Consider the following 269,051-nt stretch of genomic DNA (forward strand, 5'->3'; position numbering starts at 1 on the left):
CCTTTTCCTCCTTGCCTTAGTTCTCCCATACCTCTCAGAGTGAGAGAATAAAAACTAGAGCCAAGGGGTTGAGAAACACAGCCAGTATTAAGCCCATGTATGAAAATCTACTTTATAAGTGTTTCTGTAATACAGAAAGGTACACAGGGGAAAAAAAATCCCTACAAGTTTGTGAGTGCTGCTATCTTACCCACCAAAACTGATAGTGAGTTCTCCATCTACTCTGAGGTTCCCACGAGAATTAGCCCTCAGAAAGTATCTTTTGCATTCAGACATCCAAAAAAACTTTTAACAAGGAGTAAAAGTTTTACAAGTCTTAAATAACCACAGGCTCATAGTTCTGCTCTTAACATAATCCAGAACAAACTATCACTGAATGGCATTCTATCCTATTATTCTAACTCTTAACATCAACAACTCAACATTAATTCTTACTGTCATAAAAACCCCAGATTGCTTCTAAGGCCATGGGGCAATTATGTGAGTAACATAATAACTGTTTATAATTGGGTCTTTCAGCTGGATATACATGACTTTGTTCCAAAGGAGATGCCTGAACTGCACGTCTCTTGAGGATGACTCACACAGTATTTCCTTGAAGGCATCCTATTCCAGGCAGTATTTGGCATGGAAAAACACTATTTGTTTAAAAATGTATATATAGAACTGGCATCATGTGTAATGGTGGGGCACAGAGGCTGGGACTTCCTTTAAATAAGGATAGAATTCACCATCACTGTGAAGACAGTTCTGCTATTCACTAGTGTGCTGCTACAAAAGAAAAAAAACACACCTAATTTGTGCTCCCCTGAGGGTTTCACACAGAATCACAGAATGTCAGGGGCTGAAAGGGACCTCAAAAGATCATCCCGGCCAACCTCCCTGCCAGAGCAGGATCAACTATACCAGATCACACAGGAACACATCCAGGCAGGTCTTGAATATCTCCAGAGAGGGAGACTCCACAACGTCCCTGGGCAGCCTGTTCCAGCATTCTGTCACCCTCACAGTGAAAAAAATCTTCCTCAGGTTCACATGGAACTTCCTATGCCTCAGCTTCCACCCATTACCCCATGTCTGGTCATTGGGTATCACCAAGAAGAGCCTGGCTCCATCCTCTCGGCACTCACCCTTTACCACCTTCATAAACATTGATGAGGTCAGCCCTCAGTCTCCTCTCCAAGCTAAAGAGCCCCAGCTCCCTCAGTCTCTCCTCATAGGGAAGATGCTCCACTCCTTTAATCATCTTTGTGGCTCTGTTCTGGACTTCCTCTAGTAGCTCCCTGTCCCTCTTGAGCTGAGGCGCCCAGAACTGGACACAATAATCCAGATGAGGCCTCACCAGGGAAGAATAGAGGAGGAGAAGAATCTCTCTCACCTACTAAGCACAGCCCTTCTAATACACCCCAGAGGTTTTCTCTATATGAGGACAATCTTTTGGCTGGTTTTTTTGGTGGTGGTAGGTTTTCAGGTTGGTTTTTTTTTGCTTTTGAACAAGAAGCCATTCAGTGACTTATTTAAGTTGAAGGGTCTCAGGAATAAGCCTTGTCCACTGTGGAAAAAAACAGTAAAAAGCTGTGAGTCAGAAGTGCTGACACCAGTTTTTTTCTGTGGATGAAATCTAACATCTCCAAGACCCCACTGGTAGGTGAGATCACCTAAAATTTGCTCACCTTTTATTGTTAACACTCCTATTCTGTACCTCAGTTTAGCTGTGGGTAAAGCTCACACACACAAAGGTAAACTCAGCTCCTGGCTTCACTGTTCCTGCATTGTCCTACATGTTCCTGCTTTAAAAATAAATATTTAAAGCTGCTGTTACAAATGCATGTTGAAAACAGTCCCACTCAAGTATTTCAAATACAGATTTTTACTGAAAGGTCAGGTAACATTTATTATTTGGTTAAAAATAAATCTCTGAATTGCTGAAACCTTAGCTGTGGTGAGATTGATGTTCTCTCTAACACAAGGCAGCAGTTTTACTCATTAATCAAAACATTTGCATGAACAGCTCTACTACTCCCTGATTCTGTTTCTAGTTTGGAGGCTAACCTACTGTGAGCTCAAACAAGTTCAGACACTTAAACACAAAATGCCTGAATTCCCCTGCTTGGCAAGTGGATTTATTAGCAGTGAGAGTCATGCCCAGTAGGAGCTATTTAGGTGTAGGTAGGTAATCCATTTTTTTGCTACATTTCACCCAAGAAAAGACTAATTCTTGAGAGGAAAGCCCTTGCAGAGGGGCTCTGGTGGCTAGAATGTGTAGAAGGACAGAATATGCTGGAAGAAGAGAGGCAATATCCTATTGTATACTGTCACTTCAAGGTTATGGTATTTCAGACTCATTTAAAAGAACATATGTGTAAGTATTCACTAAGCTGATGCTCAGTGACTTTAAGTAGTAGAATCAAGAAGGCTGTTTTTCTTTTATTTTATTTTTAGTTTATTCCCCTGTGGACTTAATTATATTTAATCCTATAGTTATTATGACCTTGCTACAAAATCTCCCTTGCTAGGGCTGCTTGCTTTTCCCTCACATGGGCACGGAAGCCTAGGGCTTTTGCAGTATCCAGAAACTCAGCAGTGGGTTCAGGCTGCATTGACCCAGTCCCTGGCAAGCTCCCACAGGCCAGCTCTGGAGGGCAGCAGCCTCTGCTACCAGCAGAGGGCAAAGCCAACCCTAAATACTTAAGAAAGAGGCTTGCTATGTTCATCTGCTCTACTGCTGTTGTTACAACTTCTGCTATAGCAGTTAACTGGCTTGAAGACACATCAAACATGATTTTTTTCCCTGAGGACAAGGCAGAGAAGTGGGTTGGATTAGCAGTATTGTAGACAGCCTAAATATTTATCGTTCTTCAGAGTGGAAAGGCTAAATGGAGGAAAAGGTTTGGAACTAGTTCCAAGCATTGCCAAAACACAGGAGATGTATTCAGCCAGTGGAGGATGTTAATGATTTTGTGCAACATCTCCTGCGGCAGAATTAACTTCCTCCCACCCACTGGCTGGGGTCAGCCAAACAGGGTTCCAGGGAGTCCTCTGCTTTCCTTGTTTTGTTTGCTTTATCTGTTCCCAAAAGGAAGTCGTTTGCAGAGTATTTACATGCATTTGTCACAGTTGCCTTCTTTGGCTGGGTGGGGTGATAAATCATTCCACAATAAAGTAAAATGGAAGTGCTGTTGTGAAAAAGGACCGCTGTCTGACAAAAGGCCCATACCAACCTGGGCTTACAGGGCAAAGCTCCACTCACTCCTTATCCCATCACATCCCAAGCCTCACCACTGAAATACAGATGAGTCCTATTACAACAGTCCAATTATACAGCATGAAATTCAGTTTGGTAGAATGCAGGAGGTATGCTTTCAAAACCAAATGCATTAAGCATCGTCTCGCTGCAAGAACCTCTTTCATCCAAACCTGAATTGCACAGGCAGGCTGTGGTGCTGTGACCACCACATCCCAGGCCCCCCTGTCCGCTGCCCAGTGGCCAGAGCTCCTTGTTCTCTCACCTTCCCTGATGACCATCAGCAGGTCCTGTCACCACCCTGGTCCTGTTCAGACATGGGAGATGGCATCCTGTCCTTGAAAGCACTGCCCTGCTAGGCTGGGGCCTCCTCAGCAGCTGGCTCCCCCATGCAGCAGCCCCACTTTTCCTGCTCCCTGGTGCAAATGCGTTGCTTTCAGGTAAGCACTACTGATTGGGTGAACAAGAGGTAGCAATGAAACAGTACAAACAGCAGTTACACAGTGTGAAAAAGAATCCCTTTGCCAGCTGGGGTTGCACTTGTGTAATATTATTCTGTGGTCCAGGTTTTCAGAGGTGACCTTAATGCAAAATCTTTAATGCAAAAATGATGCAACATCCCCTGCAAATCCCCAGTTTCCTTATATGATGAATAAGCAACAAAGTATAATTCCATTTTAGTTTCTCTTCCTTCTGCCTTCAAGGATTTAATGCAACTGACACATCCATCAGAACAGAAACATTCAAGATCAGACCTGATGTGGCCCTGGGCAGCATGATTTAGTTGAAGGTGTCCTTGCTTACTGCAGGGGGGTCGGGCAAGATGGCCTTTGAGGGTCCCTTCCAACTCGATGCAGTCTGTGAATCTGTGAAAACTGTAAGCCACAGTTTACAGCATGGTGGGGGGAAAAAAGTCTCTCCTCCATTAGTACTTAAGACACAATTCTAAAACATAATGGGGGTGGGGAAGAAAGTAAAAAAGGTAAAGAATGAAAAAAGAAAAGTAAAGCCATGTGAAAAGGGTACTTGGACTCTGGAAACAAGTAACCTGAATACAGGGCATTAAAACAATGCTCTGAGCCAAGAAATCAGAAGGATCTCTAGTAAACTGTAGAGGAGTGAGTATCCTGAATATACTTCAAACACAAGGAAACTGTTCAGATCAATTTCCCCTCATGCTTTGGCACAGCTTGAGGGACTGACAAAAGGTAGGACAAAGCACCCTTGCTCAGAAAAGGCCACTGGCACCCAGTAAGAGCATGCTCCTAAGAAGATGGCAATAGTTTGAAATGTGTCAGTCAGAACCAGAATATTGATTTCAGGAAGTCTTAAGTTCTCTTATCACTCTTGCAAGCACAAGGAGATAAACATTTGATCTCCTTAATGCATACAGTAAGGCACGCTGGCTAATGTGGTCCACTTCAAAAACCCACACCTGCTGCCAATCCCTGGTTCCATGCTGTCTGCAATAAGGCATCTATTTCCATCCTTGATGTCATATTTCCACTAATCTGGTAGTATCTGATCTGAGTGCTTGTCAGTCATCTATTTGCTCTCTGCTGTGACATGTTTGCTCCTATTTCTCTAATCCAATGAATATGAAGTGATCACAAATTCAAGAGGGGAATTGATTTTACAAGTGGTGCCTGTTAAACATATAATTAGGGCCTCATCTGAGCAATCTTGCTTTCATGCCAAATATGCCAGCTCCTCTTCAGTCAATACACACTGAATGAAGCCTGTTACTAATCCCAAGCCACAGGTTTCTCTTTGATTTCATTCCTTCATCTGGGTTCCCAGTTCTACTCATGACAGTAGCGCTGCCTGCACCCATCAGTCATCCACACCAGCATAAGAGGAGGGCATCCAACCTGCCACAAGAGCTGACTGAAAGGGTTGAGTATTCTGCTACAGCACTCAAATGGAATACTGCTAAGTGTAACAATAGCATCAAATGATTCAGATAGGGTCACTGTGTTTCGCAAGGAGATAGCTTGGTGTAGGAAGGAGGGATTTCTCCTGCCCTCTGTGGGAAGAGCACAGGGCTCCATTGGGAGCCTTCCTTTCACAGCGCAAGCTGTGCTGCAAGTTGGCATGAGATGTTCAGCACAATGCTCCCTTTCTCTTTCATGTCCCTACTAGATGCACAACTCTCCTCAGCTTCACCATCTTCCCAAACATGCTTGTGTTGCCCTTAAAAGGCAGAGGCACTGTTGGCAAAAGGATGGGTAAAGACAGAAGGGAGAGGCCTTGAGAGCAGTGTTGCTTCCTCTGAATGAAGAAGAGGCATGGAGGGATGGGTGAGTAGACCCAAGAAAACAAGACACAAAACTGAAATGACAGGTGTATCCATACTGGGGCAGGAGTTTCCATACCACTTCACAAGACCACAGGATGTTAGGGGTTGGAAGAGACCTCTGGAGATCATTGAGTCCAACCCCTCTGCCAGAGCAGGACCACAGAATCTAGTTCAGGTAGCACAGGAATGCATCCTGACAGGTCTTGCAAGTCTCCATCCTCCCTGGGGAACCTGTTCCAGTGCTCTGAGACTCTTGAAGAAGTTCTTCCCCATGTTGAGGTGGAACTTCCTGTGCTGTAGTTTACATCCATTGCCCATTATATTGTAACAGAGCACAAGTGAGAAGAAACTATCCTTTTCTTCCTGACACTCAGCCCTCCCTCATATATTTATATACATTTATTAGATCACCTCTCAGTCTTCTCCTCACCAGCCTAAACAGCCCCAGGTCTCTCAGCCTTTCCTCACAGGGCAGTGCTCCAGTCCCTTCATCATCCTTGTAGACTCCGCTCAAGTAGATCCCTGTCCCTCTTGAACTGGGGAGCCCAGAACTGGATGCAATATCCCAGGTGGGGTCTCACTAGGGTAGAATACAGGGGGGAGGAGAACCTCCCTCGATCTGCAGGACACTCTTCTTAATGCACCCCAGGATCCCATTTGCCTTCTTGGCCACAAGGGCACATTGCTGTCCCATGGATAACTTCTTCTCCACCAGGACTCCCAGGTCCTTCTCCACACCATTCATAATGAGATATCACATACATTCAGATTCAGAACTTCTACTTTCTGTCCCACTTTGTAAATTGAAAAAAAAGAGAAGACAGATGAATTGTCACCATTTCTAGACAAATTATTAATCTCACCTCAATGCCAAAGTAACTGAGGAGCATTCCTCCTGCCCAAAGGAGCACATACACCCCTGAAAGAAAATGATGCTGTAAATTTTCAGTCCCAGACCAGCATAAAGAGCTGAACGTGACCCACCTGTATCTTTCTGAATCTGCACCACAGAGCTAGGCCTTGCTAATCGTCTACATTTCAGCATGATACATTTATCAATTCAGCTGGAAACACATCCCTGCCACACTATGGATTAGAGATTATTGGATTAAGTAAATAGTATTCACTAAAACAGTTCAGCTGGATATCCAGCTGTCCCGCACCAGCCTGCCTAGCAGCATTAGCAGATCACTCAAAATGCAATTTGATACACTTCAGAAACCACAATGGATATGATTTTGTTCGTGCCAGATCAATGGTTTCCCTGTCAAACTCAGAAATAAAATGAGCTTTAGAGAAGATAATCCTTTCCAATTTTTAATTTCAACCTCAGTTTGTGAATCAAGGGATATAATTAAATTGTTAATGTTTGTAGAGTGCTTTAACAGTATTAGAAGAGACTCAGCACATTATGGTGCTTTCATTTGTATTAAATGTTACAAACTGCCTATTCATTTAAATTATTTCAATTTCATTTCTCAGGTTTCACAAGAAGCTGCCTCTTCTTTCCAGCCTTTATCTCAAAAACTTGCATAAGAGATTTTTATTTGTGAGATTACAGTGTTTTCTGCCATCCCTTCAAGATCCTGGTATCCTGGACCTGAAATCAAGGAACTCTGTATATTTGGGGTTTTTTATCATCTTGGCATGTTTCTTCTGTTATACATGGTAGTGCTTGTATGCACACATATGTGCACACACACAAATAATAGCTGATTTCATTAGGAAGGAATAAGAATCTTATCTCAGCTAAAATGACATTTAATCTCAAGAGCATTTAAAGTAAATCTAGAACTCTCTCACATAGCATGCCAGCTCCCTGTTGGTGATGCAGCCATTCCCACCTGCCTTGGCATCACACTCTGCTCTTAGATCCCCAGGAGCAGCTGGCCCCCGCTGCTCCTTCAACAAGTTGTTCACCTCATACTGTGGCCTGAAGAAGTGAAAACTCGATGAAAGAAACTGGCCTTGTAGAATGTTGTCCCTTATGGAGTACAGAGGTTCCCTGCATTGGAGGTTACCCACACTCTGAAATCCCACTGAAGCTGCTTGCAGGATTTGGGTATAGCTGACCCCTCATTTGAGCCCAGTCTGGATACAGACATCACATTAGCTGCCTACCTGTGTTACAGCCATCTCCCTGGACACCTCTTCTGATGCTATGACTAATGCTAAAGAACTGTGCTACCAATGCTACTTTTCCTTAGGACTATGCTGTATGACTAACACTATACACTAGTGCTACTCATTAGGTCAGCTAACCCTGCCCACCCCAGGGACAGTGAAGTACAAAAGAAGGTAACCCAAGAGTGGTAGCACTGTATTGAAGTGCTCAGGCAGTGTCCATCAGTGTAATAGGAGCCAGCAGTAAATTCTTTGCTTAAAATTAACTCTCCAGGGGAAGGAGGGCAGACCTTTGCTTTAGCCTTCCTCACCTCAGCTCTTACGAGCACAAGAACCGACATTGGACTCAGTAAACTAAACTCCTTAACTGAGAAATCTCCTAGAACAGAGGGATGCACTCATGGAACCAGCATAGCTATTTTTGTGTATCCCACACATAATGTAGGTATCTCATGATTGTTTTGAACCTGAAATTAAGACTCTACAGATAAATTCTTTACATTGTGAAAGCTGAAATTGGCCAGATGCACATTCCCAGTTTTCACAAGTTGTTGAAAAGGTGTAGATTTCTCATTTTTTGCTGTTATATAATATAATCATGGTTTAATGACCATCTAGTTTCAACCCCACTACCATAGGCAAGGACACCTTCTGCTAGACCAAGTTGCTCAAAGCCCAGTCCAACCCAGCAAATGGCATCCAAACTTCTTTGGGCAACCTGGATGGTATCCATTCACTGAAGCACATTGACTGTACCACCGAGTTTGGTGCAATTGTCAAACTTACTGAAAAGTCAAGTGATAGCTGTTTGAATCTGTCTATTTCAATGAAGTAAAAGCTAGCTGTGAGGTGCTTCGGGAGGCAGCCGACACGGCCTCCACGTGGGCGCTGTCCCTTTCCGCCCCTTGCTCACACCCGAGTACAGCGAAGACGCGGCCCTCTGGAGGGCAGCAACAACACCTCCAGACGGAGCGAGGTGCTGGACAGAGTGCCGAGGAGGGCAACGAAGCCGGTGAAGGGCCTGGAGAATAAATCTTATGAAGAGCTACTGAAGGAGCCGGGGCTGTTTAGCCTGAAGGAGGCTTAGGGGAGACCTCATCGTTTTCTACAAGTACCCGAAAAGACGTTAGAGAAAGGTCGGAGCCAGTCCCTTCTTACGGGTAATTAGCGATAGGAGAAGAGGGAACGGCCTCAAACTGCAACAGGGTAGGCTTAGACTGGACATTAAGAACATTGTTTTTCGGGGAAAGAGTGGTCAGGCATTGGAATGTGCTGCCCAGGGAGATGGTTGAGTCACCCCCGCTGGGTGTGATTGAAGGTCGTTTAGATGCGGTGCTCGAGGGTGAGCTTCGTAGAGCAGGGTCCACGGTTGGACTGGCTGCTCCCGAGCGTCTTGTCCAACCGCAACGCTCAGCCCCGCCCCGCGGGGCTCCCGGCACGAGCAGAAACACGCCACGCACGCGCACCCCTCCGCCCTTTGTTTATCCCGCGGAGGGGCCGCGCGCCGGCCGATGGCGTCAGCGCGCCTGGCCCCGCCCCTGCCCGAAGCCTTTCCGCCGCGGCGACTGTTGGGCCCGACCTGGCGGGTGTGGTTTGCTTCTTTTCTTCGTGGACCCGGTGCTGGGCGTCGGGGATTGGTGCTCGCCGTCCGGCAGCGCATGTTTTCCGGTGAGGGCGGCGGGCCGCCGGTGTCCGCGGCAGTGAAGGTGCAGGAGCATGGCCGCCTCTGGGTCTGAGAAGAGCAGCAAGAAGAAGACGGAGAAGAAGCTCGCGGCCCGCGAGGAGGCGAAGCTGCTGGCGAGCTTTATGGGGGTGATGAACACCATGCGCAAGCAGGTATGACAGCGGTGGCCCCCTGGGGTCTGGGGCTACTCGCCGGCTCCGTGGCGGGCTGCGGCGGGGCCCGAGGCTTACGGTTGCGACTCTCGGGGTGGCTGTGTGTTACCCGGCTCCGCCGCCCTGTAACGTTCTCTGGCTCCCGCGGAGCCAAGCCGTAGCGCGCTCTCCGGTGTTAAGTTCCGAGCCCCGCCGGGGATGCTAGCCGGTACTAGTGGAGTCAGTGATGCTCCGCAGCCAAAGCCTTCATATCGCGGGAAGGCTTGCTTGGCTTTTCCGTCGTCTGGGTGCGAGCGCAGTGAATAACCTCGGCTACCGTTCTTGGGAGCTCGGCACCGCCGGGGTAGGGTTATAGGCCTGAGCCACTCCGGGAGGCTCGGGCCGCCGCTGCCGCATGCCGACACAAGTGTAACAAGTTCGCATTGTACAGCAACGGCAGAAGACATGGTGAATCTGCTTCCTTATCAAATACATCTTGCTTGTGTTAGGGCTGAAGTTAAGCAGTGATTGATGGCTGAGATTCTCTAGTTAGAGTAGCCCCATATCCCTTTTCAAGCAGAAACCTGAAAGGAGTATAAAGATGGTGATTTTACTTAAGAACTGTGAATAAAATGACTGTAGTCCCCAGCAACAGTATCAGCGTAGTGAAGCTGCAGTGGGGGGAGAGGGGCAACCTGGAACCATGTTCAGTTTCACAGGTGGCATTTCTTCATACACATCATACCAAATACATCTGGTCATCTCACTGAGAAGCCAGTGGTGGTATAGGAGACTAATCTCCTCCTCATCTTTGCAAATTCTCACTTTTTTGGTAGATCAGATGCCTAGATCAATAGCCTACTTTTTATTAAAGGTGGCTTACCAACAGAGCAAGAGTTAAAACCAAAATGGTAAGTATATGAGTGGATTTCAGTTGAGCTGTCCAAACTGAAGTAAATGCTAATTTTAATTTTTTTTTCCTTCTTAAAAATCTCTGACTTCTGAGAGCTGAAGGATGATCAGTATAGCTTCTTGAATATCATAGAATGACTTAGATTGGAAGGGACCTCAGAGATCATCTACTCTAACCTCCCCACCCTCAAGGGAGAAGCTGGGTTGATTGTGGTACATGTCTTCCTTTAAAAGTGGTGGTGTGGTGCCAGAATTAAAGCTGACTCTGAAACCAGCTGTTCAAAAACAGCTGGGGACTTTGGTACTGTCATGTGTTGTATCTCCTAGGCTTAGCTGTTTGTCTTTCAGTGTTAGTGCTGTGTTCGTTAGCAGCTGGGGTCCTGTTCTAGCAAGTGATAGCACTGCTAATTCTGCTTTTCACCATCCCTTCTCCCCTGGTATTCTCTCACTAATACACAATCTGTTGTGTTGTCTGCAGAAACCATTTTGTGCAACTAAACTCCTGAGAAAGCAAATTGGTTTCTAAGACTTCAAATAGAGGAGTCGAGGCTTAAAGCCTATTATCTACTTTTTTGATGTAGGCTTTGTTTCTGTAAACATTACAAGGTGTAGCTGAGTTCAGAACTAGTTCAGCTAATGAGTTGTGCTAAAGTTTAAGAGGATTTATAGGTAGCTTGTTCATGTATTTTGATAAGCTGGAAACTATGCTGTGGTTATGAAACCTAAATATGGTATAAATGTAAATTTTTCTGTGGTGGAAATAGCAACATGTATGTGGAGCACTAGCTATTTAAATGCATTAGTTTAGTGCTGTAGGAAAATGGGCTGATTAGAAAGGACAGCTAATTTTGGAGAGGCTGCTTTTTTGTGTGAGCTGGGATCTAGAAGCAGCCTCTGTGTATATGGGAGTTGAGAGTTAGCTGCCTGCACTTAATACTGGTAAGATGTTGGAGGCAAGTATTTTTAGTACACAGAGGACTTCTTCCTCATCTCCAGTGTGAGGTGGCCAATGTCTTTGAGTTCTACAGGGCATGTGCATAAATCCTTTGTTGCTGAGTGTAGGTAAGCCAAGAGTGAAGAAATTGAGACTGAAGCTGGGAAAGAGTTGCAAGGTGTTGCTGAACCTGTTATTTGGAAGATGAAGCACCCCAATGCAAGCTCATGCTTGGGTGTGTCCTTTGGTTAATGTAAGACCAGTCATCTGTTGCTTCATTGAGGCGACTCAAGGACACCAGTGGGTGCTTTTGAAAAGAAGTCCATAAATCCTCAGGAGAGCATTAGTTGAAATAGAGGAGTCACGCCCAGAGAAAGAAATGAGAATGATGGTTTGTTTTGGTTGACAGATGCTTCTTCCCACATGCAGAGGGGCCTCAGAATATCTGAGGTGTTTCAGATGCTGAGCTGAGATACTACATGTATCTTAGAAATGCAGCATGGGGTTCAAAGCAAATCTTTGCCGCATGATTTTTGTGGTATCTTGTATGGTTAGTTTCCAAAGCCTGTTTTGAACCAGATGAGCTAGGAATTTCAGCTTTAAAGGACTTCCTCTGAAACTTTTCTCAAATGGTCAGTTTTCTTATTATTTCAATCCTAAATGATTTATAGCTACAGCTGTACAAAAGAGGCTGTATGTCTGTGTCCCCTTCCCATCTAGCTACTAATTAAAACATACTGTTAAAAAAACTATTTTGTCCAATGTATGCTTCTGAGTGTCCTTTCAGGAAATCAAAAAATAGGTTTATTTGATATATGGATCACCAGCCTCCTGAGGTGTGCCTTAGATGATGATGTTTGCATGTGAAAACGCTCTCTCACTGTTCCAAGCAAGTGTTTACATCTCGCAGTAGAAGTGCTCTTTTCCTGGATTAGTACTGGGGGTGGGTATAGGTAGGTGTTTCTGAAAGCAGTTCCATGAACTTTAGTAGCTAAAAATGAATTCCTGTGTTTAGGGAGCAGTGCTGCTCAGCTTTTCTTTCTTAGTAAAGAGGATGTTACAACTAACTTGTGCATTTATTTCAGGAAATACCTTCTTAAGATACCACCTGCAAATCTATTCAGATTATGTGGTTTTACCCCAATCACCTACTCTCCTCCTGTCTCTTGACAACTTTTGAGTTCTCTCACTTCCTGTTCTAGTGCATGGCAGCTCATTTTAGGGGAGAAACTAATGTATAAATAGCAAAGAAATGAGAAATTTTTGTGGGTTTTTTTTTAGTCTGGAAGCTAGTTGCTCATCAGGTGTGACCAGTCAAACCCTGCCACAGAAGCAGTATTTTTTGGATACATTTTCTTTAAATTTCATTAAATGCTTTGAAGTTGCTTGTCACTTTCACTCCAGTTGAGCAATATGGTGGCAGTCTTCAGATAGGAGGCTTTTCTGAGGCTTTTTTGAGAATCAGCAGCTGAGTGAAGAAGACAGCACTGATGGATGAAGTGTCATGTAAATGCAAACTCTGCTGTGTGCGGCGGAGCTTGTTACTGGAGGCTGATGTAGGTGCTGTAGGAAAAACTTAAAGCTCCTGTTAGTCATGACCATCCTTAAGGTACAAACTCGTCACTAAAGTGAATTTTGCTAGTTGTTTAGGTTACTGAACTTTGATTTTCACAAAACCTTTTTATTACATAATTCCCTTTAGCTGTGTGGATTAAGACAAGCAATTAATTTCCATTAGTTGTTTTTAAAGAAATATTGTTGAAAGACTTTTGAAATTTCTATTTTTTCAGGTTGTGTGTTGTTTTTTGTTTCTCCTCTGATTTAGAAAACTCTGTGTGATGTCATTCTTATGGTTCAAGACAGAAAGATCCCAGCTCATCGTGTTGTACTTGCTTCAGCCAGTCATTTTTTTAACTTGATGTTTACTAGTAAGTCTTTTCAAAATTGATTGATTATAAGCTTTCATGATGATATCCTGTTTGACTTGTGGCTGATAAGCTATTTATTTTATGAAAATGGTTAATTTCAGGGACAAGTGTAAGTGAAGATTTTCCTCATTTTGTCGTTCTTCCATTCATCTGTTCACCCTTGCCCTCATTTTCCTTTTAACTATATTGATCCAGTGTTACTTTAAATGTATCTGGCTTATTAGTTGGGGCACATAGACTGTATTAGAGTTGGTCTCTCTGAAAACTGGGAGTTTTGAATCTCATGACAGAATGTCTGCCCCATTGTTTCCCATCATTAGACACTTCTGTGTATGAAATGGGCTTTCACAAGTGTAAATATTGTTCCATTTATGCTATGTTTGCAAATCCAGTTACGCATTATCTGTCTTACTTTTACATGCCTTAACCCATGAAGTATAAAATTACTGTGCTGTAACATACACATTAAAGTTGAGTAGAAGTAAAATAACCATGCCTTCCAGTGGTCAGCTTGTAACTGTCTCTGGGCAAACTTAGTGCTGTGTCTGGGGACCTCAGAGCTGTCTCTTGTTACCAGCTTGAACATGTAAACGGCTTTTGACAGTGCAGCCTTTGCATTCTGCTTCTGGTAGTGTTCATGTGGCAGTCTGCACTGCACTCAACATCATTTATGAGCTTTTCTATTTAAGGCAGTTCATCATAATTTATCTGATACACACACCCCAATTATCTTGTTTGTCCCACTGCCTCCTTTCTTGCTTGACCTGCGTTAGTCATCCTGGGCAAACAGCATCAACTGTATATAATCACTTTGTATAATCACTTTAATTTCTGCTGTTTGCAAAATGTACTGTAGAATGGCTCATTGATATAGTGTGTGTTTTAATCTGTTTGCAGCAAATATGCTTGAATCAAAATCCTTTGAAGTGGAGCTAAAAGATGCAGAACCTGACATTATTGAACAGCTTGTGGAGTTTGCTTATACTGCAAGGTAGTTTTGTTATATAAAACTGATGTTTTTTCTAGGAAGCCTGCCAATTGTAAATGTTAAAATCTTAAAATAGTGCTTTTATGATTCACCAGTTTTGTTACCACTACAATTTTTTACTGTTTTTAAAGCCTGATGTGACTTGACTTTCCATCCTTCTTCCCTTTCCTTTTTAATTGGTAGGAAGCCCAACAGACTAAAGAGAACCATAGTTGTCTCCATAAAGCAATTCAAAGCACTGCAAGCTTTTGGCTGCAGTGCTGGAAGCAAATGATGCTTCTTATTTTTCTGAAATTCAGACCCTTATTGGCATCAGCAGGGTTTCTCTTTATCACTCAGAACCATTTCCAGGAGTTACACCTTCATCTCAGGAAAAGCAAGGTGTATAACCGTTCTGTGAAGAGCGTTTCCTCCTATCTCAGGTTGTCTGTGTGTGGTGCTGTTTTTCTTTTTTCCTCAAACAGGGCTGATGCAGATGACTAGGATTGTAAACAGTACTTCTTAATCAGCTCTCAGGACAGATGGCAGGGCTTTTATCTTTGTATTAATGGGATTAACTCTCTTTAGGAAGGCTTTCTCCTTTCTTGGAGAGGAATCTTGTATAATCCGTCAGTGGTAAGAGAGTCAGTGCCAGCAGTCCAACCATGTATTTGCCTTCCCTGCTGCCTGTGCCTTTGTCTGTGGGCCCTGCACCTTGTCTTGAAGCGCTGTCAGGCTGATGGTTCTGCTTGTGCACTCTAAACTATTCAGTCAGAGCAGTCCTGATGGTGCATTTAGGCTGACTTTGCTCATTACTGTTTGGGTGTAGGAGAGTGCCAGGAAGAAGGTTCTGTTCATTTTCTGTGTTGTGAAAGTGGTTAAGCACACAAAGCAAAGCCACAGCAGAGGGCCTGCTTCGAAGGCTTGTTCTTCAGAATTCAGGACTCTGCCCTTCCTTGGTAAAGCAGAGCATGTGAAAGCAATTTGGAAAAATGATGAAGGGGGGCTATGTCTTGAGACTGTGGTAAATATCAGGGAAACAATTTAGTCATCTGTGTGAATTGGTGTTAAGTTGCCTTTTAACTAAACAAAGTGTGTAATTTTGGTGATGTTAAATTTCTACCTTCTGTTTTGCAGAATCTCAGTTAACAGCAATAATGTCCAGTCTTTACTAGATGCAGCAAACCAATATCAAATTGAACCTGTGAAAAAGATGTGTGTGGACTTTTTAAAAGAACAAGTTGATGCTTCCAATTGCCTTGGTAAGAGAAATGCGGACTTAAGTTTACTGTTTAGTTTTTAGCTTTGCTGTTCCTGAAAAACAAATACTGTCTAAAAGACAGTAGCACTTATCTACTGGAAAATAATTTTACTGAGTCTAAACTGTTGTCCTTTGCACATACTGATTATGTTAGGTCTCATCCCAGCTTAACAGCACCCTGGAGCTTCTTGTTTGGAGAACCTCAGCTGCTTAGGAGGTGGAGCTTCCTGTTGTTGCTGTACTTGGAGACCAAATTTGACAGAGTTGAAATTTCTACAAAACTAGTGTATCTTCTACAAGAATGAACAGGATAAGTTTAGGTTACTTCTGGTTTTAGTTGCTCTTAATTTTGGTTGAAATGTTAAATATCTTCTGTAGTTCAAATGTAAAGTGTTACAGAAAAAAAAAATAAATAGAACCGAATGCTACTTCATGCTTAACATTTGGTCTATTTAATCAGAGATAAAAGGTAAATTTGTTCATAGGGTTTCTTACTGACACTTGCCATGTAATTCTGCTAGTAATGTTAGATGTTTATATAATCACTAGAAATGTTTTGTGGATTATCTGAATTACAGAGATTCATCTGACACTTCACTGCAGTACAGCTGTGACCAAAACAACTGCTGAAAGACAGATATTGCCTTCTAAGGAAAATGGCACTTAGAGCTTGTTTTGGGGCCACTTTTTGTTATAAAGGGAGATAAAGATTGGAAGCTTTTCTTTAAAGTGTTGTTTACAAGATGAAATGTGTTCTGTGCAGACTCATGGGCAAGTCCACAGTATCTTGGATTTTGTTTCCTTTAAAAGTGTTTGAAAAATTTGGCTTATTTTGAATCTCTTGAAATTGTCATAGGTTATCTATTCAGATTTTATCTTTCTAGTATACATTGTAATACTTGGAGCAGCTCAGTCTAGTTGCAGCCTGTAGGTTGGTAAGTGGCTTCTACCCCTCTTGCCATCTGTCCTGCAATAGGAAGGCAACTGTAGCATGATGAGCAAAAGCTGCTGTTGAGAAGTTCTCTGTGTACCTGGCTTCTAATGGGAAGGTTGGAAATGGAGTTTCTCAGTAGCAGTTGCTTTTTATACCTTGATGTTAACCTTCTGGCCATGCAAAAGCATCAACTTGACCATTTTTTTGTGTGTTGGTCTGCAGTTGACCCTGCTATGTGTATAGAGACATCTCCGTTCACTGTGACTTGAAGGAAATTGGGCATGAGCTGGTCAGGGAAGACCATAAAATTGGATAGTTTCCCAAGCTGTTCTGGTAGACTTTAAGATACTGTTATCTTCATAATGGGGAAGGAGACAGTGAGGAAATACTGATGAAAAGATACTTAATACAACAAGGTCTGACTCTAGTTTACTAGGTATAGGGATCAGCAGCTTGCGCTTATTTTAATTTGTCTTGAGTTGCAGTTGAATTATGACATGTGTTTTAATGGGGAGAAAATAAAGCATGGTAATCAATACTAAAATGGGATTGCAAGTATCAGTGAAATTACAGCAATTTTATTCTATTTTAATATAGTAAATGTTATTGCAGTTCACGTTTAGAAGGGGTTTTAAACATTTGTTTTATAGGTATAAGCGTGTTAGCAGAATGCCTAGACTGTCCAGAGCTGAAAGCCACTGCAGATGACTTTATCCATCAGCATTTCACTGAAGTTTACAAGACAGATGAGTTTCTTCAGCTTGATGTTAAACGTGTGACTCATCTCTTGAACCAAGATACACTGACAGTGAGGGCAGAGGACCAGGTGAGATCCCCGTTTCCTATCTAGAGCATTGAAATTCACAATTTTTTTTCTTCAATCAAGAACTGATGGCTTCTGATGTTCCTACAATGCTTGCCAAATTGTAAACTGTGCACCCCAACTTGGTTAAAACCCAGTACTAATGAATGTGAAGTGTGGTTGTGTGTTTCAGCAAAATAAGAAGATACAAAGGGACTAAGCAAACCCGTTCCCTCTACATAGCTATGGGCTTCTAATTCCATAGTATGTGAGCTGAATGAAGTTTAATGTATTATATTGGTTGCTTGTAGACTGGGGTCATGTGCTGTTGGTGAAAGTTCACCACTTCAGAGTGGTAAGCAAACTGCTCTGCAATGGCTGTTGGGTTGAAACCACACTCAGGTAAAGACCTATTTCAGACAATAGTTGGTTCTCATGGAAGGATACACAAAAACAATTTAGTCTTGGGTTACTGAGGGATCTGGAAGCCAGATCAACAAAACACTGAAAGCTAGATGTATTGACAGTGATGGATTGGTGGAAGGTTTAAAGTATACACAGTCTAGATGGTTGGAAGGAGCCTGGAGTTTCACTCAAATGGAAGTTGTAACCTGTGATAGAAACTACATTCACAGCTGTGCCATTTGTAAGGCCTGATTCAGCTTATAGTACTGCCCTGAATGGTTGCTTTCCAGCCTGTTCTCCCCACTGCTGGAAAATAGAGTATAGGTGTCAGTACTTCAGCCCAAAGGCTATTGCAGGGTGGCTGTAGCTGCTGAGTAACTACTTGTAGCTTCTTAGTCAAATCTGTTGAAAACAAACTGAAATCTCCCCTTCTTAGCTATGCTGTTCTGGTGCTTGAACTAGGTAATTTGAGTTTGTCATCTTGACTCATACCTTTGAAGTACAACAGAGGGATCTCAGAGCCAAGATGCTGAGTGTATCCACTTGGAAGAGGATGTCTTCCTGACTGAAGTTTAGCTTTTGCAGAATGAATGTGTTTTTCTTCAATGTATCTGTTGCAGTAACAAACTCCAATGAAAATAAGAGTTATTAAGAATGAGGGATAGTATCAGGTGATTCACTATGACAGTTGGGATAGTTACAAGTATAAACATGAGTTATGTCACAGTTCAACATTCTTGTCACATGGTGGAAAAAGTTCAGGTTACAAGGTAACATTCTCAAAGGTGGAAATATTGTTTGGCTTGCTGCTAAAACGACACTTGGGAATTCAGTTTCTTTCAGTTCTGTTGGTAAGGTAGGACGGCATGCTTTAACTTGGCAGCAGTTGTAGGAATTTTATGTAGGCAGTATGGCATTATTAAAATTCCTGTAGGGAAGTGGCAGTGTGAAGCATGACACTGTAGAATTTTGCCGATGATATGTGGGCTGACCCAGGCAGGAGAGAGGAACAACCAGAAAACCCCAGATGAAATGAAAAGGGTGGATTTATTCCTGTTACTTCATTAACTGGGGGATCTCAGAGATGGCATTTGGCAGAGGTGCAAAAGACGGAACACAGGCACTGTAGAACTCTGTCATTGCTACAGTGAAAAAGCTTTGGCGCCTGTGCCTTTCACCTGTGTCCAGGATTTTTGCATGCTGTGTTTTTTCCACTGTGTTTTGATCTTTCCCACAGCATGGCAGGAATCTAGGGGATGTTTGATAAAGTGTCCCTGAGTTATCTAAACACAGATGATGTTCTTGTCAAGTACACATAACTAAGCAACAATTAGCATGTTATGTTTTTCCACAGCCCAGCTGCAAGTCACTTGAGCATGTTTACAATTCTTCTCACCAATCTTTGGTTATTTTCCCATGGGAATCTTAGTTCTCAGGACTACTGCTAGAGTTGACATATTCTACATTTTGTAATGGTCTAAAGTATATTTACAATGGGCGGGGGGTGGTGAAAAGGAAGGTAGCTTTAATAGTTGTCCTTTATTTTATCTTTATGCAAGTAATGTTTCTGTTGATGAAGAGATAGTGTTCCTGTCTTAGTCATTCTGGGGAAATTCCTTAGCTGATGAAACTGAGCTTTAAATATTTTCTGTATTTCTTTGCTGTCCCTTGCTCTCTGGTCATTTTACAGGATTATAGCTGAGGTGGTTTAGCAGTCCTTCAGGTAACACCGAATCTGCCATTAAATGTCTTTCCACATTACATCTTCAGCACTTGTCACTGATCGTTGTGATGAGTTTCAGCTACAGGAGTGTGTATTGAGGGTGTTATCACTTGTAATGATATTATTGTTGACTGAAGCGGCAGCACAAACATAAATTGTTATGCCTGAGAGCAGCATGGAGGTATCTTAGTATATAAATAGCAGGGGATTTTTTGTTTCATTCCTGACCCAGAGAACAATCATAAATCAGATTTCTTGATTACCTTCCCTGTTCTGTCCTCCCTGTCCCCTAAGAAAACAGATTATCTTTTCCTTTAAAGGAGACGGGATAGTCTCAGAATGGTAAATTTATGGTAGTCTGCAGGTAAACTTTAATACAAGTGATCCCCTAAGACTTAATAGTAGCAATGTATTCAGATCCACAACACTATTTGGTAACAGAAGCAGTTTATCACCTGAAGGGTCTATATCAAGTAGATGCTCTTTCAACATTTTTGGTGAAGTATCTGTGTTATGGCACAGAACTCAAAGCATATTAGACTTAACCTGGAGCAGGGGTTACCCACTGTTGTAAAACCAATAAATTGCAGATTTATGCTTCCCATTTGGAGGAGAAAAAGGTTAAACAGCAGAAGTAATGTTTTTGGTAGGTTGTTTGGTGGTGGTTTGTGGGTTTTTTTTTGAAAACACATTTGTGGATGGATTTTATTCTGTGCTTGTGCATTTGCTGTGCTTCATGTTTGTTCATTGGCTTTTGGGGGGCTTGGCTGGTGGTGGTTTGGGGGTTTTTTGGAACCAGACAATGATGGATCCCCACATAGTAAAATGTTAGAATAAATTAACATCTAACAGGCAGAAGAATCAATGTGGAGCACTGAGGTTTAATTATTTGTTTTACTATATGGTGATGTACCTCATTCTTTTCTTTCCTTCTCTTGTTTAAGGTTTATGATGCAGCAGTCAGATGGCTGAAGTACGATGAGCCAAATCGCCAGCCGTACATGGTCGATATTCTTGCTAAAGTCCGATTTCCTCTTATATCAAAGAACTTCTTGAGTAAAACAGTTCAGGCTGAACCACTTATTCAGGATAACCCAGAATGCCTTAAAATGGTGATCAGTAAGTTGAACTCTAGCAAAAATCTTTTGTGTTCTGTATAACTGAAAAACTGCTGTAGCCTTTTGGAAAATTGTTTTTTAAAACATTCTGACAACATTTTTGGCATTAATTTGACTGTGTTCCCTCAGGGGTGCTGTATTTAATTGAATTAACAGGTGATAATGTAAATAAAACTCAGTTTACGTAACAGAGTGTGACTTTAATTTCTTTTCTCCTAGCAAATGACATGAACTCCATGACAAGTACTGGAATGGAGATTTGTCCGTGAGTTGTTAGGGTAATTGGAAGTGTTATTGTGCCTTTGGGACAGGCACAATAGATCAAATATTGTTCATATTCCTAAGTGAATTCATATTTTTATGTAAAAAAAATTCAAATGCTTTCAGGCTTCTAAGCAAATTAGAATGTTAAAGCATACATTAAGCTATTTTTTTTCCCTAATATATGCTGACCATTGAGCCTGCAGACAGGTGCATTCCTTGAAAGCACAGATAAGATGGGGGACAAGTTTTTCTTCTGCTTTTAGACACTATTTGTAAGATATCATCTTCTAAGAAAGAAAAGCTTAGATGTTGACAAACATTCTGGAAAGATTTTTTTCCATTTCCTTAACAGTTAACTAGTTGACTTCATTTTAGCATAGAACTAAAAAACAGTGCACAACCATTCTCCTTCAGTCTCAATCAGCAAGTTTCAAATTAACCTGTATGTTGGTAAGTATTTGCTGACCATTAACATTTCAGTTGTGCTACTTGTATGACATGGAGTTTTGGATGCAGTTGTTTAAGAACTAAAGTTTTTTTGTCTGGTTTCAGTGACTTGCAATGATTTTTGCATTCTCTGGAACTTTTTGTAGGAGAATGCCTATAGTCTTACAGCAATTTTAACTGATAGTTTGCATTGTCAAGCTAAGAACAAAAATGAGGGGCTATTATGAGGAAGAGTATGCTAGAGATGCAGTCCTTGTTAATCAGAAATTGGAGGGTGAGAATGCAGGCATGGTTGACTTCTCATTGCATTCAAATCCCTTTGAATATTGTCCTCTTTACCCTCCCAGTTCACCCATTTCTTTTCTTTGGGTTTTCTTAATTAGTTGCTTGTTTTAATAAATGACCAGGTCAATCAGTCAGCATGTAACATGTTATACATGTTACATATCAATTATAACTATATACCATGTCCTGTCTTCAGTTGGAGCAGGCAATTTGAAATAGAGTGTAAATCTGGATGTGTTGCTGCACATTCCTCATTTTTAAATGAAGTTGTACAGGTGTAATCTAGAAACTTGGTTTCCCCCTTATCTCTCCCCTCCCTCTCCCCTCATCCCTGCCTCTAAAACATCCCTTTTCATTTATGAGCTATGCTGGATCTGCAAATGGTGGTTGTCTTCCTCGCAGGTGGGATGCGATACCATCTGCTTTCCCCAGAAGACAGAGAAGAGTTAGTGGAAGGTACGCGGCCAAGAAGAAAAAAGCACGATTATCGCATTGCTCTGTTTGGAGGCTCACAGCCCCAGTCCTGCAGATATTTTAACCCAAAGGTAATCGTTACCTCAGAATGCATTAAGGTTCACTGTTTGTAATCTTACATGTTTTATTTACTGATGTCATCAACTGAGATGTAATGGTCTACAAAATGGTAATAGGTAGGATGCATTCCCTGCCTTTTGGGTGTCCGGTTGGAAGAGTGTGGGTAATTAGGTATGTTCACATTTGTGTATCTAGATGTAATTATTAATAGAATTACTATGTTTGCTTATTAGCAACTAGATATGGAGTTCTGATAAAGCCATCTGAGTTGAGATTTGATTGGTATATGCGTCCCACAGCTGGAATTAACTAAAAGGTCACCAAAATACCAAGTAATTGGTTAGGAATATGAAAGTCTGTATGCATGTGTGTGCATGTATGTGTTCAGAGAGTAAGCAGCTTCTCTTTAGTACAAGTTGCATTATGGGCCTGTACGCTAGTCTAGAACCTAGTTTTAGTGTGTAAGGTGGATTTTCAGTGCATTTATTATAAATATTGAATCACTTTTAAATACCAAGCGTTCACTGTTTTGTTAGCTCTTAAGAGAGTATTACAAGAAGGAGAATTAGGAGCCAAGTATTCTGTCAGTGGAAAAGAGTAAGTTTCTACAACAAATTTAGAGGAAGCGAGCTTTGCCTGAAGCTTTTTCCATATTTTTCTGAAGAATGGTGTGGCAATGCAGACTAGATGATACAGAAAGATCAGCTGCATGCAAAAGGATTATCCATATTCTGTTTTACCAGACAGGAACATGCAGTAATGCAGAAAAAAACCTGCTATGTAAACATCAGGGCTCTCCAGGTTATGAAGTCACATAGATGTAATATCCCCTTGAAGTTCTGGTTGTTCTAACTCATCATATTAAATGCTTATTACAGTTTCACACAGTTTTGTGTTATCTGTGTGAACTTTGTAGTCAGTGTGAGCCCTGTCAAATCTAATTTGGAATGAAGAGCCCTTGGGACATGTTTTTTAACTCATCATTCACATTCCCTTAAAGTTGCCTTCTTTGAGTGCTGCTCTAATCTGGATAAAAACCTGCTAGTTCTGCTGATGTAGTTTGAGATATTTCATACGTATTTGTATTGGGAATTCCAAATTCTTGAATGATTACCACTTTTTTTCTTCCATACACATGCTCAAGTAAGAAAGCAATACTCCATCTGGGGATGAGGAGGTGAAGGGAACAGAGCAGATAATTCCTTCTTTTCCAAGGTCTGAGCTGAGAAGTCTTTGATTGGGATATTAATTCTTTTCAAACAATTACTTGCTTTTGGCATTTTAACAAGTTAACAATTCACCCAATATGCTCTGACCTTTCTGAGGGGAATCAGATCAAGGTTGCTTTCTCTATAGTCTCTAGTTACTTATGTTGGAACAAAGATGATTTTTAGGCAGGATGGAAACTTGCTTTGAGACTTACTGTCCCAGTTCTTAATTGGCTTTGGTAATAACAGCATGGTGTGCATGGGATCTCTGTACTAACCTGAGAGGTTAAATTCCGTAAGTGCCTAATGTCACTGATAGTCAGAACTTGAAAGATGGGGATTATTGCTTCATCACTCTGTAGAAACTAATATACTCCCCCCCCACATACTTGTCACCATGTATGTTATGAAAACTTGTTTCAAAAATATTAATCTCAGTGTATGTTGAGTTGGAGCAAAAGGCAACGGAAACTGAAAGGAAAATTTTATGTATGTAGTTAAATGATCTTAAGTCAGACCTAAACTATAATATTAAAGGAATCTGTTTTGTGATAAAAAAGTTGTGTTTATATAACTGTCTATAAAGCATAGGGTAAAGTAGCTCTTTTAATAGACTAGGTATAATGGAAGAAATTTTGCAGAACTGGTCAAGCTTTATGGCCTTGCATGTGGATTAATGGGGGGAAGGGGCAGGAGTAGAAAGCAAAAAGTGGCTAATTAGAAATACTGATTCTTACAAGCATGTCTTCCTTGAATGCTTTCCTGGTGCTTATGCGAAAGTTAGCCTGTCTTGTATGTTAAATAGCTTTTACTTGCTTCATTTCCAACTCTTAAGCTGTTCAAAGGTCTTTTTCTGGGTGTTTTGCTCAAGTATCAGAGTTTGATCTTTAACTGTGACAGTAGCTTTTTAAGTACAACAAACCAAGGATCAGAACCCCTGCTTGATTAGCTTCATGTGCATGCCAAATAAGTGAGAGAAGTAAGGCTCCAGTGCTTAAGTGACTTTAACCATCAAAAGATGATGGAAGTGCCATAGAGCAGAGAGAGTTTGTGTATCTACTCTTGCAAGGTTAGAACTTTGCAAAAGAATTGAAATTGAGTTGGTCTGTTGAACTGATGGAATAGTGACCTAGTCCTTCGCTTCTGATTTTAATTAAATTCAATCATTTAAATTCTTATGTCAGCTTAAAAAGAGAGAAACTCCAAACAGTTCACAACAAATGCTATGCTACTATTGAAAATACTTTCTCAGTTGTGATACAAATTTCAACAATTCTAGCACTATAAAACTAGCGCAGACACTTCAATTTTCACTGGTTGCTTTGCATTCAAAATTGGTTTCTAATGTTGATTTTCATTTCCTTGTTGTCAGAAAGTTCTCTAAGAATGGATTGACTACTGTGTGTTGAGACTGCTAGCAGTATTACTTTAAACCTATACTTTTTTGCCTTTGTTGCCCTGTAACTGGTATTTCTATTGATGCATGTACCTCATCGAGAGAGCAAAATGATGCAACAGGACAGATGCAGATGGACATAAAACTTGTGGAGCAATCTGGCACTATTTTGAGTAGAGATGTTTCAGAATACTACTAGAGATCCTACATGTCCTATTAATGGTGGTGGGAAGCATTTTCTTGTTGAATTTTCCACAGAATGGTTTGGGGGTTTTTTTGAAAGCCTTTTTTTCCCCTGACTTGTGGAAAACGCCTTTTTGTTTTACAAGTTCTTGCTAAAATATTATACGTGGCTTTATGGGATCCTGAGGCAGCAATATGTTTACTCTTTTGAAACTGCTGTCTCTAGTGACGAGAAATGACTGGAAGTTTTACCAGTGCAAACCAGCAATGGCAAGTAAAAGGTAATAGATGTCTGACATCACTGTTTCTTGATAAAAGGGAACCAGCATATCTTTTGGGAGGACACAAAGCTGTAAGCTATTGGCTGTAAGCTATTAGTGGGGAGGTTGTCCATAACAGAAGTCTGCTGTTTTCTGTGACAAACTTGGAAGAGGAGGTATCAACTGAAAACAAGGAAAAACACAATGATGTGTGCCACTTTTGTCACAGGGTCTTGTGGCTGCTTGGAGATTCAGATGTAGTTTAAGTGATTAAATAAATTCATGAAAGAGGAAAGCTTTCAAACACTATTAAATACAAAGGTACAACTTCTGCCTCTAATGTCCTGCATCATAATTTGTTGAAAACAGAGCAGCGGGGGAAGTGTTGCCATATCTTTGCCTTTCTTTCCCTACTCAGCCCCCCAAGAAATGAGGCTTGCCACTGCCCATGGTCATGTGGATCTTGTTTACAGCATAAATCAACTCTTCTGCATGTTTCTTAAATGTGTAAAATGCATAAATTGAAACAATTCTATGTGCTGCAGATAAACACTGAAGAGCATTGCAACAAAGTGACTTAAATTGCTTCCTGCTGAAAGAGAAGGATACTGCTGAGTATGCTCAGTTATGGCTTTTCATTTGATAAAGGTGTGGATGAAATAGTAGATAAGAACCAAACCCATAAAAGTGAGTCAGATTGCAGCCCCTTATAAAGGTAAAGGAAAAAACCAAAAACCAGTTTGTTGGGGTTTTTTTTGTACAAGTGCCAGAAATTTAAACTAGGAAATATATTGATCATGCACAATGCACTAAGACATTTTCTTAAGATTTATGCAGCTATTTATTTTGCCATGCTGTAGTATGGCTTTCCTTTCTAGGATGTCCCAGGACCTGTTTCTCACCATAAAGGGCCACATGCACCTGCCAGCTCTTCTTGATATGGGGGATGCTACAAGAAAAGATTGTAAGATGTTTTGGACTATAACACGCTCTGCCTCTTTCTTTGAACCCCCATGTAGGAGTCACTGTTCTTCCTCATTGACCAAGGTGTTTGGAGTATGTCCTCGCAAAGAAAATGTAATGTAACATTTTGTGTGAACCATTGCAATGAAGGTCATTAAGCAGGTTGAGCTAGACCATCCTGAGGTGGCACAGATAACAGTTAAGGTCCCATACTTTGCTGTTCAGTACAGGACACAAGCTATGCTCATGGAATATGTGAGATGCTATTACTTAAGTGTTTCTTGTGCTGTATGCTGTTCTGGTCTGCCATCAGTTGCCAAATTTGTTCTTAAGGCTTTGGGGAGCATTATTACCCATATTTTATACTTACTGATTTTGCCAATTCACACAAAATCAGTTTCTGGGCAACGTGACTGCCAGTATTTGTGATGGATCATTACCCTATTTCTCATGCTATCAACTGTGGATAGCTATAGATCATTTGTGTTTTGTAAATTCTGTAAATAAGCTTCTAGTTGTTATGGTAATAAAGTATGTATCGGAGCTTTTTAACTGAGTTGCTTGTCAATTTGGATATTATCTACTCCTTTTTCCATTGCCTTTGCTTGGTATATTCTGTATTTATTTTTTTAATAGAAATAATCTGTTACTGTATGTAAGATGTCTTTTTCCATTCCTATAAAAGAAAATGCACTCCTACTGTATTGATCCACATGCATTGTTTCTGACATGATAGCAGCAGGAGGCCAGTTCTGTTGGGGATAAAAAAAGCATCTGTTTTTCAGGGCAGCTGTATGCAGGGAATAAGGAGATAGAAATTCATAATGTCATGGTTCATTGCAGCTAACTATGTCTGTGTCTAAGAGAATTTTTCAAGAGTACGCCTGAGGAGTATCCTTCAATAAACAGTGTTCATGTTTGTTTTGAAAAGGAGCTTTAAAACTGACCATATCTAAATCTCTGAAAAGCTCTGTTTGAAAACACTCGCTGTGCAGGTAAGTGTTATAATCTATTAGACATTACTTGTTCTTTGTAATGCAGGATTACAGCTGGACAGACATCCGATGTCCCTTTGAAAAGCGCAGGGATGCAGCTTGTGTCTTCTGGGACAACGTAGTTTATATTTTGGGTGGTTCCCAGCTCTTCCCTATAAAGCGAATGGACTGCTACAATGTGGTGAAGGATAGCTGGTATTCCAAGCTAGGACCTCCAACACCTCGTGATAGCCTTGCAGCCTGTGCTGCTGAGGGCAAAATTTATACATCTGGTGGTTCAGAAGTGGGTAAGACGCTAAAAATCTTTAAACCAAACCAAAAAAAAAAAAAAAAAAAAAAGCACAAAGATAGATACCTGGCAACTTTTCTGGTTTTTGCATGACTGTTGAAAAGAAACTGCACGTTGCTGTGTTAGCCTAATGACTCCGGTTTTCCATATTTAGGATAGTAGCCTCCCCACAATCCAACAATCTTTCTGTTGCATTTTTAAAATGGTTTCACTGATTGAAATGTTTTATATTTACAGTAACTATAGAGCATAAGGTACACTGCAACTCTTAACTAGGGATAAGCAAATATATTTTTAGGAGTCCCACTTTGCTCTTGGCTTACTTCTATAAATTCACAAAAGTCAGCATGGTTTAAAATGTCCTGCGACGTATGAACAAAATAGCTGCATTTTGACAAGGACTTTCTTTGTACACAAAATATGTTAGGCCTAATAAGGGCTTCTTAAAGGAAAATACTGAAAGGAAGCTTTTGAATCTACTGCTTTTGGTGGTGAAATCATACCTGGCCCTGTAAAGGAGTTTGTCCTGTTTTTCTGTCAAATGACAGAAGTTATCCTCTGTTAGTTTGTTCTGTTTTGCTTCAGTATAAAGAGAGATGCTGCCTTCTTTAGATCTTATTGCATAGTAAAAAATTAAGGTTGTCGGGTTGTTTTTTTCCTCTTTCCTCAAGAGGTCTAGTGGGTGACTAAAGCCATTGTTACAGCAACTTCTTTTTTTTGGTCAGATACATTGTCAGCAAACCAAAACTTGGCATGTAGGTATGCTCTATCTGTAAGAATACAGAGCTTTAGAAAAAGCTGTGTTCCAGCACAAAAAAATGAAAACCAAGGCCAACAACAAATCCCAAAGCCTAGATCCAGGGAAAAATTTTCTAGTAGATCCTTTTGAGTTCTGCCTTGCTGCCGAGGGAGGTGAGCAGAGGGGAAAAGGTCATAATCGGCTTACCATTGATAAGTCAATGGGATGTTGTACCACTGAGGTGATGTTAGATTGACTTGTGAAATTGCAGAGGTCTAATGTAGCAGTAGCTCCCACAGCTCCTCACCGCCACCTAGTGTGACCCGTGTGAAATGGCACCATTCCCATTCCTTGAAATAGGCTTCCCTTAAGACTAGGAAGATTGACGTTCCAAGTTTCCCACAAGTCAGTTAGTAAGGAAGTATGGTACCAACTGTGTAGTTTCTCTAATACATTGCAATTACTTAATATGACAAGTGAGAATTTTAATGTAGGTATTTTCCTTTAAATCTGTTTCCATCACTACAGTTTCACTTTGCTTTCCATAAATGTCATTCCTGATGGAATAGTTAAAGCTAAAAATTAATAACAAAGTTTCTTTTTCTTGGAATCCAGTATGCACAGCTTGTTTGGAAAAGTCTATCCTATGTCTAGTACTTTCTAATCTGGAACCAGCAGTTATGGGAAACCATTAGTTGGACGAAATGCTGCAGTGTAGGGTTTTTTGAACCAATTGAAGCATTTGACAGACACATTATTGTGCCAGTCCATTACAGAAAACAGGGCTTCTTTCCCTTTTTTGATTTGATTGGAGAACTGTTTTGTTTGCAACAGCTAGCAGAGTTTGGAAGCTGAGCATACTAAATTCTTCCACTGTATTTAGGTGCAGGAACAATATTTAACATTATTTTGAGAGCATACTGGAAATGGAAGCTTTTACCCTTTTTGTTGTTGTTTTAAAACAGACATTTAAAGATAACTCTGCAGTACTTCTCATGGATGAGAATGTCTAACTTCAAATCAATACCATGTGTATTTATATCAAGGGAAAAAATTGTCCCACTCTATACTGCTCTCCATACTATCAAGAATTACATAGTGGGAGTAAACTTGCACAGTTTATAGAAGTCTGCCTCTGTATTTGGGGTGTGGAAGTATAGGAATCTTAAGGGTTTGAGTCCCCAGCTGGTACTGAGTGCTGTTAGAGCACTTAATTTTTTTCAAATAGAAAGTCAAGGGAAGGGGAACACAGGGAAACACCTTTATCCATTATAGGTGACTATATTGAAACAAGGGGGAGAAGGATCCTGTTTGGGTTTTTGGGGGGGAGAAGTTGTATTTGGCCTTCTCTGCTTTGGATATGGCTTGGCTAGTTATCTGAGCACAAGTCTTTAAGCTCCTGTCTATCTTCATTAGGAAAATTGGGGTTTTTTTAGTAATAGTTTTATTTGCCCTTGAGGGAAGAGTACACAGACCTTGCACTTTCCAGAAAACAGGTATCTGCCAGTCTCCAAGAAGGTAGAATGATGAGGGACAGCTGTCTTGTGGTTGCTAGTAATTCAGGAGTATGTTATGACATAAGCTATTGAATCCCAAAGGCAAGGTATTTTCTGGGAATTTGGCAAGTCCCATTGCTTGGAGCAAAGACTCCTGTGACGTTTACTAAGCTAGCTTCATCTGTGCATCTGAAATTTCAGTGTATTTCCAAGAAGTGAGAGTAGCAGGAGGTGTGACCAGTTAGTTGTATCTCTGGTCAGTGTTTATCCCCCACCCCACTCCTCTTCCCAAATCCTCATTTTTTTGTTTTTAAATGCAAATAGCAAATTTTATAAACATGGTTGCATATTTTGGAACAAAACAGTCAAGAATTACAAGTATCTACTTTGAGCAGCCCCAAGTTTCAAGTTGTTTAGCTCTGCTTTTGGAGGTGGGAAAGCAGCTTTCCCTTTGTCAACTAACAAATAAAGCATCAATTTGTTAATTACTGTTAGACACTTCTCTTGAAAGACAACCATAAAAATTAATGCCACTTTGGTGGGTTTCTATTTTTTTAAGGAAATTCTGCACTGTATTTATTTGAGTGCTATGACACACGAACAGAAAGCTGGCACACGAAGCCCAGCATGCTGACTCAGCGATGCAGCCATGGAATGGTAGAGGCAAACGGTCTCATTTATGTATGTGGAGGAAGCCTGGGAAACAATGTTTCTGGAAGAGTCCTAAATTCCTGTGAAGTTTATAATCCAGCCACTGAAACGTAAGTATTGTGGCAAGTCTGATTATTCTTGGTCACTTCTCTTGCTTTCCTCGCTCTCTAAACAACTGAAGTATAAAGGAATAGGAAGAACTGTATGTGGTAAGGAATTTTCCTGAGCTAAGCAGTAATAAGTTATTTGTAGTTACTTAAAAGCATTTTTTTCTCAAGCAGCTTTCTTCTATCTTTCTTTTTCCTAATCCTAGGTTATGTTTACATTTACTTGTATGTTTTGTACTTACTTTCTAGAAAATACGGAGTTTTCCTAGTTTGGTTTTCTCTTTTCCCCAGGTGGACTGAGCTGTGTCCAATGATTGAAGCCAGGAAGAATCACGGGCTGGTGTTTGTAAAGGATAAAATATTTGCTGTGGGTGGACAAAATGGCTCAGGTATGTTAATTCTACTCATTCTCTAGGTGTCACAGAAGATTTTATGGAGGCCTTTTTCCAAATGAATAACTCCTAATCTGCTTAGCTGAAAAACTGAGCAGAACCATAATACATGTCCTGTTGCATTGTTGCTTAAAGTTTTAAAGCTAGTCAACTATTTTTAAGTGGTGAACAAGTGAAAACTTTTGACTGCCTTAGTTTTAAAATGTGACTTGCTGTCCTGGGCAGGTACTTTATGACCCGCTCATCTCCGATCTTTAAAAGTAGAAGAGTAATAGTTTATTTCCCAGGATAATTTAATTATACAGGTTTTCTGAAGTGCTTTTCAAAATGGAAAGCTCTTGGCTATGAGGTGTGTTAATCACTGTTTATGGTAACTGGAATATTTTACTTCCAATTAATGCTGTCTCAGGTTATAGCTTGTATTTTAATTAGCTACTGTAACTATTCCACCATGATTGATTGCAAAAATACAGTAGAAGCTGCTCTTGTGTGTGTGCAAACACTTCATCAAATGGTTATAGCCATTTTTCCAACTCTTGGTGTATTCACTTTTAGAAGTTTTTTACTACTGAAGCAGTAAGTTATTGTTTTGCTGTTCATATTCTGTAACCTGCCTGGTTCTGATATAATGGGGCAGAGTTATGTCTGGGGTGAAACAATCATACCTCTTAACACTAAATAAAAGTTTCTCAGTCTCTCAAATCTAGCAATTCAGAACTGGAAGTGAAAAGTTGTGGCTCTTCTTACAGCTGTTAAACAGAGATAACAGAATGTTTGTAGATACTATAATTACTACCTTGTGTTCTAATTAAGCAAATATTGGGCACAATTAACTATTCTCTAATAGCAAGTTGATTCCCTTGACCCTTTTCAAAGGGTCTTAGGCTTTCAGACTTCAATGATATTAACATTGGAATGGAGAGAGATCAAAAAATGACCAATTTTGGTACGGGTACTACTGGTGATCCTCTAGAACAAAATGCCTTCAGTACAGGGAAGTTTCAGGTGGATTCTTGAGTTTTTGTCAGTAACCACAAATGGGAAAGAAATTCAATACTGTTAGTTCTTCTGTTCAAAAAGCAACATGTTACATCTCTAGAAAGTGTATAATGTGAAATTTGTTACAATACCTCTCACATTTGGTCTTTTGGTATTCATAAATCAACAAACCATTTAGAAGCATGGGACTTTTTTCCACATTGTATTTTGGATTTATTTTTTTAATTCCAGTATTTCTGTTTAGATTGAAACCTTGACAATAAAGACTAAGTTTAATGAATAATTTGTATATTCTAGTTCAGTCCATCGTGTATAATGTAATAAGCAGTTATCTATCTCATTGCTTTGTAGGTGGCCTTGATAATGTAGAATATTATGATATCAAGATGAATGAGTGGAAGATGGTGTCTCCAATGCCATGGAAAGGTGTGACCGTGAAGTGTGCTGCTGTGGGATCTGTAGTCTATGTCCTGGCTGGCTTTCAGGGTGTTGGTCGATTAGGGCACATTCTTGAATACAATACTGAGACAGACAAGTGGATAGCCAACTCCAAAGTCCGTGCTTTCCCAGTGACAAGTTGTTTAATTTGTGTTGTGGACACTTGTGGGGCAAATGAAGAAACTTTAGAGACCTGAAGCCCTGTAGGAAATGCCGAGACATTCTTCAAGGACTTGGGGAAAGATGGCCATTGTTTCTTTGCTTCTTTGTTTTAATGAATCTTGAGTTAACAGAAACTGAGATGCAGTCTTTCAAGTTGTGTATATACAGCATATTATATAACATGGATTTTGTCGTGCCCATTTTCTTGTCTGTTTTGAGAGATGGGGATGTGTTTTGAGAATCTACTTGCATAGCTGAGTTCATATGGCATCTTCCTTTAAAAGGATTCTCTGTGTGGCCTTCTCAAGAATGAGACCCAATCTAGTTATTTAAAAGAGCTCAAAGCATTTGATGAAGGTTTCTGGTTAGGTGACACTTTACTGTGCTCAGCTGCAGGGATTCTTCATTTAATACAGGTGAGTAAATGCAGTTGGTCATGAGAAATGAGCAGAAGTTTTTCTCGTACCTATCTGCACAAATCTTACTAGAATGCGATGAAGACTTTTCATCAAGAAAGAGCAAGAACAGCAGCATAATAAAGAATCCCAGGGTGGGGATAGGTTTTACACTTCTCTAGATGATAATGGTAACTGCTCTCCGCCAGTGACTTTTTCCATCACTTGCATGACTGCATATCAATTTTTAAAGTTAGGCCATGTAGAGAGATTAGAGAAACACTTGGCTAATGACATCTATGCCATTTTGGGGAGCTTTCACAGACTTTTTGTTTTATTATACCAAGGAGATAGGATGGTGGGGAAAGCCCACTATGATTGTGCACTACAATTAGCAAGCTGGACACTTGGGACTGATTTTTCAATATATCTTCCCAGGCATCAGACTGTACATAGTGTGGATACAAAACCATTAGCAAAGATGGGAATGGGAAAGCAAAGTCAATACAACAAATGTATTGATTTACTCAAAACTGACTGTTTATAAAATGGCATGAACCAAGTCATTAAAGATACTTTATAAGATGTCTTCTAAAGTTGCACATGGTTATTAATCTCTGGTTTATAAGCATATAGTTCTGTAACTGTTTCCAGCCATCACAACAGTAAATTTGTTCCAGCAGAGGAGTTCAGCTTGTGCACAGTATTGACACTGATAGCTTGACATCTTCCAGCTTCTGGGAAGTTATACAGTTTATGTATGTACAGCTGTTCTGCTCCCATGCTAATTCATTAATATCTTTATATTTTTCTTTTTCCTAAATTTTGTGATTTTTTTTTCCAGATGTTTCTGTGAAACTTCTGAGTTAACTTGATACTTTCTTACCTGTACCTTGGGTCGATTTTTAGTCTTTCTTAATGCAAATCCTCCAAGCTCTCTCTGCTTTCTCTCTCTTCCCTTTTTCTGAGCCATGAAATGAATGTGCCTCTGAAAGGAAGAAAGTGAATTGTGCACTTGTTAGGTTGTACAGGCACTTTGCCCACCCATTTCCCCCCCTCCCCTTTTTAATTTTTTTTAACCTTCCTTTATAACTGAAAGCACTTTTTCCTAAGTATATTACATGGAGTTAATCTTTTTAAACTACTGAAAGGTCGTGGGACAAGCGGCTTGTTCCCGGCCATGGCCCACCTTCTGGGTGGCAACCCTCAGGGGCGGCGTTCCACCCCCGCGCACCGTGACACTGCTCGCGTCTGTCTAGCTGCTTTTTCCCCTCGAGTCTTGCTCTGCACAATTCGATGCCCGAACTGAAAACGGCCGCAAGGCGACAGGCCGTGTATACTCACAGCGCTCACCGGGGCACAGCCTACCGGTGAGAGCTCTTTCGGCTGCTGCGGCGAAGGGAACCGGCCTGCAGCCCTCGACAGTGTTCCCGCCGCGGCAGCCGGAACAGCCCTCAGGGACGCAGCGCGCGGCGGCCGTTAGGCCCTTGGGGGTGGCCACTGCGACCGCAGCGTTACTGGCGCTGGGCACGGCCGGGGCTCTGCCGCTTCCCCGCCGAGAGCAGCCCGCGCCTGACGGGAGCGCAGCCCCTCCTGCCAGAGGCGCTGGAACAGCCTTTGGCCCAACTGGGCGCAGTTACCTGACTTGCACAGGTACGGTTCGTTGCTGAGCGTGTTCTGTGCCGTGACCTGTGGCAGCACATTGAAGAAAGCGGCTGACTTAGGTCAGGAAGATCGTTCCTGTAAAGTGAAATACTTTAGGATGATGCTACTAGTGTTCTGACTTACAGCGCTGAAAGCAGGAGGGTTTGGGGTTTTTTTTGAGAATATGGAAGAAGCCGAGGCAGCTCTTAGGACTTCAGCCTAATGAGTGAGCACAGAAGTGGACAAGCCAGAAATAACGCAAGGACTGCTCTCTTATACTTCAAACCTACGTTATTTGTACATGGTTTGTTTTGGGGTGTTGTTTTCCTAAGCACCTGATTCAGATACTGATAGAACTTAAGATTTGGAAAGTCCCAGGACATTTTCTTTCAAACTTATGTGAAGTTAAAAAGTTGACATAAGGACAACAGCAAGAGAAGTGAAAGGAATTTTGTTAATGACAAAAAGTTCAGCTTCTCATCTTGAAGACTCAGGAAAGTAAAAATCATGTCTTCTTAGTTCATTTTCTTAAAAATATGTACAAATCTTCTAGTTTAGCTGTCAGATCACTCAACTTTTCTAAATCTTCAACCATAACACCGTACCTTCAACATACCTTTCTTCCCCAACCTTTTTAGATAAATTATTTCCATCAATGGAAAAAAAATGGCTGCTTCAGTCAAAACCTTTAAATGCATTGTCAAGAGCAGCTTTGGTAAGTGTAAATGAAAGGTAAAATATTTCTGTTCCTGACTTTTATTATTATTATTCATCTTCAGTAATTATTTTTCTCAGCTTTATAGCTTTTCAGACAGACACATCCCACCAAACTGTCCTGCAAATGCAAACAGTTCATTTTTGCTATCCAGATTTCTAAAGCATTATAGCTGTTTTTCATAGAGAGACCTTGCAAATATTCCAAACAAACTGTAGCAGATATCAAAGTATTAACTGCACTTATACTGACTTTATATAAATGAATGATAAGTATTGAAGTTGATAGGTGGGAGAGAAATTGTTTGAATAAAATTGGACTCTATAATTCATAGGTGTTCTGGAGAAGGTGAGAAAGACTTGTGAATCCAGATGTGTCAGAAAAGAATGCTTGAGTTAAAGTCAATATTGGATTACCAGGGAGACACAGAGTAAGTTGATTTAAGTGGAGTGAGTCTACATGAAGTTCATTACAGGCTGAGTATCACACTCTTTGGTATGAGTTCCTCAGTGAAGGTGAGGAAGTGAGATTTGAGCTTTAGCACAGAAGACTAAATGTGCCAAGGTGAGGGAACACACTAAGTCAAAGCAATGACATCAATAGAGTCATAAAACACTAACTGAAATAGGTAAAAGGTGAGAATGCAAGCCAGAAGAGATGCTCAGGTCAGTGACTGACAGGCAAAAAAAAAATCTGTAAAGGGTAAGATATTTGTGTTTCTGGAGAGTTTTACAGGGAGCAGTGTAGAGTCTTAAAGCATTTAGTTCATAGGTACAGGTGCATGCCATCATGATGAAAGTGATCAGGGTCTAATTTAGTCTCAGTTGTATTAAGTTGGACACAGCAGCTGTATTTTTGCTTCAAGCTGTGGAAACCCAAGGGAGTAGTAACAAAATGTTTAGATGTCCTTCATGTCTACATAGTAGCCCTGGAGGTTGATAAGAGATGTAGTAGCCCAAGTCATGTGAGAAGGGATCAGAGTAAAGATAATGAAATGCTGTATCCTTGAAGCAGATGGGAAAGGCAACTGGGGAGAAAGCCACCTGCTAAAATAAAGATAAAACGGGTAAGCTGTAGGAACAGGAATTATACCATGCACAAATTCCTCAATAAATAAGGCACAGGCTTGGCAGACTGGCGCCATTTGGCCAGTGACCTGCAGCCATGGTCACTTCCTCACAATCTGGTCTATCAGTTTGTATTTTGGCTCTCTGTGTTGAGATCAGCAGGCCCAGAATCAACACATTGCCCAATGCGCTCAGGAAAACCTGCATCAAGCAGTTATTGAAAGGTATTTCCCTGTTTTGGGACCTACTTTTATTTTTTTAAAGCTATCTGAATTAAAGAAGAGGGTCACTCTGTCATTGCCACCTTTTGGATTTGTTGGGCAATCAACACTGAATTCACAAGCAATGTTGCTTCAGAAAAGTTATTTACACCACAGGGCAAATTATCAGACAAAGAATGGGAACAATTTGAAGTTTGTTGGGAAAGAGTCCTCTTAAGCCATCACCATTAGAACTTCTAAATTTTTACAGTTTTTAAGGAATTTTGTTCTGAAATAGCATGTTTTTGTAACTTTCTGATATATGTACTACACTATTTTGTGGTTGAGTGATAAAATTAAATGCTTCTGTTGGAGTTAATTTTCCTTCAATAATAATAAACTGGCAGGTATCAACCTCTGAACAATGCGTTTTCTCATTTCTTGGTTATTTTATAGTGGACACCCTATTACAGACAGAAATGAATTAACAAAAAGCTGAAGTTCCCTTTTGTGTTCTGTGCTGTGAAAATCTGGGCAAAAACTACACTAAAAAGGCTTTGTCCAAAGAAAGAAAGTGTTGAGATATTCACAGCCTATGGTGAATAGACTAAGAGGCAGAAGCACTGCACAACTCTTGCTATTGCCGTGTCTTTTGCCTCTTATTTAAAGGGTTCATGCAGCCATTATGTTTGGAGGTAGAGGGCTCCTGTAGTCTCTGCCTAGCTCCATGCTCTTGTCACCTGGGAGTCACTTACCTCTCCCATTTGAGGCAGTTCAGCTTTCTCAAATTTTGGTTTGAGGCGTCTCCAAGCCAGCCCAAGAACACAAGCAGAGCTGTACACCACAGGTAGGTGCTGATAAAGCTCCACCATGCTTTGTTTCCAGCTGGTGCCGTTTCAAGCTTCTGTCCCGCTACTGCCCTTGCCTCACACACTCAAACCATCTCTCACATGAGACTTCTAGCAAAATTAATCCCTCTTACCCCTTTAATTGTCTTCTGCAACCACTGGTCAGCTCCTCCCGCCTGCTTTTCCTCCACAGCTGTGTTTGGCTGGATCCCTCAAGGACACCCAGCCTCCCGCCGGTGGCGTGAGACGCAGGCGTTGGCGCCGCTCTCGGGGCTCCGCCTTCTCCCCGGGCCCCGCCTCCGCCCCGCGAGCGGCGCACGCCTCAGACGTCAGAACGGCCGCGGCGGGCGCCGGCCGCTGGCCGCCATGGCCATCTGCCAGTTCTTCCTGCAGGGCCGCTGCCGCTTCGGCGACAGGTGCTGGAACGAGCATCCTCGGGGTGGCGGTCGCGGCCGCTCCGGGCCCTCTGCCTCCCAGCACCAAGGTAGGAGCTCGGCGGTAGGAGTTCGGTAGGAGAAGGAGGCCTCGATGTTGCCTGGGCCGCCTCTCGCCCGGGGTCTGGCGGCGCTCCTTGAGCGCTTGGCGGCGGGGCCTGCACGTGTGCCTGCCTGGGGCTCCGTGCGGTCCGCTGCTGATGGGAGCTTCGGAGCAAAGCGGCCCCGCTGCCGACTGCCTTGCCTCGGGATGTTCTTGGAAGCGTCTGATGTTGGGCTGTGGCGGAGGAACTGTGGCAGCGCCTCAGGAACCGAGAAAATAGTAAAATAGTTTGGGAAAGTCAGGATGTGAGGGTAGTTTCAAGCACCTCGCGATGTACCTTTTGAAGGGTGTTATGTAATTGGATATGGGTATTTGGAAGCGTTCTGTGCGCAAGAGCCACGATGGGGAACGGATAGACAGATATAGCGGGACAGTAGCGCGGCTGCAGGTGCTTTTGGGTGTACTTGCAGAAAGAGTCTGCATGGAACGCGCATATACGTGTCCAAGGTCTGAAAACAGAGCTGGAGAGGGCTCTGTTACATAGCAATGCCTTTTGCTATAACTGTTTGGGCAGGAGCTTCCAATGTACTGTGAGTTAAATTTTTTTTTCTGCTGGGGTAGTTACTTGAAACAACATAAACAGAACTGAAACAGTCGGGTTTCTGCAATACCAACGAATTGTTACTGGCGTAGTGATGGGGTTCACATTTATCTCTTATCCTAGAAATAGCCTGGTTAACTTGCTGGGTTAAGCTCCCTAAGTAACCAGATTAACTCATTAGGAAAGAAAAACATTTCTCAAACTTTTTAATGGCACAATAAGAATAGCTATACGTTGTGTTGGAACACAAGAAGTTCCACCTCCACCTGAGGAGAACCTTCTTTGCTTTGAGGGTGACAGCGCATTGGAACAGGATACCCGGAGAGGTTGTGGAGTCTCCTTCTCTGGAGACTTTCAAAACCCACCTGGATGAGTTCTTGTGTGGCCTGCTCAAGATGATCGTGCTTTGGCAGGGGTTTGGACTAGATGATCTCTCAAGGTCCCTTCCAACCCCTAACAGTCTATGGTTCTATGTCATATTGTTTAACATTTTAATAACTTAAGATTTCTTTTGATTTGTTTTCTTCAATGGAAGGTACTAGCCGAGGAGGAGGATGGGGTACCACTAACCAGAGATACACTAATGTTATCCAGCCATCTACCTTTAAGTCTAATTCATGGGATGGCAGCAGAGATCAAGGAGGAGGATTTTTTGGCTCTTCAGACTTTGGATCATCAGGTGACAGCAGCAGAAATGCAGGCTTTTCACAGAACAGATTCTCTGCATTAGCAAACAGTCAAAGTACTGCTGATGGCTATAAAGATGAAGAGGAGAAACTTCTGTAAGTTATAGTCCAATTGCCTTAGCTGGTTTTGTTGTGACTATATAATTTTATCTTCATCTGTGATTTCATTTTGTTTCATTCCCTAGTGAGTGTGTAGTGAAAGACATGGAAATATGGGAATCTTCAGGACAGTGGATATTTTCATCTTATTCACCGATGAAAGGAAAGCCAAACCTCTCAGGTAGGTGGTGTTTTTAGTTTGCTGCTTAGTGCTGCTGTTCAGGATGCTGCTTACACTTGTCCATGCTGTTGTACCTCTGCAGAACCACGTGCAAGGTGAAGACTTACCTTGTGATGCACCAGAAAGGAGAATGGATTGTGGGAATTTTGGCCATTTCATGGGTAATTGGAAACGTTAATGTACTTTTTTTTCTCAGTACAGGCTTCCCAGATTTCTCACCCGAAGAGTTGCATCTGGAGTATTACACCTGCAGAGCAAACAATAACATTCAGAACTATGTAAGTATTTAGAACACCTTGACTTTTTGTGATGTGAACACATTCTGAGAGAGCTTGTTTCTGTCTTTGGCTGGCAAGCCTTGACTCATTTCATTACCAAACCCCTAAGAGCCGATCATAATGCCAAAATATTTTTAAATTACAGTGCTCAGAGTAGATTGCAAAACCAGCTGCTAGTCTGTACACTGTACTGGAACCTCTCGTATCTGCCTGAGATCACAGGCTAAATGGTCAGTTCTGGGCTTAGAAAACTGGTGGTCTACCTGTCTAGACACTTCAGCTCCTACAAGAAGTAGTGTCAATAGACCTGTAGCTAGTCTCAGTTAAACCTATGATCTTTCTAAACCTCCTTGTCTTAGTCCTGTCCCTGCTCTTGTGTTTTATTTGTAGAGGTTTTTTAAGTCCTGTCTCAAGAGATCAGTATTTTTTATACTATTAAAGAGACTGATTGTTGTAGCTGGATTTATATGGCTTTAGGTTGAACACTGGGTAAGTTTATTTGATGTTCTTATCTTTATTGCATGGAATTAATGCTAAAAATAGAAGCTGTTTCTAAAGGAGTATTTCTAGAAATGTATGCATTTGTAGAAAAAAGAAAGAAAAGATGTGTCTTTATAACTCTTTCACTCTAAATCTATATATGTTGCTCCTCCTCCACAGTCTTAACAATGCCAAGGAAGCATAGCACAGTTCAGTGTTGGATAGACACAAGTGAAAACATATGCAAGCTGCACTGCAGTCTTTCCTCTTGGTTCTGTGTTGCAGAATGAATTGCTGTTGTAAGCACTCTTGCTTCTTGTGTTTAGAAATACCAGAGATGGGTGTTCAGAGACAGATTTATGGTTTTTAAATGGCTTCAATTAAATAATTAAAGTATTAAACAACTCAATATGGCTGGCTGTTAAAGTGCAAGGTCATGAAAGTCTCTGCATAGGTGACAACTGTATGCTATCGTTTTCTCCTCACAAAACACTTAAATACAACTTTAAGTACAGTATGTTTCTCCAAAGCATGTGTTTGCATTCTTAAACTAGGTCAACATCTGAATCTTCCAGACTGTTGGATAAGAGCTGACAGCGAGCAATATGATCTTCCAGCATGTGACAAGATGCAAAAGAATTATTGATGTTTCTGATGTAGGACCCATTGGAAAAATGAAGGAATTTATTTAGAAAAAGATTTCTTATTCATCTCTGGCATGCATTTTAGACAAGATGTGCCTTACTTGGTTAGTTTTTAAGGACAATTCAATTAGCCAGGCTTCAGTTGAGTGTAGGAAATTCAGATGTGAAATTCCTGAAAAGTAAGTTTTTAATGAACAGTCTCTCCTTTAATACTTCAGTCACAGTTACCAGACAGTATGGTACATGATCTGTGCAGTAGCCTGTAGGATCACATTAAAGAAAGGGGCTGATTTCAGTTAAGGAAGTTAACATCTGCAAAGTGAACTGTTTTAGGGCAATGCTCTTAAAGTGTTCTGAATTACAGTGTTTTGAAAGGGGGCATTTTTTAATGAAAATGTGGGAGAAGCGGAGGCAGCCCTTGGGACTTAGTGAGCACAGAAGTGGACAATCCATAAATAAAGCAAGGATTGAGGAATTTGTTCTCTTACACTTAAAACCTACATTATTTGTGCATGGTTTGGTTTTTTTTCCCAATCACCTCATTCAGATAGCGATAGAACTTAGATTTGGAAAGGCCCAGAACACACTCTTTGCTTTTTCCTTTTTTGAAACCTTATTGTTATGTGAAGTAAAATTTTACTTAAGAGCAGTAATAAGAGAATGTAAATGAATTCTGTATTAGTAACAAAACTTTTGGTGGCTCACCTTGAAGTTTCAGGAAAGTAAAAATGTTGTTCAGCCTGGAGAAGAGAAGGCTCTGGGGAGACCTAATGATGACCTTCCAGTAACTGAAGGCTGCCTTCAGATGAAGAAGAAGAAGAGGGACTGTTTACAAAGCCCATACTGATAGGATGGAGGGCTGTGGCTTCAAACTTGAGGAGATTTAGATTGGATGTTAGGAACAAGTTCTCTACCATGAGGGTAGTGGAACACTGGAACAGGTTGTTCAGGGAAGTGGTTGAGGCCCCATCTCTGGAGATACTCAATATGAGGTTCAACAGGGCTCTGGGCAACCTGATCTTGTTGAGGATGTGCCTGCTTACTGCAGAGGGGAATAGATGAGATGGCCTTCGGAGGACCCTTCCAACCCAGACCATTCTATGATTCTTCCCAGATAATGACGTTCCTTTTCTAATTCTAGAAATCTTCTTTCAGTATAGTTGTGAAATAGTCATCAAATCATTCTACCTTCTTTTTCTTTTCTTCCCCCCCCAAAGTGCTCACCAATTCTAAACCCACAATTTCTTACCCCTTTTTAGATAAATTCTATCCAGCAGTTAGCAGCACAATGGAAAAGTCGTCTGTTGCAGTTGAAAGTTTTAGATGCATCAACAAGAGCAACTTTGGTAAGTGTAAATGAAAGGTGAAATATTTCTGTTCCTGATGTCATTTTTTTATTAATCTTGGGTAAATATTTTTCTTTGACACATCCTACCAAGGCGCCCTCCAAATGCAAATGTTTACGTCTTGCATTCCTAAGACGTGATAGTTTGTAATGTTCCACCTTGTTTGTCATGGAGAGATCTTCCAAATATTCCAGAGAAACTGCAGCTGTTATCAAAGTATTAACTGCACTTGTACTGACTTTGTATAAGTAAGTGATAAGTATTGGTTTGAAGATCACAGGATATTGTATTTTGCAACCAAATATACATGATTCTTTTAGGGCATCCTTGCTTGCATCTAAACAGCAGAGACACAAAAATGTTTGACTCCTAGATTCGTTGGCCATTTTATTGCTGATCTATCAACCATTCTGAAAATCTCAACTACAGCATGTTATATTCTGGTGCTTGCAGTTTCATCTGGCATGAAAGTGTTTAGCCAATTGGCAGCAGAAAGACCTTGAACAGAAAGGTCTTAGAACACTCTTGAGAGCATCTGTGGTGGTTTAGAAATTTCCCACTACATTAGCAAAAAGCACAGCTCACTCAGTTGGGAAGCAAATGGAAGCTGTATTTGCAAAGCAAAAACTGCACTCTACAATGGACTGCAATGAATATATACAAATATACAGTATTGACAATATTATACAGGTATTTACAATCAGAAAACAGCACAGAAACCCCCAAACCCCTTCTGGTATCCCAAAATGAGTGGGGAAACTGCTCCGCTCTCCCCTAACCCCCCTTTCCCTCTATAATTAGAAGAAAAGAGAAAGATGTTAGGAGAGCTGTTAGTTCAAAGCATTGTTAGCATCCTTATCTGCAAAGTCAGTAGCAATAAGATTCTCCCCAGCTGAGCAGAAACAGCCAAACAGCCAAAGAAGAAAGGGAATGAGGTGGAATGTGTGAGATTGCTAGGGTACATCTCGCACATCTGGCCAATGAAATTCGTATAGAATAATCTTTTGCTTTCCTTTTTCACACCCAACTGTGAATTGTTCATATTTCTCCACTTTCTCTGCTTGAAATCTGCAGCTAACTTTTAAAGGCGTAGCCTAAAACTGCCACAGCATCAGAGAAAGTGAAAGGGTGTAAGGAGGAATGAGGCAAGAGAATGGTGATTGCGGTTTGAAAACTGCCCTATCTAGCTCCAGCTCTGTGTTTTTCATAGGCAATAGCAATGTGACTGAATAGCCTAGCACTGCTTGAGTCAGTTGAGCATGAAAGACTCTGAACACAGGTTTGGTTCTTAGATCCACCTTTCCCTGGAATCATGAAATCTGTGACCTGCAGGCAGATATTACAAAATCTTTTTGTTAATAAAGTAGTGAATTGGGACAGTTCCATGTTCACAAGGCAGCAACTGGATCATAGGTCTGGAATACTGTCATTGCAAACCGTATGAAAGTAACCACAGATTAAGGCTGGGACCTGGTACACTTGTGATGTTGACTTTTCCAAGCTATAATCAACAGACAAGACTAGAATTGTCCTCCAGGCTATCTTAGGATAGATAGACCATTTTGTGCCACAATGAGAAACTGATAGAAAGGTGGGAGAGAAATTGTTTGAATGAAATTGGAATATATAACTCATAGTTGTTCCTGGGAAGGTGAGAAAGACTTGTGAATCCAGGTGTGTCAGAAAAGAATGCTTGAGTTAGTATTGAATTATTATTGAGTCAGTATTGAATTGTTAGGGAGATACAGTAAGTTGATTTAAGTGGAGTCTACATGAAGTACATTAAAGGCTGAGTGATATGGTCACACCCTTTGGTATGTGCTCAATACTGAAGGTGAGGAAGTGAGATTTGGGCTTTAGCACAGAAGACTAAATGTGCCAAGGTAAGGGAACACACCAAGTCAAAGCAGTGACATCAATAGGGTCATAAAGCACTAAGTGAAATAGGTGAAAGATGAGAATGCAAGCCAGAAGAGGTGTTCAGGTCAGTGACTGACAGACAGAAAAATCTGTAAAGGGTAAGATATTTTTTGCTTCTGGAGTGTTTTACAGGGAGCAGTGTATAGCCTTAAAGCATTTCGTTTGTAGGTACAGGTGCATGCAATCATGATGGAAATGATCAGGGTCTAACTTAGTCTCAACTGTATTAAGTTGGACACAGCAGTGACATTTTTGTTTCAATAATTTATTGAAAGCTATTTCCCTGGTTTGGGACCTACTTTTATATTTATTTTTACTTTTCTTAAAGCTGTCTGAATTAAAGAACACAGTCACTCAGCCAGTGCCTGCCTTTGGATTTGGAGGGCAGATAACATCAAGCTTTGGGTCATCAAGTAAGTCCCTGCATTAAGAACCAACTGTAAAACACTTTCCTGAGTTTTTCTCCTGCATTATTGAAGTGCAGCAATGGTTTATGCCCCAGGTGTGCACACTCTGACATTTTTTGCTACATTTTGTAACGGCAGGCTTTCCGGTGAACAGCAGCAGCACCAGCGCGAGCACTTTCTCCTTTAAAACGAGCACTGGGCTCGGCAGTGGATCATCTGGGAGCTCCTCTGCTTTTGGGAGCTCCTCTGCTTTTGGGAGCTCGTCGGCTGGCGTGACCTCCTCTCCAAGCGTATCCCATTCTGTTGGGTTTGGCAGCTCGACAGCTCCATCTGCAGCCTCCTTCTCATTTAAAACTTCGGAAACAACTAGCGGTTTTGGAACTTCGGGGTTTTCAGGGTTTGGCAGTTCTTCTGCTGTGAACTCTTCAAGCAACACTCCATTTACAGCCTTTGGATCTTTTAATGCAGCAGTAGCAGCTTCTCCCTCGCATTCAAGCAGTACTTTATTTGGGCAGACCGCCAGCGCTTCTGGACAGAATATAACATCAGTGTCTGCGGCAGTCACAAACAGCACTGCATCAGAGAAGTTATTTACACCAAAGAGCGAATTATCAGCTGAAGAGTTGAAACAGTTTGAAGCAAAGAAGTTTACATTAGGGAAGATTCCTCTTAAGCCACCACCATTAGAGTTTTTAAATATTTAGAACTTTTAAGTTTATTCTAAAATGGTTTTTAATATCTCCAGATAACTTAACCGTACAGTTTTGTGGTGAGGTAATGAAACAAAATGCCTCAACTCGAGTTAATTTTCCTTTCAAGCTTTCTGTAATGATAAACACACAGGTATAAGCCTTTGAACACTTGATTTTTATAATTTCTTGATTATTTTGGAACTTATGTCCTTTTATATCCAAGAAATAAACAAATGGAAAATTGGTTAAAAGTTCTCTTTTGTCTTCTGTGCCGACTGCGAAATGCTGGGCAAAAAATATCTTCAAAAGGCTTTGGCAAAAGGAAGAATGTGTTGGTGAAGTATTCAGGGTCTACCCTGAACAGAATGCAAGTAAGGAGCAGATGCAGTGCAGGGCTGTTGTTGGACTGCCTTCCATCCTTCAGTTCTGCTTGAGGTCATAATCCTTGCATTAATGTAACATGGTTGGGGGGAGAGGGGGACGACCTTCAAGGCATTCATCATGAATAAGGAGATTGTGGTTTGCTGTTTTGACACCTCTTAGATAAAACTTTGCAAGCAGTTGCAAAACTACTTGCAAAATTAATTGCAAAATTACTACATTTATGTGAATTGATAGAGTGTTTGTTGTCTGGTTCTCAAAACTGGATGGGTGGTACATGTATTAGCAGTACCCTTCCCAAATTATTGGTATTAAGGTATACTGCTAAGATGCTATAAAGTAGGGGTCAGCTGTCTTCTAGAGGAGGTACTGGAGTGATGTGAAGAGAACATTTGTTGATCAGGCCCTCCCAATAATGGTTTAAAATTGCCAAACCTCATATTTAAGAGGAAAGCCAAAGTTTACCCTAGGATATGCATAGATAAGTGGATTGTTTAACATTTGAAGACACCCTTTCAGTTCTTGCTAAGGACTCCATGGGCCTCCTTAAAACTTAACTATCACTGTTTCCTACCAAAGGTCCATAGCAAAGGCTTGCTAAAATCATGTGAACAAATGTAACATTTAGGATCATAGAATCACAGAATCAACCAGGTTGGAAAAGTCCAACCTATTACCTAACACCTCATGACTAACTAAACCATGGTTTCAAGTGCCACGTCCAGTCCTTTTTTGAACACTTCCAGGGACGGTGACTCCACCACCTCCCTGGGCAGCACATTCCAATGGAAAATTACTCTTTCTGTGAAGAACTTTCTCCTCACCTTGAGCCTAAACTTCCCCTGGTGCAGCTTGAGACTGTGTCCTCTTGTTCTGTTGCTGGTTGCCTGGGAGAAGAGACCAACCCCCACCCAGCTACAATCTCCTTTTCAGGTAGTTGTAGACAGCAATAAGGTCTCCCCTTGAGCGTCATCTTCTCCAGGCTAAACAATCCCAGGTCCCTCAGCCTCTCTTCATAGGGCTTGTGCTCGAGACCTCTCATCAGCCTTGCTGCCCTTCTCTGGACACATTCAAGTGTCTCGATGTCCTTCCTAAACTGAGGGGCCCAGAACTGGACACAGTACTCAAGGTGTGGCCTAACCAGTGCTGAGTACAGCACTGCTGTTCCTGCTGGCCACACTATTTCTGATACAGGCCAGGATGCCATTGGCCTTCTTGGCCACTTGGGCATACTGCTGGCTCCTGTTCAGCTGCTGTCAACCACTACTCCCAGGTCCCTTTCTGCCTGGCTGCTCTCCAGCCACTCCGACTCCAGCCTGTAGTGCTGCATGGGGCTGTTGTGGTCAAAGTGCAGCACCCGGCACTTAGACTTGTTAAATGCCATCTTGCTGGACTGCCCACCTGTCCAGCCTGTCAAGGTCCCTCTGCAGAGCCCTCCTGCCCTCTAACAGATTAACACCTGCTCCCAGCTTGGTGTCATCTGCAAACTTACTAATGCTGATAGGCAAACTTACTAATGATGATACTAAAGATGATAGACCATGGCTACAGTCTCTGCAAGCCTAATAGAAATCCAGGCAAGTACTCCGAAAAATGATCATTTCAGTACAGAAGAATAAAAGTCTACTGCTCCAGCAGAAGCAGCAACCTAGCATGTAACAGATGGTATTTTCTCTTCCCTTTCGTCTCCAGGTGTGACTAGCTGCACTTAGAGACCTCAAAATGTGAGCTAGTAGCAGAGAAACAAGGGGGGGGAAAAAGCAGCCTTACAATTTTGTCTTGAAAGTTTGGCATCGGAGCTCTGTAATGTCACTAAATGCAGGGAAAAGTGGCAAGGAAGCCTTACACTGACTGAAGGAAGATGGACTGCACATAATCAACTGACTAGATTTAAGCTTCAGGGCATCAACAACAAATTAACAACAGCCAGAAGGATAAGGAAAGAAGAGCTTTCAGAAGCATGTTGGGTGAAGTGGGGCTTATTAACAAGGCTTATTAATAATACAGGAGCCCTGAAGTGAGATTGATAACTGAAATGGTAGCAGTCTGTTTAAAAATACTTGAAATGAGGGACAGGCAAAATCAATGAGGCTGTAATGCAGGAACTGATAAAAGGCAAGTAAGAAACTATTTGTGACCTTATGTAGCACAGTGGGAGTCCAGATTATTTATTTGCTGTACTGGTCAGGAAGGGAATCAGCTAATGGACTTGCTATAGTCCTGATAATTATTCAGGTAAGTGAAGGAGCTCTAGGGATGTCCTAAAAGACTGGGTAAATAATATATCTTAGCACAGATAGGTACTTATTTTGTTGTTGGCTACAAATAATTGGAGGAAATTCCAAAGACAGATCATCTGGCTTTTTTAGTAAGGCATGTGCTACAGACATTGAAGAGGTGTCAGAGGTTCGTGGCACAGCAAAATGTAGTTTGAGCTGTAGGAAGCTCCTACAGCTGCAGTAAATGTACACAGCTGCCGGAGAGCTGCGTCAGTGCAGAAGATTCAGAGAGCATGCAAAGTGACTGAAAATAAAGACTTAAGAGCAAACTTAAGACCTGAATGATTACTTCTCAGTGAAAGCAGAGGGTCTGACATGGGATGACCATCTTACTGAAAGGCTACCCTCTTACAAAGGAATTTTTCAAGGCGTCTTGACTAATGACTGGAATATTGTGGTACTTAGAGATGCCTCAGGAAGTTCTCTGCCTGGGAAAGTCCTTTTCTTAAGATCTGGTGAAACCAAACCCACAACCCTAGAAACAAATCCCTACACGTGAGGACTAACTATACGTGTCCTCGGAGGTCCAGCAGTCAACATAAATAGATCTGACCCCTTGCCTTTGAGCCAAAATACACCAGTGCTTGTGATGAGAGTCACAAGAGTGCAATGCTGAGCATCTGGGGCAGTCAGCAGTATGTGCCTACCACCTCTCCTGGGAATGATTTAGAAGGCTGGCCATAAAGAAGTAACCTCTCCCCATTGAGTTAAAGAGACAGATTAGCTCCCTAATACTGGGAGTGAATATGCCTCTCGGTCTCGAAATTACCTGGGCTTGCTGTTAAAAATAACCAACAACCATAAAACAGAGTTGTTCTCAGCAACTCCACCTTGGGCAATATTATTGTCTGCAGTTGTAAGTTTTAAGTCTGATCTGCAGAACAAAGCCAGGCACATTCTTAAGACACTGTATCGTGCAATAGGCTTCTTGCGGGGACCTACCTCCTGCAAAAGAATAAAATCAGACCTTAAAATGGAGGAAAGAGCAGCAAGAAGAGCAAGACTTAAATATCAGCAGGCTGAGCAACATGTTTGTTCAGGTGTGTGGATTGCTTTGCCTTTCCTCCACAGGCAATAGAATTTTTTCTCACTGTAGTACATGTGAGGCATAAGAAACAAGTTTTACACGTTAGTCCTTCCAGCAGGCAGATCTGCTATGCTGCCAATTGCATGGTAGCTGTCAGAAAGTGATCTGGTGGTTTTAAAGTACCTGTGGCAATTTTATCCTGTTCCACCTGAATTTCTGTTTCATTATGGCACTGCAGTCATAGCAAACTCACTGCTTTCTAGTCCACATCCACTCATGAAAGTCTTCTGTGGAGCCTTATCTCTGTAAATCACATTAAATGTGCCCACTCCATATGCTCCACAAAGTACTCGGATTAGTTCTAATTATACAAAACAAACCCACCCTCCTCTAGGTACCAAACAAGCAACATTTGCATTGTGTGCATGTAAATCCATGTGTCACATCACTGATGAGGTACACTTTTGATCTCTGACAGCTTAGCCTTTCTGTCTAACCAGTGCTGCTGTTTTTCTTCACCTGGCAAGTACCAGTACAGCTCTGGCTTGTGATGCACTTCAGTATTAAAGCCCTCCACATAGTCAGTCACACAAGATTTCGTTGTGGTTGACTTCTGCCAGTGTGGGCCTCTTTTTAAGTACCTTTAATGACAAAGCAGAACTACACTCATATAAACCAGAAACAGCAATTTATCACCTTGCCTTGCATATTTTAAAAGCCTGATACTACTTACTGTTTCTGTAGGAAAAATGGACAGTAGAGGAGGTGGAGAGGAACTTTCTGTATTCAATATACATTATCACTCTTGGGCAGAAGGGAGCCCTTAGCGTTCTCCTGTGGCCTGTGTGCTTGCTCAGCAGCTCCCACAGGGCTGGGGACCAACAGGCCCTTGCAAAGCAAAGCACTGCTTGTGCTTCACTCTAGGAGTTTGGCAGAGTATGAAAGAGGGACCCAGCCTGCAGGCAAATCTGCCTGCCTTGAGATAAGGCTGTTTCAAACTTCACTGTAGATCCTCCTGCCTGGAGTCTGCTTTAGACATCTCTGTCTCTGTCTAACCTATCTGACTTGCTGGAGCATGATGCCTTCACCACCTGCCCTGCATACCCTCCACTCTTCCCAAACTCCCTGGACCCCTGCTTTTGCATACCAGGGGTCATGACTCCCATGGCCTCCCCATGCAGATTTTGTGGAGGGAAATGGGCACCAGAACCCCATCCTCTCCAGAGGCCAAGGACCACCAGAATGGCCTCCTCTCCAGAGGTCTGTGCCTCTTCCTGAAGCCTCCATGGGAATTCACATGTGCATGCAATTCTGATGACCTGCCAAGATATGGTATTAAAAAATTATCATGCCTTGAGATAAGGCTGTCTCAAATTTTACTTATCTCCAAACCAGCACAAGAGCACAAGCAGAGCAGTACACCACAGGTGGGTGCTGATACGACTCCTGCATGCTTTGTTTTTCCAGCTCGTGCTGTTTCAACCTTCTGTCCCATTAGTGCCCTTGACTCACACATTCAAACTCCATATCACATGAGGCTTCTAGCAAAATGAAAGCCCTTTACCCTTTAATCATCTCCTGTAACCCTTGGTCACCTCCTCCCACCTGCTCTTCCCCACAGCTGTCTTTGCCTGAACTTCTCAAGACCACACCTAGAAACTCAGAGATGCTGAAGCCTCCCTCTCTCCCAGAAACGACTGCATGGCCTCCACACAGTAACTGTAGCCTCACTGCTAACAGTTGCTTAACTGTCTGTGTCTGCTAACAATCAGATTAACTTTCTCCCATTTTTCCCTTCTGAGCAACGCTCTACAGAGAGTAAGGAAAAGCAGGGGGAGAAGGATCAGGAAGTTTGCTGAAATCCATGATACTGCTAGAAGAAGCTTGGACATCCTAAGTTCTGTTTACATGGTTGATGCACAAGTCATCTTTTCACAGTGGAACAACAGAGCAATGCCCATCTAAGGGCACACATGGCACAGGTAACACAAGCAGTATAAATTAACCCCTGCAGCAGGAAATACCCCATATCTTTGCAACAATAGGTCTGTACTGAGATAACCCACCGATGTTGGATGGACATCTGAGGACATATAAGGCTGTCCTATCTGTGCTGAGAACACAAGAGGTTCTCTCTGAGCTTCTCTTTATTTCTCTACTTGGAGTTGGGAAAAATATTGGCTAACATTAAAAAAGATTAGCAGACTGTCTCAGTATTAAATATAGTTCTAGAGAACAAACAAATGCACACAAGAGACTTCTTGATCACAGCTGCAATAAACGGGTTCTGGCAGCAAAGAGATTTTCTCCTACTTAAGCAGTCATTGGACACATTCCATCCTTATGATGATCTACTTTGAGAAGGTTTATTCTTCCAACAATAACATAACAGAAATAGTCACGAACAGATGGAGTTCCAGTAAAGTAACTAAAAAGTATTTGGGAGCAACACGTGGAGTTTTTGGTTGGTTTTTGGTTTGGTTGTTGGTTTTGGGCTTTTTAAAAACCTCTCTCTGTGTGGCTATAATTTGTAGCTATGCATCCCAGACCATTTACTTAGGAGTCTCTATATATTGCAGCACTTGGTATACAGGAACTAAATTGCCTTTTACAGCATTCCCACCTCCAATGCCGGGCCCACAGTGATTCATACAGCCCTAGAGGTCAGCTGGAGGACTCAAGGGCTGAGAAGCCCTAATGCACACTATGCATCCTTCACCCACTGCTTGGCCTTGCAGACCCTCATTGTGGACCCCTCTGTAGAAAAGATGCCCCATAGCTGTGATGATGGCTGTTAGCCATCTAAGAGCAACCCCCATGGAACTGTGATTCTTTCCACACCATTTGCTTTTTTTCTAATGCCATGGGCAATTTTCAGGTGCTTAAGCTTCGAAGGTGATGATATTCTCAGCTGTTGTAAGAACTGACAGCTGGATGAGGAAGGAGACCAAAATTAGTGCTGCAACTGAAAGAAAACCAGGCAAAACTCAGCTGCTGTGAATACTCTTAGCAACTGGCTGGATCATCAGCACACATGTAATTTAGCATCTAGAGTACTTTGCCTCCTCTCTATGGGCACACAGGTTCCACTGAGGTTTGTGTCCTGAATCATCAAAATGTCAATCACATGGAAAATAGGTGTAACTATGCTGCTTACTGTCATTCTGTACTGCCACACTCTCTTCCTGCCTCCCAAGTGTTGCTACCTGTATTGGCCATGCCACCATAGATTACCTGCTGGCTCTATGTGTGTCACAAGATCTTGAGTTAATACAAGAGCAACCTTTGCTTACAGTCAGTGAATTAGATAACAGGCAAGTACTAAGCAGGGTTGCGTTTATCCCAGGCATCAATGCTGACATGGTAGAACACTGGGTGAGCTGAGGCCATACCGTAAAACCCCAAGAGCACATGGCAACACTCCTGAAATGCTGGCATTCTGCTGCCTGGATGATCCTTATATGATGATGAAATGCTTAACACAGAGCAGTGATAGATGATTATGCCCACTAAATGCTGCTGTGGTACTAGGTGGTTCCATTAGCAAGTTTGTTTTGCCAGTTCTTAATTACACAGAAACTTGTGAAGATACAAACATCAAAGGAATCCTTTTCCCTAACCAGATGTGTCTTGTCTTGACAAGGCTCTTAGTATTTAGATACATGCTTATTTGGAGACTTTAAAGGTAAGAGAAAGGTTACATAGACTTGTTCAACATTGCTTCCTTTCAATAGTTTATAAGTACATAAAAAAATTAATACCTTCTGGTCTCCCAGACTATCCACTACAATCCCCCAGGCTCTCCCTGAAGATTGTGGTGTATCTTTAAGCACAGAGCTGCCTGCTCTCACCATTTGCTTTCTAAATTATTAGCAAGAGACTTGTGTTCATCAACTCCTTCTCCACACAGCCTTCTTCAAAAGCATTACAGAACTGACTTAAATGCCAACAGAACTGGCATCTTAACCAAAGGGAAACAGACTCTTACATACACTACAGCCCTTACAACCATTGAAACAGTCTATAGCAAAAGGAAAGGACTTGTTCAATGAGAATGCAATGAGTAGGGATGGAGTCTCCTTCAAATTACCTTCTTTGTCTTAGTCTGCATTTGCTCTCATTTGAACAACAAATAGTTCTCATTTATGTTCTAACCAGACATAGTACTGGAGAGCCAGCCCTGTGTATCAGGGATTCTTGGTTTAAGGAGAAGCCATCTCACAACTCTGGATGACTTGGTGGTTCCCACCCAAGAGGAAATCACCTTTCTTTTGTTGTAAATAACCTGAAACTCTTTTTTTAACAGTTAAAAATAGTGTCTATTACAAATAAAACCTGAGAGTTCCCTGTAATCTGAACATACATGCAAAAGCATCCAAATGTTGCAGAAATGAAAACTATAAACCATCTTGTATAGAAGTAAAAGAGCCTGTACGTCCCTTCCCTTTCAGTACAGAGTTGTGACAAAGAGGCAGGTTCTATAATCTGAGCAAAAATGCCAAGATTGTATTTTCTGGAGCTTTTGGCTCCTATCTGCATGAAAACACAGCCTTGAAGTTTTCCAACAAATGTCATCTGATGTCCAAAACATGTGACTATAGGACAGGGCAAATGTCTCCCCTGTGCCTTTCAAAATAGATAGAGCTCTTAAGACTTAATAGATAGAGCTCTTAAGACTTACTACTTACTACTTGACTTCAATAACATGGTTTGTTCCTTAATTGTTTTATTTATGGTGGCTGTGCCTAAGTGCCTTGAGGACCTGGCACTAAATTCGGATTTCCACTGAATTTAGATAGCCAAAAACATTCTTGGCTGCTTAAACAGAGGGGTAGTTATCAGTGTCCATCATGGGGAGAGACTGTATTAGCTCCTGGGAAGAACATGCTGGGTTATCCAGAGGAAAGAGAATCTGGTTTATGATGTTCTGATGGGCTGCTCCACTAAACCAAAGTGTCACCTTTGATCACTATTTTTCCTCAGAACCTTCCAGTTTCATATGAATTAAAGAAATAAACCAAAGTTGCCTTCCAGCGTTTTCAACACTTCTACATTATTTTTACCTTCTCTCCTCAACCACATGGCCCTGTGCATTCACTATGAAGCTTTTTATCTTGCTTCAGTTGGGAAGATACTCATCACAAATCACTTTTGTGCTAAGACACAAGCAAAAAACTAAAGCAACCAAACTGATTTCACTGTGCTGATGGTTGAAATGTGGTTTAACAAAACAACTTTGAGATGTCTTACAATCAAGATATCTACCAGAACCCAGAGCTAGATTTTTGTTTTCCTGAAATATTGGTGAAAACAATATCCAGGCAAAATTCTGATCTGAAAAGTGCTACTGCTGACAGTGCTTTGGCCTGGGCCTGGTGCCCCAGTGATGCTATTTACTCCTCTCACTTTGCTGCCAAGCAGCAACACCTCCACAGCTAAGCACATGAAACGGTGTGCTCACCATGAAGTTCCTTTGCTTATTTTCACTCAACAGTGACCTCCAACTGAGTTTTACTACTCAGTAAATTATTGCTATCTAAAAATATGAACATTTGTATGTGCCAAGTGGAAGTATAGGGGCACAGGAGGGGAAGGGCACATTAATGTGTATCTGAACGAAATCCAGCAATTCAGCTGCCAAAACAGGTAAGCAGCTTCATGAAGTTTGCTCACACATTCAACCTTTTGAATCTCAACCTCGACAACAAATGCCATGGCAAGGTAAAGAAGCTCTGACTTCCCACCATATTCTAGAGAAAATAAATCTATCCACTTGGGTTGCGTGCTGGGTTTCATTACATTTGCCAATATCTTGATTAAACTCCTTGCTTAGGATAAGATGAAAATGCACGGAAATGTATTGGTAATTAAGTACTCTGCCCTCAGCACCCCTCTAATGTAGTTTTTATTTGTTATCAGAACATCCACAGAAGTTGAACTCTTAGGAAAATTGCTTGGAGTGCCTCACAACTTCTGTTTCCTTGGCATCTATCTTAAGCAAACACTGATTTCTCTTATGTTTCTATTTCTTATTCTACAAAGCACCATTTTGGCTTTTCTTGCCAAAATTTCTTTCTGTGTACTAATAGGAAAAGTAGGTACTTGGAAGCATACCAAACAATTGATAACTCAGAGATCCAATTATCTCTATTTCCACTTTATCATTTCATTCTTATTTCATAAAAACACAATTCTTTGCCTTCGCCCAGACACCATTCATCACAACTGCAGCATGAAAAATCAATGTCAATTTCTAGAGGTCTGAATATACAATCCAGTTTCCTCCACTTCCATTATGCTTCTCTTTATCTTCCTTTCTTTAGCACTATTCAATTTTTGTGTACTTTGATATCAGACACTTAGAGTACAGGATTAAATTCAAATTGAATACAATGACCTTTACTGAGAAGAACTGCAACTCTCTTACATTTGATCTGAATTTTTGGTGTTTTTTTTTTTACAGCTGTTCAGCTTCTTTCTACGTGCAGCAGAACCAAACTTTTGCAGTGAAAATGCAATCCCTTGCATTAGGCACAGAAGAGCTTTCTCTTCTTTCCAGACCTCTGGCATCCAGTAGTGCCCTGAGCAACCAGCTGCCATTAAGCACCATAGCTGAGGGAAGATTTGTTAAGTTATTTTGCTCTTGTAGGAGAAACAGTTTCAAGGATAGATCTAAGAATCAGATCTTTCTGTTATGTGATGCACACACATTTTATGCAGTGATGCCTGTCAAGGCATACAGTATGTCCCATGAAGAGCCCATAGCTCTGGTGATCAGTGCATTACACATGCCAGAGACATTTTACCCCTAGTATTTCACTTAAGCCAGGGATTGCAAATAGGCTGCTGTATTAAATCAATTTTTTGGTTCTCATGCAGTAACAAAATAAAGTCATGTTAGGTTTTCCAGTACTGGCAAAGAAAGTTGAAATAAAATATCCATAGTCCAGTGGGGATTTAAAACAGAATCAGTGCAAACTTCCTGCTCTTATCACAGAGAATGTAAATAAAAGATATGAATAATGGAGATGTTTAAAACAAACTCAGAAGGCTAACTCCTATATGTTTAAGATATGTATTTTTCTGCCCACATGTGATCAGAACTGTTAAAGGTCATTATGTGCCCTATGAGGAGAGGCTGAGAGCCCTGGGGCTTTTTAGTCTGGAGAAGAGAAGCCTGAGAAAGGATTTAATAAATGTTTATAAATATCTGAGGGCTGGGTGTCAAGAGGGAGGGGACAGGTTCTGCTCAGTTGCACCCTTTGATAGGACAAGGGGCAATGGATATAAATTACAGCACAGGAGGTTCCACCTCAGCATGAGGAGGAGCTTCTCCACTGTGAGGGTCACAAAGCACTGGAACAGGCTCCCCAGAGAGGTTGTGGAGTCTTCTTCTCTGGAGACTTTCAAGACCCATCTGGATGCGTTCTTGTGTGACCTGTGCTAGATTCTATGGTCCTGCTCTGGCAGGGGGGTTGGACTTGATGATCTCTGGAGGTCCCTTCCAACCCCTAATATCTTGTGATCCTGTGATGCAATGCATTTTGGAACAGAGCATTAGAAATATACTTTTTTTTCACAGTGGAAGAAAACCAACAGTTCTTGCTAAAGTTTTTGTAAGCAGGATCTCCCAGAGCTGTGCATCTGAGGGCTGGGGCAGTAACCCACACTGATCTGGGGGCCGGACTGCCTCCTCTCACCTGCCATCACTATATTGCAACATCAGCGCCTGGTCCTGCCACCCACTGCCCTGCACCAGCCGAACCCCATGCCTGCATGCATGTGGGAATGGGCAAGTTATGACACAACCAGAGTGCTCCTCCCATGCCCCACTGCTTAGCCCATGGTCTCAGCAAGCTGTGGCCACTTCGTGCAAGTAGCAACAGGTAAACTTGGAAAAACCCAACCCAACCCAAAACCCACATGATCTTTTTCCTTCTGTTTCCCTCCAGGCCCTCAGACAAGTGCTCAGTGTTATCAGCCACAGGAGGTAGATCCAGTTGGATGCAAGTCCTAGGATGACAGCAACACATTGCTAGGAGTACATCAGCTCTACTCACTCAGAATTTGCCTTCCTTTATGCCATAAATGTTCTTCTTTAAACAGGCTTCTAGACAGAAACCTGGTTGCTATATAGTCTCAGAGAATCAGAGAATCATTTTTGTTGGAAAAGACCTTAAAGATCATTGAGTCCAACCATTATCTAACTACCAAGCCTGGTGCTAAACCAGGTGCTCAACACCAGATCTATGTGTCCTTTACATATATATACACACACACACATATATACACACTATTTATATATATAACAGAAATATACATATAATATATTAACCTCTTTTCTCCCCTCTCCATTGCCCGTATGTTCACTACTGGCCCTACCCTGTAAGGATGAGGCTGTTGTCTGAATTAATGGCATGAATCAAGGGGAATGCAGTCCAAAAAAATGCAGAATTTTGCCCATATTCTTGCTGTGAATACATTTGCTATGCTAAAGTTCAGTTGCCAGCATTTTCATTTATTCTGACTCCTGTTTCAGGGGAGTTCTGAGGTTATTTCCTGAGCAGTCAAGGCAGTTTCACTGGACCATAAAACAACCACGCTTCTGTGCTGAACTCTTAGCCCTAGCTTGTGATAAGTGAAACACAGCATATACAAGGAATAAACTGTAGCTGAGAACACTGAGTTTATATTGTTTCTTAGAGCAGTTTTAAAGGGCCAGACTTTGGCTGTGAGACTAGTTCTCCTTCAGTGTCTTTCCACCAAAATGACTACACAGCATACTTTCTTTTGCTCAGTATATTCTCTGTGATACATAGGCTTTTTGTTGGGTTTGGCTGGTTTGATTGTTTCTGGATTACTTCTTTCTAATAATTTTTTTTTCCCCCTCTTATTCCTAGCAGAAATATCAATTAATGTCTTTGGAGAAAACAGAGCTCTTCAATAATAATTTGGTTTCTCTCTCTTGAGCTGAGTAATATAAAATTTGTCCTTTAAAACCTCTTTGAGCAACAGGCAAGCCTGAATAAAATTACAGTTTCATGATAGTATGATGTAAAACATGAGGCTCACACAGAAAAAACCATGCACTTTCAGAGCAATTATCTGCAGGCCTTACTTTAAGAGGACCATGCCTTGATAAATCATTGTGGATATAAACCACATAACTAGGAGTTCATTAAATCAGTATGAGAAAAATAGCACAGTTAACCTGAAGTCCAGACTGTAAGTGAACTGTGGTAGCTTCAAAAGTGGGTCAGCTGAGGTGTACAAAGTGTGAGCCAGAAGCTTACAGAGGCCTTTAGCAGACCATGGACAACAGCAGCAGAGCACTGGAACTACCAGCACAGCTGCACCTCCTCCTTGCACTGACACCATATGTGAGAAAAAAATCTCCAAACTGCCTGGAGGCATTACAAACTTGCTGTTTAGATAGACATCCTTTAAAAAAGATGCAGACCACAGTCTGGAGAGTATGCATTGTCAGGATTTGTCTTCAACTGCTGGTCATCTGCACATACTAGTAAGAGCTCCCATGGGCAGAGAAGCCAAGATCATCTGTGGGGGATAAGTGAACCTAGCTGCTCTGTGAGCTTCTATCTCAAGGCTGAGCTCTTGTGAGGATCAGCTGATATCAAAGCACTACAGAAAATGACTTGGGTTCTCCTATCTTCTCCACAAGCTGCTTTCATGAGGCATTTTGAGGCTCCCTGTCACACACGTGGCTGTGACTGAGTGGTGAGTTTAGTGTTCATAGCGAAGAACCAATAGAGAGACACTCCTAAAAAGGCAGAGAGCTGGCATGCTCATTGAAGCCTTCCCTCAAGAGGAAATTGGGCCAAAAATTACTTTTGTCCAAAAAACCCTTGTGGTGGGTTAAGAGAAGGCCCAGCTTTCCCTCCCCCACAAAGAAAGGCCCAGCTTTCCCTGCCCCACCAGAATTATATGCTGTGGTCAAGTGCCAAGCTTGAAAACATCAACCCCAACAGAGGAATTTGGAGAAATGCATGACTGTAAGGAAACACCTTCCCATAAAAAACAGTCAAATGCATAGCTTTACCTTCCATAAGAGCAAAATATAAACCCATTGGAATTACCAAATTTGTTCAGTTGCAAGGGTTAATTCATTTCTCAGTGAAGAACTGAGCTGGATGGTGCCATAAACTGATCAGGAGACTTTGTAGAGCGTTTTTTATCCCCCGGACAAGAAGAAAAACTGCTGACTGCTAACAGGAGCTTGTTTACATGTTGGGTTCAGTCAGCTGATGGCCACTGCCCCATGTGAAGCGAGACACAGATGATTCCTTCCCAGAAAGGGAATTTGTCCAGCCTTAAGCAGAGCTCCCTCAAGAGACTGCTGGAAACGGCAGCATTTACCTAAAAGCACCTGGCTGCCAAAGCAAGACTTTCATTTTCCTTTGCTGGCTTGGCCAAAAGTCAAGTTCATTCTTCAGATCCATTCCTTTTTCTTTTTTTTTAAGTTCCCTTGAGCAGTGGTTAACAACTCCTGTAGCCGTGTTGCAGCGATGGCAGTGTGATAAGGCTGCCAGCATGCCAGCTCTGTCAGAGTCTAGACATGCAGGTACACATGATGTGCTCACACCCCGTCACCTGACAGGCCTTCAGGTTGCAGAGATGTGTATCTCCCCGAGGAGTTTTAATAACTCAGACACTAAAGCTGTGAAATACCAAGCACTTCCCACCCACCCACTTCTCTGTTGGATTAAGCCCTAAGTCTCTCCAAATGTGTGTTGCTTTGCTGGGAGAATATTTAGCATACGTTTAAAATCTTTTCTCCTTTTCAGCAGCACAATTCAGTTCAGCTGTTTTTAACAGTGAAGCTCTTCCTGAGAGACCAAGGTTAACAATGCAAAAAGGATAAAGTCCATTTAATATCTAGTGATAATCAATCAGTTTCAAGCAATTCATCTTTGTTTCAAGTGGACTCATTTTCCAACATAGGCAAGTATGTCTGAGACACTTGGAGAATTCAGGTCACTTTTGAGACGGTCCCTTTAGTCTTCATCTGTCATACTTTTCCTTGGCTTTTAAATTCTTCTCTTCAGTCCTTTTACATCTCTATTCCTCCTGGCTCTTTCTTCACTTCTTATTCAGCTTTCTACTCTCCTCCTTTCTTGCTCACGCTGCTGGCCACAGCCACAGTGCAAACATATCCAAACATTTTCCGTGTCAGCCCTCCAGGGATGTGTAGTCTAAGGCCCAAGAGCTGAGGAGGAAGAACACGAAGGACTGGAGTGTCACAGGGCAGCCACCTTTTAGTCATTACTCCAGCCCTGGTGGGTTTGGATTCCTCTAACCACAGGCCTGATCCTTAGTGCCCCTGAAGTCTATTTACAACATGTTTAATAATTTCCACCAGCTGGCTCTTATTGAGGGTGTCACTCAATATTTATGTAACAATTACATGTATCAAATAACATGGCAAAAACTTCACCCTAACCAACTTTATTGTTTTTAAACTGATAAATTTTTGGTTTTAATTAACAGGCATTTGTTGTCATCAGTTTTCCTGTGGAGGTTCTCAAAACCCTGTTGGGAATGAGCATTCTAACCTCCGTTCTCACCGGCAGGCTTTGGAGAGACCCCAGTGCTGAAACACAGTGTTTGAAGGTCACTTCTCACTTCTAGTATCAACAACCTGGGAACAAGGGAGTACAATTAAAGTTGATGTTCCACGTGGTTTATAAACTGATTGTGAATGGCTTCAACACCTGACATTTCAACTGAGAATGTAGTTGATTTAATAACAACAAAAAAGAGCAACAATCACATGAGGACGCTGCAGTCATATGATTTTTTTGCATAGTCAGTCACAGCTTTGACTTTGATTTATGCTCCTTCCTGCCAGATAATGAGGGCTTAGTTTAAACAAGCCTGTTATCCCTAAGGCTATTGCCTTCACCCTTTTCCCTGGCTGGCAGTAGGAGGGAGGGTTGACTCCAGCCAGGAGGGTGCTGAAGCATGGAGTCTACATATGCAAGATGGACAAGACTGGATATCAGCCTGCATTCCTGAGAGAAATGCTGGCTGGGGCGCTCCAGGTAGTGACAAGAACTTACACAGCCAATAAAAAGTGCTAGGAAAATGGAAGAAACTAAGGACAAATAAACACAAATATTTTATTTTTTTTAAAGTAGTCACAGTCCCTCCACTGGGTAATTTGGGTAATCTCTTAATTCTGCTGAGAGTGACTTGGTCTTACAGACTTCCACCTGCCCTACCCCAAATAAAAATGGCTCAGTGTTGCACAACTCGATGGTTTCTCACTAGCCAGTGTCTCACTTGCCAGCATAATCTGGGATCTCTGAAACCACAACTTAAGTCCTGCCTTGAGGATCATACTTGCTTCTATGCCATGCTGTCTCACCAACCTTGTTCTTCGCTGCAAACAAACCCGAGAAACTTCATGAGGCTGATAGGTGTGCAATTAAATTCAGTTGCTGCACTGCCTGCAGAAGAACACCTGGTCTGGTGAAGCATGTTGAAGGTGAATTTGAGCCACTAAGTGCAGTGTTTGCCCATGTGCCTATAGTACCCTACTGCTCTTGAGTCATTGGTTATAGCCCAGTATCAGGCTGGGCAGCAAAGTCTTTTTTGACTTTACCTCTACACACCATGAAGTATACAAAATGAAGCACTTGTCTGTGTGTAGGGCATGGCAACTTGAGAGCTAGATATTGACTGGTCATGACTACATATGGTCTGTGACTGCACATCTAACTGTGGGCACATCCTGTGTGCAACAGTGGTTGGATAGTACATGCTTGTGCCCTCTACGCGTTTAAATAATGGTTTCCTTAACAATCAACTCTGATGAGGAGCCAAGTCCAGGGATATCTTAAGATTGGGCAGCCTACATTTAGCTTACAATTGTTGCCCAGCATGTGGGGAGAGACACATGGTTAAGGAGTGATGGGTCCATTGAATGCAGTGAGCTGTTGCAGTAACACTTGCAAATCAGGCTGGGGCAAGAGGTAATTTGGAGTTCTGGAAATAAATGTTCCTCATTTGAAAACAAATTAAGAATTGATCATAGTGCAAAACTAGTATAAAAATGCCTGTGAGGTAAATGGTGTGGCTCTAAACAGGTCTCTCAGAAATCCCAGGGAATGCTGAAAGCAAAAGGGAGTGAGTCATAAGCACATGAGCTGAAAGAAGCTGAAGACAAAATCATGCATCTCTGCTTAATTCCATCACATGATGAATCCTGGGGCCCTTCATTTAATCGGAGAGCAGAGCAGTGGAGAAACCTCATTCTCACTTCTCAGTGGGGACCGGAGGAGTGATTGTGTGCAGGCACCGGGCACACTCTGCTGTTCCGCACGCACCGAGCCGACGCAGTGTCTGCAGCACCATGAGCGGTGCTCACTGCCACCTTGGATTCCTGCTCCTGGTCGAAGCAGTACTATGTGCTGCCACCATGCGTGAGTGCTTCCTTCTCCCTGTCCTCTCTCCCTGAGTCCGTGGGTTCCATGTCCCAAGCCAGAACAGTAAAAACAGCTGCTCCTTGTACATGAAGCAGTTGCTGGAGCTCTGCTTGGGCATCAGTAGGCAACAGCTAGCTCCACAAGGTTGCTTGTTTCTGGGTAGAAATGTGACCTGAGCTGGAGAAATATGCCAAGAACTGTACAGTTACCTATTTCCTGTGATCTGCAGATACACAGGGCTGACCAGGGCTGAACCTTGGCTCGTTTCAACAAATTTCTAATAATATTTCCCCAGCTCAATTGTGGCTAAAGAGGCAGATACCAAATGGTCTTTTCTCAGTTTGCTCATCTCAGCTGTGGCTGGAAGAAACCAGATTAGAGGCAGTAGTCTCTGCCAGGACATTCAGACCTGTGGATCCCCAGCCTCACAGAACACAGTCAAGGAATCACATCCTCAAGCTGGTTCTCTGCTTCCTCCCAGGCTTCCAGCTTGACTCAAGTCTTAGGCTGATCCACGGAACTCAGGGCTCAGAATCCAGAAATACTATTTTAGGCTCAAATTCCAGAATCTATAGTGAGGAAATTGGAGACCTTAAAAGCTGAGGTCTGGGTGAGCCTTCATCTAGCTTTGCAGCTGTCTTGAATGAGGAACAGTAATGGATGCATAACTGGCAAGTGTATACTGGTATTTGCTCAGGACACTTTCCCAGCCTCTGATAATGTATAGCACTGGAACTGCTGCTGTTAAATGCAGGGTCATTGTATTTAACAGTTTTTCTGGGCCTTTCTTCCATCCCCTCATGCACTCTGGTTGCAGCCTGCGTTAATTTTTGGCATACCCAGCATCCTGCCAGCAAATGTCACCCCTTAACTGTGCCTTACAGGAAGAAGTACCTTTTATATACTTAGAAGCTATAACCTGCTGATTTCATTTGATGCTCCTCAACTTTTGTACTTTCAGAAATAGCATCAAACTGCTTCTTCCTCCATGCTGTTCATGACTCTCCCTTTGTATTCTCCTCTGTCACCTCTTCTCCAGGCTCAAGACACAGTCTATTTAGCTGCTTCTGAATGGAAACAATTCTACCCCTTTGTAGCACCCTCTCTCTCTGTAGTCTTCCAGTTCTCTGGAACCCTGCTTAAGCTGCAGAGAGCAGAGCAGCAGCAGTATCCAAGACACAAACATACAATGCTGTAAGACATATTCATTATCTATCTAGCCTTTCCTAGTTTTTCAGATACCACTGAGGTGTTTAGGAGGAGACTTGATAGGGTGCTTGGTTTAGTTGATTAGGTGGTGTTGGATGATAGGTTGGACGCGATGATTTTGAAGGTCTCTTCCAACCTGGTCTGGTCTATTCTATTCTATTCTATTCTATTCTATTCTATTCTATTCTATTCTATTCCAAACTGCAAAGCTACAAGATCTCATTCCTGAGTGGTAATAGCTAGTTTAGAACCTCTCATTCTGTAAGTAAAGTCACATTTAACTATGCTGGATTTCATACAGCTTTATTCTTCTGTCACTGAATCTCATACAGTCCTCCCCCCCACCTACTTTAAGATGCTGTCCTCAGCAGATGAAAGAACTTTACCTGTTTTCCAGATTATTTTAAATTATTTCAACAAATAAGAAATCTGGCCACTTACTCCTAACTTTTGGTTCATATATCCTAGCCAGTTGTAATCCTTCATTTGTATCCCACGGTAGCTGAGTTTGTGTATGCGCTTTTAGTGATGGACCTCATTAAATGCTGTGTGGAACTCAAGCAGACTAACAAGCAGGTCAGCCTGACTCCCATGCTCTCTGCCTCCCTCAGTGAAACTGGAATATTTTTGTGAGGAATGCACTCTTCTACAGCTTATCATATTAATCCACTGTATCTGCTTATTCTGATCTTCACTGCCACTTCTACCAGCTTCTCTGATTGGAGCTTCAAACTTCTGTAATTGTCTAAATCTTCCCTGGAAGAGCTTTTAAGAACTGTCATCACATTTGTCAACTTTTGTTTCTTGGCCATGGAAGCAGTTTTAAGCAAGATGTTACATGCTATGGTAAATAACTCATTTATTTCACTCTTGAATAACTTCCATGCTTTTGGAGCCATCCTATCTAGATGACTTCTCCATTTCGATGATTTGTTCTATAATTAGTTGTTTTGTGTGCCAACACTTCAAGACTCCCCATCACTGCAAAGAAAGATTCTAGTGCAGAAACTTCTTATGCTCTTCCTTTGCAAATGAAAACATAAACTAGCATATTCAACTTTTGTGCTACCCCCTTTGCTTTCCTGAATGCTTCTTTTGTATCTATATCATTTATTTGCCCTACAGACTATATGCCAAGCTTTCAACTACCTTTGCATTTTGGGGGGGGGAAGATTAATCAGTAGTGTGGGAGGTTTTGTTTTAGAAGTGTTTCCTCAAATTCTTTTTTTGTCCTGCTTTATTGTGCTTCTATATGTAACTGTAGAAAGTTTGCACTGTTTTTTGCTTTCTTAGTTTGGCCATAACACCAGCCCCTTTCATCCTCTTTACACTTTCATCCTCTTTAGCTGGGTCATCTTTTTAATGCTCTTGTTCTAACATCGGCTTTCGTGGCTAACAGACTATCACAGAAAATAAACTTCTTGTCTTTGCTGAAAACCAGAATGAGAAAGAAGAAAGTCCATCAGAGTGTAAGATCTTTACTCCTATGATCACCTCACCAAAACTGTTACAGTAATCATTTCCTCAGAGCATAATATTACTCTATTTTGGACTGGATTGCTCTAAATTTAGTGATAGGACTAGGGGGAATGGAATGAAGCTGGAGGTGGGGAGATTCAGGCTGGATGAGAGGAGGAAGTTCTTCCCCATGAGAGTGGTGAAGCCCTGGAATGGGTTGTCCAGGGAGGTGGTTGAGGCCCCATCCCTGGAGGTGTTTAAGACCAGGCTGGATGAGGCTCCGGCCAGCCTGATCTAGTGTAGGGTGTCCCTGCCCATGGCAGGGGGGTTGGAACTAGATGATCCTTGTGGTCCCTTCCAACCCTGCCTGATACTATGATACTACTATGAAATTTACTTATGACCCACATCTGTTGCTGGGTGGTTTTCATTGTTAAAGAAGAAACATGTTAAAGTTTTTTGCTCCTTCAAAATTCAGCAACTGAAAATCTTCAGTTCCATGTGTTACAGAAAATAGTGCTGAAGTCTTTTCTCATCTGAAGAAATGTCTTTGTCTCGTCCTAAAGCTCGTGAAATGTTTTATATTTGACTGAAATAAACAAAGCACACCAGGGAGGCAGAGAAATGCCTAAGGAGCTGGTGATTTAGCAGCAGTGACCACAGCTAGTACCAAATCTGAACAAGAAAATTACTTCTGAATTCAAGAAGTGTTGTTGAGAATTGTGATTGAAAATTCAACATTAAAAGCATTTAGAAAATTAAAAATGCTCCAGCTCTTTGGGTGAATGAAGCACTTTGGGGGGAAAGATACTTACTGAAATGTTTTGATCTGACAAAACCAAAACATCTGTATCCATTAAACAATTTCAAAATAAAATCAAAGAAAATGAGGGGGAAAAAAAGAAATTAGGGGAAAAAAACCCTCTAAGCACTTGCTTTCACACAGTATCACCAAGGTTGGAAGAGACCTCAAAGATCATCGAGTCCAACCTGTCACCACAGACCTCATGACTAGATCATGGCACCAAGTGCCACGTCCAATCAAATAAGATAGCATATTAATTTAATGACCTAAAATGCAAATGAACTTGATAAGCCTTTGTGAAATATTTTTATAGTTGTTAATCTGTTTTGGTTGGTTTTTTTTTTTTCCCCAGTGAAGAGTTTCTGAAGGACAGCATTATGCAACTCTTCTTCAGAGCGAGACTGGAATCAAAACATCATGTGATAAAGGCCATTAAGCAAAAGCCTGTCGTGATGTTATGTTTTGCTCACATCAAAAGATACTAAATCTGCAGGAAAGACTGGATTCAAATTATTTAAGTGAGGCAGTGGGGAGGTCCTGTAGGGCAAAAGACCGTGGGATAGTATGTTTCCAAGTGCAAAGATCTGTTCTTATCCTCAAACCTTTCAGTCCTCAGCACTGAGGAGAGAGCTACCAGCATCAGTTCAGTGACCACCCAGATGGTACTGGCCAAGGGATGTCCTTCCTGCCCAACAGAAATGGGCAATACCATCAAGAGAAAACCCCTCCTAACCTCATCTTCGGGGCTCTTTCTCTGGTGTTCCCTGGCAGTAAAATTAAGTCACACGCTCATAAGGCTGTGCTTAGACTGGCTACACCTGCTCTGTGCCTTTTCAAACTTGGAGAAATTCCAACACAGCTAGTTACAGCACAGCTCACAGGGCCGTTCTTCCTCTCCTTAGAGATCTCTTCTTTCTCTTTGAAGTCATCCAGCTCTTTGTTGCACTTAGGTATAAAACTCAGAGGCATTCAGAACCATCTACCTTTAAAATAAAGCCATGAAAAGCAGAAATCCTAACTCCCTTGATGTTGTGACAGAACGGCACACCCAGCAGTTGCCTGATTAACATGACAGAGTTGCTTAAAGCCCCCAGGCTTTTATGGAGCTCTGCCTGTGAGCATACTTACAAACACAGCTTTATGGCATCCTGCAGTGTTTGACATGTTCTTACACATTTCTTTGTTTTTCATTATATGTACTTAGTGACAGAAAGAGGGATCCTAGAAGGCCTGGGAAAAGTTTCAGCCTATCATTTGTAGTAATATGAGAAGAAAGAGGCTATTGAAGTTATCTGAGCTGTTTTAAATGAATAAGCACGAAGCTAATGTGTTGTTGTTTATTATAAACACATTGAATTTACTATTCAGCTCAAAATTTCCTTTTCTGGAAATATCAACTTCTGTTATAATTGGTTCCATCCCTCCCACCCAAACCACCAGCCAACTCACCAAAGAAGCTTCCCTGGGTCAAAATGTATTGCTGGTGTAACTTCTGCCAGAGCACAACACAGACAGAGGGTGACTTTATCCTGTTCATTTTTTACTTATAGATTCATTACCAGGAAAAGACAAAGCAGTCAGCAATCAAGCAACCTTTGTACAACTAGCCTGACTGTTGCATAGTTATGTCCATTCATACAGACAAATGCTCTAATATGGTCAAAATGTTGTCAACCTATTTATTCTTCCTCTGGGAAGCTTGCAATAGTGCAAGTGGGAAAATGTCAGCCTGTCAGTGGTGGAATTGTTTTTATGTGGGTTATAGTTGATGTATTTATAGCTGTGATGATAAAATTCCATAACTTTCTACTGGGGAAGAATTTTTAATCAGAACAAGAACACAGTCATAAGAAGAAGGCTGTTCAGCACAAGAGCAATGTGTTTATAGGGTGGTAGGGAAAAATGCTATTACAAGCATGTTCATTTTTCTCTCTAGGGTTTCAAGATGTTGTGAGCCATGGAAGAGCTTCTCCTGTCACATCCCACAAGAACATACAAGGCTGGTCTAGCGATCAAAATAAATGGAATGAAAAGCTTTATCCTTTCTGGGAAGAAGGAGATCCCAGATGGAAGGACTGCTGGAAAGGTGATTGCAAATATGCATTTCAAAAACATTAAGGAGAGCGCAGGTGCTATAGTGATTTTCCATAGGTGAAATATCCAGCACTGCTGCAAGGAATAGCAAACTAGAGCCAGCTGGGTTTGATACCATTCCCAGTACACTGTGAGTTATTACAGTAACTGCTTTCCCATGACTCATTGTCTCAACTATTAATACTTATTAGGGAATACTAATGACCAGGGCTGTAGGAGAATCTGTTATCTGAAACATACGCTAGAGGACAGGTATCTTCAACTGTTACCTCAGCAGGGTATTGTGGACTTCAGTTTAACAGTTCCAGGGAAGACCCTGTTCTTTATCACTTTGTCTGAGCTAATGCCTAAAGGCTGTATCCCTGGAGGAGAAATAAAAGTATTCTCCTTCAGAATATATGAACTGCTATGGGTAAATACCCCATCCTCTTCTTAGCTCGAAGAGGAAATGAATGACAGACAACTAAGTGATGTGGAAGGATATGATGAGTCACTCTGATTGTCCTAAACTGGGGGTGGTGAGAAGAGTGCAAGTGACTTAAAAGCACAAAATCCCTTGGAAACAGAAGAATCAATAAAGCTCTTATAATGTAAATAGTGAGTGGTCGAAGGTAGCTGCTGCTCTGATGTCTCATTTTCTGCAAGACCACTTTTCTTTTCTGCAGGTGGAAGGGTAACAGCCAAGCTGGACACTGATAGCCCAGCACTGGTGGGATCCAATGTGACCTTTGTTGTGACTCTCCAGTTTCCCAAGTGCCAGAAAGAAGACAATGATGGCAACATAATATATAAGAGAAACTGTACCCAGGGTAGGTAATGGCAATCTCCCTGCACTACACACACATCTGACCACGGTGCTGGCATGAACATGTCATGAACCTTTGAAAACATCAGAGGCACATGCTGTGGACAGCATCCATGTTACTTTCAACTGAGAACCACACTCATGCCTACCCTGTGCCCACCAGTTTCTTTCCTGAAGAGATCCTGTGGTATTTTTACTACTCTGCACTCACTGCAGATAACAACCAGGTCATTTCACATTTGCCTTCACTAGAAAATTGTCCTCTTGAAACAGTGACCTTAATATGGCTTCGTATCAAGACTGTTACTGCTTTTCAGCTCAGCCAGAGGGCTGCAGACTCACTGTTTTCTTCCAATTGTATAAAGCTGTCAGTTGCTAAAACTGTGATTACTTTTTTTTTTTCAAGAACTCACTAACCATCATTTGCATCTTGAAAAGCCCTCAAGAAAGAGTAAATCTCACATTCCCCCATTTTAAGAATTAAAACCATCAAGAAAATAAAGAATTTAACATTCAAGCATTTTTTTTATCAGAGAATCACCCTTTTCTTCCCATCTCATTTACTATTACACAGAGCAAAACCCCTACTACAGTTCCAACATTTGAAGCTGCCAGATCTAGAGTGAAACAGGCTGTTTGTACTTTCCCTCCCCTGAACTCACAAATGTTCCATGAAATTTTTCACTGATCAAAGTAATTTTCATTTCATGGCATGTCACCATTTTTTTGTCATCTTGAGTTCTACTTTTTGACTGTCTAATGTTTTCTTAATGGCTGATAGCCATTCTCTACTTAATATCTGTTGTGCTGTTTGGGGAAGGAAACTGGTTTTCACTTACTCAGAAAGGAACTGAAATTCATGTCTTCGCTGTTTAAAGGTGCCATAAAAAACTTTTCTGACAAAACAAATGAAGTCACTTCCCTGCAGTGCTTCCACAGCTACTATTTCTACTAAAACTTTTGAATTCTGATTGCCAAACATCCAGGCAGCCCCACTACTCCAGTGAAAATGTAGCTTCCTGTGCAGTTTGGGGGGAGCAATTTTAAACTGTGTCTAGTCCATAAGACTGTAATATTTGCTTAAGCTTCTAAGTATCACAGTATCACCAAGGTTGGAAGAGACCTCAAAGATCATCAAGTCCAACCTGTCACCACAGACCTCATGACTAGACCATGGCACCAAGTGCCACATCCAATCCCCTCTTGAACACCTCCAGGGATGGTGACTCCACCACCTCCCTGGGCAGCCCATTCCAATGGTGAACGACTCTCTCAGTGAAGAACTTTCTCCTCACCTCAAACCTAAACTTCCCCTGGTGCAGCTTGAGACTGTGTCCTCTTGTTCTGGTGCTGGTTGCTTGAGAGAAGAGACCAACTCCCTCCTGGCTACAACCACCCTTCAGGTACTTGTAGAGAGCAATGAGGTCTCCCCTTGAGCCTCCTCTTCTCCAGGCTAAACAATCCCAGCTCCCTCAGCCTCTCCTCACAGGGCTGTGCTCAAGGCCTCTCCCCAGCCTTGTTGCCCTTCTCTGGACACGTTCAAGTGTCTCGATGTCCTTCTTAACTTGAGGGGCCCAGAACTGGACACAGTACTCAAGGTGTGGCCTAACCAGTGAAGAGTAACGTAAAGTAAAGTAAAGTAAAGCAAAGTAAAGCCAAGCCAGAACAATTTGATGATTACTTTAAAACAACAATAACAAAAACAACAAACCAACCAACCAAAACCCACCAGACAAAGCACAATCTTAGAAAAAGAATTGCTGTTACTCTAAAAATACTCCACTTCAGCTGTTGCTTAAGTGCACTACCTGCTGTACCTAAGGGTGTCTGTTTTCTGACGTTCTGCACATATCTCAGCTGACCAGGAACATGTCCTGTTTCTACACTTAGATCTTTCAGCTCCCCAGAATCAGCAACTCTATGTCTACAACTGGACTGAATGGATCGACAACTGTAGGTGGGAAAACTGCACAGGCAACCACAGCCATAATGTGTTTCCAGATGGGAGACCTTTCCCTCGTTACCCTGGCTGGAGGAGAAGGAACTTTGTCTATGTGTTTCACACGCTTGGTTAGTACTGCAAATGCATTCCTTGGTTTGGCTGATGCTGCAAAGGTTATATTCACTCTACACTAATTCCCTTGTTTAGTGTGTTTTATTAGAAGTCCTTTAAAAAAGGTTCCATCCCAAATTCATTTTCCACGTTCCAGAGCGGCCATCAGCTTCTCCTTCTGGAAACCATGGATTAGTAGGAGATGCTCCTTAAATCTGCATTCACAGTACTACCACTGCATAACACTAATTTCCTTTCAGTGGAATGCAAGATCCTTTTCTAGCAAAACTAAGTGTCCAAGCAGGTTAGTCAGATGATTTGCTGACCGCTCACTGCCACTTCAGATACTTAAATGTGAGACCATAGTGCTGCATGTCTTCATATCATCTTAATGGTGCAGCATGTCTTGCCTCTGGGGAGGTGAAAACTGCCACTGACTCTGTGGTGCTGATCTGGTCACAGATGACAATTTTCAATGATTCCATCTCCTCAGTATGTAACAGTTGAACTATTCCTGACATTGGCTGCATACTAAATTTTAGTATCCTAAGTTAGCTTGGTTAAATCAGTATTATTATCAGCATGAGTTACAATAATTAACAATAACATTACAATAACAATAGTAATTATGGTAATAATAGGAATAGCAATAATAGTAGTAATAATAATAATAGTACCCCACATGTTATGTAAAGTCAATACTATTTACCTAGCTCAGTCAGCTGTTACAAAAACAAATAAGCCAATATATACAAAGGTCTTTAGGGTCTGAAGCAAGAGGTATTAGATCTTGCTACACTGAAAACACACAAATACAAGATCACTTAAAATGCCCAAGGAAACCTACCACATAACCTTAATGACTTAATGTAGTTGCTTGGGAAAGATGGAGATGCCTTGGTAATTTTTTCTTAGATTAGTGGCATCTGGGACTACCGGCGGCAGAGATTGGAATCAATACAGCTGATCAGTATGATCTAGTATCGATCCTTTATAGTTCCAGTATTGCAGGCCTATGGCACAGGCCTATGGTGAGAGTATAACAGAGTAAAATACAGCATAGAAAGAGAAGGGACAGGAAAGGCAAAAGTGCCTAGCAAGGGAACTTCTACAACTTATATAAACTCAGAGTGCCTTGTTGGCATGGACTCATTGGTTCCCTCTGAGTGACCACACATCACACTATTATAGATTATTGGTTCAACTACTGATGAGGTTTGTTGATGCAGGTGCATGTCCTGTTGTCCCAAGATAATTTGCTGTGTTTATAGCTACCAGTGCCTTGCTTTAGTTACATGCTGCAAGACAGCGCTGTTTTGGTGCACTGCTAGCTGGCTCTGCCCTTATGCTGAGCATGGCCCACCACCATGTCAGGCTCTAGGCCTGCACTGCCAGATTGCTCACACTGCTTGTCACTGGCATTGCCACATGGGACATCATTCTGACACCTTTGGAAAAAAAATCACAGAAATAATGGGAATTAAAGTCCTCAGTCTTCCAAAGCCACTTGCCAGATAGCAGAAAGATAGAACCATAGAATCATAGAATTGTCAGGGTTGGAAGGGACCTCAAAGATCATCTAGTTCCAACCCTCCTGCCCTGGGCAGGGAACCCACACACTAGATCACGTTGCTCAGAGCCACATCCACCCTGGCCTTAAAAACCTCTGGGGATGGGGCTCCTAGTTCCAAACTGTTCATTTTGATTTAGACAATCCCAAGATTCACAAAGATATTGTTTCTTGTAAAACATCTTGTAGCTAAACTGAAATGTCCACGTTCTGTTTCAGGCCAGTACCACCAAACAACTGGACGATCTTCAGCAACACTTTCAGTCAACACAGCAAACATCACTCTTGGCCAACACGGGATGGCAGTGTCCGTTTACAGGAGAGGGCACGCGGCGTACGTCCCCATTGCGAGAGCCAGCGCCACTTACCTTGTGACTGGTGAGCATGACACAACAAACTGTCACACAATGCTGGGAGTAGTCATTGTTAGGTGTTAGAAGAATTCAGCACAAGCATCAGCTGGCAGGAAGACCCAAAAAGGGGTTTGTAATATGAACGTGGAATGGCTGGTAAATTCTCTTGAGTGCAATTTACCTTTGTCTCTAGCTCAGCTGGGACACCTCCACTTTGCAATGAAACATTTATGAGAGGAAATGCAAATTCCCAGGGATGCCTGTGATTCCTCTTTTGTTCCCATACTTTCCTGGGTAAATATTTCCCTCTCACATTCATTCCTCAGACCGGTAAACTGAATTAAAGTAGAAGCCCGTCTATAAAGATATTAATGCCTCACATTCTGACTCTTGCTGCTTAGGAACCTTGGAGCTGTTTGTTGTTTGCAGGCAGGTATTTATGCTTTATTTATTTACTTCTTTCTCTCTCTCTCTCTCTTTTTTTTTTTTTTTTTGTTTGTTTGTTTTGGGTTTTTTGTTCCCTCCAGACAAAATTCCAATATCTGTGAGTATGTCCCAAAAACATGACCGCAACATCTCGGACTCCATTTTTATCAAAGACTCACCAATCACGTTTGATGTGAAGATTCATGACCCCAGCTTCTATCTTAAAAATTCTGCCATCTCCTACAAGTGGAACTTCGGAGATGGAAGTGGCTTATTTGTAGCCAGAAGTTCCAGTACATCTCACACCTACACTCTGCAAGGAAACTTCACTCTGAATTTAACTGTCCAGGCCATAATACCTGTACCTTGCAAGCCAGTAACACCCACTGCACCACCACCCACCTCAGCAGGTAAGAGTTTATTGAGCAGCAGTGACATTAAGAGCTATGCTAAAACTCTACATTCTGATATTTTAAGTTCATAACTTTAGAATTCATAGAATGCCAGGCTGAAAGGGACCTCAAGGATCATCCAGTCCAACCTTTCAGGGTAAATGAGCTGGCCCAGCACCCTGTCAAGCTGGGCCTTGAAACTGTCTAATTTAGAGGAATCCACCTCCTCCCCTGGGAGTTTATTCTGATGTTTTAACAGTTTAGAATTTTTATTCTCACCAGTGAAAGAGCTTCAAGGCTCTGCAACCCCTCTATAAATTGATTTAGAGAGAGAATCAATAAGCATAAACTCTTCCATGATGGGCATCGCTTATACATTTAACACATTACCTACCCAGCTCTACCACCACAGTAACAGCATACAGGGGTCTTCAGGGGGACATAATGCATGTCCACCTGATATTATAACATATAATATAATATAGGATATTGACTTGCTGGAACGTGTCCAGAGAAGGGCAATGAAGTTGGTGAGGGGTTTGGAACACAAGCCCTATGAGGAGAGGCTGAGGGAGCTGGGGTTGCTTAGCCTGGAGAGGAGGAGACTCAGGGGTGACCTTATCACTCTCTACAACTACCTGAAGGGAGGTTGTAGACAGGCAGAGGTTGGTCTCTTCTCCCAGGCAGCCTGCACCAGAACAAGAGGATACAGTCTCAGGCTGTGCCAGGGGAGGTTTAGGCTGGATGTTAGGAAGACGTTCTATACAGAGAGAGTGATTGCCCATTGGAATGGGCTGCCTGGGGAGGTGGTGGAGTCGCCATCATTGGAGGTGTTCAGGAGAAGACTTGATGGGGTGCTTGGTGCCATGGGTTAGTTGTTTAGGTGGTGTTGGATTGGTTTATGGGTTGGACGTGATGATCTTGAAGGTCTCTTCCAACCTGGTTTATTCTATTCTATTCTATATATATTTGAGTTTATGTCCTTCACCACACAAGATCAAGTGTTTTAGCCTTGCTAACTCAGGGTCATCTTCAAAGGCAAGATGTAAATTTTAAGCAAGAAAAAGGCATATCACAACACTTCTATAACAATTTCCTTCCAGTTTGCATTAACTTCCATCCAAAACAAAATCCAATTGGACAGAACTAGAAACAACTTACTCACACTCCAAAGTATGTGATTTGCACATGGCATTAACCTGGAATGGCTTTTCCACTTTTAATTTATGCACTATCAGATTTCAGAATAACCTTCACTACGTTCAGCACTGGTTTATCATTTCAGGAGTGTTTTAAGGTTCACGAGAAGCCTGCAGTTTCATACTACCACTACTATTAAATTGTGGGAGTGGCTCCATTTTTCAAATGTAAGAATTTTAATATGTGCTTTTGCCAAAATGTTGAGTGAGTTGAAAAAAAAAAAAAAGATACAATTGTCACCATTTCCCTCTCCTCATTTTCCTACCAGCTGTAATGTAGAGCAATGGGAAAATATTTGCTTTAAAACCGACCAACCAACCAACCAACCAACCAACCAACCATTTAAAACCATTTGTTGGCCTTTGGATTTATTTTAATTATTTTTTTTTAAACAATTGATTTGGGAATTTTAAAGAAGTGTTTAATTATTTCAAACCTTAGAGGCTCACTTTCATTTCAAAGACACAGATGGCTTAGATGGCTTTTAGCCATAGATGGCAAGGTGGCTTTTAGACTGAGGCTAATCTAGGCCACTCCAGACTTCTACAGCTGGGCATTTGTGTTTTCTTTAAGGCTTATTATTCTGATCCCATACAGATGCTTATGTGAGTGCACAGCTACAAACCAGAGTCACTAATAGAGTAGAGTAGAGTAGAGTAGAGTAGAGTAGAGTAGAGTAGAGTAGAGTAGAGTAGAGTAGAGTAGAATAAACCAGGTTGGAAGAGACCTTCAAGATCATCGTGTCCAACCTGTCATCCAACACCACCTAATCAACTAAACCATGCAACCAAGCATCCTGTCAAGCCTTGCCCTGAACACCCCCAGTGACGGCGACCCCACCACCTCCTCGGGCAGCCCACTCCAATGGGCAGTCACTCTCTCTGTGTAAAACTTCCTCCTAACCTCCAGCCTAAACCTCCCCTGATGCAGCCTGAGACTGTCCTCTTGTTCTGGTACTGGTTGCCTGGGAGAAGAGACCAACCTCTGCCTCAAATGACCTATGTCAGGCAATTGAAACATATACCCATGTCCAGAATCTCTCTGAGCAGAATGTGTTCTAAAGCTGCAAAATTCTTTCTCTTCAACAGTAACAAAATTCTTTCTCCTCAGCAGCAGCAACTGGAGCAACAACTAATTCAGACTCTACCATCATTGACTCAGTGGAAGATAATCCTGATGAAGGTTGCCATATTTATAGATATGGATACTACAGAAGTGATATCTCTGTTGTAGGTAAGGATGTGGATCAACACCTTAGCAGAGGAATGGGGTTAATAATGCACCACAATGCATGGCAGAGATAATGCTTATTTAGATTCCCTTTGACCAAAATACTTAAGACCCACAATAAGATCCTTTTCTTGGACCTAGCTTACATTTTAAGAGATGAATGTACAGACAGTCAACTGGCTGATTTTGGTTTCTTTAAAAGCTCTGCCAGGATCTAGCAGCAGAGGTTATGTCCCCTTAGTTTCAAACACGAGCCCAGCTGGGTCTTGGTGTGGATGTCTGCTAATGGCTGCCCCATGTTACAAGTGGTGTTTCCAGGCTGGAAACTAGCTGGCTGGGTTGTGTCCCAGATCACTAATTTCTGTATCATCGGTTTCTGAACCTGTCACACTTGAAGCATACTGACCTGGGCAGGGGTCACAGAGGGTTAGGTTGAATTGACTCTGGCATACACAGAAGTTATGGGGACAGGGAAGTGATTTAGGAAAATCAGTAAATAATAATAGTGGGAAAACAACACAGAGTGGAAAGGAGCAGCCTCACAGGGAAAGCAATGGGAAAATTCTCAACTTTCAAATCCTTCAAGAGAAGTGCTAAGGAAGGTAGGAGGTTATGGAACACAAGACCTGAACTGAGCATCAGCCAGACACATGCACCTAGAAACTTCAGAGCTGCTTGTGTGTCCTACTGCTGACAACTGTTTCCTCTCCCAGAGGGAATCCTTGAGGTAAATATTATTCAGATGACAAACATCCAGATTACAGAAAGTCAAGCTGAAAACTCACTGGTTGACTTTGTCGTTACCTGCCAAGGGAGGTAAGTGTGTGAATGAAAACATCAGTCTTCCCTTTAAAACAATGTAGGTGCTAGAACTGTGTCTGCACTTAGATGAAGCTGCATGAACAAAAGTTAGGATCTGCAGTGTTTCTGTTTCTTGTCTGGAACTAAAGATAATGCAAGTCTCATTTGTAAACTGTGGCCACAGAGGTTACTGCCAGGCTCATACGATTCAGAACAAATGTCAAGCCTCAGGAAAAATGAGAGAACTGGATAGTGGTGAGAAACTATTCTTTATTTCCCTGGCCAAGACAGGATTTTACTTACTGTAAGATGGGAAGTAGTTCTACTGAAATTGGAAGGAAATTCTTTCTCTTGGGCCATGATTTTTGACACTTAGAGTAAATGAGTGCATCCAAGCAATTTCTTGGATGGGAAAACAACGCACCAATACTCCTAGCTCCTAGAAGGTGATAAGAGTTGAGAGGAGTGAAAAGTACAAGAATTGCCTTAGTAATGCAACTGCAAAACAATTTACCTCTCTTAAGTTGGTGCTTACTTTCCCAGCATATGATACATAGAATACATAGAATAAACCAGGTTGGAAGAGACCTTCAAGATCACTGCGTCCAACCCATCAACCAATCCAACACCACCCAAACAACTAACCCACGGCACCAAGCACCCCATCAAGTCTCCTCCTGAAAACCTCCAGTGATGGCGACTCCACCACCTCCCCAGGCAGCCCATTCCAATGGGCAATCACTCTTTCTGTATAGAACTTTTTCCTAACATCTAGCCTGAACCTCCCCTGGCGCAGCCTGAGACTGTGTCCTCTTGTTCTGGTACTACACAGGAGAATCTGTTGTGTACTAAAGGTAACAGACTCTATAAGCTGATACATGGCAGGTATTCTGTGATCACCATGTTAAATGATATGTAAAACAAGCAGATCATTTTGCAGATAGTATACATGCATTTTATACAAAATCCATGTTTGTCTGTGTGTATATATGTGTGTATATACATACAAAATGTAATACTGTAACTCTATTAAACCACTCTAATGCCACCACTTTCAATGAACAGGCACCAGCACAAAACTGGGGCATCAGTTCCATCTGTCTGAGCTTGGCTAACAGGTTGAGTGGCTAAAGCACAGGTGGGAGCCCCAGTTTTGTTTGGGCTGGGAAAGCACTGCCAAGGGAAGGTGAGGACCAGCAACCGCATTCAGCGCTGGCACCTTCCCTGGGGAAGCAGCCACTGGATGCTTTAAATTTTGGATCTGGGGCTCTGCTGAGTAAGAATAGAGCATGTGGTAAAGCGTGTTGTGTTCTCTCTCCCCCTCCCAGTCTCCCCACAGATGTTTGCACAGTAGTTTCTGACCCCACATGCCAGGTATCCAAGAGTGTGGTATGCGACCCCATCGTTATCACTGATGAATGCTTGCTCACCATCAGGAGAGCTTTTGAGAAACCTGGAACATACTGTATAAACATCACCTTGGGGGATGACACGAGCCAAGCCCTTGCCAGTGCACTGATTTCTGTAAATAGAGGTGAGTCCACACAGAGCAGATGTAGGTTGTCTGTGAATAGCTTCTCTCTGTGGTCATTTCCATGCAGGGGGGAAGAGCACAGGCATTTATATGGGGTTTTTATTATGCCTGGAGGCCTCAGCTAAGACACTGCCAGCTTGTCTGAGAGTCCATGCAAAGACAGACAATTCTTTCCCTACAGGGATTTTAGATGTTAGAATTTGGTTGGATTTATGTTTATGATCCAACAAGTACAGTAATTATGCAAACTGTTCGGTATGACAGAATATGAGCAGTGCTTAAGCCCTGATGTATTTTTCCACAGGAGGAAAAAAAAAAGCAGTTGGGGAAAAAAAAGCAGATGGGGAACATGATAGTCAGCCTACTCTACACATGGAGAAACAGGAGAGGCAGAGAGGAATTCAGCTCACTTGAGAGAGAATCAAAGTCTGAAGCTGAGCTGGCTGCCCTGGTCCCTCATTGTAACCCACTGACCTTGACCTGATTTCTGTTTTTATATGAGGGTAAGATGAATCAGGTTGTGGAAAGATCTGCTTAGCATTAATTGGCTACAGAATCTGCCTAGGGTAACTGTTTCCAAACCCTTAGTATCAGCATGTCTTGCTCATGGTTATCCAAGCAGTCTTTGGCAGAACCAGATATTAAACTCAGCCTCAGTCAGAAGTCTAAATGATTGTGCTGTCTCTCTGCTCCCACTACAGTGCCCTCCTGGCCTCCCACTACAGTGCCCTAGTGACTCTTCTGAACTCTTTAAATACCATTAACCAAAGAACTGACCCTCTGTGGTCATTTGCCACCATATTTTTAGCTAATTTTATTTAATCTAGGTATAACTTCAGCTGTACCAAAATCAGTTTGTGGTGCCTAAGATACAATGCGTGACCTGTAAGTGTATCCCAGCTCCTAAAGAGGAAAATAAACATGCAGTAAGATTTTTTTGGAACTGTATTCACAGAGGCTAACTTTAGCCCAACATGGCTAATCTTCCTAGATTTCCTCCAGAGGGCAAAGCTAAGCTGTACTTTGGGACTTTCAGTATAGTCAAGCAGAATTAGGAACTAAGAGAAGTTGCTGCTTTGAGTCACATTCTGGATGAGCCCATCCAATGCTTGCAAACATTTCTCGTGTGCACTAATTTCCATTCCTTTCAAGAGAAGGCAAATATTTATGAATTTCTGAAAATCCCCTAATTTGGTGCCTGAATATCTAGTCCTTGAAATTTGGCAGGACTCTGCCTGGGCTATGCATGCACTGACAAACCATCACTCTTGGCTTGCTTAAACTCCCGTTGAATGTGTTGCGATCCTATGATTTAGACACATCCCATCCACGTGTGTGGCTTTGCAACCTAGTCCAAGGACCTACCTTATTCATAAAATAAGGTAAATCCCTGCAGTCTCAGCAAAAATATGATGTAGGGTAGGAGGTCAAGCCTTCACAAACAACTGTATTGATAAAATGAGACATCTATGAAGCACATGTACCAAGTAAATGGTAAATCCTGATTCGATATCTCGAGTTTCATAAACAGCAATTACAAGTCAGAAACTGGAAAGGTAAGCAAACGTGCACCTCTAGGTTATTTCTTTGTATAAACACTGTTGTCAGTGTGAGGATCAAAAGTATGTCTCAGTGTCAGTAAACTCAATAAAGGCAGAGCCTGTGGACTGGAAAGTTAAGATATTTAACACATATTTTTTAGTTGTAATGATTTGGCCTCTTCCATCATATACAGTGGAATCGGGAGTAGCTGTGAACGAAATGATAGCAGGCAAACAAGAAGGCACAGTTCAATGACAGACAGAATCCAAAGTTAATTTCCCAGAATGAGCACACTGAAAAGCAGAGCCCTCAGCTCTTGGATAAAGCAAAAAAGCCTCAGTCCATCAAGCTCCCAGCCACATTCTGCCATCTTAGCATATGGGACTGCATAAACATTTAAGCAATTCCTTTTTCATCCCCTTTTCCCTTGCCATCATCCCTAAGAGAAAGCAGATGCTAATCCTAATACTAAAGCATACAAAAGGCAACTGAGTCACCTATGCTCTCATTGTAAATGTTTCCCTAGCACAGCAACTGGCAAGGACAAAATTAACCTCATATTGTGGGGTGCCAGCAAGACCCTTCATTCCCTTCCATGCTGGAAGGGCAGCCTCAGAACCTTGGCTCATACAAGAAACCTGACAAAGTCCAACGCACGCTCTGTTGGAACTGAGAATTCAACTGATTAGGATGTTAAAGTACCACCTCCTGCCAAAATCACTGACCTCCAGTGCTTACCATATTAGAAGCACTAAGTGAACTTCAATCTGTACAGCCATTAAGTAAAAAAAGACATTTTCTTTAGAAAATCTCTCTCACTGTAAGAACAAGGCTAACTTTTAACCAAACTGTTTTCTGAACCCTAGCATCACCAGCAGGAACAACAGAAGGTGTCTTTGTTTTCCTTGGTTTGTTGGCAGTGTTTGCCACCATTGGAGCTTTCGTCCTTTACAAGTAAGTGGCTAGTTTCTAACATTAAAAGCAGTTAAAAGAACTGTCAAAAATATTAGCTTCAATTAACAAACCCAACAACTTAAATCTGAATTAGCTACATATTAAATTTTTGTTCAGAAATATTCTGGTAAATATCCAAGAAAATTATAGTACTGGCTTAAGCCACCAAAAAAAAAAACCATTGGAAAACATGCAAATGTTGAAGACTTCACAGAAAATGACATTCTGTGCTCATGAGCACAAATACTAATACTAGAAAGCCTGGGAAGTGCATGTAAGCAGTAAGCAAACTTGAACTGTATGATGGGATTTGCATATGCAGTAAAACCTGGCAGAAATTTAATTTATCTCCACCACTCTTACAAGAAGTGTTTGTGAATGACTGACAGGTCAGGAATTAATCATCAGAACTATTTATCAAATAACTGACAAGTAAATTCTTGGGGGAAAAGGTGCTGGGCATACAGGAAAGTCGTTAACAGAAGCACATTACTGTATTATTATCTTGGATATTTGTCATGAAACTTTAAGACTGCCCCAACGTTCCTGAGTAAAGAGAATGCTCACTCTTCACACCCAATGGTGAGAAGGAAACAGTGGTCCACTAAACAATGGAGCTTCTCATTAACCAGCCCTTTATCACCACTAATGACCTGTGGCTGTTATCCATTAGACAGGATTGTAGAGGGAAAGAGGATAGAAAGTACATGTTATACATGATTCATTCTTTTATGCACCAGGCACATGCTTAATATGGATATTCATTTAAATGTCTTTCAGCAACTAACTGTGCACATTTCTTGCAGGAGATACAAGCAATACAAGCCTATTGAGAGAAGTGCAGGACAAGCAGAGAACCAGGAGGGACTAACTGCTTACTTCAGCAGTTTCAAAGCAATTTTCTTCCCGAGTAGCACTGAGAGAAATCCTCTGCTGAAAAGCAAACCCGGCATTGTTTAAACCTTTAGTCTAACACTGGCTATTAGATTACATACATGACATATATCTGAACTGTATTATGATAGGGTTTTCTTGTTAAAAAACAGGGGGTAAGGTGAGTTGGTAACTTTTGGGGGCTTGGTGCAATTAGAAATATTAATAGTCCTCTGTAGAAAACAATGAGGTAGTTCTGAGCATGTGCTCTTGCTTGTGATCTATTTTACATTCTTCTGAATAACTAACACACCATACTCCATCTCCCCTTACTTCTCACTTCAAGGTTATCTACTTGCAAAACTAATCAGGTCCATAATCTGGAGGGGGGAAGTTAATTTTTTTTTAAAACAACAAAGAACTTGTAAATACTTAGTCTGAAACAGACAGTCCTGTCCAGTCCAGCTGCCTAGTGCCTCACCAGAATTCATGTACTTGCTAAAAAGGCAGACAAAACCAGCAGGCACATCTTATGTCTGCCTAATCAAAGGTGCCATGGCCTATTCCCAGATACTGGAACTGATCACGAGCTTCTAGCAGAGCCTTGCCCCAGGCAACCTAGTTCCCCACCAAACAAATGCCAGATTCTGGGAAGCACCAGAGACACTGTTCCCCACTGGGAGTTTGGAAGCAGTCACCCTGTTTTGTAGGATTTAATAGTGTGGATGCAGCTAATCACATGCCAGTTGTCCTCAGGGCCAGAAACCAGAGATGGACACATTTAGTTTCCTGGACGTGGCTAACAGTGCACAAGTCTCACTATAAACATGACCACAGGCACCCAAGCAACAAGATGAGGCTCTCTCTGTTGAAACTTTGAGTCCCATGTGAACTAATTAGATGTAATTGCTGATGCTGTCTTTGTTTGCATTGGTTTTGAGACACAGGACTGCCATCACCACTCTCCAGATATCTGCTCCACGTCAGCAGATATCACGTCTAGCATTCAGCTTCTTTTTCCCCTTCTCTTTTCATTCCTCCCTCTCCTGCTGTAAAGATACATTCATTTCTGCTTGCTCCTCTATCCCTCTGCCTTTGAGCACTTAATCAAATAAATGAAAACCCTAGCATAAACCCTAGCACTACGCTATGCTCCAGTTTCTGCTTTTGCATGATGCAGCTTAGAGAGTGTAAACTTCTGCAAAAGCAGTGTGCCTTCATTTGTTCACTCTAGCTGCAATTTTGTGTTAAGAAAACTCATGTTGAGGCCTTTCCCAAGTGATCTATCTGGTCTGTGTAGCTATCTAGCTACACATGCTCATCATTCTGCATTGTGGTGTTGCACAGTGCAAGACCAGAAGCAAACTGCTGAAGGCTAGATTACTGGATGATGAAAGAAGGAGAGCATCTTATCTGTAGAATGGAATAGGTTACTAAAAAGGCTCATTGAAATGAGAAAATCAACAAAAAAATGGCTTTAAGTAGCTCATTTTCTATATGAGCCTTGCTGTGAATATTAACAAGTATTATCAGTACGAAATTAACTTTCCGGGGGTGGGGGGGGCTGGGCAAATGACCAAACACAACCCTTTTTTAAACACTGTGCTCTTTTAAGTTCTATATTTCAATATATTTTATTAAGTGTACCTTGGAACATCTCTGATTCATGCTGTTCTCAGTTCCTGAGGCAGTATATAAGCATAAACATATTTCCCTGGTATCTTAGCAGACCTGTCAAACGCTCATCAGTCATAATCTGAATCTAGCCTTCATTACCATATTTCTAGCGTGCACACACACTTTTAAACTACTTAAGAATATAAAAAATGCAGATTCCAACACACCTGTGAAATTAGTTTCTTAGTTTCCAAGTTCCCCAATTACTTTAATTCATTTGTGGCCATTTCAGTTATATTCTTAAAAGAACCACATTTGCCATTGTTCCATCCCCCTTATACACAACATCAGGGCATCTAAAGCTACTCTCTGACTTCAACAGAAAACACATTTCCTAACAAAAGATATAACATTCAGGCAGTATTTTTTTTATCAGTCAGGCTGCTGACAGGAAGGGCTGTAACTTGTATTTGTTGCTCTAGCAGGACAGGGGTTTAGTGGAAAGTCTAAGATGCCCTGTAATGGAGAATGAAAACATTAAATGTCACGGCTCAATCCCTTTGGATCAGTGATGACACAGACTGCCGCTGACTGAGGCTATATGCACAAAGTATCTTGTCTCACCATGTTAGGAGCTGAGAGTCGTCTTTAGCTTTTGCAGAGAAAACAGCTTTCAGGCATTCCTAAGAGCTTTTTTAGCCTTTAACTATACAGAGTAACTTCTGTTATCTTCCTTTAATTATCATTATCAGGATATTACATTTTCATAATTTGGTTTTGGTTTTCCTTGCTGTAACTTCCGTTTCATAGGTCTTCACTTTTATACAATGGAATCTAAGTGCTGCGTTGACAAATAAACCATCTAATGATTTTAAAAGAGTACATCTCCTTTCCTCTCACCAAAAGGTAACTGTCAGATAAGCTCCAGAAAACACAACGGGATTTACCTGGGCTCACTTCCGCACACCTGCTACCACCGTCGGTTATCCAGCCACTTACGGCGGAGGGGCGGGAACCGCACATCCCCACTCTCTGGGGGGGTCCCCCGGCTCCCGCCCAGCCGGCACCGAGCCCGGCTCGGCCCCGGCCGCCGCTACGCGCCGTGCCCTGCGCACGCGCCCGGCGGCGCTGCCCGACTGATGGCGGGATGAACCAGCGAGACGAGAAGGACGCCGGCGCCGCTGGCCAATCGCTGGGCGGTGTGCGGGAGCGGGGCGGGCCGGGCCGCGGTGCCCGAGCGCGGCGGCGGGCATGTGGCGAGCGGTGTGTGTGGGCCGCCGGCTGTTGCGGCCTCTGTGCGCCGCGCCAGCGGGCCCCCTTCGGCTTCAACCGCACCCCCGGGTGGTCGAAGCTGCCCACAGGAGCTGCGCGGGGGTGGGAGGCGGCGGTGCCGGGGCACTGGGGGCGGTGGCGGTGGAGCGGCGGCAGACGGCAGGTAGGGCCCGGAGAATTGTGGCTCAGCTGTTGAGGCCGAGCTGCCGGGGTAAACCAGCGGGTCCTCTCGGTGCACGACACCGATCGTGGGTCTTTTGATTTCCTGCTCGGGACTTCAGCCTGGTTCTGTCATGATTATCATGCTTGACCGTTCTCGAGGTGTCCTCGGAGGGCTCCCGCGGGCCTGCGGCCTCACAGGAGATGCTGGAGAGCGTGTGTCGAGCCCCCCTAGCCTCCCGCCAGCACGGCGCTGCTCGAGCGCCCTCGCAGCTGGCACTAACGCGGCGTGCAACGCAGGTTGATGCGGTGCCAACGATTCCCAAGCAAGGGGAGGCGCTGGCCTGACAGGCCGGAGCGTGGTCGAGAGACGGCACGGCAAGGAGGCCGCCGGCCGGAAGGCGCTCGGCTCTGCACTGCGCCCTCCAGCTCTGAGAGGTTCCCTTAGCGCAGCGTAACGCCTTGTGAGGGATGTAACTGCTCGGGAGGTTTGGAATCGCATTCTGCAGTTGCGGGAGGACCCTGGGGTCCCTAGTGCGGTGGCATCGTCCTAATCTCGGCCGACACCACAGGTTTCAGGGTCACGGCGTTTGTGCTGAAGCAGCATCACCAATGAAGGCCTGCTGTAAAGTGGGGACCCGGTAGCTAGAACGCTTTTGTGCAGGAACTTTTGTGAGGGCGGTGGTGCCGAGTTAGAGCTGGTTTTCTTTGACAGATGCTTGGAAAGAAATTTCCTTGCATAGAGGAGGAGTTTTAGTAGTACTGTGCTGGTTATAGGTGTTAAGCATTGTGTGCACCAAGCTGGGTTGTTCTGGCTGTTCTACAAATCTTTTCTAGCCTAGGCCTGACCATGACAGTTCAGTGTGGCAGAGCATGTCAGTGTTGTTTAGACCATTCATTCTCTTAAGTAGGCACTGGAGACTTCACATGTGGCTACCAGGCAAATATTTAACTTTTGTAACCACTGCATCTGGAGGAGCTGTGGCCACTGCTAATTCCCTGCATGTGTAACCACAGCAAAAGCTGAAAGAGTGCATGAGTCCCTAAGCTCAAAGGCTTTAATTTACAGAGATCTGATCCAATTTCATAGCCCCATTCATGCATATAATTATATGCAGCTATTGTTCTTTTTCTTTATATTGGTAAATACAAAGCTTGGGTTTGTGCTCATGCTCTCTCTGCACTAAACGCTCACTTCATAGCAGCAGGCGTGCATTGCTGACATTCAGATTATACCTTAAGTGTGCACACAACTTGCATGTACCTAATTAGGGCAAATTAAAAATAAACTCGTTTCATGGTGTGAACAGAAGGTAGTTGCACTAATTTGCTAGTTTCTAAGATGGCTTGCTGAAGCTGTTAAAGGACTCAAGCTTTGTCTATGATACTGTAATCCTCTGGCAGAACAGGCTAGAGAAAAAGTAGTGGCTTTACTCTGTGTGAAGGTAAAAAGCAGCTTTACATTGCATCACATTGGCTGTTTTCATTATGCTGATTTCATCTACTTAAGATTTTAACTTCACTGCCATGTGTTATCACAGGCTTGTTGAAAAGCATTGTTCTGAAATACTTTTAATTTGCTCTGTTGTTCTAATAATGTTTGTTGAAGTACTTAGGTTTCATCTTAATTGACAAATACCTGATGATGGCATCGACTCTGAAGTACTAACAACAAGAAAAAAGCAAACTGTCTAAAAGAAAGTTTGCTGTTTGCTAACTGATATATCCAGTGATTTTTATCAGGCTTAATCAGATTTTATCAAGGTTATTTATCAGGGGAGTGCTTACTTCTCAACTTTGGTTTCACCAATGATTTCTTTTTAAATCTTCAGTTCATGTTATATTGTCAGTATCAAACCAAACTCCATAGTGAGCAGCTACCTTAGGCTGTAATTCAGTCCATTGCAATTTGTGTCTTCTTAAGTGGTTGATTTTTTGGCAATTACAAAGATACGTTGCCACTGTATTTTTTTTTCTGTCTGTTCCAGATACTGTTCTTCCAGCATTCAACATTGACTTTGTTGTAGCTCTTCTGAGGCAAGAAAATGCAAAAGACATCTGTGTCATCCAGCTACCTCCAGAAATACAGTACTGCAATTATTTTGTAATTGTGAGTGGATCTTCAACACGGCATCTCCATGCAATGGCACATTACATGCTGAAAATGGTAAGACAGTTACTGCTGCACACTCTGGGTTTATGGAATGGCTTTAAATGTGAAAGGAATTTCCCCAGGATTGCACATATAGGGGTGTACTAGGCAAGATGAAACTGATTGTCCTTATGTCACCTTGTCCTGACTACATCTGCCAACTACCTGTGCTTTTTTCCTTACCAGTACTACACAGGCTGTGGACAGTTTGTTTTAAAAGCAGACCTCGGTGTTTAGAACAGCAATGACATTAGCACGGTTTGGTGGCCAAAACAAGAGTAATGTAAAGTGGTGACTATGACCTATGTTTGCTTTTGTTTTCCATCCAGCAAGATTCAGAGCTGTTCCCACTCATTCAGCATAGCTCAGTATGACTGTTCCCAAACCCTGCTCCCTAAACTTGCCAGGTTACAGAGCACAGCATGAGAAATACAGCTAGCCCCTATCTCAGCTCTCTGTTTAAACCTTTGTTTTTCACAACCTTTCTTTCACTTCTTGAACTCGTTTTGCTTTGGCTCTTGGTTTTACTTTCTTCCAGTCCCACTGGTGTCAGCAGTGAGACTTGAGGGGAAGGAGGGGAGGAGATGGTATTGCTTTCCAGTGCCTTTCTGAGCAGGTGAAGGGAGTTTCTTGTGCTCTCTGCAGACGATGCATCTTTGCAAACTAAAATTTTGCCTCAAGTTTTATTAGTGTGATTTGAATGTATTAAACTGGAGTGCTTAATAGGTACTCTGTTACTTGTATAACTTGCAAGTCTTAAATTAACAGTCTGGGAGAGACGGGTGAACAGCGCCCGCTCTGGCAGTGCTGCAACTCGTGGCTCCCTCTGGTGGCTGTAAGGGCAGCTCTTGCCGGGGCAGAGCCACTGGGGAGGTGTGGTGGCCTCCTGGACAGCCTGGTCAACTACTCGGGTACTTGCCGAGTTTTCTAGGAGAAAAGTAAGCTGAAGCATAAAATGTAAAGCAGCTCAGCTGCTCAGGAGCACTGCTAGGCTGCTGGCTAGCTTTACCACTGCAGCACCAAAAACATAGTAGTGCATGGTTTAAGTTAAAATGCAGAAGGGCTTATTTGTAGTGTGAGACCTTCCTGCTTTTCTCTCAGTAGCTTGTAAATGGCAGTCCCAACTGCTGCTTACCCCTGCAAATCCCATGGAGAGCCATTAGGGGCTTTTTTATGATCTGTTCACCATTACACTCTTTTTAAAGACAGGGCTGAAGGAAACTTGTGGAGGACATCAGCCTTTCTAACCTCTGTTACATAGCTGATGGCAGTGCACACTAGGCTCATTAATATCTTTAAAGAAAGGAAGGGAGAACTAGTTCTGAACTGAAATGTGTCCATTCTGGTTTGCAAACTGGGAGCATTCTGCAGCAGCTAGCGTTTTGTGGGAATGAGCAGGAACAGGTGCATTTTGTGGCAGTTGCTTTCCTGTGCTAGCCAGCCATGCAGGTACAGCCTGATACTTTGTATTTTGTCTTTCATGGTAGAAAGAACCGGTTGAGGCTTGGAGTTTCTCTCGTTTCCTTGTGGTGAAATGCAGGGGGTTTGTCCTTGTGTTTTGGGGCTTCCTTTGTTCAGTTTCAGCTTGAAAAAGGTTTTGTGTCTTTTTCATTAGACTGGCTCAGCTAGAAATGGAAGTAGAAATTTGAATAAAGGAGCTCTGTGAAGATGCAATGGTCTTCATTCTGTTGTGTTTTTTTCATTGATGATGCTTGTAAAGAAACAAGTAGGGAATGGCCAAATCTGAAAGTGGCAGTATTTAAACCTCTAGCTGTCAAATCTCTTCAGCTCTGGTGGGTGCTTAAGTTCTTTATGTACTAGGTAGGGAGATCTGAACCTCCCAGGCTGGCACCCATAAAAGCCACCGTGTTGCACAGGGAACTCATTGCCTTGTCCTGAGTGTTTGCAGTAATGCTGGGAGCTGCCCCCTCCCTCACCTCTTTGTGGGTCGTGCTTCCCTCCCATTTTGTAATGAGTGTTGCAAACATGCACACACCAGAGAGGAGGTTTGTGTGAATGCCTTCCTCATGCCATGGGTTGAAACGTTTCTGCTTCATCTACTTCCATCTGACAGGACAAGCAGCTTGGTGTCTCTATTTCTTCATCCTTAACTAGCCAATGTAAAACAGCAAGGAAAAGTATCTGAGAGGAAATACAATTTAGTGATGACAGCTAAAGGGAGCTGGTAACTGGAAGACTCTTATACTGCAAAGCAGTTGTGTTCAGTAGTCATCTTCAGAAAAAACAGACACCTATAAAATTCATGGATAGGTGTATGGGAATTTTGAGCATTAGGATTCTAGAGTTGATAGTAAATCCTGTTGAGAAAACAGTATTTATTTTCCACTGTGTATGTTACTGTCTTTCTCATGTGCAGACCCCATAACCAGCACTAAGTAGTCTAACCCATTTGAGATTTAAAACAACTCAGTGTGGTTCAGGTTATCTGTGAGGTTGGAGTGTTCATAAATAAATACAAAGTCCTTAATTTTCTGCCATTTCTTTTCTCAGTACAAGCTTCACAAAAAAGAAGGCGATCCTCATACTCAGATTGAAGGGAAAGAGACAGATGACTGGCTGTGCATTGATTTTGGTAAATATTTGTGAATCTGATAAATACTAAGTTCTACACAAGCTCTTTAAGGGAAGCATCTCACTGTGAGCCAGGTTCGCTGTGGAAAGTTCACGGTACTCTGCTGTTTTGGAATTCCAGTTGTTGCTTGAACTCAGTTCAGAGACTAAATAGATTTTCACAAAAGACCATTGGCACTGAGAAGAAAGCAGTGACTGCTTTTCAAGTGGCTAAAACAGGCCTTAATAAATTGAACACAGCAGTAGTGGGAAGATAAAAAGCTACCTCAGTCAGTTCAGGTTGATGGAATCCCCGTTTGAGTGAGTGAGGGCTCCTTGCATGCTGCCCTGGTAGTGAAGTGCTGAACAGGCTTTTCTACTGTCCAGCTAATACCATGACAAGGGTAAAACCTCAGTCCTAAGAACTTGAGTTTAAGTCTTCATTCTACAAGTGTGGAACTCTGCACACAAACACGAAAGACTTTGCATTCAGAAAGCATTTCTACTTCAAAGCTAGTTAGCTCTAGTAACCTTGGTTACTTTACTGTCAATGATTTTGATAGTTATAACTGAAAACCCATTTCAATTTAAGGGCAGAACTAGGAAAAAATGCATTAGAAATATAGTGGAATTAACATTTTCAAATATTGTTTACACAGAGTTGATGAAAACCTGTAGGAAAAGCCTTATTGCATGCAGAATTTGCACTTGCTGCGCTGTAAAAACCACCTGAGAAGCGAGCAAAAATTACTTGGCTGTATAATACAGAAAAGCCAAAAGTTCACCTGCAGCCTTGGAGAGGGAACTCCTTTCTCCCTCCCTATCCCCTCCCATTCTTTCTGTGCCCTAGAAGTCATAACTTCCTTGGTCTCTACTCTCGTGTTAGTGTTTTAATTTAAACCAGAGTATTGTCCCTCTCATTGTCCTGGTTGGAGTCTTGGAGTCTTTTGAAGGACTGACCAATCCCTAGCACTGTTCGAGAACTGGAGTCAGCAGTTTAAGAGACCTCCATGAGCTGACCTGTTCCATCTAACTGGGATGGAAGACAAAGTGTGCAGCTGGAAGTATAGCAGTGCTGTACAGTTCGTGTTAATCTGTTGTGTGTTTCTGTTCCACACAGGTACCATAGTTACGCACTTCATGCTGCCAGAGACAAGAGAAGTTTATGAGTTGGAGAAGCTATGGACTCTTGGTTCCTATGATGACCAGTTAGCACAGATGATGTCACAGTCACTACCAGAAGACTTTGTACTTGGCCTGACATCTAATAGCAGTGACCACCTTGAGACAAGAACTTAATGAAGCTGCTGAGTGGAAAGATAACTGAGCATGCATCACACATCTGAGAGTGATACTGTCCTGATTGCTGACTTAACAGTCACTACAGCTGATCAGTGCAAAGCAGTGGATTTGGCAGATGTGCATAGGTAAAGCTCTCACAAAGCTACAAAAATTAGCAGAATCACAGAATCATGAGGGTTGGAAAAGACCTTTAAGATTAAGTCTGACCATAAAATATCAAAGAAGGAATCCCGTTATAAGGATTTCTTTTCTTCGTGGAGGAGTCACTGTCTCAGTGGAGTTTGCAGTGAGAAGAGTGGGGCAGACAGCTGCTTAAACTACTTACCCTGAAATTCATGCTCAGCCTCTACATTGGTTTTCTAGTATCTTTATAAGCCCTGCCTGTGGCAGCAGTGCAAAAAAGATCTAAGTGCTACAAGGAAAGCAATACAATGAAATAGTACAGTTCAGATACGGCTTCTTGTAGTAAGCCATTTGCTTCTGGTCACAATGAAGTCAGTCATGCTCCAAATTGAAGGAGATGAGAAAACAGACTGGTGTTACTGAGCACACGAAAGCCAAGAGCAGCAGTGACAAATAAATGTCTTAGTTAACACAACATTAAGTCTGTTTTTCAGCCAAGGCAAATCTGGTTTTAATAATGAAAAATAAAATCCTGCAGAGTTCCAATTCATTGTCTTCGCTTTAAAACATTCAGCTTCTTCTAAGTGTGCAGTTGGTTCCTCTCCTAGTTTTCCTCTCACCTAGTTGCTGGAAAAGGACACAGAGGCAGTGTGCTACGGCAGTGAATACTTTCAGCTCCTTTCAAGACAAAACCAGTTGGAAAGGAAACCATTGGTCAGTGAGCATTACGTGCTGCTAGTGAACTGCTCAGCACCTTCAGAAGTCACTGCTCAGTGTGTTTAGTCTTGAGTGCTGCATGGTCAGAGGAGCTTCCAGATATTAACAGACCTTGTCCAAGTAAGACAAGATGCATCTTTCTGCTGCAGGATGGAGCTTGTGCTACCATAAACTGGGAAGCAGGAAGTAGATCCTGAGGGTAGTCACCTTTTTCTCCTACAGACCCATGAGCTACTTCAAGCCTTGCCTACATCTCTTCCTTGCACAGCAGCTGCTGTTCATAATGCTCAAAGTGATCTTGGGTTTTGTGCCTGTGGTTGTGTTGTTCAGGGGGAAGGGAGCATGCACACTTCTGTGTGGTCACTTTTAGGGTGTTTTTTTCAGTAAACCTCCTCAAAACCTTCTCCAGTCATTTCAGACTGCCCCTGAGTGCACCAGCTCTTTGATATGAGGCAGCAGATAGTTCTGCAAATTAAACTAGGAGCATTTGTTAAGTGTAGCTAAACTATGCAGACAAAACATCTTTGGCCATAAAATGGAAGTATGGGTGGATAGTGTGGCTGAAAAAGATTTTCAAAAGGCTTCGATATGCTTGTCAATAATCCAGTGGGGGGAAAGGTAACCTTAGCTGTGGTACAGTTAGGGATTCCAAAGTGGGTATTTCATCCTAGAAGGGAGATGTAGGAGTAACTTTAGATCAGTTCCTGAAAGCCTTCTCCTTTCAGTGCTGCTGAAGACAGGTAATACGAGATGAACAGAGGCCGGTTCGGCAAACCTTATGCCATCGTACGAACCCACATCTAGTAACCAGAACTCTGTGCAGTACCTTGTCTTGGGAGAGCACAGTAACAAAAGAGCACCCAAGAACAGTAAGCAAGGGGGAGCAGCTTCCTTGTGGACAGAACTACAGCTGGAAAAAGGTAATAGCCTGTGAAACAAGACCCAAAAAAAGTGAACTGAGGAGACAAAAAATGAGTAAGAGAAATGAAAAAGTGAACTTACTGCCACAGCACATTGTGAAAAGGATTTATAATGAAACATCCACTGGCTGCTATCAAGTAATCAGAACAGGTAGCTTAAGAACTTCCTCATTCTCCAGAAGCAGTCTTGAGCTGAGCCACTGCAGTGCCCCAGCCAGGTTGCCTGTCTGACTTGGTGAGCTTTTGGCCTGATATGCTTAAAAAGCTGGAACCTAAGAATGAACAACCTGGATGATCAGTACCACACAACATTAAAGCTACTTTGGAGGGAAAGATTTGGGAATGGCTTCAGTTCTGTGGATTGGGTGATTTCTGTGTGAAATAGAAATACCAAGCAGTTTGTCCAGTGACTCTCTAGGTTGATCATTCAGTCCTGCACAGAAGTAGATGAAGATTTAGCTTTGTGCAAGAGCCCTTGATCATGAGGTGAACCAAAGACACAGGTATCAGGGTGGAACTTGAGTCACTTCCTTGTCAAGCAGTGTTTGCATCCATCAGTTTTACTAACAGCTACAGCCCAGCCACAATTTGCCATGTTCATTCAAAAATCCTATGCCCAAGGACCCTGTTGAGATCATCCTTCATGTGACAACAACTAATACACAGAGCACATGCCTTGGAAGTTGCAGCTTAGGAAAAAAAGCTTTGGAAGGTTAGAAGCAAATAAAACCATCATGGTTGAGCAAATGCTTAGAACGGGTTTAGCTGTCACAAATGCACCAGCCACACAGAGGAAGGCTTCTTGTGTTGCTCACATGGCAGGGATGCTGTTTCTGAAGGGAGCGCTCAATACTGGCATGGAGAAATGACCTTAAGAGTTGCCTGTGAAATGCAATACCCTATGCAGGGTCTTCTACAGACATCAATTCACTCTGCTGGTTGGTCCCAATAAATGAGCTGTGACCACCAGTAGGAGGGTACAAGCATTTGAAAAAGAAGTGTGGGTTTCCCCTATAAGATACAGAAGTACATTATTCATGATGATTCTTCATTCCCTGAGCCCTCCCTCTCCAGCTTTCAGTTAAACATCTGGGCTCATTTCTATTCCACATAATATTCACAGGGCTCCAATTCCATTCCATCCATTCCAACCACCTCCCTGGCAACTGGTGTGTGTCTGGTGGGGTGGTGAGAGGAGGGCTTGCTATTGTAACTGGTTCCTTCCTAAGGCTGTGTTCATTACACAGCTTCATCACTCAGAGCTCTAAAGACTGGATAAAAACAGTCCAAACAAATTTAACTGCAATTCAGATCTCACTTCAGACTTAAGATCCGTTCACGTTTGCCCTGAGTTAGGACTGTTGAGAATGTGTTTCCTCCACAGCCAGCCAGCCTATGTGATCTGCCCAAGACCGAAGCCATGAACTCCAGGTTGCAGCAGAGACTGAATAGCAGTGTTATATGAGAGGGAGAAGATTAATTTACCACCCACAGAAGGTGCTGTTTCTATTGGTAAGTGCAGTCACTGTAACCAGGCTGCAGGCAGCTATGAAATATCTGTGGGTGACTTCATCCTCATCCGGTCATTGTTATGGACAGAAAACCAACTTGATCAAAGTCCCACAAACACCTGGAACAGTCTCCCTCTGCCTCATTAACTAAAAAAAACAACACCCCAAAACAGTAACACCCAAATCCACCCCAAAAAGGCAACAAAAACCACACAAATCTGATGATAGGAGTTAAACTCTTTATTCCATTCAGAGGCATCTGGCAAGTGGAGCTGCATTGGGGGGCACATTACAGATGAAAAATGATCCATACTTTGTAGATGTTGAAATCACTTACAGTATTTACTTGCTAGCTATTCCCAAATACTCCAAATTACCAAGTCTCAATCGAAAAGAAACAAAAAAAAAACAAAACCTAAGTCTAGGAATTTAAGAGATGACAGTATTTAAATCAGCAGATGCAAATGCAGCGCCTATTCGTAAAGTCATTTTTTCAAATGGAAAATAAAGTCAGATCCTTCTCCAATGTTAAGAAAGGAATGTCAGCCTGACTCGAGCCTCAACAAAAATCAAAATGCTATGACTTCTCATACTTCAGTAACTTTAAATTCTCATGGAAACGAAACGAGAAGAGAGTTATCCTAAAGGCTAGATGAAGGTCACTGTCAAAAAAAAAAAACACAACAAAAGGCAAAAAAGGAACTCGTTTTTCTTCGCTAAAACTACAACATAAGTTTGTGGGTTTTAAACCAATTAGTAAAGGAGAGATGCAGGAAAAGAAAAGAACAACCAAAACGAACCCCAAAAAACACACTTCAGACCATTTCCAAAATTACCTAACCTGTACAACAATGATCTTTGGGAAAAAAAAAAAACAACCAAAAACTTCTCTAGTCTATGTAGTAATGCCTCTATTTCAACGTGAACCTAAGAGGTAGATAACAAAATGATGAAACAAATGTTTGTTTGTTTGTTTTTTTTTTACTCCTTTTTCTATAGTTTTTTTTTCCCCCCACTTCTTTTTTTTTTTTTTTTGCTCGTTGTGCCCCTCAAATCAGTGCAGCATGGTGATTCTGATCATCTCATGCACCAAAAAAACAAAAACAAAAAAATCATCACCCAAAAAACAAACAAACAAGAGGGAAAAAAAAAACAAAAACAACAAACAACACAACCCAAAGTTCAGAGGTAATAGCATGGCTCCGTCGACCACACGCATACGGGCGCGCGGGCGCGCGCACACAGCAGTCTTTATGCACCATGTGTTGCCACATTTTATTTTTTCTCTTTTTTTTTTTTTCTCTTTTTAATTTTTTTTTCTTTTTTTTTTTCTCTCTTTCTTTTTTTTTTTCTTTCTTTTTTTTTTTTTTTTTTTCTCTTAAACTGAGGTAGACTGAAGTTTATTGTAGAAACTTGAATGTGTCGCTATTAACCACAATCGTCGTTCAAATTACATTCGGAAATTAAGGGGGGAAAAAAAAAGGGGGAAAAAAAAAAAAAACCAACCAGAAGAATAATAAATTTGGTTAACTTTTCCCCCCCCCCCACCGTGATCCCTGCCTTTTGATGGTTGCTTTGATGTTGGGTTTGTTATTTTCTAGTATTTTTTTCTTCTTCTTCTCCTCCTCTAATGGTTGGTTGCAGAACGTGCATAAATCCTGCTGCATCTATTATAAGCCAGGCTTAGAGAGGTTGTTGGTTTTGTTTCTTTTTTTGTTTTGTTTCTCGTTACTAGTTTTCAAAACCTTCAAAGTGGCTTAGTGTGGCCCATAACAGCGGCTGGATATGTAAACTTAGCCTTTCCTTATCTTTCAATGCGATCAAACGCTGTTTGACCTTCCCCCATCGTGGTAACTGAAAGCAGTATGGTGCGATCTGCAGGCGGCAGGGGCCCTCGGGGCCTCCAGCGCGCGCTCTACCGGATCGAGTGTTCTATCCAACTGAAGATGAAGCTTGCTCTTTGAACAAAATGGCAAAGTCCAAATGGGCTGCAAATGGTTAAATGTAGCATCATTAGGTAGTGATGGTCAAAGGCACAAAGGGTTCATGCATTCAATCAAGTAGCACACACAAAAAAAAAAAAATTCAGCCTCTTGCAGCCTTCTAAATTTTTACCCCAACCCCAGCCTCTTGCCATCACTTCCTTGTCCTGTTCCCAAAAAAAAGAGTACCGTCACAAACTTCTTTTTTTCCATCCCATCTTAAAAGAAAACTAACCGGCATTGCTGCTCTCAGAATGTTGGCATCGTTCGCTAGCTTTTGAACATTCACTGCATTTTTTTTTGTTGGTTTTTGTTGGTTTTTTGTTTTTTTTTTTTATATTAAATGATGGTGTTGAAGCCCTCAGATCATCTGAGGCTGTATTTTTTTTTTATTCTTTTTTTTTTATTTATTTATTATTTTTTTTTACCCCACTTTACTCCCATCAGCCAACAGCTAGAAGTGCTCTACTATAGTTCTTCTTTTCTTCTTCTTCCCCCCCCCCCCCCACCCCCCTACCCCAATAAGTATTTAAGGTACTCCTGGCTGGTGGCTGATTCCATTTTAATTTCTATTTCTTTTTTTTTTTCTCTTTTTATAAAAAAATAAAATGCTCAAGAACTATTAGCTTTATAAAGTATACAAAATACCAAAAAAAAAGCAAAACCAAAACAACCCCACCCACCCCCCCCCAAAAAAAAAAATAAAAAGGAGGGAAAAAAAATAAAAGAAAAAAAAAACAAAAAACAAACCCAAAAAAAATAAAAAGGAACAATTTCTCATTGAGGTACTAAATGCCTGAGGTAGTTTAGTAAAAAAATGCATATTTATCTTTTTATGCCCTGGCCAACACCATTCAACACTTCCCTTAGGTTATTCATGGCAGTGTTATGAAAAAAAAAAAACCAAAATAATAAAAAAAAAGAAAATAAAAATAAAACCAAATAAAATGCAACCAAATTGTTTTTTAAAAAAATGCCATTTGTTTCCACATTGGGACTAACACTTAAACTCTTGTCAATACCTGTCCCCTAAACCCCAGCCCACCCCCCTAGCCCATCCCCCCTCCCCCCCTCAGATGTGTCGCTTCTACAATGGACCTATAAGAGCAATGCCTTTTGTTGTTGGTGGTTTGTTGGGTAGTTTTTTCCTCTTTTTTTTTTTTTTTTCCTCTTTTTTTTTTCTCCTCTTTTTTTTTTTTTCCTCTTTTTTTTCTCCTCTTTTTTTTCTCCTCTTTTTTTTCTCCTCTTTTTTTTTCCCTCTTTTTTTTTCTCTTTTTTTCATCTTTTTTTTTTCCTCTTTTCTTCTTTTTTTTTTCTTTCTTTTTTTTTTTTTTTAAACCAGTGAACTCAGAAGAGAAAGCTTCATTAAACCAAGTTCTAAAATTGTTGGGGAATAATAAGAAGAATAAAAAAGACTAACGAGTTTATGTTAAGTTGTGAGAATAGAACAAAAGGGAAGTGAAGGGGTCCTTATTTTAAAGCTGGGTTTCAAAAGTTTGAGAGAGCCTAAAGAATACATTCTCAGAGACAGCGTTCAACGGTTGCCTGGTCCTCGAACAGGTGATTGGCTTGGTGGATCTTCTGCATATAACTTCGACAGGTGCTCACCACCCGTCTCTTTGTCGCACAGTCTGTCTTTGGTCTGGCATCTGTCTCTGCTGGGCCGTTTCCTAAACCTTTATTTCCGTCTTGGCTGAGGCTGTCCGCTTTGCAATGTTTTTTGCTGTTGCTGCTGCCTTCTTACCTGAGCCAGTATTTCCTGAATTTTTCTCTGAGCAAGCTGAAGGACATAAAGAATAAACGACCCATCATGATGCCGTGCTGCAGCCACTGCTGTTCGCGACCAGCTAGAGAGGCTACTCGGATTAAAACAATCTGGAGTAACTGAATGAACGGCTAGTTCTAAGAAGGTAGCTCATTACTCAAACCATGCTTGGAACAGTCAGGATGTACAACTTCATTTCTAACTTTGTTCCACCTACCACAACTACCTGCATGGTCAGTTTTCACATCATATAGATGTGTCTATAGAAAGTGTAAACATAGGAAGATTACTGCTGACATTAAGACTGTTGAAGCTACAAAGTAGTTTGATTTTACTCCTCTGGAGATACTAATGTTTTGCAAGAACCACTGTCTTAATAGAGGGTGGGCAACATTTTTATACACCAGAGTCCAGAAAGTCAGGCTTACATGACTTGGCATTCCTCCCACCTCCTTTCTGAGTTGGAAGTTTTAGCAGGGCCAGAGCCTACATATCGATAGGAGAATTTAAGGAGCTTGCTTAACATATGTAACTGCAATACTATTGTAAACCCTTCTCTCAGGCATGAGGAAAGCATATGGTAGCAATACAACTAGAGGAGCCTGGCAAGCAGTGCTTTCTGTATCCTGAGTAAAAGCCTTCCCTCCCTTGGCTCTGCACATGGATATAAAAGACAGACCACAGAAAAATGAAGGGAATACAGAAATTCATTCCAGTCCTCCTACCTGGCATGCATAGAAGTGACCAGTTATTTTCACAACCACCTGGTCATTTTCATCAGGTGTCTGGTCACGAGGGACTACAACTTCTGCACTTGTCAAGTTTTGAAGCTCATTTACCTGTTAATAGATGGTAGAAATCAGAAAATCTTAAACGAGCAAACAATCCACAACCACCAAACCTCAGAAATACTGCTGACCACAGAAACAAGTTGTGGTTAAAAAAAGAAACCCCCTAGCAGAAAGCATCTTTGTGCAGCAGTGTGCACTCTGCAAGATGAGCCTCTTGTGTCTCTAACATAAATTAGCACCAGCTTCTCTAGGTTTGTAGAAGTGTTTTAAAGACTAAATACAACACAGAAGGTGTTAAACACATTACTTTAAAAAGCAAATAGTGTTTACAGTTGAGTTTACGAGTTTAAGGTCAGAAAAGTCATACAATGTATAAATGTAGGGTAGAAGAAAGTCAAATTATTTCTACATTTTTCCTTGAAAAGTCTCTACAAGATGGAGAGCTCCAGAAGGAGCAATGGGAAGTGGCCAAATTCTTTTCAGCAGCCTCTAAGCTAAGATCAGAGTCTCTCTCCCATATATACTCATTCTGCTTAAAAAATGTGTAGCTGCCCAAGGGAGTCTCCTTCTCCGCAGGTATTCAAAACCCGCCTGGATGCATTCCTGTGTGATCTGCTCTAGGTGATCCTACTCTGACAGGGGGGTTGGACTAGATGACCTTTCGAGGTCCCTTCCATTCCCTAACATTCTGTGTTTCTGTGATTATTTAATCATAGATGGTTTAGACGACCAACTTTTCAGGTAACTTTGTCATTAAACCTCTTAGCATGTTGCCTTCCTACACTTAACTTCAAGACCCCACTGCACTCAGGTCAGAGAGCCAAAAGCAAACCATTCCTTTGCAAATATCATCTAGCACCCGATTTACAACTAAAAATACTTCAGTATTAGCAGCTTTTCAAGGCTGAAAAAGCTCTTATTTTGTGTCACGAACTGAGCCTAAGGAGCGTCATCAGTTAAGATGAAGCAAATTAATTGGGGAAGGAGGTGGGGGTTCCACAATAGTGAGGTCTGAATGTGTCTTAATTTCTTACCACTTATTTAGAAAGTATGCTTTTACACTCAGTTTTGTCCAGCAATGCCACCTTTGGAGACGTGGGATTTGATTTCAATTAAATGAGATGCATGAAAACTGTTTGCAATATCTGGCATAACCTAAAGTTCACAGGAGCAGGTCTTGACTGGGAGTGTGTGCATTCTAAACAGGAGAATTACATTTCCATTAATAAAAGCCCCCCAGATCTGACTGGGGCTATTGATTTTTGCTAAGATCTTTTTGTATTATTATGAAAATCATTCTAGGAGATTGGCTTCTCTCGACTCTCTGCTAGGAAGAAGGAAGGAAATCTCAAATACAACTAAGAAAATAACAACCTGCTTGAATGTAACTCCAAAGGATTAGCTATAGGTTTAAACCTTATGTCCACACACTGGAATAAGAAACACAGCACCACTAGAAGTTTTCTTTCAGCTACTTACAGTTTTGCCTCCTTTTCCAATAACTCTACCAGCAGCATAGGATGGCACTTTTATATGAGCCTCAAGTTTCACTTCTTCTTTAGGTCCAAAGAAATTTTCTTCTTTAAGTTTCCCATAGATCCTCCCTTGAGCCTGCAAAAATGCTTTCCATTAGAGAATGCACTTACTGCAATCTAGTGAACTTCAAGAAACTCCACAGAAAGTATTCTCAGTTCACAGCCTTGACAAAGCATTTTCACTAATAAATGCAGTAACTATTCTTATAAAATAAGTCTTTGTACCAAGCTAGGAAGCACTGCTGTCAAACTCTGACGACTGCATGACAAACCAGGGAACTGCAGAGCAATTCAACAGAAATCATTATTATTCTGCTTTTCAGTAGAAATATTGCTTAAAAAAGACCCCCAAACCAAAAAGCTATTACAGCTCTGTAGAGCTAAGAAGTGGTGGAGAGAAGAGCTATCTGCCTAAGCATATTTTTTTTTATTACACCCAGAAGCAGGTAAAGCAATTAATTGGCTCAGAAATCTTTTAAGGATGCTGAACTAAACAAAACCAAAAAGGCACAATCACCACTCCTCCAAAAAGGCGGGGGGAACAAAACCCAAACACCAAAAACCAACAACCCAAGTCATGGGATAAAGCCTCCAGTTAGAGCAAGCAGCTTACTTTTACAATCCATTACAGCACGTTTAAAAATCATCTCAGCTTGCTCAGTTGTTTAAAGTGAAAAATCAAACTGCCTAGATCTAAACAGCACCATGGGAACAGTATTCCTCCAACCAGCACACAGTTCCCTTTTCTGGGGAACATGTCAGTGCTAGGTAGCAAAAAGAACGTCCACTGAGACTAAGCTCATGAATCTTGCTGATCGTAAAACACATCTATTTCCTTATTCCTTGCCCTTCATCAGTTAATACTTGAGAAATGTTAACCAGATCTAGTCAGCATCTCCTAGAGGCATCAGAAGAACATTTCTATTGAGACACTGAAGAGATGCTCTGTGAAGACCATAAGCCTGGTACCACACAGCCTTTGCGGTTCAGGTTCTTTACCATCTTTTAAATCATGCTCACCAGCCCTATCACTGCGTACATGCTAGATCCAACATCTTGCAGGTCACCACTGCAATGACATATAAAAACAAGTCCAAAAGGTTGTATGATGTGATAATTAGAGTGGCAGCTTATTTCATCTCATTTCTAGCTCATGTCCTGAAAACCTGCTCAGGGTCACACTACTCTGGAATGGGTAAGAACACAGACATTTTGGGACCTTGAAGTTGAGAGCGCTCAGTATTTTGGGTAAGTCAAACTCCACCTGAAGAGCGTGGAATAATCTAGCACATGGCTCTGACCTAGGTGGGATACTGCAGGTCCTAGGGGACAAGAGCCATCGTCTTCCTGTATGGCAAAAGACTACACAAAGAAGCCATTCAAAAATTCAGCACAACTACTGTCACCGTCAACTGCCCTGGAATCAGAGATTTCTGCTCCAGCGAAACACTTCAGAAGGGTTTGCCAAGAGCAGCAGATAAAACACTACTCACAGCTATCATCTCCAGCTGGAGTTTTGCAACTATGTCCAAATTTGTCAGGGGCAGACAGTAGCCAGCTTAGTCCTTTTGATTCCAATGGCAATTTTCCACGTGCACCATGAGACAATCTGCCCAGGCTGTGGGGCTCAGGGGAATAGATACTTTAAGGAAAAATGATTAGTAACTGCTGAATTATAAAACCAGGTGGGATGTTGACTTTAAGAGACAGTAGCTAAGTTTCCAGCATCCCAAATATTTTGGCTCTTGAAAAGAAAGGGGGGAAAGGGGAAAAAAAAAAAATTAATAAAATCTGACTGGGCTGTACCTTCTTCACAGCAAAATAGTGAATGAAAGTAGTTATCTATACTAGCTTCCACTGAGATCTGTTTCCCAGATCCAAGGCAACAATCATCTGTGACTATTGGTGTCAGGGGTATGCCTAAACTCTCGGGAGCGCTGCAGCAGAGGTTGTAAACAGTGGCATATTCTCTTCCCATTGCCTTGCTAATAAATAGCTCTGCATACCACATCCTCGGGCCACTGCAGCTGAGGAAGAAAGGGATGCAGCCACTGCAACTACCATGGACATGAATCACAACAGCAGAACACAATGTAGTAGGGAAAGAATGCCAAACTCACAGGCTCTGGGATGACACCGCCTCTCCGAGAGCTGGTTACTCATCTGGGCAGCAGCTATTCCCACTTCAAGTTGTTGTGCACCCAGACTACATTCTTGGTGCCTAACAAGCAATAGTCTATGCTCAAAGATAGAGAAGACCCTTCTAAACCAGAACTTCAGGACAGCATTAAACTTGGTCCTGTTAGGCATGTTGCAGGTTAACAGTGGTGATAAAAGAAAAGACTCAACTCTGCCTCTGCCCGTCTCAGTCAACAGGGCATTGCTCAAAGTGTAGTAGAAGACTGTGAGGACTGGAGCTGAAGGGATAACCCCTCCACGAAACTCTGAAACACCAAACTCGGGAGCTTTGGCTGTGCTAGTGCAAGCAGAAGCCCAAGTGTAGAGAAGTGACTGATTGTTGTGGTTTTAAACAACGTATGGGGTGCAGAAAAGGGAGAATTTTCTCCTTGCATGTTCCAGGTTGGGATAAAGAGCTGGCAAAAGAATTCTGTGGGATTTCAAATTTGAGGAAGCTGTAAAAGCAAAGTTGTAAAGACCTGTAGCCTTTGCCTACACGAGAAGTCAGGACAAGGGATGTCCAAATCTGCTTTGGCCCGCCATCATTTGAGGGCAAGTTCGCTGATATCTGATGGAAAGATGGCCAGAATCTGACCTTGTACTGATCCTAGACACAAAAGCACCCCATATGCGGAACATGCCTTGTTCTCACATGCACACAGAAAACCTCAAGGAGGCAGAGCTTCTAAATTATGCTTTGCCTTCAGTAGCTTCTTAAATGTGTATGGTAGCTGAGCAATAATCCCAAAGGCATCTAGTTCACTATTGCTACTGCAAAATACCTGCCCTGATAGTTCTCCAAAACTCCTAAAGGCTTTAATGAAACTGATTCTAGATATGCCTGAAGTTTGTGCACCTTCGTCTTGCAAGATGCCCTGGAGCAAAAATACAAAAGACAGAAACGAGAACAGGCAAGAGAACGATGCCAGGACATGAACTCTCAAGTGACTTCCTACCTGCCCTGGGCCTCAACTGTGATGAGGCCAGGCTGTTGCACTGAGTTGTCTGCATCATTCCTAACATGGTCAACTCCTCTTAGAGTAACTAGATTTATCCCTTGGCACTTTAGGCAGAAGGCCAGTCCAGAACTCAATTTGAACACAAATGGGATAATCAGGTTGAATATCTCCTTGTAGTTGTAGTGGAAATAGAATTAGAAATCTTGCATTTATCTATACAGCTACACAAAAAGCTTTTTCCATTTGGCATGCAACAGCAACCTGGGAAGACCCAGTTTCTCATCCTGTCAGCTCTGTTTCAGTTAAACACTAAACTGTTGCATGTATGAAGACAGTCTAGAAAGAGTGAACTATTATGCTTGTAGAAAAAGGGAAAGTTCGGGATGTAATACAGCCACATTTTCATGCTAGACTCGAATCTAATTGGCATGAAACTCCCAAAAGTTTTCAGGTGACCAGGAAGTGGCCTCTGATCATGCCATATTACCCATATTCCTATGAGATACCTTCAGGGAAAAGGAAAGTAAAAAAATCAAGTGTTTCCTAAAACTCTGAATAAAATACTGCTTGGAACCAGGAGTTCTGCTTTCAGTATGGTCCCTTACAATCCAAAGGCCACTACAGACTGACAAGTTTTTGACATGTACCTTGAACTGAGCTTCTGGAGGTCCAGTGATGATAACCATTCTCAGCTTGGCATCTGGTCCTTCAGCAGGAGCAATCTGGAATGGATAAACATAGCTTTTGGTAGCTGTCTTTTGAAGGAAGAATTTAAAGTCACCTCCTCCCCATTTCAGTCTCACATTCTGTTCAAGAGTGAAAAGTTACTCCTTGCAGCCGCAGCATCGCACTGCTGCCATCGCGACAGGTTTGTTCTCTTTAAAGTGCATTAATTAGCTATAATGAGATGTAGACATTGGCTAAACCATAAGCAAATTTACTTCTGAAAATTAAAGGCACAGCTACTCATCCACACATGGCAAAATCCCAGGAGCCATTTTCATGTGGCTGAGTGATGTAAGACACAGCCTTCAGAAAGACAAGTGTGGTTAATGGATGGAGATTCTAATCTCAAACTTAAACAGTGTTTCTAACAAGTTTGGATCATTAGCAAAAGTTTACATCTGTCCCTCTGAGAACAGAAGATGACTTTGCTGTTGCAACTAATCTGATACAAAACATTCCTCTATGCTGGACAATGAGTTTATAGTTTGCAAGGGGTTTTTACCTACAGACATTTATTTGTACGACCCAAATGAAAATTAAACTCCACTAGAGCTGAGACGCAGATGCCTGTAGGGTCTTTAGCAGTTCATGTCACCACAAAAGTAAGATTTCTGTGGGTGTTGTTCTCAGACTCCAGTGGCATTAAATAATTCAAAGTAGTGTCTGACATTCTGGATGAATCCTTTGTTTATCACAACTGACATTTCCATTGTTGCATCTAGTATTACATAGCCGCTGTTGAATGGGCAATGTATTAAACGCTACAGGATTTCATCTTAGCTGTTGGCACAGGGATGTTATTCATATTTAACAGCTGGAGTTTATTTCAGACAAATTACCAGCCACCATGCCTCATTTTCACTAAAGAGTTTTGCTAACAGAAGTTGATATAATTATTCATATTGTGCCCTGAGAGGCAGAAAACATTACATACCACTTATAGAGTTTGCATATTTATTTTCCATATGATCTGTGTTCCAATTGGCTGCATCCAAAACAACATTTGTTTTATAGTAGTACATTTGTGTGACATCACATTGTAAGGCCAAAGCACTGACTAAATCCATTCATTCTTTGGAACACAGGCACTTTAAAGGGACAAAATTTCAAGGCACATCTTGGGAGTCAGTTGAATGAGCAGAGCACAGCCTGACAATTGCCATTCCTTCAAACTGGACATCTCAGTGTGCCTGTCTTTCACATCACATTTTCTTACTGAACACCAGCACCTGGCATTGAAATTTCAGGGAAAATCTTTTCCTTCAAGCCTTTGTTACATCTTACAGGTTCTGAAATGTTCTGGAACATTTCTTGCTTGTCTTTTACCTTCGTGTGTCCCGTTCTCAGCAACTGGAGTAAAACATGGCTGAGGGCTGTGAAAGAAACATTCACCCAATAACATTTCAGTGTCTGAAGGGACATCTTAAGGAGACCTCCATGTTAATGCTGTCTGCCTGCTCTTGGGAGAAGTTACATTCATAACACATTGCATTAAATAGCAGATTTCTTTTAACTTCTGAGAGAACTAGGTTTATATTTCTAACCAGAAAACAAGCAGTCTTCCATTTGCCAAGTCACAAGGCGACAAGTTCATACACCCAAAGCCTGCAACACTCATCCCAACTCCTTCAGAAACAGGGAGGACTACTCTGGGAATATTTACAACCAAGGAGATGCCAATAGTTCCTAACACATTCCAGCACTGTAGTACAGGATGGGTAGCAGACAGCCCAGAAATCTCTGTCTGGTTCTTTTGCTGAATAACTCAGTCTGCTGGAGCTCCACACCGAGCCTAAACTCATCAACAGGCATAGACACCTCTGAATGACAGGCTGGACACCGCAGCCTCATGCAGATCCCCACTGTATCTGCAATTTAGTCTTGCTTTGTGGCTAAGGAATTCCACTAAATCTACAAAGCTCAGCTTAAGCACAAAGATGATGTAAAACATTTTCAGCTGTAACAATCTACAGCACAACTCAAAACAAGTCCAGTGTCATACACAAAGTGTTACTCCACAAAGCATGATTATTCGTTTGGCAAGTTTAAAGTTACTCAGGCAGAACTCCCTCCAACTCACAGCTAAAAGCACAAACTCCTTGATGATTCATCACTTATTTTGGTCAAAAAATATGATGATATGATAAAGGGCAAGTGGGCCACACGAGGGAAGCTCACAAGTTTCGAGTGAGTTACTACTAAGTGTTGTATTCAATCTTTTCACACAGAAGCTGCTCCACATTCTTCTGTTAGATTACAAATGAAGCTGCATTTTTACTTCTGTTGATAAGCACACATTCAGCTTCCCAATTCAGCAGGCATACCCTGTACCTGTGCAGTTTTGTTAAGATTTAATCTTATTTCCACCAAAAATATCTTTATTTCTATTGAAGGGAAAAAAAACCCAAACACAAACAACTGACCAGAGCTTTCACTAACTTGGCTGAATTTCAGTTAATTCAGATACATTAAATGTGCTAAGGTAGAGGAGTGCCAGTCAGTAGAGGAAGCCTGAGGCCAGATACACAAGAAACTCAGAAAACTCTTTGTTGTGGACTGTCTTCCAAGGACCAACTTCAAGAACTAGTTTGGAGGGGATCTTGAAGTTCAATTTACTTTGTATTTCCCTCTCCACTTAGCAGTACCTTCCATATACCACATTAGAATAGAATAAACCAGGTTGGAAGAGACCTTCAAGATCATCGTGTCCAACCTATCATCCAACACCACCTAATCAACTAAACCTTGCAACCAAGCACCCTATCAAGTCTCCTCCTGAACACCTCCAGTGATGGTGACTCCACCACCTCCTCGGGCAGCCCATTCCAATGGGCAGTCACTCTCTCTATGTAAAACTTCCTCCTAACCTCCAGCCTAAACCTCCCCTGGTGCAGCCTGAGACTGTGTCCTCTTGTTCTGGTGCTGGTTGCCTGGTAGAAGAGACAAACCTCTGCCTGTCTACAACCTCCCTTCAGGTAGTTGTAGAGAGCAATAAGGTCACCCCTGAGTCTCCTCTTCTCCAGGCTAAGCAACCCCGGCTCCCTCAGCCTCTCCTCACAGGGCTGTGTTCCAAGCCCCTCACCAACTTCATTGCCCTTCTCTGGACACGCTCCAGCAAGTCAACATCCTTCCTACACTGGGGGGCCCAGAACTGGACACAGTACCCGAGGTGTGGCCTAGCCAGTGCAGTGTACAGGGACAGAATGACCTCCCTGTTCCTGCTGGCCATCCTGTTCCTGATGCAGGCCAGTATGGATATTGGATACAAAGTAAGGGACCAGAGGAAATAGATGTGATACATCAACCTCTACACAAGACAGATCTGATTAAAAAAAATAATAATTAAATCAACACTTAGTTTTCTTCTGTTCCTTCCCCCCCTCCAAAATATGATTATTAGTACCCTACTAATGTAAACCACCTGGGTACTATAACAACTATTTAATGTACTGCTCAGTAAAGGATGTTATCAGGCAGCTTGCCAGTTGGGTTGACAGGCCAGTAAATGGATCAGTGTTCAGTAAACCACACACGAGGCTCATTCATTGGAGTTCCCCAGTTATTTTGCTCTGTACACTGTCAAGCCAAGCCCAGCCTCACTGGCTACACCAAGCTCATCTCAAAGCCAACTCCTGCCCTTCTGCCCCTGACCTTAGGCAGATCTCTGTCATAGCACTCACTTGCCAGGCTAAATCTCCTCAGCAAAGAGAAAATTAAGACGACGTTTGCTTCATCTGTGCAGGGAAGCATCACTTAAACAGCATGTAACAAAGCTACACACTGTGCTTTCCCCACACTCTGCTTTCATTTAGGCTAAAACAATTTTTACAGCACAGAACAGCATAATTGGCTATTCTCAAGCATCTAGAGAAGATACTTGTGATTACGATGCCATTAGTAGCAGAAACCCAAAGCCTTCCTACACCTGTAATTGGTACTAACCCCTATAACACAGGCAAGGAGGATTTCACTAAAGTGACTAAAATTCAAACTCACGTTTCCTTTGGGTTGTCTCTGCAAAGCATCTTGTAGCTACACTGAGACAATCAACACATAAAAAAGCTGGATGTTAAAGCAAGGTGCTGAGGTGACGTGGCAGTTTTAGGTTGATGCCTAGGAAATTTTCCACAGATTGAGCAGGAAGTGGTGGAATGTGAATAGATTACCATTGGATGTAAAGGGAAAACAATGATAAGGTCTCAATAATCCCATTGGTCTGATAGCTAACAAAGTTAGCTGCAGAAACTTCTTTCTCAGTTTCTTCACTCTAGCAGATTCTAGCTGGTTGCTGCTTCTGGTGTGCTGACCTCGGCTGCTTTCTTCTTGTGGCTAAGTACAAAGAAGTTAGCAGGGAGGTCATTCTGCCCCTGTACACTGCACTGGTTAGGCTGCACCTTGAGTACTGTGTCCAGTTCTGGGCCCCTCAGTTTAGGAAGGAGGTTGACTTGCTGGAGCGTGTCCAGAAAAGGGCAACAAGGTTGGTGAGGGGCTTGGAACACAAGCCCTATGAGGAGAGACTGAGGGAGCTGGGGTTGCTTAGCCTGGAGGAGACTCAGGGGTGACCTTATTGCTCTCTACAACTACCTGAAGGGAGGTTGTAGTGAGGCAGAGGTTTGTCTCTTCTCCCAGGCAACCAGTACCAGAGCAAGAGGACACAGTCTCAGGCTGCGTCAGGGGAGGTTTAGGCTGGCGGTTAGGAGGAAGTTTTACACAGAGAGAGTGATTGCCCATTGGAATGGGCTGCCTGAGGAGGTGGTGGGGTCGCCATCGCTGGGGGTGTTCAGGGCGAGGCTTGACAGGATGCTTGGTTGCATGGTTTAGTTGACTGGGTAGTGTTGGATGATAGGTTGGACATGATGATCTTGAAGGTCTCTTCCAACCTGGTTTATTCTATTCTAACTAAATTTAAGTTACTCTCTGCTTTTCTCCTCTTCCTCTTTCCCTTGTCCAGGGGAGGGAGAGGGGGAAGCTATTGGTAACCCCCTGGTTTTGTGCAGGGGGGTTCTTGTGTTGTTTATAACTTGTTAATACGTGTAAATATTGTATATTTTGTACACATCCATTGCACCTCGCATTGATAGATTGTAGTTTTGCTTGTAAATACAGCTTCATTTGCTTCCAACTGGGCTGGGCTGGCAATTTTAGTTTGGGAGGTAGTTCTCTCAAATTAGTTGGAGGGTAGTTTCAACCCACCACAGGTAAGCATGATTTTCAAGACCTGTGAGCAGCCCCAGGAGCTTGGAGCACGTGGCTCATTTGAAAACATGAATGCTTCAGTGTGGAGCCATCTGAGCTCGGCAATGCAGACCAATCCACCTGGAACAGAGCAAGAGCTGCCACAGCAGCATGAGGCTTCACCTGTGCTGCTATTTTTAGCAAGGGAATTTACATCACCAATTTTCACTTTACCAAAAAAGCAAGAAGAAAGCCTTCAACCTCTGCACCGTTCAGCCTGTTTCTAAGAAACTGAGACCACCAAAGTAGTTCTCTTAGCAGCTTATATTTCACACCTTGGGAGACGTTTGAAAACACGCTTCTAATTATCTTGTCTTAAGGAAGATTAAAAGATGATTTATAAACAAATGTACCATTTATCACATCCCATTCTAAGCAGAGAGTGGGGGAGGAGGTTCACAACACCACGGCTTGTGCAAGCTTGCAGGAGGTGTCACGCAGAACAGACAGAGTTAGGCAGTGCAATAATACCTTAATGGATGCGCCCGCGAAACGAGAAAGTTGTTTGATGTGCTGTCCCTGCTTGCCAATAATAGCTCCAACTGCCAAGGCTGGGATGAACAGATGAACAGTCTCAGACTCGGGCTGTTGCTGCAGGGAAGAAGGAAATATGCAGTGAATGTTTTTGAACATTACAGATCAGACTGAGAGGGAAACGGGGACGGAACAAGCACACATGGAAATGAGGGGGAAATCTTACGATGCTCTGTGATGTCTGAATATTAAGGGTCTGGCTTTTCCTGGGAATCACAGAATTCACAGAACATGAAAGAACAGTTTGAGCTGAAGGAGGATTCTTTCATCTTTCGTAAAGCCCTTGCAACTTTAACACTTTGAGTTTTAGAAAACAATTGAGCTGTTGCTTCTTCGTGAGGCTTGCTTTCTTACCTGTCGCTGTCTGGCTGCTCTTCCACAGGCAAGCCTCTGCAGATGAAGCTGCTACAAGCAGATGGGCTACAGCCTAAGCAGGAAAACTCTTCCTAGTTTTCCAACTTATTTTTTTTTTCATTTTAGATTATGCTGAGAGCGGCACAAAAAACCCCTTCACAGTTACACATATATGCTACGATTTCCTTTGTTTGGGAGTAAGCTGGAATGATAGCCAGCTTGAAAACTGCCAGCAATTCCTCCTGTGTAACATTATGCAACAGTTGGAGCCCTGGCAGCAGGCCTCAAGCAGGCTAGTAAATTGCATGCCAGATCAGGCGTTCTTAAAAATGAGAGGCCCTAATGCTGCACCCATCGGATATTAGGCACCACTGCAACTTCCTATTGCTTTCAAGCAGAGGCCCCAGCTGGAGAGCACAACACAGCACTTGAGATCCTCTGTGGGCTGCACAGCAATGATCAAACCACAGGATTACATATGCCACAATGAGCCATAACTACTTCTCCAGCCTCACAAGAGCTTGTCTGGGACTAATGGAGCACTGCTGAGAACCCACTGTGCCACCATGCCATTAATTCATCCACTTACATCAGGGTTACTTCTCAAAAGCATTTCTCACAAGTCTTCTTTTGAACTAGGAGGTGTTTAAGACCCCTCTCCTTTTTAAAGCATTTCTTCTTCCATATTCTCAGAATTTTGCTCATTCTGAGCCAAAGCCAACAAGCCCTTTTCCTGCAGAGGTGTTTGCCATCCTCACCCTCTCTCGGTGCCTATCACACGGACCAGCCTGAGCAGCGGCGAGCAGAGCGCACGGGACCAACTGTCCCAGCCCAGCCTGAGCAGCGGCGAGCGGAGCGCACAGGACCAACTGTCCCAGCCCTGCCTGAGCAGCGGCGAGCGGAGCGCACAGGACCAACTGTCCCAGCCCAGCCTGAGCAGCGGCGAGCAGAGCACGTGGGACCAACTGTCCCAGCCCAGCCTGAGCAGCGGCGAGCGGAGCGCACAGGACCAACTGTCCCAGCCCAGCCTGAGCAGCGGCGAGCGGAGCGCACAGGACCAACTGTCCCAGCCCTGCCTGAGCAGCGGCGAGCGGAGCGCACAGGACCAACTGTCCCAGCCCTGCCTGAGCAGCGGCGAGCGGAGCGCACAGGACCAACTGTCCCAGCCCTGCCTGAGCAGCGGCGAGCAGAGCACGTGGGACCAACTGTCCAAGCCCGGCCTGAGCAGCGGCGAGCGGAGCGCATGGGACCAACTGTCCCAGCCCTGCCTGAGCAGCGGCGAGCAGAGCGCACAGGACCAACTGTCCCAGCCCTGCCTGAGCAGTGGCGAGCAGAGCACGTGGGACCAACTGTCCAAGCCCGGCCTGAGCAGCGGCGAGCGGAGCGCATGGGACCAACTGTCCCAGCCCTGCCTGAGCAGCGGCGAGCAGAGCACGTGGGACCAACTGTCCAAGCCCGGCCTGAGCAGCGGCGAGCGGAGCGCATGGGACCAACTGTCCCAGCCCAGCCTGAGCAGCGGCGAGTGGAGCACACAGGACCAACTGTCCGAGCCCGGCCTGAGCAGCGGCGAGCAGAGCACGTGGGACCAACTGTCCCAGCCCAGCCTGAGCAGCAGCGAGCAGAGCACGTGGGACCAACTGTCCCAGCCCTGCCTGAGCAGCGGCGAGCAGAGCACGTGGGACCAACTGTCCCAGCCCGGCCTGAGCAGCGGCGAGCAGAGCACGTGGGACCAACTGTCCCAGCCCGGCCTGAGCAGCGGCGAGCAGAGCACGTGGGACCAACTGTCCCAGCCCGGCCTGAGCAGCGGCGAGCAGAGCGTGTGGGACGAGCTGTGCTCATTTCACTTGCCTGTTTAGGGATGCAGACCCACACATGGAAGCTCACAGAAGCAGCTTTTTCTGGGATATTTTCAGAGGGAGGGGGGAAAAATATATATATACTATATCCAACACAATGCAAATGGCAGCTGCTAATCCTAGGCTGGAGGTTAGGAGGAAGTTTTACACAGAGAGAGTGATTGCCCATTGGAATGGGCTGCCTGAGGAGGTGGTGGGGTCGCCGTGGCTGGGGGTGTTCAGGGCGAGGCTTGACAGGATGCTTGGTTGCATGGTTTAGTTGATTGAGTGGTGTTGGATGATGGGTTGGACATAATGACCTTGAAGGTCTCTTCCAACCTGGTTTATTCTATTCTATTCTAACAACAAAAAGATAAACTGTCTCTGGTTCTTTTCAAGTTTCAGCAACTTCTTTCAAGGGGAAGCAAAGTCCCAGTGCATTGACCATAAACAAATCAGAGCAAAATGCTTGTTTCCAAGTTTTACCACTCTTATATTTAGTAAACACAAGTCAAGTGTAGCCTCAGGAGAAACAAATTCCAGGCACAGCTCCATGTACCAGGTGAAAAAAACCAAACACAACACAACCCCAAACCCACAACAACAACACACCCAAAATAGGATATTAAGAATAGAAACACATTCTGCCAGTCACTTCAGGTGAATGCTACAGTCAAACAGTTTGCCCTGTGTTTTCACAGCTACAAGGCATCAGGAAGTACATTCACTTTTCAGTTTGTGCTCCCCGGACGCTGGTTGCAGCCCTCCACACCCAGCCTCCCCACTGCCCTGTGTGCTTTGTGACCAGCAGGACCGCAGATTCAGCTGATTTTTAAGATGAGCAGTGGGCCCTCTGACCAGAATAACTAGAGAGCCACACAAGTGGCACTCCTGGGATAAGGGAGTAAGTGGCATCAGTGAGGTCAGGGCATGAGAAGAGGTGGAAACACCCCTTTTAATCTGCCTGCAGATCAGTTTAAAGTGATCTCAAAACTACGCCCTAAAACTACATATTTGTACTTCAAGATACCAGTCACCTCATTATATATCTAAAACTGTTTTCCAGAAGATTACTCATTTTCTCCTCCTGTTATTACAAACATCCTGTGTGTACTCATAGTAAGTCCTTTCACATGTTCATTGTGAATCCAGCAAGATTTCCAGTAAGTTGGAAAGGCCACTGTAGGTGCTTGGTTGAGCTCAGCATTGAGAGAACTGTTTCTAAGTGGGTACAAACTCATGAGGCATTTCTGTGTTCTCTGGTTTTGTTGCAAGGACCCATACTAACTGTAGTGAGCACAGAGGAACCTCCCTCTCCAATCCAGATGCAGACATCTTAGCCCTCCCTTGCTCATTCGTCTCCTTGACCCCTACCTTCAGCTGCCCATATGTGCTCCAGCTCCTGCAAGAGTCCAACACCAAAGTTTTCCTTCCTGCATGCAACTCCAGCTACTCTCTTCCAGCTGAGCTTTCAAGTCATGCACAAAACCTTCCAGCTAATTCATACAACACTGCCACAAATCAAACCTGTAACTTGACTCTGTTTTCAAGGGTTTGTATATTTTCTACCTAAACCCACCTCCAGACATTTCTCTGCCATAGTAATGAGTCAAACTTCATTACTTTTGTTTGCAGAAATTTCCCGCCTTCCCTCTGTTGCCCATCTGCCTGCAGCACAGTTTTTTCCCTCTTCTTCCCAAAGCCTGATTTCAAGCCACTTTCTTGGCTAGATTCAATTTACCACTGAAATTCCTTTCTGCTGCCTCACCCTTAAACATGGGCAGCAAAGTCAAAGACAGACAGAAGACATACCCTGTCCAGTTATACAGTTGGCTCCCTGGAACACACTTCCCCCAATCCCTCCTCAGAATTTTGACTTCTTGATACATTTAAACTTCCTTTTTCTTAGAGGACTCTCACCATTTTTGAGAGGGAGGTTCTTCAATGTTAAACTTCAGGTATCACTGTTACACCAAAACTGTTTATTAAGGAACAGCGGAGAGTCTGTCAATACTGAACCACAGAAACTCATTGGCACATAGTATGTGACCAAGCTCACTTGCAGTGTAACATTATGCAGGATTTAGAAAGATTATGTCCATTTCCTTAGCCACACTGATTTTTAACCACTCAAACCCCCCTCCTGTTTAATTTGTTTTAAATCATGAGCATCAAAACCGTCTCTTTCTTTTTCCTTCTGGCAAAAGTCAAGTCTAGCTGAGGCTTTTAAATGAGTATCATAACATCAAGCTCAATCTATTATCTGTCCACCTCCTTACCCACAATAATTTTTAAATCCCTTTGTATTTACTGGAAGACTACCCTGCAAACCAAACACATCAAAACATAATGCAATGACTATACCACCCATCAATCTTACAGATGCTTCTGTGGATCTTCGGATGGAAGAAAATCAACCATAACTTAATCTTCCCCATGCCACATCACATAAGTCATAGAGCTTTCCAGGAACTTCTAGCATGAGTAATATCAGAAATAGATTCCTAGATCTTAAACATATGTTAGAAGCACTAAATTTAGGGAACTGTTTTCCCACTACGTGGAATCTGAGCCTCAATGTTCACTCCCCTAACAAGGCCAAGTTTGCTTAAACATCTAAAATTAAAGAGCTAAAATATAGATGTGTGTATACATATATAGCTTGGAGAATATCTGTTGGTAACGACTCCAGAGAACATCTTTCAGTTCATCTTTAACTTCATTTTAAGAACCTTAATGATGTAGCCACAGATTTCATTATTTCACAATCCAACTGTTAAGTAGTGTGCATTTGTAACTGAAGTTGTGAAGCTTAAGTCGTGGAATTAGTCATCAGCTCATTTTTGACAGAAGTCTCTTGTACATGGAGAACTCTGTACATACATAGAATACATACATAGAATAAACCAGGTTGGAAGAGACCCTCAAGATCATCGCGTCCAACCCATCGACCAATCCAACACCACCCAAACAACTAACCCACGGCACCAAGCAATTCTCTCATCTTCCCCGTTCACTTTATTTCTCCCCCCCCATGTAAGATATTCATTTATTCAAGACCAGCCCAGGCCTGGGAACCTACAGAAACGTTGCAGTGGGAAGGGGGGTGGTAAAGTATCTTCAAATAGTAACTTAGGTTTTTCCAAGCTGTATGGTCCTTACATCCACCCTAATTTGTAAGCAACCCTCTCGGTTTTCTGCGATGAGCAGACCACGACTTCTGCTCTTGCAATAGTTGTGGGATTGGCCCAGGGCCAGTCAGCCCTAATTCTGGGCAGGTCTGAACAGTATAAAGCAAGCTACACACTCTTCTGAGTGGTGGGCCAGCAAGCCTGCATGTGCTTGAGGAATAGTTCTTTGGGGAGAGAAGTTTCTGTCTCTCATAGTTGGAGCACACAGACAACACCCAGATGTTCATTCAGATGGAGAACTTAGTTTTTTTAGAACTAAAAATCAGCATTTAAAAGAGTTTTCATTAATTAAATGTGCTGGATAAAGACAATAATGAATTTTCATCCAACTCCAGCACATTTAACTAATGAAAACTCTTTTAAATGCTGATTTTGTTCATTAATTGGATTCCAATTTCCATCCAGATGTAGCCTGGTGAAAATCAGAAGTTAAGTCAATCAAGCAAATAAGAGAAGCATCAATTCATCAATTTTTAACAAGAACTGTAAAAAAAGAATATGTATCAACCACAGGAAATGGTAAGCTGCATGCTTAAAGAGAAAGATGCAGTCACTGTGTTAGCAAAAGGCAGTCCTGGTTGTACAAGACTACACTGAAGTTTCCAGGAAGGTAACTAAAGCACAGATGTGACACTTGGTAAGTCAACTTCAATCAGGTTTCCTGCTTGCTCATGTAAATCATGATTGAAAGCAGTGATCGAACACGGGGATGTAAATTAATCTGCCCCACTGGATGAAGCTAAGCGACAACTTCTGCACACCAGTAACTAACTCAAAGGTTTTAGTCTAGTCCAACTCTATTTTCCTGGAGCAGCTTGGATACACTTATTTCCATACCTCCTGCAAGTCCCTGAACACCAGCCATCTGTCCCTAGCCTAGTGGCCTATACCAACTATTCCTATTTTTTTGGGGGGTGGAGGGGGTTGGTAGGGGGTGCTTGTGAAAAACAGGTCTCAAATTCCCCTGCACCTCCATGCAGGATTTAACCTAATCTGTTCCTAAATCCTGTAATCCCTGGCTGCTGCCACATCACACCTGGCTTGCCCTGCAGCCTTACAGAAGATTTTCCCAGGGTAATCACTTCTTCACTGCCACATTATACTTTACCTGGCACACTGGTTCAGCACAGGAGCCATTTCTTCTTCCACATCAGCTGGGGTGAGGCTCCCCCCCCTCTTTGGGATATTGCCCCAAGCCCTTCTCAGCACAAGAGCTACTGCTTCACACCAAAGCCAGAAGCCAAGGACTCCCAGACAAGAAAATCTGCTGTTCACTCTTCTCTCTACAGCTCTTGCTTGTAGAATTAGAAAGATCTATGGAGCCCAACGGGCTGCCTTTAAGCCTTCCGCATCAGTCCTACAAACTGCTTTAAACCAGACAAGGAGGAGAGCTTCTCCCTTACATCAGGAGGAAAAAACATCTTCATTTCACATTTGCATAACAGCCAAAGCATGGCCAGGGAAGGACAAAAACTCAGAAAAATCAAGCTGTGATTCTTCAGACAGTAGTAAAACAGTAGGTCCCACACCACCAGAGGTGGGGGAGTGGACATTGTGTCTGGGGAACAACATTAGTGAAAAACCACCACACCAAACAAACCACAACAAAACCAACCACCAATTAAGAATAGATAAATAAATAAATGCTTTGCCTTCTTAGTTCTTCCTCAAGATGAAGCCACCTCTCTTGCTTTCAGCTGATGCTGCTACTAGATCAGTCCATGACTGTCTCAGCCAGTATGAGTGTGCAGACCTACCCATCTCAGAGCTGGTGAGAGGACATATTTGTTATTTATGTCCCTCCTATTGACTTGATCATTAATCTTCATCATCTTCTGCAAGCATGAACAGTGCAAATTTTACTGTTTAACTGCTGCAAGCCTGCCAACAGCACAATTCTTTTTTTCCCTAGTCATGTTTTTTGAGTGTCTCCATAGATCCCTTGCTCCTTCAAATATATGTGGATGGTAAATCCATAGTAACATTTGGGATAAGGCTGCAAATATTTAAAGATATTGTGCCCACTGAAGTAAATCAGGCTCTGTGGCAGACATCAATGGGGACAGAATCAGATCTCTGCTGCTTTCTAAGTCCATGATGCATCTCCAGTACATGTTTTAATTTATTCTAAGTGTGTTGTAAATTAATTCCCTTGGGATCAGACACTCCTTTTAAGTCACAAAGTCACGTTAGCCATTCCTAGCCAGCAACCATTTTTTTTCCCAGCTGTGAGGGAAATACTTTTAAAGTATTTTAAAACTGCATGGAGAACTCAGCCAATGTTTGACTCTCATCTAGTCTAGCAGGTTATGGATGTTTTATTCTTCTTACAGTAAAGAAATGCACTTTGTAAATTAAAACAAAACAAAAAACAAACCCACCAAAAAAACACCCCCAAATACAACACACCAACAAGTGATTGCATGAAAACTTTCTTCCCCTTCCTGACTGCTAGGATCACCATTACTAGGGCAAGGCAGAGCTACAAATGACTGACTCGGCCTTCAGAATGCCCTAAGCTTTGTCAGGAAGTGAGGTATTCTTTTATTCAAACCCTCTACTGGGCCCAAAGACAAAATTTAAACCATGTTTTTTGCAATGGGAATAATTGTCCTGGCCTACAGCTGTAATAAATGCTTTTATTTAGTAATAACAGACTGCAGCAGAAAGAAACCAACATGAAGCCAAGTGTCTTTAAAGGATTCATTGCATTAATAAAAACAAGCTCTTGACACTGGTGAAAGAAATCCCAGTGTGTTCCTTTTCCAATACTAATGCTAAGAGCTTGAGCCTTCATTGGAAACAAGGACTCATTAAGGAAAACTTATTTAAAGTTTTAGTGGATAAGTCTAACATAGCCTAAGGTTTAACAACACCATTTCAAATACCTCCTGTGTCACCATTTTGTACAACAGCTAGAGTGTTGCTGCCAGTGTAGGTTAACAGAGTGAAGCCTGAGCTCCTCCATCCTCTGAGCTTATTTAGAATGGATTTATGCCCTCGCTACGAGTCTCCAATATTCTGCCATATTCACTACCTGAAAAGCCATGGCTACACTCAGGTGGTCACAGAGTCCTTCAATGCTGATTTCAGTCAGTTGAGAGCTAGCAAAGCCATTTAGAGGAAACAATGTGTATTTTTAACTTCACTCTGGATGCTCTGAAGCCTCACCCATTTTCCCAACACAAACTGTACTGCCAACATCCACCCAGAGCTTCATCTTCACATGAATTCCCAGTTGATAACAAGCAGCATGAGTGGTGGAAAGGATCTCCAATATGACAAGGAACTCCCCCACAGCAGCTTTAACACCACACTTGCAGCAACCTTCTCCTAGCACAGCCAGAATCTCATCACACCACCATGCTCCGTGGTTTGGGTCTCTGAGCTGGCAGCCTGCTGCGTTCAGAGCAGGGCTGGCTCTCCCTTGCCCTTGCAGCCACTACTGCTGCATCACATAAGTAACTCTTGTTTCACTAAGTAAACCGAGAGCATCATCCTTCTCAAGGCAATCAGCCCACAGCATGGCCATGCAACTCTGTCTCTTCCCCCTGTATCAGCCCTGGACACTCAGAAGTATGTTGTGAGGGTAAGAGCCCTCTGTTCAGCTAGCTGAGCTGAGCCATTCTTGGTTGACACCCTAAGCAATAACTCCTGTCTGTATTTCCAGTGTGGATACTACTGCGTTCCAACACCTGAAACTCAAAACACAGCCAATTCTTACACAATGGTCAGTACCTTAAGTGAGATGCTGCTAAAATCATCTCATTTATTACTACTCACTCCATTGCTTGGCTCTTCACTTCAGTACTTTTCATCACCATCATCTTCTACCTGGCAAGTCTTGGGGATCTCCTCAGACTACTAGAAGTCACTAACAGGACTGCACCTATCAGAAGTGTTTCCAAGATGAAAGCCTAGCCAGGGTGGAAATCACAGAAGCAGAGAAGGAACATTTTCTGGCAGGCTGGTTACAAGGCATTTCACAAGCAGGAACAGGTCTGACATATTTCTGAACGTGACATGAACTTCTTGTTTTTGCAAAATCTGATTAGCCACAATGCCAAAAAGCAGCAATCTGCCACCTTTTCATCTGAAGAGGCAGCCAAAGGCAAAAAAAAAATATCAGCATAAGGAACAGATTGTGAAACTACGTAAGCAGGGATTTTGCTGGTCATTCACAAGCCGCACACACAGGTATTTAGCGGTGCAACACTGCATGACCACCAAAAGTGTTTACACGTAGAAAACACTTCCACTTCCAAAACAGTGGTCCATAGGGTACTCCAGACTCCTAGAAACAGCCCATGGAAAGTGTGGGTTTCAAGCATGCAGGTATGCAATCAGTTCTGTTTTACAAAGACACTGCTCTCAGAAGCCTTGGCGCCCACAAGAGAAACAGGTTGTGGAAAAACTGAAAGGTCACTTATTTTTCCATCATGTTTAACAAACAACCCAACCAAAGATGGAGCCAGCAACACCAGAATGAGGGCTTGACCTATTTTTGTTTCTGGCCTGAAGGAACTCAGCACACTCTAGAAACAAAATATTTGGCACCTTAAGGAATTTTCTGTTTAGTTTAACAATCACAAATTGCGGAGCCTGATACTTGGAGCTTGAGAGTCTGAGATGTTCAAACAAGAATCCAGGAGCAAGAGATGAAGACAAATTCTTATCTCTTGTCCCAAGGAACTACAAATTTCACTACAAGTATTCAAACCTGCCGCAAGGAAAAAGCTATTTTGATTTTTAGAAGTGTGCATTACCATCTAGTCAACGCTGCTATTGGCATTACAACTACCTCAGAACACTGAAAATAATCCAGTAAAATTAACTGGACATTTCAACATCTCGTCAAAAAAAAGCTGTTAATTTCCCAGATCTTTGTGCCCCCTATAGCACCAACTGCATTTTGCCTTCCTCACTTGGAGCCAGTCCATCTGCAGAGGTAGAAATGTTTCTCATTTCCCTGGACACGGGTCCCTGCCAACACAGCATGGTAAAAGAAGGCAGCTTTGAGGCCTTGGCAGGACCAACCACTTTCTCCACAGGGCAGAGCAATTTCCCAATGTTATGCATCACAGAGTAAATTTTAGTTGTAAACAAAGCATCATTAATGAATTTAAACTAACCAGCAGGGAAGGTGTATTCAGGGCACTAAGGTTACAATCTTCAAAAGAAGTCTAATTAAGCTGGTAGCATTTTCCACACCCCCCCCTCCAGAAAAGGCTGTTGTCTTAGTGTCCTGCAAGATTTTGTGTGCCGCACATGCATGGTTTTCATTTCACAGATACAAAACCATTTTGTAAAAACACTGGCAAATCCTTCTTCACCCCCTAAAACCACATCCTCTTTTGGCTGGGATGTAGGGCAGCTCCTCACGAAATCATCTACTGCTTAACAAGCTAGCCAAATTAGGGCAAAGCCACTTACAGCTACATGCAGTACTACTACAGGGTACTTTAAATCTAACAATTGCACAAGCTAATCCTATTGAACTTGAACATCCAAAGGAGCTCAGCTCCACCAAGTAAGAGTCAAAGCACCTGGGAGCACAGGACAGTTTTTCCTCCTTCTTGTCTGTCATTTATGCTCAGGGCTTCAAATGAAGGCCCTTCAATGAAGGAATTTTTCATTGTAAATTCCCTTTCTTTCCTGCCAAAAGCACAAAACAGTTACTACTTCTCTTACATTTCTGATATAGATGATCTCTTTACTATCAATAAAATTGCTGGAGAATAAAGAAGGAATCTGTCTTGACCACATCTTCTAAGGAGAAAAAGTTTTCCATTGGCATGTTTCCCACCTGCAACAAAACTTCAGGAAACAGCAAATAGAAAAAAAATTGGAAAGCAACCTATCAGCCTGCCTGTAGAAGGCTTTTGCCACCAGAAAGAGGTGGTTTGATTCCTTGCATTTGTTTACTGTAGGAAACTACCTTTTCTCTTCCCTTCCTTCTTTGAATCATGGAACCATTTTGGTAAGAAAATACCCTTAAAATCACCAAGTCCAACCATTAAACCTAGTGCCATCAGGTAACCATTAAATTATGATCCTCAGCACTGCATCTATCTATCTTTCAAATACCACTAGCCCCCATGCCTATCAACAATCCTAAAAATTAACTGTGAGACTAGAGAAAAGGTTAGAAACAGTGTATTGCAAGGGCAGAGCTTCAAGAAGCTACAACAGATGCGCAAGAAGATCAGTAGAGAAAGCAGTCCTGCTGCAGAGGAGCATCTCTTTACCTCAGCTAACCACCACAAAGCAGAGGTTCAGCTGTCTCAAAGAATCTTAATCTTACAGATGCAGGAGGACAGCTGGCATGAGCTCCACTTGCAGGAGAAAGTTGTGTTCCCCTTACCTTCCTACATGTTTGAGTACACCTGCCATGTGACAGAAATGATTCTACCACCCAGTTGCAGGACATCAAAGGGCAGGCTGGGCTCTCCACAGGTTAAACCACCTTCTTCCACACCACTGGAATGCCAAAAGCCAGGCCAGAACGCTACAGCAAAAGCGCGGCCAGATGCACAGTTAACCATGCAGTTTCCATTGTAAAAGGAAAGGTGTAACCCCTTTGGCTCCAGTAGATGTGCCAGATACATTTAAAGCATGACTGTATGCAGCTGACCTCTTAACACAGATTGGGGGGTTTTTAATTTGGAGCTTAAAAACTCTTCAGTGTTGCAAGGGAAACTTCTACTCCAGAAAAACCAGCGTGTGTACTTTCTCAAAGTTGAGAGGACAAATGCAACAATTTCATCACAACAGCTCTGAGCAGTACAATGCCACCTCAGAAGCACTTTGGATGGGTTATTTTCTGAAGTATTTGTGGAAACATATCATCAGAAAAACAAGCCCAGAGCACATCACTCTTGCAGAATCTTACTCTCCTCCCTCAGACAGATCCCAGTTTGTCTTGCAGGTGCTCAGCTCATGACATACGTTGTGAGTGACAGCGAGCAGACTAACAAAACTGTTTGCAACTGTATCACATCTGAATGCACAGAAGCATTTAAATTAAGGAGAAAGATCTAAGGATAAAGAGATGGTGGTGGCTCTCCAGGTCCAAAAGCAGCTGGACAGGACATCAGCTACTAATATGCACAGGAAGGCTACCAAGCTTTAGTATGGTAACACAAGGGCACATATCCATGAAAAGAAACCAGCCAACATTACTTTTACCATATCACCAGGGTCATTAAGAACAAAATCATGCCTATTTCACAGTGCAAAGACATTAATGTCTTAACCAAGACATTTCTTAAGCCCCCTTTTTTCCTCAAACCTTAAACCATTCCAATGATTTCCACATGTTCCAATTCACTTGTTTGTTGTTTTTTTTTTTTAGGAGGCCAGGACAAAAAGTACACAGACCTTGGATATTTGCAAAGAGAGACAGGAAAACTCAGGGGTAGAAACACAATATGTAATTCCACTGCAGACCTTTTAAATGACTACACTAAATGACTTCTTAAAAGCAGACAATGAGCTTGGATTTTGCAAATCAGCTATTCAGTTGTAATAAAAATTGCTGCTAGGGATAGGTGACTATATTAAAAAAGGTGTTTTAAAAAATAATTAGCCTGCACTAGACGTGGTGCTCAGTTTTAGCCATGGGCAGTGGACACGTGCACACATGTATGTTTATAGACAGGTTCCAAGGATGGCTTTTGCCTTCCTGTATGGGCTCTACCACCAGGACAAAGGGTAAAGCAACAACCAAATTCTTAGTGAGACAGAAAATGTATCTTAGGAGATTAAATTAGATGAAGCTGAACCATCACAGAGAATCACAGAATGGTTTGGGTTGGAAGGGTCATCTAGTCCAACCCCCAGCCCCTCTGCAGTCAACAAGGACATCCTCCACTAGGATCAGCCCTGTCGAGCCTCACCTTGAATACCTCCAAGATCAGGGCCTCAACCGCCATCCTGGGCAACCTGTTCCAGTGTTCCACTACCCTCACAGTAAAGGACTTCCTCCTAATGTCCAACTTAATTTAACTCTTCTCTAATTTAAAACCACTGTCCCTCATCTATCACTACAGGCCTTTGTAAACAGTTGTTCTCAGTGTGGCCCAGCCTAAGACATTAAAGACTGGCTCATGTTTGACAACATCATTTCTTCAGTTTGTGACACCCTTGAAGCAGCTGGAGAACACGTGTTGGTGTTCCTGTCAAACACCTGAAAATTTTGCAGGAAGAGGGAGAGGAAGCATCACACAGCTGCTCACATTAAACACCTAAACCTAATTAATCTGTCCCAAGCTCCTGAATACTCTAGGAATACTTGGCTACAGCTGTAGAGATGCTCAGACCTGTCACTTCAAGCTCTGGCAATGTAACAAAACCCCACATCTGCACAGTAAATGGATTTCTTTCATTCCACCCATAGGAAAAAAAAAAAAAGCAGGAATGTGACAGACAGTTGTTTCACTAATTAAGATGACACTTCAGTTTCTCTGGGAACAAGTCCTACACAGAGTCATAGCAACACCTTGTCACTAGAAAATAATACAGGATCGGCTCTACATGGAAAAATCTTCTGCAAGTGCCCAAAGCTCACCTAACTACCTCTTCTGACCCAAGGGAGGGCCACCTGTGAGTCCACCCCCACAAGGTGAGGAAAGGGTCCATACAACCATATTCAGAGAGAAGCTGCAGAACTCTGGGACCTCATTATGATGTGTCTGAAAGGTCACTATATGGTATGTAAGCAGACATTCATAAAAGGACGTCAGTGGCATTAGATGCCAAGAGGTGTCTCTGATGACAGTGTAGCTGAAATTGATCTCAAACAGGAGACAAGGAAGAGCTGCTCCTGTCCAGCCTTGAGAAGTCAGCAAAATTTGCCCTGACAAAAATGAGACAGCATCAGGATAGGTTTCTTAAACCCTCACGACAGCCATGTGTTCAGAATGGCTTTTCAGCTGCCTGAAAGGGATATCCTCAATACCAGCTAACCAGTGCTGCTGGGCATACAAGGACATCCACTCAAAAGCTGAAAGGACTTGGGTGATCCAAACCTGTTTGCTAAGGAACTTGGTAACAAATAGAAAATACATAGAATAAACCAGGTTGGAAGAGACCTTCAAGATCATCGCGTCCAACCCATCAACCAATCCAACACCACCCAAACAACTAACCCACAGCACCAAGCACCCCATCAAGTCTTCTCCTGAAAACCTCCAGTGATGGCAACTCCACCACCTCCCCAGGCAGCCCATTCCAATGGGCAATCACTCTTTCTGTATAGAACTTTTTTCTAACATCCAGCCTGAACCTCCCCTGGCGCAGCCTGAGACTGTGTCCTCTTGTTCTGGTACTGGCTGCCTGGGAGAAGAGACCAACATCCATCTGTCCACAACCTCCCTTCAGGTAGTTGTAGAGAGTAATAAGGTCACCCCTGAGTCTCCTCTTCTCCAGGCTAAGCAACCCCCGCTCCCTCAGCCTCTCCTCGTAGGGCTTGTGTTCCAAACCCCTCACCAACTTTGTTGCTCTTCTCTGGACTCGTTCCAGCAAGTCAACATCCTTCCTAAACTGAGGGGCCCAGAACTGGACACAGTACTCGAGGTAAATGGACATAATGTCTCCCTGTGGTTTCTTCATTAATGCTGCTTCTAATGACTCTTTCTTTGAAGCCTCTCTTACTCAGATTTTTAGTTTTTAAATCCCTTATGAACTCTCCTGGATCTCCCTCTACAGATGCCTTTAGCCTTTCAAATTATTTCCATCTCTCATTTGGTCTTCCAAGTATACCCAGTCCTTTTCTTTTGCCCTATTTCCACATGCCCCAACACTCTATTTAATCACTGTCTTAGAAGTTGGTCTACTAAAGGGGGGAAAAAACAGTTGGAGAAGCATAAACCTCAGAAATTACAGAAACAAGCTTCATACACAAACAACATTAAAAGTCTTTGTCCAAAGAAAGTGTAAAATAATTTTAAAAATATAAATAAAAATATTTGTGGGGTTTGGAAAACTGCATTTATTAAAAGATAAACTCACTCTTTTTCTTCTTTCTCACTCCTCAAGGAAGAACAGCTTCTCCAAGTAACCCTGAGGGGCTGGCTTCCCTGAGGCTCACAGACCCACCTTCCTCTTTTCCAAATAAAGTCATATTTAAGAAGGAAACAGTGAGAGAATTTTGACTGTTCATGCATTTGTCTCAGAAGTGCTTAGTGCCAGGTTCAGGGGCTGGCTTGGTACCAACCCCAACCTCTAACAAAAGCTGTCAGAGTTTGTCCTCTGAATCTGTGAGTTTATCCTTTCTTTCTACATATTAGCTTGTCATACATCTAGACTGTCTGGAACAGGAGCTGATTGAGAGACTGCACAGACACCATGAACAAGAGCACAACAGAACTCAGACAGTGTGGTCTTTTCCACCTGCAGTTACTAAACTTTTAAACAATGACACTTGTTTCTTGTTTTGTTGTTTGCTTTAGTTTGGGGCTTTTTTCCTCCCCAGATGTTAACACTGTCCTAGTTCCAGAAACCTGGAAATTGTCAGACCAAACAAAGGGATGAAGACACACTGCCAACAGAGAGAGACAGACAACAATAAGATTGAACTCACCGAATTCAAAGCTGTTTTAAGTGCACAATGGGAGTGAAAAAGAACCACAACAAAAACAGGGAAAGAAATAAAGATAACCAAAACGAGGAACAGAACTGTAGGTTTACAAACTGTAGGTTTGAGGCTGGTGAGAGGCCTTGAGCACAAGCCCTATGAGAAGAGGCTAAGGGAGATGGAATTGTTAAGCCTGCAGAAGAGGCTCTGATGAGACCTTATTGCTCTCTACAGCTACCTGAAGGGAGGTTTTAGCCAGGTGGGGGTTGGTCTCTTCTCCCAGGCAGCCAGTGGCAGAACAAGTGCACACAGTCTCAAGCTACACCAGGGGAAGTTTAAGCTTGAGGCAAGGAGAAAGTTCTTCACAGAAAGAGTTGTTGGCCATTGGAATGGGCTGCCCAGGGAGGTGGTGGAGTCACCGCCCCTGGAGATGTTCAAAAAGGGATTTGACGTGGCACTCAAAGCCATGGTTTAGTAGTCATGAGGTGTTGGGTGACAGGTTGGACTTAATGATCTCAGATATGAATATGAATCTCAAGAACAGCAAGGCAGTTTGTGCAAATCTAGATTAAAAAGACAGAAGAGGCTATACTTTTCATTACCACTAATGTAAAAAAACATGTTACATACTGTTAACAAATCACCTCTAGTTACACTCAAAATAAATCAGGGCAATCCATTACTACAGACAGCATTTTATACAACACAATGAAACAAAAACCTGTCTTCTTTTAGTTTAGCTTGCCACTCTAATCAAAATGCAGAGGTGCCAAGGAGGAGAGAATGTCATAAATAGAGGCACTGGTATTAGCAGTAAAATAACCAAGTATAAGGACATTTCATTTGTAGCATTCATTGGAGCATGTTTTCCTGATAAAGCCTCTCCTATGTGCCCTAGAGTTTGTAAGATACTCGTAACACCCAAGTTGTTCATTCCCATAAACAATCCTGAGTGTGGAATTTTTCCTGTTCCTCTGGCAAAACTATTTAGGCAACAGCTATCCTTTGGTACCATGTACAGAGAGCCACTTCTGTTATTTGATGAAATTTGGTGTGCAGTGCTGCATTTTCACTTTTCTAGTTCATGAGGAGCCTCAGACTTAGCTCTCTAGAGGTTATGTAGAGCAAAGAAGAGGTTGCCAAATTCTGTCACCCGCTTGTCAGGGTTAATTTTCAAAGTTCATCTTCCACTGACTTGCTAAGAACAAGCACCACCGGAAACAGGGAAGAGATGTACAATAAAGTTGAGGTTTGGGGGTTTTATGTGACTAACAGGACCATCTCTGTCCAGAAAGCCTCTGGAACTTCATAGATCATAGATGATCATAGATGATCATAGAATGGCTTAGGTTGGAAGGGACCTTAGAGATCATCTACTCCAACCTCCCTACCACGGGCAGCAACACCTCTCGACTTGGCTGCTAAAGGCCTCATCTAGCCTGGCACTGAACACCTTCAGGGAGGAGGTATCCACAACATCCCTGGGCAGCCTATTGCAGTCTCACCACCTTCATACTGAAGAACTTCTTCCTAAGATCCAGTCTGAACCTGCTTTTCCTCAGTTTAAAACTTCCTGATACAGCAGATTATCTTCTGCACCATAGTAAAACGCTCCATTTACAGTCAGCACTGGATTCGACTATGAGTCTATTGAACTTTTCCCACATATTTCTTAGAGAGCAATGTGACAAGTAAATCACAGCTTTCTGGAGATTCCTCCATGTAATTTAAATCCTATATCTTTAGCACTACTGCATTTCAACACGGCTTAGACATCTATAAAACTACTACATTCAAGCATCTTAACCATATCTAGAACCCCCACTTTATGGCAAAGTTCTTTTACTCCTTTTTCCCCCTCCTTTCCTGGTGAAATTGCAGACTGGCATCATTAATTACCAGTTCTAGAGTTTCATCATTTCATTTTCTATGAGATTTCCTCTGATAGTAATTAGAGTTCTCTAGAAAACAGTATTTATCACTTCTCTAAAAGCCACTATTTTCTGACGTCATTGAGCACTGCATTAAATACCCAACGAATGCCTGCTCCCCACCACAGCCGTACGAAATACTTTCATTGTGCCAGCAAGAAGGAAGACGACATCCCAAAAGCTGACAGAACACAGCTCCTAAAAGACTAGTTCCAGATTTTTGAGGCAATTTGGCAAAACCACAGCAAGCTGATTAGCTCTGGATAGCAGCACTATACAGCTGAGTATCACCCTCCACTAACCATCCAATATCCCTTACCCCAAATGGTGGATATGAAGCAGCAGCAGCAGCGGAGGCAACACTCACTGCGGGAGGTGGTATTCCTGAAGAAGAAGGTGGGAACAGACCCAAGGCATTCAGATTTAATCCAGGAATTAAATGTGCTTGAAGCTGCAAAGGCAAGAGAGTTACTTAAGATTTATAATCCTGATTATTAACTTTAATCAAAATGCTACTTGGCATAGGCTATTAACCCTTTGGAGATGTCAGTATGTTGTTTATAAAAATATATTTCATCTCCATTACTCCAAGAACTCTGCTTCAAATCAATTTCCCAGGCACACAGGCAGGCCAACAGTATAAAAAGCACGTAGTAGAAGAGGCAGCTGGGAGCCACTTGCTACATCTTAACCAGTGAAGCATATGACAAACCTTAGAGCAAGAAGCTGAGGTGGTAGTAAAATTTGCTTTCAGAACAAACCAGTTGAGAAACAATAATTTTGCTTTATACTAAAGAGACAGTCCTGTAGAAATAGAAAAAGCCTATGTTCAAGCCCTAGGTTTTCATGCACTGGGGTACATGCCATGCTCTATCCCCATCCTCCCTCCCATGCCTTGCAAAAGATGAAATGAGATACCCCTCCTTTTTTGCTATGAAAGCATCAGCTATAAAGTTGCACGTCCCTTACTTGACCACATCTGACAAAAGTTGCAGCATCATGTGATAGGGAGTGTGTGCTATCCATGATACAAAACTTGTCTGGCCCTTTTTTTATACCCAGTAATAGACTGTTTGAGAAATACCACAGCTAGAGACAGACACCATCTCAGGCCATCAAGAAAAGCCAATCATGAAACACCAAAACTCCCCAGAAATTTCACCAACTGAAAAACTACCCTAATATTCGTTACAAACTAAACCTGAAATCCAGCCAGTTACAGAGGTGGTTTCCTGCTAACCACACCCCTGCCAAATGTAAGAGCAGCCTCAATCTCTCCCCACATTTGTGCTCACTCTGTGAAGTGTAAATATACCACTATAAAACTCATGACTGTGGTCCTTGTGTGTAGTTTATGTCCTGCAATTTACTTATAGTATGGGAGACAGGGAAGAAGCAGGGAGAATATTCTCTGCAGCCATTAGGCAAACCCTGAAGAACAGCCACATCTAGAAACTCAGAGACTGCTATGAACTGAAAAAGTATTTCCACTCTGACTCTAGACCACAGATTTGGATACAGACAAAAAAACCCACTCTTTATCAAAAATCTCAATCATTTCTCAATATGCATTAGTAATACTTTGGCAAACTAAATGAGGTGCGTTGGTTTTATTAGATAATAACCAATCCTCTTTGAATAACTAAATGCCTTTATCATCTATATCAAGAAAAGCCTTAATAAAATCTTCTTAAATTAAATAATTGAAAGCAGCAGAGATGCTTCTCCCACATGTTATGCTTTTAACATGAAGGAGCTGGGAATCACTAAGAAATATGACAAGCTAGAACACACAAACCACAACAGCAGATAAGCACAGGTTCCTTTAGCCTTTTGCAACAAAACCCAAGTGAAACCCTAATTCATTTCCTCAATCTAAACCCATTTCTCAGTTCCCCTACTCAAAAGAAATCAGAAAAGCCTCTATTAAAATAGCAAATGTATGTAAATAATAAAAACCTTGTCCAAGCCCCACAGATGAGGCAACAGGGAGAAGCCACAAGAGGGGAATTCTGATGTGATATCAAGAAAGAAACGTTTGCCAAGAGAGCACTGAGAGAGGGCAGATGCAGACCAGAGAGTCTGTGGACTTCCTACCCTTGGAAATGTTAAGAGGGGGCAAATCCTTACACAATTTCATTTAACTTTCAAATGGACCTTATACCAAGCAACCCTCCTGCTAGGCCAGGTGACCTTAAACCCCCCCCATGGTTCTAGTTCCAAAAAGGGCTTATGCCACAAGACAACTCACATTCATAGCAGCAATGTCATTTTCATAGGACTCCCTGATTTTCTTCATAATTTCTTCCTCAGCCTTGGCACAAGTTTCAATACTGCCTTTAACTGTAATGGTCCTTTCTGGATTATAGAGTGTCAAGTCCTGCAATCTGCAAATGAAACAGAAGCACAGTTAATTAGCAAACAGTGGAGGGCGGTCACATTTTACCACTGGAGCGCAATGACATCCAAGTGTGTCGAGTTTGCCCTCCAAAGAGCTGAGTAATAATTCATAACAGGGCTCAAACAGTTCTCAGAGAATCTGGAGAAACTCTGATTCTCACAGCAAATACAACAAAAACCACTGCAGTGAGGTTTGGCATCAGATGGTTGAGATGTGTTTAGGTGCAACACAAGATAGAAACCATCACACTCCACAGAGCAGTGCGGCACCATTCTACGTCGCGCTCCACGCCAGCCCTACCAACAGAGAGGGCTTCAGACATTTTAGACATCCCACAAACAGACCATAATAAACTTTCTTTCCTTGAGAACAATAGGGGATTCCTATAGGAAAGGGGTGGGAGGGGAAGCCAAATCCTCAGTGAAACTGCAGGAGAGCCTCCAAATCCTCATAACAGGAAAATCAAAAGCTGTGTCCAAGTCAACATTTGCTGCAAAACACCAGTAGCTCCTCGGGGGAAAATGAAAGGGGTGCAACATTAAATGAGTACTTTGTTAGGTAACAAATGCTGACCTGCTATGGTAAAATGGAAGAAACTGCCTGGGAAGCCACAGCATTTACTGAGAAAAGGTGAGTTGAAGGGGTGAAGGCAAAAAAAAATGTAAACAACAACAACAAAAATTCAGAGCAGGATGCAGGAGGGGTGAGGAAGCCCATGACAGGAAGGGGCTAGGAAGCAGCATGCAAGGCTTGCTTTCTTGCACAGCAGGCAGCATGGCAGCCTCTGCATCTCAGGTAAGCAGTGCCAAGCACAAAACACATCCAACAAGGCAATCCTTCAGTTTCCAGTGTGCAAGCACTGAGTTACTGCCTCAGGAAGGAAAGTGGTGGAAAACACCCCAAAGAAGGAACACTTTCCCAAGACAGCTGCCAAGCTGGACAAGCTTACCAAAAAGCCTGAATGAAGAGATCAGGAGAAAGACTAATTAGACAAAGCAGAATCAATGGGCACATATGCTCTCCTATGCACTGATTAAACCAGGCAACTTCATGGGGCTGTTTCAGGCATAGCATGACAAGTATAATCCTGAGGCTACGGTTTTAATGCAAATAAACCATTAACTTGCTAAATTAAAAAACTCTCTGCAAGTGTTTACAGACAATGTGTTATTTGTATCATCTATAAAGACAAGTTGGTTTCACAGAACAAAGTCCATTATCCCACGTACGCTGTACATTTAACGTTCTCCCTTTAAGCAACAGCATTGGCAGTCTGTGTACTGTTTGCAAACAAAATGTTTATGACAGCACATGCCAGAGCATGCTGGCCTTACAAAACCCTATTTTCACAACACATTTATTTGGGTGCTTTTTCTCCAATTGATTCATTTCTCTTCCTCAGACAAATTCCCTAATTGTTTACATACCTTCAGGAGGGCCTCCGGTTCCACCCCATTTTGAGTTTCCTGGGTTTGAGGAACTTCATTCACCCTTAGCTTTCTTGCCTTCATTTCAGCTACTTTCTGCAATATACTTTTTTTGGGTCTCCTGTGTGTATCTACACTTCTTTGTACATCTTCATGTTCCTTCCAAACTTCCTCCCTTTCCTACAGCCCATAAGACTTATTGACACTCTGACTAAGGCCTAAGTTCAGGATGTCCTCAAAGGCTTGAAAGTTCACACCAGAGTATTTGTTATTCAGAACAGGAGGTTCTCTGAAGATACTGCTTCAGGGTAAAACTACTACTAACAGCCAAGCTTCTACAGAGATGCTGATCTAATCAGTGAATTGCAGACTTCCAGTAAAGGTGAAAACTCCTGTTTAATCTCAGCTAAATTTGAATAGGTCTCAGTTACCTTCACAAACTCAGCTACTACTTCAAAACAGACTAGTCAACGTATCCCAGTTTGACTGCTAGTGGCCAAAAGGGACAGAACTACCACTAAAAATACTCTTTCTGGTTTTCATTTGCTTTGTCCAAAAATTTATTCTCTATCAGAAGTGAAAAACATCACCAGTTACACTCATTTTCACATGTAGCTCAGAACTGATCCAAGGCTTACAGCTTCAAATGCTCATCATTGCGTATGGTGTAATATGTTAAAAACAACTGACACTTTAAGTGTAGTCTAACACAGGCTCCACATAGCCTATGTTATTTTTAGGCTTGCTCTTGACTGAGTTTATATTGAAGACTCACTGCTTATATTAAATTTAACTAAGATTAAGTGACACTTTAATCTGCATTACAGAAAGGTCTCCAAAAGGCTGTTCATCTCAGCCTTCAAAACATAAATAATGTTTTTGTAAGAACCCTGTACCTGAATGCACTCCAGGGGCATTGCTGCTATTTGAGATGCCTCACCAAAAAGGATTAGGCCACCAAAAACTTACGGAGATATTGTGATCTTAGTGTCCGTGTCCTGTTCAATTTTCTTCAGGTTTCTTCCTTCTTTGCCAATAAGTCGGCCAACAAAGTTGTTATGTGCCAATATCTTCAAGGGAATTTCTTCTGTACTGTAATGGAGGTTACATCCAGTGAGACTTTAGGGACCATAGTTTAAGTTATTGCATATTATGGATAAGTTTTCATTGCACAACTCCCATTCACTTCCACATTCACACTAGATGCAGAATAAATCCGAGCACAGCACACTCTCCCACACTATCATCTAGAAGATTTATTGTAACATACTTGCTGAATAAATCTCAGGCTAAATTAGCAAGAACTGTTGGGAAGGAAAAAATATATCTGAAAGCTTTTAGGGAGAGCTTACAGCTTGTTATGTTCTGATTAAAAGCTATGAGTTGCTCAAGAAACTTCAGTATTTGCTCCAGTTCACCTCAAAATCACAACTAGACAATGGCTGAACACACAGATGTGTGCTAGGACTAATTCAGCAAGCAAAAATTCTTAGTTCTCTACCTACTTAAATATGGATAAAGAGTCACTTGTTAACAGTTTTTCAGGATTCCATCTATCAATGCAGTCAATAAGGATTCAGTATTTTTAGTGCTTCCATGGTGAAATGCCTTTTACTCACAATTTAGTGTCTTGAGCTTCCTTTTGCATGATCTCCATGATAATTTTACAAGCTGTTGAGCAACCTTCAGGAGTTGAGTGGATGGTGATGGGTTTCTCAGCAGCACCTGCATTCTCTTTACGATGGATATCAATTCTTGAAGAGAAAAGAAAAAGAAAACACTGATTGTAAGCTGGTACTGTATGGTAAGCCTTGCATGTTTCCAACTCAGAACTAATTTCTTTTGAGCTAAAACAGAGTACATGTAAGTGGTTTAACTACTTACAGACATCCTAAATGTTCTTCTTGTTTTGTTACAAAGAGTTTCTCCCATCTTGATTTTACCAACCAAATCTCATCTTTGTGGAAACTGGCATCTACATCTCTCACTAAGACCTCATCAAGATATTCAAAGATGTTGTTAGATAGATGATCTATGGTAAATCACTGAAGGCAACATTTGATCAAGCTTTCCCAATAGTACTACCAGCCCTGTCGTTCCACTGATGACCATATAAGCTACAGCCAAGGCTTTGTCTCATCCTGTCTTTAGTGACCTCAGCAGCAGAGTTCCCTAGCTCTTCTCTGCTAGCAAGCAGCATTGCAGTACTTGTATTCATCCTCAAGATTACTTTCCCATGCTTTCTAAGCCTAAAATTTGTCCTAGTATTACCTTTCTTCTAGTTCTACTGTCCTCCACCCTAAATCTACCAGCCTTAGTCTACACCATGGTTTATGTTGCTCCAGGAATTGAACTAAAATTAATGATGACCTACATGAACACAATGCTTTGGATATTATTTATCCTTTGTCAATTAACTGTGGGTCACATACACTTTCTATCTGCCTTTTGCTTCCCCCTCTCTCCTCCAAATCACAGTTGCTCCCAAATTAAACCACCATGCTGCTGCTTTTCAATAATCCTCTTCATTTTTTGAGTTCTTTCTCACATTAAGAATTCATTTTGTTGCACAACATAGCGTTTTCTAAGAAGCCCATGGCAATCCTTGGTGCAACTGGAAGTAGATGACATCTCTCCTCTTATCCCCAAACCAATGAAAATGTCAAAGTTACATATCTGTGCAGTTAGCAACCTGGGATTTTTCTGCTCTATCCAGATTTCTTTTAAGAGATAAAAGCTTCCCTTATGTCAATCTTCCATGATTTTTATAGCCCAAGAGTGTTAGAGATACCACCTGAAAATTTGGTTACTCATAAGCAAACCACAATGAAGTCTTGACAGGACATCACAAATCTCTTAAATGTCTGTTTTTAAACACAGCCACTGTGTTACACTGCTGGGTTACACATGCTAATGAGAGGTTGGAAGGAGCATCGTGATAGTCCCAGGTTTGGGAGGAGAGGAGCCACCTGTGTGTTGGGGGAATGGGAGCTCATGTGCGTAATTAGAGAGGATTCCTTTATCCTCATTAACTACTCTCAAAAATTAAGTCACCAACACTCATATCCATCACACCCCTCATGCACAGCTGATTTTCAGGTCTTGTCTAATGTAACTACAGAGCTGGGGGCTGAGTACTGCTGAAGGCAGCACCTTTCACTCTCCACTCTTAAGGGTATCCAGGAATAATTCTTTGACCAGAACCCCTAACTCCCTCTGCGCTTAGCTCTTCCTTGTGAGTAGGGATTTAACATGCATTGAAAGCAATCTCCTCCAGGCTCCCTAGATCCTAGTGCTCTAAGCTTCTTAGGTCACTCAGTAGCTTGCTTTTTGCCTCCCATGCTTTTCCTTAATCTGTGTTTTGGTGTGGTCTTCAACTTGATCACAACAAGTGTATTCAACAGGTGTGAGGTGTAAGGAGGAGTGAGGGAAGGCAAGATTATTCACACCCCAACCCCTCCATTTAATTTTGTTTTCTGTTCTTGAACTGAAAATATTTGTAAAGTCTAAAAATATCCCAATTGAAGCTTGAATTAATAATTACAGACTTGGATACGTTGCTGCACTGACTGTCTACTGTAATACTGCGTTATGTCCCGCAGACCAACATAGCTCTTTCGGTTTCACTTTTTGTGCCAGGACACTATTACTACATCTGCAAGCAAACTCTCCAGCATCAGGTACCACCAGCACTGAGCGGTTTCATTCTTTTCAAGAGGGAGAAACAAGTCAGATAGTATTTGAGCATGTGTCAAGGACAGAAAAGATTTCCTAGCGACAGCTATCTTCATTTGCTCTCTGACCACACAGGTTAGTTGTGAAGTTTTACAGCTTTCCCTCTACATGGGAGAGGAGGTCACAATATTACAGCTTTCAGCGCAGTTTGGTGAAGTCACTTACTTGGACTGTGTCTGCTTTGTAATGTTTCTGATTGTTGCTCCTTCCTTCCCAATAATGGCTCCTACGAACTGCGTGGGAACCAGCATCCGTAGAGGAACGTCCGACTGTGGTTTCTGCCTTGTGGTTGCACCGGGTGACCCTTGCCTTGGGGGACCCCTCTGCCCAAATCCACGTCTTCCCTGGGGATGTTGCTGTGGAGGTTGCTGGGCTGCCATTTCATCAGGGATGTATGCAACTTTCAAGGAATAGTTTTCAAGCTGAAACCCGTTCAGTTTTTCTATTGCTCTGTTTACAAAGTGGAGGAGAGGGAAGAAAACAAAACCACAGTCATGTGCAAGGCCTTATGAAAAAGGGAGTCATTCAGACATAGACTTTTGCACCTTCTAAATAGCAGGACCAAGCAAAAAAATGGTTTCAAGATGAAAAGTAACAGTCAAAAGTCTCAGTCAAGATTTGGATCACACAACTTTTTTTTTTTTTATTCTCTCTCAAGTCACATATTAAGGACAAGTTAGTTCTTGCTGGCTCTGGGCTTCTGTGCACTTTAAAGGTTTCACTCATGCAACCCTATCAGCAAAACCTCACAGGAGACAGAGCTTATATGCTCAAAAGCATTCTTTTGCCTGGTTTAATTTAAATCAGTTTCCCAAATAGAATTAAAGCTGCACCAGAGGGAAAACTTTTTAGCTGCTATCACAGCACCTTCATTAAGGTTTTTGCCAGCACAGCTGTTTGGCTGGATTTTTTGCAATACCTGACACAGCCACGACAGAGAGTGGGGTGGGGAGTTGATGGAGACACCACAAAAGAAAGACACAAAAGAGAGATTTGAAAGACGACTCCTGGTTCATTCTCAGCAGGAAACAAATCCTTCAAAACCAATCAATGGCATTTGAAATAAAAGCAGATGACCATGGCACCTTGCAAGTTAACAACTAGTCATGTTGTAAGCAGGTTGGAAAGTTAACCAGGAAATAGAATAAACCAGGTTGGAAGAGACCTTCAAAATCATCGTGTCCAACCTAATGAAACTCTCCATAGATGCAAAGGTGTTAGAACATATTTCAGTGGTGTTTCAAGTTCTCTCCTGTCCTTTCAGGCAAAGTGGAGCCCTCGCACAACACTCACGCCATGGTCCTGCACGCTGAATAGCCACCCAGTCGCTCCGCTCTCCCTCTGCCCAGCCCTCCTAATCAAGGTGGGACCAAGTTTGCAAGTCAAACAGAACTGCTGGTCTCCCCCTCTTTGCAGAGGCAGCACAACTCTAGACTTAAAAACAAGTTTCTAGAGAATACCTGGTGACTGGAAATTTTTACTCACCATAATGAAGGATCCAGTAAACAATAGGAATAACTAAGCCACATGCAACACGTTGGTAAGCTACTGCTATAAAATTTAACATTTGCCCAAGAAAGACTTCTCAACTTTTGCTGCAGCAGATTTATTATTCAGATGATCAGTGATACACTGATACCATTGAAAAGTGTGTTGATTTGGGGTAATGCATAAACACCAGGCCTAATCTTGGACCAAAGATTACTGCTGAATTTCATTTTAACACAAAATTTCAACTCAAATCAGTAGGGGGAGGGGAAAGTTTTCATCTTACCTTAAGGAACCTGTCAGCATTTTTGTTAAAAAGCCCAAGTAACCATATGCTCTGGAGTCAGAGTTAATCCAGTCCCTCTGCTCGTGTACATTTTCAGGCTGTTAGTGCCAGTGAGCAAATGCTACTCTCAGCAACATTTTTACCTCTGCCCCACTGCAGACAAAGGATGGTGCTAGTCAAACCCCTACATTTTCAGGTGTCCAGTGAAGAGTACTATTCGCCTCTTGGGTGTCCAATATGACAGTCTGAGTCTAAAGCAGCTGTTAAAGCCAAGCAGCAGCTTTGCAGGTAAAACCTGGTATGTGGGTACTGAGGACACCATGCCACTCACCTCCCAAGGGCTGAACAAGCATCCTCAAAATACTTGAGAGTCCAAGAATAAAGAGCTTCTGAGAAAGCCAGTAATTTGTGTCTTAAAAGCAGTGTTTAATAAGGGCTGATAATAAATAAGGCCCAAGGCAACACCAATGAAGAACAAGGAAAGCAAAATATTGAATAACTGATCACTGCTCATTAAATACTTGTGTTCACCAAATGAGACACAGGTCCTCTGGGAACAGGGCAAGAGTGTAATTACTCCCACAACAGAAGAATCTCTTACAGCATATGGCAAAAGAGAGCTAGATGAAAATCTGCTGAAGCCATTTCAAAGCTGGCATCTCTTAACTTTTACTCCATGGACTTTAAAGAGCATTTGATTACAGAGAAAAAACTCCTTTACAAACACTGAGGGCAGTGAGCAGGCAGACCAGAGAAACTTCTGTTCCTATGGATTTGTCTCTCAAGTCCTAATTTCTGCATAGATTTCCAATGCCAAAAAAGCATTTTGCTGAAGTGTCACTCCATGAAGATCCTATCTGGGAAATGGGTCTGCAGCCTTCTGTTTTTATGCATCCTGAACATACCATTTGTTATTGGTATCTATTTCTGTGTTGAGTCTTACTGAATCAACAAATTTGCTACCAGGGAGACAAACAGCAAATAATGCAGCCGCCTGTGGTAGTTTTAGGAATCAAACCTTACGATATCAGGGAGATGGAGCACCAACAATTTCGTCAATCTGGTAGGCTCCAGACTGACACCCAGCCCAACTTATTTCCTTCCACACACTCATCTGACAAGTTCAGACACTGCTTCTTTCTCAGAATGCTCCAATCTTCTCCTGGTTTAGAGCATCTTAAAACAAGAACCCCAACACTAAAAACTTTATATTAAATCAGTGCAAGACACTTCCCAATATTCCTTAGAGAAGAGGGGGAAGGAAAAGACCAGGCTTTTTTTGCAACTAGATTACATGCCTATCATGATTTCACAAGAAATTATACAGCAACAACTAACATATATATATATATGCATGCCATATTTTTCCTGGAAAGAACATTGGAATTTTTCTACCTAAGAACAAATGATGAATTGCTAAATGGTTCTGCATGACTATAAGCAGCTTAAATTCAAAGCAAGCTGAGAAAAGTTCATTTGCCGCTGCGGGAAAAATCAATTATGTGACCAATGAACAAGCTTTGGCCACCAAAGCTGTATGAGGACAAAAAAAGGTACAGAAAAAACACTGGATTGGTAGGTTTTGAGCAAGTATTTGAAGGCAAACCTGCTTATAGGTTTACTTTTTCTAGTTAGATACCAGACGTACTGCAGAATCTCTAGTACTGTGTACTAGATTCTCTAGTATACTTAAGATACCACAGTAATATCACTTGTTTCAATTAGTCTAGGCAGTTACAGAGAATAATTTACCTAATGAGTCAAAGAGCTCTCCATATTTTATAAGCTGACTTGTTTCATAATGTGATTTGGTCAAGTGATGAGAAGTGAAAAGAGTAAGCAATTAAATTCTTCTCTCCCGAGCCTTTCGTGAAACTGATCCTTTCTGGGTAGGTGGTCTCACATTCTGCACTGGTTTGGGCACACAGAGGGGAACACCAAGATAACTAATCTTCAGTGATGTAGCAAACAAACAGTTCTGGTGCATTTCTTAAAGAAGACAAGCCCACAGCTTTTCAAAAGTTACTTTAGCTGCTGAGTCTGGTCTTCACATTCCAACACTCGAGAGTTTTCACTGGCACTATCATATACTCTCATTTAACTGTTCTGAACTCATTTTTATCAAAACATAGGGCTGGAAACAAGCAACATGATGATTCAGCAATCCTTCAGCACCATAACAAGCCAAGAATTTTAGAAACATCTAGGCTCTGTGTCAGGAGAGAGAAGGGGGAAGGAATAAAAGAAACCCAGAAGAGAGATGAGCAATTAAAAACTGTCTTCTACATGAATGCTAAGTTGCTGTAAAACACCATCTGGGGCAGGTACCTACAATCAGCAGAGCCATCCTTGCTCCCTAAAAAAGTCTGATCCCCAGAGGAAAGTTAGTTACTGGTTCTTCACAGCACTAATGGCACCTGTTTTAGTCAAGCTAGCATTGTATCCACCGAATACACATTAAATCCAGCTGCTTTTGTGAAGCACACACTTGCTTTAACTGATCACCTCAGAAAGTTAACTCCAAACCACAGCAACACCACCTCTGCCTTTCTGCAAAGACCTCTGCCTTCCCAAACAGGACTGGGAGTCTCCTTTCGAGACCACAGGTGCATAAAGGCCACACAGATTACCTCTGGCAGAGTTCACAACCAGTACCTACTAAGCAAACCACAAACCATCTTTTTAATGCAAGGGCTACAAGTCTTGCATTCACTTAATGAGGACAAAGATGGAGAAGAAGAAAAAAACCCAATCAGTAAAATTCCCCAGTAAGAGAGGAATTCTCTCAAATCCTCTTTAAAATGAATATTTAGTGAAAATGGAAAGTGTTTCATATGCCAGCAAGAGCAGTGTAGATCAGGAAAAACATAAGACAGTGTAAATAATTTCTTTATAGGACACATTGATTGAGAGGCTGCAGTGACTGCTGCCTGCGCTCTGTTCCATCTGCACAGCCTGGCTTACACTGACATGACACCTGCTCAGAAATGAGAGGATTCCTGCAGAAAAATGAAACCTCTAAGCAAATATTTTGTAGAACTAGTCACCTGAGTCTTTCTGCATCAAAATGACATCTCACTGCTGTCCTCTCATGAGCTGCCTGTGAGAGGATGTTTGCACAGCCTTCTCCCTTCTGATGCTAGCGGAGGTTAAACATGCTAGATAAATGAGTACAGTAAAAGCACCGAGTCTTGTGCTGGAAATCATTCTCCCACTGAGAGCACAATGACACTAAGCACTGGATGGAGAACATATTTCACTCCCACACGCGGCTCGGAGGTACACCCCCTTTCTTTTTTATCCTCCCTGAGCAGGTATTTGCATATTGAGAAGAGAGATACACATGGTAATTTTATTTGGGCATAATGATTTCTTTGTGCATTAAACAATAAAAAAAGAAAAAGTAGTTCTCATGAGCATGTCTGAAAATAAATTTAAACCAAAATAATCTAAGATTATGATCATAGACCACTGAATCCTCAGTATGATCGTTCCTATGGCAACATTAGTCCTGACCCAAGGTGGCATGTGGAAGTACTAGTTATGTGAACCCTAATTCATTAATCAAGGATACATTATATGCCCACAGAGCTTTGTGCTTCACTGGAAAGGTAAAATAAATTGTTTCCTTTTGCAAGTATTTTAATTAAAAGGTGACCACAGGTGTCTTCAAAGAGTAATATACCTGCTTTTATCTGCAAAGATGCAGATTCCAAGCTCCTCACATTGCAGCCCACAGCTAGAATACTCCATCAGTTATAAGGCATGACAGAGAAAAAAAAGATATAAACCACATACCTAGCCCCATACTTAAACAATATACACCTACTCCACATGAGGCCAACTCTGCATGAAGTCTCCCTTCCAAAATCCTAGGCAGAGCTACACACACTGGAACACTCTGGAGAGGGAAAGGGGAAGTGGTGTAACATCTGAGCATGATAGCCATAATTTAGGAGGCAGCATATCAAAGAGCCAGCAAGTCCTGCTGGTTGCAGTCAAGGATATTAGGAGGGGAGGGGATGCCCTCTGGCAAGCAGGTCATGAACTGACTCAGTACCTAGGTGCAGCTGGTTGGGTTGTTCATACTGAGTGATGGGTATCAAGTTCTACTGCTTGCCCTCTGATCTCTCTTCCAAATATTCCACAGTCTACCACAACGTGCAGTAACTGCATGTGCCAAAAGAGCACAGATATGCTTTGCAAGGTCCTCTCCAAGAAGGAGAGCAGCAAGGGCAGTTTCCAACTGGAACAATTCCTTCTTCCTCCCAAGTGCTTCCAGGGAGAGGCAGAGAGGCATGGGGCGACAGTTGTCCTAGCAGTGCCAGCCTTCCTCTCACTACCCACAGCCCTGAAGAGCAATGGGCAGTTTTCCCAGACCCATGCCTGGCTCTGTGCACATTTACACAAACCTACCAAACTTCCCACAAGTACCTGATTTGCCACACTGACTTCTCCGCTCTAGCCACAGAAAAACAAGGAGCAGCATCCTTCTTCCTGCTAATGCAACCTCACAGCCATCCAGCTAGGAATGAGGAATCACCTGTGGTAGGTCAAGCCACAGATCTCCATTCCAACTAAAAGTCAGTAACTGTGCACATGTCAGATTTTGGGTGCTGTGTGTTCTTTCCAAGACTTGTTTCCCAGAAGGACTGCAGCATTCTTTGCAGGTTTCAGTTTCCAAGCTAATTTTGGATGCAACTCTGTACTGAATATGCCACAAACTCAGTACCATCCCAGAGTGGGGGGGGGGGGGAAATTGACAACATGGTATTTGCTTCAGAATTCATGGCCAAAAGCACCACTTCCCCTAGACAGCTAAACTTCAAAACACAAAGCTTGTTATCAGCTATCAATCCTCAACAGTTCTAAAGACAAAGTCACTTCTTGTTACTGCTTGCACTGTGTGGACTGACCAGCACTGCTTTCTTCAGCTATCAGCACTTGCACACCACTCCCCATTCGTAGCCATTTATTGTCCACGACAGCCAGCTCCAAGAAGCAAAGCTAAGTCATGTTTGAGACAACGATTCAACTGAACCACAGTGACTCCAGAAAAGCCACACATGCATTGGTCCTCTAGAAATTCTTTACTGCACTTCCTCAGGTTGTTTTCCTACAAAAAAAATTCTGTCCAGCCAATTGTTCTCTTATGGGTTTCTAAATGATGCCAAGGCTGCATCCTGAACCCAGCCAATCTAAGCTAACATTTTCTGTACAGAAATGAACTCACTCCCTGAAAAAAAAAACAACTGCCTATATCAAATCATTTACAAAAGCAAACCAAAGCTCCTCCGTTCACTCTACTTGTTTAAGGCAACCAAATTGTGTCATCTTTCAACTTGCACTGCTCCGAGTCCACCTCCAACACTCACGCTGGATGCTAATTCACCTGCTTCAGACTCATGGTTTTTCAGTTATTGTGGTATGATTTCTCATGCAAAACAAAATTTCATGTCAGATGCTTCTTTACAGTCTGGGCTTATCTCAGCGTTTCCTCAGGTTTAACCTTATCATTTAGCAAGTACAGTTTGAGGAGGGAGAAACTGTATGCTGATGTTTTCAACCTCGGAAAGGAGTACACAAATCCAGGAACCCACACCACAGAGGACAAGCAGCTCAAAATGACATGAAATGCTTCTTTCCCTGCCACATTAGGTACCTTCTGCTTACACTTTGTTCTTTGAAAGTGGTCTATGCAGCAGTGATTATTTTTTTTTAATGTGGCACCTTAAGTATTTTCAAAGCTAGAAATTCAACATTTTTCTTAATTACTGTGCAATAGAATTAAAAAAAAAAAAAACAATGGAAGACCCTGAGCAGGAATTTATTGAAGGATTCAGGTTCTAAGAAAAGGCAGGTAGTGAACCCAAGAAAAACACCATTTCCTTCAGCTCCAGCGCACACAGGAGACGCCACCGACACAAGTTTCCCATCACACTTGTTTAGAATACACTAACAAGCAACCTAACACTTTGAAAGATTAAGTACATGTGTTGCATTCAAGTTACACAGAAGGCATAATTACTTAATTATATGTACAAATATTGTTTCACTTGTAATTCTGAATTAATGCACACCATAAGCATTCTCTGAATATTAACTGCTGATTGTAGTTAGCCACAAGGTGGCAGAAATTTCAAAGTTAAAATAAAAGAGATGATTGTAGGCTATCCCCTGGGTTGGGTTTTGTTCAGCCTACTACAGCTAGCAAGAGGGGGGTGTGTGGGGAAGAATATTTATGTTACTATATTAAAAATTACAGAACACACTAGGGTTTGTTTTTTTAATACCTGTGGTGGAACAGCACAATTAAACCTATAGCACAACATATAATAATATGGATGTTTAAAGGAAAAAGACATACAAGCATTAAAAAAGTAAAGCATTGTATTTCACTTGGTAATACCTAGATTAAAAGTTAAACTACTCATGTCTTAAGTAAGCATAAAATACATCATTTATTTGGACTTTTGGGTTTTTGAGTTATTTCATTCAAATTACCACCTTTTGTGTCCTTGGAAGCAGTATTAAGTTTTGTAATTTAAAAAATATAGACACAATTACAGGGAAACCATAGCAAAATAACAGAAGCTGAGGAGAAGAATGGCAGGCACAGAGCAACCAATGTTATAAAAGGGTACCACAAACCTCTTTTAGAAAAACAGCTACAAATTAAGCAGTAATTACAGTTCTCTGCCACTGGCAAATCACTGACTTGTAGCTCGGCCCTCTCCAGTGAAAGAATGTTACCCACATTTTCAAAGTTATTAATTTATTTTGTTTCATCAAAGTTCTGGGAAAGCTGATGACAAACCCCAGCAAATTAAGGTAAAGCACACGAGCTGTAGGGAGGTGAAGACCAAGAAAGCTTCTCAGAAATTGTAGCTCACATGGTCAGAAATGAAGTCACATTAAAAATAAAAAAAAGTTAAAAACAAAATAAATCACAGGAATATGAATTCCAAAATCCAAGTTGGACCACAGCAACAAGTAAAGAAGATACTCACTGTCTAGCCTGGTCCTTATTGCCATATGTTACATTTACAACTGCAGTCTCGGTGTCAGTGTTCACTAGAGGGGAAAACGCAATGAAAAGAGGTTAAGTTCAGCGTGCACTCTCTTCCCACTACAAATTTAAAAGCCATTTGAGAGTAGAGCCATACCTTGCTCACAGTTCTCCACTGTTCCATACTGAGCTAACAAACTGTCCAACACCTGTCAAAAGAAATTACAGATTTCCATTTCAGCACAGATTAACAAAAGCCTGTAAAACCGCTAAAATCTGTGATAATTTCATCAGAACACAGAAGATTCAAGACATGCATTCTAATAAGGAAGAAATGTTCACTGGTTTTGGAAGAACACACACACCCCACACTCATTTTCTCTCTCACATCAGAAAAATCTGCCTTGAAAACCTCATGAATGTGAAAACACTGCACAGAACTCCACGAAGTCACACGGTGCTGCAAGTCCCAAACTTGGAAAATAAAGCTTCAAGTCACCTGGCCCCAGAGTGGGCTGCAGCGAAAGCAGCAATAATTAGAGAAGAACAAACCTGAAATGAAATCTTTCAGTGCATCCCAAGCACATTATCTGTTACATTGTCACAGTTTATTTCTCCTTCCCAACACAGAGGTCATACACACAAATGTGTGTTGCTTAGCGGGGGCTTGTCTACATGGAGAAGTTAAGTGGAATAACCCGTGCATTAAAAGATGTTCCACGATTATTTTGACAGTTTTCCCAAAGACCCATTCCACAGGAACCACTTGCACATTGTATTCTTACAATTATCTGAAAGTCACAATTAATTTGTCATTTGGTAGAAAGCTAGGGAGGAACAGGCAAAAAAAAAAAAAAGGGACATGACAAGGGGCAAAAGAAATCGGAATAATTTTCTTCAGCACAATTTGTTTCATTCTGGTCAAACAGAGGATGAAGAAGGGGAGAGAAACATGGAGACTTTGAGGAAAATCAAGGTGTCAGAATATTTTAGTCAAGACATCAGAGTACCAACAGTTGTCTCACTTCCAGAATTCACGTGGCATATAGTTAATTTTTCCCCCACTTCAGGGAACAGTCACTGTGGTCATAACTAGCACAGATCAAAAGCTGCGGTTTATTACATCCTAATGTTTTGTCTCAAGAACTAAAATGATGCTGGAAAGGTTCACAATTTATACCAAGAGATAAATAAATAAATGTAAGCTGGCAGCTTCTTGTGTGACCCAAGTGCCATTCTTCAATTAGTTTAAAGCAAAACATCAGTATGGAGGGGAGCAGGGGGACAACAACGGGGTGCAATGGACACAACCCTTTTGGGCAAGGAAGGAGGCAAGGAAACAAAGGACATAAGGAAAGCAGTAGGCGTAAGAACACGTGTGCAGCTTCTCATTGTTTCATGCTTCCACTTGCTATAACCAGCAATTTAGTGTGCACAAAACCTCAATCCCCGAAACTGCAAACTCCAGAGACTACATCCTCAGGAGATTAACTATGTAAAATTATGATTTATTAACGTACCCCATACTTTTACTGCAATATAAAAGATACTTTTAAGGTAAAATGCAGTTTGTATGCCCAAACCTAATGACAGCTTGCATCAGTATAGAATTGCCAGTCTTTACCACCTCCTAAAACTGCAATTGCACACAGACATTTCAAACCAGGTAGTTAAAAGGCAGTGCACTGCTCACCAAGTTTGAGCAATGCATTACTGCTTCTCACTGCAGCATTTCCCCATCCTTCTTTTGTAGGGTCTAGTAAGTTTTCTTGACAACTTTGTTTGCATAGACAAGTCGACAACTGTCCTCTCATTCTGCAAGTAGAGATTAGCCTAGTCTCAGAGTCTGATTTTTCAATCCCCAAAACAATATTTTTTCTGCTACTCCTCAGACCTGACAATTTAAAGCTAAGGAGATTTTTACTCAGGCATTTGCATTGAGTAGGTCCAGCAGATCAAGGGAGGTTCTCCTACCCCTCCACTCTGCCCTAGTGAGACCTCACCTGGAATATTGCATCCAGTTTTGGGCTCCCCAGTTCAAGAGGCACAAGGATCTACTGGAGAGAGTCCAACAGAAGGCTATGAGGATGATTAAGGGACAGGAGCACTGCCCTGTGAGAAAAGGCTGAGCGCCCTGGGGCTGTTTAGTCTGGAGAGGAGAAGACTGAGAGGGGATCTAATAAATGTATATAAATATATGAGGGAGGGCTGAGTGTCAGGAAAGAAGGGACAGACCCTTCTCAATTGTGCCCTGTGATAGGACAAGGGGCAATGGATATCAACTACAGCACAGGAAGCTCCGCCTCAACTTGAAAAGGAACTTCTTTACTGTGTGGGTCACAGATCACTGGAACAGGCTCCCCAGAGAGGCTGTGGAGTCTCCTCTGGAGATTTTCAAGACCTGTCTGGATGCATCCCTGTGTGACCTGTACTAGATTCTATTGTCCTGCTCTGGCAGGGGGGTTGGACTCCATGTCCAGAGGTCCCTTCCAATTCCTAACATCCTGTGATCCTGTAAAATTTTACAGGTACAGATGCTTCTGGGGATTACAACAAATTAAAAGTCTGTAAAAGATCCTTTTAAGACATTTGACATGTTTGCACAGACAAGTGGGAGTTGTGAGGTCTTGCAGGTCTGTGGCCATGGCTCCACAGTGGCCAGGAGTCACCTCATGCCATTAGAGAAAAGACTCCTTCCACAGACTGAAGTAGTAACTGTTCCACCACTAAAATCTGTGGGTGAGCAGAATCTCGGATGGTTTTGCAACAAGCAAAGCAAGTCCCTGGCTTAGAGATCCATTCTGAGATGTTTAGTTGAAACAGGATACTGAAGAGTTAATTAGTGTGATAAAGTAATTCCTTTGTCCCTATAGTATGTCAGCCACCGCGTCCTATTACACAGCAGACCACGCAGCAACATCAGCTAATGTCTTTAGTTAAGACAAGTTCATTATCTCTGAATTGAGCAGAGCACCAGCTCATGCCCACTCTGCCCCAAAACTGCATCACCTCAAAAATCACAGAAAGATCATTTTCATCCTTTGTCATACAGGAAAAGGCCAAAGCCATAATGCCAGAGATACCACAGGACTTTGCTGGATAGTAGTTAATTGCTATATTGTAAGCTATTGCCATATTAAATTCATATTCTGGGCTAGGCATACCTTTACATTAAGATCTCCATATTAAAGTCAACAGCTTCAATGAGAAAAAAAAAAGAAATGCTTTGAAGCTGAATCCACACAGCTTTTTAAAAACAATGTTCTCTCTAAAAACTACTCCTTTCAGCATGTTTCTGATCAGCCATCAAAGCCTCTCAACATGCTAATCTCGCATCTGCTTCGAGAAGACTAAGAACCAAAAGTTTCCTGTTAAACAGGAACAGCCCAGGATGGCACACGAGGCATCTCACCCCTCTTCACCAGGAGTTCTCCACTTAGGCTGCTCTCCTTAATCTTCTTCTGAGCTGTTTCAGCCAGAGACAGTGTCCATCTGGGTTTTAATCCAACTGATTTGAGTCCCATATTCTGAAGAGTTGCTTTACCAAACAGATTGATGAGAAGTTTCATCAAAGGATTGCTGTAACTGAAATAAGAAGCAATCCTCTCTGGCCAAAGACACTTGCTCTCTGAAGACACTTCTATTTTGATCACAATTAGTCCCATGAAGCAAGGTTTTAAGTGTGATCCATACTGCGGGGGTAGCCTTTTGTATTTCAAGAGCACTATCAGAAGTTTCAGCAGCAGTTAGGGTGCGTGTGTGCGTGAGGAGCAAGTTTCATGGGTGAGCACACTTCTAACTGAACCAGCTAATCCAGTTGGAAGAAGTCATTGTAACTGTATTCAGAGCCAGATTCCCGACCGTAACTCACTTTCAAAACACAGAACTCAACTCCTGTGTGTTGCTTGCTCCACTTGTATTTACTGCAACAGCCAGTTTCTATTGCCATCCTTCATCTGTTCATATTTTTCTTCACGCTGTCTTTTCCCCCTCCCCAATTTTTTTCCCCTCTATCCCAAAGCCTCTAATTCTGCTGCAAAACAAACATGTTTTGTTTAAGCCGCTCTTCCGTAACACTCTTCATGTACAGCCTTGTTGGGCAATCAGAACAAAATTCAAAGCCAAGCTGGTGGTGCAGCAGCAATTCTGATGAGCAGCTGAAAAGAAAAGTTTATTTGTACAAATATTTAATTTAAGATAGAAGGGGGGGGGGGAAGTCTTTCCTTTTCTTGAGCTCTCCTTCTAGCAGTTGTCTAAATTGGGTCTCCTGCTCTTGTTGTAGCACAGATGTCTCTCTCACAAAAAGCTGCAGTCTTATACTGTGGACTTTCATTCATCAGACTCTAAAAGCCAATTCTGACTTCATTATAAACAGCATTACCCTACACCAAGCCCCACAAATCGAGGCTGCTTTGCAAGGGAAAAAGAAACAAGGAAATGTTGCTCCTCAGTAGAGCCAAGAGCTCAAAGCACACTTAAAAATATCCCAGTTCTCATGCAGATTTCACAGATTTAGAAATAGCACCTTTGAACAAACCAGAGCTGTGTTTGCTGCACTTTCAGGACTATTGCATATACCTCTTCTTATGGTGCTATAGGATTTCTTCCCTGTGTCATAAGCAAATTAATCTCAAGGCATCTGGTCCATAAGAACAGTTATCCATATTGTTTCTCTCACACATCACATAGCAATGGGAACTTCAGTGATGGTGTAGAACTTGAAGATATTTTCATCACTCCTGTAGAGCAAATCCATTAGGTCACCACCCATGATAGATTGATTGGGAGTTAAAACTATACAACACAACTAAAATCACAAATAAGAGAGACAAAAGGAAAAAAAGAAAAGAAGAAAAATGATGGGAGGATTAAGGCTGCTCAGTGAAAGAGAAGATGGCATTTTCTGGGTGCAAAGACAGGGGTGGTATTTGTTTTTTCCACTTGAAATAAAGAGTCGGGCAACAATGAGTAAAAAGAGATAAAGTTGTCAGTGCAAGTGGCTTTTAAATTAAAAAGAGGAAAGGTAGAAAACAGAAGAGCCAAATAAGGAAAGGATGGGGGTACAAGTGCAGAGCAATGCTGATATCACTCCTGACATCAAGCCCAACTAAACAACTAATGCCATATGCACACTTCAAGTGCTCTGTTGGTATATTTAAGCCCACAAGACAAACCAATTTTTCATTCTATTAATGCAGTACAGCTAGCCTGGTATGACCCTCACCTGGCCCAGGTGTACCAAAACTTGCAGCACAGCATGAGCAGAGATGGCATTTTGTGACTTCAGTATGTGAAATAGGACCTCAGTAGAGCCAGCATTGTGCTCTCAGCCCCACGAGATGCAAAGGACTGATCATGGGAGGTGGGGTGGGGATGGAAGTAGGCCAAAAGGTTCTTCAGAAGTACTTTCCCACTTTGGCTTAAACTTTTTGCTGGTAAAACAAAACAAAACAAACAACCACCACATCCCTAACAAGCAGCCCAGCTAGCACGGCTTTACAAGGAAATAAAAAGAAATCCAGAATGATAGGGGTTGGAAGGCATCTCTCTTGAGATCATCTAGTCCAAACCCACTGCTAGAATAAGTTTACTTAGAGCAGGTTGAACAGAATGGCATCCAGGCAGGTTTTGAATGACTTCAGACGTGGAGAATCCACCACCAATCTGGGCAGCCTGCTCCAGTACTCTACCACCTTCAAAGTAAAGAAGTTGGTCCTCATGTTTAGAAGGAGCTTCCTATGTTGAAGCTTGTGCCTATTACTTCTTGTTCTCTCATTAGGTACCACTGAAAAAAGACTGGCCCCATCCTCCTGACACCCAATTCATTACATATGAAGCAGTCCATGATAAATACCTGAGGAAGCAGCCAGTTATTAAAGGTGTAATTGGATCATTCCACCTCATCCGCACAGAGGCCATGGTGCATGGGTAAACTTGTCTCCAGGTTGCCCAGTATACCTCCAGCCTGAGCAGCTGATCTGGACCACTGCCACCACGCAAGCCAAGTATCACAACTTATATGACATTTTTACCATTAAGGTCAGAGCATGTTGAACCCTTGTGAAGGCAGAGCAGCATGGACATGGAGTACCCAAACCAGAAGATGCTCTGCCAGAACAGTTATCCCTCCAAAGTCTGGTGAATAGGCAAAGCCACTTTGAAATGGCTCAACACATTGCAGCATGTGGTGATGGTGTTTTTCATCTTGTAGGCTCTCCAACACCCAGTTTACTGTCTCATGAAACCATGACCATAGTCTGGAAGAATCAGAAAAATAAGTCTGGAAGCTGCTGAAGTCATTGTTTGCACACACCAAAAAGGCAGTGCCTGAAAACAATAACTTCGGCTTCGTTACCACATCCCATACAAACCCTGGAGTGAATTCTTCTCCTGGGAACTTGCAGTTATATCCAAATGTTCAAAACTATTAATAAGTTTACCCTATAATACCATTCTGTTTAGGTGGCATTACCATGGTTGTAAGAATGTAAAGCTGAACCACAGAGAACAAAGCCAAAATTGTCAAGAGGAACTACTAATTGAATGACCAAATAGGACACTGAGGGCTCGATTTTCCACAGGGCTCATCAGATCAGCACATTCAAAGCCACTTCTGGTGGCAAAGAGAGCAGCATTTCTGCTAAAGACACCTGTGGCTCATCACAAGACAAGGCACACCATTAGCAACTGGTGGCAACTCCTTGAATAGTTTGCCTGGCAGCAGAGACTAGAAGGTACAAAATTCAACTTGCCATGGCAACATTTAATTTCCCTAAACAAAGGAATCCTCCTGAAAGTGCTTGGCTTGCTGCAGGTTGAAGTGTGTAGTGAGTAACTGAGGCACAACCCTTAACAGCCAAGACACCTTCACTGCACACACTGGACTTGTTAGCTGACATCACAGCCATGCTGTGGCTCCAACCAATGTCCCTCTCCCACAGGGCTAAGAACAAACACTAGGTCCCTATTCACCTTGCCCATTATGGAACATATGAAATGCACAAATTAAAAGTAAGGAAAGAAGAGGTGATGTGGACTACTTCAACTTCACCATTTCAAATTAAGCAAGAGATAAAGCAACTGAAAATAGGTCAGGGCATCGCATGCAACCATGACTACGACTATTGTAACCAGCTCCACATACCATGTGTGTTTAGAGGTATTTCCAAATGGAAATACCTCTAAACACACATGGTATGTGGAGCTGGACCATTTCAATTGTCATATACCACCACCCTCCTAACCACCCCCCCTACCCCACCCTCCATGTACATTAAAAGCTAACAGAAAAAGGAAAAATGCTTGGAAATCACATTAGTGTTCAACAGCATTCATAAGAATCTGCCTTAAATCTTGATTCTTAAGTCAAGAATCATCTAAATTATAATTAGCATAACATACAAGGTGAGCTCCTGAAGAAAAAAAAAAATTAAGAGGACTCCAACAAATGCAAGCAACATGGTACAGATGAAGACAATCATCAGAACTCTCTCCTTTTTTTTAAAATAAAAGAGGCATATGATGGAAAGATTCACTGGGAGAACATTAAACTAACTCTGAAAACAGAAGAAATGGGGGGAAAAAAAATGTGGGCTACAAAAATCAGTCCAGGTGCTGAATGCAGGAGGCATAAAGTTTTTGAGTGCTTTTGTGTTCCCTCATTGCACCCTAATGTGGAAATAGCCTCCTGCATGTGTGATAGGGAGGAAAGATTAGCGTGCATTACACTAGGGAGGTAAGGGATGCCAAAAAAGAAATAGTAGTATTGAGGCTGACAAATGGCATTAAAAGGTTTCCAAGGTTGGGGGGGGGAAAAAGAGTTCTTGAGAAATGTTAAGAGAAAGGCAAAAAAAAACCCCAAACCCTTATTAGATGCATGGGTGGCCTCCTTCACAAAGAGATTAAAGGGAGCAGGATAATTCAGTTTGGAAAGGAGTGAGAGGGAATATGATACAGGTATTATGAAATAACGAATCATGTAGAGATGGCCAAATTGGCAGCTCCTATTCACCCTTCATCTAAATTAAATGAAAACAAGTTTGAAAACACAGAGAAATAAGTATTTATGCAACATTATCTGAATGCAATTAAGCACCACGCAACATGCTCCGAAATACTTCATTAGTCTCCCCTCTCCTCACACTGAAGATGTGGCTTCAAGAGTGGTTTCAGATAATGTAAGAGTTTGTGAACCAGGTTAGCACTCCTGATTCGGTACCCGCCCTGATTTCCAGAGAATTAAAATGCCCTGTCATGCAGATTGGCCCTTAAAGGCAGCAACTGCTGTTGAACACAGCTAATCCCCGTTCCCAGGATCTCCTTGTGAGCACTGCTGGGGCCCCCTCCTCCCCCTCCTCCTCCCCAGGCAGACGGGCTACCAGGACATTTCTGCGGCTCGGCATGAGAGAAGGATCACATGCTGGGCTGGCAGATGGGTGTTGTGAAACGTAGTGGGAAGCAACAGAAACACTAGCTCGTGTTCATCTGCCTCCTCTCGCATCGAGGTGGCCGGTTTAAGTGGAAACACTCTCCACTACTTCCACAATCTCATTTGCAGTTTGCCAAAGGGAAGGGGGAACACACAAAAAAAAAGCAAGCTATAAAACCATTGCTATCCAGTGAGCATCCATCACCCAACTTTGATTAAATGACAGACTACACAAAAGCAAAGGAGCCAGCAAATTTTAAAAGAATGTTTGGAAAATGCAGTGGGATGAAGGATGAATTTTCTGCTTTATTCACAGCCCTACATTAAAATACAATTGGTTCTTTATTGACAGTTTCAACACCTTCCCGCAGAGGCATCCAGCAATGGTCTCTGTCACAAAGACTGCTGCTCGGCCCCACAGCGCAAGCGACAATGTCCTGCTCGGCGCCATGCAAACCAAAGAGGAAACAGCTACGTTTTTCCTCTTTCCCCCCCCCTCAACTTCTCAGTCTTCTCAGTTTCCTTAACTCCATATCACTATGGAAAATGTGGGGTTTTAATTGGAAGATTTACCCAGGTGAATTGTGTACCTCCCATACGTTTTACTCTTTTCTGTGCGCACGTGTGTGAAAAAGGCACTTTTGAAAGCTATTTTCTGCACCTGTTAAAAAGTCTAGTTGTCACTTCACTGCTACAAGGCTGGTGCTAGCCTGATATTTTTAGTTTCAGCATAATAGTTCATTTACCAGGAGAAAAGAAAAAAAAAAAAAAAAAGAAAGAAAAAGAGAAAAAGCCTTCTGTAGAGTTGGAAACCTGCAACTGCAACAGAGATCTGTCAAACTAAAAATCAATATTTGAATCCTCTTTTGGAACTGATCAACAGTTACAGGTTCCAGGAAATCTCTCAACAAGAGCACAGGGATAATCTCATGAAGAGGCTACACTTAAGACAAATACTCCTTCTGGTACAGGTATGCTGCCACATAATAGAAAGAGAGCCAAGTCAGTGCTCGGCACTAGGCAAAACTTTCCAGGAAAGATTGTCCCAGATTTTAACATGAAGCATTTCCTCTAGGAACTGCCTGTAACTATCTGAAATGATAGACGGAATCATAGTGAAAAATCCTGTAAAAAGAATTTAGTTGGGATTAGTGCAGATAAAAATAAAGTATATTAGAACTCAGATGGAGATCACATCTGAGACGTTCCCTCTATTGTGCTCAAGACTCAAGATGACAAGCTTTCAGGAAAAAGATAAGTCCTTAACAACCACTTCATGAATATCTTTGCATCTCTTTATAACTAGGAACAACTATAAAAAGATTGAAGCATTTTACTTGGGTTATACTTACAAGAATCCCCTTCCCCCTTTTGAAAGGGTGACTGACCATTGGAATGGGCTGTCCAGGGAGGTGGTGGGGTCAGCATCCCTGAAGATGTTTAAGAAGAGACTGGATGAGGCACTTAGTGCCATGGTCTAATCGCTTAGATAGGGTTGGGTGAGCAGTTGGACTTCATGAACTTGGAGGTCTCTTCCAACCTGGTTGATTCTGTGATTCTGTCTGTGGATGTCATGCCTTAGGCTTCCCAGCAGTCCTACTACGCACCGCTACAGACCAGATACACGAAACGTTTGGCCTCTAAACCATAAGCCTCAAATAGGAGGCTGCTGAAGGGAAGGAACTCTTAACCTGCATTTGCAGAGACTTTCACAAGGGTTGCTGGCTATTCTTGCACAAAACTCTCTTGAGTAGTCAGTGCACCTCACCTACCCCACTCACATCTCTGGCTCTTTTGCTGGCATGGTAAAACTCCTGTACTTGAATGGAAATTGTCAGTAGCAGTTTCTTAACATGGGGGTCAGCTCAGTCACTGAGGGGCTGTAGCAGTTACACCTGAAACTGAAGTCCTCCCAAGAGTGGGAGAAGACAAATTTTTCTTAACCCACCTCTCTTGTTTGCATTGCTGCATTGAGGGACAAGAAACAGGGACAGCCTTTATCGACTCCCTGCTGTAAGAGCTGGGCACTGAAAGCAGAGGAGGTTAGAGCAGGACTTAGAACATTCAAGCCTGGGGTCAGACAAAAATATGAATTCCATACTTTATAACAAGGAGACATCTCAATGGTGCAAGAACATCACCCTCAAGTATTTTAATTACTTTGAGCTCCAGATTCACCTCTACAGTGCTAACAGAAAGATAAGAGCTTTGAAACCAACAACAATTTAGTGCTGTCAAAGCCTTCAAGCAGCAGATACATAGATCTCGGGGCAAAGGGGAATCAGGAGGTTCCACCTCAACATGAGAAGGAACTTCTTCACTGTGAGGGTCACAGAGCACTGGAACAGGCTCCCCAGAGAGGTTGTGGAGTCTCCTTCTCTGGAGACTTTCAAGACCCCTCTGGATGCATTCCTGTGTGACCTGTGCTAGATTCTATGGCCCTGCTCTGGCAAGGCAATTGGACTCAGTGACGTTCGGAGGTCCCTTCCAACCCCTAACATCCTGTGATAAGATTTTTAAGTGCAGAAAATGTCTCTGCTAAAACATAATAACTAGCAGCTATTTAGTCAGATAGTCATAAAAGTACACACACTTAAATCACTCTAAAACACCACCACCCCCCCAAAAAAAGTTGGAGATAACCATGAAACTGTTAAACATGTATCCACCAAGGTCAAAGAGATTTTCAAGCCTCAAGTATCCCAGCTTTTTGGCCAACTCATGCACTGATCTGAAATGGAAGGGTTTTGATTGTTTACAAACCCCACAAATTTCTGAATGTGATCATCTAAATTAGAAACTAAGATTGCAAGAGATGCACTATGCTAATACCATTTGACCTATATATACCCAAACAAGACAAATCAGGAATGTGAATGCTGAGTGGTACCTGACATCCTGCAGACTACAAATTAACATCCATCTTAAAGGAGCAATAGAATGGCAAGATGAATGCAGCAATTCAAGGAGAACAGGTAAAGTTAAATGAGGTATATATGCAAAAATGTGACTCAGGAGTGATCTCTGCTTTGGTTTACTTGCATTCAGACTCTTTTACAACGACAGGGAAGAGCTTTCTGTTCAGTCTTGCAGGATGCATTCAGTCACCAGCAAACTCAGTCTCCAAAGCTGATTGTAGAGCGTCATTATTAATAGCATTAGAATGTTTTCCCTTCTTACAAAGGGGAAGAGATGCAAGTTTACAACCTGACACTACTTTTGTGGTAATTGATACTCTAAATAAATCACACTCAAAAACTGAAACACCCTTGTTCATCAGAGGCACTGGGATTCATAGAGGCAAAAGGGATTAACAACTAACATGGGTGATACACAGTCCTGCGTTGTCTGCTGTTCTTTTAAAGAGAATTCTTGCTTGGAGCAATTAAAATTGCTTGCTATTCCTCATGCCTACATGTGAGGAGAACAAGAAATCAAACAACACAGCAGAGGTCTTCTCTACTCTTATGACTCCAATGGCCCCACAGGAAAGTTCAGACCTAAATCCCTGCTTATATTTCATAACCAAGTTTTCATTTCAGCTGAACAATCAGCTCTGCCCAAGACATCAGGTTTTAGCAGCTAAACACAGCCATTAGAGCAGTCCTTTGCAAAAGCCACCCTCGTGCAAGCATCTGGGCAGTTTGGCAACACCAGGCACTAGACTGATACACACTGGTTTTTAACACAAAACAAGCCTAAACAACCCCAAAATTGTTGTTTTCCAGAAGTCTGGACGCTCCATTTCAAATCAACTTCTTTCTTATGCTTTGACACAGGCACTGCAAGTTATTTGAGTTCAGTGGCTCCAGTCCTGTTTCAGTAGCAAGCAGCTCCCCAAGCTGCTCTCTGCTGAAAGTACTTCAACTGTACAGCAGTATTCCCCCGAAGATGAATCAAAACCATCTCTAGTAGTAATAAATTAAGAGTAAAAGGTGAACAATACTGCAGGGCACAGAGGCTGTATGCCATTTACCAGTATCACATTTACTATACAATAAACTACCTCCTCTTGTCAAAACAGCTCGTTCTGCTTAAAAGCTCAACATTTGAATTTTTTGACATTTAAAAAGCCAGCACTACTTAAAATAAGGGAAGTGGGAGTGTAAATCCCCAGCACACGCCTGTATGAATGTACACTTCATTCTGATTTTTCACTGATTCATAGCAAAATACTCAGCCCAACAGAAGGGGAGCTAGATTTTTAGGCACAGAGGGAAAGAGTACTTCAGTGACACGAGAAGAAAGAGGCAGCGGTGTAAGAGGAACTAACAAATCCTGGGTTATTTGCCTGCTGAGTATTTAGAGGACCCACAGCTCTGAAATCCCTGCCCAGGGCATCTGGATGAGAATAAAATGTGTGTTATTCAGAGCCCAGCCTATCAAGAAGATGCAGAGTGGTAGCAGAGGACTGCTGGGACAGTGGGAAAATTACTTCAAACCACTAGCGGCGCACACCTCTTGCATTAAACATCAGTCGTGCAAGCTGCCACAACCCAGGGTGGTCTTTGCCTCAAAGAGTGATGTGTAGGCAAAGGGTGCAACAGCTACATGGGAAAGTATCTGAGCAGGGTGTGTGCAATCAAAGCATCCACCTGATCTTTGTGTTGATTCCAAGGTTGTTCTCAGCTCCAGAAGCATGGAGCAGACTCTCCTTATTGCCTAAAGAAATGAAGGCTAGGCAGTCCAAATGCCAAAGGAAGTATTGCCCAGCTGGGAGGCCAGGGAGGTCACAGTAGTGACCCAAAGACTGGCATCTGAGCCAGAGCCTGGGCTTCTGAACATAAAGGGGAAGAAAAAGACAGCAGTGCCCAGGGAACATTTCACAGAAACTGGATCTACACTGGGTAGGAAAGGACACAGGGGAAGTGACCAGCTACTGTGGGATTAAGCAGCTAAAATATCAGGCACTCCAAAAGAAAGCACTCCAAAAACCTGGACAACAGAGTTTAGGGACAAGCTGCATCACAACCAGGTTAGAGAAGGGAGCACACAGGAAGTTTAGGATCCCAGGTCAGTGAGAACACAGGAGCATCTTCTGTGTATAAGAGAATGCAGGACAAGCATAAATGAGAGACTGAGACAAGCAGCAGCAAAAGCCTCAGAAATCAACTAATAAACACTCATATAAGCACATACCATCACACATACACATCATCACTCAGTCTCAGGGAGAAAGCAGCCACATACACGATGACAAAACACTGACTGCATGATTTCATCACCCAGATACTCAAAAGGAGAAAAAAAGAAATACAAATGAATACATGACAGTCAAAAGACCCTCCAATAAGGCACAGTGCTACCCCAAGATGCTCTTCAGACAACAGTTGACTGAATAAAGATGGACCCTTTGCACATGTTCTACTATAAAGACAGGGTCTTAAATTATGAATAATGACAACATGCAGACAGCAGGGTGTCCCAGGAACCAAGAAATATTTTAAATGCCTAGAAAACAAACAACCAAAAAAACAACAAACAACCATCACCTTCTCCCCTGTGAAGCTAGAAGAAACCTTCCCAACAAGCAGTAAGACTGTCAAGCAGCTCTAAATAAAATATGGACACTGCACAGGAAGAGCAGGCATTTGCTTCAGCACACCTTCTAGAAGCACTACAGACACCACCTTACTGTAGACCTGCTGCTCCTAATCACATGGCAGGAGGAAAAGCTGAGAACATTGTATTTCCACATCCTTTTTTTTGTTTTACAAGAAGTCCCACTGCTTTGGAGACCTTTACCAGCATTTTTTTTACAAGATCTTCAATTGTAAATTGATTTGAGAGGTTCAAATTAAGAGGCTGCCATATTGTCCCCTCCAGGATATCACAATGTCCTTGGCAGCAGGGATGACAACACTTGAAGAGCTGCTGCCAGCCCTAGCAACTGGGTTAGAAACCTGAATGCCCTTAGCTAGAATTTGAAGTCTAAACTCTCTGTATCACCCCCAAAGAAAATACATGCAAGCATTTGGCCATTCTTCCACATAGCAACAGTAAAATCACTTCTCCCTCTGCTTCCCCAAGAGAATGCTTAACTTTCAAACTAGCATAGCCATAGCATAGGGGGGGGAAAAATTACGGGATGGGGTAACATGGCTGAGTGTGCTGCAGCAGCCTGTGGAAAGCAATACCCCTATGAGGTCTGGCAGCAGATCAAGGGCAGTCACTTCAGTTGCTTTTCAGATTATATAGCTTTGTAAAATTATTTTGGTAGCATTCAGCCTTCTAAAAACCTCTCTATGGAAAGTGGTCTTTTCCAGTCCCTCATTGTTGAGCTCTTACCCAGCAGCACACAATGTGCTACTGTAGTTATGCTGGCTACCATGCCAGCAGCACAGTAGTGGCACATGCCGCTGAACCAATGAGACCAGCCCAGAACATGAGGAATGTCTCCCTTTCCAGCCTCCCCTTTAATTTTAGCGTGCACACAGCTCTGCTGCCAGGGCAGGCCATGCCAGGCCGATATTTGATTTGTAAACAGATACTCCAACATGCTCATCTCAGCTGCAGGCTCCAAGTTATCTGCTGTTACCCCCAACCAGCATGTGGCAAGACTTCGGCACGTAACCTTATCTGTAACGGTGAGCTTTCACAAGGAAGAGGCAGACGGCTTATATTTTGATGATGATATTAGCTTTTCCTAGAAGAAGGGGGGAAAAATAGCCCAGACATTCCCAGGAACAAAAGCCTCTGCACATTACAACATGCACAGGGTGTGTCTTCTTTATGTTTAATAAAGGCTTTCATGCTTTCCAATATGATAAAGGAATTGCCCCAAGGTTAACGCTCTGAAAATATGAATAGATGGTGACGAGGAGGGAGTTCAGCTACGCTCCTTGTATTGACTTCCACTGATACAGTGCAGGGCATCCCTTAACCTGGATCACCAGTGGCTATCACAGAGTGGGTCCTGAAGTGCACACCAGGCATTATCATAGACAAGCTTAACATTTATGCTTGGACCCTCCTTTTTCTGGCAGCCATTTAGACACACAGTTGGAGTCATCTGAGGTTAAACATATTAAGAAAGCTCATTTTATGATCATTTTTGTGTACTCAAAGGCAAAAATACTTTGTTTTCAGTTTGCCTGTTTTATCTTGCGCCTTTCAACATGACTGTCACAGAGATGGACACAAAACCAGCAGCAACCTATTTCTAGATGGGAGAAAGAACAGCCTTCTGGTAACTGATGGACCAACTGCTCCAGTCTGGCAATCATCCCCTTGAACTTACCTCAACACTGACTGCACAGTTTATGGTTGGTTTGTTTGTTTTCCTTCCATGAATCTTACCTAAGCCTTAAGCACAAGGTTTTTCCTCAGTACACATCAACAAGAGCAGGTAGTACTTCCAGGCATCTAATGACAGAAAACTAAATACCACCAAGCAGCTCAAAGATAGCAGTGTACTTGGATGGGGTGTGGGGAAGGGAGGCTGTGTGTCAGAAAACTCAATCCCTCCCCTCACCCTCCACCCTTTTTCAAGTGAAAAAAGCAAATTTAACTCAAGTAGTCACTTTTTCAGATATCTAGCCAGAGAAGGAGTGAAGAAACTCTCACATGTCACTGAGACAACTTGAGCCTCTGAACAATATTGCCTGCATGAGATTATGTTCCTCACTGTTTTGGCTGCACTAAAACTACCACTAAAAGCCTCAGTGCTTCTGGTATTTTTATACCTTCAGACAAGAAACCAGGAAACAATAACTCAAGAGATCTCTGCTCACATTCTAAAAAAAGGAAGTCTGATTTGTCTTCACTTTGACTAGATCTGTGACTACAGGTTACATAAATAAATCAGTCCTCAACTTAAAAGAAAAATGACAACAAATAAGCATTACACTCTTTGTCTCGTCTGCTTCACGTTAAGGTGTAGGTAACAATGCCTTCAGGTGGGTTTTCATCACAAAATAAATGCTAAAAGCAGGCTTTAATAAGAAGAATACGAAGATAGTAGTTTGCTCACCTCCAGTTGCACTGTGTGAGAGTGGAAAACTAAGAGCTTCACAAGTACAAATATAGTTGGTATATTAACAATGTTAGAACATTCTTCTAGAAACCTCCTAGCAAAACACTGAAGCTGGTTTCTGCAGCTGACAGATAAAAAAATCTCAGCAAATCCACGCTCAGGGTGATTTAAAAGATCTGCTCAGAAATGCAGTCCAGTCTCCCATGTCTCTCTACACTCCTGTAGCAGTGGTAGAGAAGACCTATGTAGATGTGGACTATACATCTTCTTGTGTTTTAATACATTCAGCTGATTGCTACTTCTGAACAAAAGTTTAAATGCCTTTTACCTATTTCTGTACATATGTGCATGCATACACACATAACATACTATACATATTCATTCATAGCCAGCCCACTTGCAGGATATCAGCACACAGAGCACGGAAGAACGAGCCGATATGAGAAGCTGCTTCAGGCATAAAAATATAGGTTGTGGGATGTGTGCACAGCACACATCTCAAAGATTCCTGTAGCATTAGCATAAGATGAATAATGTTCACATCACTTGTGATTGGCTCATTTGAAAAGTGACATCTCAAAGACTGGTAGGACAAAAATTTCTTCACAGAAAGGATTATCAAGCATTGGAACAGGCTGTCCAGGGTGGCAGTGGTAGCACTGTTCCTGGAGATGTTTAAAAGGCATGTGGATGTAGTACTACGGGACACAGTTCAGTGGTAGTAGCTTAGCAGTAGCGATGGGATTGCAAGCTTCAGGTGAGAAGCTAGACCTGATGATCTCAAAGGTCTCTTCCAACCTCAGCAGTGCTATGATTCTGTGAATTCAGCATCTTGTCATAGGTTTAAACTATTCAATGACTACAGTTCAAGTAGGCCTCCTAAGGATTTTCAGATCAAATACTTCTCTGCCAAAGTAGAAGCAACATGACTAGAACTCACATCAGCAGTTGAGAGTAGGTCTACCAAGAAATTTTACACCGTAGCAGAAACGCCAAGAATGACTAATTTAGAAACAGATGTACAGTGGCCCCATGCACTGTCAGGCTTCATGTGCATCTTACCATGAGACACCGAAACCCTGTACCGAGAGACTTGAACCCTGCACTTTGTACATGTACACACCCTGCACACGTGTACCCTTATCCCTGCACCTACAGTCTTTCCCCATCTCCCCACTACTTCAAAGAGGACAATATCAATACAAACACATTGAATGTTGCATACAAAGAGCACTGACTTAAAGTTCAAGAGCTTTTAACGACCTTCTGTGTCTGCCAAAGTCCAGTCGGTCCAACCATAAGTGTTCACACCACAGTAAGGCAGCAACTGGAAGATCAGGTCCAGAACTTGTTCCATGATAGCCACAGCTACCTGGTTTCAGAACCAAGACTGAGCTCATGAATTAGATACTTGACTGAAGTTGGTTTTGGCTTTTGTCCCTCACATATTTTAGAAGCAGACAGCCATATGGATCACCACCACCAGAGCTGTTCAAGACCTAAACAAGTCTTTTTTATGGAGCATAAGGTACAATCAGCTGCACCTTAGTAATTTCAGGCCAATGTCTGAATCTGTATCATTGGAGATTAAGTATGGGCGATTTCAAGGCACTCACCACTAGAGATATCCTTCCCATACCATTGCAGGTTTTATAGTTAAGGAATTTCACTTGTCTACAACAGATACTAAAAGATTTTTTGCACTTGAAAACTTTTGTCTTCACACAAAACAGTGGAAAGACTTAATGACCTCAGGTCTTCCTTGGAGGTCATGTTTTAGTTGAGTTTTACTTCCCCTGCTGGAGGGGTTCTTAAAGCAGTCCACATACTTCTTACAAAGAACACAGAACAAAACAGAGGACTCCACAGAGCCATTGGGCTAAAGAGACTAATGTAACAGGACTAACTGAGACAAGGACGTTCAGCTCAATGGAGAGGGTAGTGCAAAGGGAAATATCTACAGACACTCCACTCTGCACTGGGAAAATATCATCTGCCAAAACTCTTGTCTCCACATCAGTGAATGGTGTAGAACAAACTTATCCACATCAAATCCTTGAATAAATTTCACCATCACACACAATACTTCACAAAGCCAATGTTTAGAGTCTGCACTTAATCATTCTCTATTGCTTTAGAAACAGTACTAAAGGTGTTCACAAGCTCCTTAGTTTCATTCCCAGTTTGAGCCAACAATGAAGTGCCAGTTATGCAGCATTACAAGACAGAAACTGGGATGTAATGCAAACCTTGATTTGTTAATATAAATCTCTGTGTGAGTGCATAGGCATAAAACATTATCATCCATCTATTGCACAGTTCACATACTTGAGGAGCAGACATGTATGTGAACACAGACAGCTGTGCAAACACACTTGCAGTTAAAATACAAAATATGTAAGGAAAAAAAAAGCAATGTTTTAACAAGCTAGGCATTTTCTTCCCCTTTACTGAAATCTACTTTGTGGTGCTTCTAAAAGGAGATGAAAAGCATTACAGAGGAAGTATCAAGTGGGCACATAGTGATTTGATGAAAGAGGGCCAACATAACTCCAGATGTGGTTACAGGGAGCTTATCACAGCTGTAAAACAGGAAAGGATAGTGAAGGCTTGGATTGAGGGTTTGGAGATGAGCTTATATTTTGCATTTAAATTAAATTTTTGCCCCTTTTTTTAGGTGTCCAAAGATGGCAAATGGAACTGACCTTAAAAAAAACCAACAACTTAGCACTCAGAGCTCTGCAGAAGAGCAAGTGACAACATGAAAACAGCTTACTACTTGTGGCATTGCCATGAATTCAACAGAAGATCGCCTCTGTTTGTGACAGAGCTGCACTGAGTGATCCTCTCATGGGCTACAAAATCCTTATGCTTAACTAATCAGCTTTGAACACAAAAAGGTTAATAAATTTACTTAGAAAGTTTGGGAAGAAAAAAAAAAGCTTAAGCTGCAATACCTAAGTGCACATCACCAGTCCACCACCCTTAAGAAGTGCCACCAACATAGTATTATAGTATCAGTCAGGGTTGGAAGAGACCACAAGGATCAACCCCCTTGCCATGGGCAGGGACACCCCACACTACATCAGGCTGGCCAGAGCCTCATCCAGCCTGGTCTTAAACATCTCCAGGGATGGGGCCTCAACCACTTCCCTGGACAACCCATTCCAGGGCTTCTCCACTCTCATGGTGAAGAACTTCCTCCTCACATCCAGCCTGAATCTCCCCACCTCCAGCTTCATTCCATTCCCCCTAGTCCTATCACTACCTGATACCCTGAGAAGTCCCTCCCCAGCCTTTTTGTAGACCCCCTTCAGATACTGGAAGGCCACGATTAGGTCACCTCGGAGCCTTCTCTTCTCCAGACTGAACAGCCCCAACTCTTTCAGTCTGTCCTCATAGGAGAAGTGCTCCAGCCCTCTGATCATCCTTGTAGCCCTTCTCTGAACATGTCGCAGCATGTCCCTATCCCTCTTGTAATAGGGGCTCCAGAACTGGACGCAGTACTCCAGGTGGGGTCTCACCAGAGCTGAGGGGGAGAATCACCTCCCTTGACCTGCTGGCCACACTTCTCTGACATACCAGTCAGAAAGCTGTCTGGGTATTTGCCCTTCCTTTACTACACCACAAGTTAAGAACAGCCATTGGTCACCGTAAACCATTCAATTAAACACTCATTTTCTAACCGTTAGAGAAAAGACAAATGGTTCGAGTTCTGGAGTTACCAAACTGCAAGCTTAACTAGAACCATAATTATAAAATTCCAGCTGGTAAATTATGTGTGGAGAAGACGAAATATTATGTTTTCTCATCTTAAATACAATCACAGCTTCACACTGGCCAACAAAAATAAAAAAACTGAATGAGTGCTCCGTTGCATGGGCTTCTAAACTACCCCACACAGAAGCTGAAGCTCTGCTGTAACAGTGGTTACAAACCACCAAAATGTTACATTCAAAAAAAAAAAAAGGGAATAAAATAAATGCATAGTTTTCAAGCTTGGATGTCAAAAGTTAAATTCCTTAATCCAGAACAAGTCAGCAGAAGAGCTCAGCACCCCTGCCCTTCTCTGCAGAAACAACAAATATTCCAAGTATTCCTCAAAAGTGGCTCCAACCTTACTTTTTTTATTTGGCTTCAGAAAACCAAAGGCCTCACAAGAAGTATATCAAGATTTTTTTTTGTATATATTTTCTTCCCCCCCGCCTCCAAAGTCAGCTGCTGGATAAAAGAAACTCCTTCCTACAAGGCTCTACCAAGAAGAACCATCTCTATGTCACACCTTTAGAGACACAGGCGACTACAAGAGCACCACTCGCACGCACAGCTCGAGTAGTAACGAACACGCAGTTGTAAATCTGGTACGAAGCAGACGACGTGAGGCCAGGGCCATCTGCATAACCACTGCAGTGCACATTACTGTTGTAGTGTGGAATGCTCTGCCCTCATTAGAAACACCAGCACAAAACCATACATGTGAAGCACAAGCCTGTTTACAACAATAACTTCCCCAGAAAAGCTACGAAGACCGCAAAAGCTGGAAACTAGATGCAGCAACTGGGCCCTGCGCAGCTGGGTGAAGTGTCATGAAAACAAGCTCCTGCCCTACAATGCTTGCCCATGCTGAGCTCTCCTGGTAGTGATGGCAGAGCTTCATTTGCCCACACATCTCTGAGCAGCACAGCCAGTGGGCACCTGAGCAGCAAGAAGGGAATGGCATTGTACCCGGGAGAGAGGAAGGAGCAAAGCCAGAGGTGGGAGCCTGATGTGTGACTGCAGCTCCACTGGCAGCAGTCCACACTCTCACAGAATCACAGTAACATTCAGGTTGGAAAAGACCCTCAGGATCACCAAATCCAGCCATTGACCCTACTCTACAAGGTTTACCACATCCAAATGACCTTTAAACACATCCAGGGTTGGTGACTCCACCACCTCCCTGGGCAGCACATTCCAATGCCTGACCACCCTTTCTGTGAAAATTTTTTTCCTCATGTCCAATCTAAACTTACCCAGTTGAGGCCACTCCCTCTAATCACTAATTACCTGTGAGAAGAGGCCAGCACCAGCCTCTCCATAACATCCTTTCAGGTAGTTGTAGACTACAATGTGGTCTCCCCTCAGCCTCCTTTTTTCCCCAAACTAAGCAGTCACAGCTCCCTCAGTCGCTCCTCATAAGATTTACTCTCCAGGCCCTTCCCCAGCTTCGTTGCCCTCCTCTGCACTGGCTCCAGCACCTCCACATCTCTCCTGTACTGAGGTGCCCAAAACTGGACACAATTCTCAAGGCATGGCCTCACCAGTGCCAAGTACAAGGGGACATTCACCTCCCTACTCCTGGTGGACACAGCATTTCTAATCCAAGCCAGGATGCCATTGGCTTTCTTGACCACCTAAGAACACTGCTCGGTAGGTGCTCACCCTACACAGCTCCACTGAAGCCTGGGGTAGCTGAAGCCAGGGGATGTGGCAGACAGTGACCTTGGGGTAAATGGCTGGAGAGCGCCCCACATCTCACTGAGTGAGCCCTGATACCACTTTAAAAAGTGGCTGTGCAGCCAACTCAGCAGGGGTGTCAACCTGTTGGCCTCCAACAGATGAAGTCGGTTTTAGCTGGCTTTGTGATTTTTGCTTGGTTGTTTTTGGTTGTGTTTTGGGGGGTTGTGTTTGGGGGTGTTTTGTTTTCATGGGGGGTTTTTTTTGTTTAGTTGTGGGTTTGGGGGGGTGGTTGTTTGCTTTGTGGTGTTTGTTTGTTTTGTTTAATGTTGTTGTTTCTTTTACATTCTTATGACCTGTGAAGAGAATGCAGCAAAATAAATTTTTTATGCACCACAAGTCATGTTGTTCTTCCTCTTCTCTATCCCAGCCATACGCTGTTTCTGTATCAAAAATGCCAAAATAGGGACCTTTCTCTCACACAACAGGGTCTTCAGAATTATTCATGATTTAGAAATGAACTGCTAATTTGGACTGCTTTACAGCCTGGTTTCTGTCTTTTAGTGCTGTGAAACTTGTACTTCGTAGTGGCTCAAGCTGGGAAGGAAACTAAGTGCAGCTTGCAAACTCTTCAGCTGGGTGTCTAAAGCAATAGAATATGATGAAGTACAGAGACTAAACACTCATTTTCTCAAGGATCTTGGATTATTTTGAAGTGAAATTCACTCAAGAGTTTGATGGATGTAGGTGTCAAAGAATCCTGTGCAATACTAACTGTTGGTAAAAGGCAGGACAGAGTGCAGGCACTAAGAGCTGTTTTGTTTGCAAGGGCAACCAGTTTAGAATAGGCAAAAGTAAAAGACTCTCTACAATTGCTCTTCTCCAGCATTGAACTTGCAAGGGCTTAACTGATGAGAGTTAAGAGCCATATCTGGTCTTTCCCCACAGCACTGGTTGCTCACCATGTGCCATCACTCGAAGAAACACAAAAAATGCTTTGAGGGCATCCACAGTCAAGGAGTGAGGGCCCTCCAAAGCCCACAAAACATGACCTCCAACAAACAACTAAGAGATTTGCAGTCATATCACCTGCAGAAGTAATCTGTGGGAAGTCTTAAGTCTGCAGATGTGAGGGAGGGAGGGAGCCGGGAGGGAGGGAGCCGGGAGGGAGGGAGCCGGGAGGGAGGGAGCCGGGAGGGAGGGAGCCGGGAGGGAGGGAGCCGGGAGGGAGGGAGCCGGGAGGGAGGGAGCCGGGAGGGAGGGAGCCGGGAGGGGCTCATCTCAGCAGTGGATGCAACCACACCAAGGGAATGGGAGGTTGAACAACCATGTGGTGCAAGACACAATGATTCACACCACAACTTCATCAGCAACAAGTGCAGCAACCTAGTAAAATGAAGCACTGCCAAAATTGGCGCTTGCTTTCATCTCTCTGCACTTGCACAGCGTGTCCCTGGCCCACAGATGCTGCTTCTCAGTCTGCCCTGCCACATACACACACCCCACCACCCCCCATCTCCACTGTCTTTAATTTTTTCATGACCAGACTGCCACATCTCCCTTTTCTTTGGGCTGTTGTGTGAATGTAGGGCCACCTCTCATCTCCTTGCACAGCAGCCACCCCTGACTGCTGCAGGCTGAGACCCCTGCCCAAGTGCGAGTGAGACACCACTGCCACACCCCATGTCTCAGGCACCTGGGGGATGATTTGATGTAGAAACAACCATTGCTACCCAAAAGCAAAGGGAACTTCTTCAAAAGCTGCATAAATTCTTGCATGTTCTTACCATAAAGGTAAAGCAGGGGGCAACGGAAGCAAGGAAGAAAGGAAGCAAGCTACATAAAGCTTAGAGTTAAAATAAACCTCTCTTCCCCTTCCCTTCCTCCGGGTCCCAATACACCCAGCTCTAAAAATCCCCCTTCCCACTCTCAGCACAGCAAGCTGCTCCAACATGGGCTTTGTGCTTAAATCAGTCTTGGGCTGTGCTGTGAGGGATCGCTTCATGCATGACCCAGGGGAAACTGTTTGCTAGCACAGCAAACCATGTGGGTCTGAAGAACGAATTTTGAGGAACCTGAGAGAGGTATACCAGCTTTCATGTGATGCACATGAGTGAAAAAAAAAAGACAGCATGAAATGCTTTCATGGGCTTAACCAGTTCTGCTCTTTTGGAAGAAAGGGGACAACAGCACAGTCACAAAAATAGGCAGGCTTTGCCTAATGTGACTGATTATTCTTTTGATAAGATCTTGACTGCACCTGAAGTAGTTTTAGCAACAGTGACAATAACCAGCACGAAAGACAGCAGTGTGGCTTCAGGAGCAGAATAAAGGTGCTTAATGCTCAGAAAAGCATCAACATCATAAAGAAAGGGCATAGACTGCTTGAAAAGCCTGAGAGCCACCTCTGCCCTAACCCAGCGAGAGGATAAAAAGTCACTGCAAGCATGATGAACAGATGTGTCACCTAACTTTGTTCGCACCCTGAGGAAATAAATTTGGGTGATCTACATATTTGGATTCTGAATTAGAAATCAAAACCAAAACCAGAATATCTGAGCACTCTGGATTATTTACTCACTTGGCCAAAAAAAAAGGAGAAAAAAAATCACAAAACCCACCCTGTGCTCAACTGACAGCTTAAATAGAGGAACATCTCTTAAAACAACTAGGAATACGGTGAGTTTGTAGCCACAGCAAACTGCCCTACTTTTGGCATTGTTTATCAAGGGCACATGCCTAGAAAGAGCTTTCACTGCCTCAGGAGTTTACAGGAAAAAGAAGGTAGACAAGCACACACTTATTTACAGAAAGATGAGCCCGAATCTCATGGGACTGTTTTGGTTTTACTGAGTGACTCACTGGGGCAGCCCCAGAACTCATACTTCTGATGGTATCAGGAGGAAATGGCTGCATAGCACTCAGAAAATCCTGAAGCAGCCTAAGAGGGCTGGGGCAGTGCAAACTGAAAGCAAATGGACTAAGTTAATTTCTTTTAAGTGAAAAGTAAATATTTCATGTAAGCAATAAAGGGTCTGCATAAAGAACAAGAGAAATGTGAACCTCTGTAAAACCCCTTGCATTCTCCACTCATATTTCAGGTTCAGCATCAGCTGTTCAAACACCCTGAAAACTCTTTCATCTGTGAATGAAAGTCTGTACAGACTCATCTAAAGGAAGCAAGAAATGCTATCATCTTGGCCACCATTTCCAGACAACACAGTGCATAATACTGTAAAATTTGTGCATTATCTGATAGCTTTTGTTAATAGAAACAGCAACCAAATAACAAAGGTTTTACCAATACACATAACGCTCCTCCTTCTACTTTCAAGTAACATCTGTATATCTGCAACTACCTCTAATCACTCTCCCAGGTGAGTTCACTGCATTTTTCAGTAGCAAGTGTCCTTCTTGAAAGATCATTTGAATAGTCTCAAGCAAATCCTTTACTGTTCAGCTCTGGCAAACTCACTGAGTACCCTTACGCTTCGCTAATAAGCAATGCGGTGAGGAAGACAAAGATTAAAGAACGAAGAAGGCTACTGTGAGGGTATGGAAAACTGAATAGAAATGCATTCTTCCCCTGTTGTGCTCCAAGAGCTGTGCTTAGGCTACCTACAAACAGCTGAGCAAATGCTTTGGCCAGAGGCAAGGTCAGACAGCCAAATGCTCACTGGTCAAGTTTGAAAGCTGACAAAATTATATGCCATACATAAATGAACAAAACTATAAAGCACTAAGCCACCTCAAACAGGGCAATAAACACAACAAAAATGCAAAATAAGACTTTATCAAAACAGAAGTACAAGCTAGAAAGGCAGCATTCTACCTTAAGGGTGTGACAGTTTCTGTATCCAAAAGTTGGTTTATTTATGCCAGTACCTATTCCACCAAGAAACCTCACAGAAACATGCATGGCTTGCAGCACCCTCATCATGTTTGCAATGAACAGAAATACTAGAGAAGGAACTGATCAATAGCCCTTAGTATAGTCTGCTCCTTCAGAACAGACTATAGTTAGCAGCTATCAAGATTAACTGCCACGTTACCCAGGATGGCAGTCAGACACAGAATTCTGAAGAAAAACTGTAATTAAAAACCCAACACACATGCCACACAAAACGCACACCCTCAAACACAAAACCCCAACCTAACTGTTCAGTTCACTTATTTTCTACTTGTGTAGAAACTCTACACTGATTTTATCATCTGTTTTCACTAGCTGGAGATGTTACTTTAAGTTTTGTTTAATGAAATTTTACGCAGGCCTTTCCAGAATATCTTCCGATGTTTGAACTCAAGTAGCTCATGAATCATTGAAGTGTTGTGTGCTGACTGGCATGGTCCCCAGACTAGAGATATTCCAACAGCAGGTGCCTGTAACAACCACACTCAGTGCTAACACGTGAAGACCAGGAAAGAAAACAAGTTCAACCACAAGCAGGTTGGGAGGCAGAAGTGGACAGCACAAGACACAAATGGGCATGGTTCTAAAAGGTTACTAGAACAGCGTTGCTTTAGCTTCACATGGGTTTGTTTGCTGTGACTTACCTGCATACTGTGCTGTTCTTAGGACAGTCAAGAGAGGAACACAGGAAGCAGTGTGTAAAATTGCTGCTGCCAAAGCAAGCAAATGAGAACAACTGGGAAGGATGGGGAGAATGTGTAGGAAGATATTTGCATCTGCTTTCTGGCTGCATTAGAAAATAAGCTGCTGAGAAACAAATCCCATTAATTTTCCAGAAAAACAAACATTTGACTAATCCCCATACTCCAGCTTCTCCCCCAAGGCACCTAAATTACCTGTGCCATTACTCAAGTGATCTGTACAAAACAAAGGTAAGATTTTAACAGACTAGTCCAGCACAGCTGCTTTGTGAGCATCCACATGGCTGCACATGCAACAGTCCAACTCCCTAAGCTTTTGGGTGTCCTACTGCTGAACAACCACCCAGCTACAACCCACAACCCAGAGGTAAGGTGCATGGGTAATCTGCTTGCCAAGCCCAAGCAGCTACTAATTGCATTACTGCACATTGACCTAAAAACCTTGATCTCCAGTGTTGCATGTGGTTACCTTAGCCATTCTCCCCCACCTCTCCCAATCATGCAAAGCACAACTGATCTCACCCCAAGTCACCTTCAAACCATAGCTCCAATCTCACAGCCATCCCCTGCCTTCAGCAAAGCCTGATGGCACAACTAGCTCTCCAACTCTGCCTCTCTGGGGCCTCCCTTGAGAGGGGAAGGTTTGCATGTGGAAGCCAAGCTGGTCAGTGCTGCACTCTGCTAGAAAGGGGACCAGGGAGAACAGGTGAGATCTGGGGAAGAGAGGCAGCAGCAAAGGCAAAATGCAGCAGGGAAATTAAAACTAGGGAGGTATCTAGCTACATAGAAGTCGAAGCATCAAGTTTATGCTCATGTTTATTTTTCCTCTTTGCATCATGCTATTGAGAACTTGATTTCATTCTGGACTAATAAGCCTAGGGGGAAAAAAAGGCAACAATTGATTTAAAAGGATCACCTGTCTCGACACAAAATGCTTTCAAGCAGCATCTCTGAAAACTCTCAAACAGACCAAGTGACCAACAAGTCAATAGCCTCCTTAGAAATACTGAGGCATGAGTTCTAATCTAACAGCAATAAAATATTACAGTGTTATACAAGGCAAGTGTTTTAATGTAAAACTCCAGTTAATACTCTAAAACTTCACTGGAAACGTGGGTTTGGTTTGGTTTTGGGGTGTCTTTGTAGGTTTGGTTTTAGCTTTGTTTGGTGGGGTGTGTTTTTTTCAGATGAGCAGAGAGCCTGACAAAAGTTTCACCCAAAACTGTTCACATTTTTTTAGATAATGGAAAAGCATGATGGATTTCAAGACCTGATTATACACACACACGAAGAGGCAAAGCTGAGAAAAGCAGACTGGTTTAGAACCTCCTACGAGTCACTGAATTTGGAGTTCCCGTTACTTTAAGCCCAGCCTAAATGCCTATCTTTAGCATTAAGTTCTGCTAATTGGAATATGTGAAGGCAACAATATTCCCAAGGAGACATAATGCTTGGATGCAGAACCCAGCCACCATTGTTTTCCCTGCAGCTCCATGCATAGACAAGCCTTTGTAGAATGGACAGGTAGTGACACTCCTCTGAAATACACTGATTTTTTTTCCAGAGTAACTAAGGTCTAAAATTTGCATTAGTATAAGAAGACATGCATGCCACTTTTAAGTCCAATACTCTCCAACTGCCAAATAAAACAGAGTGATTTATATAAGTAGTCATAAAAAGAAGCCTCAATTCTGAAGAACTGGTATTACAGCAAATAGAGTATCAGATGCAGAGCTTCAACTCTTCTGAAGCTCAACAACAGCTGAACGTTTTCCTCTTAAGACTACTACCGACGTTCAAGGGGAAGAATTTTCCTGCTTATAGTGGAATTGATCAGCCAAGGATCACTGAAACATAACACACACTGTTTTCCTTCTCTTTTAAGTCAGGCAAGCCAACAACCTCACTCGCTGGGATGACATAAAGTTAGAGTTACAGTGGCTTTTGATCATAACTTGAATACAGTAATAGGATCTGATCTAGTACTGCAGCAAATAACAAAAGTTACCCTAATTTCAAGACTAGCTTCATTCCAGTCCGTTCTTTAAACTGTACATTTACCCAGATTTTTACTTTCCTGACATCAACATTTCCCAGTTTGCTGCGACGGTGTAAAAGGCAAAGAGGAAACCAGCGAGGTAGGCAATCACAGTTACACCACAGAGAACAGTCAGAAGGATTCCACTGAATGCACCTCCCAAAAATAACTTAAAAAACCAACAACCCAAAAACACCACACCCACAAAAATAGCTCTCACATACAACCAAGTTTCATTTTTACTATACTGCTTTTAAACCATTAATGAGTCATCCCTTAAATCACTAGCTATATTTATAAAGAATTATTCACACAGTAAACGAGGCTTCATAAACCAAAATTGTATACTTCTCCAACACAAACTCTTCTCTGCCCTTAAACTAAGTTGAGCCACACACGAATCCACCGATTCTTTTATTATTATTATTATTAAAAGATTTGCTCATTTATGACAGTTTTAAAGTGTTTTTACCACAGAGGTTTCGGGTTATTTCATAGAAATATCTTTGTGTCTCCTACTTACTTAACCTACACAAAATGTTCCTCTTTACCAGAACAGAAGGGCTTTCCGCTGAAAGAAATGAGACCGGGAGATCATGGAGTAGCAGATGAGTATTGAAAGCAATTAGTGGTGAGGTTTTTGTAGGCTGTGTCATCTCATGTTCTTTCCGTGCTTTCACAGGGCAGCAAACACTTCATTAGAGCAAACTCCAAGCAGAGACCAACTCCTGCAATCACTGCCCGCTTGGGGTAGTCTTAATCTCAGTGGAAGTACAACAGCTCTCACTGACTGCTTGTTTGAGGGACACAAGATTTGCACAATGTTTATTTTGGGCCTCACTGAGGGAAGGTGGGGTGCAGCCAAATAGGCAGACTCTCGGTCCAGATCACACAAAACACAGCATTCGCACTCTAGGAACATCTCAGCCTCAGACGAACTCAGGGAGCCTGCGCTTGCATGGGGGAGGGTTGCATGCCTCAAGGGCCACTCAGAGAACTCCTACAAGATGGAAACCACATCTCCACATGCCAGCAAGCTCCACTGACTGCAGCACAGCCCAGAGAAAGCAGGGGAGGATGACATGGGTGACCTTTGTAAGGAAGTATCACAGGTTACAAAGCAAGGATCACAGATACTCCTCCAATATTGCAGGAGTTACCATGAAGAGAGATAAAACATGAAGTGGAGTCTTGGTGAGGAACAAAGGGCACTGCTGAGAATTTTAAGTGTACAACCACCTTCAGGAATACTAAAAAAAAAAAAAATCCTGCTCCACACCTAAGCCACACTAGGAAGCCACAAGGACAAACACCTTCACTTTCAGAGTCTTGCACCCACGCACAACCCCAGATTACACTAAAAAAAAAATCACTGAAATAAACCACCACCCTTTTGCAGGAAACATGCTAATGAGCAAATGCCATGATCATTCAAATGACTTTTTGATGATCCCAGAACAGGCTTGCTGTGGATGGCACCACTTCAGTGCTATCTGTATGCCCCACAGTATCTGCAGCCTACAGAGTGCTGGCTCTGTGGGTCATATATATGGGTGATAGTACAAGTCCTTACAGTGCTCAGTAACCATTTAAGTAGCCACTAGGAATAAGAAATAAATTTAACATTCATTTACACTCAAAATAACTGTATATATCCTATGACCCAAGCAAACAGGAAGGAGGAAGCTATGTGTTTGAGATTTCCACAGATCCTCTCCAATTTTTTTGTTGTCTTGCTCTCAGGAGTAAAGATCTTCTCACTGATAAGGTGCAGTGAGGGTAGGCTGCTTAACAGATACACAACAGAAGACAACAGCTAGGACAGCACAAGGAGAAAGGAGCAGAACAGGACCAAAGATCATGCTAATGACCTCCCCATAACTGCAGCCAGAGTCAAGCAGCAGGATTTCCTTAGACAGCATTGCTGTGTCTGGATCACTCTCAAAAGGAAATGAAAAGCAACTCTCCTGCAAGATACGCTGTCAGATATGCCAAAGCCACAACAGCATGCAAGAGGCAGCTATGGGATGAATTAAATTACTAGGAAAAAACCCCAACCAAACAAAAATAGGGAGACAGTAATGCACATTAGCAGAATAGTTACCTCTGCTCAGGTGATTTCCATACCCTGGCAAGGAAACACTCAAACATCACAACACATAGATCACTAGAAATGGTTAGAATCAGCTGATGGGTAGTTAAGCAGTTTACACAGGCAGTGAGAAAAGCACTTTTATGAGCACAATTTAAGGTAGACCTTGAAAAGAAAAATCAAGGAAAGCATTGCTTGTGCTTTTTCTGAACAGACAGGTGGTCTGCAGAATTGCAAGAAATCCCTCAAGTTTGATTTCAAAAGCAGTTTTGAAGGGCACTATAACCCACAATCAGTTCTGTAGGAAGCATTTGTAGTGCTGGTAATTTTTACTACATACCTCCCTCCTGGAATTCCACTGGTACTCTTCCACAACCACACCGAAATGAGTTGATAGTAATGGATAAGGAATCAGGAGCCGTAACCTTGCTTATGGTCACTTCCCTCCCCTATATTCAGCTTTGTAGATTTTTGCCTTGTTGGTGGAGGCTCGGTGTTATAGAGGTTCACAAGAGAAGCCCTAATATCTTAGGACCTGGTGTGCATCTGATACATGGATATTAATCCAAGGTGCAAAGAGTCCTTTTGTGACTTAGCACAAAATACAAAGGCTTTGTCATGAATGCTTCCTTCAACCAGCACGATATAAAACTTCCTTGAAGTTCTGGTTAAGCAGAGAATTATTGAGGCTTTCTGCATTTAGAAACTTGATCCTTTTTTTTTTAATGAAATTAGGACAGAAGTTTTAAACTCAATTGGTAGAAAACAGCCATGAAGTTGATAGCAAAGTAGTAGCCTAAAATAACATTTCACAGAATCAGAATCACAGAATCACCAAGGTTGGAAGAGACCTCAAAGATCATCAGGCCCAACCTGTCACCACAGACCTCATGACTAAACCATGGCACCAAGTGTAACGTTGCGACATTGTCCATAATTATCTCTTATGCCTACAAACAACTATGGTGTTCCTGTAACTTTAAGTCCTACTCTCAATAGAACAAGAGAGGAAAAAGGGACCTGAAAACCTACATATATTTTTTTTGTTGAATAACGACTCACCATTCCATAGTTCCCGCTACTAATTTGTCACACTTCAGGAGAAGAATAGGTTTAATGTTTCCCACCCTTTTGCTGCATGCATCTTCAAGCACTGCTGGTATGGCATCTCCATGCCCTCCAGCTTTCTGCTATCAGATGATCTGGGAAGCACCTCAACTTTGGCATCAGGATATCACAAAAACTGAGAAAGCACACACTCACAAATCCAAAGCTCTTCAGTTTGAGCTCATACAACTTCTTCCTCCAACTGTTGTGACTGGACAACAGTTCTCAGCAAAAAGGATGAGGATAAGAGATGCCCTCTGCCCCGGTCTTTGATAGAAGCAAAAAGCCCTAGAAAGCTGTGTGTTCTACAAATCCCAAGAGGCTGTCTAGCATCCAGGAGCTACAGCATACAGCAGCTACATGGTAGCGTCCTTAATTGGATAACAGAAGGGGGGAAAAAAGAAGAAAGCAGCTTCCTCCAACAGTGACTTGGAATGAAAGCAAAACAAGAATTAGAGATCTTCTATCCACCAAGCACAAGACCTCTCCTCACAGGCTAGGAGCTTGTTTTGGGGTGGTAAACTTGGAGGTATGAAGCTTCATCCAACAGTTTGAAAGCCTACGAAGTCATAGTCCAAATTGCCTGCTGAAAGACAAACTCCAGTGTGTAACAGTACTGCGTGCATCATCTACACTTGCTTTTCTGCTAACATCAACATCAGAAAGGTTAGAAAACAAGTGAGCTCATTTAGCTCACTTTATGCTCAACACCAGTTCAGTTTTTTCCTGAGAAGAGCCAATGCTTGCAAGAAAGAGGGCAAGAACTTCCAATGAAGAGTAATTCACAGAAAAGCACAGTTGTTTTGTTTCAGATAGTGTCACAAAAATGCTTATTAGCAAGTTTAAAGACAAGTAGAGAAGGAAGTTTGTTGGGTGGCTTTGCTTATATAGGGGGCTTGTTTGGGGCTTTCTAACTTTTCTTTGTAGGCAAAATTTGGAATTCATCTCATGGTAAAATTTTCTTTTTGATGATTTATAGAAATACCTCTAAACTGTTCATCTAGAGTGAGACTAACAGTCTGGAAAGATCTGTTTAAAAGCATTTTTTCAAGTTTAAGTAAGTGTGCATGAGATGTTGGAGCTCAGCTAGAGATTTCAGTTTTCAATCTTTTTATAATCTACATTTTTCTTTTGCCAAGTTTAAGATATCCTAAAAAAAGAGCAGAACTAATACACAGTATCTATAATTAACTTGTTAGTCACAATTTGAATGTGATGATATCACTGTCCCAAAACCTATGATTAAAAGGATTCCTCGCTTTGATTATACATGTACTGTTGCCTGAATGAGAGAAAACTCATCATGAAGTGTGTTAGTACCTTTATTTCCTCTACTCAGATCACAGAAGATAATACTCATGAGAAGTATTTCCTTTTCAACACTTCCAAAAACTTCAAACTCTTCACTTTTGCAGCGAAAGCGCACTTGTCATGACCTAAAGAAGCAACAGTGATCAGAGCTGACATGCTGCAGAAGCCAGCAGGGGTTTTTAAGGGGTTTCCCCACACATACACACAGCTGTCTGGCAGAGAAGTCAGCAGTGCCCTCTCTTGCATTTTACACAGTGGTTCTATCATTACTCACTGCAAACTTCCCACCAAGATTGAAAGCAACTCTGTTACTCACAAAATCGAAATTTCCTGTGTCCCAAACCCAACTGCCTGAACTCAGATACAAGACGACTGGAGAGACCGTATTTTCTGCCATACAGACACTAGGAAATAGTCAGAATGCTGCTGAAACAGCTGTTGATCACTTCTGCTTGCATTTACTTCCACTAAAATGAGAACTCTAAAGAGCAGAAGTGTTGAATGTCACTGCAGCTTGAAGACTTATCAATGCATTAATTACAATGCAGTCTAGAATCTGCTTGCTCCCCAAAAGTAATTATTGTGTGGCAGTACCAAAATCAGCAGGTAACTCCAATTCCTGTACAACATGCTTCTGAGAGGAGCAAATTCTGCTCCAAGTCAGACACTCCATGGTTTTTTTTCATTTCCACATTTGGTCTAGTAGTGTTCATACTTATAAAAATATTTTTGAAGAGGCTTGTTAAAGAAGCCTGGTCCAAGTATTTACTTGGAGATCTGTACACACTGCAGAAGTGCGTGTCAGTGAGCACATGAACAGGGTAATGCATGTGTGTGGTGATCCTCCCTGGGGCAGGGCACTGTAAGGCATGGCTTCTGGGAGCAGAAGGGCACCCCAGGCACTTCTGTGCTCAGCCATCAGAAACCTGTTTCCCCTCAGTCCAGGACAACACCACCTGCCTTGTAGAAGCCTGGAGTCAGCTCCAAGCAGCTTTACATCAACAGCCTGGCACTGCCAGTAGCAAGTTTTCGGGTTTGCCACAACCCTGGCACAGGAAAGCACATATGGCCAGACAGACCTGATGAGCTGCCTCCCTAATCTCAAGGACAGAAGGTCCCTGCTGCATTTGTGAAGCTCCCCAATAATGAAAACATCTGGCCCCAGTGCAACAAAAATATGAAAGGCAGCATCGTACCTTCCTTGTCAAGCAAAAGAGATATCTGACAAGCTCCATGTGGTAGGGCAGTGCTTTTAATCCCACAGAGCTCAGCAGCTAATACCATGCAGATGGATTGGGAGCAGTGCAGAGCAGTCAGCGCAGTCTAAGGACACTGGGCCCCGAGGCTCTAACATCCCTTGCATATTACAGTCTTGATGACCCATTGCTTGGCTCTGCACTACGGAGCTGCATTATTGCACTGCCTGCGTGGGAGAAAAATTAACAGCAGTTTCACAACGGGAAAATGAACAATCAGAAGGGTGACCACCAAAACATTGGCTCTGACAAACTAATGGAAAGCTACATAAAGGTATACATGATCTCAGAAAATCAAATATTCCTACTGGAAGAAGAAATTAAGTGATTGCTGTCTGCTTTTGCAACAGACAGCAACTCCCTAAAAGGATGGAGAAGAGGATTGCTTGCCAACTTGAAACAGCAAGACACAGAGGGCAGTTGCAAGCCTACCACTGCCTTGCAAAACCCAGGGAAGCCTCAAGACCATAGTTTAACATGCTGAAACAAAACATTGCATACCTTCTATCTGTTTTGTAAATAAACCCATACTGCCGTGTTGAAGCAGGTTATCATCTCTCATTAGACAAGTTAGTTGCTAGGCAGAAGTTGCTTTCATAACATACAGCCACAGAAAACAATCCTCAAACATGAGCATTCCTACAGAGCCTGAAGTCATCACTGGACAGTGGCTTAGATCAGAAGTTAAGTCATGTGGCAAAGTGGTGGAAGTCGTGGTCACTTGCCTCCAATGCTTAGCAGCAACACAATTTATTTGAACTGCTCTCAACTTCTCAGCTCCTGAGCTGGCAAAGGTTCAGGTTCTCTTCTCTTCTACGGCCCTTCCAATCTCCATCTAGATCCCACAATGATTTTCACAGCCAGTGAGCTGTGGACCTCAGATCTGAGGGCTGGTTGTAGTGAGCAGACAGCTTAGCTAAGAGAAGTTCATACCCACTGTACAGCTATCTGCACACAGTCCTGAAGGCATTCATAGTCCATCAGAAGTCACTGGAGATGGCACAGTCTGAAAAGTCCAAATTGCTATTCTAGTATGAATTCCCTTCAGGTCTTCAAGTAGCTGCTTCAAGTCTTCAGTACTCCCCTCCTACTGCACTATTTCTTCTACTACAGGCTTAAAAAACAAGAGAATGTCAACAAGAAGAGAGGCTCCCAAGTATGAAACCCAAACCAAATGGATACTCCCAGTAACTGCTTAATGTCAATAAGAGGCTGATACAAGAAGAAAGTTTCCTGCAAGGATGCAGTCACTCAAGTACTTAACAGCTTGTGCAAATACATCAGAAATCAAAGTTAGAAATAATAACCTGATGCCATGCTGCCTGCAAGAATGCTATGGCTACACAGAAGTCCCATACTCAAAAAGAAGGAAAGGGGGGGGGGGGCAGTCTGTATCTAGGATGTAAAAAACATTGCTTCAGTGTAAGTTCACATCAAAGATTCCTCTAGATTTCTACACATTTAGACAGAGAAACTGTTACCAGAAGACATGTCAAGAAAAGGAGAGGTGTGCTGAGCAGGTAGCATATGAAAGTTTCCCAGAACAAGAGCCTGCTGAATCTAATACAAGGACTCCAGCACACGCCACCAGACTCAAGACCACATCCAGAAGAGCAAGAGCTGCAGTGTGCAGTCAGACAAAGGCTACAGATGTGACTGTATATCCAATGCAACAAAGAACTGTGGAACACCTACCTAGAAGCCACTGGCACATCATAACCCTCCACTTCAGAGCACATAGCTGAGACTGGCCTCATGGTTGCTGCTCACATTAGATAACTGAGTTCAGTAAGGGAACTATGTGAGCAAATAAGTGAAAGTGTTGCATGAATAACTATCTACTACTCACATAACAGCCTGACTATTACTAAGAGCAACAAAAAAGCCCTAACACCCAATAAAAGGTGTCCCAAGAAATGTTGATTTGGTTTTGTTTCTTACACATCCATTCAATCCCCTATTAGGCTTTATAAGGCAGTTGTTTGCAAGGATAGTTTTAATATCTTCCCTCCCCCTCAAGTTAATGGTGGGCTACAGTTTTGAAAGTGATTTCCTGTTTGCATTATATTCTGAAAATCCTGCTCATTTGCTCCACTCAAAGGCATGTGCTTGGAAGTGGTTTTGATGGCTTTTAGTCACATCCCCTTTCTGATTGCCACAACATCCACTGCATCTGAAAATTAAGGAGCTATTTCAAGTTACATTCCCTTCCTTCCCTACCCACATGTACTTGGCTACCAGTTTGGGACAGAGGATCAGAGGAAGTTTCAGGTTTTAGAACAACACAAAAACTTGAAAAAGGGAATACATTAACACAAATTCATCTCCCTTGCCCCTGCTCAGCAGCTTTTTGCTTGGTTATTGTTCATCTTAAAACATGTCCTACTTATTCTTCATGTCCTCACTGCTGCTTTTCAACCCAACAGTCAATACCTGACCCACCACAGCATCCAGGCTCTTGGAGTGAGCACTAGCTGATGGATGAAATGATAGTATGCAGATGCTGATTGTGTTGGCCTCTCTTGCCTTTCCATAAGCCTGTGGCACTTCCCTTTGCTTGGTACAACAGCTTCACTGTTTGCTTTGGTCATGTGTCTTTGTAGGAGGCTCTGCAGCTGAGCTCATGTTGTTCCTTTTCCCCACACACCTAAGAAGTAGCTCAAGATTTTTCTTGAGCACTAGATGAAAGCAAGTAGGAGTCGTAAGAAGAGACACAGACAGGGCCTCAGTCTTGAATGGCCAAGTTCCAGAGTGCAGCCTAAATGGTCACTGTGGGAGGTGAATGTAGAGGCAATGAAGTAGTGGTGTTCTACAAGCAGCAGGTTTGTAGCAGAAGCAGCACCGCAGCCTCTGCAGCAGTCTCAGGAGATTTGCTCAGGGATAGCCTGAAAGCCACTTCCTACTTATCTAGTAAACAGGACCAAAAAAAAAATCCCACACACAAGCACAAGTAGCAGGGGGTGATGTGCTGACTGCCATTGCTTGATAGTCAGCTAGACTGGAACTAGCCAGCCCCTCAGAAATAAGCACATTTAGCTTCTCTCCCTCCACACAAAAAGCAGTTGCATAAAGTTAGGTCAACATGTGGTAGGCATGTGATTCAAATGTAACATTTCCTGGCAACCAGAAGCAAGCCCAGAGGAGGATCCACACTACTGATAATGTCAATTTTTCCCATGGTTGTCATGAAAAAAAGTCTGATCTCTTGAGACATAAAACAGCAAACCCCATTCCACTGATTAGCTTTCCACTGGTTTCATGGCAGCTTGCCTTTGTTTTTTCCCCCCCAAAATAAAAATGGATCAAACTCCATGACATACATGAAGGTCACTGACAGCAGCTACCTTCAAAGTCAAATAACTTGGAATGAAGGACATGACCACTTGCAGCCACTCACCTCCAAATCACATAGTAGCATTTCCATGAACAGGACAAAGATAAAAGGTTAGGGAACAGCTTCTACACTAAAACTACAAAGCAGGCTATGGCTCTTCAGTCTGAAAAATAAATGGCTGGGGAATAAATGTCTTCAAAACAAAGGGAAATAGGCAGAAAAGGGCCACACAACTATTAATATTCATTGCTCCCTCCAATGCAGGAGCTGGGAGGCAGGTGGAAGTTGAGAGCACGTGAGATGATTGTTTCTACACCGTGCCCTGAAAACCATGCAGCTCTTCACCACAGTATATTGGGGATGCTGGGAGATTGCATTTTCCAAGAACATGTTTGCAGAAACTCCAGATTAATTTCTCAAATATAAAGGCACTCTTTCTGGGTCAGTAGGTTACAAGGCTGCAAAATGCTGAAAGCTAGGAGAGTACTCTGGCAAATTATCACCACAACCTTGCCCTTACTCTTGTACCCTTCCCAATGCACAACAAAAGTGGGATGCAGGACTACACATAAACCCTGCAACAGTGGGTCAGAGGAAAGATTTATGTTCTTTACGAACCAACTGAGTAAGTGGATTAAGAAAAGGATCATTGTTGCCACTTGAAGCTAATATGTTTCTATTCCTCCAGCTATCATGAGCAAAAAGCTCAGAGCATTTGTCCTGTTATTGCCTGAGGAACAACTCATTTATGCATCTCTTTCAGCTCTTCTCAAATTATACAAGTGGCAAGTCTGAAGATACAAACCCTCCTAGTGACATCATCTTTCACTGCAGGTAGCTAAAAATTACTTCACTCCTCCAAAAGCAGGGCAGAAAAAAAAACTAGTTTCTTAATCACATTCATTTTGCAACACTTGAAGGGCATCTTTGTTTATAAAAGCACACAGCTTTACCAGCAGCTTCACACATTAAAAAAAACAAACACACAAGAAGTACTGGCATCTAATTTCAGCAGAAGTTTTTTGGGCTGCACTCCCAGCATCTCCATAGAAGGCCCAACTACTATTTCACACAAACTAAAGTGATTATGATTTAAGACATCAGGCAGCCCTAATAATTTGGAGGGATCAAATTTACAAGTGGAAGACACAGCAGTGTTGTCAATAGCATCAACAGGGAGAAGAGTACATTTTCCTTCTAAAAGGAGAAAAAAGTATATTAGTTCATAGGTCAAAAACCTACTTTGGGACTTGTATTACAATTTGCTATACTGAGGCTGCATTAAAAAGTGAAAAGTTTTCAGAAGCTACAATTTTCACCAAGTAGTCCCTTGGTGGTGGGTCGTTGTTGGTTTGGTTTTGGTGGGTTTTTGACACTAATGAAGTGCCAGTGAGACACAAGATCATGCAATTGCATGTGAAATGAATAGAGTAGACCAGACCAGGTTGGAAGAGACCTTCAAGATCATTGTGTCCAACCTATCAACCAATCCAACTCACCTAATCAATTAAACCATGGCACCAAGCACCCCATCAAGTCTCCTCCTGAACACCTCCAGTGATGGTGACTCCACCACCTCCCCGGGCAGCCCATTCCAATGGGCAATCACTCTCTCTATATAGAACTTATAGAAAGCAGCAGCATGTTGGTGCTGCTTATTTCACTTCAGGGCTGCCTCATTTCAGGGTGTTTTGAACAACGGGTTAATTTTGTCACATTCAAGAAAATTTAGCTGCCAGTGGCATGCAGCCTAAGTTCCATCTGCAGAGATACAATACCATTGCCAGGCATTTTCCTCCTCCTCTGCATGCAGGTGGCAGACTTGCAGACACTCTGTTCAGCTTAAGTTCCAGAAACAATGCTATAATGAGTAACAGTTGGCCTTGGAGGACTTGTGGCCACATTCTACTGAGAGACCAGTAACAAGTGGTTTATCCTAGGGCCAGTCCCACTTCACATCTTTGCCAGTGACCTGGAGCCGGTGCTGCAGAACACCCTCCTCAAATCTGGGGATAAAATCAAATTGAGGGAAACAGTCAACACTCCAGAGGACAGGGCTGCCATCAAGACCGACCTAGGGCTAGTAGAGGAACAGGCCAATAACCACCTGATGAAATTAAAGAAGGACAAATGCAAAGCCCTGCACAAGGAAAAGAAGAATCTCCTTCACGTTGATACAGACTGAGGAGGGCCTCAGAGTAGTTCTGTTAAAAAGACCATGTGAGGTAGTGGTGAATAGCAAGCTGAACACATGCCAGGTCTGTGTCCTGGCAGCAAAGCTGGTCAGCAGCAACCTTGGCTGTGTTAACAGGAAGAGAGGCAATAGATGGAGGGAAATCAATAAATACAAAGTCAAAGGGGACCATCACACTCGTGTGTACGCCACTGAACCTGAAATGAGTTAAGGGCTAGGAAGCTCGCTGGAAGATAAAGTACCCCTCCCACTGAGAAGAGGCTAAGGAAAGCAGCCTTGTTGAGCCCAAGAACAGATACAGCCAGGCTCTTCTCAGAGTTGCAGGGCAGGAGAACAAGAGACAAGAAACTTAAGCTGATACAACAGGCATCCTCACCAGGTACACAAAAACCCAATCCTTACTAACACAATGATTAATCCTTTGAACTGGTCACCCAGAGACATTGCTCAAACTATATTCCTAGAGGTTTCCAAGACCGGTGGTTTGAATTCACCACAGACCTTGCTTTGAACAGAAAGTCAGACTACAGATCTCCTGAGAACCCTTCCAACCCAAATGGTTTTGTAGTTCTGTGAAAGTACATGTCACAACACTGGATAAAGAGGTTGAGCCATGATTAAAGCGGTTCCTTAAGTAAAAGGAACCATAAGCCTTGCTGAGGGGAGCAAAGCTTATGGCTATGGAACTTTTCAACAAAGGTCTTCACAGACACCTTCTAGAACTGCAAATAAAAAGTAAGATTTGGTGGCTGCCTTCCCAAGAAGTGTTTTGAACCAAGCAAGCTCAGTATGTCTCTTCAGATCTCTGAAGTTTCCAAGTCACTGTTAGTGACAGGGTAAACAAGCAACCATATTATTCTAGGCTTGTGAGAAACACATTGTTCTAACAATGCCAAGCAGCCTCATGGTGACAATGCCCAAATTCTTGCATGCTAACTGCTGATTCAGGTATTAGAGCGTTTCTGACCAGTTAAGGAATCACAGGTTGTGCCTTTATCCCAGATGACAAAAAAAATAGTCACAAACCCAGAAATTCCCTGGAAAACCCAAACCAAAATCCCTTAACTCTTTCTCCCACTGAATATTGGGGTGGGGGTGGGGGTGGGAGGGGTGTGGAAATAAGATAAACCCGTAAGTGCAGTCTCTAATGCCAAAGCTTCTGTGTGTCTTCACTGGAATGGCCACATTTAGCACTCAAAACTCACTGGTTTTCTCTGCTTTGACATTAGAGCCCATCACAGCCAAAAGCAGCTCATATTCTAACAGAGATCTACACAACCCACTGCATCTCAGAGCTAAGTGACTCGCATAAGACAATATATTAAGTCTCAGGTTCAAACGGATGTTTCCCTCCACTTCTTGACCTTATCCCTCCATAGGAAGGTTAACTGACAGCTCAAAAAAATACACCCCAAAGTCACTGCAGTTTGCTACTCAGCACGTTCAGAGGAGGCAGGAGCTGTTCCAGGTTCCTTAATATTCTGGTCAAGCAGCTTTGGCATTTCAGCGTGTTCTTCAAAAGGTGCTCAGCCAACCTTCTTGCCTCTGCCATGTGAGTCAAAGTGGCTGCCTGAACAACCATCCTGACACCACATTTCCTGCAGCAACAAACCACAGATCTTCAACTTCCTATTCTTTCAACTTTTCACCTTGGCCACCAGGAGGAAGGATAACTTTCACACCTCTAAACTGTGTCAGTCAGCTCTGACTTGGTGAGCCTTCATATTTCTTTGAAACAGAGTACTGGCATTATGTCTAGCTGCTATGGTTGGAAGACCACCTTCCATAACTTCTAGGTGCTTAGCACAAAAGAGCCCTGAGCCCACCTCTAACTTCTCTATTCCTTACTTAATCTACTGCAATACAAGTTTCCTACCAAAAAAGTTGTGTTAACTAACACAGTGCTACTTGTCTAAACCTACAACTGTAGGAAAAGCACAGCAAACTCATCATCAGTGGCGGCATCTGGGACATTAACATTTAAATGGGGGCAGACATTTGATCAAAGCATCAATAAGATTCTGATTTAAGAGAAAAATTATGTGCCCCAAACTCCTCCAAGTACTTTCCCTGCTGGATTCTTCCTTCTTTATAACTGTAAGACAATTATCAACACTGCCACAACCAACACGCTAATATGAATAAATCATTCCAAGTGAGAAATAAGTTTGTTGCATGTTTATCCAAGGACCTCTACTCCCATATCCTGTATTTTAAACACCTGCATATGGTGTTTACTACCTCACACATACCTGCAAACATCACCCCTTATGATTAAGCCAGGCAATTAAAATCCCAGCATAAGCTAGTATGTTGTCCTAAGTGCAAAACTGGGTGGTCCGCAGCAAATGCAGTTCCTTTTCCCATGTCAGTCTGACTCACCTGCTAAGAGCAGTTAGGAAACAGGAATTAAGTGCAGCTTAGGCAAAATAGTTCAGAGTGTGGGGCCCAGGTCAGAGAAAAGAAACATGACTAGCGTATCTTTCCACTGGGTGTAGATCCAAGACATGGAAGCAGTGATGTGCCCAGGGACTCTGTATTGCCCCAGCGGCTGATCTACCTTCTGTCTGGCAGGGTAGGAATCAAAATAAGCAGATCATCAACATTCAGGCTTTCTCTGATGTACATAGTTCTTGATAAATCTCTCCAACTTCTCATCATAGCAGAATTAACAGTAAATGGAGGAGGGGGGGAATCTCTCTCTTCAGAAGGCTTTTGACACTGTCCTCCGCAACAGACTCATGAGGGAAATAGTGAGCACTACAATGGCAGGTAACAAGTTGAGCTTGTAATCACTGCAAGGCAACAGTCATCACCATCCTACTGCCAAACTGAAGAGCTCCGTTTCACAAAGTTTGCAGAACACCACACCTAGTGTTGTATTAGATTTCTGTTTATTAATCTGAAGATGGGAACAAGGGTGAAAGCGCAAGTGCATAGAGAACAAGAGAAGAGCTCAAAGCAATTAAACTACAGAAACTACTCTGTAGAAGCCTCATGGGACATTGCCAGGTGAAAGACTTAAGAACAATCAATTACATAAAAGTCAGTCTTAAGAAGAGACTGAAAGATCTTAACACTCTCTCCTCAACCCTTCCTAAACATCATAGGTCTTCAAACATGTAGAAAACTACCAGAGAGAACAGACTATCATGTTCTCCTGCTGAGTAGGGCTAGTAGTAAGTGGCAAAAAGTACAGCTTATATCCTGATGAGGAGGAAGCAGAAAACAGTGATTTCTAACAGAAATTCCCACACCTGGCAGGCAGCAGCAGATAATTTGTGCATGCTCAGAATTTTGCTAGCATTTTTGTAGCTATACATTATTTTTATAGCAGTACATTAAGTTAGGATTCTTGGAAGAGGCTTGAGGTGAAAGACCATATTTCAATACATTTTAAACCTCTCTTTTGATTCATCTTTCTTCTAGAAGTCTTTTCATTGCAGCTCAGCTCATTCCTGCATCTCTTCTTTACATGTTGCTTTATGAGAAATACCAGCTTTGTATAATTCTGATTTACTCTTAATTGCAATGGTGTCATGTTTTTCTTTTGCCTTTCTTGAACCCCACCTGTCCTTTTCATATTCTTGGTATTCTAGAATAAGGTGCATCATAAGCAGGATGCTCCTCAGGAAGATCAGTTTTCACACTGCATTTCTAGAGTTAAAGAACTAGTAAAGCAGCCAACCCACCCGACACAGCTCATCTCTTTGAATCGAAGCAGCAACACAAGCTACTACAAATCTTCAGAACAAACAGTTATGTGCAACTGTAAGAAGATTTACTAACATTTACTCATGTCCATAGCCAGCCCTGAATCTTTGAAAGAAACTGAGGGTTGGGGTTTAAATTTGCAGTTGACTAGAGAGGTCTCAAACCTTTATTGCATTGATAGAAGTCTCAATGCTGAACCTGCACTCACATTACAACTTTCATCCAGAAACCTTTTTCCATTACTACTATTTCTTGGAGAACCTAAAACATCAGAGGTCTCAGCATCACTCTGAGGCTTCATTTGTCACTTCCATGAAGAAGCAAGGCAAAACAAGCCGTATTTAGTAACATACTTTTTCCTTTGGAAGAGCTAAATCAGACCTCCCTTCCCACGCATTTCTGCTCCTGAAAGCAACCTGCAAGTCTCACAGCAGAGCTAGGAATATACATTCACAGTGTTTTCCTTGCTTCTCTGCTCAACTCAACAGGTTGACATTGCACAGGCTGGGCTTTTAGTCTACCTTTTCTGTTGCAAAGTTCATCAACACTGTATGTGTTTATCTGCTCCATACAAACCAATAAGGAAATAAACCTACAGAAGGTAGGTGGGAAATCTTCAACTGATACCTTCCCGCTGAGCCAGCAAGTGCTGTTTCTGGCACCATCTGTGTCCTGAAAGTCTGTTCTCTAGTGTTTTATTCACTAAGCACAGAAAAATATTTGGGAAGAAAATCCCTTGAAGCACACTCTACACTGAGGAAACTGGTTTTAAAATGTTTAAAAAGAAAGGAAAGGGGGGGAGGGGGGGGGGTGTGGAGATAAGTGACATTTCACACAACAGTTCCTTCTGAGAAGAACTCCACATGGATCCCTGTCATGTTGAATGAGAAATAAACTCTAGGTACTTGAGTTTCAAATCACCACACCTAGACCTCCTTCTGGAAGGCGTATCATTTTGTTTTGTAAATACACCTCCAGTACTGAACGCTCACGAGTTAAGTGAGGAATTACTTGTGGTTACAAATTAGGAGTCAAAACAGTGTGTTACAGACTGTGGTTCAGGAAAGAGTAATAATGATCTATTTGGTTTCCTGCAGAAACCTTAGTGCCAGGGAAAGATGAGATTGGGGTGTGTGTAGAATGGGAAAAGGTGGTGTGCCAAATCTCTCACTTGAAGTGATTCTTAGCATCAATCTGGACATTGAGTATGGAAAGGAAAGGGCAGGAGGGAGGAAATGCCCACTTACTATCACTAAAAAAGAAAGTATAATAATTGTTTGAGGGTTTCCTTCACAAAACCTTAGTGGCAAGTCAACCTGATTTTAAAATAGTCTGATCATCACAGTATCACTAAGGGTGGAATCATGTGCATGTCCTTCAAATTGCTAAATTGATACAATAACCTCTGTAGGCAATTTACATGCAAGCAGAGGGAGGGTGCATTCCAGAAATGATGCTGCTTTTATGGAAGATGCACACTGATCCAAAGTCCTCAAATCCAGAGAGCCCAGGGAAGGAAGTGGGGGAAATGGGTATGACCTGCTGGATGAGAACATGAAGTTCGAGAGCCTCTACCAGCCTGGGCTTCACTTGCAGTCTGACTCAAGTCCTACCTTGTCTTTAGTTTAGACAGAGATGTTGCCTTCCCTTCACATCCAGTTTCTCCTAGCTGGGCAAGTAGTACAAGAGTATTTTCAACCCACAGAAATCTGCAGAACCTCACCAAAAAAAAACAACCAACCCAAAAAAACAACAAACACACAGAACTTCCTGAAGTTCAGATTAACTAGCAGGCAAGTTTAGTGCAAACTTAATCTTGAATGCCTTAGAATACATAGAACAGTATCTTTTACAGCTGCACTTTAAGAGTGAATTCTTCAGAATAGCAACCTTACGGGTTTGCTTCAGTGTAGTAACTCAGCAGATTATAGCAGGTCATTATCTGCCTTTCTTCCACCACTTGGGCCTGAATACAGTCTAAAAGGGTTATCTTACCTTCATTGTTTTTACTATTACTTTTTGCATTACCCAAGGAGACAAGTCCATTGTTATGACTGGTTGCAAGAGTCAGTATTGCAGCCAGAAAAGTAAATAATCTGATTTTGTGTACTTGGTTTATGAAAAGTTTCATCAGTAAGTGTTCATTATTCTGGGGCCATTTACATTCATTGTGTATTTCCCAGTCTATATGGAATAGCCACAGATCAAGCATCCTACCTCGTGTGAGTCTTCAGGATATCCAGTTTCTTCCAAGTGCAAGTCAAGATTTCCTTAACACTGAAGTTCAATGCTTTCTCTTCCACATCACTACAGGCACTAGATTTTGCTAAATAGGCATGCACCCTCTCAGAAAGAGGGTAAAGCAGTGAAACAATTTCAAGGGTTTCACAAGAAACTCATTTACTCTGGCATTTTCTGCATCTTACAAGCCAGCTCCCCTCTGCATGGAGAGGAAAGCACCCTTATTGACACCAGGGTAACTTCCTCAGCTGATGCAGCACAACAGAGTCTCAAATCAGATTAAGCTTCAGTTTATTCCCGATGTTTTTTCTGGTTCTGAAAACCAGAAGGAACAATACTGTTCTCTGAGGTACTCAGGAGTGGGAGGCTGCTACCAAGCTCTTACACTTCATGTTACAAACATTGCAGCCAAGTTGCTACAGGACCAGCACATCTACCACTCTTCCACACCTGCTTTCTCCAAATCCAAGGAGCTGCACTTGAGAACATTATGGACACTTTATAAGAGGTTTTGTGGGTGATTTGTTATGAGCCAAGGACCATCTCTGTTGGGTGTGGGTGGGCACCCACACTCACTGGGTCTCAGTGCCACCTGGCCCAGGACATACAGGTAACACTCTGTGGCACACTAGCATCAAGAACATCTGTGAAGTGTCCAACTCAAGGTGCACACACCAACTGCTGGGGGTACACACCTGTGGCTTCCTTGGAAGCCATTCATTTTCTATAAAAACCATATTTTTTAAATGAAGAACTATTTCAACAGAGCTTAAGAAAACACTTGAAGAGAATGACAACATAACCTGCCTAATAATAATTATACCAGGACTAAAAAAAAACAACTCACAAGATCTTTCATCTTTCTTCCATTCTATTCATGTAGGTCACTTTAAAAAGGAAGGTGTTATGGGTTACTGAGTGTGTTTTGTATTTCAGCATTGAAGGTACACCAGGCTGATAGACTGAACTAACCTAGAGGCCTCTTCCATTAGTTTGGTTTGGTTTTAAAGATTTCACACCCATTAGAAATCAGTCTTGATTCAAGCAATTAACAAAGGAGTGATGAGGCAAGTAAATTGGCACAGAGGGACTATAAGAAACAATTTAAGTGAAACTGCTCCAGCTGCCATACGTGTGCACACAGCATCCCCTCAGAACATACTATGCAGGAGCGTTGCTGCAATATGAATCTCTCCATGTATAACCTTACACTCTCCCTACCAAGCAATTTATTGCAAGGAGGATTTGTTTTAAGGAGAAATCATCCAAAACTTTCTTATAGAGCTCAAACTCCAACATTTTAGCAAGGTCTTTTAGCACCAAAAAAACAAACAAAGACGAAAGAGAAAAAACCACAACCACCACTGGAGTCCAAGGTAAGTTGAATACAATTCCCTGATAAACTTCATCACCAGTTGCTGTGTTTTGTTATCAGCACTCCTAACATACAAGACTTACCTGCTTAGGGCAGAAGTGACAGACCCCCAGCACTTAAACTTCCTGCAGTTTTATTTATGGACATAGCACACTTGGCAAGCAGCCTTGATTTTGCATGAGAATGCATGAGCATTGTAGAGGTTATTTCAGGGCCTCTAAATCCTGCACCTGAAGAATCAGGGCTATACAAGCAACTTCAGGACATCTAGGCATGGTTGAGATGAGGTTAATAGTGACCATTGTAACTCTTCTGTGGGAACTTAGGGAAGACAGTTTTAAAAACACAGGGTAGAAGGAACATCTCACTGAGAGCAGATGTCATTACAGGAACAGCAGCAGTGGAGGAAGAGAGAAAACACTGAGGGGGAAAAAAATCAAGGAGCAGATGGGAAACAAGGTAAATACCTATAACATACAAGCAGTAATGGCTGTGTGGGTAAGGAGGGACAAGCAGGTAAAAGTATTTTGATGTCTTCTTCTCAGCAGAGCTTTTATTTGTTTTTATTAACATTTTCTGAATTAGATACCTCTGCTGTGACACTAATCCCACACAGATTCATCAGAGAGTTTATACCCCCCCAAAAAAGTAGAGTAAACCCTCAAATCAGTCACCCTCAACTCTGTTATGAATTGGAAACAAAAATGTATCAAATGGATCAGTATCATGGTTCAGCTGAATGAGAGGTGGTGTGTGCTGCTATCACACAGAAATCCTGTGGCTGACAGCCTAGAGTGGACAGAGCAATGACTCCATTTTTCTCCAAAGCTAGGAAGCAATCAGGCAGTGCAAACAAAGAAGTAGCTGCAGAGGGAAAGTCAGAGGAAGGCAGCAGACCAAACCTGCTCAGAGAACAACTGTACAGGAGCTTTATCCTCAAACCCTCCACCCTCTAATCTCCCTCAGGCAAAAGGATGACTTACCACTAGTGAAACATGAAAACAGTATTTTAAACACATACAAGGTAGAAGAACAGCAAAGAAAACATATCCATTCTCACAGTAGCCCAATTATAACTGCAAAAACCATAACACTATTTGTAGAGTGTAAACAGCAAGTACACAATGTATCAGCCAGAGCCAATAACTGTAATAGCATGAGCAAACAATTTGTATAATACCACCACTATAGAGGAGCAAGGAAAAGCAAAACAGGAGAAAACAAAACAAAAACAAAACAGCATTACATTTTGGCTTTGGTAAAGGTTTTGAGAAAGTATTTCAACATGAACTTTCATTAAGTTTACTGAACTCATACACCAGCCACCAGCAAAGGTCCAAAACGGCCAAGCTTTCAGTCAAAGAGACTGACTGCATCAGGAAGTCAGCATTCACCAAAGAATCCATTTCAGCATTTTTTATGGTTAACTCAGAGAGCAGAAATGAAGACAGTTATCTGAATTGCTTAGAAGGCTCTATTGTTCCCGCTTGCAAAGGATTTTTCCCCAGAACAGAATGGGTGGTGTGTGCAAAGCAAGTGAAAGGTGGGGGAAGGGGGAAAGTCTTGTGGATAAAGAGTGAAACAGAAACACAGTTTTTTAAAGCACAGAAAGAATTGTGGTTTTTTCAAGTGATTTCCTACCTCCCACTGCAAATGAGGCGGGATATTTCTGATCTGAAGCTTCCGACTCCTGAAAATAAATCCAAGAAAATAGTTGGGAAAACAAACAAACAAGAAAAAATAAACAACACAAGACACAGAAAGAAAACATTATTGCAAGATAGACTCTACCTAGTGGGTGTCATACATTCAAGAATCTGTCACAACGAAGAGGGGCAAAACTAAGCACACGGCTCCAAAAAAAGCCAACAGATCGCTGCGAGGGGAATGTCAGGTCAAAACCATTTCAAGTCCAAAAAGAGCTGTTACAGAAATACTTGTTACACATTTGACAGCTGTTACATTTCATGAAGTCCCCACTTTTCTTGGAGACTTTATATTTCAGCTTTAAGGACTTCAATATCTAGTTCTCTGTTATAAATGAGTGCAATAATCCCATGCGCTTGTGCTGGGTTTCCCCTACACACACGTCAAGAATTCATCATTGTTACTTGTTGGTTGGGGGTTTTTTGGGTGTTTTGTTTTTCCATTTACCAAGGAGGTACTTAAGGAGCCTACATTTCAAGGAAGAAAACAAATTCTATATTGTATACATTTGATATCAAGCTTTCCATTAATGTAATACAGACTACTTTCTAATTTCTATGACTAACATTCTCAATCTCTGACCGGGAGAAGGGGGTAAGCATCAGTAAACCCATTGTATTCTCACCCCAAATTTACATCAGTTTTCGCTTATCTGGTAAACAAAACATTCACTTTGAAGTGCTACTGCAAAGCCTGGCAGCATGCTGGCTGCTTTCACAGCCAAGTCCTTTGTCTCCTCCCTTCCCTCAAAGTGAGAGAACAAATAAATGCCAGAGATGCCACAAACCCCTTGGGATTTACAAGAATGTGTAGATTAACACAGTTTCAGCCGAACTCAGGTAAGGCATTCTGCTTGGGTCTGTCTGGCTAGCCTGGGAAGGTCAGGGGAAGAGAGAGGGGACAACACTGAGTAGCCTAGGTTTGAAAGTCTCATCTATATTTTGTTTCACCAAAGCAGCTCAAGTAAGCTTCTTGTGTTCGAACACTCAGTTTTACTTGGTGTTTTAATTGCTCAGGACCAAAACCAATTCACAGTTAAAAGACTTTTTGTAGCAGAAGTTTGTTAGACTTAGGTGGACCAGCAAAACCTTGCAAGAAAACAAAGTTTAGAGACATTCCTGTCCACCAGTAAAATTGAAATCTTTTCTTTTTCCCCACAGATCCTTTTAAAATGCACTCCTTAACACCACCAACCCACCTATGCCTACAGTGAGTTTCACATCGTGAAATGCTCTTCTCACAAGCTTTCTTCAGGGCGCAGCCCAAGCTTACAGCACAAAGCTACCTTGCTCAAAACTTCTCCTCACATGAAGGCATCACCCCCAATGCTACAGTGACCATGGGATCAAGCGGCAGCCCTTCTCCAGAAAAGATCAACAGGTTTCAGCTGTGCAGCATTTCTCAGCTGTTTTGTGGTCATACAAGCAGGCAAGGAAGGGAGAACAAAAAAACCCAAATCACACACAACCTTGTTTAAGCTTTTGTTTCCAAGAGAGCAAAGCAGAAGTCAGGAGCTGCTTCACTGTAAGAGGGGAGTTGGAGAACATTTCCTTGAAGTTTGCAAAGATTTCCTCAAACTGTAATCTCAGCTAGCAATACTGCTACAGAACAATCACCCTAAAGCACTGATACACTGCTCTGAAGTATCGAAACGATCTCACACACAGCAACCTGCAACTGGAAAGCTGGGTCCTAAAGTAGCAGATAAAAAGGGGATGTTCATTCTTCATTAAAAATACTGGGAATCTTTAAAGCAGAAAAATCCCAAACCACAAAATTGGCAGCCAATAGGCTATTGAATGTGCTTCAAACTGTGGCATGCCATTAGTCTCTCACACTTGTAGATTCAAATTAAAATTCATGAGTTTCGTAGCAAGGAGTGCCACTCACAGAAGGACACAAGCACACAACAGCCCAGCCAGCACACCAACAACAGGTCTCACCCCAGCTCCACACCAAGCTAGACAAATGCACACACTGAGCAGTGTGTGTCTGCTAGTGAGGAGAGGGGGAGGAGTCCTTTCCAGAAGCACACATACAAGGTTCACACACAGACACACAACTCCCATCCCACATTTCATTCCAGAAGGATAATCTTTTCTTTTACTTCCCAACACCTGAAAAGCAGGCCAAAAAGAAAAGGAAGAGGGGGAGGAGGCAAGCATTCTCTAACTTGGACAATAAAGGAGATAACATGAGGTTGGAGATGGGTGGGGGTTTTTTTTATTCCCACAACTTACAGGGACTGAAAAGTTTGATGCCAGATGCTGTTTAAAACATTTGTAGCACAGAAATAATTTGAACGTCGTGGGGGGGGTAAGGAGAAGGAAAGCAGAGGGGCAGGGGAAAAATGACACCTTAAAAGTACCATTTCTTCACATTCATAGAGCCAAAGGAAATGGCAAGCCAAGTACAAAACGGGTACAGCCCTGCTGTGCACCTCATTTTACGGCAATAGTGAGGCAGCTTTAGTACAGAACTGAAAGGTAGCTTCAAAGTGACAAAAAATAGCCATGTGAACCATTTAATTCGAAACTATTTACACCTTCATCAGTTGCTTGGCTACACTAAGTAATTATAATTTGTCACCTAATGCATGAGGTTAAAGCCTTATGGAAAAAAAAATTGCACATGCATCAACGTTATTTCTGTACAATTAGCAATAAGGGGAAATGAACAAAGCTTTGCAGGACCAAGAGAGGAATCTCACACAACCAGTGCAAGATAAAAGATTACAAGCACTGCAAGATTTCTCCATTTCAATCACTATCAGCTTCTATCTTCATATATATAAACAAACTAATGTAAACTTATTGCTTAAAATTACCCAAAACTACACAAATCTGGTAATCCCTTTCCCCACACACAGAAAGGATAGAAATAATGGAGGTGGCTCTGTGTGGCCGGGACAAGAAGGAGCACTGAACTAGCAGCAAGCAAATGTAGCCCGAATCCTCCACAAGCTGCAATACCTGCACAGCTCCTGCTTGGAGAGACAGCTTTGGCAGCTCCTCGCGGCAGGGTGGCACTAGCAATTCACCATCACCTCTGTGTGCAGGGAACCAGCTCTCAACTTCAAGAAAAATCCGAGACCGAATACAAACATATAGCAAAGACTAAGGGACAAAGCTGTGCCTGACTGCATTTCAAGGAGCGACAATAGCTTCCATGAGGAAGGGTTCTGACTTCAGAAAGTGCCTTTTTGTGCAGAAACAAAATTCTACACAACAGATGTGGAAACTATAGCAGCAGCATCTTGGAAATTCTCTTCTCAGACAATGTCAGCTCTTTTAGGATGCTTTTTGTCTTCCTCATAACCCTAATTTCCTTCCAAGTACAGTATATACAAAGCTCCTGTTGCTGTCACCTCTCAGGCAGCATAAACCTACAGGGGTTTGTTTTACCTTTAAGTAATATAAAGTTTTGTTACTCTACAAGTACTTGCATTCATACCAAGTATGCAAGGCAAGAAATAGTCCTGAAAAATCCTACCAACATGTTTTATTACACCAGTTTCAGCTAGTCTTAATAAAACCTTAGTAAACATTGCCAGCATATCTCATCAGTGTGACTCATGTAAGCCTTGTGTATGCACTTTTTCCAGTTTAAGCAGAGTTCTTAATTCATTTCTTACATTCTGAATAGGCAATGCAAATAGATGTCAACTGAAAAAAAAGAGAGTTTGGGTAGATTAAGTTTGTGCTCTGTATCATAAGAAGGCTTTTGAAAGCTCTAGTTCACAGCATGTGAACAGGTATTCCCACTTGTTTCTCTTTTTCAAAGACATTCAAAACACCTTTAATTGGGCAAGAAGAAAGACTTGCTAGTTTCTATGTAAGGTTAGTCCATAAGCACTTATTTGGCAATGTTTTTTCTTAAGAGGAATTTTACACATTCTAATCCTCAATTCCAGGGATTATGCAAGTAACTAGGTTCAGTTACTTCAAGCCATGCTGATGACTGTCACCATATTTATTCTGGGGATGTTGAGGCATGAAGCCTTATACTTGGCAGACATGAACACCTCTGCAACACAAAACAGGTAAGACAGAAAAGATCACTGGGCAAGGAAGCAACATACTTGTGCTACATGTGTGTACTGAGACAGAAAGGGTAAAGTACCACTAAAATGGACAATTCACTATAAGTCAGCTTGGTGATCTGAAGGAGTAATCTCTCCTATGTAAACAGAGCACACACATGGGGACAGCAGGTGGTCCCAACCCACAAGAACCCTCCACACATGAAACTGTACTAAACATGTCATAGGGAAAATGTGGTGGGAAGAGGAAGGAAAAAAACCAATTTCAGGATCCTCTGTGCATTCTTCTCTCTTTGCCCTCCCTCTACAATTTTGTTTTTCTTCAACCTATCAAAATCCTCCCGAGTTAAAAAGGTATCAGAAATTGTTGGGGGTTGCATCCTTGCATTACATAAAGTCTCAGTATACATTTTAACTAATAGAGTTTCATTGTCTGCACCTCCCCTAATGGACAAATTGGAGGAAAAAAAACACCCCATGCCCCCACAGGATAAACAATTAGAAGGCACAGAGTTACAAAGTATATCTTGATTTTGCTGGCAGTTGTGATTATTTTGTATCTCTCAGGTGTGTCACAATTCCACTGTTTCAGAGCTGACCGCACACAGAAGTATCAAAGCGACTGCGCTTCCGCACTGTTGTTATACCCACACTCTTAACAGACCCTTCTCACCATCCTCCCTTTCCTCAGAGACCTGCTACCTCCTGTTCCTTAATTCTCAACAATAACACCATCTAACAGTGCCTTATTTCAGCAGCCATAGGAGCTATGCACAACATTCACGCCTTAAACCCACACAGTGCAAACCTGCTCCTCTTAAGCAGGACTCTATGGGAGAAGAGTTAAATGTGTTTCAAAGGAGATCAAGTGAACATCAACAATGTTAGTCCATTCAATTGTTTGAACTCAATACCTATGGGATAGAAAGCAAATGGTCTGTCTTTTCCACTCTTAGGATCACGCAAAGGGCAAGAGCTTATTCATTTCATGCATTCTAGGTAGGCACTGCTGTACTGGTTACCTGGAACAGGTCTTGGCGCCTGGTACCACCACCACAATGCAGAGAATGCCAGTACCCACCATCAGAGTGCTGTTACTTCTCAGGGCTGCCTCCAAGCTGCACTACCAGCTATGTGTCATGTCCCTGCAAATCCACTCGCTGAAACAACCCTTTTGCTCCCTGAGCTCCAAAGAGCTGTGTGAAGACTAAACCCATCGCCTCTCAAGCTTTCTTCACAAATTTAAACAGATGAGGATGAAATATTTTTTTTTTATATATATATATATATATATGTAAAATCAGCACTGCCACCAAAACCCACATACAACCAAAATACAACACATCCCACCACACAACTGAAAACCTGCTATGGACTGTGGCAAATGCCACTGGGTAAGAAACAACTTCAGTGTAAAAGAAGTCCTGACATGAGCAGCCATAGAAGCAGAGTTAGCAACTGCTGTAGCCAAACGTAAAGCTGATGGCAATCAACTGAACTTATAGGGGGGAAAGGTGTCTTATTGTTCATTCTGCAGCCAACAAAATCAAAACAGGCAAGGAAAAAAAAAATCAACAAAAAAATGCTTCCCACACATGGAGTTTATTAACTCCTCCCCCTAAGGTTGCTTCAAGAAGCTGATGCTTGATCACAACAGAATGAATCAGTGTTTTTAAATGTTCCTCTGGTGGGAAGGGGATTTAAAAAGGCAAACAGGTTTACAGAATGAAACACAATTATGAACCCTCAACTCATATTCATGTATTTGAGGTAAAAAAAAAAATGAACCTTTCTTTTTTATAGTTAGAAAGCAAGGGAGGAGGTTTTTTGTTTGCTTCATGGCAAATTAGATAGTGATGCCAACTAAGCCACTGGAGTGGCTTGGTCTGTAAGAGGTGCCCCAGTCTCTGCCTGCCACCTGACTTCACCCTGAAGCTCCATGAATATAAGCAATCTTTTCAGCTTTCAAGTTATTACTGAAAGCATCTAATGAATGGAAATAAGTTCACCCAAATGAAAGCTTTTTGAACACTTAGTAAGCCGTGTTTTGATAACGTTTTCTAGGTATGTACACACACAATTAAATATATATCCATTTGCTTATTCCTAACAAGTAGTTCTGACAAATACAAAAGCAAGAGGTCACACTCCCTATCAACAAAGAAAGTATACTGAATTTGTTTAAAAACACACTCAGGTTTCATTCAGTGAAAGAGAGGAAGGCATATCACTTCTATTAAGAGATAATTAATTTCTAGTCTATATTACAAGGCATATTGATGACAGTAACTGTATTATCAAATCAAGCCATTAGCTTGTGAACCAAAGAGTTCATCTTCATTCCTTATCTACAAGAAGGAAGGAGAATGGTTTCAAATACTGACTTGTTAACAAATATCACCATTTCTTATTTTGACATGCTGATCTGGACAGGAGAAGGCTTGAAGAGGAAACATTACCGCTCCGATTTCAGACCCAGTTCAGCAATTCAAGCAAAGCTTAGCTAGTCACAGACAAACCGCAGCAATACTCCTCCTTGTGTTGCCTCATCATTTGATCCCAAACCTGGATTTAGGAACACTCTGTGCTACCACTCAGAATAAGGATTTTCCATAAAATTTGGGCAAAGACAGTTTTCCCTCAAAGCTCATTCACGATATAATTAACGCTTGGCTCCCAACTACACTTTTGCCTTTTCATCTTGCACACGCAACCCAAAGTAGCTGCTTTGGAGAGGTGTGTTAACTCAGCATTCAAGATGAAAATCTGGCTCTTGGGTTACCTCACAGATCCCTCTGAGCTGATGATCAGGTTTCCTACTGGTGCCTGTAAAACACCACATCTGCTTGTTACCTTCCACCGGGACAAACAATCAGGAAGCTGTCTGCGGGGCCAGTACACACCACACAGCTCTGCTCCCTTAAGCCACCAGCCATACAACTGGGCACAGGGGCTGTGTTCTCCTAGCAGGATAGACTCAAATGCTTCAAAAGTGACTGGATATTTGCGGACAGGATATGACAGCTCAAGAAGCAAAACCAGAAGATTTATAGTGGCACAACCAGTTACATCATACAAAATAGGTACCATCAACCAATGTACGCCTGACAGTAATGCTGATGTTTATGTAGATTACCTGCATAGTAGGCTTTCACCTACAAGCATTTGCTTCAGGATTTCGTCCTGACAATTCTTCACATCACTTGTTAGACTAAAAGCTTATCCTTGTTATTTGTAAATTCCCTTGAGTGTTCTATAGAGACACATTGAGGAGAAAATTCAAAGATTCTGCTATTACCATATTAATGTCAAACTCATAATTCAAATAACTTTAATTTTCTAGGTGTTGTTAATGAGAGAAATCTGTTCAGATTCAGATTTTTTTTCTGTAATTAAAGAATTAAGTACTGCATTAAATTGAAATGGGAAGTTCCAGTATCCTTTAGGAAAATGGGCTCCCATCTACCTTTGTGGCTTCTGACATTTCAGATCTGTTGTCTTCTCCCAGGATGAAACTTTGGAGAAGCTGAAATGGAGGGGCAGGGGGGTTGTTTGGGTTAGGTTTAGGTTTTTCTTTTCTTTCACTGCTTTTTGGGAGATAGTTGATTTTTTTTCCCTACATGTCACAGTTTCTCTTTCCCTCCCCCTCAGAGCAGAGGTCTCTATTCCTTAAACAACTGGAGTACTTAGCTGATGTTGTTGACCAAAGGTTTTACAGCTATGGCCAGTTGTCATTGATTCTGCCATCCCATCACTAACTTGGACCTAAATGAAAACACTCAAGAGACATGAAATGCTGAAAATAACATCTTCAGATGCAAAAATGCTTCCAAATATAAAGAAATGTGTTTATTTCAAATCTTAACTGGTATGAACTAGTAATCCCCTAAGGAAGGGGCAGTACTCATCACCTTTCTCCTCCTCACCCTTCCTTTCCTTCAGCCACCAAAGTAGCTAAAGGCTTCTTCTGTCCCTTCACCTGTTTTTACAGTGTCCACAGGGACTGCCACTTGAAGTAGTCAATATTTCCCTTATGAACTGTGAAGTTTTACATCAGCTGTAAGGAGCAGCTCTAGACTGAATCTTGCCCCTGCAATACATGGCCAAGTTAGGGGCTGGAGAGCTCTACATAGGAAGTGAAGGAATTTTCAAATTCTCAGTGAATTCAGCTCCTTTTAAAGGACCCAAGCAAGAGAAAGAAATGGAGTAGGACACTTCAGTGCATTTTCTGAATTAAAAAATCCTGAGAAGTTATAGAAGTCATACTTTGTTCCATGAAGGAGCTGCTGTATATACCCTCACAGTGCTTATCTTGCATGTCTTCCCCACTACCATCTCTTACTCCACAGAATTTTGCACACCAGTTAGATGGAAACAAGCAACACAGATAATATGTACAGTGTAAAAGTCTGGCATGGTTTTTTGGTCCAGGAGGTGTGACACCATATTAGATCTTGTCTCAAAAATCGTTCATTGGTTCACCCTTCTCAGATGGAGATACCTACCTGAAATTAGCAGCATTCAGACAAACCCAGCTGCCACCCCACAGCTGAGACCAACTTCCTCAACCATGAGCCTGCTTGCAGAGATCAGAAATGCTTTCCAGATTCCTTAGGTCACAGCTATAGGCAGGGATTCTAATCTGGTTTGGTCTCCTTATGATCAGGCTCAAGTGAAACTGAGGTTTTTAATACTCAGTGTAAATTCGCTGTGTGCTCCAGATGAACCAATCAAATTCAGTTCAAGTTTTTTGGGGGGCAGAGGGAGAGCAAAACAAGGCTTGAAGTTAAAACAGTGAGTTGTTCATCTATACACTCACAGCAGGTAGCTGCAAGAAACCCAAGCTGAGAGAGCAGGAACTTCTGTTTGTTACCTTTTTTTGCCATTAAGTATCCGATTTAAACCTTTCTTATTGCGAGCCAGCTAATTTAGAGATGAAGTGAACAAGGTGTTGGGGTAGTTGAGGGACCCATCCTAGCACTTAACATCTCTGCTGCCTTGCTGTTTCACCCCACACAGACTATTTGAATAAAAGCCTGTTTCCTGCCTCTCTTGGGCTACTTCACAAAAAACAACCCCAAACACCCACGACACACACATCAAAACTACCAGACCAAAACACCCAACCCACAAATTAATGTCCAATTCCTAAAATTATCTCAGAAAATAAAGGTTCCTGTGGGGTCTGAGAAACGGAAACACACTGCAACACTCACGCTGCTGAAAACACCATCTATCTACTGTAACCAGGACAAATGAAAGCCCTGCTCAGTCTGATTGTGTGTGTGAACTTCAGCTAACAGACAGGCTCGCTGGCAATTTCAAGTCTCTTCCATGATACAAAAGGGTATTAATAAGGGTAAACAACTTCGTTCAGGCAACTGTCTATATACTATATAAAAATATGAATGAAGTCCTAGTGCTTAAAAGAACAAAATAAACTGAAAGCAGAGCTCACAGGACCACAGAGGAAACCAACATTTTCAAGGGTACAGCCCCATTTCAGGCACTTTCTGGGGTTTAAAGCCACTTGACAAACACAGTGTGTGTGTGTGTGTGTGCATGCACATACATGTATGGCTCTCACTCTGCATCCACCCTGCCTGAAACTTCCATTTTCTATTGTTTCTTTCATAAATATGTATATTGCTCAACTTTGCAAGAGGACAGCTCTATACTGACATAACTGAGCATTTAAAAGATATACAATGCTCATCTCATGTTCTAGCAAAGCCTAACAGATACCTTCAGTTAGCCTGCACGTGTGGTTGTGGTTTCATTTAATTAAGAATAACAACAATATTCACATTACTACTCTCAATCTCAAGACAAACCAAGAAACGTTTTTAAAGCACTGGCAAGGTAAATATCTTCTTTCACATCTTCTAGACCACACTAACAGGAATAGATTGAGGAGAATACTTCCCCAGTTTTACAACAAGACAAATGTGAACTTATTGTAGATTTCCTATTACATTGTTTAAAAATACACTTCTGCCATCTCAAAGGACTCAGGAGAATAAAGCTTATTCATATAGATTTAAGAAATAAAAACTGGCTTTTGAGGTATGAACTGATGACCACGACAGCTAAGACTGCACAGATACCAAATCTCACTTTGATTCCCTAGGAGTTATTTTACTAATACACTTTTCTGAACTAATTGAATACCAGCAAGAAATATCACTTAAGTGCTGGCCCTTACTAATGGTAATTCCACATAGTCTTAAACTGATTAAGTAACCTAAAGCAGATGAGATCTAACATCTAACTGGAGGCTAGAATGTGTGGGTTTTGCATTATCACCACCAAATAATTCCTCTTCCTTTCTCTCACCCTATCAAACCCTGAAAATCACTGAAAGTGACCGCTCTGCCTTTCGGCTTTGTCCTTTTTTTGCCATCACCAGACGCAGTATTTTAAGCCACTGCTTTTTCCACTCTTACATTACTTGCTAAAAGCAAAAAGTCAGGGCTTATGGTTTTCAGACATTATTGCAATTTCTATTAAGTAATTTTCCCTGAAGAGTTCTCCCCCAGAATAAATTCCTGTTAAACAACAACAAAAATGCGGACAAAGTAACATTGAATAAAGTTTCATACCTGTACTCACAGTAAAAGTTTGTTATTTAGAACTGTGTGCTCTCCCCCCCATCACCCAAAGCATACTCTCCAAGTGTAAAATGCAGCACCTTTCAGTTAGGATGTGGACTTAGACATTATACACACTTTGCACATCCATGCCATATTTTCTACATTAAGTTTTTACCTACAGTCAGCCAACTGGGGAAAAAAAAGTAACTTTGATTAAGACATTTTAGGAACTTCAATTTATTAAGTATCATCAATCATGCAAAGCTTCCTATACTCTACAAAGCTTATTTTCTCCTTTCATTTTACAGGGCAATAACTCTGGTGAGGCTGAGTACATCTACACTAGTGAATCCACATTCACAGTACGGATTTTGTACTGGCATAGTTAAAAGCATAGCATAACTTGAGCATAAAAAAGAGTTTTCCACAATTGCTTATATTTACTCAAATGAAATCTATAATTACCCCTCATTAAACTTCATTTTTAAGCATTATCAAAGCAATCCTCTCTGCTTTTGTCATAGCAGCTTGGATTCGTGCACACAGGCTTACCACAGTATGATATAGGAAGGCAACCCGTGAGCTTTCACACCATGCCTTGGTGAAAGCCTTGGAGTATCATTTTGTTCTGTTCAACTGGAAAACTCAACACCTAAAAATTAATTATCCTATCTGAAATTATGCAACATTTTTATTTCACAGTTCTTTCTCAAAGGCAAGTTCTGTTGAAAAATCACTTGTACTTCAGAGGTGTAAGTGTATTCTCTTCAGTAACCTTTACAGTTAACATTTAATAACTTCCCCCCACTTTCAAAATACTATAAAAAGAAAAAAAAAAAGGAGTCAGGACTTTAAGAGGTGACCTATAAAGCAATTATAGGATAGCCATTACCACCTTTTAAATAACTGCATTATTTTCCACTTCCTTTTTCACAGAAAGCATAGAATAGTATGCATATTTTGGACACAGGCTTTCCCACCATCACTCTAGATTTAAACACTGCTACAACCAGAACCAAAAAGGGGGGGGAATTTCACATTTCTACACTGAAAACCACACTTTGCAGAGGGTGGCATTGAGCAGTTACACTAATTCACTTTGTATTAAATCAAGCAAAACTGTAAATTTTAATGAGTTAATTTCAAAGCAGAGAAAAGGCCTATATTGTGCCATAACAAGCCAGCTAAATCATAAGTGGGATTTACAAGTCAATTATCATTAACAGCAAGGTTATTCACATTGAGTTTTCAAATGCATAACATTTTGCTAGATGTTTAAACCAAGATTAGGAACAAAGTTCACGTGCACGGGGATGGTAATTTTGACCAAGTTTAACAAATTATTTAGCAGTTAATTACTTCAAATGTAGTTTGTATACAGATGTGCAAGCTTATTGTCACACCAAGGCAGTAATTACTAGCTTCTTTTCACAATCATACAGTACTGATTTGTTAGAGATACCTAAACTAGGTGTACCTGCCCCACGAGTAGATCAAGATGCTTTCAGCTGAGAGCGCAGCTTAGCATCATTTAAATAAGCCTTTCAAAGCTTTGAAATTCAGCAGTTCCATCTGTACATAGATATGCTCAACAATTGAGGATTCAAGAACATATTAAAGAAATAAAGAGCAGGAAACAGCTGAAGATACCAATTTTTTTTAAATCAGCATAAGCAAGGCTATGATGTTACAAGATAAGTAAATACTCAAACACAGAAAGAAAGCATCCTTCTGATAATTTTCTGCTAAGTTCCCTGTTCCTATGTCTCCTTCACTCACCTCCCCCACTCCCCGCCCCCAGTCACCTCCCAAGAATTCAGCTCAAAACCATGCCCGTATCAGCTTAGTGGCTAGTACTGGACAATACAATGAGACAGCTACCAGTAATAACCAGAAACGGAGCTTCCAAATGCCTGGAAACAAAGCAAGCACTCCCTCCCTCTCCTCCCCCAAACCTCAAAGACATGCTTTAATAGTTTGTAACCACACGCACGTTATCCACAGAGTGCAAGGAAAGTTCACGGAGCTGGATGTCAGAGGGACAAGAAACAGGTCAGGGCACCTGCTCAGCCCCCCAGCCCTAAACCAGGCAAACCTCTCCTCATCTAGCCTAAGTCTTACCAGGAACTACACACATCACAACCATCTCCCAAAAAAAACAATCACTCCTTAAACATCATTTCTTCCTCAGAAAGTTGCAGAGCTTCATCATGGTGAGACATGCCTTCAGTTGTGGGCTGACTTTTCCATTGCCTTTTTCTCCCCTTGTTTCCCCACTTGTTTTTTTTTCAAACACCCAGCGACCCAAGTCAGAACTACAGCAAAGAGGCATTCAGGAAAAGAGTCTCGCATGTGGTTTCTACCAGCACTCTACAGCTAAGAAGTGAATACAGCTTGAAGTTCCATTTGAAAAGCCATTTTGAAGAGGCACTGTGCAAAACACAGCCCTGCGGTACAGCAGGGGACTGACATAAGCACACGTGCAGCGCTGGAGCTGTGCTGTCCTCCACGCATTCAGAAGTAGCAGCATTTTTATATTAAGATGGACTTAACCCAACACAGCCCAAACCAGTAACAGTCATTGTAAGTGAACTGTGTGGATAAGGCATTATGAGCAAAAGGGTCAGGAAGAAAAACCACGTACAACAGCTTATTATTTGCCACAAGGGCCAACCACAAGTGAATGCTGTTTTGTGATTTGACTGAAGCTAGTCAGACATGTAGGTAAAACAACTTTTAACTCAATTTAAAAGCTTGAAGGGCTATAGTGATAAATCTTCTAAATCTTTCCCCAAGTTTACTGTCAAGGAGTAATGGGTGGCTTCAACTTGATATAGGTTAAGCACATGCTACAGACCTGAAGAGATAATTTTGCCCGTGATTTGAGTTGAATTGAACTGTCATCAAGCCCTGTTGTACAAAGGGTGTGTACTCCACAACTTCAGTTAAAAATTCACAATTCTACGTTAAATGCAAAATTTGGGGTATATTAACATGTCAACAGATACCTCACATTTAAGAGAGTAGCTAGGGTTGAATGAAGGGATAGAAATCACACTATTTATAAACCTTCTAACTGCATAACAGGAAAAAAATGAAAACTCCTTACTAGAGGTACACAACTTACTCTATGCAAGCACATCCTTAATGGAAATGAAATAAGCAGCAACCAAGCCAGTGGACAAATAGAATAGGACATCATCATTTGTTATTAGGACTCAGACAACAACTCAGGACTCAAACTCAGTATTTAATAAATAAATGGTCACCTACTTTTTGACAATTACAACTTCGTGGTGTGTTTTGGTGTTGATTTTGGGGTGAGAAGAAGGTGTTGTGGTTTTTGTTTGTTTATAGGAAAACTAGTTTAATAGAATAATCATCCTGATATATGGCTAATACTGGTTTATCTGAAGGTGTAAGAACAATTTTACACTACTAGCACTGTGCACCAGCATTAAAGTCCAAAAAAAAAAATCATGGTGAATACACAGCTTTATTTTAAATCTCTACTCTGAGTTTTAGAGCTGTCAATTTCTTGTGTATTTTGTACAGGTTATTAGAAACTACTAAAATACTTGTGCATCGCCATAGAATCCTTCAGTTCCTTCATTAAGTATGCATAGATCTACAGACTACATTTTAAACTAAGTGCTTACCACCTCTTAGTATGCATTTGAAATAGAAGAACATCTGGATTGGTAGACAGTTCTAAATGCCTACCATTCTGAGAAGTTGCACATTCCTTTACAGTATACTACATTAAATGTTTTGGTGCAGGTGCAGAGTTCATACAGTCGGGTAGCAAACAAGCATTGAGGTACTCCAGGACTTGTTACAGGCAAAAGGAGCATTGCCTGGTTAGCAACAACAGTTTTTAACTCTGACACCAAGTTATGCTGCTGCCCCCAACACCTAGAACTTGCTTAAATAACCAAACTTCTATTAACATGAAGCTTATCCTGCAATAACTCTCAGTGTTAATCAGCACCAGCATCTGCTGTGATCAATACCACTAAAAGACACTTAGCATTGAATCCCTCTCACTTGACCCTGGCAAATAGCTCCCTCTGCACACCAGAACGTTGGATTTCCACAAAGAATGATGTGGTTTATTCAGGGTTCCAGTTCTCTTGATAAGAAGGACCCATGTGCTCTTTACAGCACAGCAGTACACACCTATTACAGACCAGCCCCTTGATGGAGAGGGGAACCCGCACAAGCTAGTATGCAATTAGCAAACCAAGATGACAAATTATTTCAAAATTAGGACTAATATTCCAAGATGGACAAATAATTATTTTCCCACTTGAGGCTGCCACAAAACTTTCACTGGAAAATCATTTAAAGCACGTTCATCAGAATTTTAATTGACATCAGGAAAAGGACAACACATGGTTCACATAAGTGTAGGCTGTTATCTTGGATTAAAACACTACCTAAATTCCTCAAACATCCTACATATAATATTATTCAAAGTACAGTCTTAAAGAGGCATTGCTTTGAAATTTTTACTCTAGATGTAGATCTTCCACAGTGACCAGGAAGCCACCACCACGCAGAGAATATCCTTTACATGTACAAACCAAACGATTCACTACCACCAAAAACGCATTTCTGGATGATCTGTTCTGTAACTGTTATTTAATAAATAACTAGAAAAGCAAGCAAGCAAAGTGGTGTCTTTTGCCTTTGATAAATGACACACACATTTCCCCTGCCAAAGCTAGAGCAGTTTTGCAAACTCTGTTTCCCAAGAGCCTCCCCGCAGCACACCAAGGACTTCCTCCAAGGGCAGGGGAGGAAGGGGCAAAGAGCACGCAGAATCAGGCCCCAGAATGAAAGGCTTCGTGAAGCAACTGAACAGAACAGCTCACTCGATGGGTGGTTTTTCACCCCCACCTTCTCACAGCTAGCCCTCCTGCCCTGCCAATTCCTAGAAAATTAGAGTCCCACCGTGATCCACACATGGATAACTCCAAATCCTAGCACAAGTTTTTATTACTTCATCCCTAACCGCTACTTAAGATGAACTTCCAGGAAAATAATTGAAAACCCAAATAAATTAAAAATTTCTGCTGGAAGTAAAAAAGAAAGAAATCTTGTTGACACAGACCACAGTTCCCCCTATCTGGAATTTTGATTTCTGCACTACAACATTTAAGGCTTTGTTAGAGTGAAGCAAACTCGGGTTTTTGAGGAAAAAGAAACAAAACCCAAACCTACAGGCTCTGTAGGTTTTGCATTTAAAAAAAAGAAAAATAAATCAATCAATTCACCAAAACAATAAAGCACTGCTCTTTTCACAAAGGAGGAAAAATGCATGACACATGGAGGAGACTACATATTTTAAAATAGCGTTCCTAAAGTTCAGCTGAGCATGAAAGTTAATCTTTCAAAAGTGAACATTCAGCTCCAGTTGTGTTCAAGTGTACTAGCACTGGGGGGGGGGGGGAAGGGAAATATATATATATATATATAAAAGAAAAAACACCCAACCTTTCTATTTTTATACATTCTCCATGTATTTTTAGCTGGTCTCCTCTTGAATGGCAAATTATTTTATGGTAACAATCTTTTAAAGTATGTGTGTATGCGCACACTTTGAAACGCTTCTCTGCGTTATTTCTCAGAGTGGAGCTACACAACTATACCAAAAACACCTAAAATGGAGTAAGGCCCTTCCCAGATGAAGGCTTCTCATTTCAAGACAGCTTTGTTTCAATATTTAGTTCCATGCCCAAGGGGAGTCATTTCCCTCTGATTCTTTGTCATCTGTGCTCTTATCCAAATTTTCACTTCATTCGAAACACAGGATGTCCCATTTTACCTGTTAAAGGCAGTCTTCCATCTAGATTTGTACAAGGACAGTTTTAGTTGGTTCTAATTCTGCTGCACCATGAAGAGAAGGGCAACAAGGGAAGCACATTGATGATAAAGTTACGTTGCACGGGAGAGAGTTTTTATACTATGGGTTGCTCTTATGCCTCCTGCCATGATAATACACTTCAGCAAAAGGACAATCAATATTATCATCTAATAGAATTGCCCATTTTTAAGTGCCATACTTGCAGATTTAAGAGAAAAAAAAAAGGAAAACACCACCTTTTTTTGGCTCCACTATTTTGTTGCCATTACACATACAGTATTTTAACTTTTACCCTATCATTGACCCTTGTAATATACTTTATTTGCTCAGTAACCAACTACAAACATCAAGACCTTCTTCGTTAGACGTATGCATCTTTCAACACACTCACAAAACAAATACTGCAGGTTTGAAAAGAAGAAAACCCAAGAGATAATACAATAATATATATTTTTTTTTTCTTGTCATCTAGAACTTGCCCAAATGCTCAGGAGCTCTTTCTCCCATACAAAAGCTCTTCTATGGCAAATTATTTGCTCCACGTGGTGAGGAAGCAAAACTACCGCTGAAGTATCCACACAAATAAACATCCCCGGAGAGGCTGGGCAGCACCAGTAAGCACTGGGCTTACTGATGCCCCCAGCACACCTTAAACCCAGATTCCCATGGAGATTTAGGGTGGCACGCTCTACAGTGTTTTATATGTACAGCAAGCATAACAGTCATACAGCAAAGATACAGGATGGAAAGGAATTCAAGTGCATGCACTTGGCATGCCCAGGAGAGGAAAAAAAAAGTATGGAAGCCTCAGACTAAAACTATCAAATACCACACAAGTATTTCTGGTAACAATATCACATTTTCTAGATGAACTACAGAAAAGCTGTCATTTTATCGCCACTTTCAGCAGTAACTAGCATATACCTCAATGTATAATACTATACTTTGCATCACTTGAGATAGAGAATGCACTGACATGGAGATACACACTTTGCATATGAAAACAAAATGAGAACATGCATTAAAAGAGAATCACATTAAAGCCCTCTGGAAGTACATAAAGCACCTCAGTGTTGCTAAGTGCATAAGTCCTACTCAAACTTTTTCCACCTATTCCTCTTCCTCTAGAAAGCAAGAAATATTATCCTCCTCAGATTTTACAGCATTTAATTTTTGCACTCCTTCTCCAACTATTTACTCACTCCGAATAACAAAACGCCAAGAATAAATAAGAAGGGGGAAAAAAAAGGCACCACATCAATATTGCCTTGTGCTTGTCTCAATGGGCTCATGCGAGGATGAAAACACCAGAAAGTCTTCAACTGTGACCCATGGCACTATGTATTTGTTACCAAAAATCTCAGGAGGATAAAATCCTAGAAGCTAGGATGACATTAAGGAGAGGAACAGGTTTGAGGAGCAAAGAATCTATGTTGTGAGGTTCCCTGAAGAGCCAGCCCTGTCCATCATGAAGTATAAGGTGTATTTTAATTCTTCCTAGGTCTCTCTCTCATGGCTAGTGTAGGAAGCTTCACGTTTTCTGTTAAGATGGCAAAATCCCAGCCCATTTAAGAATCTTCCAGGTCAAAACTAAGTATTTGAAGTCTACCCAATAACTCACCAGAAGCCACAAGAGACTCTGGCACTGTAGAGTCCTATGCTCCGCGCTTAAAAGAGCAACTGAAATGAACAGTCCCATTTCACAAAGACACCACCTTCAAGGTCTCAAAACCAGGGAAAATGTTATTACCCCATGCTTCAGGGAGAAAAAAAAAATAAAATAGGAGAAATAAACAATTTTGAACATTTCCTGATTCTATTTTACCATCCTTGAATTACACTTCCAAAACCTCATTTTTTTCACTCCGTTCTTTCAAAGTCTGCCATATCTACAAAAACCATAATGTCTGTTATGAGTATGCTTTCAGGGTTCCTCCCTTTAAGGGAAAGAAGCAAAAAAGAAAGCAGGATCATGCAGTTACAGGGGTATTTCATGCAGTCTGGCTTATTGTTTTTAAACTGCAACCAAAAAAAGAAGGATTTTTTAAAATTAGCATTCAAATGGCATGAGTTATAAAAATTAAACTTCCAGCAACCTACCAGTTGCCACAGTGACTTCTTGTCTGTATAGGAATCACCTCAGCTATCCACTTTTGTTGCCACTCTAATTGTAAGCTTTCAAAGATTATTAAAAATAATGTTAAACAAATAATAATTTCCTGTTCTCATCTGCAAAAAATAAGTGTGGAAACAGAGTGAACCCCCAGAGCTACACAGTGTTTCAGCCTGTCGCTCTCTAAAGCATTCCAGTTTGGACCCAGGTGTAGTTCGCCACCTCTTCCCACAGAAGAGCACAAATTCAGCTAATAAACAGCATATTTTATATCATGTTCTCATACACTCAGCATGATTCGCTGTTAGATATTTGCAGAAGCAAAACTGAAGATCAATGCCACAACTTTTGTGACTCATTTAGTGGCCATCGTAGCCACTACCCACACTTTAGCCTTCTGAAGCTATTTCCCAACATCTCATTATACTGAAAATTAGCAACACAATCCAAAGCCCATCCAACAGAGTGAGGTTTGTCTCTGGAACGGATAGGGATGCATAAAGCAATTCGAGCCCGTTTTCCCCCAAATCAGCCTTCAGGTACTTCAGCATTAGAGGTGAAGCACAGCGGCCAGGCCATTCCCCTCCCCGTAGCACAGCTCATTAAAAGGCAGTGCTACCTACAAGTACATCTTCACTACCCTCTTCTGCTCCTCTCCCAAATAAACCCTCTAGAAGAGATAACAGTGAATTTCTTCTCCTAAAAAAAGGAGCACTCAAGGTATGTGTAGGGGAGAAATTAACCTATTAATTGGAGAAGTACCTCATCATTACCACAAATCAGTTATTGTGAGCATTTTAGGCACCTGAGGGCCCCAGGAGTGGGCGTGATGGACCAGATTTGGGTGGAAAGCCCACCTGAGCACAAGAGCCAGAGCTAAGGAGGCTGCACCAGGCACAGCCCCAGGTGCCCAGAGTTAACGCCTGCCCGCCCTCCCCCCTCAGTACGCACAAGTGACATCAGGGCCATTTGAATAATCAGATTGCAGCATGCTTCGCCTTGCAAGATACCAGCTGCTCTTGGATTGCTGCAAGGTAGTACCCAAAGCCTTGCACCACAAGTTTCATGGGCACAGGCACACATACACGAGGGGCTGCCACCATCCCCTTCCAGCATTGCTGCTTTGCAAAAAAAACACCCATCCAAGCAATGATCACAACTAGGAGTCCCCTGCCTTCCCTTGCAGTGTGTGACTAGCAGCCAGAATTATTACAGTGTCTTCTCCAACTTTTGCATGAAGTGACCTAAACCATTAAATATTGCAGTAGCCTTCTTCCACACCAAGGGGTCTGAATGCAGAAATGCTGCATTCCTTTGGCATTCTCTTGAGATTTCAATAGCAAGTCAGGAATCTAGTCCAAGCTTATTAAACACTTTGCACCTCCCCCAAAACAATTCCCCACCCTTCCATCAAGGAAATCTTGACCATGCCCCTCCTTTCAACCACAGTATATCCCCTTGTCTGTTTTTAAGCACTTCCAGGGAGGAGGGGTGGGAGGAAGCCACACAGAAGGCCCTCTCCCTTCTTCCACAGCAGGTAAGAAGGTAATTTTGCAAACCTGGGTGTGCCCATTTCAAATCTGAAGATCCAGCAAGGGCTGGAATGCGGTGACTGCTGGGCACAAGAATTTCATCCTGAATAACAAGCCATGCACAATCCACTGTCTTCTAGATTCAGCTCAACTTTATGGAAACCCTAGCTGACACCACCTCTTGACCTTCCTTTATGTGATGAGGATATGGATTACCAAACCCTTACCCTTTCCTCCCATGCACCTCAGGCACCTCCGGAGAAAGAAAGCCACAAACTACCTTTGCAAGTGATAATATGCACACTGTGCTGGGGGTAAATAAAAAACACAATCGTATTTAAGGAGGTTGAAACGAGGGGAGCCAGGACTCTGCATGAAGCAGTCTCAAGCAGCAGAGGTCAATACAATGTATCGAATCATTTCAGTGCGCTACAAAACAACTTCTGCTCTTATGAAGTAATCATTTGACCAACCTATTAATCGTACACTCATGCTGACAGATGGACTTGACACATTCACTTTTGGGGTTTTTTCCTTTTAATGGCATGGCTTCTCTAACCCTATCTCGCAAGCTGGAGCACACAGGCCTCTCTGGAAGCTCTCCCCAGCCATCTCACTGGGTGGGCCTGGTGAGCAACACATCCCCCACACACACCCTGGCTGCATCTGCACCTTTCCCTTGTGTGGAAAGGACACAAAGACTTAAAGTAAGTTACTTTGAAAGCGCCTTAATAGCCCGTTTCACAAAAACACTCAACATTTTCAAACTGTGGTTTTGCACATACCTAACAACTCTAAATATATGCCCAGTAAGCAATGTTTACAGAGATGTGGAAAAAAAACCTCCAACTTTTTGACCCTCCCAAAAAAATAAGAAGTATCAGACATCTATAAAATTAAGGAGAGAGTGACTGTTACATATGGAAGCCACTGAATTAATTGCAAATGGCTTTCTGTGTTTGATTCTGGGAAAGGGGGAGTGGAAACAAAGGGGAAGGAAGTGCAGCTCTTTTCTTTCTTTTTTTTTTTTTTGCATTTCTCAATGCAATTGAATTTTCTCTTGAGGAGCAGTGTAAATCTGAACTACATCTGATACATTCCAACATGATACTGCAGGATAAAACCGTGTTTTAATAAATAAGGGCTTTGGGAAGAAGCCATAGGCGTGTGCTGATACAATTACACGTGCACTTTTTTCCCCAGTGTCACTATATATATATGCAGGCAACGTATGCCTAGAAAAGGACTCAAGTTGACTGCAGGATTCTTTTCAACAAGTTACAGAGAGAGGCACAATTCTGGTAATTGCCAGTTCGCAGGCAAATAGCAAGACAAGCTACCCAATATGAAGAATGGACTTTTACACCATTTCAGCTGCCAGCTGAAAGAACGGGAAAATACTTTTAAAACACATTAAGCAATATTAAGGGGGGGGGGAAAAAAGAGTTTAAGGGCCACCAGTGATTTTAAATTTGAAGGTGAAATGAATTTGTTTTCAACCACATAAATAGAATACTACTTATGCAAGCTTAAGATTAATAAACAAATTTATTACAGAGACTAATAGGAAATTATCAGTTCCTACATGTCCCATGCAATTTTCTTCTTAAACCCAAAAAATATATTCCATCTACAACAGGATTTTTCTATATAAAAAAAAAAACAACCAACACACACACACAGAAATATGGGCTACTGAAAAATCAAAGCCATTTATCCTGCATATTTAATAAGCACATAGAACACATTACCATGAAAAGTATCAAATGAACACAACCATAAGGATTAGAATGCTATGAATTGGTCCAGAGAGCGATTCTCCCCCCTTAAAGCAAAAGTCCTCCACACTTCTTCAAACAAAGCTTTCCTTCTAACACTAAAAAGTAATTAAACTCCTAATTCTCAAAATGCCAAGGTACCATGCCCATCGAGACAGACAATTCACCTTTGCAAACCAACTAATTTATAGAGGCTGTACTTTCAAAAATAACCCTGAAATAATAGAAGCCATTTTTAACAAAGTTACACAGACAGACATGCTTCCCAGATTGAATAATGGAGTATAGGAACAAGCAACGTTGAAAGTTTGATCTATTTCTCTTTTACTCTCTGGTGCACACCAGGTTTTCTGCAATCTAAGTATTTGTGAACGAAGCAGGCTGAATTGCTATAGGCAATGTAAAAACCCTACCCTGGTTTATGGCAGATACTGCTTCATTACGGGAGGCCCAACAAAATTACTGCCTTGCAAAAAAAAAAAAAAATCATACATACATTTAGAAATTAAGGATGCATAAATCCTGTCCTTACTGGGAAGAAGCCATTCTCCTGGCTGCTTCTATAGACCAGCTTGAGACAGTGATGAAAAAAAATCCTCTCAAATACAGATGAGACTTCTACCACGTGCCTATAAAATGCTGCAGACTCCAACATGGCAAGATTTTAAAAGGGGGAAAAAAAAAACGCATACCAGTATATTTACAAGATGCTTTTGTGGCTGGAGCAAAGCTCATGTGCTTGCCCGTTACACGGCTCACAGCACCACATCTCATTTCCTGCTAGCACCCAGATTTTAACTCCTCTCATGGAACTTTAAATTTTAAAATCTTCGCAACCATTTGCCATCACACCATAACAACTTGCTTCTCCCACAGAAAGGGGTTTGGGTTTGTTTGGGGTTTTTTGTTTGGTTGGTTTGTTGTGTGTTTTGGTTTGGGTCTGGTTGTTTGTTTGGTTTGTTGTTTTTGTTTTGTTTGGTTGGTTTTTTTTAAATAAATTGAAAACTAGCCCTGTTGCCTAGCCAAGACACTACATGAGAAGCACCAGAGTTGGTTCTAGCAACCCTCTAGGACAGCAGCACGGAGTGCATGCCTGTAGGTTTAAGAACGCGGTCCATTTATCTACAGGGAAGAGAAACACAAACCTAAGCATTTTTCAAATTGCTTCTCACTGGGTAACTGAGGGACAAAAAGAAAAAGACATTACCTTTGTCTTTTAGGGACTGAATGTTCAACTTCTATGAGTTTCCCATGCAGTTCCACTTTACCTACAAAAATACACAGAAAGGAGAAAATACTTGAGCCTAGCCGTCCGTCCGTCGCTCATACCCGTCTCCCGGAGCCGGTTCGCAGGGGCGTAAAGCAGGAAACGGGAGCGCAACACGTTAGCCCATTCATCGGCAGCCCGGGCGCCGGCGGAGCGGGTAAGGCGACGCAACCCGGCGCCCGGGGCCGAGCCGCTGCCGCGGGGAAGCCGGAGCTGCCCTCAGCCGGGCCCCTTCCTCCGCCCCAGCCTCGAGATAAAAAAAACGGCTGGTGAAACACCGTGTGCGGGAGCCGGATTCGGCCGGGGCTCGGGTACGGACAGCGGGGGTTCCGGCGGCCCCCGCCGGGCCTCCAACTTGGGGCGGTTTTCTGCGCGGAAGCGGGCGGGAAGGAAGCCGAACGGAGACACCGAGCGTTGCCCGAGCCCGTCTTTCCCGAGGGAACCTCTCCCAGCAGACCTCCGCAGAGCCGCTTCACGCGAAAAAAAATTCGTTTCTTGATTTTTTTTTTTTTTTTTTTTAAAGCACACGAAAACAGGATGTCGGGGCCAGGAGTCGGCGCGCTGCTGGAGGCGGTGATGGGTGCTTAAGACCCACGAAAAGAAACCGAAATAAATAGTAGGGCAGCGGGGGGGGAGCAGACAGGGGCTGCCCCCCTCCCAAGTTTGGGGCAATTCGGCTGCTGGCCCCCAGCCCTGCGGCCTGCGCCAAGCCGCGGGAAGCCCCAGCCAGCTTCGGGGGGAGGCGGCCCCTGCGAGGGGCTGCGGGGGAGGGTGGGGGTGTCCAGTTATGCCCGAAGGGGGTGTGCAGCCGCTGCCCAGCGCCCGCAGTCCTCCCCCTCCTCTCGGCACCCACGGCCACCCTCGTCCTCCCCCCTCCCCCTCTGATGCAGCGAGGGGCCCCGGCCGGGCAGGGCTGGCCGTGGGGTGTGGAAAAACATGGGAGCCGCTGCGCCGCGGGTCCGTGGGCCCAGGCTCCCGCCCCTCCCCAGCCCCACTCCTCCGCCTCACCAAGCTGGTCTCTCCCGGGGGGCCGCTGCCGCGTAAGCCCCGCGCAAAGCCTCCGCGGGAAGGCCAAGCAGCTCTGGCCACGCTAGGAAAACAACAGTTTGCACTTCACCTGGGGCGGGAGAGGGGTCAGGGTAGCAGGCACCTTCCCGAACCTCTATTCCAGACCGGCGGCGAGGCCCAGCTCTCCCTGCAGCAGTTCCGCGGCCGCGGAGGAGCGCAGGCGGCGGGAGCCGTCGGGGCTGAGAGGAGAGCGGGGAGTGGAAAGGACCGCTCACCTGAAAGTGCCTCGATGGCCTTCATGGCCCAGCTCTCGTCGGGGCAGTCCACGAAGGCGTACCCCGTCTTCACCAGGAACTGGCCCGAGAATGGGATCTTGGAGTCCTTAAAGAGACTTTCCAGGTCGAGGGGGCTGACGTTCTCGCCGAGGTTGCCGATGTAGAGCTTGTTCATCTTCCTGGCGGCTCGAGAAGGCGCGCACCGCGGACTGCAACCCTCGTCTTGCGAGAGGAGGTGGGGAGGAAGGGGGAAATAAAACAAAATGCGATGGAGGGAGGAAGGAGAGAGAGAGAGAGAGAGAGAGCGAGAGAGAGGAGACAGGGGAAAAAAAAAAAAAATCAGATCTGCAGCTTGTGTCCCTCCCTCTCTCTCTCAAGGGGGAGAAAAAAAAAAAAAAAAAAAAAAATCCGCGTAGCCAAACGGGAGCCCTAGGTGCCTGCCGTGCTACCCGGGTGCATGGGGGGCGCGGGGGAAACACCCAGCGCCGGGGCCTTGGATGGCGGGCTGAGGAGAGGAAAAGGAGGAGGGAAGGGGGGGGGGGGGGGGGGGGGGGAAGAGAAAAAAAAAAAAAAAAAAAAAAAGGCAAAACTACTTTTTTTGTCTTGCCCCCAAGCCCCTTTGGCAGCAGCAGGCGGACTATGGAAATGTCACACTACGTGCGTGCAGGCGCCGCCTCTCCCTCTGAAAAAAAAAATCCACTAGAGAAGGAGAGGGGGAGGGAAGGAGGGAAAGAGGAAAAAAAATTACTTGAATATTCCGGCTTTTTGAATGAGCCACGTGTTCAAACTACAAATCAACTTCTCACGTGAGGAATCCCAGCTCTTCAATTAGTGAGTGGATGGGGCGCACACACTCACGGAGGAGGAGGAGGAGGAGGGCCGGGGTGAAGGACGAGGAGGGGTGTGGGGGAGAGGCTGGACAGGACAGGACAAGTTTAGAGAGGGCGGAGGAAGGGGAGCCAGAGTTGGGTGGGCGCCGGTCGGCGCCGCCTCTGCCCTTCCACTGAGGGAGTCCGCTTTGCGCGCCCCCGCCGCCCAAAAACGGCTGGGCGGCTGCACCTCCCCCCGTGCGAGCGGGGTGTGATCCCGGGGAGGGAGGGGAAAAGGCACCGCAATGCCCGCCCCCACACCCCCCCCCGCCCCGCTCCGCTCCTCCCCCGCCGTGCCAGGCTGTGGGGATTATTCATTGGGGTCGTGCCTGGGCGATCCCGCTCCCCGGCACCATAGGTCGGGGGAGGGGGATTAGAAAGGGGAAGAAAAAGAGGGGGGAGGGGGTGCAGGCATGGGGGGAGGCGGCGGGGGAGAGCGGGGATCCGCTCCCGCGCATCTCCGCCGCAGCTGCGTGCTGGGGGACTGGCGGGGCGGGGGGTCTCTCCAGCCTCGGAGGAGCCCCATATGGTAATATTTCTGTATTACTCGCAATGCCCCTTGTGCTGAGCCTTAAGGAAAGGAGGAGAAAGGAGGGGGGGGAGGAAGACAAAGGGGTGGAGGAGAGTTGGGGGATGATGAAGAAGGGGAGAGTCCTGGGGCGAGGGAGCCGCACTCCGGCTCTGCCTGGCCCGGGAGGGGCGGGGGGACCACGCTGCCTTTCCATCTGGGTAATGGTGGACGGCGCGGGGGGAAACGCAAAGGCACCGTTGCCCTCGGCTGGTAACGGCACACAAAGGGATTTGGCGACCCCCTCCCCCCCCGCCCCCGGCCCGGTTTAAGGAACCATTCATAATTCTCCACATTCGTACAGATACAATGGTGGGCTTGTGGGGGAGGGGTTTGAGGGTGTGGAGCCTTTCCAGTGCAAACAAAATGTTGCCTGAAGATGAAGAAAGGATACGGAAATGAAAGCCAGCACTGTGTTTAATATAGCGATCTAGTAGGTTTTGTTTAATAATTCAACGCACTTTAGCCGAAGGTTTCATTTGTTCTGTGGTAGGCTTCTTGCGGTACTTTTTAATAGGTATATCCATGGAAAATGGTTAAAATACTTTTATTAGTGAGCAGTGAATGGATTTCCACATGTCATGCAGTACGTCTAGAAATCCGTAGTAAACAGGGACGCTTCATAGTTTGATGCCTATGTTCTAACCAGCATAGAATTCGAAAGGGGTGATTTAAATGCCCTGGGAAGCCATGAGAGGGGCAGGCTTTGTCCCCCGCGTCGGGCTGCGGTGGTGGTACGCAGGGCGCGGGGAAGAGAGCAAGTCGCTAAGGATTTGGCGTGTGGTGGTATGATGCAAGGAGACATGTCTTACCATGAGGGCTGGAGTCCCAGACCATTGTGAAATCATTAGGGGCTGGGTGAATGTTGCAGTAAGTTGGAAATACGGCCCTTTTGTTGGGTGCAGCCAAGCGCCTCGCTTTACCCAAAAAAGCCCCAACATTTGTAATTTCAACCCATTGTTTAATCCTGGTGTCAGTTTTATGAACTTTTAATTGTCAGCTTGCGACTGAAGAAAGCAAGTGTTTTGTGATCCACTCATCAGCATGTAATCACAACTTCCATTTTGTACAAAATCAGCAAATTATTATCTTGGGGATAGAGAGAAATATTTTCTCTTCTGCAGTATTAATCTGTTACGACTTTTTGATGCTAAATGTGGCATTTTTATTCTAAATTAATTTTGTATTTCATAACCCTGCCCTGCGTAGCCTGACGATAATAAACGAATTGTCTTTCCAAGCTAAAAAAAAACCAGCCCCCTCCAAACTACACAATCCTGAGTTAAACTTGTGAAGAAAATTAGTCACTGCTCTTGGAGATTTAATTGCATTCTTTATAAATTGTATTCATGCTGAATCTAGAAGGCAGACTGAATGTCCTCATTTCTACATGGCTGGTCTATAGCATTATCTGGTATTTCCTGCAAACAGGGTGCATGTGTTTCATTTATAATTCTAATTTGATAGTATTTTGTTGGATTTTAAAAAATCCTTAATTGTTAATAAATGAAGTTTGAGAGTTCGTGATAACAATATGCATCACTTGTCCAATAACATCACAAACCACTTGGCAATCAGATAGTTCGGAAAAAAATTTTGCTTATTAGCAATCTTTCCCCACCCCACCCCCCTCTCCTTTTTTTTTTTTTTTTTTTAGTACTCTGAAAACATTTTGCTAATAAGCTGAAATATTTTCTGTAATGCTGGATAATGCATTGCTTTGTTTGTCAAGAAGTGTGTGTTGGTTAGTGGCTTGAGGAGTAAATCTAAACCTCAAATGCCAAACCAATTCAACAAAAAAACTTGCTCACTGTCTGATAAATCTCCACTTCCCTGTACAGATGAGCACAGTCCAGATCAGTTGGGCAATCCCAAATCTTAATACTATTGAGAATATAGTTTTACTGTTTGAGATGTAATTTATTTGGGCACTCACAAATCAAATGCATGAGCAGACATGAGGGCATTCTCATGGTTAACCTATTTTTCAAGCCACCTCTGTAAGAAAAGTGATTATACCAATTTATTTATTTTCTTCTGTATTTCAAATGTTTATCACCCACAGCAACCGAGTTGAAATGCTCACATAAATATTCTACACATGGAAGTAAAGCCAACTTGCAATTAGGAAGAGCATTTAAGACAGTCTGCCATTTAGAATTAAAACTCAACCATGTGCTTCTTCCCACGATCTAGGGTAAGACACCGACAGCTTCTGCAGCGTCCGTCCATTCCCGCTCCCACGGTCACGGGAGGGAGGGCGCTCCCTCACTCCCCCCTCCGCCGGGCTCTGCCCTCAGCGCACGGTGGGTGGGTGGCACGTTGGACCGCCCGCAGCCTCAATATTTACCATTAAATCTCTTTTGCGGGTTGGTTTGGCTTTTTTTTTTTTGTTGTTAGACTGCTGCCGCCCAAGGAAGGCTCCCGCGTGGGTTTGTGGCTGAGGCACGGCCGCCGGCGCGATGGGCAGCGGGGGCCGGGCAGCCATCATGGGGAGCAGGGGCAGCGGGCTTCTTCCGCGGGGCCTAACGGCCACCGGGCGGCCACCCGCCGGGGTCCTGAAATGCAACCGTCGCTAAAGACGGCAGGGCTGCCGCCGTCCCCGGCCCTGCCTCCCCACGGCGCAGCGGAGCCGCCGCTCCTCGCGGGCGCGGCTACCTCTACCGACGGGACGGCCGCGACGGGCCGTCCCCCAGCGGCCCCAGCCCCGCCACGACGAGGCCGCGCCCCCTCCTGCTCTCGTGCCGCGGCCGCGAGGCGCCGCCAACCCCAGGGGCTCGGGGCCGCCCCGTGCGCCCAGCCGCGAGCGGCCATAGTCACTCGTAGTAAGCGGCGCGGATCGCGGCGCTGCGCCGCCTCCCATTGGCTGCGCCCTGCGCCTACCAGCGCCGCCCGCCGCCGCGGCGCGGTTGCCCATTGGCTTCCGAGCCGGCCCCTGCGGCGCGTGGCGCGAAAGCGGTGGCGGCCGTGCGGCGGAGGTGGCGGGGGGCGGCTGCCCGGGCGGCGGCGGCGGGGCGGGGCGCGGAGAGGGGAGGGGAGGGGGCGGCGGCGGGAGTGGGGCGCGGCGCCACCGGCCAGGGGAGGGCAGGGATGGGAGTCAGCCCGCTCCTTCTTCCCTCCCTCCCCCTCAGCAGCGGGTTGGGGCTTTGTAAGGCGGTAAGTGGGTGCCACGCTGCAGAGATGCCGGTTCCGGGGGTCTCTGACTCAGTGGTAGGGCCGAGGCGCCGCGCCGCAGCTGTACCGGGAGGGCGACGAACAAAGGAGTGGAGGGGCGTGGGCGCCTTACGGGAACGGGAAGCGCAGCCGGATCCGCAGAATGCCCAGACCGAGGAGCCCCAGGGCGGTAGCAGGTCTCTGGGGTCTGGAGGGGGGACGACGGCAAGCGACCTCTCGCAGCCAGCGGGGTTGGTTGCTCCGGACACTGCCGCTGTGCTACCGGCGGGTCTGGCCGCCTTTACCGAAGCACGCACCTCCGGGCAGCTGGGTGAGGCGGCGGCGGCGGCTTGATACCGGCAGTTTTCGTCTCTCGGTGCTCGGAGTGGGTTCCGCTCGGCTTCTCGTAGCAGCGGAGGCTGTCTGGGCAGGCAAAGAGCACTGCACGGTGCTTGCCGGAGCACGGGGACCCGCTCCGCTCCCAGGCTTGCGAGTCTTGATCACAAAACGCTGCAAAAGCCTGTGAATAAGAGCGAGGAGCACGGCGACTGCCGTGCCTGGCTGAAATGGAGAAAATACATTACACGCTTGCTTCGGAAGTTTTAGGGCTTGAGATAAGACATTGTAGCCAGTTCTGTTTTTCCAATAAAAGAAAAAAAATACAAAGAGGCTAGCTGTCTGTACTGTCTTGCTTGTCGGAAAGTTACAGGAATTCTTTTATTTTGTAACGCGATGTTATCGCAGTATTATTGTATTAAAATAATACAAACGATTTCTAAACAAGCCTTCCGGTATATAAAACACTGTAAATGGGACTTAGAAGAAATCTCTGCATGCTGATTTCAAAGTAAGTATTTTGGGTTTTTTTTCCATTTTGTCCAGAGATCTCTTTTTTCACATCCTGAATGCTCAGTTTCTCTTATTTTCAGCTTTCAAACGTTTGCAAACAGATCTTGCAAGACAAAAATCCGATCACATATATTTAAGTTACGTGGAAATGGCTTACAGTCTTTTTTGTATATACATATACATGAAGTTTTCGTCAGTGTTCACTCTGCTTGGCACAGCTGGATGTAAAATGGGGCTTTCAAAATGGAACTTATCATATTTCAGTTTGATATCTGAAACCTGAGATCTTTGCAGTTGTGGTGGAAAGTGAATGCAGAAAAATATAAATCTATCATTTATAAAACAGGTAGGCGAATTCAGAAGTTTAGTTGATCAAATGACAGGAATAATTGTCAATATGGCTTCCTCTAGCTACAAAATATTTTGTAGGGCTTTTACCAGGGGTGGAGAACTGAAAATGAAGGTGTTACTTCAAAAGCAAAAATGTTCCTCACTAGTTACATGTAATTTAACTGTGCTCAGATGGTTTTTTGCTCTTGTTTTGTTTTCTTACATTTTTGAGAAATAAGACTGTATTTCTTATTTGCTCCTCCTTTGATCAAGAACTTTTGACAAGAAGAAAAAAAAAAATATCGAGTAAAGGAGTAAAATGGGGCAGCAATCCAAGCATAAAATCCTTTTGGTGAGAGCAATGAGACCCTTCTCTCCAGAATCTGCTTTGCCTTACTAGCATGATAGTGGTGGTGTCAGCTAGCAGTATTATAGGTGTATGGTGAATTCAGTTCCAAGACCTTCCATATGTTAAGGTTATAGGGGGGAAAAGTGTTCTATTTTGGTTTCATTACCTGGTACTGGTTAGATTTTGATGCCCAGAATTCTTTTCAAGTAGATATTATTTGTTAACAAGAAAGAAATGTTGATCTCTTTCTTTAACAATTCTGGTGTAATGCTGGCCTTTGACAAAACCTCAACCAACCAACCAACCAAAAACACTTCAAATTTTTGTTTTTAACGTTAAAAAAACCCTTATTTTGCATATAACTTAGGGTTGGTTTATATTTGTTATGGTGAAGCAAAAGTGAAGATGTTAGCTCCTGAAATTTCATACTTTCCTTCTTTCGTTGCTCTTGTTAGCTTTAATTTAGTTGAAAATCTTAAAGTATATTTATTCTGTTGCTTGAGGTTGATAAGAATTCATTGCCTTCCAGATCAGGCACTAGTTTGGTTTAGATGTTGGATATGTCTTCTGCAAATTTCATCAGGAATAATTGTTCCAGTTTTGATGTAACATTCATTAAAAGAGCTGTTTAAATTGGCCATTAATACATGCATCCTTAGAAAAACATGGTCTTGAATATTTGTATTTAAAATGTTTTCCCAGCACAGTGTATATTCTGTGATTTGATAAGTACTATTTTTTATCAAGATCAGAAAGCAATCTAACATTAAATACAGTCACGTTTTTGTTTCTGCTCTGTTTCTTAAGCAGATTGGGTAGTTGAGTCTGTGAATTATGGAGTATATGGCAATTTTAAACTACCTGTGAGGCTTGAAGGCTGAGCTGTGGGATTATTGGCTCCTCCTGCAGACGTTAATGCTTATATGTGAATAATTTCATTAGGTCACTACAGCTATTCTTTATCTGGTTTTAAACAAATTAGGCTTAGTCTTTTGTGTTCCTCGTGAAAGCCATATCATATTACTGTTTCCTTTGCAGTGGCTTACCTTAGTATATTGTACACATTTTTAGGTATAAAATGTTGGGGAATGTAAATGAGAAGACATCTATTCTGGTAGATATTGTCAGTGTAAAATGGCTGGCACAATCTTTATAGAAAAGGAAATACCTTTTTTTGTTTGTTTGTTGAAATTTATCCCCCTCTTTCCCACAAGTTATGGTTCTCTGACAGCTAATTAGTCAATGAAGTTTGACTTTATTTTTCCTAAAATATTTTATGTACAGCCTAATTACTGCCAAAATTACATAAGTTAAGGAACTAAAACTTGTACAAAATTAAGCAATTAAGTAGGAGAAAAGAGATCTACAAAAAAAACCCCACCAAACCCCAAACCAGGAAAACCAATGTCTTGCATCCTCATAAGGCATAGCCTGTAAAAATAAATACAGATCTTAGCCTGACAAAATTCATGTGTGTGTGTGTATATATATATCTCAATATATATATCATTACTTTCATGCTAATTAATTCCTGCTTTAAAGCTCAATTTACATCTCAATTGAGCAATCCCTGATACTACTGGAGGCACACAAATATCTCTTAGACAAAGTAGTAGTTTCTGCAAATTTCAGACCCAAGCTGCTTCTCAGTAAATATTTTTAGTTTCTGTGAAGTTTTGCAACAGTAAACAGTTTATCAGATCTTTTAAATGCTTTTAAAGTACACTTTAAACCAAAGTTTAAAAATCAAGTAAGGAAATGGAAAACAACTTCTATATTTAGGTAAAACTAAGTCTGCAAGTCTAGTTTGAAGCTATTTTTTGCAAGTCTGCTTTGAGTCCATTGTTTGAATGTATAGTCGTGCTGTAGGAGTGAGTCTGAGCTTGCAGAATGCACACTAACAAAGTACTATAATGGGGTCACAGAGGCCAGAGGAAAAAATTCAGCTTTCTTGCATCAGACCTGTGATAAAGCCCCAGCCTATCTGTAAACAGTCAGTGAAACATTCTCACAGGCAACAGCTAGAGGCAAGGTTAATACCTACCTTATTTGACATAAATTAACAATGTAAAAATATAGTCAAAGTTGTGTTAACAAAGAAACACCAAAATTTGGTTATTTTCATTCTTGGGGGGGGTGGAGGGGGGGAGGAGGAAAAAAAGGGGAAAGAAAAGAAAAGATGATTGCATGCTTCAGTCTATTTTCTTACATGAAATGGTGGGGAGCCAAGAAAATTCAGAAGTGTTTATTAGCTCTTTGGTTTTTGTACACATTTCTAATATTAATGCAAAGTGCTGAAATCCTAATTTTGATGTGAGATATGGTTCTAGTCAGACTGGGATCCTAATTTGTTTCAAAACAAAAAAATCCACACATCAGTTCTGGTGGTGGTGAAACATACATGTAAAGTAACCCAATTGAACTGAGTGTTCAGGTTGCTTAATTAAACCTTGATATTCAGGAAATTCTAGTTAAATTTTCTGCAGTGCTGGCAAGTCAGTGAAAATAGAACTTTCTCTCAAAGTAAAAACAAACCAAAACAAACCCCCCCTCAAACCAACCAACAAACCAAATCCACAAACCCAAAGCATTAAATCTGCTTCTAAGATTATAAGAATATAGAGGAATATGTCAGTAGCACACTCTGATTTTTTGATTGAATAGTACTATTTTTAAAATGTATTTTTAATGAAAACACTTTTAATGATGCCTTAAGCTTCAGGAAGCTAAAACTAGCCCAAACACTGCTAATTTTAAATGTGTTATTTTCAGCAAGCTCTGGTTATTTACTTTGAGAAAGAGAAAAGTGTGGGCAGAGGGAGGGTAGCAGTGGAAAGAAGACAACAAAAGTGTTTCCTGGCTCCACTAAGTCAAAGGCCCACAGGTGCCCTATCAGTTTCTTAGGAAATCTCCCTGGCCAGGCTAAAAGGTTGTACTTCTGAGCTGCACGTGGGATTTTCAAATGCTGGCTTTTGAAGAAACAGAACAAACCAGATCAGCTTTCTGGATGCAAATGCTGTCAACCTAATTTATGGCTTTCCCCATGTCCTGTAAGTAACTTGCAGAAGTTCAAAACTAACTTCGAATTGGTTCGTGGATGTATTCCAGTGAGAAGGAGCAAAATGTCACGTTTCAAAGTGCAGTTGTCTTAATAATTAGGAAAGAGTAAACAACCCTTTTCCAATAAGAAAAATAAATTTTGCCCCATACACTCTTCCAGACAGCTTAGAAACTGTTTTAAGCAGGCAGAAAAAACTTGACAAATTGTAGCCCAAGGGAAGATTTTGTTTTCTCTCTAAATTATGAGTGAAAAAGATGTGAGGGTTTATACCTGAAATCCCCACAAGCACCCTATTGTACAGACATGTACTGGTTTCCATCTGCTGCAAATAACACTGCAATTGATTCATTTTATTCGTGTACAAAATGTTGGGGCTTCTTTATTATTGGTTGGTTTGTTTGTTTTTAAACGTTGGACATTTTGTTGCAAACCTGTAGTGTAAGATATCATATCTCTGTGCATGCACAGTCTCATCTTAAAACTTCTGCAGAGGCTGGTGAAGAGGTAAAACAAGCCAGGACTTGCTTTCAGTGCTGAAGTTGTAGGTCAAGCAGTGGAAAGCTCTGAACACTTTTGAGATCTGGTTATCAAATTACTAGTTCTGGTTGTAAATATCATACATATAGAACCCATACTTGAAATTTAAGAAAACAGACTAAATCCATGCTTTATTTTCAAAACTGGTGACTTTCTAAATTGATAAACTATTTTTTTCTACATTAAATTTCACAAGCTTATCGTTTTTCTCCTGCATTAATTTGCTCTTGCTAAAGTGTTCATTTACTAACATTTTTTACTAACCCAGCTTCTGATATATTTTGACATTTCTAATCTCAAAACCAACTTTACAGATTATATCATTACTATTCATCTCCTTTTTATACACTTTAATGAAACAAACATTGTTAAAGCCTGAACAAGTACATGCAAAATGAGGAAATCATTGGGGAAAGAAAACAAACAAACAGAAAATAAAACTAATAACAGAGTAAAACATAAAGGGGTTTTTTGTTGTTTTGCACAAGAAGTGAAGCATTTCTTGTACTTAAACACTGAATGCAGCACTTACTCTTCCCAGGCAATCCATTCATTCCCATAACTCTTTTTTTTAATATGGTCCTTGAAATAAGTTTTAGGTATGGCAGAACACTGTACTCCTGGTGCATTAGAAATCCCCATCAATGACTAATCAAGTAACAGATGAAAACCTTGCCTTGCCTAGGAGTGAGGACCTGGATTATGGTTATTTGCTATTTTCAACTTCCAATCTCTATGTAATTAAATCAAACAGAAAACAGCCCCAAAAGAGAATATGTTAACACAATACACAGCTGTGGCAAATATTCTCCCTTAAAAGAGAAAATTTGTCCTAAAATAACAATAGGCTGCTTTCTAGCAAATTTCTGGTTTGAAGAAGTTCAACAATTCTCAGGGAAGAAAAAAAGCTTCAGCAGTGTAATGTGTTAAGAAATGTCTTGGATAGATATAGTGGGGTTGCCTTTGACTGGAGCCACCAAGTCCTAGATGAAATAGAGCAGCAGTGGCCAATGCAGCTCATTAGCATCAAGATGAAATGCTGCCTTTTCTTTGACATATCCCAAAACACCTGCCTGTGGGCACAGAGAATTGCCCTTTGGGAATTACCCCTTTTCCTCTCATCACATAGTATTTTTTCAAAAGGAACAGCCATACCTCACCAATGGAGTCAAATCCACACTGCTGCGGTGGGTGGTAGGTGGCTCCAGATACACCATTTTCACTCCAAAATGTAAATTTCCTGGTTTGCTGTGGAGGTCTTTCAATAGAAGATGAATAGAAACTTGCACTGCCAGCAGATGTAATGGCATTTACCAGTCCACAGACCAAGTTTCACAGCAACTGTCCTTCTGTAGGACAGTTTGAACAGAAAACTCTGAGGTGAATTGAATTTACCTCGGTCCAGATCAGTAGGTGGGACATTGGCTGCAAGAACCCTACTATGTATCAAAAAAAATAAGTGGAGAGGCTTTTCAAGTTGATAAATTACACTTTCCTTTTCCTTCTTCCCCTTTGAGAGCAACAGGTGCTGCCTAATTAATTAATGAACCTGCCAAAGCGTCAGGGGACCAGCTTACCTCGGGAAGTTGAACAGGGAAGACATCTTTCTATCTTGGGAAGGGAAGGGCTGGGTGAGGCAGAACTGCGGCAGAGCTAGACCAGCAGATACCAAGGGCTGGTGCTGCTCTGTACTCCCTTGGGAAAACAGGAGAGGTGGGGGAGCCGCAGTGGGGAGCGGGGCTGCCGCCGACAGAGGTGGCCTCGGGGTTATCAGGCGCTTGATGTGATCACCTCCGAGCTCACTTCCCCTCCAACAACAGCCAAATGGCACATGGTGGGGAGGGTCACGCACTGCAGCAGCGTGTGAGGTTCGGGCAGCCGGCATGGAGCTCCGAGGAGCCGCGGGCGGTGGGAAGCGGCGCCGCCGCCCCGTCCCCGCAGCGCTGCCCGCCTCGCAGTCGGCAGCCCCACGCGGCCGAGGGGCGCGGGGCCGCCCGCCTCCCGCCGCCGGCCCGCACAAAGCCGAGGGAGCCTTCCCTTCAGAAGAATGGTCGGTGGGGCTTCCTGCGGGTGGCCAGGGGGTGCCTGCTGCCGGCCGGCTCTGCCCGAGGGCCGAGGGCAAGAGCGCTGGCACCGGGAGGCCCCCCCCGGGACCCGCCAGCCTGGCTCCCCGGGGCCCCCCGCCGCCCCTCCTTCCCCAGCTGCCTGCTGCTCTCCCATCCCCCCGCGGCCGCCCGGTGTCCCTTCACACCCCACCGAAATCCTTCCTTAGCCCCTGCCCCCCGCCCCCAGTCCCTGCCCCCGCCGGCTGCCCGCGCTGGGGCCGGGGAGGGCTGGCAGACGCGGCGGGGAGGCCCCCGGCTGGGAAAGGGCCGGGAAGGCGGCAGCCCCTGGAGAACAAGCACACGGTGCCTTCTGGACGATGCTCCTTTGCAGTAGCCACAAAAGACCGAGAATAAAACCAACAGAGATCCTGGTTTCAAAGCAGTCGGAGAAGAGAAGACACCAATATTTTCCTTCAGTTTGACCTCAGGGAAGATGCCCAACCTCATCATCAAGGGAAAGCCAAACCACCTCAAAATGTTTTAGCCATGGCGTGCTACATTAACAATTGCATTAACAATTCACATTTGGTTCTATACATATTTAAATAAGGACATTATTAAGCTTGTGCCTATTCAGACATATGCCCCTAGCAGGGGTGCTGGCTTCCCTTATTCTTTTTGGCTGTGGTCTTGAAGAGAAGATAGCAGAGCCAGAGGAAGAGTGTGTACATGTGGTTCTCAAGAAAGTGAATTTTACATCCCTGCATAGATAAAACACAACCCTTCCCAAAATAAAGCTGATCTTAGGAAGACTGATGTCCTAGGCAGTCTGTTTCAGAGTGTTTCCAAAAGACAAAGTGAAAAGGGTAACAAGTGTTAAAACAGAGAGCAAATCACCTTGTGGGAGCTGTACCCTACAAGCAGTCTGGATTCAAAATGCCTGACATGCTGGCACAATCACCACAGACCTGCTCAGTAACTCTTGTTTTCATAAAACACAGTTGTATCCTCTGCCATGCCTTCACATTCACATTTTCAGGGCAACAGAATCCTTGCCCTTCAACATGGGTGGCTAGTCATGGAGTTTGATGTGGATTGCACAGAAAAGCTTCTGGTACTGCTTGTTTTCACACCTTGTCTCTAGTCTCCTTTGCCCAGCTCATAGCCACGTCTTTCCTGTTTCATCTGAATTTTTTCCACCTTGCTTCCCTTTTCAACTACTGACCTTAAGCTGACACCAGATTTTCTTTCCCCAGCTGTTATCCCCTGTTTCCTGGTCTCTGTACCTGCCTTTCTTCCCTTTCCTCCTTACTGAAGTGGTTCCATCCCGCTACTACTTGAGTATCCATGTTCTGTGGCAGGTGTTTTATCTTATCCCCATCCTGATCCATGCCAGAAGACTGAAATCAGAAAGTGAAGTCTCTTCTCAGGACTCCTGTAGACCATTTGTGCCTGGGGAGCCCAGTGCAGGGCACTGCCTTCTATCTGTGTGCTGATTTTAGACTTTCCCACACATTAGCTGGTGCAACTTATTCCCATCAGCACTAATAAGATTGTGTTTTAGACAATGAATTATGGGGAAAAGCACTCCTTGTGCCTCTACATGTAGGTTTCCCCATTTGCAGGGCTCCTGCTTGCCTCTGAGAACAGATTGGGTGAAAGTCAGGGGTTGCTGGAGCCTTACTGATGCTCTATGGAAAACCTGTGCATTCAAACTGGGTTTTAGAGAGGACAGAGAAGTGGCAGTACCAAGAAGCGATGAAAGACTGGTTCAATACAACATGCTTGAGCAATCCCTCCAGGGGACTGTTCTTCAAGAACAGCACTCAGATATTTTACAGTTCTGTTCTGATGACTGATCTCCTGTGAGTAGGACTCCAGTGGTGGTAACGTCTCACCAGAGGTCTGGGTGGAGCAGCTGTGGGCTTAGGGAGCTGCAGCCGACAAAAAAAGCTGGGGTCAGCATGCTTTCAAGCTCAGGCAAACACTAACTACAACAGAGCTGTTTTCTGGCAAGAAATTGGCACTATGCTGGAGAAGAAGTGCAGACCCTGAGCTGTGAGGAGGAAGTTAAAAGCAGATGAGATCTTTGTGGCTTTGCAGTAACCGGTGTCTGACAGGAAGAGCAAATTCATGCCAGCATAAAGAAAAGGGAAAAAGGACGAGGGCACTAGTGAAAAATCCATATTGTACACTCAGTAACTAAAGAGTTGTCTGACTCCAGAACAAAAACAATGTGTTGGTTGCAAGAAGAAAAATAAGACTATTTCTGCAGATCTCTCTGAAACAGAAGTTTTGCTTCTTTATTATTGCTAACCTTTTAAGACTGTAAACATCACCTTCTTCTCTCTGGAAATCTTTCTAAGGTTTTGAAATTTCCCAGGTTCTATGGTTATTGATTTGAATGTTTGCAGTTTGTACTTAGCAAAACACCATGCAAATGGATTCATCACAAAACAACCCACTGTAATAAGAAACTTCACTGTAGCTGGAGGTGAGGAGATTACCTAGTTCTCAGTGCTGCAGAGAGACTTTGAGGCACAGAGAGGCTTGGCAGGTAGTGAAATTCTTAGCATTGGTTGTGGAAAGTGCATCAAGCAGAAAGCTCCAGATAGTGTCATTCACTGCCAGAGGTGACTACTTGAACAACCATCTTCTGCATCTACATCATTCTCAGTCCTACTCTCTCCTATAGAGAGCAGTCACTAATTTTTCCAGAGCCACCTGCTCTCACCACAGTGTGGTAGTCCCCTGGTGTGTCCCAGAATTTCCCCTCTCCACAAACAGTTGCTCTTCTGTTCCATATCACCCACATATCTTTCCTTTTTCCTTCCATCTTTTACACTAATTGCCTGAGCTACTTTTGAACTTTCCCAGCTATGATACTGTCTTTAGCCTTGCAGCTGGTTTCCCCTTCTCCCTGCCCATGTTCCAGCAACGAGAGTTCCTTCCTCACACCTCCTTCTGTCTTTCCTTCTGGTTCATTCACTATTCTTCATGCCACTGAAGCTCTTGCTGTTCAGCTCTTGCCACACACCCAGATGTCCAGCAAATGCTGCCTATCTAACTCTCTCTCTTTTTCCTGACACTTTTTCTCTTCCATCTTTGTCAAGGAGGAACTGTAGCTTGAGTATAAAGATGATGTTGATTAAGATAACACTCTGTCTTGTTGGAGAGGAAGACCACTTTCTCAGAAAGGAAAGAAATCAAAGAGGAGCCTTCTCAGATGCAGCCTGACCTAACACACCTGGTGACATTATGAAAATTCTTGGGCAGCTTTTCAGAGCTCCACTCATGTTCCTCATGATTAGTAGAAGATTATGGCAAGCTTTTGCATGGATATCACCATCAAGACAGTAAGCTGGCAATACCCTTCAATGAGTATTTGTCACGCTGATATTTAAGAAGTCAACTCATAAAATTATCACTACAGCCACAGAGGCTCATCTTTCTTACCCAGAAGAAGTTAGAGATGAGGCTGTGACAAAAAGACCTTGGTAGTGTTTGAAGCTGTCAGAGTTTCAGGGCTGCTTCCTCCCTGGAGCTCTTATTCAGCAGGGATTTGATGTTGGTCCATGATGCTTTTCAGCAGCAAACGTGGCAAACAGCTGCTCAGATGCATTTACTCGCCTCTGACGTGCCTTCAGTAAAAGGCAGTGAGACAGCACAGTGTAGCCATGGTGGAACTAATGAGCTAAAAGTAGAAAACAGGAGGAGACAACAGCAGGTGGCTTTAGCAGGCGGGAAAATGAAGGTTTCTATTTCCACATGCCGCAGAGGATGATTTTAGCTATTCGGGTAGGTATTTGGGTGGAAATCCTTTCTGCCACTCACCAGGAGTTGAGCAGAGATGCTGCTCATAGACCCTAGTTACCTCCCCATATCCATTTCACTAGTCCCAACGGGGTAGGTCGTTGGTGAAGCCCAGAGCTGAATCCCTCGACAGCTGCTCTGTTTCAACCGGAGATGGTAGCAGCCCCCTCCCTCAGCTCTGCGAAGCTTCCTCACAAGCTGTGCTGCCACTGAAATCGCAGCCAGGAGCTGCTTTTTCCTCCAGAACTGTAGAAGGAAGTGGGTTTCATCTCTGGGACGCAGACTTTGCCGGGGACAGACGTCACTTTATCACCTGTATCTCACGGGTGACACGTGGAGGTGGCTCACAAGGTGGTGCTGGCAGGGAGCGCAGTTCCTCCCTCGGCACTGCGCAGCCGGAGGAGCTGGGAGAACAGAGCGCGGGAGCCGGATGCTCTCCCCGAGAGGGACAGAGATTGCTGCGGCACATACAACAGGCGCTGGAGGGTTGCGGCTTTAGCTCTGACCCGGGTGAACAGGAAGCCCAGGAAGGCAGGGGGCATGAGCTACCTGCATCACTTCCAGGGACACTTTTCCTGAGCTCACTCCCGCTGTGTGCTTTCCAGGACAAAGGGGGAAGGGGTAAGAAAACAGAAGGTGTTGCAGGGAAGTTCCTCCAGACCAATCCCAAAGGGCAGCAAGTTCTTATAGAAAACAGAGAAGTTTTTTCATTGTGTCCTTGGCTATGAACAATTTTCCTGTCCATCCAGTACCTGAGTAACTTTGTGCTCATTGAGCCATCCCAGTTGCACCTCTGGAAGCATGCTCTTCCAGTAAGAGAGCGTGGCAATTTTGGCATGATGGTACTAGAGGGTAACTCCTGTACTCAGGTCACCTGCAAGCAACAAGCATGTTTCCAAACTTGTAAAGGTAGCAATGACACCTTCAGAGAATTCAAACATAGCACAGAGAGCACTCCTGAGACAATTCTCTGCTTCTTCGTTCCTCTGCCAAAACAAACCAAACAAAATCCAACCAAACAAAACCCCCAAAACACACAGGGAATGAGTTTTATTGATATAAAAATATATCCTTCACAAAGGGAGAATCTTAAATGCTTGGAGCACCAGTGACTTTGCTCAGCATCACAGTGCTGTGGGGTGCAGAAGCTGTGGTGTGAAACAGCACCTCAACTCATTTTAGCCTGGAGAAGAGGAGACTCAGGGGTGACCTTATTGCTCTCTACAACTACCTGAAGGGAGGTTGTAGACAGGCAGAGGTTGGTCTCTTCTCCCAGGCAACCAGCACCAGAACAAGAGGACACAGTCTCAGGCTGTGCCAGGGGAGGTTTAGGCTGGAGGTTAGGAGGAAGTTTTACACAGAGAGAGTGATTGCCCATTAGAATGGGCTGCCCGAGGAGGTGAGTCACCATCACTGGAGGTGTTCAGGAGGAGACTTGACAGGATGCTTGGTTGCATGGTTTAGTTGATTAGGTGGTGTTGGATGATAGTTTGGACACGATGATCTTGAAGGTCTCTTCCAACAGAGAGGAGAAGCCATCAGACCTGTTCTGCTCATCCTCTGCTATTGCAGCCCAGCTCATCCTCAGGGTAACACAGACCACATGGGGGGACAGAGTCAGAGTGCCTCAAAGGGGATATTTGGTAATTTGGACTGCTCTTTTAAAGACAGTAACACCTATGACACCGTGGAGACTCAGTGTTTAAAAATACTGTTCAGGACTCTCTTCAGGGTGGGAGAGGAACGGGCAGAGGTGAGGCGAGTCTCTGAAGGTGATTACTCCAGGCAGTGTGGTCCTGGAGCCAAGCGTTGTCATTCGGGGGGTTATGGGACTTTATACAAATAAACCCCTGCTGTTGAGGATGGCTGAGCCTCACCAGCTTTGTTTAAAAATAAGAACATAAATAAATACTACCCTACACTCTGTTTTGCCACACTTCCCAGTCTCTTGCGTTAGTGAGCCAGAAGAAGGTGCAGTTTTCTCCAGCAAGTAAGTGGTGGGATACATTACTGCTCCCTCCCTCCTTTCTCCTCACAGTGCCTCTGTGGCAGCAGACTAACAATTGCCACAGGGATTTAGAGAAACTGCATGTGTTCCAGGAGAATGGGGACTACCATTAACATTTCCTTAAAAGCCAGGGATCACCAGATGTTCCAGTCAAGAAAAAGCCAAGGATGCATTTTAAAAGATCAGAGATGTTGAATTCAAGCTGGACTGGAGCACAATTTGGTCCTACCTTGACAGGCAAAAGCTCAGGGTCTTGCCCCTTGTGACCCATGGAGTATTTCAAATCACTCCTGCAGTGTCCTGCCTGGAAGGATGAGTTCAAATTGCTATGGACCATCAGCAGAATTCTGACCACAGGCTCGTGGACAGGAGCCGCTGTTTTGCTCCTCATGTCACAGCGGAGCAATAAGAAATTTGTGTGGCATACGTCACTAAAAGCAGGACACAACATTTCCTATTTGCCTGTCAAGATCTTATCCCTCATCTCTAGCCTTACTACAGGAGGCTTCTCCGTGTCAGTGCTTGAAAAATGCTTGAAGATGTGCCTTGTCCAGGTCTCTGTGGTGCCCATCTCATTAAAACCCTTCTGTTCCATTGGCTTTCTTTCCCTGCTAAGCTTCAAAGCTGGTGTTAATGCTTTCCACCTCCCGAAAGATAGATTTCTGCATGGGAATCCCTATGTTCTGAGGGAGGTGAGCACAAAACCATCAACTCTTCTGTTCATTCTTTCATGGGGTTTGGGATCAGAATCTCTTGCAGAGGAATAGGTCCATGGTTAGGAAAACAAACAAACAAACAAACATGCCCAAACAAAATGTCTTTTACTTTTAGATATGCTTTGACCTGCTCATTTTGCAGCAAACTTCAGTTAAGTTTTCATTTATGTGGTTTTCCGACACTTCCCCCATCCTGGATGCCCCAGCCTCATTATCTACCTTAACTGTCATTATTTTTTGCATACTTACTCCTCCTATGCATGAGAGATGGCTCACCCACTCTCCCTTTTCCTGCAGAGCTTACAATACCCCAGAAAGTGGGACAGTAGTGGTTGTGGCAAGGATGATGACAAGGGAGGACTGTACAATGCCCACAGAAAAATATTTTGAAGAGCTGAAGGAGGAAAAAAATAAGCAAGAAGTTACCCTCTCTGAGGAGTTCATTTAAAAGCTTATCCTTCACAGGTCTAGCAGTTTCCCACCTACACTGGTTAATTCAATTGATTAACAACATTCTTAGTCAAAGACTTGCAACAGCCCAAAAGAAACAGATGAAAAAGCAGGCAGTGGTAGCCTTTGCATCCCAGGTTGTGTTGCTCCAGCAGGTGATGAAGATTTGCTCTCTGTGAGTAGCTGGAAATCCACTGTTGCCCAGAGATGGAATTTCTTTTTGCAGTCTGGGAGCTGTGAGTCATTTCATCCAAAGTTTGAAGTTTTGAGACACCCTAGTTTGGTATCAGCCTCCTAGTTTCAGGTGTCATTCCTGAGCAGGATCTGACCTGGCTGTGTCACTGCACCAGGCTCTGAGTGAAAACCTCCCCTTGTCTGTTTTGGGAGACAGCTGAGATGCACATGGGCACAGAGAGCCGGTGACAGTGTTTGTCACTCGCTCATCTAGAGGTACAGTCACAGAAACATTCAGACCCTCAGGATCACCAAGTCCAACCAATAACCCTTCTCTACAAAGTTCATCCCTAAACCATATTCCCAAGCACCGTGTCTGAACACATCCAGGGTGGGTGACTCAAGCACCTCCCTGGGCAGCACATTCCAATACCTGACCAACCTATCTGTGAAAATTTCTTTCCTAACGTCCAGCCTAAAAACCCCACAGCACCTGGGCTCTGCTGGAGTCTCCTCCCACCCCAGGTGTGGCCACTTGGCCCTCCCCACCCACTCCCCTTTTTAATCCCCACCAGGAAGGGCAGAAGCCCCAAGCTGAGCCCCTTATGGGCTGGAGGATCCTCCTCTCATCACTGGTGAGTGCCCATGGTGCACACTGGGTGATGGTGGTGGTGACAACAAAGGCCGGGGGGCCTGGTGGCCCCCCGGTTACCTAGGAAGAATGTTGATGACCACTCCAATACCATCCACGGGTGTTGGCTGGGGCTGAGTTCTTCTGTGTAATATCTTGGCTGGTTGGGGGTCTTCCCTAAGCTCTGGGATGGGTGCAAAAATGGTGGTGGTGGAGCAGAAGCTCTTTAGGCAGGGTGGAGGATGGTGAGGGAGGAGCAGGGGCAGCTTGGGGCAGGTGAAGGGTGGTAGCACAAATCCAGGTTGGGTGCAGACTGAGAGAAGCCCTGAAGAGAGAAACTTGGGTGTGTTGACTGATGAGAAGCTCCCCAGGACCCAGCAGCCCAGAAAGTAGCTGTGTGCTGGGCTGCATCCAGAGGAGTGTGGGCATCAGGGTAAGAGGGGGGAGTGAAGTCCTGCCTCAGTGTTCCCATCATAAAAAGGATACAGAGCTGTTGGAGCAAGCCCAGAGGAGGGCCACAAAAATGATTCAAGGGCTACAGCACCTCTGCTGTGAGGACAGGCTGATGGAGTAGGGTTGTTCAGTCTGGAGAAGAGAATACAGAATGAACCAGGTTGGAAAAGACCTTCAAGATCATCAAGTCCAACCTATCACCCACCACCATCTAATCAACTAAACCATGGCTCTAAGTGCCTCATCCAGTCTCTTTTTAAACACTTCCAGTGATGGTGACTCCACCACCTCCCTGGGCAGCACATTCCAATGGCCAATCACTCTTTCTGGGAAGAGTTTCCTCCTAATATCCAGCCTAAACCTCCCCTGGTGCTGTTTGAGACTGTGTCCTCTTGTTCTGTGTTACAGGTTGCCTGGGAGAAGTGACCAGCCCCCACCTGGCTACAGCCACCCTTCAGGTAGTTGTAGACAGCAATAAGGTCTCCCCTGAGCCTCCTCTTCTCCAGGCTAAGCAACCCCAGCTCCCTCAGCTGCTCCTCACAGGGCTTGTGCTCCAAACAGCTCACCAGCTGTGCTGCCCTTCTCTGCTACACATAACAGATACTAAAAGTGTTTTCAGCACATCAAGGGAGGTTCTCCTCTCCCTCTACTCTGCCCTGGTGAGACCTCACCTGGAATATTGCACCCAGTTTTGGGCTCCTCAGTTCAAGAGGGACAAGGATCTGGTGAAGACAGTCCAACAGAGAGCTACAAGATGATTAAGGGGCTGGAGCATGTGCCCTGCGAGGAGAGGCTGAGAGCCTTGGGGCTTTGTAGTCTGGAGAAGATGGAGAAGGGATTTAATGTTTATAAAATATTTAAGGGCTGGCTGTCAAGAGAGAGGGCACAGGCTCTGCTCAGTTGCACCCTGTGATGGGGCAAGGAGCAATGGATATAAACTACAGCACAGGAGGCTCCACTTCAATATGAGGAGGAGCTTCACTGTGAGGGTCACAGAGCACTGGAACAGGCTCCCCAGAGAGGTTGTGGAGTCTCCTTCTCTGCAGACTTTCAAGACCCATCTGGATGTGTTTCTGTGTGACCTGTGCTAGAATCTATGGCCCTGCTCTGGCAAGGGGGGCAGGGGTTGGACTTGATCTTCAAAGGTCCCCTCCAACCCCTAACATCCAATGATTCTAAATCATCACTTGGTGTTTTACCTGGTTACATCCCAGAGAGATTGGCAGTAACCCAAACCCAGTTTTAATTGCTCAGTCAGCCACTGGAGCAGCTGGGCTTGCAGAGTGGCTGAATTGGTGTGTGTTGGAGCTGCCCCGGAGCTGCTGAGTCGTAGTGGGCCCAGTGCTGTAGCACTCGCTTCCCCTTCCCCTGTGAGTGGTGAGGAAAAGGGTGAGTGCCTGGGGTGCTCCTGGCCAGCATCACTTGATGCTCAGCTGCAGAGCTCTTCAAGTTAAAAAATGCTCAAGCCAAGGTTTTGGCTGAGGAAGCAGAGAACTTGGAGAGTGTATGGTCTCTCCCCAGGACAGGGAGAAAAGACCACAAGCTTTGCCCACAGCGGCCCCAAAGCTGGCTTGGCAGTGGGCAGCTGCGCTGGGGGGACTGGCAGAGGGGAGACTGACCCTAAGCTCACTTGGGTGCTGCTTGTGGGAGGTTCGTGGGTTAGACTGAATGGCTAGCCTCTGGACTGGGTTGTACAATTGCTTTTTTGGTTAACCCAGCAATAACCACCATCTCAAGTGACCCTGAAATCCATAGCAAAGATCCCAGGTTCCTCTGGCTTTGGAGAGCTAAACTAGCTGTGCAGCATGGTGATGCACTAAGCCAGAAATTCATAGAAATAAAATGGATTCTGTAATGTCTTTTAGAAGTGTTGGTGTTGGAGCATGCCTTTTCAGCTGCTCCACAATGTGCTGCTTACAGTCACTGCATGGGTGCTCAGCAAGGAGGAGCCTTCCCCTGGGGTGCGGCTGGAAAGCATGGGCTGGGACACGGGGCTCAGCCCCTCCCTCAGACTGAAGCAAACTGTCTGTTCGTTTGCATCCACTTGAGGAAGGAACCTTTGAGTATTTTAGTTCCAGAACCAAACTCTGAGAACATGTTCTCTCTTGCAACATCTGTTTGGGAACAGGCAAGACCACTTCTGAAGGATATCCCTGTGCACGTGTGGCTGCCTTTCTGTGTTCTGCATCTGGCAGTACTGGTATATACTTTATAAACTTATTTAGAGATTTATATTACTGTTATCTTTCACAGATCCTCTTGCAAATTGCCCACTGTCTTCAGAAGCTGGAACAGACAAAAATAAGCGTATTTATTAACCTCATCTTCATACGTGGAAAACAGATTAGGCATTCCCTTCCAGTATCTTAAGGGAGCCTACAAGAAAGCTGGGGAGGGACATTTTAGGATGTCAGGTAATGATAGGACTAGGGGAACTGGAACAAAAATAGAAATGGGTAGATTCAGATTGGATGTTAGCAAGGAGCTCTTCCCCAGGATGGTGGTGAGACACTGGAACAGGTTGCCCAGGGTGGTGGTAGAAGCCCCATCCCTGGAGGTCTTTAAGGCTGGATGTGTCTCTGAGCAGCCTGATCTAGTGTGAGGTGTCCCTGCCCATGGCAGGAGGGTTGGAACTGGATGATCCTTGAGTTCCCTTCCAACCCTAGCAAATCTGATTCTCTCATTCTGCTCAAGGTTACCCACACAGGCAAGGTAGGAACTGAATCCAGACCTCCCATATTCCTACCACATTGGGTAACTCTATCCCAGCATGAACTTGCCTTTCTAGGGAATGTTCTCAGCTGTATCAATACAACTCCAGTTGTTAACATCCCTAAGGTTTTGTCTTTTTGAAGACCTATTGGTCTTGTCTGCTTTCTATAATATCCTCAGATGGGCTGCTGCATGAGTTCTTATCTAGCTTCTAGTAGATGGAAACTTAACACTTTGTATGTAAGACACCTCTGAAAATCCCTACATTTACTTTCCTGTGTGAGCCCAGTGCTAAATTTTTGTGGTGTTTTGTGTTTTTGTGGTTTTTTTGTGTGTGTGAAGCTTTGCTCTTACTAACTTTCTCCTCAAGTGCTAGCAACTAATGTGATGTTGTGAAGCACTGAGAGAAGCAGTTGCACAGGAGGGAGAGCCAGGTCATGCCTGCTGCCCAGTAGCAGCCATTGCTGCTCAAGCAGATCTGGCCTCAGCCACTTTAATAATTACTTCTATTGGTTGTAGACATATGAAGGACACCTCAACAAGCAAGCAGCTAGTCTCCAACTTGGTGGGTAACCCTTACATGCAGAGCAAGCCTGCTGCATGTTCCTTTGGATATGATCCATTGGCTTGAAGATGGTATCTTCACTGTTCAGACTTTGCTGATAAGAGGAGGAAAGGCTTTGGAACATGAAATACAGGTTAGGACCTGCTATGTCTGCCTTTTCCCTTCTCCCTTCTGGCCAAGGAGAACAGAATAGTCACTGTGCTATCCTGGTCCTAATAGAGTACTGGGAGGAGAATGAAGGTAGAATTACAGATCAGCCTGGTGGAAGAGTTTTATCCATGTTGATTCTTGATGACCAGTATTACCCGTTCCTGATGTCTAATGTATCAGATGTCTTCACAGTCAGAAAACTCCAAAAAGAGACAAAACTTACTTTATTTTTTTTTAAGGGAACACCAGAGAAATTAAAGCTTTTAAAGCTTAAAATTAGTCTTACACAGAAGGGGTCCTAAGTCTTTTAATTAGAAAACTATTTCTGCTATAGCCACTTTCTCTTCAAGAACTGATTAGACAAAAGGTTTGCAGATCTCAGCTAATTAAGATCATCTTTAGTGTTTTGCCAAATGTGGTTATTAATTTGAATGTGAAAGATATCTGCTATTAGATACCAAAGATGTAACCATCAGTTGCTGCCATAAGTGTTAAAATGCTGGGTAAGGTGGTCTCACTTTCCTCATGAAATTCAACAGCAGGCCTCCTGAAGTGGCTTGTGGCCTGCTCTAGGCCAGTAGCAATCTGCCAGGTTTTTAAAAGACTGTTTAATTTTGCAGATCTGAAGCAGTACAAGTCTAAGGCTTAGTTGGTCCAGTTTAGTAACAAGTTGAACCCAAAGTGAGGAAGTGTGATGGTGTGTTTTATGCTGCCTGGACATATCTCAGGCCTGTTTAAGGGAAACTGATTTTTACCTAACCTTGATGATGAAACTGTTCTATTTACAGGTTTGTGTAATACAGAAGAACCTTCCTCTGCTGACCCTAACAGTCCTCACCTGTCTGTAGACAGAGCTTGTTGTAGCTGAATTACTTTGTGTAAGTAGAACTTAAGCTATTCAAGAAATGGTATCTGCAGGTACTGCAGATGGTGTGGTCTGAGTCTGCATTTCATGTTTGCATTTGCCCAACCAAAATAAGTTGCTTTTGTAAGAAGCAACAGAGAACATCTATCCCAGATTGTTTTCTTGCCCTGGTTGAGACTCATAGAATTGTTTCTGTTAGAAAAGATCACCAAGATAATGAAGTCCAACTGTTAACCTAACATCACCATAACTATTAAGCCACATCCCAAAATGCCACGTCCACATGTTTCTTCAATGCCTCCAGGGAGAGCCCATGTTTGCTCCAGAGGATTCAGAAGCTGACCGGAGCAAGTCAACAGTGAGGAGCAGCAGGGGTGCAAATACCCCTCTAACTGTTCTGGCTTCATGAAGCTGTGCAGCACAAGATGCTTTGCCAAAAAGCTGATGGGGTCACACCTCCTTCATATCACACAGCAACACAGGCAAATTTTTGGTGGGTATTGCAAGATTGAAAGCTTAATGCCATGACAGATTTGATGTGTAGTTATATAGGACAAATGCCAAATCAAGAGCTCTAATGAGCGTCACGTTATGCCCATCTTCATGTGGATGCAGGTTATTTTGACCCAACATGTAAACCTAGGTGTCTCTAGCTGCTGCCATTGGGTGCACGTTTTCCACAGAGAGTCTCAGGCTAGCCTGTGGAGCAGCTGTTGCGAGCTCCTTACGGCCACCACTTTGAAGCATTTGAGAACGTGGTGTGTTTAATAGCCTATGCTTAGAATGAACACACAGATGAACTGCCAGGTTTGTCTAAAGCCAGTACTTAAATATGCCCTGGGATTCAATTGTGTGTACCAAGTAACTCTTTTGTTGCTTATGTTGACTTTTAACTTTCTTGCGCAACTTCGGCATATGGTCAGAAGTGTGACTCTCTTCAAAGTTCTTTATCTGGAACTGAAGACAATATAAAACTGACTAGAGCATGTATGTATCTGTCTAGCTGTGTTTAGAGATGTAGGATGAATTACCCAGACTATTTTATATAAACAGGATTAGGAGCTTATATAAACGGTGATCTTAAGTCCATTCACAACAAAGCTGAGGCTTCCCCAAGAACAGCTGATTTCAGTTACAAAACAAACAAAAAATACATAAATGAGGAAACAGCTACAAAGTAGCCTTCCCATTTCAGGATGGGGGTTTGGAAGTGGTCATTTCAGTCCACCAGTTACTTACACCTGCACAAACAGTGTTGAATACAGCAAGAATTTTTCACCTGTTCTTCACATGGACTGTATTGTATGAGCCAGGAGGAAGCACAAACCTCACCCTGTACTACAACACTGTTGTCACTTATAGCTATATATGGACTTGTGACAAATGAGATGGCGAGGTTGGTAGGTTTACCTGTTGAAACACACACTCAAGCTAAGGATCAAGCCATTCCTTTTTAGCTTTAGCTTCCAGTCAAGATCTGTTGAACTGCTCCCCACCGAACACTTCTATACGCTTGGCATTCACAGGCCACAAATGCCACAACCTAGCAAGAAAAAGGAGGCTGCCTCTTGCTTCCTGTTACAATTCTCTGAGCCTGAATGCCTCCCCCAACCCTGCAGCTATTTCCCATGTTCTTGCATCCGGTTGCCTCACTCTTTCACATACTCTAATTTTGAAAGAACAAAAAATTTAAACACTACCAGTCCTCCATGTTGAGACTGGCACCTTTCTTTAGAGAATGAGTTTCTTAACATTTCCTGATTTGTCTGGGTCACCAATAAATACCAGCAAACTCAGAGGAGTTGAGAGGTTACTTAACTTCAGCATTTCAGATCCTTGGCTTTCACTTCACGGCAAGATTTTGACTGCAGCTTATGGATAAACCATAATGAAGCAGTAAATTTGCAGTTAAGTTAGATCTTAAAAGTTTTGTTACCAGTTTTCCCTGGTGTGTTGTATCAAGCTTTTAAAATAGTTGGATGTGTGTTAGTAATCCTTTCAATTACTTGTTAATAGTTCCTGGCACTGATATTCACAAATAGCTAACACAATTACACTTCATACACTTAGCCTTTTAAAAGTACGACAACCTCTTTTAGTGGCATTCTGTGATAATCAGGATGGAAATGTTTTTTCCTGTGAGGGTTTTGTAGTCCTATTCCTTTTGCTCTGCCAACACAGACATTCCACCAGCCACATGGCGAGTTATTTCAGAGGGCAAAACTTGCCAGAAATCTAAACAAAGTCAATACTGTTTCTCTCCTTAAACCATCTCACCAGGATTCCAGCAAGTGCCAAAGATACCACAAGAGAAAGCTGGACTACTCACTTGGCTTAGCCATCCCCTATAACCACAGGCTGATTCTCTGGGAGGACAAAGGCAGAAAAAGGCTGACTTTTTTACCCATACAGGTCTTGTTTAGCCCATAATCCAAGGTGACACAAAATGCAGAATAAAAGACAAGAAACTGTAGCTCAATGGAATTTACTTTTATTGAGAGGAGAAAAAAAGGTTTACATGTAGTTGTAGGTTTATCCATCCATACTTTCAAAACTCCAAAAAGGACTGGAAACAAAACTTGCTCAATCATTATTGCAATACCAAAAGTTGGTGTTTTGTGTTTGTTGTTTTTTAATGAACAGCAAATTATATAACTAATTGCTATGTTCAATAAATAGTTCTTGTTCCTGCACTGATGAAGGGGAAATATTCAACTGAGTACAATAAAATCCCCGCTATCTTTACAGTTTTAACTTCAAACATATCCACTATGTAGCAATCCAGAAACTTTACCTATAAAACATAGCATTGACCTTGTGTGTGTACAAGGGTGTGTTTTCCCAAATCTTGCTCTAGCTCAAGTAGTTTACACTTAAAGCAACCACCTGAACCAAAAAAAAAAAAAACAAATCAAAAATGAGAAAGAAATCCTCTGGTTCATGACTACCTAAGCAAACTTGTCATTACAGAAGAGGCTCAAAGTCGTTACTTGTTTGTCAAAGTAATAGGTAAACATTTTAACAGAAAGATTAACAAGTTACTTGGAAATGCAGGTTTATATTAAAGTATCTGACTGTGTGCACTACATATGACATGCAAGCTTTAAAAATACCAATGCTGTCTTCTGATTAGTCAGGAGTCCAATTGTCTTAAAACCAAAATAGGAATGACTTCCAAAATGTATCAGCACTTTGGGTTCTCTATTTAATTTTGTTTAAGATGTTTTTTACTACACAAAACCTACAACAATTACAATATTGAAGAGTATTACAATAAGGAGGGATGGAAAACAGGAATACTTCAACTGAAGGTATGTTCTAAATGAACCAAGGTTTGTAAAAGAGATGGATGGAGGACAAAGAAGGGAGGATTGGAAAGGAAGCAGTAAGGAAGGTAAGATCCCAACTTTTTATTTAAAAATCATGTCCTCAATGCTAAACCTTCTGCTCTTCAGTAGCGCCCTGCGGAGGGGAAGCAAAAAAGATAGAGACAATTACTGTAAACAAACGGTACCCAGACCCTCTCCTGTTCAAAGCTCCCATTTAAAGAGCTTCCATTAATCGATTCATACTTGTACCAACAAGGTTTAAGCAGCCGGACCTCATTTACTTACTTGGACTGTAGGAACGGGATCGTGACCGTGATCGGTATCGACTATAATAAGGCGATGGTGATCGTCTCCTTTAAAGGAAATTAAAAAAGTCACCCAACAAGATCCATTATGAAAGAAGCCTTATTCACATCACTTCTACAGAAGAGAACCATTTCCTCAGCACTGAAAGACTTGGCCTGCATGAATGATCTCAGCTTTATTTGGCCGTGGCTTACAGTTATTTAACAAATGCTTTTATATTTCTCTATTTGATGTGTTTAAAACTCTAAGCTATTCCCAAATAAAGAACTGAATAAACTCTCACTAGCCTTGCAAACACATAGAGTGCTTTTCCAGATGCCTACAATTCTTGTTGAACAACATCCTCTGAAACTAGATAACTTTCAAAACAGTCAGAAGGTTATGAAATGTCAAGCATTAAAAATCTCATCTACAAATAACCCCTTTTTAAACAGCCCTGTGTATCAGCTGTCCCTGTTTCTATATACAGCGTGGAAAAAAGAAGTTCTTTTTCTATCTGTCTGCTAGATTTATATGGCACATGCTCTACCTCCTTCAGGTAGCAAAATTAAACCCTTGTCCAACTGTTTACTGTATAACCCGTATTATATAAACACTTCTGTTTATGACTACTTTAATCCCCCAAAACCTAACGCAATGAGGTTCTAACACATAGCAAGATTCTGCATACACTCTTGCTACAAACTTGGCAGCATTTTTGCCTCTCCTATTTTTGGGGGGGGGGGAGGGATTTTTCCCTCCAAGAAATCCACTTTTCAAACACAAGTAGGATAAAAAAAATAAGATACCTGTATCTGTAATCATACTCTTCGTATCTGTCATATCCTCTGTCATACCCCCTGTCATAGTATGAGTCACGGCGACGACCTGCTCCTCCACCACCACCTCCTCCACTGCTATTATAGAAAAGGGAGGAAAACAAAAATATCATCACACTAGGTATCTACTCCTCATTGTGATTCAAATTATTTAAGAGCTTTTCTTAAAAAGCATTTTTGTAAACCAGATACTTGTAACTATGCCACAAAACAATCTAACAATGCAGCATTTAAAGAAAGACCACCTCCAAACCCCTCCAGACAGTCCACAAGGCATTAGAGTTTAATTCCCATTGAAAGAGAAGGAATGTCAGTAAGGTAAGGATGCATTAATTGACCATGCTGGATAGAGACTTTTTTTGTTTATGTGGTTTTGTTTGGATTTCTCCAAATAATTCCTCCAGGTTTTTTTTATATACATAAAGACAACAAAACTGTGACAGGATTGAGTAACACATTATGAACCACAGTAACACTCTCTTTAGATTAGTAACTTTGTGATAAAATTATAATTGGCATAACTCAAAAACTTTAAAAAGGTATCTCTAGTTCTTTTTCTTAAACCAGACTCCAAGCACTCAGTTTCAATCCATTTTAGCACCAGTACTGGAAATGACTGAACTCCTTACTGTGTTGGCCTGCCCATGTAAATGCCTGGGGTGGGTGTATGTGCTCTCTTGGTGATTGAGTAATCCACCCGAATCCTCCTACCATCCAGCTCCATACCGTTTGCGTGCTCCATTGCCTGCAGGAAAGACAAAGAACAGGGATGTGAAACTTGCAACCTACTGGAACTATGGAAGGTTATACACAAAACACATTATTTTCCATCAGAAAAACAAGCCCTGAAATTGTTTTATTTTGGCTGGTTACTAGTGCCCCACTGTGGCGAATGGCTCATCTCTGTCCCTGGCCTGTTTGCCGGCAGTGCTGCAGGACTGCACTAAGGTGCGGGACTAACACGACACGGACTCCCTCCTTAAGAGAGCACAGTGCTAACCACTAACAGTCACTTTCCTTAGACTTTGTCTTCTACCCACCAAAAAGGTAAACTGAAAGTCAAACCAGCTTTTTCAGGAAACGGCATCCTTCTTACAGCCGCCTGACCCAGAGGGGCCGGGCGGATTCAAAAGCTGTGCAAAACAGTGGCTTCCTGTAGGGTGCATATGGCCGGATTACTGCTAGTCGGCTGCCATTTCATGCTCTCCCAGCCTCCTGCCATCTCCCTTACAAGGACCTACTCCAGCAGAGCTTAGTAAAATGGCGGGTTCAGCCTACATGGATACCTAATTACAACCTTCCTCCCCACTCACAATAGCAGCCTGCTAAAGCGACGCACAGAAGGGTCTGCGCTCGAGAAGCCTGTGCCTCCAGCCTCGCCCCCAGCCCGCACGCACTCACGATGTGTCCCAGCCCGTTTCTCTAGTTTTTGACAATCAATACAATGGCCTTTCACAACCTCAAGCAACAAAAATAGTTTTTTAAAGGAGCACAGCGTACTTTTGAGAATTATATTATGCAACAATAACCTAAAAAAACCCAACCCCCCAAAACACACTCCCCCAGCCTTAAGAATCAACAAACAGTTAATGCTGGACTTAAAAGCTATTACAATTTTCAAAACAAATTTATTCTTTCATCAGCTGCTCCAGGATCTCTGAAACACTAGGACACACAGCTTAGCTTGTGATACTAAGCACAGCACTTAGCCCAATATACGTGATTTTCATTTTCCATGTGTAGAAAAGCAGTACTGTTACTCTCTGGAGTTACAGAGCAGAACTACTTTGCTATTATTTAACTGTGAGGAACAGCACACAACCTCAAGACATGGAATGTCTCCAAGTAGTGCATTTATTTATTAAATAATAAACTATGGAAGAGATGCAAATTTTTGCATCTCTCTTAACAATAAACTCACTGAATTAACATACAAGTTCCACAAGAGGAAAGAAAACGCTGACCCCCACCATGATTTAACTGTGATGTCCCCGAAGTGGCAGTGACTGAATTACCACTAACCTCCGAACCACACTTAGCTTCGCGTCTAAATAACGCAGTTTCCGTCTAGACTCTATCGCCACCTAGTGAGGGCTGTTCCCACTCAAAACTAGAACTCCGCTTTGGCTAAGTGCAAGGCACAGCCAAAGACCGTCTCAAGCCTTTCAACATACACAGAAGTATGTTTTATGATTGCTAGCTTACATTTTACTAGTTCCACAGGGATAATCTGAAGCAAAAGAAAACTGCCCCCAGATTCTGGGAATAGGTATGTGAACCAAACCTAAAAAATACAGGCTGCAAATAGTTGGCTGAAAAATTGAGCTTCATGATGAAAAGCGTCTTTCTGGAAATACAGCAATATACAAATCGTTTTTAAAGGTAAGGAATTTTTAGCTTTATGGCACCTTTATGTCCAGTCAACAACTTGCAGACTATTAAGTTTAGCTGAAAAGAAGCCACCTCAAATCCAGAACATCTGGCATGTGCATATTGTTTAATTAAAAAGCAAAAACACACCTCTTGGAAGAGTGGTTTGACCTAAGGAGCAGTATAGACAAAAGCAACGTTTCTGCAGGACAGATGAAGAATTAATTTTAAAACCTCATTGTTTGTTTTGGAACTACCAAGAAATGTGTGTTACATTTCAGTGCATAAAGATTAGTTACCAGTCTGCATGACACTCACCACACCCCAGCTAGTGTCTAATGACTTATCCAATACCAAAACTCATTTTCTTAGCTTTCAACAGCTGTCAGCAGTAACTGCCAACTACAAAAATGTGTATTTTTTTAAAGAGAAATACAGACATAAGAAAGCCTTTCACAGTTCTGACTACATCCCGCAACTGCAGAATGATAAGCCATTATGAATTCAACAGTAATCAATAGTATCAATCACTTGTATTCCATCACTAGCAACTGGAAATTCCTTCCAAAGATGTTTGAAAATTCTCTACATCCTTCTCTGAACATCCTTAATGTGAACACCTCAAGTCTTGGAAACAAAGTACTTCAGTTGACACTATTAGCTAATGATTGCTGTAATATCACCAATACAACTCTTTACCTGTGTCCAGCTCTGGGGCCCTCAGTACAAGAGACACATGGACCTACTCTGAAGACAGGCTCAAAGAATTTGGGCTATTCAGCCTGGAGAAGGAAAGGTTCTGGGGAGACCTTACTGATTCATTTCAGTATCTGAAGGGGGACCTACAGAAAGGACTGTCTAGAAGGGCTTGCAGCAATAGGATGAGGGGGAATGGGTTGAAACCAGAGCTGGGTTGGACGTAAGAAAGTTCTCTACAATGAGAGCAGTAAAATGCTGAAACAGGTTGCCCAGGGATATGGTTGAGGCTCTGTCCCTGAAGACACTGAAGTTCAGACTCCATGTGGCACAGGGCAGGCCGATCTAGTTGGAAGTCTCCCTGCTCAATGCAGGGGGGTTGGACAAGATGGCCTTTGAGGCTACCTTCCAAGCCAATGCAATCCGAGAGTCTAAAATCCCTATCTGCAAACCTGGTTTCAGACAAGTGATACTTTGTACAAAGGCTGTAAAAATGTATTAGTGACCCCAATTACTGACACTTGTGTGTTATCTTGAAAATAATTTTTTCAAGTTTATTATAGAGATTTGTATTCTGTATTTTATTGGCTAGCATATTCAGAACAAACCTCAGTTTGCTTTTCTTGATGACTTTGAGTATACATGAATGCTACTAAGAAGAGTGAAATGTCAGGTGGGGTTAAAAAAGGCACATTTGCTCTAACAAGGCAGAAGAGATTTTCAAATACTGTTGAAGAGATAGAAGCGTATTTCCCAGACCATCAAACAATGTATTCTGAAGAAAAAAAATGAATTATTTTGGGGTTCAAGAAACACAACACCCTTTTAGGAGACTGTCAACAGCCCCTTTTTATTTCAACCAGGATTTTCTTCCAAATACCCAACCACTGTTAGAAGACTTGCACAGCTTTTGCAAGATGACAGTAAGCAAGCAAGCAGGATTCCTATAAACACGTAGTACCAGTTTTGGGTGCAAACTTTAACAAAAAATTGACTTTGTAGGCCAGAACACATGTCCAGATGTTTGCAGTCAGAAAATGCAAGACTGAGGGTTGGGAATGCCACAGGTAGTAACTCAGTCTTACATTACAGCTTTGAACCTACAGCAGTCTATCCAAAACGATGGATGGAACTCCTTCAAATTACCTGCAAGGTGTTTGACAAAATGAGCAGCTCCCAAACTACAGGATCATGGCCCCCAGTGGCTCAAAAGAGTTAGAAAGCAAGCACCAAATTTTACAGATTCCAGTCTCATTTTATATTTATTACAGAATGTGGCAATTTATACACATTAGCATTCATAGAGAGTAAAACAAGTTTGGAAACTATGACCTTTTAATGATATGCACAAACTTACACAGGTGACTGGTAGTAGTCAAGCAATCAAGAATTCACTAAAGAAATTAATTTTTCAGTCTGTATAATGCCACACAGAGCAGCCTGGAAAAGGAACATGGGAAATTTTTGCAGCCTGCACTGTGGTTACTAGGGGAAAGGTATGGTGAGGAACTGGGGGACAAGAGACACCTCAGCTCTGCCAGTCAGATTCTAACAGTCAGTTTACATTTCTATTGACAAAAGATCAGCAAGCTTTCATTTTGGCTGTGTCTAACTGCCTCACATTACTTCACTAACGTGACATCGTGACAAAGTTAGTAATGCACAGACTGACCAAATTTGAATAGTCAAAGACAAGTGACTTACACTGGGACTCACTTTGAAAATATGTTTTCATATTTAAAAGTAACTCTACGAGATACTGACTAGTTTTGGTCACTGGGGTTTTTAGTGGGGGTTCTTGATTATTTTTGGTTTTGAGGGGTGTGTGGTTTTGTGGGTTTTTTTTTGGTCATTGTTTTGGTTTTTCCCCCCACTCGCAGTCCTTCTCATATATTTAGTGCAAACAATAACATCATCATCCTCCTCACTGCATCACAGGTACAGCATGGGATGAACAGACGTAACAGATTAGCTTCCCCTACTGTTTGAAATATTTAAAAAACAGTAGTCAGTGGTAATTTTTCAATATATAGTTTTCAGAGCTTCAATTGTCCTTGAAGTACAAGGAGTTTCATAGTCAAGGAATACCCAATTTTAGAGAACCAGAATGAGTAACTGGATGTTTCTGCAAGTATTAGAATTTTCATAGTATTTCAGACTCTCCATAAGTCTCTAACTTTTAATTCCAAATATGTGAGAACTTCTTATTTTCCAGAATATCAAGGGTCCCTTTTGACACCACAAACAATACTTGAAGCATTTTTTTTCAACAGGCTATGGGAGAAGTTTTGATCCATAGTGATGCTTTTAAGACCGTCTGCACCACAGATTAAATGTCTTGCAATCTGAAACAATAACCATGTTATAGTTCTGGTCTTTTGGCAACTGAAGTATGTTCACAGCTCAGTTCATTGGTATGAAGTTTGTCTTGACTGCTAATGAACACTACTTCAGGAAGCAGTTCTGAAAGACTGTCAAAACTACAAAGAGCATGTAAGTAGTAGGTAAGAAAAAAGAAAATGCCATATTACCAGCAGTTGCTGTATCTAGTTCTTCTCAGGTGAGTTCTTGCTACAAACATGTAGTACTTTCACAGCAGCTTCAGCTTAAACAATGAACACTTTATATTGTGAGTTACTGAAAAGCTGGACAGCTCAGTAACTCATCCAATTCGTAACAGAAGTTAACCAGTGATGACCAAGATCTGGAGGGATTTCAGTCACAACAGAATCCACACAATACTCACTTATCTTAAACCAAGTCACGAAAGTTTAAATGTAACTACTCAATTAATTTGATGTAAATTTTTAATATTAACAGTGTTTGAGAGCATGTCAGCCCGGAGGCTTCCCTGTGTTACCTCTCTTAAAACAACATTAGTGAAGATGATGGGAAAGCCTTACTTTTCTGTGGAGTTCTATACATTTAATCCATCTATGACTGCTGTAGAAGCGCTGGCATTTAGTTCAACATTTCATCGAGAGTTTGATATTCTTTATTTGGATGTTTAGGGTGCTAGGGGGCTGCTGGTGGTGTTTGTTTTGGTTTTGAAGAGGAAGAAATGTAATTAACATGTCATTGCTTTTATACACACTCTTCAGATGTGATCTATCTTCCACACAGAGAATTGCTTCATGCCTTTCAGTGTTCTCCTACAGGGCCTGTCAAGAGTTTCATGCTGTAACTGTATCCCCTTTTCCTATACTAGCTGTCACTTATTGCTATCCTCAAATCTGCCCTCAAGGCCTACAAAATAAGACAAACTTTTCTTCTGTCCTTTTTTGCCAAAGTATTAAAGTTATGTAAATGCCAAGCATTGGGAGGTTTTGTATCCTTTCCCACTCTTCATGCTAGGCCTACTGGGGAGGAAAAAATGGGTTTAGTTACATTCCCAATCATTTCAGTTCCTGAATAAGGTGCTCATCTTTGTTTCTGTATTTCTATATTGTCTGTCTGTGTTCCAGTGTTGCAGCATCTGCCAAAGCAGCTTTATACTAAACAAATTACTTCATGCTATTTACACGGAACATTGTAAGAAATGCATGGTGTCATGCATGACCATTGCCCGTGGCAACTAGGAAAACACTCTACTAAAGACATAGAAAGTTGTAAAAGAGACAAGACTGGCACATGAATGTACTAAGAAATATTGTGTATTTTGCATGCTATGTATTCACACTTCCAAAATCCCAGTGGGCTTGGAGTGCAATGAAATAGAAAGCTAAAAGTTAGAAGAGAGAGTAGGCCACTGAAAATGAATATAGAACTACCCACTCCACTAACTCCTTTCTCAACCTGTCTAAATGATAGTGGGAAAATACAGAAGGGATACTAAAGGAGTTTTGTGTCCTTTTACTTACCCCTAGAACTTGCAACAACCACACATACATATATCTGCAAATCCTACTCTTCCTATTCTCCATTGTATCATACCAGAAACCAGTCAAGATCATGAGTCTAATACAACCAAACCACCCATGAAATTTTTTTTTCATTAAAATATCATCAACTAGCATCAGTTTTCATTTTTCAGCTACTGATACTGGGTTCCATAGCTGTCTCTCTTCCTCCCTTCAATGCTAAGTACAAAGAATCCTATCCAAGCACTATGCATGTAGTTATCAAATACAAACAGAATCAAAAGCAAATCTGAACCATATGCCCAAAACTTTTAAACCACAAATAAGATGCTTGACTTCTGTAACTCAGTTTGTCCAAAAAGCGATAATCTCACTAAGTGAAAAAACAAGAAGTCTTTAACAGTAGTTTTATCTACACAATTCAGTAAATGTAGTAAAGCTCACAGTATCCTTACAGAGTTGAAACAGTACTGCTTACTGTGGTGAACCTAACACAGGCTGCAGTTCATATTCTTTGATTCTATCAATTTTACTAACAACAAATCTCAGTCTGTTTACAGCTATCCATGTAACTAGGGAAGTCAAAAGTCAAGACAAACCCCACTACCTTTCAAATGCTCTCAGAGAAGAACATGGAGTGTAAAGAGAATCTTCAGGATGTTGATACATACAGAAAGCTACTTTGAAAAGTTAACTTTCAAAATATTAAAAAAGCCTACTGGGAGGTTTCTCAAAATACATACTTTCATTTTGAAGTCACAGATGCTTGTTAGTGATTCAATACAAACAGCACATGCTCAAAATGTTCCCAAGCACCTGAACATGGAACCTAAAGGCTTAATCTCTTTAAAAAGTGCCATGGTGTTTGAATAAAGAAATCTTTAATTAACCTCACTGTGAGAAGCTGCTAGTGAATACACAAAACCATGTGGATTTTTAACAGATATTGATTCAGACAATACAGAAAGAGCACACCTATTTAAAGAAGCAAAGCATGAATTTACCTCTTTAGAATCATCAATTCTCTCAAAATAAACGAACGCAAATCCTCTCGATCGTCCAGTCCGCTGATCATAAACCACATTGACACCAGTCAAAGGTCCGTAACGGGAGAAGACTTCACGCAAATCTCTCTCAGTAGTATACAAACTGAGACCAAACACTCCAAGACATGTATTAGGGTCTGGATTAGCCTGGTGAGACAAATGTTCAACTCATTAAGTTTCAAAAAAAAACCCCAAATAATACATTCTCTCATCAAAGTGTCTCCCTTAGTAAAAACATTTCATCTGAAGAAAACTAAACATAGTTTATTACAAAGCTTAACACTTTAGCAATTAGTATTCCAAATATAAGGTATTTTCAAAAAGCAGCTACTCTCATTAATTTAAAAAGAGAAGGCAAGAGACAAGGTCAGCCAGCCTGAACTCCAACCTTCAGCCTTTCTGCATGTCCACCCACTATTACTCGAGTGCACGCTGCCTCCAACTGCACACACTGAACACCTGAGCTCCTAAGCATGGCCAGTTGAACTATACCTTCTATCAAAACTTCCTCCCCCCTCAACATTTCCTCCTCAACTACACTGAAAATCAGTATTTACATTTCAAAGTTTATCTCTTCCCACTTGTGAACTGGATAAAAACAACCTGCTGCTTTCATCAAAACACTGTTGAAGGTCAGTTCTGTGAAACTAATCCAAAAGCATGCACAATTTTCTAGAGCAGAACTCTTGATTCTTTAATGTGATGTGGGATACATATCTACTCAGTATTTCACTTCAGCTACAGGAAGTCAAATACGAAATTGTGCAAAGTACAATTTCTCTATTAGGTTCAAATTTTCTCTACATGCCACAGAGTTGATCTAATGCCAATTCTGCTATAATAATTATCAATTAACTTTTTTTTTTTTCAGTTAAGCTTCTGGCACCTGTTATACTACACGCAGCAATTTAAAATGGCATCAACAGGCTTAGTGATTTAATGTTTCTGCTAAAATAATATCCCTAAGTTGACACAGCTGAAACACGTATGTCAGTTTCAGATTTTCAAAGCCACAGATGCACAGTAATTGATGCTTCAGAGCTTGCCTTTCAGCCTGATTCAAAAATAAACAGGCTTAAATCTTCTGTCATGTTCTTCTCAGAGCTTTTTTCCAGGCACCCGCTATAAAAATTAAGATGCCTGAACTACTCATGTATCTGAAGTGTCTTTCCATTTGTTAATGGTCAAACTTTTAAGGTAAGAATCTTCTACAATTCCTTAATACAGCTGAAGAACAGAACAAAAACTGACAGTTTGTCATTTGAAAATTTTAATTATACAGGTTTAGGATTAGTTTTTAAACTCTGCATTTCAAATCCATCTGATAATTCAGTGCCATTAACAGCCACACTCTCTGGTATTACCGCAACTCCTGAGAGTATAATGAAGTCTCCCAGCCTTTTAAATCATTGTTTGGACAAGTCCCTCCACACAGTATTATAGTTATTTTTTACATTTCCTTTGCACTTAAACCTTATTACTTTTTGAGGCCAAGTACTGAGAATCAGTCTGTGCACCCTAAGCAAAACGTGACATTTACATCGTAAGCAGAAGGATTACACTGACTGTGGAAGACTAGAAGACAGCTTTTATATTAGTTTTTTCACTACCTCCCATCAATACAGTATGCAAGCTCTCTCTACCACACCAGAAATGGAAAAATGGCTACAATTTTTCCGGGTGTCTTTAGGACCTTGCTATTTGGGGAATTAAAAATGTTTGATTTGAGCTGTTTTGACATTACTAGAACTATTCCTTAGAACTTTCCTGATTTAGGCTGGACTGAAGTTAAATTTTTTTTTCCTAGCAGCTGATTTATTGCTGTGTTTTGGATTTAGAATAAGAATAATGTCAGTAACACGCTATCATTTTAGTATAAATGCTGCTTATCAACAGCTAAGACAAAAGGGTTTTTTTTTCAACTTCTCAGATTCTCCTGACAGTATGGAGGCTGAGGGTGCACAAGAAGCTGGGAGGGGACACATGTCAGGACAGCTGACCCAAATTGGCCAGAGGAGTATTCCACACTACATGACATCATCTTCAATATATAAATTGGTGGAAGCTGGTGGGGGCACCACAGCTCAGGGACTTGCTGGGCAGCAGTCAGCAGGTGGTGAGCAACTGCACTGTGCATCACTTTCTTGATACATTCTATTATTTCCCCTTCCTTTGCTGTCCTATTAAACTGTCTTTATCTCAGTCCACGAGTTTTAAGTTTTCTTTATCTGATTCTCCTATTCCACTGGGGGTGGGGAGCAAGCAAGTGGCTGTGTGGTGCTTAGTTGCTGGCTGGAGTTAGACCATGACAGGAACTAATGTGAAATTCACTGTGAAAATAAGTTTCACGTTTCACAGAATCGTTTCCAAGGCAAAAAAGACTTCTTCACAGAGCAAAATATTTCTTAAAGTAGTAAAGTAGATTCATTCATCCCTCACCAGGAAATCTGCTAAGGCTTTTAAAGTTCAGTTACTGCTGCCAATTTTTCAAGACACTAGATTCGTATTTATTACATCATGATTACACACTGGCAACAATCCACAAAAAGCATAGCTATGAATGTTGCTTCACAACAGCTTAAGCCACTGTACATAAGCACTTCTGTAGTCTTGTCCCTTTCCACACACTGTCTTCTCTCTCACACTGATCTTATCTGGTCCTGGTGAGCTGCTTCACCTGCATGCAAAAGCCTGCAAAAAACCTACACTCTTTGGAGAACTGCACTTAGATAAAAACTACAAGGACCAGGAAAGTACCAGAGCCTTCACCAAAGAAGAGGCAGACCTATGTCTAACAGCACTCATTTAGAGTAGCCTGAAATGATGTGGAACTAGAAGCTAAGGCACTGAAACAGATTGTAAAGAGAATTTGGAGAAATGTCTCAAAATAATGAAAGATTAGTATGTTGGTTGGTGTATCTATACTTCCCCCTGTGCACAAAGAGAATTCTTTTATATTTTGAAAGGCTTATTTTATAGCTGTAAATTTTTCTCATCTATTACTATTTATACATTACCACATAACACGTGGATGCACTTCTTTGAGTTAAACCACAAGCAACCTTCAACATAACGTATTGCATGTTAAAAGCAAATACTTGAGAACTGTCTTCTTTGGGTCCTTTAGTCAATCTGAACACTATCAGGTTGCAAGCATGCACAGAAAAGGTATCACTTTCATGAAGGGTACATGTACTTAGAACTGTAATAAAATCAGAAAGGTTCAACTTATAAAGCAGACAGAAGCAGATGTTACCCATCTGCACATACTAGCTTGCAACATATGGCTTTCAGTTAATTTCTACAACTGCTCTGCCAGTTGCAGGTCCAAGAAGTAAGTGCCCAGCTGTAAAGACAGAGACTGCTTCCCTGACCGTTCCTCCCCATCCAAAATCCCCTATTCTCCAGTGACGAGACAGCACGAAATTCAGCCTGCAGGTTAACCTGCACTACAATGATATACACAGCCTTGGTAAACATGAACATACTCTGCTGCCAGTGTGCCTTCTTCTGTTGGACATTGGAGAATGACTACGGCTCCTTCGACGACGGTATTCTGGTGTATACGATCTACTTCGAGAACGTCTCCTATGGGAATGAGAATGGGAATGGGACCTGGAACGAGTGTAACGTCTGTGCGAATGTCTTCTGGACCTGGATCTTCAATAGAGAGAAAGCTTTTAGTTAGGTCATGTGCACATAACATATTCAATTGCAAGTATTAAATTTCCTAGAGAATGTTTTTTTAAGAGGCTCTCTACAGTTAAAATATTTTTCTTCTACTCTGCACATCTATAGAGTGCGTGGATATTTGAAAACCTGTTCAGTAGTATCATTTTTTACTTTGTGAGAGTACATCTGGCATACCATGAGGATTACATTCACAATAGTTTTCAGAACCTTGAAGTTCAAACTTTCATCTGTATGGCTGCATGTGTAACTAACATTAGCACAATGATACAGAAGTGACATATGCCACACTAAAATCTGTCTTCGATGAAAACCGGAAAGGTTCAGCAGCACTACAGTGCCGCACATCCACAAATGAAGTTCACACAGGCTTGAAAATTATTCAAGACAAAAAGCCAAGCCTGCTTAACTCCTCAGGCGTATCTTTCCATACATCTAGCCAATGGTAAGCTCAATTTTTAACAAGCATTATCCCATCAAAGTTGCATGATTTCATAAGGACAGCGTATCCTAATAACTGTAGGTATCTGGCTAAACATTGCAAGAGCAAGTATAACATTAGGCTGAACTTCATGAATTCAGAGCACAGTAACTTTTCCAGCTGCCTTAGCATGAAACATATAAAGAGGGAAGATGGATTAATTCCTCTTCCGCCCCTCCAGAGCTACAAATGGTTTCTCTCTCCACTGATGAAAGAACAATTTGATAGCTCTCCTCATTTTCACCAGTACAATGATGGAAGAGAAAATACGTAGGATAAGCCTCCAGTGAAGGAATGCCAAGAAGAGTTCTTCCAACAGTTGCAAAGCTCATCCTTTTCATGTAACTGCAACTATCTTTGCTGCAGTTCTCACTTTTCTTTTTTTCCTAAAAGGAAGGTTCACGTATAAGATTTTGGGGGAAAGAGGCAGGAGCTTTTACAGACCTGAGATGTAATCTCATCTGAAAAGATAAACCTGCAAATTTAAGTTGCAATTTCTACATTACTATCACTTCTATCACTTCTATCACTTTCTCTATTCACATCCATGCACACAAATTAACACAGCCCTGTCAATAAACCACAGAAAGTTTATAAAAGAAGTCTCAAGGTACCAAAAGAACAGGCATAAGCAGTAACACCGAATTAACATGAATAACTTCCTGGACATACCTTGATTTTGATCTTGACCTAGAGTGCGATTCAGAATGTTTGGAAGCCCTTGATGGACTGCGAGATCCTGACCTGCTCTCCGATTTTACACGAGCAGGACTCCCAGCTGGAGATTTTGACTGGGAGCGAGACTCCTAACAAAAAAGACAGTATTAAAAATGGTATTGGTTGTATAAATGCCTAACTCCTAACATTTAAAGTACAGTAATTCTATTATATTGATTGCTCCTGAAAAACAAATGGTTAGGCAATACCCTCCAAAACAAATTTCATTTTGCTACCCCACTGTTAATATTGTATGCTTTCCTCAAATAGGTCCCTGCTTGAACCAGATCACCAATTCTCTATTAACTAAGTAATCATGCAAATTCATCTACAACTTGATCATACAGACACTGGAACATAAACCATACATTTACTTAACCTAGGACCCATTCATTCTTCCAGATTCTTTTAATTCTACTTCACTCTTGCTTTCTACTTTTCTTCATTCTTCATTGAGTTTTTCATTTTTCATACTTCGTGTATTCTTCCCCAATTCAAACAATTCCTTATAGCCTTAAAAAAATATTCAAGCGCTTCTATCTGACCAATCTTCTGTTCAATTTTTTCCCCCATTCAATTTTAATTTTCTGCTCTTTAATACTTTTCATTAGCCTTCTTTTATCTTGATTTATCTTCCACATTCTTGGAAAAAACTCTTCAATTTCTTCACGAACATTAACCTTAATGGAAAAAGAACATTTAGTATATTTAAGCACGTGGGGATTATAAAACTCTGCTGGAGTTCAGATGTTATCTACCAAATTGAAAAGCCAGCAGGTAAAGTGCAAGAAACTATTTTATAAAACAACTTTTTTTTTTTTTTTTAAATATCTTTAAAACTGTATAAGTGTCTATGTTCTAACAAAGAGCTTACTGAATTCTCAGTGTTTTACTGTATTTTCAAAGCTACCCTCCTCCCCTCTTGGATTTTTTTGGTAAGATACACAAACTAAAAACTAATCAGCACAAGTGTATAAAAGTATTGATATCAATAACCGCTATTTCCCCCCTAAAATAACAACTATGTATTTCCCGGTATCAAATACCCCAAATTCTACTGCTACACATTATTACTAAGACACTCTCAGTTCAACAGAATGGCCAAAGATTTCCAGTCAAAACCTATCTATGCACATACTTACTCGCATAATACATGCACATAGATATATGCCACAAATTATTTATCTTCCTAATTTTCTTCCTCATTGTTATCCTGTTTTCCTCGCATATAACTTAATCCATATAAAACAGGATGTATAATAGTACAGTTCAAAGCAATCCAATATAAGTAAAGACACGAGGGTTTTTTTCTTGCATGGTAATGCACACAAGAGAAAAACTAGGAAAACAAGCAAACAAAGAGCAGGTTAGGTTTTCCTCAGATTTCAAAGTGTACAGCATTTCTACAGAGCTCAGCTATAACCACCACCCCCCTTTGTCCCTTCCCCACTCCCCCAAATAGTATGCTATGTTACTTCACAAAAAGGTGCAAAACTCTTAATGAAAAAAATGCATAGCAAGTTCCCCTCCCATAAGCGTTATATTTCATATTTGTTTACATAATTTCTCCTCCTGGCTGTCCTTACCATGTTTTTCTCAATTTATTTCTTACTCTGCCTATATCCACATCTGCAGTCAAAATTCTTCAGTACTTTTGGCTGAAGTTCTTTTCAAAGGATGCGCATTTCAAGACAACAAATCCACTCTAAGTGAACCCTGAAAGACTCCTTATTAACAAGTATTACAGCCACACTACCTTTCTCCTTTACCTCTTTAAAAAAGACAAGGGACACATGGATAAAGTCACTTACTGGGATGATAGACCTGCCAAACTTCTCAATGAAGGCCAAATTTGAAGTCTGGCTGTGACATGTGGACCACAGAATCAGGTCTGCATTACATCTCCATTACTAAGTTGGCTAGCTGCTAGATACATGACTTTCACTGAAACAGAAGTATCTACAGGAACTTAAACATTACCAAGTTTTATTTGGAGTTTTTTTATTTTTACATTTGAAATCCACCGTTCACTATAAAAAAATCCCAAACATTTCCTTTTAGAACACTAACATGTTTTTCTAACACCTCACCTCTATATTTGTACTCTTCATTGTTCAAAAGCTTCTTTAAGTCTTCCCTTTAAACCTCATACCCTGTAAAAATTAGTTTCCACTTCTCCCTCTAGTAAGTGCTCAGCAACACAGAAAAAAAAATATTTAATGTGACATTCAGATTTAGAAAACAACCTTTAATAAAAACACAAAAGAATTCACCCCTCCTCAGTCACTCCTTAATGAAGATACTGTGGTGTTTATACATCTTACATTTGGAAGACAAATTCTTGAACAAGAACTTTGGAAACGAGTAAAACAAACCAAAACCCAACCAACCACAAAAACCAACCCCAAACCCAAACCAAACCAAAATCCCCAAACCAACCAACCAATCAAATAAAACCACAAAAAAACCCCCACAAACAAACAAACCACCACCCAACAAACACCAAAACCAGATACTGCATAATCTAGAAGGGTTGACAGGCGCTAAAAATAAAATAAGGACCAAATTAGTCCCATACAACGCAGAAGTCAGCATAGTGTCCCTATGTATTAAACTGAAGCATCTTATGACACTGTCCACAGAGTTTCTAACACTATCATTTAAGATAACATATTAAGTTGCCATAACATACTATGATAACTATATTAACTTGCCGACAGCAAACGTTTCATCATTTCACGTAGGTCAAGTCCTTTTGGAAGTATGTTTAAACCCCTTAGGGGCTGCACTCTCAAATACACAACTTTAAAAACTGGAGTGACAGAGAGACCAGCAGAATTTCTTACACATTTTAAACTTCCTCTAACAAAGTTAACTGTAGATGTAAACTGCAGCTAAAGAGAGATTACCTGTTAGCAGTTGCATACTGTGTCTGTCATTGGCAGTCAATTACATCTCATCTTCTGATGCAACATAGATCACCTAGTTATAGCTCCTACAGTTCTTCAAAAGGAGAGACTAAGGGAATCACAATAATCTGCAAGAGTTTAAGGACTTAAGGATGACACTGAGAAAATATCTAATAAGATTTGTATCAGCAAGACTACCAACAGGGATTAAGAGATTCAGAGCTTCAAGGAGTCACAATGGGGTATTTAAAGAATTTTTTTCTCCTCTACCTCCTACTATAAGGAAGTAAGCAGCAAGCTGTATCTTAGTCTGCATCACAGGACAACCCAATTGTTCTGCATGGACAATTTATATCCACTCTGCAATATGAGAAAATTAAAGTTAACATTTCTTAGTACATCATACTTAATGACAGAATAGACACCTCAGTTATCCAAAGCATTAAAATCTCTTTGCTCTATACTAGTCTTTAAGCAATCTAAACATTCTAATCTTAGCTCCATGATTATCACAAAAATTCATTTAAATGCTGCTTAAAAAAAACAACCAAACACCCAAACCCACTAAAACAAACAACAAAAAAAGGACCCACCTAACTTTTTTCTCAGGATCCTCAGCATTTTCTTAGCTTGCTGTTTTAAAGGTCCTGTCATGCAAGGGCCACTGATAAGACTGCTTCTCATCCCACAACTATATTGCAAAGCACTATGTATTTTAGTACCTTTGGCTTTATTACACAACTGTCCGGTCACTACTTTCACTCTTATAAACTTACAAATACTTTCTCACTGTGACCATGTCAAACTATTTAGATTTGCTGTCACTACAGCCCAGAAGACAAGACAGTTAGCTAACTTCCCCAATATTCTTCAGATTAGAGTTTGTTTTCAAAGCAACTGTTACATCTATTGATAAGAGGGCAAAATTGGGGGGGGGGGAGGAGAGAGAAAGAACGAACACACAAAAAAATACCCAAACCTAAATCACAATTAAAAAATAATTTAATTTTAAGAATGTGTTTCCTCAGAATAAGCTATGGTGGCTTCTTCAAATACACATCAGGAAATGAGGTCACTGATTCACCAAGAAGTGGAACTTGTAGCCAAATAAATTATGAAAGGCAAACACAAAATCTGAATAGACTGCAGATTCATTTAACGATTCTCCAGATACGAAGAGGTGCAGCTAGGAGCATTTAAAGACAGCACTAAAGAGTATTTTTCATTCTTTCTACCTTCTGTCTTCCCTGAAAGACCACCACAAAACAAAGCGGTATGGCAATGATACCTCCTGCCCACTACCTCATGATTATATAAATCCAGTCTTTGAACAACTGTTTAAATAATGTAATAAATGCAAGTTACATCTACCATTCATCTCCCTCGGGAAAACAAACAACCAACTACCACCACACCGACCAACAACAAAAGACAAAGCTTCTTTCTTTCATACAACTCTTCTGTCTTGGAACTTGTGTTCACCACCTTACCATTCCAAAGTAGGGCAAAAAGACTACCAAAATTTTAAGTGAGACTCTGAATAAGAACTGAGTAAGCTTAAATTAGGCTTTCCAAGGCAAAGCAGGGGAAGTGCAGTGAGAAGGAAAAAGACCTGAATCATTAAATCATGTAGACGTTTCAGCTGAAATTCATCTCACTTTGAGGAGAAACACAGGGTGAAAAAACGTACAGGACAGGTAGTCTAGCAATACCATTAGAGCAGCAAAACGGTAGTTCAGACGTTACAAAAATCCTGCTAAGAACTCCTGCCTAAACTAAAAAAAAAAAAATAATAATTAATGAAGCCAAACTTTATAAGGTGACAGAAAATTGCAAGCACTGAAAAGAAACTAGAATTTGGTAGCAGCCTCCAATCACTGGATAAAACTGTCAATTTAGTGACATCTCATTTATGAGAAAGGACAAGATTACCTTTTAACCACTGTTCTGACAAATTTCCCTGAAACTCACCAGAGAGATTAAACAATTTTTGCTTCATACTATATTCTGTCACTCTATACTAAAAATAAAAATGATAGCTTAATCAGGTGGTCATCTATAAACGTTTCAATAGCATATGTAATAAATGTCTGTATAGAAAGCAAAAAGTTGTGCTATCTTGAAGATATTTTAGAAGTTACTAATGTCAGCAGCTTCATGCATTTCACAGTGGCAGCAGTCTGATTAAAAAAATTTAAAAAGAAGAAGGCAGCCTCAGCAATAAACTTTTTGAAATTACAAGTTAATCTTCTCACTGAGGTTTGAAAATATGCCGTTTCGGAAAGGATTCTGTAGTCACTCCTTTATCACATATTGAAGATAGCAAATGGAATTTGTTTTCAAAAACATCAGTCTTGCCAGTTAGTGCAGAACAATCTAGAACTTACTGAGCTTGATTAAGAAAAAAAATTGACTTCCAGAAAAAGTCTTTTTCCCCACACCAGTTACTAGAAACCACGGAGTATTCACAGCACTCTCCAAGGCAATACAGAACTCAAGCATAAACAGATTGTCACACCTGTATTTCAAGAGGTATGGAAAGCAATGCACCTTCCCTTCCACAGAGGTGGCACACTGCCACCACAGGAGAGGTTGAATGCAGTAACTAACCCGATTCCTCATCCCCCTCCTTGCCCCACCTCCCCCCCAAGCAATCTTGAAGCTCATGAGATTTAGGTAACTAACATTTGAACACATGAAAAATGAAGCCTTTTGCATACAAACTTCATGAAGACATGTAGTTAAGCTAACCCAAAAGCTGCTCGCATACATAAGAACTATGCATGCTTCCTTCAACAAGGTGTCTCACACTTTACAAATGCAAGTCTTGCAAGTAGTGCAAATGATCAATTTCATTGGAAAGTTATTTCCATGATTACTCTTAACTTCCCATTCAAATTAATTAACAAAATTTTAGTACCATCAATTAGAGGCAAAGCATATATATAGACAGTACCTTAAGGCTGGTTTAAAAAAAGCTTTAAAAGCCAATTAAAAAAAAAAAGATTATATTTAATGATAACATTGTGAGAAAACTTAAAAAACCAAACAACTGAATTAATATTATTTATATATGAGCACTTTTTTCTTCACAAAGTAGTGAAAGGAAAACACTTTTTAAACTTCATACATATCAATAAATACCTTGATCTTGGTATGACTTCACCACTACATGCAAGAATTTTCATTGAAGTGCTATGTGGATAGAACATAGAAGGACTTAAACTGAAACTCCCTTATTCCTTTTGCACTGAGTTTTTAAAAACTCTGCATCAGACTTCAGCATTGAAACTTAAGGAGAGGTGGGTGTGTGGGGAACGGAAGAGGTACTCAGAATTCTGACTTGGGGCAATTTCCAGGAAAGCAGATTCTTAAACTTCTTTTCCAGTTTCTGCAGTTCTTTCTTCCATTGAAAACTTATGCCATACTCTCATTTCTATGCATCTGCATACAGTAAACTGAAGCTCCAGGACATTCAGGACATAACAGCTCCATCCAATCGGCAAAAGCAGACTAAACACTAAAGCCCCAAAGTTACACATTTGATGCCTGTGAGCACTTTCAGTGAAAATTAAGATACAGACAAATATAATTTATTTCATGTCCTTTAGTAGCATCTACAAGGGTATTATTGAAGAAAAGAACCACCACTTATGAATGTTCATTAGTAGGAAAAAACCCCACCCAAACTATAAATTAATCAAGTACCTGTCATTATGTTCTGTTATTAAAAAAAATACCACTAGGTATGACAAATTGAGCGAGAAATTCCAGTGTTTAGGGAGACAAAAAGTTTTCCAAGCAAAGACTCAACATGGTCAGCAGCAATTTACAAGAGATAAATTTTCTACCACAAAAGAATAAAAAAAAGAAAAAAGAACATGCCAACTAAGAAGCAGCAGTCACAGGAACTGCTACACAGCACTCTTCTGAATTGATACTTTCAAAATGTTATTTTATTTCTATTTTTGGCCAAAAAGGAGTGCAGATATAGTGAAACCACATAGCTGTATTCGTTTTTTAACACAAAGAGGTCTATCAAGGAATGAAATACAAATATCCTGTAGATGAACCTAACATACGTATTTCCTAACAAAGAAAATCCGTGGGAATACAGACAAGAAAATAATTTAAAGAGAAACAGGAATCTTACTGTGAAATGTGAGACTACAGTATTATTATTTTTTTTAATTAACAAAGCCTATTTGTTTTTCAACTTTCTCAGAGTCAGCAGGTTTTCCCTTCAGAGATTAGTTTATTTAGCTTAGCTGTACAGGCATCTTTGTCCTAGCAAGCAACACATGAACAGATTTTGTTTACCTCACCTGAGGAAGTAGCATCAGTCACTGTACAGCCAGGTACAGCACTCTCAGACTAAAGAATGTTTTGGGGTTGTTTTTTTTTTTTTCCCTTTTACTAATACTACAAAAGGGTAACAATATTGGTGTAAAAATAATTACTGGAATATGACAATGCTCTTCCAAGATTTCATTGTTTGTTTCCCCAGGTAGTAACCCTGTATAATTGCAAAGCTGCTGTCACTGCTTCATCAGAGTCACCAAAAGGATGCTCAAGTGTTTCTCTAAACAATCTCTTAAAAGGTTAACCAAAAAAAAAAAAAAGGCACAAACCCAAAACTCTGCAAAAAATAATAATTAAAAAAAATAGTGATGGAGTGGCGACAAGGCAACATTTCATTCTTGTTTCAAGCAGCTTCTATTTCCTGCTTGCCCTGGTCATCACTATGAAGAAAAAAACACATTGAAAATGGAAGGGACCAGTCATACGTGTACATGAAAACCCGCAGCGATCAGAGAGAAGAGAGAAGCAACGGGTCTAAAAAGGTTACAAAGCCACAGTAGCTTCTTGAGCAAAAGCCCTCAGCTGCCTGATCTATGAACGTCAACGGTTTAATAACAAAGACCGTATCTCCCCGATAGTTTAGGGAGAGCTGGTCCGAAGATCCTGTTTGCAGGCCAACAGACAAGAGAGGCAGCGCACCTCTCACAAAAGGATTCAATCCCTCCTCTTTTACGCGGGCAGAGGCCTCGGCTATACTGCGCGGGACGCCGCTCTCCCAAGCCACGACCAGGATGGGATCCCGGCCGGCGCTGCCCGCTGGCAGAGTGGGCACGAGGAAGAGCAGCGACCCTGAAGCCCGGACCCGTCAGATTACGTGAGCGTCGGGACAACAGCTCAGCTCAAGATCACGGGAAGGAAAGAAAATAGAGAAACATCGGGCTACGGCAGAGCCCGAAGCCCTGATCTTAAAGGAAAAACCTGCGTTAGCAGGGTGGAGGCCCGCATCCCGACGGAGGTGGACGGAGAGATATGACGGGAGAAGGAAACGCATGAGGGTTAAGGCAGGGGAGCTCAGCTCCACGCTGGGCCACTTTCCTCAGAGCCCGGTCGTCAAGATAGGGAGATAAGGAGAGGGACGCGAATCGCCCACGGCCCAGTCGAAACTCGAACGCCAGAAGAAGCCATTTTAGAAACAAGCTGCGTTGCCCCCACCCCTACCGGGCCTGAGAAAGCAGAGCGCCCACCCGCCTTCCCCGGATTAGCTCATCCCCCTTTAGCGCGGCCCGGATAGGGATGGCTACTCACCCTCCCCTCGAAGTTATTCTCCTCCACGTCGCTCATGTCGACAGTCCTGGCCACGGGGATGGGCAAACGGGGACACTAGTCCCAATCAGCAACCGCACCCACGACCGATACTACCGCTATTGTTGCTGTTGCTAGTATTGCTACCAGTCCCGCTACCACCTCCCTCCCGCCAGAACCCCCCAAACCGTCTCCCGCAGCAGCGCAAAATGGCGCCTCCTCTCCGTCTGCGCCCGGCACCGCGCGGGGGGCGTGGCCCACCTCGGCCCGCCTGTCACAAAGGAGGCGCCGCCGGCGGGACAAGGCGTGCGGCTGCGACAACCCTCGCCGGGGACGGTCACGCATGCGTAACCCACTTCCCGCGCGGTCCTCTCCGTTTCCTCCCCGCGGCTCCCCTGTTAGAGCCGCCGCGGGAGCGTGCGGACTGAGTGCCCCGCCCCGCCGCCAGGTATGCGGGTGCTGCCTGCCGCCCTGCCCGCCGCTTCGCGCACAAAGGCGGCAGCTTTCGGCTGGTGTTGCTGCCCCTGCGTGTTAGGAAAACGAACTTTCGCTGGTTTCTGAGCTTTCGCTGTTTCTCTCTGCTCATCTCCTGCCACGTTCTCCGGGGTTCTGCTGCTGTGTTGCCGGTAGAGTAGCTAAAGTTAATACGTTCAAGTCGTCGTTATCGGCAGAGGTTTGTTACAGTAAAAGATGATTTGACGTGCAAGGCTGGAAGGTTTATTTCGTTGTACATATCTGAAAACGAACCTGCGTTATTCATCCTTGAGTACTTCTAGGAAACAAAGGCCTACGTCTTTGCTTAAGGTCTTACGAATTTCCTTTTTACCAGCCCATATTTTCTGCTCAGCCACATTGCAAAGGCTTCCCTGTGCTTCTTCTGTGTCCGGTGTGGTTTTGGCACTTTAAGGCACTCCAGCACACACTAGTAACTACGGCAGCTTCTATTTTGCAGGCAGGAGACGCTCGATCCAGGGGCCAAATGGGTAGTTCCTTAGGTCAGAACAATTTTTAAATGTCAAAACGACTACTCTTGCCCTGCTTCTGACAGAAAGCCAGAAGAGCTGTTTGCTAAAGTGGCACTCCCTCCCGTTTCCTACCCCTTTTGCTGGTAATGATAGCGGCAAGCTCAGGTGCTGCTTCTGTGCTTGCTCTGTGTACTTCAGGGGCGGGAGCTTCCCTTTGTGGCTGCGAAGCTGTTCTGCCCAAATTCCTGTGTGGGCTGAGCCCGGCTATCTTCAGTTTGCCGTGGGTGTAACCAAGGATTGGCCTGCTTAAGTGAGTGTGCATGTACATGAGGCACTTTGAGGTAATTCACAGGCAGAGCATTCTCTAGAAATCCTTTGCGATGTGAAGCGCAGTCTGAGGGCTTTAGGCAACAGCCACGTCTGCAGCACTGGCTGAGTCTCTTTCCACAGCCTGGGATGTGTTTTTGAGAGCCACTGTGGAAGCACAACCCCATTGTCAAGGTGTCCCAGTGGAGAAGTCGCATTTATGCTACTCATCCACAAACAGCTTGAATTCTAACAAAGCCTTGTCATGTGTTCCTTGTCAAGGGTTAGGGCTGGGCTGGCCACTAAAAGTGACAGACACTCTCTATTAACCCCTCTCCCCCTCCCAAAGGGATGAGAAGGGGAATAAGGGAGCCTTATGAATTGGAAAATAAAACTAAAGCTACTTTAATGAAAAGAGTACCAATAAAATAAAACATATACAAATATATATAAAACCAGTATCAAACCCAACCTTGTGATGGCAGTTAGAAACTGTCATCACAGATGCTGTGACAGAAACAACTCAGTAGGAGACAGGAGCCAGATGCAGATTGGGTTAGGCAGAATGGACAGAGTCTTCTTCAGATGCTGGCCATTGAAAAAGAGGAAGAAGGGGAGAGATTGATTCTTGTGATCCTTCAGCTTTATACAGAGTATGACATATATGGAATGGAATACCTTGCTGGTCAC

The 269,051-nt window shown here is 42.4% G+C and overlaps 6 protein-coding genes across 8 annotated transcripts; 4 read left to right on the forward strand and 2 right to left on the reverse strand.

Moving 5' to 3' along the window:
* The first annotated feature begins 9,219 nt into the window (after window positions 1-9,219).
* KLHL7 (kelch like family member 7) lies at window positions 9,220-32,389 on the forward strand. Its single transcript, XM_054161181.1, has 11 exons — window positions 9,220-9,503; window positions 13,154-13,256; window positions 14,154-14,247; window positions 15,361-15,485; window positions 17,069-17,244; window positions 20,293-20,467; window positions 21,865-22,007; window positions 27,048-27,288; window positions 30,085-30,286; window positions 30,575-30,672; window positions 32,026-32,389. Exons 1-11 carry the CDS (start codon window positions 9,384-9,386, stop codon window positions 32,307-32,309), a joined length of 1,761 nt encoding a protein of 586 aa, XP_054017156.1. The 5' UTR covers window positions 9,220-9,383; the 3' UTR covers window positions 32,310-32,389.
* Window positions 32,390-37,479: 5,090 nt separating this feature from the next.
* NUP42 (nucleoporin 42) lies at window positions 37,480-45,093 on the forward strand. The gene is made up of 7 exons (XM_054161182.1): window positions 37,480-37,627; window positions 38,769-39,003; window positions 39,093-39,187; window positions 39,389-39,465; window positions 41,849-41,935; window positions 44,184-44,268; window positions 44,401-45,093. Exons 1-7 carry the CDS (start codon window positions 37,510-37,512, stop codon window positions 44,964-44,966), a joined length of 1,263 nt encoding a protein of 420 aa, XP_054017157.1. The 5' UTR covers window positions 37,480-37,509; the 3' UTR covers window positions 44,967-45,093.
* Window positions 45,094-61,955: 16,862 nt separating this feature from the next.
* Window positions 61,956-81,565, forward strand: GPNMB (glycoprotein nmb). Its single transcript, XM_054161396.1, has 11 exons — window positions 61,956-62,086; window positions 67,498-67,647; window positions 68,321-68,464; window positions 70,351-70,530; window positions 72,303-72,461; window positions 72,964-73,293; window positions 75,565-75,687; window positions 76,398-76,500; window positions 77,814-78,019; window positions 80,428-80,515; window positions 81,322-81,565. The coding sequence occupies exons 1-11, from the start codon at window positions 62,017-62,019 to the stop codon at window positions 81,473-81,475; spliced, it is 1,707 nt and encodes a 568-aa protein (XP_054017371.1). The 5' UTR covers window positions 61,956-62,016; the 3' UTR covers window positions 81,476-81,565.
* A 2,667-nt stretch (window positions 81,566-84,232) lies between these two features.
* Window positions 84,233-91,373, forward strand: MALSU1 (mitochondrial assembly of ribosomal large subunit 1). The gene is made up of 4 exons (XM_054161183.1): window positions 84,233-84,440; window positions 86,425-86,603; window positions 89,100-89,181; window positions 90,280-91,373. Exons 1-4 carry the CDS (start codon window positions 84,257-84,259, stop codon window positions 90,456-90,458), a joined length of 624 nt encoding a protein of 207 aa, XP_054017158.1. The 5' UTR covers window positions 84,233-84,256; the 3' UTR covers window positions 90,459-91,373.
* A 5,685-nt stretch (window positions 91,374-97,058) lies between these two features.
* On the reverse strand, window positions 97,059-217,254 carry IGF2BP3 (insulin like growth factor 2 mRNA binding protein 3). 2 transcript variants are annotated; one of them, XM_009908687.2, is made up of 15 exons: window positions 216,967-217,254; window positions 215,624-215,684; window positions 192,424-192,472; window positions 143,828-143,879; window positions 143,672-143,735; window positions 135,053-135,337; window positions 132,772-132,906; window positions 132,122-132,244; window positions 129,576-129,711; window positions 127,644-127,775; window positions 109,375-109,494; window positions 103,590-103,664; window positions 99,750-99,881; window positions 98,205-98,318; window positions 97,059-97,494 (listed from the first exon to the last, which is right to left on the reverse strand). In XM_009908687.2, the coding sequence occupies exons 1-15, from the start codon at window positions 217,139-217,141 to the stop codon at window positions 97,393-97,395; spliced, it is 1,755 nt and encodes a 584-aa protein (XP_009906989.1). In that variant the 5' UTR covers window positions 217,142-217,254; the 3' UTR covers window positions 97,059-97,392. The 2 variants fall into 2 exon arrangements, with proteins under 2 accessions (XP_009906989.1, XP_054017159.1); XM_054161184.1 differs by having other exon boundaries at window positions 127,692-127,775; window positions 216,967-217,224.
* Window positions 217,255-244,172: 26,918 nt separating this feature from the next.
* On the reverse strand, window positions 244,173-267,319 carry TRA2A (transformer 2 alpha homolog). Of its 2 annotated transcripts, none has more exons than XM_054161185.1 (8): window positions 267,094-267,319; window positions 258,533-258,666; window positions 257,178-257,349; window positions 253,648-253,836; window positions 246,347-246,462; window positions 245,688-245,792; window positions 244,879-244,946; window positions 244,173-244,726 (listed from the first exon to the last, which is right to left on the reverse strand). In XM_054161185.1, the coding sequence occupies exons 1-8, from the start codon at window positions 267,127-267,129 to the stop codon at window positions 244,716-244,718; spliced, it is 831 nt and encodes a 276-aa protein (XP_054017160.1). In that variant the 5' UTR covers window positions 267,130-267,319; the 3' UTR covers window positions 244,173-244,715. The 2 variants fall into 2 exon arrangements, with proteins under 2 accessions (XP_054017160.1, XP_009906993.1); XM_009908691.2 differs by having other exon boundaries at window positions 245,688-245,795; window positions 267,094-267,317.
* Window positions 267,320-269,051: the final 1,732 nt, after the last annotated feature.

This window comes from Dryobates pubescens, chromosome 4 (assembly GCF_014839835.1).
Source record: "Dryobates pubescens isolate bDryPub1 chromosome 4, bDryPub1.pri, whole genome shotgun sequence".
In the NCBI taxonomy this organism is placed as follows: Eukaryota; Metazoa; Chordata; class Aves; order Piciformes; family Picidae; genus Dryobates; species Dryobates pubescens.

Bases quoted from the DNA above. Each gene is read 5' to 3' on its own strand.
- KLHL7 (XM_054161181.1), top strand. From the start codon at position 9,384: ATGGCCGCCTCTGGGTCTGAGAAGAGCAGCAAGAAGAAGACGGAGAAG. The intron at 27,289-30,084 runs GTAAGACGCTAA...TATTTTTTTAAG, and splicing joins ATCTGGTGGTTCAGAAGTGG to GAAATTCTGCACTGTATTTA. The intron at 30,673-32,025 runs GTATGTTAATTC...ATTGCTTTGTAG, and splicing joins GGGTGGACAAAATGGCTCAG to GTGGCCTTGATAATGTAGAA.
- NUP42 (XM_054161182.1), top strand. From the start codon at position 37,510: ATGGCCATCTGCCAGTTCTTCCTGCAGGGCCGCTGCCGCTTCGGCGAC. The intron at 37,628-38,768 runs GTAGGAGCTCGG...GTACTAGCCGAG, and splicing joins CTCTGCCTCCCAGCACCAAG to GAGGAGGATGGGGTACCACT. The intron at 44,269-44,400 runs GTAAGTCCCTGC...TTGTAACGGCAG, and splicing joins ATCAAGCTTTGGGTCATCAA to GCTTTCCGGTGAACAGCAGC.
- MALSU1 (XM_054161183.1), top strand. From the start codon at position 84,257: ATGTGGCGAGCGGTGTGTGTGGGCCGCCGGCTGTTGCGGCCTCTGTGC. The intron at 86,604-89,099 runs GTAAGACAGTTA...TTCTTTTCTCAG, and splicing joins CACATTACATGCTGAAAATG to TACAAGCTTCACAAAAAAGA. The intron at 89,182-90,279 runs GTAAATATTTGT...TGTTCCACACAG, and splicing joins CTGGCTGTGCATTGATTTTG to GTACCATAGTTACGCACTTC.
- TRA2A (XM_009908691.2), bottom strand. From the start codon at position 267,129: ATGAGCGACGTGGAGGAGAATAACTTCGAGGGGAGG. The intron at 245,796-246,346 runs GTAAGGAGTTCA...TTTCTATAATAG, and splicing joins TACATGGGCAGGCCAACACA to CAGTGGAGGAGGTGGTGGTG. The intron at 244,947-245,687 runs GTATCTTATTTT...TTTCCTTTAAAG, and splicing joins GAGTATGATTACAGATACAG to GAGACGATCACCATCGCCTT.
- IGF2BP3 (XM_009908687.2), bottom strand. From the start codon at position 217,141: ATGAACAAGCTCTACATCGGCAACCTCGGCGAGAACGTCAGCCCCCTC. The intron at 132,907-135,052 runs GTAAGTGACTTC...TTTCTCTTCAAG, and splicing joins ACAAAGCAGACACAGTCCAA to AATTGATATCCATCGTAAAG. The intron at 99,882-103,589 runs GTACATGTCAAA...GCATTTTTGCAG, and splicing joins CTCCAGAAGCTCAGTTCAAG to GCTCAAGGGAGGATCTATGG.
- GPNMB (XM_054161396.1), top strand. From the start codon at position 62,017: ATGAGCGGTGCTCACTGCCACCTTGGATTCCTGCTCCTGGTCGAAGCA. The intron at 62,087-67,497 runs GTGAGTGCTTCC...TTTTCTCTCTAG, and splicing joins ACTATGTGCTGCCACCATGC to GGTTTCAAGATGTTGTGAGC. The intron at 80,516-81,321 runs GTAAGTGGCTAG...CATTTCTTGCAG, and splicing joins GGAGCTTTCGTCCTTTACAA to GAGATACAAGCAATACAAGC.